This window comes from Scardinius erythrophthalmus (genome assembly GCF_964197995.2).
Source record: "Scardinius erythrophthalmus genome assembly, chromosome: 11".
Taxonomy (NCBI): Eukaryota; Metazoa; Chordata; class Actinopteri; order Cypriniformes; family Leuciscidae; genus Scardinius; species Scardinius erythrophthalmus.
In genome coordinates this window covers 4,515,953-4,792,071 of record NC_138231.1, presented here as the reverse complement: position 1 = coordinate 4,792,071, position 276,119 = coordinate 4,515,953, and the positions used below count along the sequence as shown (strand labels likewise).

Sequence of the window (276,119 nt, the reverse complement as noted above, 5' to 3'; positions counted from 1 at the left end):
AACGGACTCGGTCTCGACTCGGACTCGACCCTTCAAAGACTCCGGTCTTGACTCGGACTCGGCATAGGCGGTCTCGTCCCCATCACTACTTATACACAAAGATTATATGGGCACATGAACTCATGAATTATAACTTTATAAACGGTAATAACTTCAGGTAACGTCGGTCCGCACGTTCACAATCGAGTCGAGTTGGAGTAGTGTAATCTTAAGTGAGAGTAGATACCTCTTGCGGTTCAAACAAATAGGGCTGGGTAACAAACTTCAAGCTCCTCTGACATTTTTCTTTAAAAATCGTCATTTTAGACTTCTAATTCATGACTGGTGTTTTGTTTTCTCTTTCCTCTGCACTTCAGCATTCATCAATACGTCATGCGTCGGGTCAGAAGTCACTCTTCCGCCGGAACTAGACTCACGTACGGCCGTTGCCAGAAATCGGTTGTTTAGTTTATAAAGTTATAAATATGGATATATTTCTTACAAAAACGCATTGCTTCGCTTCGCTTCAGAAGGCCTTTACTAACCCCAAGAGTCGTATGGATTACTTTTATGATGGATCATGGATGCGCTTTTTTGGGCTTCAAAATCTAAGGTACCATACACTCCCATCATGCAGCTTGGAAGACCCAGGATATTTTTTTAATATACCGGTAACTCTGATTGTGTTTGACTGAAAGAAGAATGGCACATAGGCCTATACCTAGGATGGCTTGAGGGTGAGTAAATTATGGGATCATTTTCATTTTTGGTCGAACTAACCCTTTAAGGCCTGTTCACACCAAGAACCATAACTACACTGAACAAAATTATAAATGCAACACTTTTGTTTTTGCCCCCATTTTTCATGAGTACACAAAAGGCCAATTTCTCTCAAATATTGTTCACAAATCTGTCTAAATCTGTGTTAGTGAGCACTTCTCCTTTGCTGAGATAATCCATCCACCTCACAGGTGTGGCATATCAAGATGCTGATTAGACAGCATGATTATTGCACAGGTGTGCCTTAGGCTGGCCACAATAAAAGGACACTCTAAAATGTGCAGTTTTATCACACAGCACAATGCCACAGAAGTCGCAAGTTTTAAGAGAGCGTGCAATTGGCATGCTGACTACAGGAATGTCCACCAGAACTATATCGTTATCGTTATCGTTATCGTTATCGCCTTTGGTGTGAACGGGCCTAGTGATTTAATTGAATGCTCTTTATTCTAACACTTTTATTTTGGACATGCAGGATGTTGTACAGGAGAGATCGTTCATTGTGGACTACTATGGTGAGATTTCACATATGATACTTAACATTTATGATCAATGTTTTTTTTTTCCCCCAGACATTAATCTTAAATGTATGTTTACAGTGCTTCCTCGATTTGAGGTGAAGGTGAACGTCCCCTCCATCCTGCATTATGAAGACACACTGACAGGGACGGTCACAGCAAAGTGAGCGTTTGTCCTGAACAATAGTTGTATTATTCATTAAAAACACAAAAATAATACTTTTTCTTTTTTTCTCAGATATTTTTATGGGAAGCCCGTCAGTGGGCTGATGTCTGTGACATATATTCACGTATTCAATGGCCTCGATAGACGTTATGAACACAATGAAATGGTGAGTAGCCCACTAACGGTTTAAATTCAAACGGTTGAATATTATATGATTGAATATTGAAGTTTATGTTTGTTTGACTGTTCATCTGACTTCTTTTTACGGTGTAGATTGACGGATCTGCTGATATCACATTTGATGCGTCATTGTACAAACTGTCTTCTGATTACACATATTCATATTATGATGGACATGGGACAGAATATATCGACATTACCGTGAACGTCACAGAGGGCGTTACAGGTATGTCCTGTGACCGTCCTGTTGACATGAATCCAGCTGTCAAATAACTTTAACCAATCTGCATGCATATTAATAAACAAATTAAGAGGTCCTTTCATATTTGATTTGAGCTGTTTTTCATTTCTCTGCCTGTAGGTTTAACATGCAACAGCAGTGTGAGGGTTTCTATTGTGGATAATAAATATAATCTAGAGTTTCTGCAACATCCACAGATCATTAAACCCTCCATGACCTTCACTGCTCAGGTAAAGACAGAAGAAAAATCATTAGCATTACATTTTCGTCCATATTTTGAGTGAATTTGGTGAATTGTGTGAACATGTCCAGGGGCCACTATGTTAACGCTGTGTCTAAAGTACTTGTTTGACCAACTAGACTTTAAAAAGTTAGGACCAGTCTTGAAGAAACAATTTAGATGACTAACTTTTAAGACTAGTCTAAGCTTTCACCCTAAAAATCAAAGAGGAAAAAAAGAATTTATACTTTATACATAAAAAATAAAGCCTGTTTTTAGAAACGTTAAGATTTATTGTATTGAAAAATCTGAATTGTAAAACATCTCTGTTTCATTACTGTGTAGATATGTTTTACTTATGCTTACTTAAAATGATTTATTTATTAAAATTAGCATAAATTAAAGGCAGTACAAAAACCTACAATGATTTATAAATATCTATAATGATGTATAAATATATATATTTTTTCATGTAAGATATAATTATTTTCACATTAATGACAGTATTTAAATAAATTATAATTATTTTCGTATTATAAGTATTTAAGTAATATATTTAAATATTATTATATAATATATAATAATATGTTTAGTTGTCGTGAAAAAAATGTCATTATGTCAAATGTCAAATGAACAATAATTTCATTATGCAAAAAAATAAATAAAAAATTTGGTAAATTATCTTTATGCAATATTTATTTATTTAGAATTAGATAGTTAGTTAGTGAAATATGAGCCAGACATGACCAACAGGTTTTATGAGATTCATTCTCTCAAGGTGAAGTTAACTAGCTATGACCAGCGGGCCCTGAGTGCTGAAGAACAGAGCAGAAGTGTCCAGCTGACGGTGACCCAGCACAAGTACAGCCCCTGGACGTGGTCGTGGAACGAGAATGGTGCCATGGTGCCTCGCATGATGAACAGCACAACGACGTCAAGCTTCTCTCCCATGTTCGATATTCCAGTCCAAGATATCCAGCTTCCAGTGTCTGCTGATGGGGTGATGTCATTTCAGGTCCAGCTCTCTGACAGCGTTGCCACACTTGATATAGAGGTGCGAACACTTCATCCACATTTTACATGGCCTTGATATACGTTATGCATACTAGAAGTATGTAAATTGGGATGCAGCCAAGCACTAAGCAGTGCTTCCTCCTGATGTTGGTTTCAGGCCCGGTTTGAAGACACAGTCCAGCGTCTTCAGCTCTACAGGAGTTATTCTTCACCCAGTAGATCCTACATTCAGCTTCACAGAGACAGCGAGCCTCAGGTACTCAAGCGGTCTGTGTATATTTCCAGCTGTTATGTTTGTTTTCACTCCAGTTTGCACTGACAGGGTGACTTTTGCAGGTCGGACAGCCGCTGTTCTTGACTTTGGAGAGCAATTTTAACCTGACTAAATTCCACTACCTTGTAAGTATTTTCCATCAAGGGATAATCTATTTGATATGGAAGCCCATTTCCACCACATAAGAAAGAAAGTGCTTTGGTAAATCTTAATTATGACATACTGTAAGTCGAATTATTATGACATACTAAGTCATAATTTTGAGTTTTTGATGACAATTTGTTTTTTAAAAAGGTCATAATTATGACATACTAAATCATAATTTTGAGTTTTTGATGAAAAAAAAGAAAAAAAGTCATAATTATGACATACTAAATTATAATTTTGACTTTTTGACAGAATTGCTTTGGTAAATTTTAAATTAAGACATAAAATGTCAAAAATTACAAGTCATAATTTTGACTTTCTATGTCATGACAGAAAGGGGAAATTATGACAAAAAAGTCAAAATTATTAAATACTAAATCGTAATTATGAAATCAAATGTTGAAATTATGATTTAATGTCATAATTTCAACTTTTTATGTCAAATTATTTAATTATATTAGTTGTTGCATATTTGAAATGATGCAGTTATAATTCGTTACATTTGAAATATATTAACTTTAAATGTAATATTGAATAACACTATAATCAAGTACAGTACTTTCATGTGCTTTAGGATGTTAGTCAACAGATCAAAATAAGTTTACTTATTTAAATCACTACAAAAGATTATTAAAACATGATTACCAATGTACTTTTTGAAAGTGTACTTAAATTGTGTTAAGAAACACATAGTCATGAAAATGTACTCTTTCGAAGTACACTAAAGTGACCTTTTATTTCAGTGATATTATACTATCTGCAAGTACGGTACACTTTTAAGATTTGAAGTACACTACAATATGATTAAGCACCGTTCTTTTTCACATGGGTATCCTGTTAATGATATCTGTAGTAAGTCATCTGGGCATTTGTGAGAATGAGCCTGTGTTTGTGTAGGTGATGTCCCGCGGTCGGGTGGTGGATGCTGGAACGGTAAACTCCTCTTCCTTCAGTCTGAACACAGATCAGTCTTGGACTCCATTGGCTTGTGTGATGGTGTACTACACGCTTCCAGACGGAGAGATCGTCAATGATGCTCTACAAGTTTCTTTCACACAAGTTCTGAGAAACACAGTAAGAGTTCAGGACAACAGAAACATCACGGCATTACATAGTTAGGAAATACAACCTTAGAAAAGGTCAGGGTGGATATTCATAAATGTGATTTATTTTATTCTTCAATTAATTAAATAGTCATTGTTTTAGGCTACTACTGTAGGTTATCTTACCTATAACTTAATACTGGGTAATGTTAATATAGTCAAAGTTACAGTAAGAAAATCAAATAACAAAAGATTTCTTTTTAAAGCGTTTCATACTTGATTCCAGATGGATTTTCTTGTTGAATATCCTGAAATATGTCGATTTTAAGACAAAAATGTAACTGCTGAGCTTGACAAAGCCAGTACTGATAAAGACTGTATTAGAAAGAAATGACGTCAGTACATTAAATATGATGTCAAACAATTATTATATGAAGGACAAAATACCATGATGGGGTTAAACAGAAAAAAATCAGCAATTCTGAAATTTCAGTCGAATTTATTTTACTCAAATTATATTTTATTAATTTATTGAATTACATGTAACCCATTAAATGCAATTGTGTAGAATGTGGACATGCAAATATACTATTTTGCATATTATTTAATATATTTATAACATTATTTTCTGATATTTTGATGAAACATTTAACAATGAAATAAATTTGTGAAATAATTTGACAGTCTGCTTTTGCCTGCTTTTAATTACCGAAATAACATACCTTCATATAATTGTGAAGTGCAAACTATATAAGTGCAAACTGAATGTAAAGTTTTTGGACTCTTCATTCAATCCATGTTAGTTGCAATTAAATGAAAACGAATTATAGTTTAAATTTATATTAAATGCGGTTATTTGAATATTTAATCATTCTTGTTGAATATCCTTTTCCCCTCTGAAATGTGTCACATTACAGAAGTAAAATGAGTTGTAATGTCATTATAATCATGAATTTGACTTGATCTCAATTGCAGGTATCTCTGAGCTGGAGTCAGGATCGTGCCGGGCCAGCAGAATCTGTATCTCTCTCCGTTTCTGTGTCAGAGCCTGGATCTCTGGTGGGAATTCTGGTTGTGGACAAAGCAACAATGGACTCCAACAAAGACAGTGGCATTACAGAGACAAAGGTAATATGGTCTACTAGAGATTATAGATCATTTACGCTCACAGAATAATCTGAGACATCAACACTAGGGCAATATGGAGATCCATTGTTTTCCAACTCTCTCACCTGATGTCTTGTCTTGTTCAGTGTATTGAGGTTTAAAGTGTGGGAAATCAACTTTGGGATTTCACACGATTGTTTGTTCCCACAAAAAGATCTCATGATAAGTAAAGCTGGTCATCCTATGTAACCAAATGCCAACACCACTCCCGAATTTCACTTGTTGACAAAAGGAAGAAACTGAGAGTAATTGTATTTATCAGAACTAGGTGAACGGGTTTGATAGTGCACACACCATTGTGTAGTTCAGTTTGTTGTTCTGGATGTGATTTATAACAATAGCTGGTTTGTGATCAGCAAACACTGACTCCAGAGCAATTTGTCCTGATCTAAGATCAGCAAAATGAGCTTTTGTGTGTGTGTGTGTGTGTGTGTGTGTGTGTGTGTGTGTGTGTGTGTGTGTGTGTGTGTGTTTTGCAGGTGCTTGAAGAATTTCTATCATATAGCGGAGAGATGACCCATACAGATTACAGCGGCATGAAAATGGGAGATCCGTATTCCATATTCATGGTAGATCAGACACATGAATGTCATATGATGTTTCATTGTTATCTCAGGAACAGAAATGAATCACTTATTCCCACATGGTTTATGGACACTGTTTCATTCTGCAGATGTGCGGTGTCACGGTTCTGACAGATGCCAGGCTGAATCAGGAAAAGAATCTGTTGTTCCCTGCGTTTCGTAAGTCTTAAGACTAAACCTCCCCAAGCAACCCCTCAGAACACCCTAGCAACCACATAGTTGCACCCTGGCAACCACCTAAAACACAGATTTGCACCACTCACATTTTCTTAAGGCAAGACATATTGATCTCAATATGCACTCAAACATTTCTCAAGTTTTTCCAAGACCAAATTATGCTATCCATATTAATATTCCAGCTCATTTGTTGTTCAAATTTAAGGGTCAATGCAATTGTACCAATTGCAGGTGATTAAGGAATTTAGCTGGTAGGCCACTACATAGCCCAGTCTAGAGGTTATGAAAGCTTGGATAACAGTTTCAGCATCTTTATGGTTAAGGGAAGGACTTATGCGAACAATGTTGCGAAGGTGCAGAAAACAAGATTTAACAAGTTGGCAGATATGGTTCAAAACATAATTTAGAATCAAACAGTTCTCCCAGATTGAAAAGACTGAATTGGGAAAATAAATTAGTGTATTAAAATTAGGTCCATGACGTTTAATGATCTGGCCAAGAGGATATAAATTAGAATTAGTAGTGGACCAAGAACCGAACCTTGAGGCACACCACTTAAATATGTATTTTGGATGTTATGTGTTATAAGCAGACATATTATTGAAGCAGAAAAGCTCAAAATTGACCAGTGCCTGAAAAAAACAATGGTTTCCCTGTATTGTCTTCTGGTTCAATCGTTTTCTCACTAATGCTCATGGGTTCCACAGCAGGGGAGGGACTCTATCTGAATCAGATGGCTGATGTGGGTTTACGAAAAGACTTTCCTGAAACCTGGATCTGGCTGGATGCTAATATGAGGTACACGAGGAGAAATATGTCTGTCATTGAGCTGATTTTCACTAGGATAATACCTAACTGTATTAAAAATACTTTCTGAGCTATGAACAAGCAACTTCTGATGTTATAACTTTGTATGTTTACACTATGCAATCACTTAGGAATGAAAAATCACAAATCTATGAGATCTCTATATAATCCTAGACAGCATTGAGACGGAATGGAGAGCAAATGGAGACTTTTGAAGACTGCAAATATTTTCCCTAAAAAAAAAAGAGTGTAGGTCTATCAGTCATCCTGTAGAGTTTCAGAAGACACCTCAACAATGTCTCAAACTGTGCTCATATTTGCCAAGACACAAGGAAACGTTAGATATCACAATATGAATTTAATTGTTTCCCATCAAATTCTCAAAAGGTCTCTATTCACATTAATTTCATGCAAGCAATTTATGTCTGTTTTTATTTCTTACGTTGCAGTAATTCTGCCTCGGCTTCTTTCCCGGTGACCGTGCCGGACAGCTTGACCTCTTGGGTGGCCTTTGCTATCGTGATGTCAGAGAATCTGGGTTTGGGCATCAGCGCTCCTGCAGAGGTGAGGCATTGTGTACAGTTTACCTATCACTGAATATTAGTATGTATAACTGATTTTTAAAAAGGAGTTTGTTTCTCAGCTCACCGTGTTTAAAGATTTCTTCCTGTCACTGAATCTCCCGGCGTTCCTGATCCGTGGGGAACTGCTACTGCTGGAAGTCAATTTATTTAACTATAAGGATGAGGATTTGGAGGTGAGATTTGTGTTTGTAAAAGCAGTCAGTAACCCAGCTAACGGGGAATGTTCTCTCAAAGTTATGAACAAACAATCTTCCAGTAACATTAATAGAATAATCGTTCATAGTTATCTGGTCTAATGTTTTCAAAACGTTTACACAAAATTTTACACAAAATCGTTAATGGAACGTTTTTTTCCATCATTTTTGTCAAATTCTAAAATTATAATTTTTTTTTTTTAACTGGACGTTTTGGACATTCAGGGAACATTCAGAAATAACGTTTTTACAACTTAATGAAAACGTTAGCAAAATGTTCCTAGAACATATTTTTGTTAGCTCGGACTGTGCACTCAAGTATTTGCTCAGCATTATTATTATTGTTGCTCAAGTTATTTGAACAAACCTCTTGACTCACAAAATGAAACTCTGGCGCACAGCTAAATGAAAGTAAAACAGTTTGTGAATACTGTTCTATTATGTTGACTTTGACACATGTTACTGTAGGCTTGTTCTGTTGTAAGTGAATTATAGCCTGCTGAAAACAACTCTCTTCATGTCTTTTTCCGTCACAGGTGATGGTTGTTGTTGCAGAGAGTTTGGAGTTTGAATTTGTGTCACCAGACAATAGAGAATTATCTATGAACAATGTGAGGAAAGTCTCAGTGTTGAGTCAGAACATTACGACGCTCCTGTTCCCCATCAGAGTCACAGCACTGGGAGAGATTCCCATCTCTGTCAAAGCCACATCCATCTACACTTCAGACTGGGTCTACAAGACTGTTCTTGTCAAGGTGATTCATGCCAGCATGATATAAAAAATGTATTTAGACATTATTTTCATAACAGTTAAGCCCATTTTTGCCTGGACATCTGGACATTCTTGAAACATTTGTGATGATTTCTATTTCTTGGAGCAAAGCAATATTTGTAATGCATTTAAGTTTTTATTTAAACAAATTGAAGACAAACAATTTAGTTTTGCATTTTGACATTATTTTCTTGACAATTGACCAAATTTTCTCCTCATATGGTTATGACTGTAATGCATCTGGACATTTTTTGATTTTTTCCTCAATATTTTGCTGATTCTATATTTATTACAGCAAAGCAATTTTTTAATAATAAGTTGATATTTTTATTTTAAACAAATAAAGATAATACAACAATTTATTTTAATATTTAAAAAAAAATTCATGACAAAAATGATTTAAAAAAAAGCCAATTTTTGCCATATTTTTTCAGTCATGTATGAATGTAAAGCATCTGGACATTTTTAGCTGTTTTTCTCATTATTTTTGATCATTCTATATTTATTACAGCAAAGCAAAATCTGTAACACATTCATATTAAAATAAAGACAGTGCAACAATACATTTTTGCATTATTAATTTTTTTTTCATGATAAAAAAAAACAAAAAACAAAAAAAACAATTTTTTTTTATGATTCTATATTTAACATACAACAAATGCTATCATAGTGTGTAGCAGCTGGGAAGTGGAAAATCCTAAACTCGTTTTGTGTTGAATGATTTCTCTCTAGCCAGAGGGACTGGAACAGTCGTCAACTCAAACATTGTTTCTGGAGTTTCCCCTGAACCAGAACACATTGTCTAGGACGATTGCGTTTCGTTTTCCTGCAGATGTGGTTTCTGACAGTCAGAGGGCCACAGTATCTGCTGTGGGTATGTGTCCTCACCCTGTGTTTCTATTGTAAGAGGTTTTCTGGCTGTTATCAGGCTTCTTTTGAGTGCAAACATCTTATCTGACCCTCTTCTATATGTAACTATGTTGAAGGTGACGTTCTGGGCCCATCCATTGGAAATCTGGACTCTCTCATTGAGATCCCTTACGGTTGTGGTGAGCAGAACATGATCCATTTTGCTCCAAATATTTATGTTCTGGAGTACCTGAGAAATACCAAGCAAGCCGAGGAACAGACCAGGAGCAAGGCTATGAGCTACATGATGGAAGGTGAGTGTTGATAAGTCTTATAGTCCTGAGAAACACAGCAGAAGTCCTTGAGTTAACACGTCTGTTCTGTTTGATTGCAGCATATGAACGTGAGCTTTCCTACCAAAGGCTTGATGGCTCCTTCAGTGCTTTTGGAGACAGTGATTATTCTGGCAGCACATGGTATACATAAATAAATACAGCAGCTTAAACTCTACCCCAAAAACTTAGGGCCCTATCATACACCCGGCGCAATGCGGGCCAGACGCGACGCAAGTATTTTTTGCTAGTTTCAGTCCGACGCAGTTATCATTTTCACGTCCTGCGCCACGTTGTTTAAATAGCAAATGCATGGGCTGCTGGTCTGTGTGTTCAGGCACATTGTTGGTGCATTGATATTTTTTTTTTTGTTATTTAAAGGGTCCATTAGTAATGCCTATAGACGGGTCCACTCTGCTTATTACACACATAGGGATGCGCTGCAGCACACAAACTAGCCAAATATTAAAAATAAAAGGATTACAATGTAAAAGATTGATACTGTGTTCATAAAGATATGGTGGAATCCGGCTTGTCCCGTAAATGGTCTGCTCGCGCACATTAATCTCGCGTACACACACACACACACACACACACACACACACACACACACACACACACACACACACACACACACACACACACACACACACACACACACACACACACACACACACACACAGCTTTAACCTCGCACACGAGCAGAACCGTTTCCTCTCTGGAGTAGCGTTCAGTCTTACCACTTGCAGATTGCGCCATGTAAATAGCGAATCCGCCATGGCGCGAGCGCAACTGGCTTTTAAAGGGAATGGGAGATGAGACTCTGATTGGTTTAACGCACGGCACGTTACGCCCAAAACACATCCATTACTCATTAAGAGAATAGAGACAACCCTTTTAGACCATGCACTGGGTGCGCCGACCATTTTTCCCATCGTCAAACTAGCAAAAGTGGATTCGGACACGCCCTAAGTGCACTTGCGCTATGCGCTTTAGACCATGCGCTTAGATCGTTAAAATTGGGCCCATAGTCTTTCCAGTTCAGTACTGACTTCAGAACCGATGGGTGAAAATGAAATCAAACACAAATCAAGTGTATGAGTGATTGGTGGTTTGCTTTGTGATATTCAGGCTGTCAGCGTTCGTGCTCAGGTGTTTCCTCCAGGCTCAAGCCTTCATTTCCATCGACCCGGGGGTTATGCTGAGGACAGCATATTGGCTGTCTGTCCATCAGGACCCTGACGGGTCGTTCAGAGAGCCGGGTCAGGTCATCCACACAGAGCTCCAGGGCGGTCTGGATGGACCTGTGTCTCTCACAGCGTACGTCCTCATTGCACTTCTGGAGGACGTTGAATACAAGGTGAGTTCAGGCAGACTGATGGATAGATGGATGGATGGATGGATGGATGGATGGATGGATGGATGGATGGATGGATGGATGGATGGATGGATGGATTATCACAGATAGATAGATAGAGACAGATTGACGGACAGACGGATAGACAGATAGATAGATAGATAGATAGATTATCATAGATAGATAGATGGATGGATGGATGGATGGATGGATGGATTATCACAGATAGATAGATAGAGACAGATAGACGGATAGATAGATAGATAGATAGATAGATAGATAGATAGATAGATTATCATAGATAGATAGATAGATAGATAGATAGATAGATAGATAGATAGATAGATAGATAGATAGATAGATAGATAGATTATCATAGATAGATAGATAGATGGATGGATGGATGGTTGGATGGTTGGATGGATGGACGGACGGACGGACGGACGGACGGACGGACGGACGGACGGATAGATATAGACAGACATACAGACAGATAGATATATTATCAGAGATAGATAGTTAGATAGACATACAGATAGATAGATATCACAGACAGACAGACAGATAGATAGATATCACAGATAGATATCACAGACAGATAGATAGATAGATTATCTGAGATAGATAGATAGATAGATAGATAGATAGATAGATAGATAGATAGATAGATAGATAGATAGATAGATAGATAGATAGATAGATAGATAGATAGATAGATAGATAGATAGATAGATAGGCATACATACAGACATACAGATAGATAGATAGACAGATAGACAGACATATTGATTGATTGATTGATTGTTTTCATTCACGATTGATTTTTGAGGAGACTGTTTTGTGTCTCCTGCTAGAGTACATATGAAGGCAGTGTGTCTTCTGCCTTGAGTTTCCTGAAGTCTCGACTGGCTCAGGGAATCTCCAGTAACTACAGCCTGTCTTTAGTCACCTACGCTCTGTCACTGGCCAACAGCACCAGCGCTCCATCTGCCCTCACACAGCTGCTGAACAGAGCACTAGTTGTCGGTAAATATACCCTACATGTACTCTCTGAGGAGTAAAACTATTGTCTGCGGTAATCGACAGCATGCCACAGATGTGAAACATACATAACCCATTAGAAAATAACCGATACATTTCCTTTAATTCCACACAGTGTGGCGACCAGCTGTACTCTTATGGATGAGTGTCAAACCTGGCACAGTAAAATGTGTTAAACGCTAATGTGTTTATAATAGTAGGATGGTAACGCTGCATTCTGGGTCTTTCAGATGGAGTGCCAACTTGGAGATCTCCAGGCGACATCTTGTACAATTCCTGGCAGCCGCGTTCAGCCGACATTGAGATATCTGCGTATGTACTGCTCTCCATGTACAGACTGAAACTAATAGATCAAGGATTCAGTCTGATGAAGTGGCTCAGTCAGCAAAGAAACCATCTCGGGGGATACGGATCCACTCAGGTGTGTTAAACAGACGTTCAACTCATGAAAGACAATAGAAACTGTTTATATGGGACAGAATGACTGAACGTAGACCGCACTTGGCTCCTGAAATGAATGTCGACATTTTAGAAAGACTGGGTTACAATGGAAGTCACATGGCCAATGTTCTTGAAGCTTTAAAAGCAGAAATGTGTTGCTTATAATTTTGTAAAAGCACTTACATTAGTTTTTCTCTGAAAACTCTTATTTGAACTTTAAACAGAAGATATTAGTAAGCATTTTTTTCCATACTAAAATCATATTAACACTTATTCTACATCTCTTGCTGTAATATTGAAACAGTGAGTATTTGAATGTTTGTGGATTCACTTATTCACCAGTGCCTCAGAGTTTTGCTTTTTTTTAAAGAAAAAAGTGGAAATCACACCACAAATGAACCTGGAAATATTCCTTTAAGAAAGTAAACAGGCTTATACATCTATTGAGGTATTAATTAGTGTCCCAGTGTTTATGATTACACACATCTTTGATCTAACAAACCCACTGATTCAGGGAGATGAATTTGTTGGCAGGCGAATGTTTCAATTGGAAATCAAGATCTGTGAGAGGCCATCGAGGAGAGAAAAGAAAATGTACTTTTAATTTTAAAAAGAGCCTCATGATATTAACCCGGATGTCTGGCTCCGAGCGGCCTGCGTTCTGTCAGGAACACTAACCTCAATGAGGACTAGCAGTTTCCCGGGACGTTGAGCATTAATAAAGCGCTGCAATCATGCTGAAGCCCTTTGGTTTGACACAACAACTTGAATCCAACAGGAGAACATCTGACTGCGCTTGCCAAGAGAGTTTGTTTGAGCATGTAAAGATTAAAGGATGTGTGGCTGTTTCTGTGCTCTTCTCTGCACATGTGCGGTGTTATTTACCAGATGGCAGGAGATTGAAAGCTAGGTTTCTGTGACACAGATGCAGCTGAGACCATGTTTACTCCTGGTATTAAGACAAGCTGTGGTCGATCGGATCACAAGTGGACGACGCTAAATACAGGTGTAAACGGGGTCTAAAACGTTTTGAGCTTGTCCAATTCTGACCACTTCCAGAGGTAGATGAAAACACATTAGACTGGATTGCTTTCGTAATGTAAACGCTAATGAGGTCGAATGTGTTCAAACAGCCACAAAAGACCGTCTACTCTCCGTCTACTGACCTGATGCGTAAACATTATGGGAAGAGCTCTAGTTAGAAGAGATTTAAACTTTGTCTCCTGAAGATAAAAAACATACCAAGCACAATGTTCTCTCTCCATTCCTGATGTCTAACACACACTCACAGCGTTCAGCTGGTCTTTCGGCTGTCAGAGCAGAAACTAAAGATGATACTCTCCATGTGTTTTTTCTCTGGTCACGTTCATATGTAAATTGCGTGAGCTTATTTTGTCCATTAGATCGAAAGATCTGAAAAAGTCCATACATTCACCCTCCCCTTGAAGAAATCAGGACAGAAGTGGATGAAAGTGGACAAAAGAGATGGATTAAAACACCAGGTGTAAACGGGAATGTGTTTCCCTCGTCTACTTGTGATCCGATCGACCAAAAAGCATCTTAATACCAGATGTAAACAGGTCCTGAGAGATGAACACATCTGCCATTTACACATGAAATCAAAATGGACATGCTTATCCCATTTTTCCCTTGTTGAATGCCGTTTTTGTTGTTTTGATCAGTTCTGAAGCTTTATTGTAATATTTGTGCTCTGTGTTTTTCTTTATTGTCAGGATACGGTGATGGCGTTGCACGCACTGTCAGTCTACGCCACCATTAACAACGGCGAGTTCGTGGATCTCACCATCACGGTGAACGGAGCTGCCATGTTCAACATAGACAGATCCAATTACCTGCTGCAACAGAGCCAAGAACTTCCCGTATGTACAGTATATAATACACAGTCTAGATCTGTGCTGACACCAACTCACACAACAACTTATTCAGCAAGGGTGCATTAAATTGGTCAAAAGTGACGGTAAAGACATTTAATGATACAAAAGATCTCTGTTTCAAATAAATGCTGTTCTTTTGAACTTTCTATTCATCAAAGAATCTTGAAAAAAGTTATCATGGTTTGACAAGATTGTTAATGATCAGAAATAATTCTTGAGTAGCAAATCAGCATATTATAATGATTTCTGAAGGATCATGTGTCACTGAAGACTGGAGTAATAATGGTGTTCCAAGCACAAAAGATAGATATTGAAAATTCAGCTTTGATCACAGGAATAAATTACATTTCAAAATATATTCAAATAGAACACAAGTATTTTAAATTGTTATAATATTTCACAATATGACTGTTTTTACTGTATTTCTGATCAAATTCATGGTGAGTAAAAGAGACTTCTTTTAAAAAACATTAAAAAATCTTACCGACCCCAACAGTAGTGAATAACTCACAAGAATTTGAAAGTTATCATTGCAAATAACTGTTTGCGACTTCAGTAATTTGTCAAGATCTGCTAAGCGAAGCATGCTAATGTTTGGTTTGCCTCTACAGATTGATGCAAGTGAGGAGATTGACGTTGAAGTGGCGGCAGAGGGTAAAGGCATTGCTCTGTTTCAGGTATGTCTAAACTCGTAGTTAACATCTGCCAGTACGTTGTGATCAAAACAGACGTCATGCACAGCAGATGCAGTGTGCGCGAAACAGGCACAAAAAACCCTGGTTGAGAATTTGGTCTGGTACAAAAGCAAATATTATAGCTAAAAAGTAAAACAAGTTGCTTGTTGAACAACAAGTGGACCGTCCTGATAGTTTAGCAGGATCAAGCTATCACCTGCCAAACAGCAGGTTATGAAGGTTCAGCAGCTGTGAATAATAACTGAAATCCCCATAAAGATAAATAGAGACGTAATGGCTTTCTGAGTCCAGTGTGTAATTATACCTGTGATTGCTGGCCATGGAGCACGTAAACGGCCCAGGCGCTGAGACACCAACAACATCTTGAGCTGCTTTGAGAAGCAGTGAAACAGTAAAACTGTGTCCAGATCTCTGTTCTTCAGAAGATTCACGAAAGCAGACTTGACCTGATGTTTGTTCATTTGTGCTTCAGACGTGAATGATTTCTCAAATCATCTGACTTGTTGAGGAGAGATGTGCTGTTGCTGTGTGCTGTTTACGAAGCGATAAAATGGGAAAACAACTCCCTAAGACTTGTATCATTAATTTTCTCTTACTCTTTCAGCTTACTGTGTTCTACAACGTGATAAACTCGAGAAGGTCTCTCAGACGGCGTGATACACACACAGATGAAGCCTTTTATTTGTATATAGACGTAATGGACAATGAGGAGTTTCGTGTAAACCTTCACATATGTTTCAGGTGAGCGGTTGGACTGAACACACACGCACGACTCGCTTTTTTCCAAAATTATTTCATCAGCACCAAAAAATGTGATTAAAAAGTCAACAAAACAATAGGGCTGCTCGATTATGGAAAATCATAATCATGATTATTTTGGTCAATATTCAGATCATGATTATTTAACAAGATTACTCATTGTCTTTGGAAACATCACACATTTATTGAAAAAAAAAAAAATTTGTGTAAAAAAATAATTGCATGTACTGTATGTATGTATGTTTGTTTATATATATATATATATCTTGATTGTTTTCAAAATATCAAAATCGTAAATCATGAAAATTAATTTGAAATAATTGCCCAGCTCGAAAAAACTAAATACAGCGGCCCCAAACAAGTATTTACATTTGAGCTGCAATTAAAAATGTATTTGCATTTACATAACAAACTATCAAAAAAAATGGCATTTATTTATATAAAAACATTATTTATTTAAAAAGGGACACTGCACATTAATAAACATTGAAATAAATGTACCATTTTTAGCTGATGTTATCAGGAAGAAAAGAAAAAAACATGCAGCACAATTAAATACAAATAAGTAGCATGTTTACCAATAAGATAATAAAAGTATAATATTTTTTACAAACAGTGTCGTTATAGATGTAAAAAGAAACATCAGTGTCGACATCAAAGCAGCACACTTGAATAATAAGATGTATATTCTACATCATCAAAATTTACATTTATGCATTTAGCAGATGCTAAATGAGGAACAAAAGCAATTCATCAATGAGCGATCAATAATCATACTATACAATGTCAGGTTTCTTTGACAACTAGCAATATTCTATATATAATGCAAATCATAAAACTCTAAGTATTTATGTCCTAATACTTCTTGGGGCCGCTGTAGATATTTATGGAATCTCTTTTTAGTAGAAATCTGTCTGAAAGCATTTTGTCCATTTCTTTAAGTCTGAGGGACGGCCAGGGCCTGAGTCAGACGGGTATGGCCATACTGGACGTGGGTTTACTTACAGGCTTCAGTTTGACCCAAGATGGTGTCCAGATAGATGATCTAGTCAGAAGAGTGGAGACGCCTTCAGGACGAGTTATACTTTACTTAGACACGGTGAGTTCCTCTTAGCAACTTAATTACTTAAGGCTGGCCCACATTAACAGATTTGTATAATTGTATCAGATTTTCTAAATGTGACATGACATTCTCACTATATCTCTCGTGGTCAAACGTGACTTTAGAGTAAACAAACATGGCGGACGACGAGCAAGAAGAAATGGCCATAATAGTGTTTGGACAGGATTTCTGATGTTAAATTACTATTTTAATTGGATATTTATGGTCACTCTTAACACACCTCACACTACTGGATAAAATAACATCAAGATAATGGGGACTTCACCTAGGATTGGAAGGGGAGAATTGGGCCTAAAATTGGCCGTAATATCTTGTAGTGTGGGCCAGCCTTTACTTATATTCATTCAATATTTTATTATAAGGGTGCTAAGTCTGCTCTGCAAAAATAACTTTATTATAATCTTATTTTTCCTATGAATTAAGTTTATTTTTCTGACCCCTTTGGCAGATTTATTTTTCTTGTTTTAAGCAAAAACAATTTTTTCCAGAAAACAAGACTTAATATCTCCTGTCATTTTGCTTCTCAAGTAAATGTATCTTGATTTCAGAATGTTTATATATTTGTACTGGAAAACAAGACACAAATACTAAGCAAGAAAATCCATTTTTGCGGTGTGTTTTTGTTCTTATGATGGTTTATTTGGTTATTTTTTTGTGTGCATTATGCATCAGATGGTTCGTGGCTGTATCTCCAATTTTATCATCTTTCCTCTCATCACAGGTGACCATATTCGAAAAGTGCATTGAAATATCCACCATAATGGACTTTAAGGTGGCCAATGTCCAAGATGCTGTGATGATGATCTACGACTACTATGAGCCGCGTAAGACTCTTTAAATAATTGCTCCAAACAATTTAATTCATGGTCCTTCATATGATGTTCTGCTCCAGTATGCTTTTCAAGTTCCTTGTTTCATTCTCTTATCCTCTGCAGAACGGAGGACAGTGCGGTCCTACACATCTGAGATAAGACAGCACATGTCTGTGTGTTCGCTGTGTGGGTCAGATTGCTCCCAGTGTGGGGCTCAAGACATCAGGGTGACTGATGGGACGTCCTCCATCAGCCAACATCCACTTCTGGCTCTGAGCTTGACCACAGCACTCCTCATCCTCCTGTCAATCTACAACTAATCAGTGTGTTCCCTACACCGCCAAACCATTATAATCAATAACATTCTACCACAAGCAAAGTTTGTGTAAATTATTTAAAAAATTTCTGTAAATGTGATTTTTTTTATTTTATGAAAATTGACAGATTTAATTTAGTGCAACAATGAATGATTTTACAAACAGTTTAGACAGAACTTTGTTTCTTTAAATTACTTTACTGACAACTTAATGAAAAATAAGTGATTAATTAATTAATTAATTAATTAATTAATTATGAGTGGATAAGGGATGCTTTTGTTTTTAGATTTTTCCATTTTTTTGTTTTGTTTGTTTTTGTTTTAATTTTGAGCATAATTGAAATGGTAATTCAGGGTCAGGGGCAAAACTGATCAATGAACTTTTTAAATGTGAACACTGTGATTCTTAAATTCCTTGTCACCATTATAATAATCCACTGTGTTAAATATGGATAATGTTGTAAATTACCACAATTACAAATTTCCCAGTATTAAATGTGTTCATGTCTTTTTTTGATCTTGTAAGTTGAAACCTCTTTAATTCGTAAATTGGAAATCTTTTTAAAAGTTTTGACTTCTACCAGACTAACGCCGGCATCACCTTAAAAACGAAATATCAGAGGCTAAATGCTATTGCAGTCACATGTTTTAGATCAGTTTACTTTATTTTTTATGTTTTCTCTCTTTTTTGCATTATAAGTGATGCCATGATTAATTTAGCAGCTCCATGTACAGTATGGTTGTTGTCTCATAATTGCAGAAATTTCATCAACATGAACACATACATTTCTATTTTGCCATCATGCAAGATGAACACACTGAAGGCTGATTTCTTAGTTTTGTGTTTTCAGTTATGTGGTTAGAAACATTGTACACATACTGTATAGACACTATTAAATCAATTTACACAATGTGACATCATATCTTTGCTAAAATACTCAACTTATTAGGTAATGTGCTGGTCTTAAAGCTGGTCTCCCAGCCTGACCATCAGACGAGACTCTTCAGATCAGTTAGCCAAGTTGGGAGACTAGCTAACCAAAGTTTTTCCACTGCATTGCCACAATATTTATGCATAGGATTTACAATTTATCTAACTGATTCTGGGCTTGTGGAATAAAGAGCAGACCCAATGAGCAGAGGATTGAACCAGCAGGACACGTTAACTGCAAACGTTGACTCTACATCCTGCTTGTTTTCGTTTAGTGATGAGCGTCTTTGGCCCAAGAGTTGAAAACGAGACAAATGTGCTCCATAGTCAGAGCCAATCAAACACAACACCGCAATTCAAGATGGCAAAACCACAGACTTAGTTGATCTTATGACAAGAGCAGTTGTAGTCACCCTGTATGAGTGTTTACGACAAAGTATCGTAATGAGCCCAAGATGTGTTTGGATTCATTAGAGATCCATGAGTCTGTTTTACTGAGCATGGTGAAGTTCAATCTCTTCATTTCTCCATGTTCACAAATATTGAGCCATACGGTACATTTTTCCTGCCACCTCATTAGTGCGGCCCACATAGCCGCGTTTCCACTGTCGGGCCAGTGCGAGCCAGGGCTTTAAACGTGCCGTGCTGGGCTAATAGCCTCGGGCTAATAGCACCGGGCCTGCGTTTCCACTGTCGGGCCAGAAGCTCCACAGTGCTTCACTAAAACACGCCCGTAACACGCCTCTCTGGAACAACGTCACACTAACCCATCATTTCACCAACAAATGGAAGTTTTATCAGAAAACTAATCAGAAATCCCTGGAAACAGCGTTGAAAACAAACATGATAAAAGCGACCGTTTGCTGGCATTTTTGTTGTTTACTTGAATATTTAAAACCCAAACATTGATGTTTTACCACAGGTTTACAATAAAAAGTGATAGGCCTACATTAATCATAATGAATTAATTTATGTCAAAATTGCACATTAGACACTCAGAAATAAATTACCGTTAGGTCTATTTCACAAGAAAGAGGACACACTTACTTCTTCAGTCGCGTCTGTTTCTGTTTATCTGGTAGTTACAGGACATCACATTTAAAAAGAATGATAATTTCTAAAAAATATATGCCACCAAAAATACGACCTGAGGAGCTTTAGCACTCTTTCGACTCCCATACAGATATTTTCAGTCAGAGAAACAGAGGAAGCTCCCGAAAAAAAAGTTGCTTTATTTTATGATAGTCCGGTATAAAGAGACGAGACATAGGCTACTGACAGATCAAATAAAAACATGATTGTGATAGCCTTTATGATTGGTCTGATTTCTTCAAGCGTTCAATATGTTTTTTTACTATGCGTATCTTCAAGCGTTTACTATAGCCCCTTTCACACAGAGATTCCGGAAAATACACGGATAAAGTGACCCGGGATTTGACCCGGGTTCGTTTGATTTTGGTTCATTCACCATGCCAGTGATTTTGCGGAATCAGAGAGTGACGGGCCAGAAATCCTGGCCGTTGGCCCCGAGTAAGCCCCGATCAAGCCCCGGAAGTGACAGTGGAAACGTGACTGGCCCTGGCACGCACTAGCACGGCCCGGCCCTGGCCCGACAGTGGAAACGCGTCTATGGAGAGCTTTATCTAACAGGAAACGCATCATAACATGGTTCCATCCTGACCCGCAGGCCCGCGTTTCCTTTTGAAGTCCAAATCCTCCACCTTCACATTGACAGTGTGATCTACACATCCTTGTAAACAACAGATTACTTATTCAGTGTAAACACATGGATGCTGTGGTGTAAGAGGAATTTATTTCTGTCATGTTTTTCTTTATTTAAGCCCTGTCTGTCCAGCTAGAGATTTTTTTATAAACGGATGTTTCGAAATGTATATCAGTCGATATGATCGTTTGATCTACTTCCCATTAAATGTTAGGTGCTGTAATACAGAAATGATAGTTTTTGTAGTTGTCACATAAATATAGCATATTTGTGTGCATATAAATATAGATATTTAGATATTTGGTTTCTGTTTTGTTTTCATGGACTTTTAGATTGTAACTTTGTTTTCTGTGTTTCCTTTTTGTTTCCATGGAATGGAATGTTTTAGAATGGTTTAATTGGTTGTCATAGTGACTCATTGTTGGATTGATTTGGCTCACCTGACCTGCTATGCACATTTTAGTGTTGGTGAGTGGGTGTTGGTGCAATGTGGTTCCCCTCACACAATCAGTATCGTAGAGGAAGGCAATGCCAGTTCTGCAACAGACCCAGAGACCAGCCAGTGTTCAGCCCCGTCCTTCTGATGAGACGTTAAACCGAGGTCCTGACTCTCTGTGGTCATTACAAATCCCATGGCACTTCTCGTAGAAGAGTAGGGGTTAATTAATTAATTAATTCATATCCATCACAGATTTAGAGCCTGAGTCTGCTATGAAACCAGTGCTAGAGCCAACACCCAGGGTCATTTTCATTCCGGAGCCTGAGCCAATAACAGAGTCTGACTCCAGAGTCAGACAAGTGTCTATCATTGAAGGCATTTTAGTGGAGTATGACAGCATGAAAAAGAGCCTCACAAATACTCCCGAGGATGTGTTGTGCCCGGTCCCCATAAAATGGTATGATAAAGTGGAGTACGTCATATCTCAAGGTCTCCAATCTCCGCTGGTCCCGGCCAGCCTCAAGTCGCCTTCGTTGCCTCTGGTCCAGCCCAGCCTCCCACTCCCTCCTCTTTTGACAACGCCATTCAGTTCCTCGCCCCACCTCCTCTGGCTCCCTTCAGCCCCTCGGATCCTCCTTTGGTGGCTCCGGCCAGCTCCTTGGATACACCTTGGGCTTTCCGGTCTCCAGCTCCACCCTGGTGTGTTGATCCCCTGGCTCCACCTCAGCCCGTCGGCTCCTCGCTCCCTCTGCTCCACTTGGGACATCATCTGCCTCAGTCCTCCAGCACCTTGGCTCCACCTGGCCGCTACATTAACATGGCTCTGCCTGGATGGCCTCTTTATCTCCTTGGTTTTGCCTGGGTCTCATTTTTCCCAATCCCATCTCTGTCGGTTGGGTTTCTGGCTCCTCCCTCCGTCAGTTTCAACGGGGGCCTTCATCCTGGTGGCCCTTTGCTGGGTCGCTCTCTGGCTCCTCCCTCCGTTGACTCCACTTTGGTTGACTCCTCTGCCGGCTCCTCCAGGGTCGTTTATGTCTCTGGTTCCTTGTCCACCTCAATAGCCCCGTCCATCTGCTGTTAGACATTTACGGAGCGAGGATACTTCTTTTGCGAGGGAGGAGTTATGTAACAAAAAATTATGTTCTTTATCCAAAATAAAAACACTTTTATTTGCTGTAAAATATAACCGTAACGTTCAGTTCATTTTGGATTCTGTTTCGATTTCATGGACTTTTAGTTTCTCTTTCTTTCCTTTTTGTCATTGGTTTGCGACACGTTGTTTGATTTGATTCACCTTTTCTTTGTTTATCCCTTTAGTTACTATGTGTATTTATAGCCTTTAGTTTGAGTCATTCTTCGTCCATTCTCATCTGTTTATTTGGTTGTTATTCTCCTGCGTCTATAACTTAGTCTCGTTCCTTGCAGTTTTTCTGAGATTCATGTTTACTGTTTGCTTACACAGTTATCTCTGCACACTTTACCTTTACATTAAGTGATGTTACTGCATGTGTTGTCCACACCACAAGTTCAAATTTTGTTTGGTTACCTAGCAAACAGCTAATATTTTAAACAACATATAATGGCTAATATTGCATTGTACACAAACTGCTATATACTTAAAATGTAAAATTGACTCATTCTTCCTTTTCTGCTTGACCTAATTTTGACATCAGCCAGTTAGTGTTGTCATGATGTCATTTTCCTGTATCTTCAGAGTGATTAGTCACATGACATTTACAGTTTAGGTGATTTGCTCAAATAAAAGTATTTGTTAAATGAGTAAAAATGTCTGATCACAAACTCCCAGAGCTGTATGCAATAGCAAGTGCCTTTAAGATGAATGGGAATGGTAACAGATAGCTCTCATAGACCTCATTGATTCACAAATTGTTAAACCATCAATATCAGTTCATCATATATTTAACTCAGGGATTATCTCTAAAGGTCAAAATGAATGTGAGCCGTGTTTCTCCTCAGATTATGGATGTCAAAGACTCACAAATAGAAATTATCTTTCTTAGTAACTTTACACTTTGCTAAAGCAGTATTAACAGTATTATTCTGCTGACCCGTTGTCTATTTTATCTCAGAATACCACAAGTGCACCTGCATCAAAACATGTCCCTTTCACATAAATACATTCACATCCACAGTCAGTCACAAGGTAAACAAATACAACCTGAGAAAACAAAAAGATCTATCTATCTATCTATCTATCTATCTATCTATCTATCTATCTATCTATCTATCTATCTATCTATCTATCTATCTATCTATCTATCTATCTATCTATCTATCTATCTATCTATCTATCTATCTATCTATCTATCTATCTATCTATCTGAATAATTCAGGAAGTACTGTTAAGGATTTCCACTCATTTCACATAAGCGAATCCAGCATTTGCTACTCCCCATTCCCACTGTGTTTTCCAAAGGAATAAACGTCAAATTATTTCACATTACATCAAGTTTTACTTTATCTCATTGTAACTCTAAACGGAAGTGTATTAATCCACAGAGGCAGCGCGTGGGGGTGATGAAGAAGGAGCTTTCAACACTTCTCCTTCCCAGCGGCTCAGAGGAAATGATTCAACGGCCTGTATATCCACTTAATTCAGATATTATAGATGCTAACACAGTCAGACTGAATGGATTTAGGTTCCCACTAGGTGGCAGAGATGGCTAAGCAAACATGGTTACATTGGAGCGTCTGGACTTGAAGAAGCCTCATATGGTATAAGGCAAATTTTAAGGTGGTTTTTGAATACTTACTCACCCTCATGTTGTTCCAAAGCTGTATGAGTTTCTTTCTTCTGTTGAACACATAAATACTTTAAAGAAGGTGACCAGACGTCCCGGTTTTCTGGGCGCTTGTTCAAAACAACCAACTTTTTTGCAAATACTGCAAACCCAGCCCAATCATTGTCAGTTCCCAAGGAAGCAATCAAAGCAATAAACCAAGCAAACTTTAACTACATCTGGAAAGGTAAAACGCATTATATATATATATATATATATATATATATATATATATATATATATATATATATATATATATATATATATATATATATATATATATATATATATATATAAAGAGTACAATTATTAGAAACTATGTAGAAGGCGGGGTTAAAGGAGAACTCGGCAACTCTAGCGAACCAAGCGGCAACCTCCCCGTCTCTCTCTTGAAACCAACACGGAAGTGAGTTAAACTGCAGTTCATCGACTGGCCGCTTGGCCTGGCTGCAGAAGTGAGTCAAATCTGTATCTCCCCCATGTAAAAATTACCAACTTTACAGCAGAAAAAAATATGTTTACAGCCTGGATCTCTATGTGGCTTTGGTCTATACAGCTAATTTTGCCCTTCATAACAACTGTGAGGGGGGTGAATTATTTTATAACTTGTCCGTTTAGTTGATTAATATTTAAATTTAAGGGTGTGGCCAAGCCACTTGAGTGACAGATGGATTGCCGCTGTCAGTGCTAGCCGTTTGTCTGCTGTTACTAGCCGTCACTTCACCTCAGCAAATGTTAGCTGCTGAACTTGCCATCTCTGCAGTGTTTGTGCTTTTTTTCGGGATTATTATTTCATACAATTTAATACTTGGGTAACGTTACAAAGCCCACGTCTTTGGATTCCGTCGTTATCGTTCGAGAGAACAACCAGCGCTGTATTTCAGTTGTTTTCCTCTGTGAACATGCACTAATGGATGTCTGACAATTTCGTTGCTTTTTGGAGTTTTCAAATTTAAAACGTCAATAAATGCTCGTTCGTTCTGCTCCCATGGAACAGATGGATTATAATATGCTTATTTAGGTTACCGTCAGATGAAATCATGCAGGCGTCGGCGCTTTCTCCGTCCATGCAATAAATGCATATGAATGAGCGCGGATTTTCTAGCGCATTTACTTGCACTTCAAAGGCAATATGGTTTAACGGTTTAACCCATTTGAGAGACGGCCAACATCAGAATTTAAAATGGACTGAATAAGCTCTCTACGAACTTGAGCGATGCCGCGCTGACGGATCATGAAAGAGTGACGGACATGTATGCACATAAATCACTGTCACACACAAACACTCTCGAAGTAATACACAGTCTCACTTGTAGCCATGTCTTTTAACTATTATAATATTTCGAAGGGCAAAAATAGGAACGTTTAATTGGCTTTACATCATCAGCTAACTCGATCACGTCGAGCTAGGTGATTTCAGATAGCCAGGCTCCTCAGCTCCACTCACGCCCCGCCTGTTTGCCTATTTTCTGTTATCCGGGAGTGACGCAAGGCCAAGATGGCGACGGCCGGCTCCGCCCACTTTAGGCTTCAAAAATGCTCTTCAGAAACCTACGGATGACGTCACGGACACTACGTCCATATTTTTTTACAGTCTATGTAGCGAACTCTAGTCACTTCTTCGCTGATTTTCCCTTTTGTTGTCGCATGTTTTCCCCACGAGCTCCCCCTACAGCTGTGGTGGTGCGTATATTTCACAACACGGTCGTAAAAAACTCAGCCTCCTCCCCCTCTCTACCGCTGCTCATGTGTATGGAAGCTTGTTTCCGCCACTGAATAAAACATTTTAAAAGATAATTGCGACTTTTTATCTCACAATTGCGAGTTTACATCTCGCAATTCTGACTTTATTTCTCAGAATTGCGAGATATAAAGTCAGAATTGCGTGTTTTAAAGTCGCAATTGCGTGTTATAAAGTCAGAATTCTGAGATATAAAGTCAGAATTGCGTGTTATAAAGTCAGAATTCTGACTTTTTTTCTCGCAATTGCGACTTTATATCACGCAATTCTGACTTTATATCTCAGCATTCTGACTTTATATCTCAGCATTCTGACTTTATATCTCAGAATTCTGACTTTATATCACGCAATTGGGAGATATAAAGTCAGAATTGCATGATATAAAGTCGCAATTGCGTGTTATAAAGTCAGAATTCTGAGATATAAAGTCAGAATTGCGTGTTATAAAGTCAGAATTCTGACTTTTTTTCTGGCAATTGCGACTTTATATCACGCAATTCTGACTTTATATCTCAGAATTCTGACTTTATATCTCAGAATTCTGACTTTATATCACGCAATTGGGAGATATAAAGTCAGAATTGCATGATATAAAGTCGCAATTGCGTGTTATAAAGTCAGAATTGTGAGATATAAACTATTCTGAGGTAAAAAAAAAAAAAGTCCGTCTTTTTTCCCCCCTTAGAATTGGACTTTATATCTCACAATTCTGAGAAAAGATGTCAGAATTGCGAGATATAAACTCGCAATTATGTGTTATAAAGTCAGAATTGCGTGATATAAAGTCAGAATTCTGAGATATAAAGTCAGAATTGCGTGATATAAAGTCGCAATTGCGAGAAAAAAAGTCAGAATTCTGACTTTATAAGACGCAATTGCGACTTTATATCTCGCAATTCTGACTTTATATCTCAGAATTCTGACTTTATATCACGCAATTCTGACTTTATATCTCAGAATTCTGACTTTATTTCACGCAATTCTGACTTTATATCTCGCAATTCTGAGAAATAAAGTCAGAATTGCGAGATGTAAACTCGCAATTGTGAGATAAAAAGTCGCAATTATCTTTTATTTTTTTTATTTTGTGGCGGAAACAAGCTTCCATACATGTGCATTTGTTATGATCGGAGCAAGCCAACTGTATCGTGTGGAGCTATGTCTACTGAGGTGGGTAAAATCTGGTAATACATCATACATGCGTGTGTGTTTATGTCGAATTGCCGTAAAGCAATTCGTGTTTCGCGCTCGCGCTCGTTCTCGTTCTCGTTCTCGCTTCTCACGAGACTTCCAATTTCTGTCTTGCCGGGACGGTAGTGCCCAAGTTGCAAGGTTGGTTTTCCGCCTGGGAACGCTGGGGGGAGCGGGGAAAGTCACCAATATCACCAGAACAGGTTGTTTAACCATCCAAATGATTTCTAGACAATTTTATTAAGTTAAAAAAGTTACTTTAAGGCAATTGATTTTGAATGTATTGATGGTACAATCAAAACCAACTGGCTAAAACAATTTCTTAATAAAAAAAAACACAAATTTGGTTTCACATTCCCAACAATATCTTTATGAAACTTGGTGGCATCAAATTTCTCCCTAGTTGTGATTATGACCTCAAGAAACTTCCCTATAAAATCTCTTCATTTCATTATCAAACTCTGTTTTATTGGAAAATGATATACAAACATAATTTTAGTCCCCACAATATCCCAATATGGAACTGCAGGTATATTTTACATAATCGTAAATCTCTGTTTATAAAAAACTGGTTAGATAAAGGCATTTGGTCTGTTTCTCATTTACTGGACTGTAATGGTAACTTACTCTCATTCGAGGATTTTTGTGCTAAATTTAATATTATAGACAAACAGCAATATAAAAAAGTTTTTAATGCAATACCTAAGCAAGTTCTTTTAATGATATCTCACCGGCATCGAGACTGTTCGACTCCAAAGCTTCCTTCGTTTTTTTGGTACAAGGGAATAATCTGTTCGAATGTAAAATAAGTAACCTTGATATTAGACAAATATTTAACAAAGAACTGTACCCGTTCTCTAGATCTTACAATTCAATCTCCAGGTTTTTTTCCAGAAAAGACACTGAATATTTAAGATCCTTTTTCTTTAAATTTCCAATTATGCCAAAAGTTAAGGAAGTGCACTATAAGGTCCTAAATGGAATCTATCCATCTTCTGAGTTTCTTTCTAATAGATTTGGTTTTGACTGTAAGAACTGTGTATTTTATACCAATAACGCAGAAACCCCAGATCACATGTTCTATGATTGTATTTACATCAATGCCCTCTGGAGTGATTTATTTCATTGGTTGTCTAAATATCTGCCTGTTCCTGTTTTAAAGAAAGAAAATGTTTTATATGGTTTTATTGTCAAAGATAACTATCACAATATGTTGATCAACTCCATAGTAATAATTGGAAAATTCTTCATACATAAGAACAGATTTATGAAATCCATTCCCAATTTTTTTGCTTTTCACAAAGAATTGTACTGTTACTTTTCATCTCTGAAACACATGAAAGGAAAGAATGCTGTGAAACTCTGTACAACGATAGAAGATCTCGAAATGTTAAAAAATCCCTAGCTCTCTCCCGTTGTTTTTTTTTCACTATGTTAATCTATCTCTATCTCTTGTAATTCTCTCGCTTCTCTTAAGCGTCTTTTGTGTTTGACTCTGTCCGCAAGCCAGCTTAAACTGTTATGTTCACATGGTAATGTTTATAATTGTTATGTCTGTACTCAGGGGCGTCATGCAAGCCAAAATTCTGGGGGGGCACAATCTGAGACGTTGAAATTGTTTTCTGACGGGTGATATGGATCATGTTAGGAGGGGTCAGGGGGTTTCTCCCCCTGAAAATTTTTAAATTCTGGCTGCTAAACATACCATTTCAATGCAGTTTGGGAGGGACAGAAATACCTTAACGGAGCTAGCAGCAACCCTCCTCTATCTGAGGACTAAGTATCTATTTTGTAAGTTTATGTAAAAGGCAGGTTGATGAAAGAACTGTAAGCTCAAATTCAAAAGCTTTTTAAGTCTACTTCATTAATGTTTGCCTATCTTTTTTCACTGCATTTGAATTAGCTGCCTGATCCGTGAAGAACCGTGAATAACAGTCTATGGGAGAAACATCAAGTCGATGCCTTGATAACGTTAGGTTGGATTTTGCAGTTAGCCTACAACAAATTTAACACCCTCGTTTCTATGAAACTGAAAACAATTGAACCAGCTGGAGACTTTGACACAAGACAAAACAGAACAGATGTTTCAAAACCGATCAGATAACGTTACTATGGCTTTGTATGGCAGTAACGTTAGCCAACTAGTTCACGGTTAGACTAGGCTAGCTATCGATAACGTTACACTGACACAACTTAAGTTAATGCTGTGAATTCGCAGCTAATATCAAATCCATCACTTTTTGATCAAGTTAAAATTTCCAGGTCAACCACAAATAATCCCACTACCTTTTAATATCATCCGATAACTAATTCAATGCTGATTTTTTGCTTTGCCCACTTACCACTTCAAGACCATCTGTAAAACATTGCCAGCTCAACGTGCGAGACGAGTGAGTTGCTTGAACATACACAGCAAAGATTCTAGAGCGCTACGCGCGTAGCGCTCTAGATTTGACACCATATTATGAAAAAGGGCTGATGCTAACCGATTTATTACACATCCAGAAGAATACATTTGAGTCGTTATAGGCTCTGGTATATTATGGAGCATAATAGGAATAAAGTTGTGACAAAAAAATTATCAGGGAGGAAAAATCTGAGGGGGCACGTAACCCGACACAGTTGGATATTTTTCACAAGGTTTGAGCAAATTTTGCGGGTCACCCGTCCGGACCCGTGCAGGACTCTAATCAGGCAGACAATCGCCATTAGCTAAAAAAAGTTTATTATGGTTCTGTTCCCGTTCCTGTGATGGCAAAGACAGTGCATACCCTTGACACAATATGCCGGTCTATTAGCTGCACCATTTTTCTGACCCCATGCTGCGTGCACACCCAACCTAGGCGTTCGATGTTTACAAACATTGAAGGGGTCTATGCTTTTATCTAACGTCTTTGCTTCTTACTTGGCGGCAACTTAAAGGTGCATTGCTGCCACCTACAGTACTGGAGTGTGAAACAGATTAGTGGGGCGAAAAACAGGTGATGACTGCGTGCGTGGCGGGTGGTGGGCCGGCCCGCCGGCCGTCCTGGAGTACTGGCCGTTCTGTGATTCTCCAGATCACACAGATGGCCAGTCTGCCCCTGAGTACCCTCCCTCTGTGGCGTGCACGACCTGTGATTGGATATCACACAGCCCTGCGCTGATTGGACCAGGAGAACTGGGAGCGGTGGATTTTTGCCAAACAAATAACAGGCTCCAGGTGGAGGTAGAACGGTTTTTTTTTCTAAAACCATCTGATTTATGTTGTTCTGTCAGAGCATAGTTTCGGTTTCAGGAAATATGATCAAAAAATTGTTGCCGACTGCAGCTTTAACTATATCATTAACTTTGCATGTTAACTCATAACTCAGCAGCGGTAAAAATGTGAATGTGTTGTTTGGAAAGTATTTACAGCAAGTTATAGCCTATTAAAGGGGTCATAATGCCATTTTTGTACAAGCTAATATGATTCTTTAGGGTATAAATTAAAAGTTTGTAATATACTTTAATTAAAAATTCTCATTAGTATTGTAAGAAAACACAAATTTTACCTGGTCAAAAACAGCTCTGTTTTCAGCACGCCGTTTCAGTGCATGTGTCTTTAAATGATAATGAGCTTTGCTCACCCCGCCCCTCTGTTCTGTGCGTACACCGTTTGTAACACAGTAACACAATAACCATAACGCGTTGTTCATTATAAACGTGGGATTATGAATTATATTGAGAACGTCGTACATAGAAAACATGCCGTAATGTACCCTGAGTGTAAACAGCCGCATTCATCGTGAACCGTGCAGCAAGCAATTTGCAAAGAGTAATATAAAGATTAATATAAAGGTTAATAAAACGTTACACTCACTTCAGTTCTTCTGGAGGTTCAGCAGGAGCACGAATAGCCTAGTTGGTACTGATCCTTTTTTCAGGAGCAGCTTCTTAGCAAAACCAGTTTTATACTGATCCTCGTTTGTAAAGCAGTCTGGTGAAATGATTCGCGCAAACATGACAGCATGGACATTGATCGCGAGGGAATCCCCGAGTCAATGCTCTGGGAATATTCCATCAAAACATCAAAATGACTGCTGTGTTCCTTATTACACCCAAGAACAGAACGCCACAATCGCTTAGACGACGCCATTCTTCTCCAGCATATCAATGCACTATGATGACAGACAGCTGCTCACGAGCGAGGGCGGGTCTAAGTTGAAACGCTGCTGTCAATCACAATCGTGGGAGGGCGTCGATTTTGTGACGTCACAAAATCGAACGGCTTGATTTCAGAGAGGGTCAAACATATAAGGAGATAAAAAAAAAACTACTGGATGGATTTTTATCATTTTATGATGGTTGTGTACAGGCACTGCCAACACACATTTCAGTACAATCAACTTGTAAAAGTGCATGTACCATTATATGACCCCTTTAAAGTCGATTTATTTACCGCTTGCGGGAATATAGTTGGAATTGCCCCCTTCTTCAGTATGAGACGCTGAGAGAAGCCTGCTTGATATTGTCCCAGGTTAGAAAAACAGTCCGTGGTGAAACGGGCAGAGCAAACTAACAACATCGAATGTTGCGGTATCCGATTATAGATAAACATCAACCACGCCTGTTGACATTTCTTTTCTGTGGGAAGGGTATGAAAAGTCCTCACATCCCCTGCACAGCCTGGAACATAACATTTATTTCCATGATCCATACTCGCATGCTTCTTCAGCTGCAGAACTGATTTGGCTGCGCGGTTCCGCCTGGCATTGAACATGGGCTGGCATGCACATTTTTGGAGGCGTACATATTAATGATCCCGACTGTTGCGCCACAGTCGGTGTTATGTGGAGATTCGCCTATTTTACAGGGGTGTTTTTCAAAAACGAGATTTAGATGAGGAGAAAACAATGGTGTTTGAGACTCACTGTAACCTATGTCATGTCCATGTACTGAACTCTTGTCTTGACGCCTGAATTTATTTACAATTAAATAAAAAAAAGTATTATGTGTGTTTCTGGCTCCAAGCTGACGCTAAATTAGGTTGAGATTGTTAATTTGTCTATACCATATAGAATAGATATAAATTTAGGTATGTTGCAAATTAGCGACAACAGGCATTTAGGGTAATTTTTTTTACAAAATGGTAAAATTAATAAAACACATTTTCCCATCTCAGGTATGTAGATTTTATTCATGGCACAAAGTTGTTAGAACTTATAAACTTTAATTGACAAATTAATGAATCTTGACAACAGCAAGAAACAAAACACTCTCCTACTCCCTAACATTGACAGTAGTTTTTATACATTCCATGTTACACTCTGTTTAACTCTTTCCTTTTTTCTCCAGTGCATACATTATATATTCTTATAGTGTTATATCCTAACATGCTATTTTTTGTGTAAATAAAAACATTCTTTTTTTTTTTTGGCTGAAACCATCTAAATACAGCATTATTATATGTAGCCATTATAGCCCAATCCAGCCGTTATGGACGAATGTAGCGAATTCGCTACAAACAGAAATCTACAAAGTACGTAAAAACTATTCGTCACATGAAGTCTATATGAATAACATAGCTATAGAAGCAATCAATAAGCTGGTACATATTTTTTATCTTAGCACAACTTAAATCATTTTTGGGCAATTTCTCCACAATTGCGCCCTTGATATGCGGATTTTGCAAACCAAAATATTAGCTTCTGTGAACCGGATGTAGTTCCCACTCCGACCGCTCCTACGAGAAACCAGTGCGTGCAAAAGGTTCCTAGGTATGTATCGAATGTGCACAAACAGGCATTGGGGGAAAACACACGCTATCTCGCCTGCAGTCTGAATTGAAGGGGTTTGTTACGAATTCGCGACAGTCGGCGTTAAGGGGTTATAACTATGCCAAGATAAATTTAATTTCTGGTGTGGGGGTGGTGTGGCGCAATGGATAAGACACATGCCTTCGGTGTGAGAGCAAGACACTTAACCCCTAGTTGCTCCAGAGGCGTGCGACCTCTGACATATATAGCAATTGTAGGTCGCTTTGGATAAAAGCGTCAGCTAAATGAATAAATGTAAATGTAAATTTCAAATTCTAGGGCACCTTTAAATAGTTCATCCAGTCATCATTTACTCGTCGTCACGATATCCTCACGATTAAATTAAAATCAATCAAATACCAGTTTATTTCCATCTGTTAACGGACACTTTACACAATAAGTTATGTCGAAGAAAAAAAAGGACACAAGATTCTGCCGGATTTCTTTTATTTATAGTTTTTCAGTTGAAGTAATCAACCATTTTGAGTATTCAGAGTTTTGTTTAAAGCAGACATTGCAAGCAAATACATTTTAAATGAAGATACATGCAATATAATCACTGTGTACTGTATTTTAATATGACAGATCACACTGTTGTACAGTCTGCTCTACTCTGAGGTTCAGATTCTATTTTACAGGAGTTGGGGAGATGAAGCGGCTCCAGAAGATGATGCTCTTGGTGGGGTTGTGCCGGATGAAGAAAAGGAAGGGGCGGTCTGCAACGAAACTCTCTGCACATTTATTGCTGAGAAGACGCACCTGGGCATCTCCACCAGTGCCTCCACTTATATCTGTGCCTTCCTCGTTCACCTCCACAGAAGACTTATGCAAGACTTTGGGCAGCTTTAATGGTCCAGGAGTCATGCCAGATAAGTCACACTTATCATTAAACAGATCAGTTGTGCCCAGAGCCTTCAGGACATTCTTTAGGTCATATTTCTCCTGCAGCTTAAAGATGGGTATTTCAACAGTCATCTCTGTAGGAATCATATTTTCCGGCTTAGTCCACTCCTTAAGCTTCTCATAAGTGATGAAGTCTACCAACTTAGAGGAAGGGGAGAAAAATAAGAGACAGACAGGGAGAGACTTTTAATTGTTTCCCATTCCATGTAACACCAAACCTACACAACAATTCAAATTTTCATAGACTTTATCTTAATTATGCAGTTCCAACTGAAGTAAAAGCAGTGAGGGAGGTTCAGTTGCTGTTCATGTGACTGCCTGTTTTACCTGCTGTAGCCCATCGCTCTTGTTTGGGAGTATAATGAGCATGCTCAGATCTTTGATCAGATCTTTGCCCTGCGGCTGCTCATAAGGGATCTCCAGAATCCGAGCTCCAGTGAAAGATTGTTGTTGTGGGATTTTACACAGAGAAAAGGTGTTCGTCTGACTCATCATTTGCCACTTTAGTCCTTTGTCCTGACATTTAAAACACAGACAGATTGGACATTAGTGATACTGATGTGTTATCTGTGATGAAGTCTCACTGAAAGAAGTCTCACTTTCTTTACAAACAATAAGTGTACTTCAAGTTCAATTTTATTAAGTATGAAAATACTTTTTAGTATTCTTTTTAGTGGATAAAATTATACTTTTAAGTACACTTTGTTTAACAGAACACAACTAGTTTACATCTAGTTTTTTTGTTTGTACTTTATAATTATACTACAGTAAACTTATAGATAAAAAAGGTCTACACTCTAAAAATAGTTATATTAAGGTTAAGCAGGAGATAAAAACAGTGCAAATGTTTTGGCTGTCTGCCTTCGTCTTGAAATATACCTTTAAGTATGCTCTAACTCTTTCCCCACCAGTTTTTTTTTTTTATTATTATTTTTTAATGCCAGCCAGCACCAGCATTTTTTTTATAATTTTCACAAAACTTTCATGGCCCCAGAATATTCTATCTTCATTCTCTTTTCCTTTTTCACAAATGTATGACTATTGGAAGTGATACCCTTTGATTACCATATGCAGTTTTAATAAAGTTGAATAAACGTAACCGTCATTTATTCTCTTCAAAGTGTAGCTACACTTGCAGGTGTTGATTATAATTAGGCTAATTTACTGATAGCCCTATTAAATAATAATAACGATAAACCATATTTAAAAAGTATATAATTATCTAACATCTGACTAAAAATGTACCTCAAAACATAAAATGCTAAATGGGGGACATCTAAGTCAGAACGTTGTCTCTCAGTTGCTGAATGTCGCGCAACGTGTCGCGTCTTACAATTCTACGTTGTGACAATGTTGCGAGCACGTAGACAGCGACGTTGCCATAGCAGAAATGCAACGTGCCAGGCAGAGACGTTGCCACAACGTAAATGTGTTTGATCAGAAGTGATCAGAAGTAAAGACATTTATAATGTTACAAAAGATTTCCATTTCAGATAAATGCTGTTCTTTTGAACTTTCTATTCATCAAAGAATCCTGAAAAAAATTATACACAACTTTCAAATGTTTCTTGAGCAGAAAATTCTGATTTCTGAAGGATCATGTGACACTGAAGACTAGAGTAATGATGCTGAAAATACAGCTTTGATCACAGGAATAAATTACATTTTAAATATATATTTAAATATTTAAAAACAGGTATTTTAAATTGTAAAAATATTTCACAATATTACTGTTTGTTTTGCATTTTTAATCAAATAAATACAACCTTGGTAAGCATAAGAGACTTCTTTTAAAACATTAAAAACAATTACTGTTCCCAAACTTTTGAATGGCATTGTATACTTATTTTTAGTTTAAAAGTACTAATAGCACTTTTTTTTTGATAAGGGTTACACCAAGAGAGGCCAGATGAGCTGATAAAAACACTGACACTAATGGCTCGTTTCCACTGAGCAGTACGGTACGGTACGGGACAGGTTTGGGTCTGTTAACCATGATCTGGCTAGCGTTTCCACTGCCAACAGTACCCTTACTTGATAGGCGTGGTGTTTCGATCGACGTCATTTTCGCGCGAAGAAGAACATAGTAAAAACTACAATGGATGACATACAGCAGATCTTGTTCTTGAAAGGGGTCTCGCCCAGGGTGTAATTCAATGTAGAACCGCCACTGGGAAGGGTACCTAAAAAGTGGTACGGTACGGTTCGGCATTTTGGTACCATTCACAACTTTTGATAGTGGAAACGCAAATAAATGCGTACCGTTCCGTACCGTACCGTACCGCTCAGTGGAAACGAGCCATAAAGCAATAAGGCACAAGAGTTAATGCTTTACAGTGATTCGCCACTGGTTGCACAGCGGTTTAGATGTAGATCATCCAGTTTGAGCATTTTACCATTTTTAGCAGACAAAGCTGAATTATCTTGATAAAGTTACCTTGTTGGTGCCAGCACGTGTGAATGACTTGTCCCACTTATCCTTGAAGTGCACTGCGCTGATTAGAACAAGACTCGTGTCCTTAGTCACATCTCCTTTATCCAAAATATTCTCAATTTGATCTAAAATAGAAAGATAAAAACATCCATAAGAAGAGTGAGAAATTATGAGAAAGTGGTCTAGACTGTAGACTATAATCTTATAGTTAAAAAACAAATAAGCAAAATAAAATTACTCCCAGTCTTGTCCTTCACCCAATAGTTGATTAGATCTCTCGCAACTACAGGATTTGTCTTGAAGTCAATATTCCTCAAGCTGGCGAAACACCACTCCTCACACATGTCAAGGAAATCCTAACATCATCAATAGAAAGAGAGGGAACATGGCAGCATGGGATTAAAATAACATCAGTGTTCTAACGCATTACTTTACTGTCATTTTCTGGAAGTAAATTAACTATTTTCTCTGCATGCTTTCTCAACCAACTCACATCATAAAAATCGAGTGTGCTTTCTCCAAACATGCGGTTCACCAGCTTCAGGCTTCTGTTCGACCCTCCTTTGTAGAGCGCCTCATACAGATCGTGGTATATAATTTTGATATTGTCAAAGTGCAGGGTCTTAATAGAAACATAACAGGATATTATTTAATATTGAGTGAAATGTATTCAGAGAATTTGAGACTGAAGTTAGAAGTGTTTTGAAGAAAGCATTGTAAAAATTAACATGTATTTCGCAATGTCGCAGCCATTGATACATTAAAGGGGACATGTCATGCAAAATTCACTTTTACATGATGTTAAACATAAATGTGTCCGAAGTGTTACACAACCACCCTATAATGGTAAAAAGCTACCAACTCCATTGTTATATTTCCCACAAATCATAAACAGTGTCCACTGTGCTACTTTTCCAAGTTTTCACAGCCTCTCACACAGGAAACAACGTTCTAAAAATGCAGCGCTCAAGTTATTCCAAAAACGTGTCTCGACACCTTGTGTGTTCAACTGCCCATGAGTTTTTAGAGCATTCATAAAGCATTCATAAACATGAGATGATTTTTATAGAGAGTTTAGAGCTAGGCTTGAGCTCACCTTATACATCTGTTTGGCAGTTTCACCACCGGCACCCAGAAGGACCAGACCCAATGCAGAGGAGATGCTCAAGGGTGAGAATAACACATTGTCTGTGTTGCCCTTACAGAGCGCTTTTAACAGGTCAATGGAGAATTTTGAGTTTGCCTCAATCACAGGTTCCATCGTTTAAAGCCTAGACTGAAGGAAATTCCCTTGACCAGCACGGAAAACAGTATAAAAGTAGAAGAATGAAAAGAAGTGTAACAAAGTGTACATCCTGTAGAAGCCATGTTTTACCTGATGTGCTCTCCTAATATATGAAGTCAAATGTGGAATTTTTATATAAAATCAAAACAACAGAACAGTTGTTTTAGCAACTCTCTAGCTTTAAAAAAGCACTGATAGGAACCCTCTTTCCCTCTTAATGAAAAGGGTTTTCAGTTTTTATCCTGGTCTAATATGCATATGTGCATTTTACATTCAAACTCTTTAGAAGTTATAGTCACATAATGGAAAAAATGCTGTACAGTGACAATGTTTTCAATAATATACTGCCTTAAATATTTTATTTTTAACAGTTAACCTGTCAAGTCAAACTTAGTGCAGTAACCCCTTTACTGATTAATCTTAAGTCAAATATTTTTGTGAAGTATTTTGCATTGTACATGTATCACTTGTCATTACAAATACTGGTGTAGTTAAAATTCACTAGCTTCTGAAATACTTACTGATAAAGAAAGCGATGATTCGATCTTTCCTTGATACGAGGTGCGTCTTCACAACTGCCCAACTGACACAAGTCTCAGTGCTTCAAGTTGGAGATATATATATATATATAGACACACACACACACACACACACACACACACACACACACACACACACACACACACACACACACACACACAAATCACCCCATTGTCTGCAACTTCTTGTGAAATCAAAATTCAGTATTCCTCTGAAAATTATGAATGTGTAATTTTCCAGTGTTAACCTGTGTAACATCACTCTTTAGATAACCTGAAAGATTGCCTTGAGCTGGCTTGGGCTCAAGATTCCAGTTACATCCAAATACAGCATCGCCCATGGGTGATTACCATTGAACTTTACCCAAGAATCATGAGCACTCACACACAGGCCACTTTTTGAGTCATTTAAAAATTAAAACCAATCATCTCAATGAAAACAAATTACGCAAGATATTTATTTGCAAAGATATAAAGTGCCACAGTAAGAGAAGGCTATATTCATAATCATAATCTATGGCAAAAATACTATTATAAATTAATTAAGTGGATAATACAGCTGCAAAAGTTTGGATATATATATATATATATATATATATATATATATATATATATATATATATATATATATATTCTTGATATACCCCGAAAGAACGGAAGTGAAATGTGACAACATGCCCCATAGGTGGGGTACATTGTAACATGTGTGGGGCACATTGTAACATAACATATGACAGCTTAAAATGTTATCTGATCTGATAAAAAAAAAAAATACAAAACAAACTAAAATATTTTCTAAATAAAATACAATTAAAAAACTTTTTCATATAAAATAATGGCAATTTTTAATAATTAAATATAAACTTATTTTTGAGTTTTGCGACTATGAACGCATGAAAACACAGCTATACAACATAGTTCAAAACAAATAAATAATTAGTAATTTCTGAACATTGACTCTCAGGCTTTATTCACTTTTTCTCACGTTTTCTCAAAAAAATTAATAAAAGTATAGAATATAATAGCATATTTCTAATAGGGGCACATTGTAACGCAGTGTTACAACATGCCCCGCCTGCAACACTGGGATTTAAACCCTGCTAGTGTCTTCTGCTAGTTAGTGAAGCATTAAATAACTATCTCAACTATTAAATAACATCTTGGAGATTAAAATAATATAATTTTTGTCTTATTTTAAATAAACAAACAATAGAGATTAAAAATTAACTTAAGTAAGAAATTTACTTTTGCTATGGTTTAATAAATGTCTATGGATATCTTCAAAAAAAAAAAAAATTTGGCGGATTTTTTTTTCTATATAGTGTTGATATGGCAACTAGTAAATACACAAAGTTTCGTCATCCAAGCATGTGCGGAAGTATTTAAAACAAGCGTGTTACAACTAGCCCCGTGTTACGTTGTGCCCCGCGCTCTCCTACATCTTAAAGACGCTCATTTTAAATGTCTATTTACATCTGACAGGAAAATCTTGAAATATCACAACATGAAATAGACATCTGAGTGATGAATGTGTGCTATTATGTAGAACAAATCTAAAAATCTATAAACAACCTCAACATGTAAATGTAGTGTTGAGTTCATAAATCACAGAGGTGATGTGAATCTCGTCTGGGTGTTACAGGGACAGATGAACAGAAGTGTGTTTATCTGGTGGGGAGTGGGGAGTCCCCACCAGATAAACACACTAGGCCTGAGGGACGAAACGAGAGTTAAATTCTACACAAAAAAAGAGGAAATCAAAGCAGTTAGCCACTTTTGCTTGTGGATGAAAATGTTTGGATATATATATAAAAAAAAATTAACAACATATTCAAGAGATGACAATTTTGGGATTTCGTAATAAAAATAAATAATATCATTAAGGATAAAACGGTGGGTCACATTAGGGTTAAATCTAAAAACTTAAATCAACCCTAAATGTATTCACAAAATAAATGGGCAGCAATTTCTTCAAAAAGACCACAAAATGAGCAAGTTTAATCAATATCAAGATATTTACAGATGAATTAAACGTCGTTCAAATATTTTAAGTTGTTGCGCATGTGATAATGCGTCGTAGGTCACATGATAACGTCAAAATGGCAGATGTCCGGTTCGCATTCCTATGTTGAGTCCCAATTTGGATACTATCCGTCCTAAATAGTATGCGAAACTAGAATTAGTACGTCCCAAATCGTAGCATGTTGAAATGAGTATTCCAAAGATACCCGGATGGTCTACTATTTCCGGTTAGAATTCGAAGTGCAGATCAATGCACACTCTAAGGCCATGTGTCCACCAAAGCGTTTTTACTCGCGGCTGGCGTGTTTTTTCAATTGTTTTCAATGGGAGCGCCGCGTTTTTAAAACGCCATGAGCGTAAACGGCTAATATTGCCCACAACCCATTGCGTGCGGGAGGGAGGAGTTTTGCGGTGATGATGGTGATGTAAACCCTTTCTTTTACTGTCTATGTGTAAACCTGGCAGTCGGATGCAGCAACGGAGATGCGCCCTCAGTTTTTAAGTGTAAGAATTCAAATGTTTAACCCTAATTAAAGTTATATTTTATTGTATCGTATTAATGGGTTTATGTTCTGCCAAAAAAGTACAGTGTTTATCTTGTAGGGTCCGATAAAGATACTGAGCGCCTCATTGCAGGCTACAAACAATACATAAAAAGGCTCTAGTACAGTGTCATGCAAGTGTCTTTTTTATGTATTTCTTCTTATGTTTCTATCTGACATATTTGTAGTAATACTGTGGCTGTACATATGTTAACTTTATCAGTCCAACCAAAGAAACATGGTTACTACACTTTTACTATAGTAAAAGCATGGTTCATTTTCATCGGGGTATTTTTAAGTATTATACATAAGTATAAGATTAAGTATAAAATACGTTAAACAATAGTTACACTGTAAACTTTAAATATTTTAACTCAGAAAATAAGTAGCGCTAGCTTTAGTAACACACATTTGCACATGAACGTCAGAACCAGCCGCCTCACAAACGACCTGCGTTTGGTTGATCTACGACGACGCCCTGCTTCACTCCTCAATTTGGTAAACACATTGTAAATGTATTGTGGAAAAAAAGATGGGAATAGTAAATAAAATTATATTGGATAAGAATGAATGAAATGTTAAATGTTTTGTTAACAGTCGCGGTGTACGTAACTAGGCAACCACGTTCAAGTTCACGTTGCATGACGTCGTTAAGAAGAGATTTATCTATCTTAGGCAGAATTTTATTAACAAAAGTAGAAGGTTTATCCAGATTCATTTTTCCTGGGCTGTCTTTATTTGTTCAAGATTCTACTGGTTAAAGAAATTAATAGATTATTAGTTGATTTTTGCTGGAAAAATAAGCACCACCATCTTAAAAAAACTTTATTAGCTGGAAAGAAATCTGAAGGAGGTTTTGAAATGCTGGATTATGTAGACATGAACAATACTTTTAAGATTAATTGGATCAAAAGGTGTGTTATTGATACTGATTCAATTTGGTCCTTTATTCCACATAATATTTTTAAGAGGGTCGGTGGTCTTAAATTTCTTTTAACTTGCAATTTTGTACCATCTAAATTACCTATAAAACTGTCTAAATTCCATGAGCAAGCACTCTTGGCCTGGAAATTGTGCTTTGTGCATAATTTTTCTCCTCACAGAATGAAAATATGGAATAACGAATTGATTACAGTTAAAGGAAAGAGTTTATTTTTTGAGAAATGGTTGGATCACGGGTTAATGTATTTAAGTGATTTATTTGATTCATCTTTAAAAATTCACTCTTATGATTCTTTTTTGTCCAAATTCAATTTTCCTATAAAATTTAAAGAATTTTCTGTAGTAATTAAAGCGATTCCCTCTGGACTTATTAATTTAATGTGCAGCCACCTGACTTATTATAAAGTTGAAAATAAAGATTATGATCTCTTTATAAATGGTAAATATATTTTTGATAAAAAATGTACTAATAAAGATATAAGACAAGTATTTAATGAACAAAAGAGAGTTACTCCAAGAGGGAAATTTTATTGGAATTCTATTTTAAGAGATGTTAATTGGAGAAAAGCATGGCTGCTCCCTTACAAATTTTGTATTTCTAACAAAGTGAGAGAAATTCACCTGAAGATCTTACACAAAATATATCCAACTAATATGTGGCTCTCTAATTTTATGGAAATTGGGAAAGAATGTTCCTTTTGTAACAACTGTGAGGAGACTTTAAATCATCTCTTTGTTGATTGCCAGAGTGTAAAGTCATTTTGGAAAGATTGTTTTTTTACTTTTTCAGTTAAAATTAAGCTAATGATAACACTGAATGTGAGGGAAATTATTTGCTATTTTGAGAATGATGATAAAAATATTCACAATTTTGTAAATTTTATCATCTTGAATGGCAAATTTTTCATTCATAAATGTAGATTGTCAAAATCTCCTCCTTTATACAAGGTTTTCTGTAACGAACTCACTCTGTTAATGAAGTCTCTTAAAATTGTTAAAAATTCAAAAGCTATGTCTATTGTAAGGTATTATGAATCTGTATTTGGCGTCTTATGAATGTCTCTTTTTCTTTATTTTTATTTTATTTTATCATCCTTGGAGTTTATGTTACTCATGCCTGTTTTTTTTTTCTGTAATGTTAATTACATGTTCTAATAAAAAAAAAAAAAAAAAAAAAAAAAAAAAAACGTTGCATGACGTCATCGAAGTATGTCCCAGAACGTGCATACTTTTTTGCTACACACTCAAAAGTATGTACTTTTTCATCACAAAAAAAGTACATACTTTTAGGTCGTAGTATAAGTAGGCGAATTGGGACTCAGTGATACTCAACGAGATCTGGCTATAAAGTACCTACTCTTTTAGCGCTCGTTAAGAAAGTACTTATTGAAATTAAGTACCTACTCATTGAGTATGCGGTTTCGAACGCAGCCAATGTTTATTTGACCACCAATACCACACTACAAAAAGAATCGTGTAAAATCCAGTAAACCCTGAGATTATTACTTGTGACATTAGAACAAAATATGTGGATATAAAAACATGTATGTAGGCTATACAACTAAATTAACGATCTCTTAAATATTTTCTGATTGAGTACATTGAGTTTTGTGGACATTTTATAAAACATCGACCTTTTTATTTTTATCAAAATGGTTTATGTCTGCTAAAGGCTCATTTTTTAAATGTAAACTAATTTAAAGGCCGTGTTGCAGGGTTAATTTTTCAACGAATTTGTGCAATTTACTTTTTGGTAATAAACATTTAAACTGTTATCCATTATATTCTATGTTGTTGGGTATCACAAAGCGGAATATAATACGAAAAAGTAGGTACTCTTACAGCGGTTTGCAACGATTCTCCTTTCCCCCACAATGCATTGCATTACGTCACGTTGGGGAGAGAATTTACCAAAGCCCGCCTTGAGAGCACTGAGAGTGACTAGAGAGACGAGTAGCAGACGAGTGTATTCAGATAGAGCAGATTATACATAAATACATAGATATAGATAGATATATAGACTAGATATATAGATAGACAGACAGATAAATAGATAGATATAGATAGGCTAGAGAGATAGGCAGAAAGCCAGATAGCATAACGTTAGCATAGATAGCTAGCAGCTAGATAGATAAATATATAGGTAGATTGACAATGGTGAACTACTGTGTTTGTGCTGGGTGTAAAAACTCTGGATGCTGAGTGAGGCACGTCACATCTGGTCGCGGGGTGAGCTCCTCGACCAGCGACCAAAACCCACTCGCTTCCCTACAGCACAAGCTTTCTAACGCAGTTTCCATGGGACGGCACCGCGCCGCCCACACAAGCACCTGCCAAACACAGCGACAGACACGCGGCGGCTACGTTCGCAACAACATTTTCACCGGAGGAAGAGATAAACGCTTAGAAATGCCAATATAGCTAGCCTGATGCCTTCTATTTCTAGATGACAAAGACAAAGTTTACCAATATACGACACTATGACAAAGGTTACCAGTACTTATCTGAACTAACGTCATGATCACTGCCACTAGATATAAAGAAAACGTTGATTTTTCACTCTGTGCTATTCTATGTCAGTAAAAAATAAAATTAGAAAAATGAGTCGTTATTGTGTACTGCTGCTCGTAGACTAGCTCCAGTGCTCATTGCTGCGTTGCTAAATGATAGAAACTCACCAGGACATTTCACCAACTCTCCACTCATTCTCCTCAGACCATGCATTTAATTATTAAGTATACGACATTGTGGTGCCGTTTAATTGCGTTCAACTGCGTAAATACGATCTATACGAGATGACTTGAACGCACCATAATGCTCGGCTGAGGCTACCTTTCCTCCACTTCTCCCCAATGTGACGTCATCACCGAATTGCGTAATAAAAAAACGTTATTACCAAAAACGTAAAAAAATGGTCTATAAGGCCATTTTTGGGCCATTTTAAAAATTATATACATATCGTGAGTGATTTATGTACCCATTAATCGACAGTGGTGGTTAACCTGCAACATGGGCTTTAAGCCGCACAAACTAGGTGCGGTGCGGTGAGAAGTACTCTCGGCCAGATCACCTCTGCACTAGTGGCCTGATCCCCTCCCCCCGAATACCGGGTACCTGTTCACTTTTCCTGGACTTTTCCAACCGCGCTTTCTTCGTTTTCTTCGTCGACTCTGCCATGATTCACGTCTGAAATGCGTGCTATACTGTCTTCCATAGAGTCTGCTTCATAGACATCATATATAGCTAGACGCCCTATTGGCCGCTGGGCGCAAGAAATGCGGCCGCCATCTTAAACCGGTCATACTCCTATTTGCGTTGCATAGCAGCAGTAGACGCCAGAGCACTGTGCAGCATATTCCTGCTCAAATCGGCGGACCATCGCTCGGGGATTACTTTTCACAAGTTAGATTTAACATTACCGTACTATTGGTTGTATTTTGTGAATAAAACATGCAATGTGTCCTGTATCATAGCTACATGTATCACCTTTGCCGCAAAAAAACCCGCGTGAAAATCGGTTCGGTATTCAGTGAGATATGATTAATTAAATGTGCTGACACCTGCCAAACAGATTACACTGAGCGGAGCGGTTGACCGGTTTAAGATGGCGGCCCCACGGCTCGTCCGTGCCAATAGGCAGTAGCGGTCGATAGGGCGTCTACCTATATGATGTCTATGGTCTGCTTCATATGTTGTTGATGTGCCGTAAAGCAAGTCGTGATTCTCGCGAGATTTGGCGGGGGTGCCACCTCACAAACTTGCATACCCCCCAGCTTTGCTATTGCGATGATTAGCCCTACTACAAGTTTGTTTACCATTGAAATGACTTCAAAGGTGTTATATTAAAGGGGTCATGACATGTTTTTTTCTAGGGGTGTAATGGTACACGTATTTGTATTGAACTGTATTAAACAAACCGAACGGTTGGACCATTTTTCCTGCCGACCAAAATTTAGTTATTTCAAATGTAGGCGCGTGGCAAGCTCATACGAGACGCTGACGTGACCACAATATTGCCCAACATCAAATGGCAAATGTAATGAAAGCGGAACAGAACTGCGCTACTCGTTATTTTGTGCTTCACGGGCCATTTATCAGTTTGGACCAATGCAGCGCGAGCCGATCTTGATCAAGCGACACTGTTTACTAACACTACACAGCGCTAAGAGATGCAGTAAAGAACGCATAATTCGCTACTGAAGTAATAACATCGCTGCAAGATCTAGTGAGAAGCATTCACATTTCTCCGTTATTAACGGATCAAACAGCGCTGACGTGGAAACCAGGAAGAAACATTGTAGGCCTACTTTCAAGTAATGTTACGTCGGTTTTATTTTGACATTATGAATAAAATTGATGCCCTCAAATGTTAATCTGAAATAAAACCTGTTTATAACTACTACAATATTACATTTCATTTTTTATAAGGAGCTGTTTTTGTTTTATATGCAAGTATAGCTTCATCATTGCTCAAAGTAAAAAAAAATTATCATACTTTATGATGTTAGTTTTAATAAAAATTTTTTTTAAATGTAAATCAAGGACATTTCTCTGGCATTTCTTTCTTTTTGCTGTATCGAAAACGTACCGAACTGTGGCACCAGTGTATCGTATCATACCGAACCGTGAATTTTGTGAACCGTTACACCCCTAGTTTTTTCTTTTCTTTTATTATGTTCCCTTAGGTGCAATTATAGAATTACTATAGTTTTTTGGACAAAAAACTTTTAAAATTGAGTGATCTATAACCTTTTCCCACCCTGTTTCTCATCCTCTTATTCAAACAGTCTGTTTAGGGGGTGTTTCCCCTTTAACAGTTCAATGTTAATGCCCACTGTTATGATTGGCTAACGTCAGTGCCTTTGCATCAATTGTTAACGCCCCCTTGTCAAAACTTGTGGATTTTGCGGAGCTGTGTTTACCGTTACCATAGTAACGGGTGATGTGTGCGAGGCGATGGCGATTGCAATGATGTTTGAGTCGGAATCAGAGGAAAATGAACCATCAACACAACAACTAAGAATGGATCATCCCTTGTCCACATAGAAAGTGTGAAACTATTTTGACAGTTTGACAGCCTACATCTTTTAATAGCTTACGGGGCATGAACATGACGGTCATGAAAACAATAAGTAGGCTAAACTAAGTAAAAACACAGTGATTATTCATAATGAATTAAACTGCAATTAACGTTTTTAAAAAGTTTTAAGTTTTAAATAGCCTACATTAGGCCTACTTACAGTTTGCGTCGTCGTTGTTGAGCCCAGAATAGTCCTCACGGCCTTATCTTATAAAAAAGTTTTCTGGCAAAGCCAGCATCACACTGCGATTGTTCTCAACACTCACTCATCCTTGAAATGTGGAGAACACACACTTAAATTAACATTGCCGTGACTGGGACGTCCGCAAAAAATAAACTGCATCCATCTTCCCCTGACGTCTGGATCTTTCAGCAGCGTATATTATTCAAACATGTTGTTTGTCCACAGCCAGGAACAGCACATCTGCGTGACGCTGCATGTCGACTGAACACATGTGAAGCGTGTGAGTCGTGACAGATGCGATGATGAAATGAGGCGCAGATGTCTTGCGCTTGAAGTGTAGTTGTCTACGCTGGAGGCGGTCATATGCAAACTACTGGTACGTCACTTCGTACCGTGACGTCACTTCTTACCATGGATCCAGAACGAGCTGTATTTAGAGCTGATTAAATAAATGATTTGTTTATAATGGGGAGGACGTCTTAAGCTATGAAACTTGCAGGACGTTTTAATGGTACAAAGACCTCTTATATACCAAAAGATCAAGGCAAATTTGGTTTCTCATGTCATGACCCCTTTAAGGTACAAATATTACATAGTGTGCCTTATTTAATATTACAAAATGTGCCTTGAACGGTGCATGTCCACTACAGCGGCAAATCTCTATATGGGGAGGATGCAGACTTGGAGCCGGTAGAGGCAAAAACGGCCCAGGCAGTTTTACGCCCCTTTTGTTCCTGATGCATCCAGTAGGAGGATATACTGTGAAATAACATCATTAAATCGATGCTCTTTCACATTAATAACAATCCCGTCCATAGACTTTGACCAATTATGTGTTTTTTTGTTAATTTAAACGTTACAGTGTAGATCTGCACTACGGATTAAAATATCTGTAGATATTCAGTTGAGCTTCACTCAGCAGCCTACAGATTTGTTTTTGTGAATTAAAAAATTAATACACATAGTTGGAATATATGATCTACTGTAGAATAGTTATATTCACCGTATAGGTTATACATGAGACTGAGTGAAATTTGTTGTGAATTTATATAAAGTGGCATTTAGATATTAACCATTTAGCCTATTACAATCATTGGGATCCTCAATTAAATATGTACTATATTCTCTATTGGTCGTCATACAGCTACAAAACAGTGTCCTAAATAGCATTTTATGAACACAAACACAATTTATCCATTTCTAAAATTCCAAGGGCCATTTAGAAGAAAGAGACAATATTGTTGTTCACAAAAAAAGTTTATAAATAATAAATGTTGCATTAACAACGATAACTTTAGCCGATTATTTAAAGGGATACTTCAGGATTTAGCATTAAGATTTGTATCAGTAGAAAACCTGTAGTATTTTCAAATTACCGTGCTTCCCTCCCTCATATCCCCCTGAGACGAGAGATTTATGTATGTTTGGTCTGTAAAAAATCCTCCGATGACGCAACAATTGTCATTTTGCGTCATTGGAGGCTGTTTTGGCCAGAGGCTAAAAACTACAGCCAGTAGAAGGCGCTGTATAAGCAGCCAAGTCTATTACTTTAAGCAGCTGATGGCTGCTGGACGGTGCTTGTTAATGGACGCGCTCGCTTGGGTTGTTATTCAATGCAATGTCCACACCAAGTTTATATGCTTACATTGTAGATTTTATTTTACCGTGACTGGTCCTCATTTCTAGTAAGCAAGAGTCCAACAAACAGTCAATAAATCCACTATTCCAAGTTCTTCACCAGTACAGATTTCCTACTGTGCAGCATGGCATATCATAACTCAGTGTAGCATAGCTTAGCGGTAAAAAAACTGTGTGCACCTTCCCTCCAGCAACACATGTCACATGAAGGAAGGTTCCTACCTATATTCAGCAACCAATTACCCAAACAGTGACCCCTACTGGACACAAGGTTTAAAGCAAAGACAAAATGGCTCTTACATACCGGCCCCTAATTGGGATGAATCAAACATACCAATTCCCAACACATAACAAAGAGCCATACATATATACAAATAGGGAGCACAATAAACACACATGCTGCTTACACAAAAAAAAACCTTAGCCCATAGACTCATGTAAAAAACAAAGCTTCGCTATAGGCCTGTCTATAACATTGGCTTAGTTTGTAAACGCACAGAGCGAACCAGCCCCTTTTTGTCAGGGAATGTTTCCAAAACTCTTCCGAGTGGCCAGGAGCCTCGAGGCGCCGTTGGATCCATAATGGCCACAATGTCTCCAGGCTTGAGGCTATTCTTAGTTTTATTTCACTTCTGCCTCCCCTGCAGCAAGGGTAGGTATTCTCTCACCCATCTCTTCCAAAAGAGATCTGAAATATATTGGACCTGTCTCCACCTTCTTTTTATGTACAAATCATGTACATCAAACAATCCAGGAGATAATGTCAGTTTTCCTTTCAGCAACAGGATATGATTAGGAGTTAGAGCTTCAAGATCCATTGGATCATCAGACAATTTGGTGATTGGTCGATCATTCAAGATGGCCTCAGCTTCACAGAAGACTGTATGGAACCCATCATCATCAAGCATCTGCGGATGACACGTTCCCAAACCCCACCATAATGGGATGCAGCAGGAGGATTGAAACTCTACTTAATGCCCTTCTGGCATAAGAATCCTTGAATGTTAGCCTGATTCAATGATGAAAGTGCCTCCCTAAGTTCTCTCTTTGCCCCTATGAAATTTGTACCATTATCTGATAGAAGATGCTCCACTTGGCCTCTTCTACTGATAAATCGGCGCAGAGCATTAATACAGGCATCTGTGTCAAGAGAAGTGGCCAATTCAAGATGAACTGCTCTGCTGGCAAGGCAGGTAAAGATGACACCATAGCGCTTCGCTGTGCCTTTTCCCTTCTTTACCACTATTGGTCCAAAATAGTCAACACCCGTGTTGGTAAATGGCGGATGGTCTGGCAGAATCCTCTCCTTGGGCAGGTCAGCCATCTTCTGTCCCATCATCCGACCATTATATCTTTTACAGAAACAACATTCTGCTATGATCTTTCTCACAGCTGAGGTGGCACCTGTGATCCAATACCTCCTTCTTAATGTAGACAACATGTGGTTGCACCCACTTTGGCCAAGCTGTTGATGTAAATCCTTCAGTATGAGGGCAGCCACATGCTGATCTTTAGTGAGGAGTAATGGATATTTTGTGTCTTCTGGCAAAGAGCCTTGTGTCAACCGCCCTCCGACTCTCAAAAGCCCATCATCCAACCATGGGTCCAGCTTATAGATGGTACTCTGTTTGCTTACTATATCCTTTCCTGAAGACAAAGCAGCAATCTCCTCAGTGAATCTTTGCTGTTGGCAATAGCAGATTATAGCCAGCTCAGCTTCCAAAAGATCTGCTGACAAAGGTTACTAAAGGTTACTAGGTAACTAACCGAGTCTCTTGCACCAAGACACTCTGCTTGTTGGCTTCAGCAATATCTGACTCCATCCTCTTGCAAGTTCTTCTCAACAATAATATCCTTTTCAACCGAAGCAACCAGGCAACTGCTACTCGAAGTTTTCTCCAATCTGAAAAGTAAGTCATCAGCCAATCTGTACCCTTCAGTGAACCTTGAGTATTTACCACATTTACAACGGCTTCTTTCTTGACCTCGAGGTCGTCAACCCCTACTGCAGTGTGCACAAGATTTTTGGGCCAATCCTCTTCTGGTTTGCACAGAAACTTAGGGCCTTCTATCCATCTGTTTTTCTTAATAAAATCTCCAGCCCTCATTTCTCTGGATGCATCATCAGCTTGATTCTCCTTTGAGCCAACATATCGCCACTGTGATGTCTTTGTGCCTTCCCTAATAATGGAGACTCTGTTTGCAACAAAGGTATGAAAACGCTTGTCCTCATTCATGACATACTTAAGCACAGATGGGCTGTCTGTCCAAAAGACAGATTCTTGTAACTGAAGCCTCAGCTCTTTCTTTAACATCATGTCAACACGAACAGCAAGTACAGCAGCTGTTAACTCCAAACGTTAAATAGTGATGACCTTTATAGGTGTTACTCTGGCCTTGCCCATGAGGAAGGCAACATGAATATAACCATTGCTATTCTGGATTCTAAGGTAAGTGACTGTGCCATACCTTTGTTCGCTTGCATCTGAAAATGATGAAGCTGAGCATGTATGCAAGACCGACAGCTTATGGGCTTAACACATCTCTCAACCTTGAACTCAGACAGTGCATTCAGCTCCTTCAACCACCTTGTCCAGTCACGTAAAATGTCGTAGGGCACAGTCTCATCCCATCAGAAATTCCTCAGACATACCTCCTGTAGCATGATCTTAGCAGGTAGCACAACTGGTGCCAAAAACCCAAGTGGATCGTAGATTGAGCTGGAAACTGACAACATCCTCGACCTCTATTTTGAACTTAAATGAGTCAGTTTCTGCACACCACAGCAATCCAAGTGCTCTCTCAACAGGCAGGCTGTCCCTGTCCAAATCCAAAAAATAAATAAAACTTGCATCACAAGGTGTAATTGTGATTGTCAAAACATTTGGTAACTAAACTGAATTTTATTAAGTTTAGTGACAACATGTTACAATGATTACATGGTACAATGACTGGTAGGCTACTGTTTGTATTGCTTAACACAAATTTAATGATTGCAATTCAATACTTGGGATTTGATTTAAATCTTGATTCAATATTGACTAATTTTGGATTAGGAAGGCTACAGTAGATAGCCCACATGTTATTTTTTTCTCATGAAAAAAAATCTCGCATAATGCTATGTAACCATATAGAGCCCTATCAGCTGGTATTATTAAAGGTTACAAATAACTAATTAAATCAAACATAATGTGGTTTTCATTATAATAACAATTATGCAATGACACAAGTAAAAATATAATAAATATGTAAAAAAGTGCAGTGCACATATTCAGCAAAATACTCCTCTTTATCTATTTGTTTTAGTAATCTAACATGCTGCTGGTCATTAAATGGTTTAAATGTAACGTTCTGTGACACAATTGTTCTCCTGTTTCATATCAAAAGTAACCTGCTCTGTCTTGTTTGACGGTCTTCGTGTCTTCTTTGCTCCGCGATTTTTCTCTGTGTGAGAAAACGGATGTGTGGCGTGAGCGTGTGAAGAGTCTCGCGCTGAATGCGTCGAGTTGGCAGCTCTGCTTTTAGAAGCCGGATGGATCTGGATAGATCGGCGGCGGCCATAGACTGTAGGCGGCGGCGTTCCTCCTTCCACCATGCTGCTTCTCCATGTGAGGACTGTTTACATTATATATGCAGTGTTTGTTTAAGCGGTTGATGGAAAATAAGCTATAATGCGCGTTCTAAAAATCTAAATTCGTATTATTATTTTTCATGGTATTTTGAAGTGCCCGCGATAACAATATCGTGCATATTCATTACCGCGATTTATCGCATTACCAAATACCGGCACATGTCTAATCTACACACAGAAATCCTGTTAACAACTGCAGCACAGTCTTCAGCCTCAACGCTGCCTGCATGCAAAGGACCATTGATGACCCGACCTAATGCTGTTCTTGTGGCATAAGGACCATCCCCATGGCTGTTTATGACTTCCCAAGGTTCCAACATCTTAGGAGCATTGTTTCCAATCAACAATTCAACGTTAGCCATTATACGGGGAACTTTAACCTTTGCCAGGTAAGGCCACTTAGACAAATCTCCTTTAGACACAATGTTGTCAGAACTAACAGGCATTTGTTTCTGTGTGAGCGTTTGTGGAAGCTGATAGAAGATGTTACCATCAATTGCAGACACTTCCAAACCTGAGAGTGCGTATGCTGATACAACTCTTTCCTGACCCATGGTTTGCAACAGAAACTGAGTTCCTCTACCAGAAAGATTAAGCCATTGCATAAGACTTTCAGTACAAAAAGTCGCAGAACTGCCAGGATCCAGGAATGCATACGTCTGTATTATCTGATCTCCTTTACTGGCTTTAACTTGAACTGGTAAGATAGAAAGCAGACAGTGATCTTTTCCAGCCCCTGTATGACCACATGTTTCGCCAGATCCTACAAACTTACATGCCTCTGCCTCCTCTGAATTAGCAGTATTTCTTTCAACATGAAGCACAGTGGGATGGTGCCGATTACATATCCTACAAGTCAACCGCTTGCCACAATTACGACTCATGTGCCCAGCACTTAAGCAACCAAAACAAAGCTCTTTCTCCTTTAGAAAGTCCATCTTTTCCCTTTGCTTCTTCCTTTTGAATTGTTGACAATACTCCAATACATGATGCTTAGCACACCACACACATCCCTGGAATCCCTTTAGGTGGCCCATTATTTGGTGGCAATTCTGTCCTCCCATTCTTATAGGTTTCCCAAGATTCCATTAGTGCAACGTTAGTGGCAAAGATGTTTCCTTTAACTTTGTCTTCTGGACATAGCCTTGATCGATTAACAGGTCTCGTGATAGTTGGCAAATCCCTAATATCACCAAACAAGGGATCCATCAGGATGCCAACCTGTCTTTCAATAAATTTCACAAGATCTTTGAACAAAGCTCTACATTGAGTAGTTTCCAGAATGTTATGTGCGACAGTTCTCCACCGCTCTCTGAGCTTGAAAGGCAATTTACACATAATAGCTCTCATGTTACTTGGCATATCTAACTCCTGAAGGTATTGCAATTCCTCAGTAACGTTGCAACAACCACGCAGAAAAAGAGCATACGATTGCAAAGCATTAACATTCTCCCCTTTTATTGAGGGCCAAGACAAGGCTCTTTCCAGATAAGCAGTGGCAATCTTGTACTTATTGCCAAAATGTTCCTGCAATAGCTGTTTTGCCTTAACATAGCCAAGGTCAGGGGTCATGTGTAGGCAACTTCGTACCAACTCTTTTGGCTGCCCCCTAGTGAACTGTTCCAAGTAATATAAACAATCACTACAGCTGGTCTTTTTCTCCACTCCCTTTTCAAATGCTCTGATAAACGAAACATACTGAAAAGGATCTCCGTCAAATAAAGGTATATCTCTGGCTGGTAAAGATGAACAACGTTGCCCGAAGGGGCTGTGGCACCTATTGTATCCATTAGTTTTGTATTATTAGGGGCCAAGCCCCGAAGGGGATAGCCCCTATTGTATCTGTTAGTAGTTTTTAGGGGCCAAGCCCCGAAGGGGATAGCCCCTATTGTATCTGTTAGTTTTCTTCTTATTATTATTATTCCGTAAATGGAAGTCTATGGCAGCCCTATGAACCGTACATAGGAAAATGATGAAATTTGGCACACTTGTATTGATGACTATGAATAGTACATGTAGCAATTTTTGTGTCTCTAGGACTAACTCTATAGCGCCACCACCAGTTCAAAAATTCAACATTGAAATGGTTATAACTTTTGAACCCTTTGATCCACAGAAATGAGACATAGTACACCTGATTGCTCTCATCATGCTGATCACAACCAATACCTTACATTAAGACTCCGCCCAGTACAGTAGTGGCCATTTTGAAAAGTACAGTATTGAGTTTTTTTCGCTACTCCTCCTTCAAATTTTTGTCCAATTTTAAATGTGGTATCTATGGATTCCTTGCATCATGCCAAATCCGTAGATGCCAATTTTGTCAAGATCGGATGTACCACGTGTCCGCCATTTTGAATTTTGTTATAATTTGCAATAACTTTTAAACTATTTGACATATCTTCACAAAATTTAGTATGGATGATTGACACAATGCCCTGAAGGTACATGAGAAGACTGAACACAGCGCCACCTAGCGTTCCACAGATATAAGGTCTTTTGCAAAAACGCTTATAACTTTTGAAAAAATTGTTCAAATTTTGATTTCTTTGCTTCATCATTTTCCTTGGCTTATGCCGATTCCGTCGATATCTCATTTGTCATTTTCCAACAATGTGACTATCCGCCATATTGGAACAAATGAAAAACAGTTTTTTCGCTACTCCTCCTTCAAATTTTGTCCAATTTTGTCCAAACATGTGCTCAAATGATCTTCGGACTGAGCCGCATAGAAATGACTGAACAGAATTTTTTGCTATACTGGAAAAAAAAAAGTTATGATGTGGCAAATTTAACGAGGTCGACTTGGTTCAGAAGCTATAGCTCGGCCAAACTTTGATCAATCTAAACGAAAATTGGTACACTTTATCGGAAGCATGATCTGAGGTTCCATGCCAAAGTTGTGAACAGCGCCACCTACGGGTCATGAGATCTGGAAAATGGCTATTTTGGCCAATAACTTTTGAACAGTTTGTCAGAAAATCATAAATTTGGTATCTATGGATTCCTTGGGTCATGCTGAATCCATGGATACTGATTTTGCCAGGATTCAATTAACCACTTGTCCTCCATTTTGTCATAAATGGCAATATCTTATTAAGTATTTGACATATCGGCACCAAAATTGGTAAGGATCATCATTAGCATGGCCTGAAGGTACCTGAGAACTTTGAACACAGCGCCACCTAGTGTTCCAGAGGTATAAGGTGTTTTGAAAATATGCTTATAACTTTTGAAAACATAGGTTAAAATTTGATTTCTTTATGTCATTACGTTCCTTGGATTATGCAGATTCCGACGATATCTCATTTGTCATTTTCCAACAATGTGACTGTCCGCCATATTGAAGCAAATGGTAAACAGTTTTTTCGCTACTCCTCCTTCAAATCTTGCTCAATTTTGCCCAAAGTTTGCTCAGATGATCTTTGGACCAAGCCGCATAGAAATGACTGAACAGATTTTTGATATTCACTACCGTTCCCGAGATATTCATCTCCAAAGTTGACCTATCCTGTGTTTGTTGCCTTATGCTAGTTAGCTTAGCATAATAATTGGTTAGCATGCTAACCAGATGCCATTCTTTCTAATGTGGCTCTTCAGCTATCAGGATAACCATAAGCTACATTAGCATTAAGCTAGCTTAGCATGCTAATCTCGTTAACATGATTTTGTGTGCTCATTCATACACTGAAGCCTCTCCTCAGCAGCTGTGTAACTCATGTCCTCTGTGTGGCGCAAGTTGCTAAACCACATGTCACGAGTCCCGAACCATTCCAGTCGTGGGTTCGAATCCTGTGTGGGAAATTTAAAATTGAAACTTTAAAATTGTATATAAGGTTGTCATTTAAATTCCTTCTGTCTCTGCACTGCTGTTGGTGATTAAATGCTATTGTGCTTGATGTACATTTACATGTATATTCAATTTGTGCTGTTTTTGTTCTTGCGGCTCTGCACTGCTATAGTAAGAATACTTTGGTTATTAAAGTTTCTTATAAAGTTTTGAAAGCAAAGTATTTTAGCTACTTTTTGAACCCAGGGAACCATTGGAGGGATTGGCCCCTTTGAGGCTGCTTGCATTTAATTTCATTTTGCTTTTGCATGATAGTGCCAATGTCACCATACTGATTCTCCATTTGTGGCCGAGGAATCATTTCAGATGCTTGTTGTCCATGTTGAACTGATGTGTGTCGAGAAATCATTTCAGATGCAAAAGGTTTACGAGGTTGAACTGATGTGTCTCCTAGTGCATGATGAGAATTCTGCCTTTCTGAGTCCATACATTCATGCCAAGGCTGCTGACGAATTTCCTAATATGGCACAGAAGACGTCAAAGAGGGATCCACTGCTGGTACTTTATTTGCAGTTTTGCTATAGCCAACTAGTTCAAACTCCTCTGCCATTGGATTCAAGATAGTTGCAGATGCCTTCCCGTCTTCCTTTTCCAATTGAGACTTCACAACATGAGAGGCATTAGAAACACTGCGACTTTCAGAGGCCTTTAGAACTGCAAGTTTAGCATTGGAGTCTAATAGCATTGCTTTAAGTTCCAGTTGCTCCTTTTTCCACTTAATCATCTGCTTTTGCTCCTCCAAGTCCTGCCTTTCCTTTAAAGCTGCCATACGAGCAAGTAGTGCAGCCTTGTTTGCCTCGGCTATAATTCTGGCAGAAGAGACAGCATGCATGTACTCATATACTGCATGTACTCATATTACTTGGATGTCTACTGCCAACATTTGAAATACTATCATTTGGATTGACCCCACCAATATTGTCATTCATGACCTCAGTTGTAGTAATTTCATCATTTTCATTACATGATACCCACATTTTGACTTCAGAAATAAAATTATTATTTACAATCATTTTTGCCTTAAACCCCGTGTCATGGTTTGCCTTCTCACTTTCAGGTAGCATACCCATCAAAGAACCATGAATACCTTTTACTTCATCACACAAACCTAAAAGATCAACAAAAGCACTTTGCACCTATTTTACATGTCTTTGTTGCATCAGACCTTGTATCTTTTTTTCTTAAATTAGTAGCTTTAGTTAATACAGATCTTCTATCACTCTGCAACCTTTCAACCTTTTCTACAAACGCTTTAGCAGTTCATTTCACAACTCGTTTTTGTTTGTCCATTTGAACATCAACATCAGTAGAAACACCATTGTTCAACGTTAGCGCTTCCATAGACCTGTGCTCAGTTTCAGCAGGCTCCATAATCCACCGTTTTCAAAGCACAATTGAAGCAACAATGAATCTAGTTTGCAAAGTTAGTTATACTCTTTCACAACCAATGCATTGGATTTATGTCCCCATGTTGTGTGCACACAAAGTTAAATGGCCATTCAACAATAAGTAGCGCTAATAAACATACCTCTTCACGTTGGGCGCCATACAAACAAAGCTCTCTGCTGACGTTTGTAGAGCAGCTCCAGTGTCTTTCCTCGCGCTGGCAGATGGTCCCTGATCCAAAAGCAAAGATGCACACATATAATCCCCAGATATGCGATGTCCTCCTGTAGTGGCTGCAGCTGATCTCAGATGTAAACGAAATCAATGCAAAGTTCCTCCAATATTCCACTCAATCTCATTCAACAGATGATGAAACTCCAAAATAGGTAAACTATTACCTAATAGGTATCCTTTTGAGTAAACACAGTTTTTTGACTAAATGTATAAGCAGCCAAGTCTATTACTTTAAGCAACTGATGGCTGCTGGGCGGTGCTTGTTAATGGATGCGCTCGCTTGGGTTGTTATTCAATGCAATGTCCACACCAAGTTTATATGCTAACATTGTAGATTTTATTTTACCGTGACTGGTCCTCTTTTCTTGTAAGCAAGAGTCCAACAAACAGTCAATAAATCCACAATTCCAAGTTCTTCACCAGTACCGATTTCCTACTGTGCAGCATGGCATATCATAACTCAGTGTAGCATAGCTTAGCGATCAAAAAACTGTGTGCACCTTCCCTCCAGCAACATTTCGCATTCTTAAAAAGAGCATTACCACCATCTACTGTGGGTAATAGATCAGAGACAAGATACACATGTCACCTGAAGGAAGGTTCCTACCTATATTCAGCAACCAATTACCCAAACAGTGACCCCTACTGGACACAAGGTTTAAAGCAAAGACAAAATGGCTCTTACAGGCGCTGTTCCACATGTTTTCAACACCGCCCACAGATCTCACTCACAGAATGTACAAATAGCATCAGCCATCTTTTATCTGGAAGCTATAGCTGACAGGTTCTTTTTCTGTGGAGAAAGTTGAGTAGTAGGGTTTACCATCCTCTTTTTCCCGGACATGTCCGGCCGTCGAGATCGTCCAAAATGTCCGGGATTCGGCTTTTGCTTTCTGCAGTCGCCATTCATTGTTTACATGCACACCTTTTGTTTCAATCTAACTGAACTCATTCCGATTGGTTGAAATTGAATTTAGTGTTTACATAAATGCTAAACAAGTGATGGGTTAATGTGCGTTTTAACATTGCTAAGAAAAATCCCGCTCCTCCGTGAGAGATACGAGTCTCACAGCTGCCGCTCATCAGTAATCACGCCACCGGCCTCGCGTCGTTCATCAGTATCGTCCTGCTCGCCACAGTAAACATAATGAATGGCGACTTTCGAACGCAAAAGCCGAATCCCGGACATTTTTGGCGATCTCGAAATCCTGGGCAGACTTGTCACGCCTTGTTGTTTAACTGTGTTCTCTTACTGGTAGGCGTGGCTTCGTAGGGCAGCAAAGCAAGTGCATTCTGGGAGTTGTTGTCTTTCATCCACATGAGCCACAAATACATTTTCTGGCTTTTCTCAGTCTAGAAGGCTGCAAATTCAAGAATAATTTCACATTTCTACTACATAAATGACCCATTTTAAATACACATTCATCTTTCCAGAGGTGAAGTATCCCTTTAACAAACATCAATTCGTGTCGCTGTGCAGCCCAGTGGCGCAGATAGGATTTTTTAACTGGAGGGGACCAAGCTGTCAGCAAATGATTTAAACTCAATTCGTTATTTTGCGTAATTTGGGCTAATGATTTGCACTAAAAAGCCATTGTGGGATTCTTATTTGAAATCATGGATAAACAACAATGAACAAAGGTAAACAAAGGCCTACCTGATCACCAATAGCAATGCATGATCAGACTGTTATTTGATTAGTATGCCAATTACCCACCAAAACTTCATGTCTTCTTCAGCAAAGTTTCATTTAAACATTTGCTTATCTCAGCATACGAAGTCTATTATTATGAATTCTACTGTCTTTTTCTACTGTGGCTGCCCTCCTGCAGATCCTCACTTGACTGACAAGGGCCTGCCTTACTGTCATCAGAAATTGCCTGCAGGCCAGGAAGACAACATTTTAAATCTTATAATTTCAGTTAACCCTCTATACCTATATAGAATTTCACAACAATGTGAGATACAACAAATTCCTGAGAATTAATGTCTAAAACTACCATTTCAAATGTCTAAGAATAACTGAAATTGTTAAATTTAAGTGTTAATTACAAGTTTGTTGCAATTTATAGATTAGAAATATCTTTCAAATGATGTATGACATATTAAGAAATGTTTTTCATAGTCCATAATTTAAGAATCTATATCCTCCGTTGCTCCGTACAAATAAAAAAAAAAAAACATGATTTCCTGCTATAAGAAGATGTCAAAAGTTGATGTAGGCCTTTATTTGTTGTTTGCATAAAACTTGCACCACACAAATTTACTTATTATAATTATTTTTATAGTGGCTTACACAACAGTGAACATACCTCAGTCAATTTATACAGTACAATGGGTTAAATGATAAGATAAGATTTTGTGTTCATTCATTATTTGCCTCTGTCCACTCACCTAAATGCATAGTTATGGTCTCCACATTTTGCTGTGTTTGCTAAGTGCAAAAGCCTTCTTGCCATTATTGTCAGCCTAGCTATTCCCCTTAACAAATCTAATCTGACACATTGTTTGGTTTTTGAAAAAACGAGGTGATTGTTTTTTGTCGCTTGTTTTTTGTCTCTTCATTGCCTTTATGTGGCATTTATACAGTCGATTTTTTCAGTTCAGAAAATCACAGATTCAGCTCAGTCATAGATGGTATATGATCACTATGGTTACTACAGGCACGATTGAGGCAGCTAACTACCAGCTTCTCATAGGACCCCGGCGTCACTCAGGAGTCGTAGCTCACTCACACACACAAAGAGTGTAAACGTCGGTAGCATCGTGTGTTTATTGACAACAGAACAGCGTGTAGTGAGAACGTGGGTACAAAGTAATGGTGACCGGTGTAAATTAATGTGTGTCAGACTGCGTCTGCCCCGACCCGATTCTGACGCAGCGGCGGGCCGGGACACTACTTTACATAGCGAAAACACTGGTTAATTCTCTGTTCTCTAACGAGAGGACTCTCGTACTGCGTAAGTATCTCACGCTATGGGGAAATATCTTTTCCGCGAGATATTGAAGCCAAAAATTATCCTTAATTTTGAAATAATGTAAAACGCGTTGCCGCAGCATGCAGGCATAGGCAAGACGGCTTGCGTGCCTATTGGCTGTCCTGCGGCAACTGCAGCAGCCTATCGAGAGAGGCCCCCGTGACGCCAGATCCAATGGGCAACTACGTCACGTCCTGCCTAAACTCACGTGGCCTGGACCTTATAAAAATGGCTCGATGGGCTGGTTTCACTGATTGTTCATCTCTTCAGCGGAGCTCACGCATCGCTGGATCCCGAGAGGAAGAAGCCGCGCCGTCTGAGAAAGCTCTTCAGCGGGACGAGCCACTGCACCTGAAGCCGCTGGCCGCGCCGCCTTCAGTCGCCGTTCCTGCTACGCTATCCAGCGTCATATCCTTTTCTCTGCTACTGTGGAAGGCAACCGACTGGTACCAATCAGGTGTAAGGCTGGGGATTTCCTCGAGTATGAAGGTGGTGTCTACGGACGCATCCACCTCGGGATGGGGAGCGCTGCTCGAGGGCAGACCGTTCATCGGCCAGTGGTCAGAACGGGAAAATCTTCTGCATATAAACTGCCTGGAAATGCTGGCGGTAGACAACGCGCTAATGAGATTTTATCCCCAGATAAGAGGGCACCACGTCTTGGTCCGTTTGGACAACATGTCAGTGGTGTCCTACATAAATCGCCAGGGGGGTGTCAAGTCCCAAAACCTTTACAGGCTGACGGAACGCCTCCTGGTGTGGGCTCAGCACAACCTGCACTCGCTGAGAGTGGTGCACGTGCCAGGGTCTCTAAATATAGGACCAGACAGGCTATCCAGGAACAACGTTCCTACAGGCGAATGGTCTCTACACCCACAACTGCTGTGGAAGAAGTTCGGCAGAGCGAAGGTAGACCTGTTTGTGTCTCAGGAAAACGCTCACTGTCCGGAGTTTTCTCCAGAGCAGGAGCGCGCTGGCTCATGTTTGGCCCCGCTGCCCGCTCTATGCTTCCCCCCCCCCGTCTCTCATCTGCCCCAGGTGTTAGAACAGATCAGGGAAAAGGGATGCCCAGTGCTGCTCGTAGCTCCGCTCTGGAACAACCAGGCCTGGTTCCCAGTTCTGATGCAGCTAACAAGCACTGCCCCATGGCCAGTACCAGTGAGGAGGGACCTCCTCTCTCAGGCCAAGGGCTCGATTTGGCATCCTCGCCCAGAGCTGTGGTCTGCAACACGCTCTGGTTCGCTTCGGCGATGAAAAACCAGTGAAACCAGCCCATCGAGCCATATTTATAAGGTCCAGGCCACGTGAGTTTAGGCGGGACGTGACGTAGTGGGCGCGAAGCGCCCCTATTGGATCTGGCGTCACGGGGGCATCTCTCGATAGGCTGCTGCAGTTGCCGCAGGACAGCCAATAGGCACGCGAGCCGTCTTGCCTATGCCTGCATGCTGCCGCAACGCGTTTTACATTATTTCAAAATTAAGGATAATTTTTGGCTTCAATATCTTGCGGAAAAGAGATTTCCCCATAGCGTAAGATACTTACGCAGTACATTTTACCTATTTTTGTCGCCTTTCGTAGGGATAGTAAGGGCGGGGGACGGATCGGGTCACTATGAATCTGGGGGGGTCATGTCCCCCCCGTCCCTAGTACCATCTGCGCCCCTGCCATCACGCTTGAAAGTTATGACAGCACAAGCTCGGTTCAGCTCCTCGTCAGCTTACCTCGACACTTGTCAACTGCTGTCCACATAAAAACAAATAAATCACTTGAAAACTTTTTTTCCGTCTATGATTCACGCTCTCTCCAATTCTCTCTCGCGCTCCCCTTTGCGGTTCCCGTATTTTTTAGAGAAAAACTTTCAAAATAAAAGTCCTTGAATACCTCCACATAAATAATCGGAATATTGACAATTATAGGCAAAAAAATGCATCTTCAGACGGAGGAAAACGGAAAATGTCCTCTCCGATGAAGCAGCTGAGATGGGGAGACTTAGGCAGAGTTTGATGAGGTTGTCAACTTCTTTAAAAAGTGCTCTTGTTTGTGAAATGGGTTTTCGCGTGTGAATGGTTTTCGCAATGTGTTTTACATTCTTGGGAGAATCACTGCAGAGATCTCCCATTATTTTCAGCTGGATCTCCAGTCTGGATTTTCTCTGAGAACTGCTATTTTTTTATACCATCTTGGTGCGCAAATTGTGCATCCGGCTCTTGCTCTGCTGTGTGTTGATGACGGGCTGGGGTTTTACAGTTTGACATATGTTATCCACCACTGCATCATCCCGAAGGACCTCCATGCGCCTTCTAAGCAATTCGGCACACTCAAGGGAGCTCAAGATTTGCTGATTCACGGATTACCACAGCTACGCACTGAACAAAGTTCATTAAATCTGCGATGAGTCCCACCTCTAGAAGAACTAGGTCAAGTGAATGGTTGGAACGAAGAGGGACTCTGGGCATCTTTTTTTAAAACCATGCATGAACACCTCAAAACCATCCTGACATGTTAAAAGCTCCGTCGAAACAATATCCATGAAGAAGCTCAATTGGGATGCGCAGTATGAGCTATTCCTCTTTTATGCACATGAACAGGTTCTCTCTGCTGCTGTCAGGAACACTTTTAAAATCCAAGGCATTCAGAGTGAATATCTCTATGTTCTCGTCCACATACTGCAGCGTCAATGAGAACTGCTCTATTGCACTGGAGTCTGTGGTACCATTAGCTGTGACTCCATAGTACCGACTATTTATGGCACAGGATACAATCTCACGTTGAATAGTGCAGGCATACTGTTGAATGACTTAATTCTGGATTGTGTCCGAGAGCCAGTTATCTCTCTTCTGAATCCACTTTCTCTCTCTTGGGCAATATCATCAAGCATCAGTTCAAAATGCCATCATGGGTGCTGTCACCCCGAAAAGCCACCCCCTTCTTTCCTAGGAAGGACACTGACCTGAATATTAGCTCCAAAACATGCAGTTGTGTCTTGAGTTTGGTGGGCAGTGTCAGATAAAAGGGCAGTATAAAAGTTTAGACTTTTTATGTTCATTAAAATTTTCTGTGGCTTTCCACCAGTTTGTAAAGCCCCCCTTGACAAAACTGCTGGCAAACCTTACACTGTATTCATTATATATGAGTTGTTGAGATGAGATGTTTCCACTGCTTCCAAACAGCTGAAACATACAACACGATCACATTCCTCAATATAATGCAGCCACTTCCATTTTTTTAACCAGTTTGCTTTGAATGAATGAGAAAACGTCTCTTTTCCAAACTGCTGTCCAGGAAAAAGTTGGTTGATTGGTGTGGAATGGAGTGATTGCCTCCAAAACTGCAATAACGCTAGCATTTTGTCCTGGTACTGCCGCAAACTGAAATCAATGCAGACGATGGTAGAAGCCTTTAAAGGGATAGTTCACTTTGAAATTAAATTTTGGGATGTTTTAGCTTACCTCAAGGGCATCCAAGATGTAGGTGTCTTTTTTTCCGCAGTAGAAATGAGCGGTTTGTGTGAGAAAACGAACAGTATTTATATTGTTTTTACCTCTTATACACAGCCATGTCCAAGTGATCTGATCTGACGTGTACGCAGACTGGTGCATAGATATATACATTATAGATGTCGCCTTGGCTACGACATAATGGAACTGCCGTCGTCAAGGCAAAATCTATAGTGTATATATCTATGCACCAGTCTGCGTACACGTCACACACTAGGAAGCGCCCGCGCCCTCAGATCACTTGGACATGGCTGTGTACAAAAGGTAAAAACGATATAAATACTGTTCGTTTTTTCACACAAACCGCTCGTTTCGTGTCTTAGGCCATCAATGTGTATTTATGATGGGGAATTGTTTAATTTGGACGATGGGAAATTGTTTTAATTTGGACTCTGTGCATGCTCTTTGAGACAGAAACCATATACCTGCATTATATGACTGACAGACAAGAACGGTTTGACTTAAAAATATCAAAATTGAAACTACTGCGGAAAAAAAGACACCTACATCTTGGATGCCCTTGAGGTAAGCTAAAACATACCAAAATTTAATTTCAAAGTGAACTATCCCTTTAAGGCTGCTGTATCATTCTAGCATTGCACGAAATGCCTGTCATTCCATCATGGACTACTGCACAAAACGCGCTAAAGAAAGAATAAACTGTTTCGAAAAGGTAAACATTTGTAGTTTAGGCATGAGTTAATGCAACGCTGAAACTACCTTTTTTACCTTTATTAAATAAACCACTGTGCTGAGAACTGTGCCGTAGGGGGAGATTGGGGACGGTTGCAACACTTCTGCAACATGAGTACATATTGCAACACATGTTGCAACTGAGCACAATGAAAGGGGACATTCATTCAGCAACATTGATTAAAACAACAAATAGCAACTGTCCCTAGACTGACAGTCATGATAAAACTTGCCTATTTTAGTTTGAAACAATAGCTTTGACACATGATAGCTTTTCCTTTTAGAAGCTAAGAAAACAGACTCAAATTAGATTAATTCACATTGCGTCGTGCAAGCAGTTTAGACAGTATGACAAAAAACCTGATCATTAAAAAAAAAAAGAATTATAGCTCAATTTATACTTATTTAAAAGTACTATTCAATAAATATATTTATAAAGACTCATTAAGACCTTTTATATCACTTAGCAATGAACCAAGCTAATTGATATGAACTGTGACTTATTTTAATTTATTTAACGGACCATATGAGATTCCAAGCCACAGTTCATATCACTTAGCACGGCATTCGTCGCTCGACTTGTCGAGACTGTTTTTCAAGATGGCTGCTGTCTGTATACGAGTAATGTACTGTCTTTATAAAGTATCTTTTTATTAAACTGTTTGTACACTTACAAAGTTCTCAATGCTTCGGTTTGCATCCTCATTATGCTACCGTGGTAGTGTGAGGCTATTTTGAACCTTGTTAGTGGTATTAACTAGCGATTTACTTTAAAGGGGGGGTGAAATGCTCATTTTCGTTCAATCTCCTGTTAATCTTGAGTACCTATAGAGTAATATTGCATCCTTCATATCTCCAAAAAGTCTTTTGTTTTATTATATTTTTAATTGAAAGATAGGCTCAGGGGTGATAGTAGAAAAAAATCCTGAGCCTGAACTTTTTTTCCCTGGGAGGTAAGTGGGCCCCCTAAACCAATATATATGCCCTGATTAACAATCGTCAAGCGGGATCCAGGGGTGTGCTCCCCTATGAGAACATTTTGATAAATAGTACCTTAAATGATAGAGTCTTGTGACTTTTGTGGATATAAATGGACATCATTCAGACATGAGATGAACAAACCCAAAACAAGCCTATATTACAGTAACAGGTTTGAGTAAGTCAAATTTAAGACCATTTTAAGACATTTTAAGACCATAAAGATTGAAATTTAAGACCTACGACGCATTGCCAAAAAATATTCATATCGAAGAATTAATTTTATTTCAATGAATTCAGTCATTGAAAAAGCATTTATTTAATTTACAGATAAAGCAATCACATTTGTAACCTTCCACAACCAACAACGCATGTCAGAGAAAAGAACAGAATCAGATATAATTTTTTTATAGAAAATTGTACTTTGTATATATAATACTGTAAAAAACACATAATTAGTTGATTTCAGTTGATCATAGCTAGAGATGAAATGGCATGAACATTTCATTTCATGATTATAGTGACAAAAATTATGACGTTATCACAGAATCCTGTAGAAAAAGTACTAATACTACACAATGAAATCAATTCACCAAGTTTTATGTCGAAAACCAGCAAATAACAAAAAAAAGCATCAATATGCACTTTTTGTTTACATAAACATTAAAATAATGCCATTAAAAATGATAGCCAGATTTGAAAAGTGTCTTGCAAAATGTTATACTAACATGTACAAGTTCAAAAAGTATTGACATTTTTTTTTAATAAAAAGATAAACCTCACATATTTCAGACTTTAAATGATTATTTATGAAAAGAATGAATCAAAAAAAGATACATTACTGACATTTACAATGCACTTTAGCTTATCTTTTATTATTAATAGTAAAATTAGGTCCGATTTTCCCGTGGCGTCTGCGCTCTCCACAACGACAAAAAAGTTTGAGTGACTAATGGATTTCCACCGCCGAAACACATGGAAAAAACGAGCTCGTCGCTTCAATTATGAGCGCGCTTATTACCGCTTACCGCGCGCTAGGGTTGCCAACCGTTCCGTATAATACGGAATCGTTCCGTATTTGACACATAAAAGTCTTGTTCCGTATTGAACTGATACGGAACGCACTTTGTTCCGTATTTTTGAGAATCAATTCAGTGCAGTGAAAAAAAAACCCGACGGTGCGGTAGATAGCCTAGGCTACTAATTTCTCCCCCTGGATTGTCTATGATCACCAGCGTAGCGTTTTTAACATCTTGGAACATCATCAGAGAATGCCCTTTTAATTGGTCGTTTCAGTCATTGTGAGTCACGTATCGTAGCAACGATGACGACAAGTGACAACAGCGGGAAATGTAAAAATGACTTCCTCCGAGCAGCCGGCGAAAAAGAAAAGAGCACAAAAATATAGAATTGAATGGGAAAATGACTACCCGTGGCTGGAATGCGTGAGGGACAATGAATACACGGCCGAGCGATGTCACGGTTCCTTGTCCGTCAGACGTCTCCAGCTGATATGGTAGGCTATGTATTTTTAAAACTCAAATTAGTTCATAAGAAAGTGATTATATTAAAAGAGATAGTACAGGTTTAGCCTAACATTGTAAAGAAATCAAAAAAGTACACATGGAAAAAATAGCTGCACAATGTGCTTAGTCTGGAGGTTTATTTATTTCTGTGAGATTTTCCATGTGCATACATACAGGTGTTATATTTTAGATTTTCTTTATTAGCTTTTTTATTTATGTTTTTATATTATTGTTTTGCACTGGAAAGAAAGTTAACTATAATGGAAGTATAATTATATAAATATATTTGCACTACACTTCCTTAAAATGTTGTCTAATTAAATTAAAAATATATTTTTTTGCACTGGAAAGAACATTCTAGAAGTCTAATTCTATTGAATAAGTTTGCACAAGGCTACAGAAGTTTTGAATGTTAGATGTTGTATTTGTTTAAGTTAAAAATAAAATGTATTATAAACTAAACAAATCCATGGTTCATTGTTGGCAAAATGATCATGATAGGCTTTATATTTCACATCTAACTTATGTGGTTCAGTCTTGTATATTGATTAGGCCTACTTTGCTATTCTATAGGCCTATAAGTTGTATTATAATATGCTACAATGTATTAAATATATTTATCTAAATATATCAATTAGTTTCCACAATATTCACCAGAAGTCATCATTTCAGGAGTTTTTTTTTTTAATTATTCCTTGGGGGGCGTGTCCGGGGGCGTGTCCGGGGGCGTGTCACGGGGGCGTGTCCCCCCTTCCTTATTTTCATTTCAGAGAGTTGGCAACCCTACCGCGCGCCTACATTTGAATGAACTAGAGCGCGCAAAAGACGCGATTTGAACGGCCTGTTGGCGAGCTACCTCAAATCAGGCCACGATAATTTTTTCATCAAGTTTGATCTACCTTTATCGACAAGTTTGGTGTCTTCCCCTGGCTTCATAAAGCTGCAAACCATGACTTTGGCGATCGCGCTGCCAGTGTGGGAAACACATTCGTATGGGAAACACAAAACAAATTTGCACGTGGAGTGACTGCTGAATCAATCTGATTGGCCAAAACCCAAGACCAGCCCCTGCCTACCCTATTACCGATTGGCTGAAGTAGGCTTACTGTTGTGGTTTAGTGAAAGCAAAGCACCTCTCACGCGAACCAGATTATTATTATTTTTTTTTTTTGCAGACACGTCTGCGTGGCGCCAGAGCGCTATCAGGCCTGTAGGCTGTACCGAGTCTCTAGGGGCGGGCCGTGTGGGCGAAGCTTAGCTGTGCTTACCCGCCTAGCTAACAACACACAGAGACATTTGTTCAACAGTTTTACTCACCGTTCCAACGCATGACCGCGAACCTTTATCATTGTGACTGCTCGATCCTTAACCCTCTATTGCACGCATTATTAATTAGACATTGTAAAAAAATGTTTTGCATGTTTTTATTACTTAACATGAGGTAAATAACAGATATATATAAAAAAAAAATAAAAATAAAAGTTTAAAGGGGGGTCGTTGGTAAATTGTTGCCATATGGCAACAATATGCAATCGTGGAAAGTACCATAAAATAAAAAAAAAAATAAAAAAAAGTAATTTTATTTAAAACAAGACTCAACAAATCCATCTCATACTTAGTGAAATGTTTAAACAAACATTTATACAGTAAAAACATTATATAATTTCAACAGTTATCTGAAATGTCTGGTAATAATAACCAGGAACCTGGAACCTGTCTCACTGAAATACACTATTCATTCGTTTCATTTCATTTAGTCATTTTTTTTGCTGTTTCATTTCATTTAATTCTCTTCATGACTTGTGAAAGTCAGTGAAGCAGAGGAAAACTAAACACTTGGAGCACTTGCTTCTTACAATGCCCTTGCATCCTGGCATTTTGCATCTGCCCTTCTCAGATGCATGCAAGGGCCAGTGGTCTGTGCGGTCTCTGCGGACAGGATCTGGCGGGACAAAGCTTTGGGGCCCTCTTTTATTTTTCCCCACCACAACAGCTTGTGAAGGTCTAATGTTTTTACCTTTAAAATATAAGCAAAAGTTGTAAACATAGTCTCAGAGTAGTCTCATGCTATGTAAGTCAATGGGACTCCATTAGGTTGAATGCACCAGGACGTTTCCATATTTGCATATAGTTGCCATATGGCAACAAATGTATTTTAGCATATTACAAAAAACTTATAAAATCAAAACTGAATTTAATGTTAAAAAATTAAAGTTTACTTACCCCAGATACTGATTTAATTTTTTTATTTGATGAAAATTTTCCAAAATTCTGAATAAAAGGCTATCTTCAGGAGCCCCAGACAGTGATGTTTGCATGTCAATGTCCATGAGCAAAAAGGACTGGCAAACAGGATATCCTGGTCATGTGACCTCATAAATTGTATTTTCTTAAAAGTTAAAGCCCCCTTTTTACAACTAACTGTAAAAATATAGATTTTATATCACAGCTTTAAAAAAAAATTAAGATAAAGTAATTGTTGCCATATGGCAACGCTATGCAATAGAGGGTTAAGCATTAGACAATCTGCAAATCCGTCGATCTGGGCTTTGTTTATAAAACAATCATCGTCGAAATGCAGGGAACAACAGTCTTACACAACTCCGTATATGCTCAGGAAAACAAACTCCATCCACGGGTTCCTTAACGCCGGGTTCTTTGGGAATCTGTGCAGGGTTGTCTTGCCCTGGCAACCACTTCTTTGGTGACATTGACTTCTCAAAAGCCGGGCAGGGCGCTTTGATGGCGAACTGCTTTCGCTGCTCTGGTTTACGAGTGCGCGCGCGCCCGCGATCTTACCGGAGAAGTGCCCTTTGGACCCATATAAGGAAATTCCGCTCTCTTACGTAAGACAGAGCCATACTCGAAAAAAACTTTCTGAAACTTGTGACAAACCGGAAGGAGTATTTTTGGAACAAAAATACTCCTTCAAACGTACAACTTAGTTTTTGAAACTTTGTCCATGTTTAGCATGGGAATCCAACTCTTTACCAGTGTAAAAAACTCAGTATGCATGAAATAGCATTTCACCCCCCCTTTAACTAAGTCTGTGCCCCATATACTAGCGTTATAAGCTAATCTGTTTTTAGAGATAAAACTCTTTACATTCGATTATCATGAAAACGCATCCCAGAGAACGACCTGATCGGTAACCATGTGTTAATTACCCCATAGTTCATTTTTCACCGGAGTTGTCCTTTAACTTTACTGACAGAAAGCTTCGTTGGCCACTGTCTCTTTAAGGCACGCTGCTGACAGAGACAAGGATGTCACACGCGCCTCATTCTCTCACAACTCGTTATATTTAAGACTTTATTTAACTCATTTGACACTGTTCAGTCTGCTCTTATGAGGATACTCAACAAAATGGATATTTCGGCAATAATTGTGTGTTCGTTCAACTTCAAAGTTAAAGAGACCTTGATTAATTTGTCTTGGCGTGAATGGTTTCATTTGTATGAATAAAAGCGCATCATATAAAGTAACGCCAGCCAAAGGATGACAGAAATAACGGATGCTGTATCCATTGCATTAAAATTTACCACACTGAGTCATCTCTCTTCCCATTTCTACCAGTGACGCTTATTCAACTTCCCGCCTCTGCGCACATATCAACAATGTGTTGATTGTGCGAGTAGGGTGAGTTTCATACAAGATCTGGCAACTGGACAAAATAATAATGATGTGATTATTCATATAATGAAGTTTGGGACATAATTACGGGAGTTTCAAGGGAGAAATAACAAAACGGGAGGGGGGCGGGAGATGGGTGTGAGATACGGGAGACTCCCGGGGAAAATGGGAGTGTTGACAGGTATACAAACAACATGTAATCAGCCTCTTAGTGAGAGTGGCCCTCGTAAATTCTATAAAACAAATGTGATATAGCCTACACTTATCACACGTGCTCTCATTTCACATTTAGGCCCAGATGCAAAAATATAACTTAAACAGGATGAAATGACAAAAATAACCACACAGATAGGTCAAATAATATTATATACATAAATTAGAATGAAAATATAGACATAAAAGCCACAATAAAAATTAAGATTAAGATTATCAGAAGCCCAAAATAACCTCAACTCTCCACTGCATAACCAATGCAAAGAGGAAGAGGAGGGGACAGAACAGGAAATTATATTGACTCATGACGTCACATCAATTAAAGGGGAAAGGCACTCACTTCATTTAGGCAGTTATCAGGTGTATGTAAGTGAACAATTTTGTGAGAATTCTAATTAACAATACATATATTTAACAGTACACCTTATGTATGCCTACCTGTTACATTAGCATGAGAGTAGTAGTGAAAAGTAGCATATGTCAATTTATTACACAGCACATTCAATACCTGTTCTCAAACCAAGCTCCGAGACGAGGGTTGAGATCCAAACGCAGCTTTATTGTATGGGGCAATCCAGAGGCGTAATCCAATGTACAGGCAAGGGTCATACACAGACAGGCAGTCAAAACAAAGAAACAAACAAAACAGGCAGGGACCAGAGGCAAGAGAGTAATCCAGGGAACAGGTTAAGATATCCAAAACTAAGAGACAAGAAAACCAGGAGAATGCTCAGAAATGCAGTGTAACACTTAAGACTTCGCAGTGGGTGAATGAACATAGTATAAATAGACTGACACTAACAGGATGATGAGACACAGGTGAATGCAATCAGTGAATGAGGTACAGGTGAATGTGATCAGTGATAAGTGATGATGAATCCGGGCAGTGAGTGATGGGAAATGTAGTTTGTGAGTGATAATAGTCTTATGTGGAGTGCCCTCTGTTGGCTCTCAAGGGCACTCCAGCTGGTGACCGTTACACACTTATAGCATTTTTAGCATTTACTCTCCCTTTTCAGTGTCATGGCAAGTCAAGAAATAGAAAGCCCAGCCCAGTTACAGTTAAATTTAAGTTATGGAAGCATTGGTGTCAACTGGCACAATTCCACATAAATTAGTACTATTCAATAAATATATTTATAAAGACTCATTAAGACCTATAATGCATTATAAGAACAGTTCTAGTTACATTTGTATTATTTTTTATAAGTACTTGTAAGTCATGCATTTGCTTTTTCAATGTGCATGTTCATAATCCATTATACCCAGTATTAATTAGGCCTAGTCAGTCTATGGTTCATGAATGTATTTATAAGGATAAGGCGAATATATTGTTATTAATAGCCGTTTTGGGTTCTTATAAATACTTATTGTGAGTGATAATACTGTAAAAAAATTCTAACCCCCCCCCCCAAATCAAAAATTTCAAGTGATCGATAACATCTAAATTTTTCAATTGGCCCAAGTGAAATTCTGTAAATTTAATTTTATAATTTACAGAATTTCACTTGGGCCAGTTGAAAAATTTAGATGTTATCGGTCACTTGAAATTTTTGATTTGGGAGGGTTAGAAATTTTTTACAGTGTGGCTTTAATTACAGTGAAAATAAAGGATGCAGTTTTCCTAAAGCAAATGTTAAGAAATCATGAAGATATGCTCATTATACATTTTAAGTTGTTTATTTGTAAATGTAACTAATGAACAATAATTCCTGTAATCAAACAATGGGGGGAATAAACAGAAATCATTAATACAAACAGTAAAAAACGAATCTTTTCCAGCCCAGTTTCAGTTAAATTTAAGTTATGGGAAGCATGGGTGTGTCAACTGCCAAGCAAATTCCACATTAATTATCGGCAGTTCCCATAACTATCTCTGCCAACACATTCCTGTAAACAGTCTTTAAATTCCACAGTGCTGACGAAAATCACACTTTCCATGCAGTGCATATTAGAATGATTCCTTGAAGGACCATGTGACACTGAAGACTGGAGTAATTTAGCGCCATATAATTGTTTTTAAATTAAAATAGAAAACGGTTATTTTAAATTGTAGTAATATTTAAAATTTTTACTGTTTCTACTGTATTTTTGATTAAATGCATGCAGCCTAAACAATAACATAAAACATAAAGAATCTTTAATAATACCATTTTTTAATGTATCATGTATATAATAGGTGTTTATCAAATATATAATACAATACATACAGGGGTGGCGCCAAAGAATTTTTTATATTATATAGTATATTATAAATACGATTATTAAATGAGCAAAACTTGGCCACTCAATATTTAACATTCAATTATTTTAATTATCACAATTAAAGTTTTAATTTTATTAAATTGAACAAGCACAACATTTAGCATTTCATCAAATATTCTTAAAGATGTATTATTATTAATAATGTTATTTCAACATAATATCTCGTCATTTGGACATAATATGTATGGCTGGATTAGTACCCCCAGGGGCCCCTGCGCACTGAACTATGGACTATGAACTGGACTATGTGGATTTGAAAGCACATGAGAAGCTCTTCTTTCTATTATTTGTGATAAAGTCGCTTTCTTCCTGTACATGTAAAATACAAACTTTCTCAAGTGCAGTACCGAGCCACTAATTAGGATATCCTAATAAAATCTGTATACAGGTTCTGAGCTTTAGCCTCAAAATCCTCTTTCTTAGAACAGATACGGTGGAGTCTTAAAAACTGACTATAGGGTAACCCACGTTTAAAGGGGATTGGATAAGCACTCTTAGCATGGAAGAGGCTGTTCTTTGCTGTATCTTTTCTATACAGAGAAGAGACCATTTGTTTATCCACATTGATATTGTCTCCAAGAAATTTACATTAGTGATACCCACATGATATGTGAATTTGATTGAAGGTCTTAAACAGTTCATGTGTAAAGCAAATGCTTTAAAATCACTTTTAGAGCCTTTGTAAATAACAACAGTCATCAATGTATCTCTTAAACATAAATAATGTTGTCAAAAAAGGGTTATTTTTGAAAACATAGCTGTCCTCCAAGAAACACAAACATAAATGAGCAAATTAGCATGATAGTAGTAGTAATAAGTAGCATAACAAATCAATTGTACAACAAAACAGCACATTCAATACCTGTTCTCAAACCAAGCTCATGCTCCACTTGTCACCATGATGGTAACCCCCCAAAAAACTGAACAGAAACTGATAAATTATACCATAGCCAAACACTAAACACCCCACTTAACATTAATCTTGCACAAAAATATATACATTCATTTATATAACACTTATAGCATTTTTTAGCATTTACTCTCCCTTTCCAGTGTCATGGCAAGTCAAGAAATAGAAAGCCCAGCCCAGTTTCAGTTAAATTTAAGTTACGGGAAGCATGGGTGTCAACTAGCTAGCCAATTCCACATAAATTAGTACTATTCAATAAATATATTTATAAAGACTGATTAAGACCTAAATGCATTACAGTGGGGCAAAAAAGTATTAACCAGCAACCATGTGTGAAAACCTTGTGAAGACTTCCAGAAAACGTTCGATCTCTGTCATGGCCAACAAAGGGTATATAACAAAGTATTGAGATGAACTTTTGTTATTGACCAAATACTTATTTTACCGAGGGATTTACCAATAAATTCTTTAAAAATCCTACAATGTGATTTTCTGGATTTTTTTTTCTCATTTTGTCTCTCATAGTTGAAGTGTATGATGAAAATGGCAAGCCTCTCTCATCTTTTTAAGTGGGAGAACTTGCAAAATTGGTGGCTGACTAAATACTTTTTTGCCACACTGTATACTTGTAAGTCATGCATTTGCTTTTTCAATGCGCATGTTCATAATCCATTATACCAAGTATTAATTAGTCAGTCTATGGTTCATGAATGTATTTATAAGGATAAGGCGAATATATTGTTATTAATAGCCGCGTGTTGGGTTCTTATAAATACTTATTGTGAGTGATAATACAGTTACTAACCTCTCCAAATGCACAATTAATGGCTTTAATTAAATCCTAAATTTCCTAAAAGTCCTAACATTTCCTAAAGCAAATGTTAAGAAATCATGAAGATATTCTCATTATACATTTTAAGTATATTATTTGTAAATGTAACTAATGAAAAAAAAACAAAAACAAAAAAAAAACAGAAATCATTAATACAAACAGGTGAAAAAAAAAAAACAAATCTTTTCCAGCCCAGTTTCAGTTAAATTTAAGTTATGGGAAGCATGTGTGTGTCAACTGTTATGTCAACATAATATCTCGTTATTTCGACATATGAGAGTGTAAGACTGAAAATACTGGTTGAGGCCCTGGTCTGAGACAAAGGGCTAATTACCATTTGACCTCCCCCATACGACCTCACTTCCGCAAACTACTAAGAACTCACACAAGAATATGGTTTAATGTGAATGTTTATCATTGACTTATGTTTTTGGTGTCATTTGAAATGTCTCAAAGTGAGTGGTACAGATATCTCATATCCAGATAGATAAAATAAAAGGAAATAAGGTTTATAGAAGTTTAGAGAAAACTGGTTAAGCCATTTGAGGGTGGTTTTCCCATCCCCCGTATCACCTGGGCAAACAGTATAAAAGAAGGTGTGCTTGCTCTATCTGGGGGCTTCTTCTTGGCTGGACAGAAATGGGATAGGTGGTCTCTCTCTCTCTCTCTCTTTCTCTCTCTCTATCAGGTACAAGCCGGGTAAGATTATTTGGTGTAACCAATGTATAACCATGTTCTAGATATTTGAATTGATTGTGGAATTAATCTCTGATATCTGAAACATTAAAATGTTACATTTGATTATTCATCTTGACATTGTGCATTTAATGGTTAAAAGGAATGGTCAAACATTCACTCACTTTTAGTGAGGCACAGATATTATTAAAAGCTTTCATTTATGGAGTCAGATGAATTAACGAGAGAATACATAACTAAATGTATTGTAAATTTAACCAACCAATACTTTGAATGAGTGAGGACAGAACACGTGATACCTTCCCCGTGTATTGGCGAACCGGCAATTGGGCCAATATAGCGGGCCTTACAAAATGGCGACCTCGAAGTGATGATCTCGCAACACAGGCGAGAAACGTCCTTTCCAGCAAGTATTGGGAGTTTAAAATCATCAAGAGGTTTTAACATCTTCTCTTTCTTCCGTGGTTGTGGTAAGTCAATTTTCTTTGCATTCTTAGAAGTGTTGAAGAAATGTTTGCATTGTTTATGGGTAAGCGTGATGCCGCAGCCAGATGAAGAGTGATAAGATTTTTAAGATCTCCTTGTTTTGCCTAAGCAACAGGAAGTGAAACCTAAAGTGAGAATAACATCTTCCAAATAATTAATAACTCGATGAAGAGCTGAAAAAGTAAAGCCTAAAAAGTTTTACAATCAGCCGCATGTTTTCTGGCCATTGTTGAAACCAGCAACACGTGAAGAGAATGAGCAAACTAACAGAAAACAGAGAAAGAAAAATCTAAGTTTGTAAACGATCGGAAAACACGTGATTTTATAAATAAAAAGGCAGGTCAATGCATTGTTTATGATAGGAAAATTTTGGGAAAACAGGATGATATGATATACAGGCTAAAACACAAATATCAAGGATAATGCTAAATGCTATTGTCCATGTTGCTTTCAAAACGCTCAAGGCAACGCTAAATGCTAAAGCCATGCTGCGCTCAAGGCTAATGCTAAATGCTAAAGCCATGCTAACCCTTGTTTTGTCTCACTGGCTGACTGGTAGGCCCAAAAGCCACATTGAAAACATTAGTATCCTATACTAAACCTAAACTAATCTTGACAAACTCTATATGGCATTTAAAAGCTTAAACTTTAACACAGATGGAATTAAATTAAGTAATTCAATTTAATTTGCTGTGAAATCATGTGTACTGATCATGTCCTGTTTACATTATGGGCTGAAAAGGTTGAGCCTACACTGTACAAACTCAGTAGAAAAGGTCTTAACATGGATGCTATTGACAATGAAATTTTCACTTGGTGGAGAACAGTGGGCAGTAAACAGAAGAAATCAAAACATGGTGAAATAATTGAGGCTTTAAACTTCATAAGTTATAAACGGCTAAATGAGTCAACAAAATTTCTATCTTCGCTTATGGATTCTAAATGTGAAGAAGTGCATTCTAAAAATGCAGAGGCACAAAAGTCTGAGGAAAAGATTCAAGATCTTCAAACACAGTTAGAAAAATTACTGGCTGAGCTGTTAGCCCTGACTAAAAAGTGTAAAAATCACAAAGACACCATTGCAGATCTTAAGGATAAGCTAAATGCTAAAAGCAAGTCTCCCAACAAGCTTAACAGCGATTGGGCTAAAAATGTACACTTCTTAGATGAGGCAGCCTGCTCTAATAATCTTGTATCTTTTCAGACAGATGAAGCACGTGACAAAGTGATGAAAAGAGTGCCTGTTTCAGCCATTAAGGTGATACAGCACCCAAACGGCACAGAGTCAACCATTCGGCATCCTTTAACAGTAACTGAATGTAGCTTGTTTAAAGCAGAGATCGGACCATTCCCTTTGAAAGGGCCATTCGAACCATGGTGGAGACGCATCGTTAGTCTAAAACATGTGTCACAGGTCGGGATGGGCCAAGCCGGACTGCGCCCACCCCTGAACCAGGACCACCCTGAGGAACGTGTCAGAGACGAGACAGAAACAGAATTCAAGGGAATAACAGTTCCTTTTATTAAAGTTAAAAGTAATTTGAATAACCTAAGCTAAAATCTTCCTTTCCTCTTCTTCCCCGGAATCGAGGCAATGCAGCAGTCTCCGGAGCCCACTCCCACGCCGGTACAAGGTTCGCAATGGCCTGAGATGGATTGATGGATTTCCACAGATGTGTATGCGGTCGGGGCTGTTCCTCTTCCCACACTGATGCAGGGTCCGCAGGGACCTATGACGGACAGGTGAGTTTCCACAGGTGAGTAGACAGTCGGGGCTGTTCCTCTTCCCACACTGATGCAGGGTTCACAGGGACCGACGACAGACAGGTGAGTTTCCACGGGTGAGTAGACAGTCGGGGCCCTTCCTCTTCCCACGCCGCTGTAGGGTTCACAATGGGATGCGGTAGGCAGATGAGTTTCCACCAGTGAGTAGATGGTCAGGGCTCTTGCTCTTCTCACACCGAGGCAGAGTTCACAGGGACCAACGACGGACAGGTGAGTTTCCACAGGTGAGTATACAGTCAGGGCTGGTCCTCTTCCCACACTGATGCAGGGTTCACAGAGGCCTACGACGGACAGGTGAGTTTCCACAGGTGAGTAGACAGTTGGGACTCTGGGGCTGCAGCAGACTCGAGTCAACAGGCTGAACGGAGCTTCTCTAGGACAGACAGTTAGGACAGACAGAGTCAGCTTCAACAGCAGTATATAGGCCTCACGTGTGTTGCCGGGGACAGGTGACTTCACCCCATGCAGATGGGCCGGGGGCTATAGCAGACTCAAAGGCGCAGGCCGAGCGGAGCTTCTCCTGGACAGACAGAATCAACTTCAACAGCAATATACAACTCACGTGTGTTGCGGGGGACAGCTAGCTTCGCACCATGCAGATGGACTTGGGATTGTAGCAGACTCAGTCGCAGCTGAGCAGAGCTGCTCTAAGACAGACAAAATCAACTTCACCACAGTATACAGTTCTTACGTGTGTTGCAGGGGACAGATAACTTCACACCATGCAGATGGGCCTGGGGCTATAGCAGATTCCAGTCGCAGGCTGAGTGGAGCTTCTCTAGAACAGACAGAATCAACTTCAACAGCAGTATACAGTTCTCACGTGTGTTGCCGGGAACAGATAACTTCACACCATACAGATGGACTTGGGGCCGTAGCAGACTCAAAGTCGCAGGCTGAGCGGAGCTTCTCTAGAACAGACAGAATCCACTTCGACAGCAGTATACAGTTCTCACGTGTGTTGCAGGGGACAGATAACTTCACACCATGCAGATGGACTTGGGGCCGTAGCAGACTCAAAGTCGCAGGCTGAGCGGAGCTTCTCTAGAACAGACAGACTCAACTTCAACAGCAGTATACAGTTCTCATATGTGTTGCGGGAGACAGATAACTTCACACCGTGCAGGTGGGCTTAGGGCTGCAGCAGACTCAAAATCAACAGGCTGAGTGGAGCTTCTACGAAGACATACAGAATCAACTTCAACAGCAGTATACAATTCTCACGTGTGTTGCAGGGGGCAGATAACTTCACACCGTACAGGTGGGCTTAGGGCTGCAGCAGACTCCAAGTCAACAGGCTGAGCGGAGCTTCTTCTAAAACATCAGAACCACTACTTCAAAACAGATAGGTTAGTTTGACTTACAGATGCTGTTCCTTCTAGTCCTCAACAGATGGAACCGATCGACATTATGAAACTCCAGTTACTGACAGTAGACCAGCATGGCACGAGGGGAGTGCACGGCAAGAGAGAATAAATCTTCCACACACACACGGCAATTTCACTCCAAACATGCAACATGAGGGAGGGAAACGTCAATTTAGGCACTGCAATCCACTTCAAATAAGTGCAGATAAGGCCAGCACTCACCCAGGGGGTCTCCGTGCCACAAGCAACGAGCTTCAATGCTGGGAAAAAGATGTTTCGGGGTTTTCCTCCACAGACATAGACAGGATTCACATCACCGTTCCAACACGGGGGAAGAGGGTAAGAGATCGAACATGAATCAGTATAATTCACTCAGTGACGTTTAGATAGCACAATCAAAGCACTCCAATCCACCTCAAATTCAGTGTTGAAACATGCAGGTACGAGATACGATGGTCGATTACTTATCTCTCTCCCTTCCAGGCAAACGGTGTGTTTTCACAACTTTTCCACACTCCTCGAGTCCCCTCCAGCAGCACTTCCCTTTACACACCACAATTCTTCTCTGCAACACTCAAATAGAACGACTTCTCACGGGAGAGAACCACACAACAGTCTCTCTTCACTGGCTTTTTATATCCTTCTCAATGCCCACATGGCTTCGTCATGGCTCTAGATTAATTTCTCACACCTGGTGTCAATTTCCTCATCCCGGTTGGCAAGGCAACAGATATACACTTACACGGGAGGTAGTGTTTCCTTGTTATTATACCGGAGGGGACACAATTGCGGCGAACTTTAGTTCCGCCCTCATTTGTCACACCGTGACACATGCATTTCAGCTCGGAACCAAAAGATATTTGGCAAATTGTTATCAGCTCAATTCCAGATGTTCTGAACTATAAGATACCACAGGTTTTGATGACGGGCACCATTGTGCAGTCAATGCATCAAGATGAGCCTGAGAGCGAAATCTTGAATAGACTAAAACAATGCCTTCGCGAGCTGCGTGGTTGTAGTGCTGTTGGATGGGAATTGATTCTCAATCGGAAACAGAGTACTGAAGAATCGTTTGAGACATATGCAGAAAATATGTTTGAACTTTTTGAGGAGTATTCTGGAATTGAAGGTGTTAACCACAACAATGTAATTCTCCTTGAATTCCTACTTACAAATGCAGGGCCGCGTGTACAGCAATCACTCATGTGTGGTGCTTCTCCAGCAAAAAATACATTCGAAGGTATTGTAAACTGGGCAACAAGAATTGAGTCACGGAAACAAATGCATGGTGAGGTAGAATGTTAGAATGTCATGAAGATCCTCCATCTGCAGGAGAATTCAGTAAGCCACACTGTGGCAAACTGAACAGATTCTGTAATTCCTGTCACAAAACAGGTCATACAGAGGAAAAGTGTTGGTCACTGGGCAGAGGCAGACCTCCACCCGATTTCATAAAACGCAGACAATCACAATCTAATGACACGAACCAGCACTCTGCAAGTAAGCAAAGCTCAAATGCTTCTAAAACTCTTACTGACCTAACAACTTTGGACGCTCAAGGCCTTCAGCTATTAGTGTCATTTGCTAGTCGGGTAGCAGCCCAATAGCAAATGGCTTAATAGTTTAACATCTAAATTCATTGAACCTGTCTGTATTTTCAAAACTTAAATTGTGCTTAACACATTGTGCACATAGAACACAATTTGGTTGTTTGTGTTACAAAATGCACATAGGCTAATTTAAAGTTTATTCTTTAAACACAGGATTACTTTACTGTAAGTGTAGTTGAAACACTTAGGCAAAGGTGATATAGATGTTGTATTCTATTGCTTTGCTGTGAGTGTATTTGGAACACTTAGATAACAGGTTGTAGATGTTGTATTCTAGGCCATGTGTCCTGTGTATTTAACTGAATTAAACACGTGTGTCTATGCTAAATTTGGTGGCTATATTGTGATTCACAATGAATTTGAAAATCAGAAACAGCGAACGCATCTCATTAATCCTGAAACAAAAACCTTTTCATATTTAAGGCTTCAGAGAACTAAATATTGTTATGTTTGAATGTATTCTGAATTACTCTGAGATTTGTTTTTTCCAAAATAGATTAACGAATTTGTATATTTCCACAAGATTGCGTCAGAAATAATAACTGATATCAGGAAGTGTGCTGGCGACTTGGATGAGAGACCTGAAGGGCATCCAAGGGGGCTATTGTATAAATCTGTGATTGTTGCGCATGTATGGCAAAATCTATAGATATTTAGCCAACTGCCTCAGCTTCTGATCTTCGGGGCTGACCACTTGTGTCGTGCATCCTTGGGAAGGAATGTTGTTTTACCATATCTCATTAGATGTGACATGCTTCATATATGCTTCAAATATGAAGAAATGTATATATCATCAGTAAACATTGATTTTGTGATCATTCACTTAAAAAAAAACCCTCTCTGGTTTTATTTGGTTCGAAAAATCACAACTGAATCCTCCCTTCTGATGGGATCAGGATAATCCTGTTTTTTTGGATCAAATAGATCCCAAACCGAGTTCAAAGTTCTGAAAGACCCAAAGGTCAGGTTTGATCCAGATCAAATTTAAGATCGGATTACATGATCTGATCTTAGTTCAGAATCCCTCTTTTGCTTTTGAAAAACCCATTTCCAAGATTTGATCCAATCCGTGATCCGAAATCCCACTGGATTACTTTTGAAAAACTGGGCCCAGAGGATTGAACCAGCAGGACACGTTAACTGCAAACGTTGACTCTACATCCTGCTTGTTTTCGTTTAGTGATGAACGTCTTTGGCCCAAGAGTTGAAAAAGAGACATATGTGCTAGGGTGACCATATTTTATTTTTTAGGAAACAGGACGGGGGTGTGGTTGATGGGCGGGGGCGTGGTTTTGGGAGGCGTGGTTAATGGGTGGGGCCGTGGTTGGGGGGTGAATGCATCAAAAATACTTGACAAATGCATTCACAACCTCTATGTTATTGTACTTTAATACATAAAGTAATACATCCTTTCCATTCAATGTTTGGCCCGCAACTATAGAATACTATTTAAAAAAAAAATAGTTTAGCTCCCCCCCTCCCGAAAGACACGTCCTCACTCTGTAAATGTCCAACAGAGGATGGAGGGAGGGGGCTATGGTGGTGGACAAAGAACCAGAGACAGAACAGACCCTGGAGGAGCCGGCAGAGGGAGACACCAAAGTGGAGCCGGGAGAGGGAGACACCAAAGTGGAGCCAACAGAGGGAGACACCAAAGTGGAGCCAACAGAGGGAGAAGCCAGAGAGTGACCCAAAGTGCTAGAGGACTGAGGTAGATGACGTCCCAGGTAGAGAAGAGGGAGCGAGGAGCCGACTGGTCGATGGGCCAAGGTGAAGCCAGGGGATCAACACACCAAGGTGGAGTTGGAGACCAGAAAGCCCAACGAGGATCTGAGCAGCTGACCGGAGCCACCAAAAGAAGAGCCGAGGGGCTGAAGGGAGCCAGCAGAGGTGGGGCGAGGAACTGAATGGCATTGTCAAAAGAGGAGGGAGCCAGATCTAAAAACTCACGGGTAAGGTGGTCCTTGAAGGAACGATCCTCTTGTGTGAGGCAGAGAAGCTGGACTGCTGGTAGATCCATTATAATCTCTTCTGGGTCTGTACATCTGTCAAGGTTGTTTGTGTCAAAGGAAGAGGAGAGGCAGGATCTACAATAAAATCATGTTTATAAATAAAAAAAATATCACATAGCACATCAAACCCAGCAGGGGAATAACAGCCAGAGAACTACCTGAAGGGGTAAATGAGGAACAGGTGAATCAAATCAATCAAACAATGTGTCACTATGACAACCAATTAAACCATTGTAAAACATTCCATTCCATGGAAACAAAAAAGAAAACACAGGAAACAAAGTTACAAACTAAAAGTCCATGAAAGTAGGGATGCACCGATTGGGAAATTCTGGGCCGATACCGATACCGATGTTTAACATAACAACTTGGCCGATGGCCGATGCCGATGTTTTTTCTTTTTGTTATTTATTCCTTCTTTTGTGCCACTGAAACATACAAGTCTTTCGGCTCTTGATCACACTATCCTAGAATGAGCACAAATTCAATCAGACCAAGCAATTTATGAAACAAAAAAAACCTTTAATGTCACTTTCTGGTTGACAGTTATAACCTTATTTATAAGTTCTTTTTCAGTTGTTATGAGGAGCAATATGAGAGAGAAATTTGGTAATCATTGTCTGACCCAACAAAAAAAACATTATAATATTCATTTTATTTTTCGTGTTCGCATTTATGAGGGAAAAAACACGGGTGAATGTTCATATTAAATTTTAAACGCGCACGCGCTCTTCTGCGAGAGAGAGAGAGAGCCCCGACCGCGCGCGCGCTCTCACTCACTATTCAGAGCGGTCAAGCTTCCCCGTACTTTTTGACAAGCGTCCTTGACAGGGAGGCCAGAGCTTCTTTGCAGCTCAAGTCGGCGGCGGTGTGTACAGTTAACGCTCTATCTGTTGACGGCGCTGAGGGAAAAGCTCCCGCCACTGGAAGAAGCGGTCGCCGCCCATTTGTGTCCTCCTGCGCACCCATCAAAGCCGTGCAGAACGTCTTCAGCACTCGCGGATCGTGCATACTCCGCCGCTTCTTCTGCTACACACCATGGTCGTTCTTTTCTCGAGAAAAGGAGTTTTCTCATAGAAAAATAAATAAATAAATGCGTCATTGTACCCAGCACTTCTGAAAATGCACTTCCGAATGCGTCTCTGTCCCCAGCATATCAAACCAAACTGACGCCCATGTGACATCGGCGAATGTCATTTTTATTTCCCGATGGCCGATGGCAGTTAACGAGGCAAATATCGGCCGTTACCGATGTTCAGCCGATGCATCGGTGCATCCCTACATGAAAGCAAAACTGCACTGAACATTACAGTTATATTTCACAGCAAATAAAAATGTTTTTATTTTGGATAAAGAACATGCAGCCTATTTTTTGCATTTCATTACTGCAGTGCAATAAATTAATAAATAAAAAGAAAAATTATATATTTTTTAAATAGCATCGGTTTTAGTTAATTTGTGCATTTATTTAACAACTACAAAAAAAAAATTCATTAATGTATTACAGCAACTATTTGCCAGTATATAACTCCAAACCGACTGATATACATTTTGAAACATCCTTTTAAATGAATCTCTAGCTGGACAGACGGCGCTTAAATATAGAAAATCATGACTCAGATAAGTTCCTCTGACACCACAGCATCCATGTGTTTACACTGAATCAGTAATCTGTTGTTTACAAGGATGCGTAGATCACACTGTCAATGTGAAGGTGGAGGATTTGGACTTCAAAAGGAAACGCAGGCCTGCGGGTCAGGATGGAACCGTGTTATGATGCGTTTCCTGTTAGATAAAGCTCTCCATGTGGGCCGCACTAATGAGGTGGCAGGAAAAAACATCTCGTACGGCTCAATCATGTGAACATGGAGAAACGAAGAGATTAAACCTTACGTGCTCAGTAAAACAGACTTATGGATCTCTAATGAATCCAAACACATCTTGGGCTCATTACGATACTTTGTCGTAAACACTCATTCAGGGTGACTACAACAGCTTCTGCTCTCGTCATAAGATCAACTAAGTCTGTGGTTTTGCCATCTTGAATTGCCAACCTGGTCTCACAGGATTCCGTGAAATGTCCACGGACCCTTAACTCAAAATCCGTGGAGCCATCACGGAATCGCCCCAAATTCCGTGATGCGGCCACGGATATAACTCCAACGCAAGTCAATGACACTGACATTCCGTGGTCCACACACGGATACCCGTTTCAATGACGGGAGAACAGAACTCACTCAACGGACGAGCTTTCTCATTTGGAAACGCAACATTTGAAGTATTTGTTTCTTTTCCAACATCAAATGCCATAATGACGTTAACCTGTCTGTTATTGTAGCTATTGCATTGTCCTGTCATCATAAAATTTCAGTTAGCCTAACCAAAGTCCCGTGATGGCACCACGGTCCACGGACCGCAACAACCGGACCTCACTCATGGACGTTGTAATGTTTCTGGCTTGTTTAGGAACTTATAAGCTTTAGGTCAACTGTGTTGCAATGGCATGTAATTAACTTGACATTTTGTCTCGTCCTGTCATCATAAAACCCAGTTTGATGGCGTTTTACACCTATTGCTCGCTTGGCTATAGTCAGAACTAAAATCTGGATTAGGAGCACAGAGTGATGAGTCTGTGGTGAGACCACGGATATATAACTCCAACGCAAGTCAATGACACTCATTTTCCGTGGTCCACACACGGATATTCGTTTCAATGACAAAGAACAGATCTCACTCAATGGACGTGCTTTCTCATTTGGAAACACAACATTTTAAGTATTTATTTATTTTCCAACACCAAATACCATAAAGACGTTAACCTCTCTGTTATTGTAGCTATTGCATTGTCCTACCATCATAAAAATTCAGTTTGTTTCTGTTAGCCTAACTGAAGTCCCGTGATGGCACCAACCTGACCTGATCACTGGATGTTGTAATGTTGCTCACTTGTTTAAAGGGGGGTGAAATGCTATTTCATGCATACTGAGTTTTTTACACTGGTAAAGAGTTGGATTCCCATGCTAAACATAGACAAAGTTTCAAAAACTAAGTTGTACGTTTGAAGGAGTATTTTTGTTCCAAAAATACTCCTTCCGGTTTGTCACAAGTTTCGGAAAGTTTTTTTTGAGTATGGCTCTGTCTTACGTAAGATAGAGCGTAATTTCCTTATATGGGTCCAAAGGGCACTTCTCCGGTAAGATCGCGGGCGCGCGCGCACTCGTAGAACAGAGCAAGAGAGTGAAAGCAGTTCGCCATCAAAGCGCCCTGCCCGGCTTTTGGGAAGTCATTGTCACCAAAGAAGTGTGTTTTTGGTTGCCAGGGCAAGACAACCCTGCACAGATTCCCAAAGAACCCAGCGTTAAGGAACCCGTGGATGGAGTTTGTTTTCCTGAGCATAAACGGAGTTGTGTAAGACTGTTGTTCCCTGCATTTCGACGATGATTGTTTTATAAACAAAGCCCAGATCGACGGATTTGCAGATCGTCTAATGCTTAAGGATCGAGCAGTCACAATGATAAAGGTTCGCGGTCGTGTGTTGGAACGGTGAGTAAAACTGTTGAACAAATGTCTCTGTGTGTTGTTAGCTAGGCGGGTAAGCACAGCAAAGCTTCGCCCACACGGCCCGCCCCCAGCCGCTCGTTTTTTTCCGGAAAGACTCTGTACAGTCTATCTTTCAATTAAAAATATAATAAAACAAAAGACTTTTTGGAGATATGAAGAATGCAATATTACTCTATAGGTACTCAAGATTAACAGGAGATTGAGTGAAAATGAGCATTTCACCCCCCCCCCCTTTAAAAACTTAAAAGCTTTATGTCGACTTTATGTCGAATGTTGCAATGGCATGTAATTATGACCGCCGCTAGCGTAGCTAGCGAAAGCGGTCATATAGGGATTGTCAAAATTTTATTTTTATTTTTTTCCGTTACCTTACTGAATTTTTCGTCAACGATACCAGGGACACCGAAGCACCGGGGAACATGAAATTTGGTGGGCATGTAGCCCCACTAGACTTCTAAGGAAAAATTTCGTTTGGTCCCCGGGGGCCACTCCCCCCCCGCGCTGGGCCCCCCCAAACCCCCAAAAATGCAGTTTTTCCTAAATAACTACCTGAACCGTGGCACCGAGGATGAAGAAATTTTTATGGTATGTTGGTCTACTAGACTTTTACGGAAAAATTTCATTTGGTCCCCGGGGGCCACTTCCCCCCCCGCGCTGGGGCCCCCGTAAATTTTTCGTCAACGATACCAGGGACACCGAAGCACCGGGGAACATGAAATTTGGTGGGCATGTAGCCCCACTAAACTTCTAAGGAAAAATTTCGTTTGGTCCCCGGGGGCCACTCCCCCCCCGCGCTGGGCCCCCCCAAACCCCCAAAAATGCAGTTTTTCCTAAATAACTACCTGAACCGTGGCACCGAGGATGAAGAAATTTTTATGGTATGTTGGTCTACTAGACTTTTACGGAAAAATTTCGTTTGGTCCCCGGGGGCCACTTCCCCCCCCCCCCGTGCTGGGGCCCCCGTAAATTTTTCGTCAACGATACCAGGGACACCGAAACACCGGGGAACATGAAATTTGGTGGGCATGTAGCCCCACTAGACTTCTGCGGAAAAATTTTGTTTGGTCCCCGGGGGCCACTCCCCCCCCCGCGCTGGGCCCCCCTTAACCCAAAAAAATGCAGTTTTTCCTAAATAACTACCTGAACCGTGGCACCGAGGATGAAGAAATTTTTATGGTATGTTCGTCTACTAGACTTTTACGGAAAAATTTCGTTTGGTCCCCGGGGGCCACTCCCCCCCCCCGCGCTGGGGCCCCCGTAAATTTTTCGTCAACGATACCAGGGACACCGAAGTCCCGGGGAACATGAAATTTGGTGGGCATGTAGCCCCACTAGACTTCTACGGAAAAATTTCGTTTGGTCCCCGGGGGCCACTCCCCCCCCGCGCTGGGCCCCCCCAAACCCCAAAAAATGCAGTTTTTCCTAAATAACTACCTGAACCGTGGCACCGAGGATGAAGAAATTTTTATGGTATGTTGGTCTACTAGACTTTTACGGAAAATTTTTGTTTGGTCCCCGGGGGCCACTTCCCCCCCCGCGCTGGGGCCCCCGTAAATTTTTCGTCAACGATACCAGGGACACCGAAGCACGGGGGAATATGAAATTTGGTGGGCATGTAGCCCCACTACACTTCTACGGAAAAATTTCGTTTGGTCCCCGGGGGCCACTCCCCCCCCGCGCCCCCCCAAACCCCAAAAAATGCAGTTTTTCCTAAATAACTACCTGAACCGTGGCACCGAGGATGAAGAAATTTTTATGGTATGTTGGTCTACTAGACTTTTATGGAAAAATTTCGTTTGGTCCCCGGGGGCCACTTCCCCCCCCCCCTGCGCTGGGGCCCCCGTAAATTTTTCGTCAACGATACCAGGGACACCGAAACACCGGGGAACATGAAATTTGGTGAGCATGTAGCCCCACTAGACTTCTACGGAAAAATTTCGTTTGGTCCCCGGGGGCCACTCCCCCCCCCGCGCTGGGCCCCCCTTAACCCAAAAAAATGCAGTTTTTCCTAAATAACTACCTGAACCGTGGCACCGAGGATGAAGAAATTTTTATGGTATGTTCGTCTACTAGACTTTTACGGAAAAATTTCGTTTAGTCCCCGGGGGCCACTCCCCCCCCCCGCGCTGGGGCCCCCGTAAATTTTTCGTCAACGATACCAGGGACACCGAAGTCCCGGGGAACATGAAATTTGGTGGGCATGTAGCCCCACTAGACTTCTACGGAAAAATTTCGTTTGGTCCCCGGGGGCCACTCCCCCCCCGCGCTGGGCCCCCCCAAACCCCAAAAAATGCAGTTTTTCCTAAATAACTGCCTGAACCGTGGCACCGAGAATGAAGAAATTTTTATGGTATGTTGGTCTACTAGACTTTTACGGAAAGTTTTTGTTTGGTCCCCGGGGGCCACTCCCCCCCCCCCCCGCGCTGGGGCCCCCGTAAATTTTTCGTCAACGATACCAGGGACACCGAAGCACCGGGGAATATGAAATTTGGTGGGCATGTAGCCCCACTACACTTCTACGGAAAAATTTCGTTTGGTCCCCGGGGGCCACTCCCCCCCCGCGCCCCCCCAAACCCCAAAAAATGCAGTTTTTCCTAAATAACTACCTGAACCGTGGCACCGAGGATGAAGAAATTTTTATGGTATGTTGGTCTACTATAGCCTGGTTCTACCAGACTCTAGTACATTTCATTTGTACAGAGAGTCTGGCCTCGCTCCATTGAGAAACGTTTACTTCCTTGTAGGCGGGTTCTCTGTTAAAGTTCAAAACTATTGGATCTGCCCAGAGTCACTCAGGATCTGCCATAGCCAATCGCTAACGTGTGGTCGTGACGTATGTCATGCGCCGAAACCGGCCGGCGGAAACAAGAAGTCCAAATGATCAGAGGATTATGTTTAGAATAAGATGTCTGTCAACGAGAGCTGCTGGTTAGTTGATCTTATTACGAGAGCAGAAGCTGTTGTAGTCACCCTGAATGAGTGCTTACGACCATACCTGTCAACCCTCCCGTTTTTCCCGGGATTCTCCCGTATTTTACATTGCTATCCCGCTATCATCCCGTTTAAATATTTTCCCGTATTTCTCCCGTATTTGTAATCTTTCTATAATTTTTTTAAAAAAATCCCAAAGGGCGCAAACCAGTTAAGCGGAAATCCCGCCCTGCAGCTAATTTCATTGGTTAAGGTTACAATGACGGGTAGGTTTAGGGGTCAGTGTTTGGTGTAGGCCAGAGCCATAGAGAGAGATGTTTTCTCTACCACTCTGGTGTAGGCAATCAGTACTGTGATTCACATGACCAATAAAATCTTTAGAATCGGCTGTAGGGCGGGATTTCCACTGAAGTAGTTTGGGGGAAAAAATCGCGCAAAGATCAGCAGCATCCGAGGATGGATGAACATGAGAGAGATGGCATTAACACACGCAATTATGTCAAAATGTCCGTTTTGTCGAGTATCCTCATAAGAACAGTCTGAGCAGTCTATTAGTTAAAAAAAAAAAAGTCGTAAATGAAAGTAAAGAGTTGTGAGAGAATGAGACGCGTGTAAGATCCGTCAGCGACTGTTTTTAAAGAGACAGTAGCCAATAAAGCTTTCTGTCAGTAAAGTTAATCAAAGAACAAAGGTAACAGAGAAAAGCACTCACTGCTCTTGACTAAAGATCTTTTTTTTTTACTTTAATAAGGATTAATCTATGTACAATTTAAATTGTATGCAGTGCAAACTGTTTTATAACTTCAATTTCTGTATATTTTTCCTACCTGTTAGACAAATATTTAAAATATACTGTTTTATGTTTTTCTACATTAATTTGGAGATTAATTGTGAAATTATTACATTATAAAATGTAAGTTTTTTTAATGGCAATTAATCGTGATTAATTAATGTAGTTAATTGTTGCAATTGATAAAAATAAATAAAGAAACATGAATAAGTCTTAGGCCTATGTTTATTTTAATTGGATAGTATGTATGTATTTATTTATGTTAATATCTGCGCAATTAATGTCTATTTAGCCTGCCTCTGCCATCCCCATCCCCCCCGCCATTCCCCCAAACCCCCCCCCACCCCCGCGCGTTCAGATTTCCCGTATTTTGGTATCCAAATGTTGACAGGTATGGCTTACGACAAAGTATCGTAATGAGCCCAAGATGTGTTTGGATTCATAGAGATCCATAAGTCTGTTTTACTGAGCACGAAAGGTTTAATCTCTTCGTTTCTCCATGTTCACATGATTGAGCCGTAGGCTACGGGATGTTTTTCCTGCCACCTCATTAGTGCGGCCCACATGGAGAGCTTTATCTAACAGGAAACGCATCATAACACGGTTCCATCCTGACCCGCAGGCCTGCGTTTCCTTTTGAAGTCCAAATCCTCCACCTTCACATTGACAGTGTGATCTACGCATCCTTGTAAACAACAGATTACTGATTCAGTGTAAACACATGGATGCTGTGGTGTCAGAGGAACTTATCTGAGTCATGATTTTCTATATTTAAGCGCCGTCTGTCCAGCTAGAGATTCATTTAAAAGGATGTTTCAAAATGTATATCAGTCGGTTTGGAGTTATATACTGGCAAATAGTTGCTGTAATACATTAATGAATTTTTTTTTTGTAGTTGTTAAATAAATGCACAAATTAACTAAAACCGATGCTATTTAAAAAATATATAATTTTTCTTTTTATTTATTAATTTATTGCACTGCAGTAATGAAATGCAAAAAATAGGCTGCATGTTCTTTATCCAAAATAAAAACATTTTTATTTGCTGTGAAATATAACTGTAATGTTCAGTGCAGTTTTGCTTTCATGTAGGGATGCACCGATGCATCGGCTGAACATCGGTAACGGCCGATATTTGCCTCGTTAACTGCCATCGGCCATCGGGAAATAAAAATGACATTCGCCGATGTCACATGGGCGTCAGTTTGGTTTGATATGCTGGGGACAGAGACGCATTCGGAAGTGCATTTTCAGAAGTGCTGGGTACAATGACGCATTTATTTATTTATTTTTCTATGAGAAAACTCCTTTTCTCGAGAAAAGAACGACCATGGTGTGTAGCAGAAGAAGCGGCGGAGTATGCACGATCCGCGAGTGCTGAAGACGTTCTGCACGGCTTTGATGGGTGCGCAGGAGGACACAAATGGGCGGCGACCGCTTCTTCCAGTGGCGGGAGCTTTTCCCTCAGCGCCGTCAACAGATAGAGCGTTAACTGTACACACCGCCGCCGACTTGAGCTGCAAAGAAGCTCTGGCCTCCCTGTCAAGGACGCTTGTCAAAAAGTACGGGGAAGCTTGACCGCTCTGAATAGTGAGTGAGAGCGCGCGCGCGGTCGGGGCTCTCTCTCTCTCTCGCAGAAGAGCGCGTGCGCGTTTAAAATTTAATATGAACATTCACCCGTGTTTTTTCCCTCATAAATGCGAACACGAAAAATAAAATGAATATTATAATGTTTTTTTTGTTGGGTCAGACAATGATTACCAAATTTCTCTCTCATATTGCTCCTCATAACAACTGAAAAAGAACTTATAAATAAGGTTATAACTGTCAACCAGAAAGTGACATTAAAGGTTTTTTTTGTTTCATAAATTGCTTGGTCTGATTGAATTTGTGCTCATTCTAGGATAGTGTGATCAAGAGCCGAAAGACTTGTATGTTTCAGTGGCACAAAAGAAGGAATAAATAACAAAAAGAAAAAACATCGGCATCGGCCATCGGCCAAGTTGTTATGTTAAACATCGGTATCGGTATCGGCCCAGAATTTCCCAATCGGTGCATCCCTACTTTCATGGACTTTTAGTTTGTAACTTTGTTTCCTGTGTTTTCTTTTTTGTTTCCATGGAATGGAATGTTTTACAATGGTTTAATTGGTTGTCATAGTGACACATTGTTTGATTGATTTGATTCACCTGTTCCTCATTTACCCCTTCAGGTAGTTCTCTGGCTGTTATTCCCCTGCTGGGTTTGATGTGCTATGTGATATTTTTTTTATTTATAAACATGATTTTATTGTAGATCCTGCCTCTCCTCTTCCTTTGACACAAACAACCTTGACAGATGTACAGACCCAGAAGAGATTATAATGGATCTACCAGCAGTCCAGCTTCTCTGCCTCACACAAGAGGATCGTTCCTTCAAGGACCACCTTACCCGTGAGTTTTTAGATCTGGCTCCCTCCTCTTTTGACAATGCCATTCAGTTCCTCGCCCCACCTCTGCTGGCTCCCTTCAGCCCCTCGGCTCTTCTTTTGGTGGCTCCGGTCAGCTGCTCAGATCCTCGTTGGGCTTTCTGGTCTCCAACTCCACCTTGGTGTGTTGATCCCCTGGCTTCACCTTGGCCCATCGACCAGTCGGCTCCTCGCTCCCTCTTCTCTATCTGGGACGTCATCTACCTCAGTCCTCTAGCACTTTGGGTCACTCTCTGGCTTCTCCCTCTGTTGGCTCCACTTTGGTGTCTCCCTCTGTTGGCTCCACTTTGGTGTCTCCCTCTCCCGGCTCCACTTTGGTGTCTCCCTCTGCCGGCTCCTCCAGGGTCTGTTCTGTCTCTGGTTCTTTGTCCACCACCATAGCCCCCTCCCTCCATCCTCTGTTGGACATTTACAGAGTGAGGACGTGTCTTTCGGGAGGGGGGGAGCTAAACTATTTTTTTTTTAAATAGTATTCTATAGTTGCGGGCCAAACATTGAATGGAAAGGATGTATTACTTTATGTATTAAAGTACAATAACATAGAGGTTGTGAATGCATTTGTCAAGTATTTTTGATGCATTCACCCCCCAACCACGGCCCCACCCATTAACCACGCCTCCCAAAACCACGCCCCCGCCCATCAACCACACCCCCGTCCTGTTTCCTAAAAAATAAAATATGGTCACCCTAGCACATATGTCTCTTTTTCAACTCTTGGGCCAAAGACGTTCATCACTAAACGAAAACAAGCAGGATGTAGAGTCAACGTTTGCAGTTAACGTGTCCTGCTGGTTCAATCCTCTGGGCCCAGTTTTTCAAAAGTAATCCAGTGGGATTTCGGATCACGGATTGGATCAAATCTTGGAAATGGGTTTTTCAAAAGCAAAAGAGGGATTCTGAACTAAGATCAGATCATGTAATCCGATCTTAAATTTGATCTGGATCAAACCTGACCTTTGGGTCTTTCAGAACTTTGAACTCGGTTTGGGATCTATTTGATCCAAAAAAACAGGATTATCCTGATCCCATCAGAAGGGAGGATTCAGTTGTGATTTTTCGAACCAAATAAAACCAGAGAGGGTTTTTTTTTAAGTGAATGATCACAAAATCAATGTTTACTGATGATATATACATTTCTTCATATTTGAAGCATATATGAAGCATGTCACATCTAATGAGATATGGTAAAACAACATTCCTTCCCAAGGATGCACGACACAAGTGGTCAGCCCCGAAGATCAGAAGCTGAGGCAGTTGGCTAAATATCTATAGATTTTGCCATACATGCGCAACAATCACAGATTTATACAATAGCCCCCTTGGATGCCCTTCAGGTCTCTCATCCAAGTCGCCAGCACACTTCCTGATATCAGTTATTATTTCTGACGCAATCTTGTGGAAATATACAAATTCGTTAATCTATTTTGGAAAAAACAAATCTCAGAGTAATTCAGAATACATTCAAACATAACAATATTTAGTTCTCTGAAGCCTTAAATATGAAAAGGTTTTTGTTTCAGGATTAATGAGATGCGTTCGCTGTTTCTGATTTTCAAATTCATTGTGAATCACAATATAGCCACCAAATTTAGCATAGACACACGTGTTTAATTCAGTTAAATACACAGGACACATGGCCTAGAATACAACATCTACAACCTGTTATCTAAGTGTTCCAAATACACTCACAGCAAAGCAATAGAATACAACATCTATATCACCTTTGCCTAAGTGTTTCAACTACACTTACAGTAAAGTAATCCTGTGTTTAAAGAATAAACTTTAAATTAGCCTATGTGCATTTTGTAACACAAACAACCAAATTGTGTTCTATGTGCACAATGTGTTAAGCACAATTTAAGTTTTGAAAATACAGACAGGTTCAATGAATTTAGATGTTAAACTATTAAGCCATTTGCTATTGGGCTGCTACCCGACTAGCAAATGACACTAATAGCTGAAGGCCTTGAGCGTCCAAAGTTGTTAGGTCAGTAAGAGTTTTAGAAGCATTTGAGCTTTGCTTACTTGCAGAGTGCTGGTTCGTGTCATTAGATTGTGATTGTCTGCGTTTTATGAAATCGGGTGGAGGTCTGCCTCTGCCCAGTGACCAACACTTTTCCTCTGTATGACCTGTTTTGTGACAGGAATTACAGAATCTGTTCAGTTTGCCACAGTGTGGCTTACTGAATTCTCCTGCAGATGGAGGATCTTCATGACATTCTAACATTCTACCTCACCATGCATTTGTTTCCGTGACTCAATTCTTGTTGCCCAGTTTACAATACCTTCGAATGTATTTTTTGCTGGAGAAGCACCACACATGAGTGATTGCTGTACACGCGGCCCTGCATTTGTAAGTAGGAATTCAAGGAGAATTACATTGTTGTGGTTAACACCTTCAATTCCAGAATACTCCTCAAAAAGTTCAAACATATTTTCTGCATATGTCTCAAACGATTCTTCAGTACTCTGTTTCCGATTGAGAATCAATTCCCATCCAACAGCACTACAACCACGCAGCTCGCGAAGGCATTGTTTTAGTCTATTCAAGATTTCGCTCTCAGGCTCATCTTGATGCATTGACTGCACAATGGTGCCCGTCATCAAAACCTGTGGTATCTTATAGTTCAGAACATCTGGAATTGAGCTGATAACAATTTGCCAAATATCTTTTGGTTCCGAGCTGAAATGCATGTGTCACGGTGTGACAAATGAGGGCGGAACTAAAGTTCGCCGCAATTGTGTCCCCTCCGGTATAATAACAAGGAAACACTACCTCCCGTGTAAGTGTATATCTGTTGCCTTGCCAACCGGGATGAGGAAATTGACACCAGGTGTGAGAAATTAATCTAGAGCCATGACGAAGCCATGTGGGCATTGAGAAGGATATAAAAAGCCAGTGAAGAGAGACTGTTGTGTGGTTCTCTCCCGTGAGAAGTCGTTCTATTTGAGTGTTGCAGAGAAGAATTGTGGTGTGTAAAGGGAAGTGCTGCTGGAGGGGACTCGAGGAGTGTGGAAAAGTTGTGAAAACACACCGTTTGCCTGGAAGGGAGAGAGATAAGTAATCGACCATCGTATCTCGTACCTGCATGTTTCAACACTGAATTTGAGGTGGATTGGAGTGCTTTGATTGTGCTATCTAAACGTCACTGAGTGAATTATACTGATTCATGTTCGATCTCTTACCCTCTTCCCCCGTGTTGGAACGGTGATGTGAATCCTGTCTATGTCTGTGGAGGAAAACCCCGAAACATCTTTTTCCCAGCATTGAAGCTCGTTGCTTGTGGCACGGAGACCCCCTGGGTGAGTGCTGGCCTTATCTGCACTTATTTGAAGTGGATTGCAGTGCCTAAATTGACGTTTCCCTCCCTCATGTTGCATGTTTGGAGTGAAATTGCCGTGTGTGTGTGGAAGATTTATTCTCTCTTGCCGTGCACTCCCCTCGTGCCATGCTGGTCTACTGTCAGTAACTGGAGTTTCATAATGTCGATCGGTTCCATCTGTTGAGGACTAGAAGGAACAGCATCTGTAAGTCAAACTAACCTATCTGTTTTGAAGTAGTGGTTCTGATGTTTTAGAAGAAGCTCCGCTCAGCCTGTTGACTTGGAGTCTGCTGCAGCCCTAAGCCCACCTGTACGGTGTGAAGTTATCTGCCCCCTGCAACACACGTGAGAATTGTATACTGCTGTTGAAGTTGATTCTGTATGTCTTCGTAGAAGCTCCACTCAGCCTGTTGATTTTGAGTCTGCTGCAGCCCTAAGCCCACCTGCACGGTGTGAAGTTATCTGTCTCCCGCAACACATATGAGAACTGTATACTGCTGTTGAAGTTGAGTCTGTCTGTTCTAGAGAAGCTCCGCTCAGCCTGCGACTTTGAGTCTGCTACGGCCCCAAGTCCATCTGCATGGTGTGAAGTTATCTGTCCCCTGCAACACACGTGAGAACTGTATACTGCTGTCGAAGTGGATTCTGTCTGTTCTAGAGAAGCTCCGCTCAGCCTGCGACTTTGAGTCTGCTACGGCCCCAAGTCCATCTGTATGGTGTGAAGTTATCTGTTCCCGGCAACACACGTGAGAACTGTATACTGCTGTTGAAGTTGATTCTGTCTGTTCTAGAGAAGCTCCACTCAGCCTGCGACTGGAATCTGCTATAGCCCCAGGCCCATCTGCATGGTGTGAAGTTATCTGTCCCCTGCAACACACGTAAGAACTGTATACTGTGGTGAAGTTGATTTTGTCTGTCTTAGAGCAGCTCTGCTCAGCTGCGACTGAGTCTGCTACAATCCCAAGTCCATCTGCATGGTGCGAAGCTAGCTGTCCCCCGCAACACACGTGAGTTGTATATTGCTGTTGAAGTTGATTCTGTCTGTCCAGGAGAAGCTCCGCTCGGCCTGCGCCTTTGAGTCTGCTATAGCCCCCGGCCCATCTGCATGGGGTGAAGTCACCTGTCCCCGGCAACACACGTGAGGCCTATATACTGCTGTTGAAGCTGACTCTGTCTGTCCTAACTGTCTGTCCTAGAGAAGCTCCGTTCAGCCTGTTGACTCGAGTCTGCTGCAGCCCCAGAGTCCCAACTGTCTACTCACCTGTGGAAACTCACCTGTCCGTCGTAGGCCTCTGTGAACCCTGCATCAGTGTGGGAAGAGGACCAGCCCTGACTGTATACTCACCTGTGGAAACTCACCTGTCCGTCGTTGGTCCCTGTGAACTCTGCCTCGGTGTGAGAAGAGCAAGAGCCCTGACCATCTACTCACTGGTGGAAACTCATCTGCCTACCGCATCCCATTGTGAACCCTACAGCGGCGTGGGAAGAGGAAGGGCCCCGACTGTCTACTCACCCGTGGAAACTCACCTGTCTGTCGTCGGTCCCTGTGAACCCTGCATCAGTGTGGGAAGAGGAACAGCCCCGACTGTCTACTCACCTGTGGAAACTCACCTGTCCGTCATAGGTCCCTGCGGACCCTGCATCAGTGTGGGAAGAGGAACAGCCCCGACCGCATACACATCTGTGGAAATCCATCAATCCATCTCAGGCCATTGCGAACCTTGTACCGGCGTGGGAGTGGGCTCCGGAGACTGCTGCATTGCCTCGATTCCGGGGAAGAAGAGGAAAGGAAGATTTTAGCTTAGGTTATTCAAATTACTTTTAACTTTAATAAAAGGAACTGTTATTCCCTTGAATTCTGTTTCTGTCTCGTCTCTGACACGTTCCTCAGGGTGGTCCTGGTTCAGGGGTGGGCGCAGTCCGGCTTGGCCCATCCCGACCTGTGACACATGTTTTAGACTAACGATGCGTCTCCACCATGGTTCGAATGGCCCTTTCAAAGGGAATGGTCCGATCTCTGCTTTAAACAAGCTACATTCAGTTACTGTTAAAGGATGCCGAATGGTTGACTCTGTGCCGTTTGGGTGCTGTATCACCTTAATGGCTGAAACAGGCACTCTTTTCATCACTTTGTCACGTGCTTCATCTGTCTGAAAAGATACAAGATTATTAGAGCAGGCTGCCTCATCTAAGAAGTGTACATTTTTAGCCCAATCGCTGTTAAGCTTGTTGGGAGACTTGCTTTTAGCATTTAGCTTATCCTTAAGATCTGCAATGGTGTCTTTGTGATTTTTACACTTTTTAGTCAGGGCTAACAGCTCAGCCAGTAATTTTTCTAACTGTGTTTGAAGATCTTGAATCTTTTCCTCAGACTTTTGTGCCTCTGCATTTTTAGAATGCACTTCTTCACATTTAGAATCCATAAGCGAAGATAGAAATTTTGTTGACTCATTTAGCCGTTTATAACTTATGAAGTTTAAAGCCTCAATTATTTCACCATGTTTTGATTTCTTCTGTTTACTGCCCACTGTTCTCCACCAAGTGAAAATTTCATTGTCAATAGCATCCATGTTAAGACCTTTTCTACTGAGTTTGTACAGTGTAGGCTCAACCTTTTCAGCCCATAATGTAAACAGGACATGATCAGTACACATGATTTCACAGCAAATTAAATTGAATTACTTAATTTAATTCCATCTGTGTTAAAGTTTAAGCTTTTAAATGCCATATAGAGTTTGTCAAGATTAGTTTAGGTTTAGTATAGGATACTAATGTTTTCAATGTGGCTTTTGGGCCTACCAGTCAGCCAGTGAGACAAAACAAGGGTTAGCATGGCTTTAGCATTTAGCATTAGCCTTGAGCGCAGCATGGCTTTAGCATTTAGCGTTGCCTTGAGCGTTTTGAAAGCAACATGGACAATAGCATTTAGCATTATCCTTGATATTTGTGTTTTAGCCTGTATATCATATCATCCTGTTTTCCCAAAATTTTCCTATCATAAACAATGCATTGACCTGCCTTTTTATTTATAAAATCACGTGTTTTCCGATCGTTTACAAACTTAGATTTTTCTTTCTCTGTTTTCTGTTAGTTTGCTCATTCTCTTCACGTGTTGCTGGTTTCAACAATGGCCAGAAAACATGCGGCTGATTGTAAAACTTTTTAGGCTTTACTTTTTCAGCTCTTCATCGAGTTATTAATTATTTGGAAGATGTTATTCTCACTTTAGGTTTCACTTCCTGTTGCTTAGGCAAAACAAGGAGATCTTAAAAATCTTATCACTCTTCATCTGGCTGCGGCATCACGCTTACCCATAAACAATGCAAACATTTCTTCAACACTTCTAAGAATGCAAAGAAAATTGACTTACCACAACCACGGAAGAAAGAGAAGATGTTAAAACCTCTTGATGATTTTAAACTCCCAATACTTGCTGGAAAGGACGTTTCTCGCCTGTGTTGCGAGATCATCACTTCGAGGTCGCCATTTTGTAAGGCCCGCTATATTGGCCCAATTGCCGGTTCGCCAATACACGGGGAAGGTATCACGTGTTCTGTCCTCACTCATTCAAAGTATTGGTTGGTTAAATTTACAATACATTTAGTTATGTATTCTCTCGTTAATTCATCTGACTCCATAAATGAAAGCTTTTAATAATATCTGTGCCTCACTAAAAGTGAGTGAATGTTTGACCATTCCTTTTAACCATTAAATGCACAATGTCAAGATGAATAATCAAATGTAACATTTTAATGTTTCAGATATCAGAGATTAATTCCACAATCAATTCAAATATCTAGAACATGGTTATACATTGGTTACACCAAATAATCTTACCCGGCTTGTACCTGATAGAGAGAGAGAAAGAGAGAGAGAGAGAGAGACCACCTATCCCATTTCTGTCCAGCCAAGAAGAAGCCCCCAGATAGAGCAAGCACACCTTCTTTTATACTGTTTGCCCAGGTGATACGGGGGATGGGAAAACCACCCTCAAATGGCTTAACCAGTTTTCTCTAAACTTCTATAAACCTTATTTCCTTTTATTTTATCTATCTGGATATGAGATATCTGTACCACTCACTTTGAGACATTTCAAATGACACCAAAAACATAAGTCAATGATAAACATTCACATTAAACCATATTCTTGTGTGAGTTCTTAGTAGTTTGCGGAAGTGAGGTCGTATGGGGGAGGTCAAATGGTAATTAGCCCTTTGTCTCAGACCAGGGCCTCAACCAGTATTTTCAGTCTTACACTCTCATATGTCGAAATAACGAGATATTATGTTGACATAACAGTTGACACACACATGCTTCCCATAACTTAAATTTAACTGAAACTGGGCTGGAAAAGATTTGTTTTTTTTTTTTCACCTGTTTGTATTAATGATTTCTGTTTTTTTTTTGTTTTTGTTTTTTTTTCATTAGTTACATTTACAAATAATATACTTAAAATGTATAATGAGAATATCTTCATGATTTCTTAACATTTGCTTTAGGAAATGTTAGGACTTTTAGGAAATTTAGGATTTAATTAAAGCCATTAATTGTGCATTTGGAGAGGTTAGTAACTGTATTATCACTCACAATAAGTATTTATAAGAACCCAACACGCGGCTATTAATAACAATATATTCGCCTTATCCTTATAAATACATTCATGAACCATAGACTGACTAATTAATACTTGGTATAATGGATTATGAACATGCGCATTGAAAAAGCAAATGCATGACTTACAAGTATACAGTGTGGCAAAAAAGTATTTAGTCAGCCACCAATTTTGCAAGTTCTCCCACTTAAAAAGATGAGAGAGGCTTGCCATTTTCATCATACACTTCAACTATGAGAGACAAAATGAGAAAAAAAAATCCAGAAAATCACATTGTAGGATTTTTAAAGAATTTATTGGTAAATCCCTCGGTAAAATAAGTATTTGGTCAATAACAAAAGTTCATCTCAATACTTTGTTATATACCCTTTGTTGGCCATGACAGAGATCGAACGTTTTCTGGAAGTCTTCACAAGGTTTTCACACATGGTTGCTGGTTAATACTTTTTTGCCCCACTGTAATGCATTTAGGTCTTAATCAGTCTTTATAAATATATTTATTGAATAGTACTAATTTATGTGGAATTGGCTAGCTAGTTGACACCCATGCTTCCCGTAACTTAAATTTAACTGAAACTGGGCTGGGCTTTCTATTTCTTGACTTGCCATGACACTGGAAAGGGAGAGTAAATGCTAAAAAATGCTATAAGTGTTATATAAATGAATGTATATATTTTTGTGCAAGATTAATGTTAAGTGGGGTGTTTAGTGTTTGGCTATGGTATAATTTATCAGTTTCTGTTCAGTTTTTTGGGGGGTTACCATCATGGTGACAAGTGGAGCATGAGCTTGGTTTGAGAACAGGTATTGAATGTGCTGTTTTGTTGTACAATTGATTTGTTATGCTACTTATTACTACTACTATCATGCTAATTTGCTCATTTATGTTTGTGTTTCTTGGAGGACAGCTATGTTTTCAAAAATAACCCTTTTTTGACAACATTATTTATGTTTAAGAGATACATTGATGACTGTTGTTATTTACAAAGGCTCTAAAAGTGATTTTAAAGCATTTGCTTTACACATGAACTGTTTAAGACCTTCAATCAAATTCACATATCATGTGGGTATCACTAATGTAAATTTCTTGGAGACAATATCAATGTGGATAAACAAATGGTCTCTTCTCTGTATAGAAAAGATACAGCAAAGAACAGCCTCTTCCATGCTAAGAGTGCTTATCCAATCCCCTTTAAACGTGGGTTACCCTATAGTCAGTTTTTAAGACTCCACCGTATCTGTTCTAAGAAAGAGGATTTTGAGGCTAAAGCTCAGAACCTGTATACAGATTTTATTAGGATATCCTAATTAGTGGCTCGGTACTGCACTTGAGAAAGTTTGTATTTTACATGTACAGGAAGAAAGCGACTTTATCACAAATAATAGAAAGAAGAGCTTCTCATGTGCTTTCAAATCCACATAGTCCAGTTCATAGTCCATAGTTCAGTGCGCAGGGGCCCCTGGGGGTACTAATCCAGCCATACATATTATGTCCAAATGACGAGATATTATGTTGAAATAACATTATTAATAATAATACATCTTTAAGAATATTTGATGAAATGCTAAATGTTGTGCTTGTTCAATTTAATAAAATTAAAACTTTAATTGTGATAATTAAAATAATTGAATGTTAAATATTGAGTGGCCAAGTTTTGCTCATTTAATAATCGTATTTATAATATACTATATAATATAAAAAATTCTTTGGCGCCACCCCTGTATGTATTGTATTATATATTTGATAAACACCTATTATATACATGATACATTAAAAAATGGTATTATTAAAGATTCTTTATGTTTTATGTTATTGTTTAGGCTGCATGCATTTAATCAAAAATACAGTAGAAACAGTAAAAATTTTAAATATTACTACAATTTAAAATAACCGTTTTCTATTTTAATTTAAAAACAATTATATGGCGCTAAATTACTCCAGTCTTCAGTGTCACATGGTCCTTCAAGGAATCATTCTAATATGCACTGCATGGAAAGTGTGATTTTCGTCAGCACTGTGGAATTTAAAGACTGTTTACAGGAATGTGTTGGCAGAGATAGTTATGGGAACTGCCGATAATTAATGTGGAATTTGCTTGGCAGTTGACACACCCATGCTTCCCATAACTTAAATTTAACTGAAACTGGGCTGGAAAAGATTCGTTTTTTACTGTTTGTATTAATGATTTCTGTTTATTCCCCCCATTGTTTGATTACAGGAATTATTGTTCATTAGTTACATTTACAAATAAACAACTTAAAATGTATAATGAGCATATCTTCATGATTTCTTAACATTTGCTTTAGGAAAACTGCATCCTTTATTTTCACTGTAATTAAAGCCACACTGTAAAAAATTTCTAACCCTCCCAAATCAAAAATTTCAAGTGACCGATAACATCTAAATTTTTCAACTGGCCCAAGTGAAATTCTGTAAATTATAAAATTAAATTTACAGAATTTCACTTGGGCCAATTGAAAAATTTAGATGTTATCGATCACTTGAAATTTTTGATTTGGGGGGGGGGGTTAGAATTTTTTTACAGTATTATCACTCACAATAAGTATTTATAAGAACCCAAAACGGCTATTAATAACAATATATTCGCCTTATCCTTATAAATACATTCATGAACCATAGACTGACTAGGCCTAATTAATACTGGGTATAATGGATTATGAACATGCACATTGAAAAAGCAAATGCATGACTTACAAGTACTTATAAAAAATAATACAAATGTAACTAGAACTGTTCTTATAATGCATTATAGGTCTTAATGAGTCTTTATAAATATATTTATTGAATAGTACTAATTTATGTGGAATTGTGCCAGTTGACACCAATGCTTCCATAACTTAAATTTAACTGTAACTGGGCTGGGCTTTCTATTTCTTGACTTGCCATGACACTGAAAAGGGAGAGTAAATGCTAAAAATGCTATAAGTGTGTAACGGTCACCAGCTGGAGTGCCCTTGAGAGCCAACAGAGGGCACTCCACATAAGACTATTATCACTCACAAACTACATTTCCCATCACTCACTGCCCGGATTCATCATCACTTATCACTGATCACATTCACCTGTACCTCATTCACTGATTGCATTCACCTGTGTCTCATCATCCTGTTAGTGTCAGTCTATTTATACTATGTTCATTCACCCACTGCGAAGTCTTAAGTGTTACACTGCATTTCTGAGCATTCTCCTGGTTTTCTTGTCTCTTAGTTTTGGATATCTTAACCTGTTCCCTGGATTACTCTCTTGCCTCTGGTCCCTGCCTGTTTTGTTTGTTTCTTTGTTTTGACTGCCTGTCTGTGTATGACCCTTGCCTGTACATTGGATTACGCCTCTGGATTGCCCCATACAATAAAGCTGCGTTTGGATCTCAACCCTCGTCTCGGAGCTTGGTTTGAGAACAGGTATTGAATGTGCTGTGTAATAAATTGACATATGCTACTTTTCACTACTACTCTCATGCTAATGTAACAGGTAGGCATACATAAGGTGTACTGTTAAATATATGTATTGTTAATTAGAATTCTCACAAAATTGTTCACTTACATACACCTGATAACTGCCTAAATGAAGTGAGTGCCTTTCCCCTTTAATTGATGTGACGTCATGAGTCAATATAATTTCCTGTTCTGTCCCCTCCTCTTCCTCTTTGCATTGGTTATGCAGTGGAGAGTTGAGGTTATTTTGGGCTTCTGATAATCTTAATCTTAATTTTTATTGTGGCTTTTATGTCTATATTTTCATTCTAATTTATGTATATAATATTATTTGACCTATCTGTGTGGTTATTTTTGTCATTTCATCCTGTTTAAGTTATATTTTTGCATCTGGGCCTAAATGTGAAATGAGAGCACGTGTGATAAGTGTAGGCTATATCACATTTGTTTTATAGAATTTACGAGGGCCACTCTCACTAAGAGGCTGATTACATGTTGTTTGTATACCTGTCAACACTCCCATTTTCCCCGGGAGTCTCCCGTATCTCACACCCATCTCCCGCCCCCCTCCCGTTTTGTTATTTCTCCCTTGAAACTCCCGTAATTATGTCCCAAACTTCATTATATGAATAATCACATCATTATTATTTTGTCCAGTTGCCAGATCTTGTATGAAACTCACCCTACTCGCACAATCAACACATTGTTGATATGTGCGCAGAGGCGGGAAGTTGAATAAGCGTCACTGGTAGAAATGGGAAGAGAGATGACTCAGTGTGGTAAATTTTAATGCAATGGATACAGCATCCGTTATTTCTGTCATCCTTTGGCTGGCGTTACTTTATATGATGCGCTTTTATTCATACAAATGAAACCATTCACGCCAAGACAAATTAATCAAGGTCTCTTTAACTTTGAAGTTGAACGAACACACAATTATTGCCGAAATATCCATTTTGTTGAGTATCCTCATAAGAGCAGACTGAACAGTGTCAAATGAGTTAAATAAAGTCTTAAATATAACGAGTTGTGAGAGAATGAGGCGCGTGTGACATCCTTGTCTCTGTCAGCAGCGTGCCTTAAAGAGACAGTGGCCAACGAAGCTTTCTGTCAGTAAAGTTAAAGGACAACTCCGGTGAAAAATGAACTATGGGGTAATTAACACATGGTTACCGATCAGGTCGTTCTCTGGGATGCGTTTTCATGATAATCGAATGTAAAGAGTTTTATCTCTAAAAACAGATTAGCTTATAACGCTAGTATATGGGGCACAGACTTAGTTAAAGGGGGGGTGAAATGCTATTTCATGCATACTGAGTTTTTTACACTGGTAAAGAGTTGGATTCCCATGCTAAACATGGACAAAGTTTCAAAAACTAAGTTGTACGTTTGAAGGAGTATTTTTGTTCCAAAAATACTCCTTCCGGTTTGTCACAAGTTTCAGAAAGTTTTTTTCGAGTATGGCTCTGTCTTACGTAAGAGAGCGGAATTTCCTTATATGGGTCCAAAGGGCACTTCTCCGGTAAGATCGCGGGCGCGCGCGCACTCGTAAACCAGAGCAGCGAAAGCAGTTCGCCATCAAAGCGCCCTGCCCGGCTTTTGAGAAGTCAATGTCACCAAAGAAGTGGTTGCCAGGGCAAGACAACCCTGCACAGATTCCCAAAGAACCCGGCGTTAAGGAACCCGTGGATGGAGTTTGTTTTCCTGAGCATATACGGAGTTGTGTAAGACTGTTGTTCCCTGCATTTCGACGATGATTGTTTTATAAACAAAGCCCAGATCGACGGATTTGCAGATTGTCTAATGCTTAACCCTCTATTGCATAGCGTTGCCATATGGCAACAATTACTTTATCTTAATTTTTTTTTAAAGCTGTGATATAAAATCTATATTTTTACAGTTAGTTGTAAAAAGGGGGCTTTAACTTTTAAGAAAATACAATTTATGAGGTCACATGACCAGGATATCCTGTTTGCCAGTCCTTTTTGCTCATGGACATTGACATGCAAACATCACTGTCTGGGGCTCCTGAAGATAGCCTTTTATTCAGAATTTTGGAAAATTTTCATCAAATAAAAAAATTAAATCAGTATCTGGGGTAAGTAAACTTTAATTTTTTAACATTAAATTCAGTTTTGATTTTATAAGTTTTTTGTAATATGCTAAAATACATTTGTTGCCATATGGCAACTATATGCAAATATGGAAACGTCCTGGTGCATTCAACCTAATGGAGTCCCATTGACTTACATAGCATGAGACTACTCTGAGACTATGTTTACAACTTTTGCTTATATTTTAAAGGTAAAAACATTAGACCTTCACAAGCTGTTGTGGTGGGGAAAAATAAAAGAGGGCCCCAAAGCTTTGTCCCGCCAGATCCTGTCCGCAGAGACCGCACAGACCACTGGCCCTTGCATGCATCTGAGAAGGGCAGATGCAAAATGCCAGGATGCAAGGGCATTGTAAGAAGCAAGTGCTCCAAGTGTTTAGTTTTCCTCTGCTTCACTGACTTTCACAAGTCATGAAGAGAATTAAATGAAATGAAACAGCAAAAAAAATGACTAAATGAAATGAAACGAATGAATAGTGTATTTCAGTGAGACAGGTTCCAGGTTCCTGGTTATTATTACCAGACATTTCAGATAACTGTTGAAATTATATAATGTTTTTACTGTATAAATGTTTGTTTAAACATTTCACTAAGTATGAGATGGATTTGTTGAGTCTTGTTTTAAATAAAATTACTTTTTTTTATTTTTTTTTTTATTTTATGGTACTTTCCACGATTGCATATTGTTGCCATATGGCAACAATTTACCAACGACCCCCCTTTAAACTTTTATTTTTATTTTTTTTTTATATATATCTGTTATTTACCTCATGTTAAGTAATAAAAACATGCAAAACATTTTTTTACAATGTCTAATTAATAATGCGTGCAATAGAGGGTTAAGGATCGAGCAGTCACAATGATAAAGGTTCGCGGTCATGCGTTGGAACGGTGAGTAAAACTGTTGAACAAATGTCTCTGTGTGTTGTTAGCTAGGCGGGTAAGCACAGCTAAGCTTCGCCCACACGGCCCGCCCCTAGAGACTCGGTACAGCCTACAGGCCTGATAGCGCTCTGGCGCCACGCAGACGTGTCTGCAAAAAAAAATAATAATAATAATCTGGTTCGCGTGAGAGGTGCTTTGCTTTCACTAAACCACAACAGTAAGCCTACTTCAGCCAATCGGTAATAGGGTAGGCAGGGGCTGGTCTTGGGTTTTGGCCAATCAGATTGATTCAGCAGTCACTCCACGTGCAAATTTGTTTTGTGTTTCCCATACGAATGTGTTTCCCACACTGGCAGCGCGATCGCCAAAGTCATGGTTTGCAGCTTTATGAAGCCAGGGGAAGACACCAAACTTGTCGATAAAGGTAGATCAAACTTGATGAAAAAATTATCGTGGCCTGATTTGAGGTAGCTCGCCAACAGGCCGTTCAAATCGCGTCTTTTGCGCGCTCTAGTTCATTCAAATGTAGGCGCGCGGTAGGGTTGCCAACTCTCTGAAATGAAAATAAGGAAGGGGGGACACGCCCCCGGACACGCCCCCGGACACGCCCCCCAAGGAATAATTAAAAAAAAAACTCCTGAAATGATGACTTCTGGTGAATATTGTGGAAACTAATTGATATATTTAGATAAATATATTTAATACATTGTAGCATATTATAATACAACTTATAGGCCTATAGAATAGCAAAGTAGGCCTAATCAATATACAAGACTGAACCACATAAGTTAGATGTGAAATATAAAGCCTATCATGATAATTTTGCCAACAATGAACCATGGATTTGTTTAGTTTATAATACATTTTATTTTTAACTTAAACAAATACAACATCTAACATTCAAAACTTCTGTAGCCTTGTGCAAACTTATTCAATAGAATTAGACTTCTAGAATGTTCTTTCCAGTGCAAAAAAATATATTTTTAATTTAATTAGACAACATTTTAAGGAAGTGTAGTGCAAATATATTTATATAATTATACTTCCATTATAGTTAACTTTCTTTCCAGTGCAAAACAATAATATAAAAACATAAATAAAAAAGCTAATAAAGAAAATCTAAAATATAACACCTGTATGTATGCACATGGAAAATCTCACAGAAATAAATAAACCTCCAGACTAAGCACATTGTGCAGCTATTTTTTCCATGTGTACTTTTTTGATTTCTTTACAACGTTAGGCTAAACCTGTACTATCTCTTTTAATATAATCACTTTCTTATGAACTAATTTGAGTTTTAAAAATACATAGCCTACCATATCAGCTGGAGACGTCTGACGGACAAGGAACCGTGACATCGCTCGGCCGTGTATTCATTGTCCCTCACGCATTCCAGCCACGGGTAGTCATTTTCCCATTCAATTCTATATTTTTGTGCTCTTTTCTTTTTCGCCGGCTGCTCGGAGGAAGTCATTTTTACATTTCCCGCTGTTGTCACTTGTCGTCATCGTTGCTACGATACGTGACTCACAATGACTGAAACGACCAATTAAAAGGGCATTCTCTGATGATGTTCCAAGATGTTAAAAACGCTACGCTGGTGATCATAGACAATCCAGGGGGAGAAATTAGTAGCCTAGGCTATCTACCGCACCGTCGGGTTTTTTTTTCACTGCACTGAATTGATTCTCAAAAATACGGAACAAAGTGCGTTCCGTATCAGTTCAATACGGAACAAGACTTTTATGTGTCAAATACGGAACGATTCCGTATTATACGGAACGGTTGGCAACCCTAGCGCGCGGTAAGCGGTAATAAGCGCGCTCATAATTGAAGCGACGAGCTCGTTTTTTCCATGTGTTTCGGCGGTGGAAATCCATTAGTCACTCAAACTTTTTTGTCGTTGTGGAGAGCGCAGACGCCACGGGAAAATCGGACCTAATTTTACTATTAATAATAAAAGATAAGCTAAAGTGCATTGTAAATGTCAGTAATGTATCTTTTTTTGATTCATTCTTTTCATAAATAATCATTTAAAGTCTGAAATATGTGAGGTTTATCTTTTTATTAAAAAAAAATGTCAATACTTTTTGAACTTGTACATGTTAGTATAACATTTTGCAAGACAAAACATTTAACAAATTACAGCTGTATTTTTAACTAACGTTAATAAAGATTAACAAACACAGCAACAAATGTATTGCTCATGGTTATTTAATACATGAACTAATGTTAACTAAGTTATTGTACCTTATTGTAGTGTTAGTAATATATTCAACATGCATTTCCTTATGTTTTGTGTTGTATTGTCATCGCAAGGTTTTTAAATAAGGTTTTTTATTGTCATCTTAAGGTCTCAGGACAATATTGTGAAGCATTAATTTTACTTTGCCTAGTAAAACAGGCAAATCTGATTTTATGCTGATGAGACAAAGGTACTTATCATTGAGAGGCAATTAAGATTATGCGACTAAGATTACTCAGTAAACTCTATTCAAATACCATCACTTAATCTCCCACGTCCTCTGTCTGCACCTCTTGTACTATAGGGTTTTAGTACTTTAAATATCAGGACAAAATCTTATATGTCCTAACAGAGAGGTCTACTAATGACCAGACTGAACACAATTCATTTTTTAACTTTTCACTTGATGTATTGCACTTATATTTATATACTCTAAAAGCAAATTAGACTCTGACTGGATCTCACAACTCCTGAAGAGACGTATATTTCTCTGTACTGAATATTGTGCTTCACAGTTTAGAGTGTCAGTTCATGATCTTCATATGTAACAGGAACATTAATCATGATAAAGTCATTTTATATATTTTATTCCCAAAGGATTCAGAAACTTTCAAATTAATAAACGTGTACATCAAATTGAACTATGTCTGAATCTTTTAATTCTTACAAGAACATTTAATAATGCATGCATAGCAAGGCTTTATTCCTAAAGCGTGTACATATAGTCCGCAGAAGACAAATTAATACAGTAACAATGCATCACTTTCAGCCACTTGTTGAAACAACTGTCAAAATGGATGGCTTGCAACATGACTGTTTTCAAAGAATTACAGTAGAAATGGTAAGATCACAGTACTGGTTGTCTGCAACTTCATACATCATCTGTCTTGGAAATCTGAAACAATAAAACTACATAATATATCTGCATATCAAAACATGTCTCCTATATATGCACGTCATTACATACATTATCATAGGTTGAATGTGTGGTGGACAGGACATGAAAATCCATCAATACTAAAAATAAATGTTTATATTCACAGGTGGACTAAACAGCAGTTAATAAACTATTGCTTCAACTGATCTCAAACTTCTTTAACTTCAGTTAACACAGAAATGAACGATTAACTGCACTTACCTCTGCTCAGCCATTAACTGCACTTACCTCTGCTCAGCCATTAACTGCACTTACCTCTGCTCAGCCATGAACTGGTCGAAAGCTGATGACGTAACATGTAGGTAGGCGTGATACTGATTGGTCGATTGATAAGTTCTGATTGGCTAAAGAGTACGACTGCTCTGTGTTATGAGTGTTATGCTGCCAGCAAAGCAGGGGCGTAGCCAGAATTTTATTTTTGGGGGGGCCCATCTTAAAATGAGGGGGCAACTAATATATATATATATATATAGCATATAGCAGCCTAGGACATAGCTCGGCGATTATTATCTTTTACATGAAGTACGAGGGCGATTATAAAAAGTGTCAATGATGTCATCTTACTCAGCAAATAAGAGTTTGGTTCCAAAACGCGATAAACGTTAAATAAATAAATAAATAAATATATATATATATATATATATATATATATATATATATATATATATATATATATATATATATATATATATATATATATATATATATAGGCTATATAATATTTTAGTTCCCGCAAAAATCTGTATTGTATTCTGGTCGGTGTTGAAAAGTCCATTTTTAATTTTACGTAAAATGCGATATCCACGCAGTCAGCGCACCATTTTACGCTCTGTAAACCGTAACGGCGGCGCTTTGAATAAACCCGGCATCGTTTTCCTTCTACTTTGTGATCCAAAAAATAAATAAAAAATTTGACGGCATTGGTGACCCTGTGGTGGTGCGGTGGGGAAGAAACGTAAGCCATCGAAATCTAATAATCTAGGCTACTTGAGGAGATTAAGAAGATGAGGCACGCGGGAGGAGGAACAATCTCGACTGTTGCTTGTTCTCACACGACAGCATCAAACTTCTGTCACACTGACACTTTGACCCAGGGGATCTTTTGAAAAACTTTCAATTGTTTTACTCAAAGTCAACGAAAACCGAGCAGGACCAAGCCATTTTACAGCTGATCGCCGTAAAAAAAGTTCAGGAGGTAGGCTATTTCTTAGCGATGGTGATTTAATGTCGGCTATTTTTAGTCCAGTGCCTGTAGGGCTATATAAGATTAGTATTGACCGAGTTCAGAGGCTGTCATATGTGGATCAACTTACTTTGTTGTGTAGCCTATTTCAACAGTTAAAATATGAAAAACTTTTATATTGATTCAATGGATTAATTGCATTTTGGAAAAAAAGGTGTCATGAATTTATTGCATTTTGGGGGGAAACTAATCCTTTTTTATCCAAATATGGATTTGAAATTATGTTATAACCTAAAATATGCTATGTGAAAGTTTGAAACAAAAAATAGTGGTTTTAATCTTTCCACTCTCTTGGTAAAGAAAACACATTATTACTCAAAATTAATCATAATGAATTTATCGCGTTTTGAAACCAAACTCTTCATACAACAGATATAGGCTAATACAGGAAATGAAGTCTCACCGCTATTCTGTGATGAAATATGTGCGTTTCTGTCTCCTAGCCGCTTCACTCGCTGTCGTCTTGTAGTAAGCTGAAGCAAACTCAGATGTAGTCATAGATGGCTTTTCTCCTTCTCGCTCATCTTTTCGTGCGTAATATTGTACTTTGCACAACGCTGCCATTCACCGCATGAACTCTCACGCGAAGATGACAGCGTAGGTTACGCACAACACGTCAAATCAAGTTTGAAAACAGCCGCATTTTACCCAGTGGCGGATTTAGCAAATTGGGGGCCCAAGGCGAAGGTATATATGGGGCCCCCCATTCGATCTTTAAAATAGAACGAAAAAAATATTGTACCGACTGAATGGTAGGTAAAGAATAGGCAGGTAAAGCTAATCTACGGGGAAGTAAAGGTTGGAGAGGTGAAAAAAAACCTTCCCCTTTAAACCCTGCATACACTTATTTATACCAAAATGAAGATGGAAAGCAGAGAACACACAGACAGTAGCACTACACAAACTAATAGTTACGATGGAACCCAACAGAGAATAAGGTTTCAGATATCACCTGAAAAATCTTGCATCACAATAAGTTTTGTGATTGTCAAAACATTTTAGTAACTAAACAGAAACATGTTACAATGTTCACATGGTACAATTTCTGCTAAGCTAAATTTTTTTATTATTATTGCTTGACACAAATTTCACGATTTCAATTCAATTCTTGTGATTTGATTCAATATTGACTCATTTGGATAAATATTAGGTACACAAGATAGGCGTTAATTTCTCTCAAGAAAAAAAAACACATAATGCTGTAAACATACAGAGAGCCCTATCAGCTGGTAGTATTATTATTTAAGGTTAAAAATATCTCAAATTAAACATATCATTAAAGTTTTTATTGTAATAAAAATGCATTATAAGTAAAAATATATTAAATATGTATAGTACACATATTTAGCAAAATACTCTATATAGCTCTTTTTTTCTAGCCAACAAACCTGCTATAGCCTATATTATGGTCATTAATTGGCTTTCCTGAGGTAAATGTTATGTGACAATTGTTCTCCAGCTGTTTTATTGACCCCTTTCCGCTGTTGAAAAACACTGATTGATCAATATTATGTATGAGGAATTTCGCTAAGTTGAACTGTATCTTTCAACATTGTTCATTCGTTTTTATTTACTATTAGCTAGTTGAGATGATCGGGTCACGTCACATTTACAAGCGCCAAAACAGTATTTATAGTAACTTAAGTGAGTGAGAGGGGGTAAGAGGGACGAACTGGGGAGAAGTGCACTGCATTTGGATCTAAGCAAATCCACGTATATCCATGTGAGTGTGTTAACGTTATCCTCACCTAGAGCCACTTCACAGCTAGCAGCATGTTCATCGCTTTGGACATTGTTCTTCCTGTCTGTATCCCCAACAGTAGCCGTAAAAAAGTTTGTAATCTTTAGGCAGCGTTGCCAAATACTTATCAGTGTCTTTTCGCTTTTTTTTTTATTTGAGCCGCTTGGGAAACTTTTCATTTTCACGTTTAGACCTATGGTTTAGACTCATCTTGCTTCGTCTCTGTTTTTGTACTTCCCAGTCCTCCTGTCACACTGCGTGTTTATCTTTCGCGCCGCGCACAATTACGGGCTAGTCCATTTCATTGTGAAAGTAGGGGGTGTATGTGTAGGTACAGATGACCATTAACTGGAAATTTTAACAACTACTTCAACGTTTCAACGTATTTCTTAAGAATATTAATAAAATGTACCATGCTTTTGAAGCGTTCATGATGATAAGGGGCTTTTTCTTTTCTTTTTTTCTTTTCTTTTTTTGAGGTTGGTTGGGGGCCCCCCTACTACGACCGCTGGTAGGGGGCCCCAAGCAGCCGCCTACCTATGCCTCTATGTTAAGACCGCCACTGATTTTACCGCGCAGTATTTTGATTGATCAATCTATCAATTAGACTAACACATCAATAATTTCTTATTTTTATTATTTTATTTTAAGCCATCAGAAATCTGAGGGGGCCGGACATATAAATGAGGGGGCCTAGGCCCACCCAGGCCCCCTCGTGGCTACGCCACTGCAGCAAAGTCTCAAAAACACACACACACACACACACACATATCTAAGGCGATTCGTACGTGAAAGACGATTTGCACATTCAAATGCAAGAATACACTCGTACATTTTAAACATTCAAAGGTTTTTGTGCACAGTTGTATATCTACGAATTGTGTTTTGCATTTGTGAAATGTATTTTATGAGTATATAATTTTATTTTGCGCATGTGAATTGCTTTTTGTGAATATATATTTTTTTCACGCACGTGGATTTTTTTTGTGTGCACGTGAATTAGGTTTCATGCATGTGAAATTGTCTACGCATTTGTGAATCATGTTTTTTGCGTGAATTATATTTGAGACTAATCTGCATCCATTGCTAACAGCGTAAAAAAAGCCAAGATGTAGGCTAAATTCACAGATGATTTACAGAGAAAATTCCTGTGTTTTCGTTTCGGTTGGGATCCATGTAAAGCAGAATGCATGAACTGCAAAGCTGGCACGTACGTGTCAGTGTCAAATAAATGTGCTAGCTAAGTAGAAGCCCACATAAAGAAAGTATACAGGCTACAAGAGAACATCAGGAGGATTGAATATATATATATATATATATTTTTTTTTACCGAAATAGTGTAGCCTAGTAGATATTTTATTTTAGTAGTAGATTTTTAACCTATGCTATGGCCATGAAAATAAATAGTGTCATGTAAAATGTGTGAAATCTGTGTCTTATCTTGTCTCAACTGATATTATTCAGCATTGATGTGAAGTTAGATTTGTAAAAGAGTACCAATATATGTTAGCCTGGGTTTCCCCATGCTGCCTAGGTTTTATTCACGCTGCTAGCCAGCCTGGACACCATGGACCAGATTTTCCCCTCAAAAAGGGAACCAATCACAGAACGAGGAGGGAGCAGCAAGACGATGACGACGTCTATGCGACACACCGAAGCAGTTTGTTTATATGGATCCAACATGGCATCAGACGCGAAGTTACCTTTCGATGCAGCCTTAGATACTGTTCTAAGTAGTTAAGAACGCAAGTTAATTTCATCTTCTTCCTCGTCGAATTGTATCTGGTATAATTTAAATGATTGGCTATGAGCTACGTACAGGCGCATTTGATAGACATTCGTATCGCCCAATAAACGGCTCTCGGCATTCGTAAACCACGCCTCAAATATGAGAAAATGAACATGTGGTTCCCAGACCACCTCTCAATGAGAAGAGGTCAGACATTAGCCAGGCTAAAGATAAGTTGCATGATGTGGACAATCTGCAGATTAATTTTGTTGCTTTATATTTGTATCATCAAATGCTTTCTTTTTGTATCAATACATGTTCTTGAGGCCAAGCCAGCTCAAGGTAATCTTTCAGGTTATCTGGAAAGAGTGGTGTCTTGTTACACAGGTATATATAGGAAATCACATAATTATTTTCACAGGAATACTTAAGACGCAAAGATGCACCTCGTATCAAGGAGAGATCGAATCATCGCTTTCTTTATCGGCAAGTATTTCAGAAGCTCATGAATTTGAACTACAAAGTTGAAATAACATGAAATACATGTATGGTGCAAAAAGATGGTAATTTTATATCTTCTGCTTTACTGTGTCAATTAGAAATATCGGGTCTCATTCATGAAACCTTCGTAAATATAGGCCTACGTGTAAATATGTGAGTGATTTGCGCGTGAAGAGACCTTCCCGAAAACTCTTCTCCTGATTCACAAATAGTCTACTTCGTAAACGTCAGATGTGATAGTGAAATGTGTGTGTGTGTGTGTGTGTGTGTTAATGAATTCCAATCAGTTGTAAATGGGACGCGCGTGCACGCTTATTCTCAATTACCATAAATCTCGCCCATTAAATCCGACTGACAACCAGTGGCGGTCTTAACATAGAGGCATAGGTAGGCGGCTGCTTGGGGCCCCCTACCAGCGGTCGTAGTAGGGGGGCCCCCAACCAACCTCAAAAAAAGAAAAGAAAAAAAGAAAAGAAAAAGCCCCTTATCATCATGAACGCTTCAAAAGCATGGTACATTTTATTAATATTCTTAAGAAATACGTTGAAACGTTGAAGTAGTTGTTAAAATTTCCAGTTAATGGTCATCTGTACCTACACATACACCCCCTACTTTCACAATGAAATGGACTAGCCCGTAATTGTGCGCGGCGCGAAAGATAAACACGCAGTGTGACAGGAGGACTGGGAAGTACAAAAACAGAGACGAAGCAAGATGAGTCTAAACCATAGGTCTAAACGTGAAAATGAAAAGTTTCCCAAGCGGCTCAAATAAAAAAAAAAGCGAAAAGACACTGATAAGTATTTGGCAACGCTGCCTAAAGATTACAAACTTTTTTACGGCTACTGTTGGGGATACAGACAGGAAGAACAATGTCCAAAGCGATGAACATGCTGCTAGCTGTGAAGTGGCTCTAGGTGAGGATAACGTTAACACACTCACATGGATATACGTGGATTTGCTTAGATCCAAATGCAGTGCACTTCTCCCCAGTTCGTCCCTCTTACCCCCTCTCACTCACTTAAGTTACTATAAATACTGTTTTGGCGCTTGTAAATGTGACGTGACCCGATCATCTCAACTAGCTAATAGTAAATAAAAACGAATGAACAATGTTGAAAGATACAGTTCAACTTAGCGAAATTCCTCATACATAATATTGATCAATCAGTGTTTTTCAACAGCGGAAAGGGGTCAATAAAACAGCTGGAGAACAATTGTCACATAACATTTACCTCAGGAAAGCCAATTAATGACCATAATATAGGCTATAGCAGGTTTGTTGGCTAGAAAAAAAGAGCTATATAGAGTATTTTGCTAAATATGTGTACTATACATATTTAATATATTTTTACTTATAATGCATTTTTATTACAATAAAAACTTTAATGATATGTTTAATTTGAGATATTTTTAACCTTAAATAATAATACTACCAGCTGATAGGGCTCTCTGTATGTTTACAGCATTATGTGAGTTTTTTTTTCTTGAGAGAAATTAACGCCTATCTTGTGTACCTAATATTTATCCAAATGAGTCAATATTGAATCAAATCACAAGAATTGAATTGAAATCGTGAAATTTGTGTCAAGCAATAATAATAAAAAAATTTAGCTTAGCAGAAATTGTACCATGTGAACATTGTAACATGTTTCTGTTTAGTTACTAAAATGTTTTGACAATCACAAAACTTATTGTGATGCAAGATTTTTCAGGTGATATCTGAAACCTTATTCTCTGTTGGGTTCCATCGTAACTATTAGTTTGTGTAGTGCTACTGTCTGTGTGTTCTCTGCTTTCCATCTTCATTTTGGTATAAATAAGTGTATGCAGGGTTTAAAGGGGAAGGTTTTTTTTCACCTCTCCAACCTTTACTTCCCCGTAGATTAGCTTTACCTGCCTATTCTTTACCTACCATTCAGTCGGTACAATATTTTTTTCGTTCTATTTTAAAGATCGAATGGGGGGCCCCATATATACCTTCGCCTTGGGCCCCCAATTTGCTAAATCCGCCACTGCTGACAACTATATATGGGCATCATATTATGACACCAAACGAAGGATTTCAACGTCTTCTCAAACGCGAATGAAAAGGAGAAATTTCTCCAATGAAGAAATGTAAGTTTTATTTTCAGAAGTTCATTCAAAACGCCACATTTCATTTTCAAGCGTAGGCTACATAGTGGCGTATAGACCAATTTCAAGCCGACGTCACAGTTACGTCACGGCGTTAGCTGGTGGCAAAAGGAAGAGCGGCCAATACAAACAAGCACATATTCGGCTCATTATAAGGAGCTTAAATTATTATTATTGTTATTAAATGTCATCTTGTTGTGTTGTTGGGTACAAGAATCAACGGAGTACAGGCTCCAATTTGAAATTTTATCGCATAATGTTTTCTAAATGATTGTGATTTTTTGTGAATCATCTATGATTTTATACATAGTTTTGATTGATTGTGACTACTTTTTGAAGAACCTGGTAAAAAAGGGTAATCGAAATAAATACATAGTTAAAAAATGAATATGCTGTATCTGGAATTTTTATTTAATCGCATTCGTTAAAATTGCACCGTAATGTCACTTACATTGTCGTCTTTGTGTCTGGTGGCCGTGGCGCTGGCCAGGCAGAACTGCGGATCGGATAGGCTGCCACACAAGTCTTGTACGTGGCCATTACAGTTATAGGCATCTAAAGATTTATATGCCCTCAGTTTCTGTTTACGCTCAGTTTCTCTATCGGGTAGGTGTAGAAGTCAGTCCACTCAACCGGAGACTAACGTTAATGTTAATCCTGTCAGATCGTCCATTCATTGACTGCGTGTATGGTCAGCCAATCTGGGATGTCTGTTAAAATTAACTTTTGCAAATAACAATCGCGGTCCTGGACAGTGAATAACCTTGCACATTAAGATAAAATCGGATTTTCTCCAGTCATTATTAAAAAAACAAGCTAACAAAACTTGCAAACCTACGTTAGTGAAGCGGCCAGAGGGCTCGTTCTGCCACCACCTAAGCTCCGCCCACACAAAAACGTCACCATGTTTACCAACTGAAAATTGGTCTATAGTGGTCCTAAAAAAAGGAAGCTTGGCAGCAGATGCAGTTAATGGAGTTTCATATGTTAATCGAACAATCCCAGAAGTGAAAAGAAAATGGTTCTACATGAAGCTTGACTGCAACACTTGTGACTGGCGGACTTGTGTTCCGTTTGCAGATGCTATTACTGGTTCTCATAATAAAAGTAAAAAGAAAAAAACGTATGTAGGCTAATTACTATATATAATATATTTTTTTTTAAATGCTGTGTAAATATGTACCCTATTAAGGTGAATTAAAATGCAGCCTTTTAATGAGCAAAACGTTCGGATGTTAAACGCACTATTTACGCGTGGCTTGGATCAGGTAGATTTCTTTCTTACAAACTAACATTTGGAAAATACGAACATTTTTAATGAATCCGAAAATTCGTTCTGCTCGTGATTCATGAATGAGACCCACTAATTTCAGATTCACCAAACAGTGTAATCTTCCAGTTTTGGTACACTGAGAGACTTTCCAGATCAAGCAATTGGTGCCTCTGACGGCAAAGGGTATTATTTTTAGTTACTGCACTTCCTTTGAGGTTAAATGGTAAAAATAAAAACTATTCATGGCAGTATGCCTCATTCATGAAACACGAGCAGAACGAATTTTTATGTAAATCGTGTGTAAAGTGGTTATGGGGTAAATTTTCGGATTCATTAAAATGTTCGTATTTTCCAAATGTTAGTTGGTACGAAAGAAATCTACACCTGCTCCCAGCCACGCGTAAATAGTGCGTTTAACATCCGAACTTTTTGCTCATTTAAAGGCTGCATTTTAATTCACCTTAATCGGGTACATATTTATACAGCATTTTGAAAAAAATAAATAAAATTATATATGGTTTTTCTTTTTATTAAGAGACCGTAATCGCATCTGCAAACGGAACACTTATTAATTGCTTTCAATAGGGCGGGGTAAACTAATAGCCCCTTAATTGTTATGGAAATTGTTTCCTGTAAAATGGCCAAAATCAGGCATAACAAGAAACATTTACGATGGCTGATAGCGAAAATTGCTAGATTTGGCAGATAGAGCGCTGCGCAAAAGGCGTATTTTCAGAGACTACTATGTAAGCTTGAAAATAAAATGTGGCGTTTAATGAACTTCTAATAATAAAACTTCACTTTCTGCATCTGAGAAATTTCTATTTTTCATTCGCTTTTGAGAAGACATGTTGAAATCCTTCGTTTGGTGTCATATGATGCATATATATAGCCTAGTTGTCAGTCGGATTTAATGGGCGGGATTTATGGTAACTGGGAATGATCGTGCATGCGCGTCCCATTTACGACTGATTGGAATTCATTAACATTTGTGAATCAGAAGTAAATATGTGAGTGATTTGCGCGTAAAGAGAACTTCCCGAAAACTCTTCTTCTGATTCACAAAAGAATGAAGAAGAGAAATTTCTCAGATGCAGAAATTGAAGTTTTATTATCAGAAGTTCGTTCAAAACGCCACATTTTATTTTCAAGCGAAGCCTACATGGCGTATCAGGTCCTAAAAAAATGATTTTTTTTTAGGTAATAATGCTTTTACCTAAATGCTTTAGGTAAAAATGCTTGGAAGCATGTTAGATGCAGTTAATGAAGTTTCATCTGTTAATCGAACAGTCCCAGAAGTGAAAAGAAAATGGTTCGACATGAAGCTTGACTGCAACACTTGTGACTTGCAAAAAAAAAAAAAAAAAACATGTGGACTTGTGTTCCGTTTGCAGATGCTATTACTGGCTCTCGTAATAAAAGTAAAAAGAAAAACCGTATGTAATTACTATATAATATTTTTTCAAAACGTTGTGTAAATATGTACCCGATTAAGGTGAATTAGAATGCAGCCTTATTAATGAACAAAACGTTCGGATGTTAAACGCACTATTTACGCGTGGCTTGGAGCAAGTGTAGATTTCTTTCGTACCAACTAACATTTGGAAAATACGAACATTTTAATGAATCCGAAAATTTACCCCATAACCACTTTACACACGATTTACACAAATTCGTTCTGCTCGTGTTTCATGAATGAGACCCATTGTCTCTAGCATTATTTAAACCAGATGACTATAACTTCTAAAGAGTTTGGATGTAAAACGCACATTTGCATATTAGACCAGGATAAAAACTGAAACTTTTCATTAAGAGGGAGACGCTTCAGTGCTTTCTTAAAGCTAAATGGTTTTGGGCTGTTCTGTTGTTTTGATTTTACATAAAAATTCCGCATTTGACTTTTCACAAATTAGGAGAGCACATCAGGTAAAACATGATTTCAACAGGATGTACACTTTGTTTTCTGATCTTTTCATTCCTCTACTTCTATACTATTTTTCTGTGCTGGTCTAACATGATGTTTAAAGTGAAATTCCTTCTTTCTAGGCTGTAAACGAAATGGAACAAGTAATTGAACCTGTGATTTTGGCTAACTCAAAATTCTCCATTGACCTGTTAAAAGTGCTCTGTAAGGGCAACACAGACAATGTGTTGTTCTCACCCCTGAGCATCTCCTCTGCATTGGGCCTGGTCGTCCTGGGTGCTAAGTACAACACTGCCGAACAGATGCTTAAGGTGAGCTCAAGCCTCCAAACAGCTCTATAAACTCTCTATATACTCATCTCATGTTCATGAATGCTCTAAAAATGCTCTAGCCAACAACCGAACGTTTTAGATTTTATCACGTAGCTGAGACATTATTGTGTTTCCACTAGCTGCTCTAGCGAGGAGATAAGCTAACAGGGCAGATTCTGTCACCAGTCGTGAACCAGCCTGTTACATTAATGTATAGAAAATGCCAATGACTCATTTTGAGACTGTTTATGATTTAAGGGAAATATACACAGCAGTGGGTGGATTTTTACCATTATAGGGTGGTTGTGTGGTATGTTCAAACACCATGTAAAAGTGAATTTTGCACAACATGTCCCCTTTAATCCATTAGTGGCTGCTATTCTACATTGCGAAATACATGTTCATTTTTACAATACTTTATTCAAAACACTTCTAACTTCACAGTATCAAATTCTCTGAATACATTTCACTCAAAATTAAACAATATCCTGTTGTTTCCCCTAAGACCCTCCACTTGAGATTTAACCATGAGACAATTATGTACCACGATCTGTATGAGGAGCTCTACAAAGGAGGGAAGAACAGAAGCCTGAAGCTGGTGAACCGCATGTTTGGAGAAAGCACACAAAATTTTAATGACGTGAGTTGGTTGAGAAAGCACAGCAAATGGTTAATTTACTTCCTGAAATCTACAGTAAAGTAATGCATCATTCAGTGATGTTATTTTAATCCCATGCTGCCATGTTCCCTCTATTCCTATTGATGATGTTAGGATTTCCTTGAAAAGTGTGAGGAGTGGTGTTTCGCCAGCTTGAGGAATGCAGACTTAAAGACATATCCTGAAGCTGCGAGAAAGCAAATCAACGACTGGGTGGAGAAAAAGACTGGGAGTAATTCAATTAATTCTTGTTGATTCGTTTTTTAACTATTAGACTATAGTCGACTCTAGACCACTTTCTCATAATTTCTCACTCTTCTGATGGATTTTATCTTTCTATTTTAGATAAAATTAAGAATTTGTTGGATAAAAGAGATGTGTCTAAGGAGGACATACGTCTTGTTCTAATCAGCGCAGTGCACTTCAAGGATAAGTGGGTCGAGCCATTCACACTTGTTCCCACATACAAGGTAACTTTATCAAGACAATTCAGCTTTGTCTGCTAAAAATGGTAAAACTGGATGATCCACATCTAAACCGCTGTACAATTCTCAGCTTGTCATCGTGTCAAAGAACACCACTTAATCACTATAAAGCATGATCTCGATTCTCTTGTCTTATTGTTTTAGTGCTTGTGTTTTTGTCAGCTCACTCAGCGTAACCCTTTACAAAAAAATGTGCTATTAGTATACTACTTTTAAACTAAAAATAAGAATTCGGCAAATAAATCAAAACTGCCTAGCCTTACCGAATAAAATGTCGACCCAGGACGAAGTACATGGACTGTGAAGCTTTCGGGTGTCGATGGACTCGATCTACTCCATCTATGTTTTGATCATCAATCGTTCTGAATCTGATCCAGATGTGTAGTCTTTGACAAAAACACGATTTTCTCAGCTTTTGTTGCTGTTTTTTTTTTTATTTAACTTGCCCACATTCAAGTGTTGGTTAAAAATAAATAAATAATGCATGAAATTAGATTTTTTTTTTAACTTCTTTGTACTTAATAAACTTAATAAAACTATTTTTAGAGTGCAGACTAAACGTTTTGCATTTTTATATTTTAAGTACAAAAAGTTCCTAAATAGGAACGTAGTATACTTAAAGTGCAAAAATAATATATAAATAGTAAACTATGTATGATGTTAAGTTAATTTATAGAAAACATACTCGTATACATAGTAGTTTACTGAGAGTATACCTCAAAGTGTCCTTTCATAAACTTTCATAAAGTTTACAAACAAAAAACCTAGATGAAAACTAGTTGTGTTCTCAAAGTTACTACTGTTACACTTAGTGTACTTAAAGTTAAAACTTAAAGTATTCTTTTATACACTAAAAAGTGAGCCAATTTAGTCCCAAGTAGTATTTAAATAGTACACTTACAAGTTTACTACTATTACATTGATATTAGTATACTTATTACATATAGTATACTTAAAAATATACTTGAAATTTACTTAAGTATACTTAATAAAAATGATCTTGATCTACACAAAATGATCTACACTTTTTTTGTAAAGGAAGTGAGACATGAGCACAGATAACACATCAGCATCACTAATGTCCAATCTGTCTGTGTTTTAAATGTCAGGACAAAGGAGTAAACTGGCCAATGATGAGTCGGACGGCTACATTTCCTCTGGGTAACATCCCACACAGACAATATCCCACTGAAGCTCGGATTCTGGAGATCCCTTATGCGATCAAAGATCTGAGCATGCTCATTATACTCCCAAACCAGAGCGATGGGCTACCGAAGGTAAAACAGGCAGTCACATGAACAGCAACTGAACCTTTACTGCTTTTACTTCAGTTGGAACAGTTTGTGGATTAAGATAAAGTCTACATGAAATGGATTGTTGTGTAGGTTTGGTATTACATGAAATTGGAATTAAAAGCCTCTCCCTGTCTGTCTCTTATTTTTCTCCCCTTCCTCTAAGTTGGTAGAATCAATCACTTATGAGAAGCTTCAGGAGTGGACTGAGCCGGACAATATGATTCCTACAAAGGTGGCTGTTAAAATACCCCTTTTTAAGCTGCAGGAGAAATATGATCTGGAGAAGGTCCTGAAGACTCTGGGCATGACTGATGTGTTTGATGGAAATTGTAACTTATCTGGCATGGCGTCTGCAAAGATGAAGCTGTCCAAAGTGGGACATGAGTATTCTGTGGAGGTGAACGTGGAAAGCACAGAGGCAGCTGGAGGCACTGTTTCAGATGTCCAGGGTGTTTATCTCCGTAAGAAAAGAGAAATTGAAAAGAGTTCCGTTGATCTGGCAGCTGGAGGCAGTGGTGGAAATGTCCAGATAGGAATTGAGAGTTTTGTTGCAGACCATCCCTTCCTTTTCTTCATCCGGCACAACCCCACCAAGAGCATCATCTTCTGGAGCCGCTTCATCTCCCCATGACCTGAATCTGAACCTCAGAGTAGAGCAGACTGTACAACAGTGTGATCTGTCATATTAAAATACAGTACACAGTGATTATATTGCATGCATCTACATTTAAAATTGATTTGCTTGCCATGTCTACTTTAAACAAAATTCTGAAAACTCAAAATGGTTGAGCATTTCAACTATAAATAAAATAAATCAGGCAGAATCTTGTGTCCTTTTTTTATTTCTTAGACATAACTTATTGTGTAAAGTGTCAGTTAACGGGTGGAAATGAACAGTTCAGTTTATAGAATGAAGAGGGAGAAATAAACACCTGCTGAGCTTCAGAGTAGGTTTAGAGTTGACGAAACACAACTATAACTTTGTTTAAATCATGGTCAGGGGGCCGTTCTTCGTACGTTGCTTATTACATCCGTGATGAAATGACACATCCAAGATGATATCATCGTGCGAATCATGATCTGGCTAACTCGGTTCTTCGAACACACTTGCCGGATATGATTAGTATCGCTGGATTGAGTTATCTGAGATAATTGCGCGTTCATGCGCTGGTTAAAAGGGGATATGTATCGAAGTAGAAACATTGATCAGCAACGCTGCTATTGGCTGCTCAGCGTGGCCAAAGAGCGCGCTCAGTTTTACTCAGCAGACCAAGAAATAATATAGTCGAAGTTTATTCGGAATTTTAATGTTTAATCATAACCCCAGGGAACCCCTCAAAGTCTGCAAAAGCCAGGAGAGAGGGCTCGCAGAAAGTAGCAGACAATTTAAATCCGTTAGAAGTGGCCATGTTAGATGTTTTTATCACTTATTAGCCTATATTTTTGTATTTTAATAATTGCATAATTACTTTGTTCATTGTAATGTCAGTCACCACAACATGGGAACAAATGAAAGTGGAGTACAAAAATATTCCACATAATGGTAATTTTTAGTTATATTATCGTCTCTTTTATAAAAGGCACTGTTAAATAAATGGTGTTCTGTTTATAAAAGCAACCAAGAAAAAGGCTGAGAAAAAAAAGAAAAGATCTTAGTAGCCTACACTGTAAAATATTTTTTGCTGCATTAAATTAAGGCTGTATAGTCATTTCAACTGTTAAATCTTGAGTAATGATGAATTGCTTTGACTTGTGAAAGTGAAAACTGATAAACTTATGTTAATGTAAAAAATATTTTGCCATGAGTTATTGATCACATTTTTCCCCAGTGTAGTTCATTGTAATGACATTGTGTTTTCCTCTTTTGTGCACTTTTACACAATACACCAACACTTGTATCTGTTCCCAAGAAAGTGGTGGCTGAAATATGTGCAGTAAGTGGACATTTTCTAACTTTCCAAAGGAAAGAAAGTATAAGACTTTGTAATGTCCATTTGTTTCCATTGCACTGGACAGTGAATAAACCCTCTCAGATAACTGTCATATGGAGGAACTAGCCTACCTGCAAGTGCATAAATAACTTTACTTCATTTATACTTGTATGCTTTATGGCTGCAATATAAGTTGCAGGATTCCACATCTACAGAAAGGCCTACAGAAGAGTCTGCACAGACAGAGGAGACATAGGCCTACAGGTGGGCAGTGTATGGCCAACTTTTCCTTTTCATTTGTTGCATGAGGCATGTGTCTAATATCTCTTGTTGCAGGCACTTGACCACTGGCTTTTCTTTACAAAGAACAATTGAAATAAAACTCAAGGAACTAAGCATATTTGTCTTTTATTAAACATTTAATGAAAAGTTTTTTTTTTTTTGGGCAATGTTGTGTAATATGGCACATGCATGGCCGTAGCCAGCTATGAGGTCACCGAGGTCCGGACCTCGGTCATTTTTTTATATTCAAAAATAAAATTTCAAGCTCTCTGAATGATTAATTAGCCGTTTAAACCGCGTCATGTGTGTTTGCAATTCATGTCGCTGCGAGAAGGTATAACAGTGAACGGGGCTTGAGAGCGTGTTGTGAGTGAGGGCGCGGGTGCAGCCTCCGTGTTGCCAGATTCACCTATTATACGTATTTTTGGACTCCTTTTTCCCATTTATTGTGACACTTTAGGACATTAATAAAGTGGGAAGTTGAATGTTAGGGCTAGTGATATATTAATTTTCTTTCCAAAACACAAGCTTTGAACTTATTTCGGATTATTATTATTATTTTGTTTTTTTAATGTTTTTCGTGGCATTAATAAAAAAGAAGAAGCTTAGACAAACTGTAATTGCTGACAGGAAGATACCACATTCGGTAAGACAAACGCAATGATCATCGTGATTATCTGTAAGAAATGTACAACACTATAAAAACAATAGCATAATACAGATCTGTATCATTTTTCTAACGTTATTTGTAACTTGTTACGAAATAAAAAGTCTCTCACCTAAAAAAACGTACTTTCCTGTCCTGCCAGTCTCGTTGCGCGTCCTCTTCAATTACACGCGCAAATGCGGCAGAGCGCTTTATGTCACTTTATTATAAATAAAGCGCAAAAGAAACTACAAGCATGATGCAACAACATCGTAGTTGATGTCAATTTGTAAGTCATATATATATATTATAATGCATTATATTTTGCCAACGAACTAAAATCGAAACCGTGATATGGTTTTGTGCTTTATAAAACAGCACAAGACTTTAATTAAGTATCCAATATAGGCATTATGTTTGTGCTGCGTGATTTTGTGCTGCTCATGCGATCAAAGGGTTTATTTCTTGCAAGTGAAGACATTAGGACAAAAGAATTGTAATTTTCCTATAGTGTAATGTAAAATATACTTTTGAAATATTCATTTTCATTTATTAGGCTATATGGATTTTATATAGGAATAATTATATAAATCATTATTATATTATTATACTAATTGTTTGGCATACTAAAACACCAGTGATAATGTAGACTGAAATTCTATATCATAACTAAAAAATATGTTTGAGCCCCCTTCAATGTAGTCAATGTTTTTTCTTTGTGCACAGTTCATGGGTTGAAGCCCGTTGAAGCTCTTAATTTTGAGCTCTCAAAGAGCACCAGATTGATGCATTTAACCTTAAAATGTACAAAATTTTCTTGCGGGGGAGCATGCCCCCGAACCCCCCTAGAGGGACAGAGGTCCACTCATCATAGTTTTACAAAATCCTATGGGAAAGAATGATCATTTATGAACTTTACTGTAAAACAAAGATCCTTTTAAGTCAGTAAACTAAAACTGTTAATGCAAAATTAAAATGTCCTTGGACAAACTATACATTTGGCCTGCCTAAGGGGGGGCCTACAAGACATTGTGCCCTCTGAATTCTTAATCCGGCCCTGGACCTCACCCCGGACCTCACTAATTTTCAAACCCTGGTTACGGCCTTGGGCACATGCACCAATGTCACAGGCCCTGTCAGGTGTGCAACCCTCAGACTTTTCAGACCTTTATCTTCCCTTTATTTAGCCAAAGTTCATATCATTGTGTGCCCTTGTCCTGGAGCTGCATTGTAACTGGTTTGGGTCAGGGAATGGGGTCATAAAACACCTGTCTGCAGGCAGGAACATGTCATAATCACCTATGAAAAAAATGCAGTTCTGTTAGGATCAGCATAAGTGTATGTAATACAGTGAGCTTGATATTTAATTGTGGAACTTTCCTTACCACTTTCAAATAATGTGCATAAATGTGAATCTCTGAAAATGCTTAAAGGGACAATATGTAGCTTTTATATTTTATTATCTAAAATCAATATTTTTATTCATAAATATGCCCTCAATGGTGTACAAATACCTCTGCCAATGATCAGACTAATCCTCGTAAACGAAGAATTTATTATCTTTATATACATGGGACGGGTAAGTCCACGGAGGCTTCCATGTAGTTCCGCCATCTTGAAAAACTATAATAGCAGAGAGGGACAAAAAGTACTAGGCCAACTCGTTTCCACAACGCGTTTCGTTCAGAGCCAGGCGTCACATGACTGAAGTCAGCAGAAGCAGAGAAGCAGAGCAGAGAGAGGCGCTTGTCACTGCCGCGGCAAGTTTAAAAGGCTGCACTGTACGGTTATTTATACACCGTTCATTTATACATACATATGAGTCACAGGATAAGAAGTCCTCGTCGTCGAAAAAGTCCAAAATAGACCGTAAAAGGAAACGTGACCGGAGATTACAAAAATAAGGGTTAATGTCGGGATAGCTAATGCAGGAGAAAGCTTTCAAAAGAGATGCTGAAGTTGCCTGCTTTCTTCTCGACAGGTAAGTCAATGTTACGGTCTTAATAACACAATTATTTTTCATTGCTTTGTTGTGAACTTTATTATATAGACATAGAACATTTACAGTTATAAATATTTATCTATTCTATTCATAGCAAGTTAAACAGGCTCTTTGATGAATAGCAGCTATTGAGTAAAGGAACGTTAGAGAAGGCACAGATGATGATATCTAACAATGCACGTACTTCAAAAATATAACGAATAAAGGTGGCATTACTACTAACTACCATAGTTAATGTTTTTTAACAGTCAGTAATTTATACTGTAACATTCTTTTTTTCATTGACTCAAGTTTCAGTTTGTTTTAAATAACAAACCCGTTCACCCGAAGGAAAATTCGAAGTGCTATTATAAGACATCCTGTCATAGCTTTGTGGTACATAACGGCAACCGTAGATGCAACGCGCATTTGAAAAAGTGAGGCGCTGGAGAGCATTATTCGTTTGAATGCAAAATACAATTTCACCACTAGATAGGAGAAATTCCCACTTAGTGTTCCTTTAAGTCATGCACAGATCCTGGCCATTTTGCTTTCACATTTGTGATATGGAAGATTTTAGTCAACTGCCTTTTTTTTTATTTGATATAATATTACTAATCTGGAATATTAAGAATCACAATAGTAACTGGGCTGCACATTTAAATTGTGAACCCCCTTTCTGTTCACATAATCCCCTTCATTGAGGCCAGTCTATAGTCTATGGTACCAATCACGTTAGTGAAGCCTGAGTGACATATCTGTAATCGGCATGGTCATGATTGCATGATCTTCATAAAAAATTATGATAGCCAAAAAAAATAAAAATTCTTTACAACATTTGGTCTTAAGTGGCTTGGAAATGCCACAAAAAACCCTAAAACTGTTGTAGCCGTTCAGTCTAATACTGACAGCTGAGGTGACGGTATGCCTGGCTGACGCGCTGTGTCCTTGTTGTTCTCTTACCATACTGATCTTAAGAATATGCAGGCTTCGTTGTGTTGCTGATTATTCCGTTTATTTGTTTTACCGGGCAGAGGTAAATGTCCATTTATCCAGTTTCAACGGCAAACCATCCGTATACATATACACACAGACTAATCAACAATCAGTTTCTAGTGCCTATGCGCCACAGCGGTAGCCTGGTTCTACCAGACTCTAGTACATTTCATTTGTACAGAGAGTCTGGCCTAGCCTGGTTCTACCAGACTCTAGTACATTTCATTTGTACAGAGAGTCTGGCCTCGCTCCATTGAGAAACGTTTACTTCCTTGTGGGCGGGTTCTCTGTTAAAGTTCAAAACTATTGGATCTGCCCAGAGTCACTCAGGATCTGCCATAGCCAATCGCTAACGTGTGGTCGTGACGTATGTCATGCGCCGAAACCGGCCGGCGGAAACAAGAAGTCCAAATGATCAGAGGATTATGTTTAGAATAAGATGTCTGTCAACGAGAGCTGCTGGTTTTGTTAACCGAATTTAAGAGTTCAAGGAACAATTGCAAATTCTAAATGTATATTTGACACTAAGGACAGTGATGTATTCAGTCAACTGTCGAAGCTGGGTCTAATCATTAACAATACGCCGCTGCGGTCGTTTCGGATCTGCCGCAAATGCTGTACAGTGATCACCAAGCTACTGCGCGATACGGAAACAACTTTTCTGCCTCCTTCACTTGGTCCTCCATTAGTGCAACAAGAGGGGAGAAGACAACAACTATCGGCTTTGCATCCCTATCGTTCGCCTTAGCTAACTCATTCACCACTAGAACTAGTCATTTTTACCGTTTTGAATTTTATATCTGCAATAACTTTGTTGAAAAAATAAATACAATCCTTCTGGTGCCTGACTATTCCTAAAAGTGTCTGTATTTTCATTTAAAATGTTTTTCATATAAATTACACATAAGGCAAAAAAAAAAAAAAAAAAAAATGAACATAGCCTATTACCTATTTCGGTCATAAACGGTCATATTGACCGCACTGAATTTCGCGGTATTATTATACCAATATACGCAACAATAAAATGTGGTAAAAAATACACTAAACATAGGCTATTCAACACAAATCATTTAAATGTAATGATATTCAGAACAGAACAAGAATGTAAAAATAACTAAAGCCTTTAGTTATTTTTTCATTCTTGTTCTGTTCTGAATATCATTACATTTAAAGCCAAAATGAAATGCTTTATAAGCGAAAGTGAAAGTAAGCGGCGTTGGGCTCACGTAACTCTCTAATTAGAATCCAAATGTTTCAACATTTTCGATGTATTTAAACGCTAAACTATTCTTTATCATAGGATTTTGAACTTCACTCACGGTCCAATATCGACGGAAAAAATCATCACACGCATAAAATGGTACGAATTGTAGCCTACTAGTAGGCTACTGAGAAGCAGTTGAATTTATATGTTAGGTTGAGTATTTTATTATTATATTTTATTATGGCTATAATGAACAGGCTGCAATGCTGGAATATGGTGTGTGTGTGTCGGCGGGCGCGATCAAACAGTGGAAACATGAAAACATAGGCTATAGGCTATTTTGTTCAGGGCATCTACGAATATTATTTATTTATAAATTATAATTAAACTTGTTTAAATGTACAGCATGGTGTTGTTTTGTTTTTAAAAGACATCCTAGTACAATAAATGTATTAATCTCTCAATTGGGGATTTATCATTAAAGATAGCCCAGAGCTTTGAATAGCGATCAAAATGACTGCTTGCGGCAGTTTAGTAGTTATGGAATTCTGGCACGAATTCTAGTGCTAACGGAGTGAGCTGGAAATCAAACTTTTCCCGAACCCGGTGGGGAGGAGGGCCACAACATCATTGCCACCAATAAAACTTAGCAAACATTGTTCTTGCTCCGGCTTTAACTTCTGTATAATCGGCCGTAAATTTTTTGTCAACGATACCAGGGACACCGAAACACCGGGGAACATGAAATTTGGTGAGCATGTAGCCCCACTAGACCTCTACGGAAAAATTTCGTTTGGTCCCCGGGGGCCACTCACCCCCCCCCCCCCCCCCCCCCCCGCGCTGGGCCCCCCCAAACCCAAAAAAATGCATTTGTTATTGCTTTGTAATTTGTAATTGTAAACATTTGTAATTGTTATGGTATGTTGCTCTTAAGGGCCCACATCAACCTAGCCCATAATCACTCATTTGTGATTTGCGCCCCTCCCATAAAAAATGAAAATGCAATATTATTCTGCTTTAATCGCCCCTATCTTCAGTGGAGATGTTCAGAACTGCACCATATTTCATGTGTATGATTAACTTGACATCCTCTGGGGGTATCCTCTGCTAAGTTTTGTAGAATTTCATCCATGGGGGGGTATAAAATAAATTCATTTATGTGCACATTTAGTGACTGTACACTCATCGGCCTGTAGATGGTGCTGTTGAGCGAAGGGTTGCTGGTTTAGGATGATACTGTCACACACACACATGCAGGAATACAAACAAACGCAAGCATGCACACACACTGACATCCACACGCACAGACACACACCCATACACACACATACAAATCCACATGCACAGACACACACACACAAACACACACGCGCACACATGTACGCACACATACATACACGCACAGACACACACACACACACACACACACAGACACACACACACACACACACACACACACACACACACACACAGACAGACATGCACATACTATTACTTTCTTTAGGTATATACATAAACACGCAATACAGCCAAATTACTCCACGTCATTTATTTTTGTGGAAAGCCAGTGCAGGCCTGAGCGGCGGTCATATTTTGTACCGCGATGCGGTACATCTAGTTAAGTTGACATTTTGTCTTGTCCTGTCATCATAAAATCCAGTTCGATGGCGTTTTACACCTATTGATTGGCTATAGTCAGATCTAAAATCTGTGATAGTAGCACGGATTGAGTCTGTGGTGAGACCACGGATAACTCCAAAGCAAGTCACAACCCAGTCTCACGTCAGTTCGTGATATGGTCACGTGATTTAATCTATTGATTCGTGCCACGTTTATTTCGCTATTTTCGTACAATACCAGCTCGTTTTTTACAGTAAACTAATGTATTTTCAATCGGAAGCGTCTTTCGTGATCACAGCACGATTCTTTTTTTTTTTTTTTTGTAATGCTTTATTGACAACAACAGGTAGCATGTACAGTGCCATATCTTGTATAACAAAAATATTTTTCATGCCTCAACAAAATAGAACAAACTTAAACACACACACACAACAACAAAAAAAGGATGAGAGGGTAAGCGTCATTTTACAAACAGATCTACATTATACATATAGCAGTCACATACGATATTACAATGTAATTAAAGTACATAAAGTATACTTTTCAGGTCAGCCCCACTCATTACAATTTTATTTTTTCATATTAAGTGAAAATGTTAAAGAAGGAGCATATATTAACCATTTTAATTGCTTTACTATTTTTAGATTTAGACATTGCATCTATGTACATTTTACAGTTTTTCTCAGTTGCTTTGGTGCGTTTTTCACATCATCTCTAACATGTGCAAAATAATAAGTGCATTTCTCAGAACAATTTGTACAAACTGCAATATACAATAGATATGTTTCTAAAGCTAGTCAGTCACTAAAAATCCTTAGTACATCTCTCGAAAGTAAATATTCATGCCAATGATCATGTCAGTGTCATCAGAATGATAAGTCATTTAGTCATTGTTCATGAACAAGCTCGTCAAAATGTTTAGGCATGTTTCAATGTATACTTTGACACTATTACCAGATGTAAACTTAGGCTACAGTTTGGATGACAGTTACTGTATTGAAAATGCACAAGGCTGCACTTCTATGGCATATATCAATTTCAAAAGTAGTATTTACATATTACTGTATGTGGGTTATTGATTGAAAGAGACAAAAGAGATTTTGTTTTTCACAGCTTTTACTAGTGCTACTTTATGAAAGAAAACAACAAAATAATTTACAGTAAGAAAAAGACAAGGGGCACAAAGGAAAATAAAAACTAAATTAGAAAGAAACACAGGAAAAACCCCTAAGCCACAACTTTGCCCGCAGCACTGTTCTAGTGCTGTCTCTGCACAAGATGCACCTTTGAGCAATTTAGACAACTGGTTGATTGTTGGTTGAACTAACAGTTTACAGTTTACATTCCTTGAGTGAGGGTCAATTTCACCTGCACGAGTCATCAATTCACGTTTTTGTACAAAAGGTCTAATAGAAATGTGTAAAACTATGCTTGACAGTTTATGACAAATAGTTAAACAATTTTGCATGTAATGGCTTATGCAAGGAACTAATGCCTAGATATTTTGAGGGGTAAGACTATTCAACAGAGAACCATCTACTATATTTTGATCAACATGACATTAGCAATTGAAAATGTGGAAAAAAGCTGACACTTGTACATTATCAATTGCAAGATGTACAAAAGCAATTGATATTTGTTCAAAGGAATAAGAAATTGCTTTAATGATGTGCACAAGTGACTAGATGATTTGGAATTTGTACAAGTAGTATCAAGAATTGCACTTTTGATCTAAGAAATGCACCAAAGCGACTGAGAAAATCTGTAATCTCCTTTTCAAACACCATAAAAAAAAGGTTTGCCTTTTGTAAACTTGCATTTATGAATGTGAAATTTACATACAAATAAAATAAAATTTATAATAAAACCAGCGTCCTTTAAAGAGCGATCCTTTATATAAAAACCCATAATCACATGTTTATAAGATAAAGAAAATGTTCTTAAAATATTATTAGCAATGAAACCCTCCACATTATTCCAAAAATACTGGGTAAATTGGCAATACCAAAACAAATGTGAAATTGTTTCAGTTGAGCATTCACAAAAAGAACATTTTAAATCAATATTAATTTTACATTTTTGGAAGAATACCTTTGTGGGATAAACTCTATGAATTAATTTATATGAGATTTCTTTAACCTTATTTGTAAGGAGGAATTTTTTAGGTAATGACCAAACCTTAGTCCAATGTACATTATTAAAGAAACTGTTCCAGTAGAAAATAACATAAGGCGTAGAGATAATCTCTCTTAAAAATAAGGATCTGATTTTATAATTGTTAGGCTTTAACCCAGAGAAACAGATAGTGCCGACAGAGGTATGTTCAGGTCTAGGAGGACAGACAGATAGTGTGGATGTATATACACTGCTTTTGAACAGCATAAGTATACCTGCAGGTATGGCCTTAGTAAGCACCTTGAATTCTTTTAATGTAATAGGTATTTTGTATCTTGAGATGAAGTCTGCAAACGTAAATAAATTCCCTTCATTTTTAAATAGCTGATTCACTAACAACAATCCATTACTAAACCAATTATGAAAAAATAAAGACTTATTTCTATTCAAAATATTAGCATTATTCCAAATAAGAAAACTATGAGGGGAGAAATTGTGTTTATAGATAAGATTCCAGGTAGCAAGTACTTGTTGATAAAATTTAGAAAGTTTGACTGGAAGTTTTTCAATTTTATAATTACACATCAAAAGAAATTCTAAGCCACCCACATGAGAAAATATAAACCGAGGAATTATATTCCAAATAGATGAAGAGTTTTTAAGATATTGTCTTATCCAAATTATTTTAAAGTTACTGTTTAGAGAGCTAAAATCAATAAAATTCAACCCACCTTTATCATATGTATTCAGTATTACTGATTTTTTAATATAGTGAATTTTGTTTTTCCACAGGAATTTTGTCAACATACTGTCAATTAGTTTACATGTGTGTTTGTCAACAGAGATCGATTGAGCGGCATACGATAAACGAGAGATGCCCTCTGCTTTAGTAAGCAGAACTCTGCCTTTGAGTGATAAATCTCTTTGCAACCAATGGTTCAATACCTTACGTGTCTTTTCAATAATTGGAAGAAAATTGGAAGGGCATCTAATTTTATCATCTTTGATTATTTTAACTCCCAAATAAGTAACACTCTCTCTCACAGGAATATTACAAATTAAAGATTCCAAACAATGACCAACTGGGAGTAACTCACATTTAATGTTAAGGCGAAGGCCAGAGGCTTTGGAAAAGGGTTCAAGAGTCTCTAATGGTACCGCAACCTGAGAGGCATCCTTCAAAAACAAAACGGTGTCATCAGCTAATTGACTTATTACCACTTCAGTGTCATCAACAGTTATTCCTTTTAAAGGGCTTTCTCTGATATGCAAATTTAGAAGTTCGGTAGCTAGAAACAGATAAGGGGAGATTGGGCATCCCTGCCTGACTCCCCGATTCCAGGTAAATCTAGGAGAGGTTCCACTACTGAGTTTGATAGAGCTATTGCAATTTGTATAGAGCATTTTAATAGATCTACAAAAGAGGTCATCAAATCCCACCTTACGAAGAGTCTGGAACAAAAAGTCATGCTCCAGGGAATCAAAAGCTTTATAATAGTCTAAGAAGAGAATAAGAGAATCATTAGAGAGAAATTCAGAGTAATCTATCTGTCATAGCAACATGTGCGCAAACTTAAACCTCCTCGGGAGCAGGCTTATTTCATGTTAACAGGATTAGATCCCGGCTTCATAAGCGGAGCTGATACGGGAAATCCAGCGCAGCGCGATAGTGCACTTTCTGAGATATAGGCTATATTTTTTTCTTGTGATTCGTGAGATTGTCGTTTTTTTGTCGCTTTTAGGTTTAAAAAATAGTTATAGAAGCCAAATGTGGTGTTTGTGTATTTAGATATTGGGTGTTGTTTCTTGTTTGTACAGTGGGTGTCGCTCTAATGTTAACTGAGGTCCAAGTTATAAAGGAAGTATCAAACTGCCAAAGGGTAAGGGGGGTTTGACCCGGTAGGGCAAATGGTTTTTGACCGCTGTGGTAGCCTGGCTCCGCCCTCCTACGTACTTCCGCTCAATTTCATTTTCCTTCAGTACTACGTCTGGGACTGCTGTATATTCTTAGGTTTCCAGAACCAAAATTTTTGTAGGACCAATCAGCGAACAGAGGGAGTGGCTGATAACGATGACGTTGATGTAGTGCGTCAGTTTGAGTTGGAATAATGGCAGCGGAGAAAGACGTGAGAAAAGCTATTCGGTGCGTTGTTGCAAAACGGCCGATTATACAGAAGTTAAAGCCGGAGCAAGAACAATGTTTGCTAAGTTTTATTGGTGGCAATGATGTTGTGGCCCTCCTCCCCACCGGGTTCGGGAAAAGTTTGATTTCCAGCTCACTCCGTTTGCACTAGAATTCGTGCCAGAATTCCATAACTACTAAACTGCCGCAAGCAGTCATTTTGATCGCTATTCAAAGCTCTGGGCTATCTTTAATGATAAATCCCCAATTGAGAGATTAATACATTTATTGTACTAGGATGTCTTTTAAAAACAAAACAACACCATACTGTACATTTAAACAAGTTTAATTATAATTTATAAATAAATAATATTCGTAGATGCCCTGAACAAAATAGCCTATAGCCTATGTTTTCATGTTTCCACTGTTTGATCGCGCCCGCCGACACACACACACCATATTCCAGCATTGCAGCCTGTTCATTATAGCCATAATAAAATATAATAATAAAATACTCAACCTAACATATAAATTCAACTGCTTCTCAGTAGCCTACTAGTAGGCTACAATTCGTACCATTTTATGCGTGTGATGATTTTTTCCGTCGATATTGGACCGTGAGTGAAGTTCAAAATCCTATGATAAAGAATAGTTTAGCGTTTAAATACATCGAAAATGTTGAAACATTTGGATTCTAATTAGAGAGTTACGTGAGCCCAACGCCGCTTACTTTCACTTTCGCTTATAAAGCATTTCATTTTGGCTTTAAATGTAATGATATTCAGAACAGAACAAGAATGAAAAAATAACTAAAGGCTTTAGTTATTTTTACATTCTTGTTCTGTTCTGAATATCATTACATTTAAATGATTTGTGTTGAATAGCCTATGTTTAGTGTATTTTTTACCACATTTTATTGTTGCGTATATTGGTATAATAATACCGCGAAATTCAGTGCGGTCAATATGACCGTTTATGACCGAAATAGGTAATAGGCTATGTTCATTTTTTTTTTTTTTTTTTTTTTGCCTTATGTGTAATTTATATGAAAAACATTTTAAATGAAAATACAGACACTTTTAGGAATAGTCAGGCACCAGAAGGATTGTATTTATTTTTTCAACAAAGTTATTGCAGATTTAAAATTCAAAACGGTAAAAATGACTGGCAGTTCTAGTGGTGAATGAGTTAGCTAAGGCGAACGATAGGGATGCAAAGCCGATAGTTGTTGTCTTCTCCCCTCTTGTTGCACTAATGGAGGACCAAGTGAAGGAGGCAGAAAAGTTGTTTCCGTATCGCGCAGTAGCTTGGTGATCACTGTACAGCATTTGCGGCAGATCCGAAACGACCGCAGCGGCGTATTGTTAATGATTAGACCCAGCTTCGACAGTTGACTGAATACATCACTGTCCTTAGTGTCAAATATACATTTAGAATTTGCAATTGTTTCTTGAACTCTTAAATTCGGTTAACAAAACCAGCAGCTCTCGTTGACAGACATCTTATTCTAAACATAATCCTCTGATCATTTGGACTTCTTGTTTCCGCCGGCCGGTTTCGGCGCATGACATACGTCACGACCACACGTTAGCGATTGGCTATGGCAGATCCTGAGTGACTCTGGGCAGATCCAATAGTTTTGAACTTTAACAGAGAACCCGCCTACAAGGAAGTAAACGTTTCTCAATGGAGCGAGGCCAGACTCTCTGTACAAATGAAATGTACTAGAGTCTGGTAGAACCAGGCTATAGTAGACCAACATACCATAAAAATTTCTTCATCCTCGGTGCCACGGTTCAGGTAGTTATTTAGGAAAAACTGCATTTTTTGGGGTTTGGGGGGGCGCGGGGGGGGAGTGGCCCCCGGGGACCAAACGAAATTTTTCCGTAGAAGTGTAGTGGGGCTACATGCCCACCAAATTTCATATTCCCCGGTGCTTCGGTGTCCCTGGTATCGTTGACGAAAAATTTACGGGGGCCCCAGCGCGGGGGGGGGGGGAGTGGCCCCCGGGGACCAAACAAAAACTTTCCGTAAAAGTCTAGTAGACCAACATACCATAAAAATTTCTTCATTCTCGGTGCCACGGTTCAGGCAGTTATTTAGGAAAAACTGCATTTTTTGGGGTTTGGGGGGGCCCAGCGCGGGGGGGGAGTGGCCCCCGGGGACCAAACGAAATTTTTCCGTAGAAGTCTAGTGGGGCTACATGCCCACCAAATTTCATGTTCCCCGGGACTTCGGTGTCCCTGGTATCGTTGACGAAAAATTTACGGGGGCCCCAGCGCGGGGGGGGGGGGAGTGGCCCCCGGGGACTAAACGAAATTTTTCCGTAAAAGTCTAGTAGACGAACATACCATAAAAATTTCTTCATCCTCGGTGCCACGGTTCAGGTAGTTATTTAGGAAAAACTGCATTTTTTTGGGTTAAGGGGGGCCCAGCGCGGGGGGGGGAGTGGCCCCCGGGGACCAAACGAAATTTTTCCGTAGAAGTCTAGTGGGGCTACATGCTCACCAAATTTCATGTTCCCCGGTGTTTCGGTGTCCCTGGTATCGTTGACGAAAAATTTACGGGGGCCCCAGCGCAGGGGGGGGGGGAAGTGGCCCCCGGGGACCAAACGAAATTTTTCCATAAAAGTCTAGTAGACCAACATACCATAAAAATTTCTTCATCCTCGGTGCCACGGTTCAGGTAGTTATTTAGGAAAAACTGCATTTTTTGGGGTTTGGGGGGGCGCGGGGGGGGAGTGGCCCCCGGGGACCAAACGAAATTTTTCCGTAGAAGTGTAGTGGGGCTACATGCCCACCAAATTTCATATTCCCCCGTGCTTCGGTGTCCCTGGTATCGTTGACGAAAAATTTACGGGGGCCCCAGCGCGGGGGGGGGAAGTGGCCCCCGGGGACCAAACAAAAATTTTCCGTAAAAGTCTAGTAGACCAACATACCATAAAAATTTCTTCATCCTCGGTGCCACGGTTCAGGTAGTTATTTAGGAAAAACTGCATTTTTTGGGGTTTGGGGGGGCCCAGCGCGGGGGGGGAGTGGCCCCCGGGGACCAAACGAAATTTTTCCGTAGAAGTCTAGTGGGGCTACATGCCCACCAAATTTCATGTTCCCCGGGACTTCGGTGTCCCTGGTATCGTTGACGAAAAATTTACGGGGGCCCCAGCGCGGGGGGGGGAGTGGCCCCCGGGGACCAAACGAAATTTTTCCGTAAAAGTCTAGTAGACGAACATACCATAAAAATTTCTTCATCCTCGGTGCCACGGTTCAGGTAGTTATTTAGGAAAAACTGCATTTTTTTGGGTTAAGGGGGGCCCAGCGCGGGGGGGGGAGTGGCCCCCGGGGACCAAACAAAATTTTTCCGCAGAAGTCTAGTGGGGCTACATGCCCACCAAATTTCATGTTCCCCGGTGTTTCGGTGTCCCTGGTATCGTTGACGAAAAATTTACGGGGGCCCCAGCACGGGGGGGGGGGAAGTGGCCCCCGGGGACCAAACGAAATTTTTCCGTAAAAGTCTAGTAGACCAACATACCATAAAAATTTCTTCATCCTCGGTGCCACGGTTCAGGTAGTTATTTAGGAAAAACTGCATTTTTGGGGGTTTGGGGGGGCCCAGCGCGGGGGGGGAGTGGCCCCCGGGGACCAAACGAAATTTTTCCTTAGAAGTTTAGTGGGGCTACATGCCCACCAAATTTCATGTTCCCCGGTGCTTCGGTGTCCCTGGTATCGTTGACGAAAAATTTACGGGGGCCCCAGCGCGGGGGGGGAAGTGGCCCCCGGGGACCAAATGAAATTTTTCCGTAAAAGTCTAGTAGACCAACATACCATAAAAATTTCTTCATCCTCGGTGCCACGGTTCAGGTAGTTATTTAGGAAAAACTGCATTTTTGGGGGTTTGGGGGGGCCCAGCGCGGGGGGGGAGTGGCCCCCGGGGACCAAACGAAATTTTTCCTTAGAAGTCTAGTGGGGCTACATGCCCACCAAATTTCATGTTCCCCGGTGCTTCGGTGTCCCTGGTATCGTTGACGAAAAATTCAGTAAGGTAACGGAAAAAAATAAAAATAAAATTTTGACAATCCCTATATGACCGCTTTCGCTAGCTACGCTAGCGGCGGTCATAATTACATGCCATTGCAACATTCGACATAAAGTCGACATAAAGCTTTTAAGTTTTTAAAGGGGGGGGGGGGGTGAAATGCTCATTTTCACTCAATCTCCTGTTAATCTTGAGTACCTATAGAGTAATATTGCATTCTTCATATCTCCAAAAAGTCTTTTGTTTTATTATATTTTTAATTGAAAGATAGACTGTACAGAGTCTTTCCGGAAAAAAACGAGCGGCTGGGGGCGGGCCATGTGGGCGAAGCTTTGCTGTGCTTACCCGCCTAGCTAACAACACACAGAGACATTTGTTCAACAGTTTTACTCACCGTTCCAACACACGACCGCGAACCTTTATCATTGTGACTGCTCGATCCTTAAGCATTAGACGATCTGCAAATCCGTCGATCTGGGCTTTGTTTATAAAACAATCATCGTCGAAATGCAGGGAACAACAGTCTTACACAACTCCGTTTATGCTCAGGAAAACAAACTCCATCCACGGGTTCCTTAACGCTGGGTTCTTTGGGAATCTGTGCAGGGTTGTCTTGCCCTGGCAACCAAAAACACACTTCTTTGGTGACAATGACTTCCCAAAAGCCGGGCAGGGCGCTTTGATGGCGAACTGCTTTCACTCTCTTGCTCTGTTCTACGAGTGCGCGCGCGCCCGCGATCTTACCGGAGAAGTGCCCTTTGGACCCATATAAGGAAATTACGCTCTATCTTACGTAAGACAGAGCCATACTCAAAAAAAACTTTCCGAAACTTGTGACAAACCGGAAGGAGTATTTTTGGAACAAAAATACTCCTTCAAACGTACAACTTAGTTTTTGAAACTTTGTCTATGTTTAGCATGGGAATCCAACTCTTTACCAGTGTAAAAAACTCAGTATGCATGAAATAGCATTTCACCCCCCTTTAAACAAGTGAGCAACATTACAACATCCAGTGATCAGGTCAGGTTGGTGCCATCACGGGACTTCAGTTAGGCTAACAGAAACAAACTGAATTTTTATGATGGTAGGACAATGCAATAGCTACAATAACAGAGAGGTTAACGTCTTTATGGTATTTGGTGTTGGAAAATAAATAAATACTTAAAATGTTGTGTTTCCAAATGAGAAAGCACGTCCATTGAGTGAGATCTGTTCTTTGTCATTGAAACGAATATCCGTGTGTGGACCACGGAAAATGAGTGTCATTGACTTGCGTTGGAGTTATATATCCGTGGTCTCACCACAGACTCATCACTCTGTGCTCCTAATCCAGATTTTAGTTCTGACTATAGCCAAGCGAGCAATAGGTGTAAAACGCCATCAAACTGGGTTTTATGATGACAGGACGAGACAAAATGTCAAGTTAATTACATGCCATTGCAACACAGTTGACCTAAAGCTTATAAGTTCCTAAACAAGCCAGAAACATTACAACGTCCATGAGTGAGGTCCGGTTGTTGCGGTCCGTGGACCGTGGTGCCATCACGGGACTTTGGTTAGGCTAACTGAAATTTTATGATGACAGGACAATGCAATAGCTACAATAACAGACAGGTTAACGTCATTATGGCATTTGATGTTGGAAAAGAAACAAATACTTCAAATGTTGCGTTTCCAAATGAGAAAGCTCGTCCGTTGAGTGAGTTCTGTTCTCCCGTCATTGAAACGGGTATCCGTGTGTGGACCACGGAATGTCAGTGTCATTGACTTGCGTTGGAGTTATATCCGTGGCCGCATCACGGAATTTGGGGCGATTCCGTGATGGCTCCACGGATTTTGAGTTAAGGGTCCGTGGACATTTCACGGAATACTGTGAGACCAGGTTGGCAATTCAAGATGGCAAAACCACAGACTTAGTTGATCTTATGACGAGAGCAGAAGCTGTTGTAGTCACCCTGAATGAGTGTTTACGACAAAGTATCGTAATGAGCCCAAGATGTGTTTGGATTCATTAGAGATCCATAAGTCTGTTTTACTGAGCACGTAAGGTTTAATCTCTTCGTTTCTCCATGTTCACATGATTGAGCCGTACGAGATGTTTTTTCCTGCCACCTCATTAGTGCGGCCCACATGGAGAGCTTTATCTAACAGGAAACGCATCATAACACGGTTCCATCCTGACCCGCAGGCCTGCGTTTCCTTTTGAAGTCCAAATCCTCCACCTTCACATTGACAGTGTGATCTACGCATCCTTGTAAACAACAGATTACTGATTCAGTGTAAACACATGGATGCTGTGGTGTCAGAGGAACTTATCTCTGAGTCATGATTTTCTATATTTAAGCGCCGTCTGTCCAGCTAGAGATTTATTTAAAAGGATGTTTCAAAATGTATATCAGTCGGTTTGGCGTTATATACTGACAAATAGTTGCTGTAATACAGTAATGAATTTTTTTTGTAGTTATTAAAGCCATAATAGGTAGGAATTCCGTTTGGTCAAACAACGACCCATAGAGTAGCTGTGGACTACTTGTATTTAACGTTACTGTCGTAAATACCACTCACGCAGAGCAGTCTCTTCACTCACGGCCTGATCCCCTCCCCCCTGTATACCGGTCCCTGTTCAGTCAGATGGAAGCTGTAACGAGTGGCAGTAAGGTGTGTCCCCTTTAAGAGCTGCGCGCGCCCTGTTTAACTTTCGGCAGTCTGTATTGTATATGCGCCTCGAACATTCCGTAAGCGGATTGTTTCTGTTTGATGCTCATTCGTGTCCTATTTTTGTCTATCAAGTAATGCTGGTAAACGGTAAAACGTGTGACAGACAGTTACACGAGTTCGATTGGGTAATAACAGAGACAATTTCTATAAAAGGACTTTGGTAATAAACACAACGCGTTTCAAATCGTCGGACATCGAACATCGAGCTAGCCTCCGAGGATGTCTAAGTTACTAATCCATCAACAAGAACGCCAGGTGCTTTTTAGCTCACACCAACGAGTGAAAGCTTGTCCGAGTGATATACAATAAAAGCAATATACTTACAAGTCCAACAGCATGTGAGGACGTGTTGTGGGAAGTGAGGTAGCCAATGCCGTAAAGCAGTCGAATTTTGTAGTTCTTTTTGTGCGCGGGGGTTACTACCCGAACCCCGAAGTTTAAAAATACGATTAAAAACGATACAGACCCCGTCAGGCTATGGCAGACATGTCATTCAACCTATTGTAAGTCGATGTACCATCACAAGAGTCTTGGAAATTATGAAGGTTGAAAAGTTACCTAGTGCTGCTTTAAATAAATAAATGCACAAATTAACTAAAACCGATGCTATTTAAATAATATATAATTTTTATTTTTATTTATTAATTTATTGCACTGCAGTAATGAAATGCAAAAAATAGGCTGCATGTTCTTTATCAAAAAAAAAAAATATATATATATATATATTTGCTGTGAAATATAACTGTAATGTTCAGGGCAGTTTTGCTTTCATGGACTTTTAGTTTGTAACTTTGTTTCCTGTTTTCTTTTTTCCATGGAATGGAATGTTTTACAATGGTTTAATTGGTTGTCATAGCGACACATTGTTTGATTGATTTGATTCACCTGTTCCTCATTTACCCCTTCAGGTAGTTCTCTGGCTGTTATTCTCCTGCTGGGTTTGATGTGCTCCGGCATATATATATATATATTTTTTTTTTTGCCAAGTATTATTTATAAACATGACTGCTGAGTTTATTGTAGATCCTGCCTCTCCTCTTCCTTTGACAAAAACAACCTTGACAGATGTACAGACCCAGAAGAGATTATAATGAATCTACCAGCAGTCCAGCTTCTCTGCCTCACACAAGAGGATCGTTCCTTCAAGGACCACCTTACCGGTGAGTTTTTAGATCTGGCTCCCTCCTCTTTTGACAATGCCATTCAGTTCCTCACCCCACCTCTGCTGGCTCCCTTCAGCCCCTCGGCTCTTCTTTCGGTGGCTCCGGTCAGCTGCTCAGATCCTCGTTGGGCTTTCCGGTCTCCAACTCCACCTTGCTGTTTTGATCCCCTGGCTTCACCTTGGCCCATCAACCAGTCGGCCTCTCGCTCCCTCTTTTCTACCTGGGACGTCATCTACCTCAGTCCTCTAGAATTTTGCCTCCACCGTGGCCGCTCCTCACCATGGCTCTGCCTTGGCCTTCTGGTCCTTCGACGTCTCCCGTTCTCTTCCTCTTCTTGGTTTTGCCAGGGTCTCACCTTTCCCGACTCCATCTCTGTCGGTCAGGTTTCTGGCTCCTCCCTCCTCTGGCCTTTGCTGGCTTCTCCCTCTGTTGTCTCCACTTTGGTATCTCCCTCTGTTGGCTCCACTTTGGTCTCTGTTTTCTATTTGAATATATTTTAAATTGTAATTTATTCCTGTGATCAAAGCTGAATTTTAGCATCATTACTCCAGTCTTCAGAGTCCTTCAGAAATCATTCTAATATGATGATTTAATGCTCAAGAAACATTTCTTATCAGTGTTGAAAACAGTTGTGCTGCTCCATATTTCTTTTTAATCTGCAATACACTAACATTCAAATACATTTTATTAAACAGTGAAAAATCTAGCAAAATATCTATCTATCTATCTATCTATCTATCTATCTATCTATCTATCTATCTATCTATCTATCTATCTATCTATCTATCTATCTATCTATCTATCTATCTATCTATCTATCTATCTATCTATCTATCTATCTATCTATCTATCTATCTATCTATCATTTTGTCTTATATAGCCTAATGAATAATTCAGGAAGTACTGTTAAGGATTTCCACTCATTTCACATAAGCGAATCCAACATTTGCTACTCTCCATTCCCACTGTGTTTTCCAAAGGAATAAACGTCAGATGATTTCACATTACATCAAGTTTTATTTTAGCCCATTGTAACTCTAAACGGAAGTGTATTAATCCACAGAGGCAGCGCGTGGGAGTGATAAATGAAAGAGGAGGTTCAACACTTCCTCCCCAGCGTCTCAGAAGTAATGATTCACCGGCCTGTATATCCACTTAATTCAGACATTATAGATGCTAACAGACTCAGCCTGAATGGATTTAGGTTCCCACTAGGTGGCAGACATAGCTAAGCAATGCTAGACATGATTACCTTGGAGCGTCCGGACTTGAAGAAGCCTCATATGGTAGGCTAAATTAGCTTAAAAGGTTAGTTCACCCCAAAATGAAAAATTCTGACATTACTTACTCACCCTCATGTTGTTCCAAAGCTGTCTGAGTTTCTTCTGTTGAACACACAATAGATACTTTAAAGCATGATAAACGTAATGTAGAGCCACTGTAGTCACTTGGACTATTTTAACAATGTTTTTAATAACTTTTCTGGGCCGACGAGTTTCGGTCCCTCTGAAAGCCTGTGGAGGAGTGATGCAGCCGTCAGATTTAATCAAAAATATCTTAATTTGTGTTCCGAAGATGAACAAAAGTCTTACGGGGTTGTAACAACATGAGGGTGAGTAATTACTGACAGAATTTTCATTTTTGGGTGAACTAACCCTTTAAAGAAGGTGACCAGACGTCCCGGTTTTTGGTGTTCTGTCCCCTGAAATGTCCCCGTTTTACCGCTCGTTCAAAACAACCCGCAAATACATTGTGCACAGAAAGTGTACTGTTAAAACATATGCATTGGTTGTTATAATTCACACAAAATGGTTTATTTTCATATATCTGGTATACCTGCCTGAATGAGCGTTTTTTCCCCTTTAATTGCTGTGATGTAACCACGAGCCTACATAATTTCCTGTTTTGTCTCCTCCTCTTCCTCTCGGCATTATTAATGCACCGAAGAGGTGAGTTATTTTTGGCTCCTGCTAATCTTAATTCATCTTAATTTTAATTGTTGCTTTTATGTCTATATCTTCACTGCAATTTATGTGTATTTTGTTATTTTACTTGACTGTTTGGTTATTTTTGTCATTTTGCCCCATTTAAGTCTTTGTCTTTGGCCTATATGTGGAGATGAAAGCACATGGTGATTAAATGTAGGCCTACATCACGTTTGTTTTATAGAGCAAAATAAGGGTGATATACTCAGAGGCTGCTTTTTTTTGTAGGCTACATCAGATAAAATCCAGTGAAACTGTTTTCCCGTGTCTGTCTCCACTACGCCACACAAGGCTGACAAGTGTTTAAATAGCCTAACTGGTGTTGCGAGCCACCGGTTACAATTGCGAAAAAGCTCGACCAACATACAGCAACCTGCTGGTTATGGGAATAGTGTAGTGATTATTTAACAGATGGCGTTGAGCTACGCTGACTCTACTTGGTCGCGCGCGCGCCGCTACTTCAATAAACCTGGACGAGAACCATTATCGTCAAATATCAAAATAAACCTTGTTATTGCTTTCGAGGTAGTAACATATAATAACTATTCATGTTAAATTAAAGAAATATTGTTTGTATGTGCGTGCTTTATAACAGTGCCTTAACAGGGTGAAGGATTGTTTTGCACAATTTCACAAAAGTCCACAAAAGTTCCAGTCACAAAACCCAGTAACTTAATTCCCCCCAAAACTAAACAACTACACCCGCAACAAATACATTTGTAGAATACAGTTTCTGCTTATTTTTATAATTAATTTTTGTAAAGTCGTAATTTTGTTGTATATATTGTTTTGATCTGCTTGCTATTTACAATGGTTATTAACTTTTCATTGTGTATTTTTGTTCCCTTTTTTTTTTGCAGGTGTGGTGAATTGTACTAAAACCAGACCAAAAGTCCTAGTAATCAAACTAAATTGTTATAATTGTTAATGTTGATGATAATATAGGGAACCCACAACAATAAAAAACAAACAAATAAAAAACATGCAAAAATGAAAATGTAAAAAATCCATCAAAAATGTAGGTATTGTCCCTGTTTTTTAATGAATAGATAATAATAAATGTGATTTTTGTGACATTTTGACCACTCAAATAGGAAATGTCCCCGGTTTTATATTTCAGAAATAGGGTCACCTTATTGACTTAATTTTTCCTACAATGGAAGCCAATGGCTACTGTCAACTGGCCTGACTACGTCAGACTTCGTACTTCCGCTCAATTTCAGTCGCTTCTGTACTCAGTCTGAGATAGCGACCGTTTTCCCCGTTTTCCTCCGGCCTCAAAACAGCCGGCCAATCAATGAATAGAGGGCGGGCTGAGAGCCGTGACGTAGACGCTGATTGTACCATGGATGCGTAGATTTACTTCACATAATCTGCAAAAGTCGTTCACAGCCATGTTCACTCCGGTATTTCGCTCGATGGTTTTGTTTTCGCATCATACATGTGTTTACAGTGGAAGTTAGATGCGGCTGAGCATGCGCATAACACACGCCATAACCAAACGTTATGTGATTGGCTTATGGGTAACCAATGATTTTAAACTTCAGACAAGCGCCCCCTCCGCAAGAAAGAAAACGCTTTTCAATTATGCCCTTCCAGACTCTGTCTACAAAGCAAAGTGAAGTAGCAGAGTTTGGTATTACCAGGCTAACTGTCAACTGCCTGAATACAAACATTATTCAAAATACCTTATTTTGTGTCCAACAGAAGAAAGAAACTCAGTCATGAGGGTGAGTAAGTGATGACAGAATTTTCATTTTTGGGTGATCTATCCCTTTAAGGCCTTTTCACACCAGAATCGATAACTATTATACATTAGGGTCAACTTTCTTGAGCTGTATCAACAGGTGAACATACATGTATAATTGTGTAGGGAAAACAACCCACGCGTAGCGGCACAAACAGCCTTCTTCATACCCTGAAGAAGGCTGTTTGTGCTGCTACGCGTGAGTTGTTTTTTCCCCAATGTCTTTTAAATTTTCTATCATGAAATAGCCAGTCCAATAAAGGCTTTTTATAATTTTGATGATCGGCTGCCAATCGTTCATCGGCAGGGAAAAATCTATCGAAAAGTGATTCCAATGATATTGTTCCACTATGTCGTTATCGTTATAGTTGTGGTGTAGACTTAGGTGATTGTATTGTGTCCCTATACAATCACCGACTCACGCACACAATTTGGACCAAATCTGTTAAGTAAGATGCAATAGAAGCAGACTGAATAGCTCCTTTCCAGTGAATAAGGCACCATCTCACAAACAGAGAGACTCTGAGGCCTGTTGTTTCAGTTTGAGAATAGTTTTAGCAAACACTTGCTTTTTGGGCTAAAGAAGGTACATTTTTTTTTTTTTTTTAGCAGTGTTCATCGCAATGGTAACTCGGAGCAGGTTTCATACTGGGCTAGAGATCGCATTCACAAACCAAAACTGGACCAATCAGCTGTGTGCAAAATGATAAAGCCACTCCCACTTAGTTATTCACTTGCATTGAAATAGTCAGATATTTTCTGTCAGCTGCCTTCTCAAACTTTCGTTGCAGCAGCAGTGTTTATTCCTGTACTGTAAATGTGTTTAAATTCATGATATTTTTCATAACGATCTCATCTTCAGTAGAGAAGTGAACTGATGCTCTGGATCAAACCCTGAGTTGACAGCGGACGTTTATATCGAGCATTGTGAGATGGCTGAACCTGATTTAAACCGGGTTAGAGATGTATTTTTTTTGGCAACTATAAACCTCTGAAACTCAGCAGGTGTTTCATTCTCCCTCTTCATTCTATAAATTGAATTTATACTTTGAGCTGAGCTTAATTATTTAAATAGTTTGTCGAGTCATTTACATTAATTTCCAACCTGTAACTGACACTTTACACAATAAGTTATGTCTAAGAAAAAAAGGACACAAGATTCTGCCTTATTTCTTTTATTTATAGTTTTTCAGTTGAAGTAATCAACCATTTTGAGTTTTCAGAATTTTGTTTAAAGCAGACATTCCAAGCAAATCAATTTTGAATGTAGATACATTCAATATAATCACTGTGTACTGTAATTTAATATGGCTACTCTGTTGTTCAGATTCAGGTCATGGGGAGATGAAGCGGCTCCAGAAGATGATGCTCTTGGTGGGGTTGTGCCGGATGAAGAAAAGGAAGGGATGGTCTGCAACAAAACTCTCTTCACTTTTCTCACTGAGACAACGACTTTGGACAGCTGGATCACTGCCTCCAGCCACATCTGTGCCTTCCTCGTTCACCTCCACAGAAGACTTATGCACCACTTTGGGCACCTTTGACGGTCCAGGCGCCATGCCAGATAAGTCACACTTTTCATCAAACAGATCAGTCATGCCCAGAGTCTTCAGGACCTTCTCCAGATCATATTTCTCCTGCAGCTTAAAGCGAGGCATTATAACAGTCACATCTGTGGGAATCATATTGTCCGGCTCAGTCCACTCTTGAAGCTTTTTATAAGTGATTGATTCTACCAACTTAGAGGAAGGGGAGAAAAATAAGAGACAGACAGGGAGAGGCTTTTAATTGTTTCCCATTTCATGTTACACCAAACCTACACAGCAATCCAAATTTTCATGTAGACTTTATCTTAATTATGCCGTTCCAACTGAAGTAAAAGCAGTAAAGGAGGTTCAGTTGCTGTTCATGTGACTGCCTGTTTTACCTTCAGTAGCCCATCGCTCTGGTTTGGGAGTATAATGAGCATGCTCAGATCTTTATTTGCATAAGGGATCTCCAGAATCCGAGCTTCAGTGGGACGTTGGTATTGTCTGTGTGGGATTTTACCCACAGGAAATTTATTCGTCTTACCCATCATTGGCCAGTTTACTCCTTTGTCCTGACATTTAAAACACAGACAGATTGGACATTAGTGATGCTGATGTGTTATCTGTGCTGATGTCTCTCTTCCTTTACAAAAAATAAGTGTACTTCAAGTTCATTTTTATTAAGTATACTTAAGTCCAAGTATATTTTTAAGTACACAATATGTAATAAGTATACTAATATCAATGTAATAGTAGTAAACTTGTAAGTGTACTATTTCAGTGTTACTTGGGACTAAATTGGCTTACTTTTTAGTTTTTCGACATTTTATTCGGTAAGGTTAGGCAGTTTTGATTTATGCTGTTTAAATTTCTGTCAATGGTGGGGAAAGGGTTAAGTAGATTTGAAGTAAATTCCTATGTACACTACCAGTCTACTAACCTACACAGAAATTCACATACTCAGAATTACAAATCAATATTTTCCAACAATTATTATTATTTTTTTTTACAGTCTATGTAGTAGGCCTATAGCACCAACTGACAATGTCGTAATGTTGTCGTTGTCTGTAGTTTTTGCTCGAACTCTTTTAAGCAGCAATAATGATCGGCTGTCAATCGTTCATTGGCAGGAAAAAAAAACAATCTGTGATGACATTGATATTGTTCCACTATGTCATTATCGTTATAGTTGTGGTGTGAACTTAGCCGATAGTGTCTCACATCATCCACACACGAACGCAAGCACGGCACAAACAATATCATGAATTTAACACATCTCATCTTCAGTAGAGAAGTGAACTGATGCTCTGGATCAAACCCTGAGTTGACGGGTAACGTTTATATAGAGCATTCTGAGCCGGCTAAACCTGATCTAAACCAGGTTAGAGTTGTGTTTTTTTGTCAACTCTAAACCTACTCTGAAACTCAGCAGGTGTTTCATTCTTCAAAAGAGTAAGAGTTGTAGTGAATTCCTATGTACACTACCAGTGGACTATCCTGGGGCCCGTTCTTCGTACGTTGCTTATTACATCCGAGATCAAATGACACATCCAAGATGATATCATCGTGCGAATCATGATCTGGCTAACTCGGTTCTTCGAACACACTTGCCGGATATGATTAGTATCGCTGGATTGAGTTATCTGAGATAATTGCGCGTTCATGCGCTGGTTAAAAGGGGATATGTATCGATAGTAGAAACATTGATCAGCAACGCTGCTATTGGCTGCTCAGCGTGGCCAAAGAGCGTTCTCAGTTTTTCCCCTCAGCAGAGCAAGAACTAATAGTCGAAGTTTATTCGGAATTTTAATGTTTAATCAAAACGCCAGGGAACACCTCAAAGTCTGCAAAAGCCAGGAGAGAGGGCTGGCAAAAAGTAGCAGACAATTTAAATCCGTTAGAAGTGGCCATGTTAGATGTTTTTATCACTTATTAGCCTATATTTTTGTATTTTAATAATTGCATAATTACTTTGTGCATTGTAATGTCAGTCACCATACTAGAACATGGGAACAAATAAAAGTGAAGTACAAAAATATTCTACATAATGGTAATTTTTTTGTTATATTATAGTCTCTTTTATAAAAGGCACTGTTAAATAAATGGTTGTCTGATTATAAAAGCAACCAAGAAAAAAGCTGAGAAAAAAAAGAAGAAAAGATCTTACTCTCCTACACTGTAAAATAATTTTTGCTGCATTAAATTAAGGCTGTATAGTCATTTCAACTGTTAAATCTTGAGTAATGATGAATTGCTTTGACTTGTGAAAGTGAAAACTGATAAACTTATGTTAATGTAAAAATATTTTGCCATGAGTTATTGATCACATTTTTCCCCAGTGTAGTTCATTGTAATGACATTGTGTTTTCCTCTTTTGTGCAATTTTACACAATACACCAACACTTGTATCTGTTCCCAAGAAAGTGGTGGCTGAAATATGTGCAGTAAGTGGACATTTTCTAACTTTCCAAAGGAAAGAAAGTATAAGACTTTGTAATGTCCATTTGTTTCCATTGCACTGGACAGTGAATAAACCCTCTCAGATAACTGTCATATGGAGGAACTAGCCTACCTGCAAGCGCATAAATAACTTTACTTCATTTATACTTGTATGCTTTATGGCTGCAATATAAGTAGCAGGATTCCACATCTACAGAAAGGCCTACAGAAGAGTCTGCACAGACAGAGGAGACATAGGCCTACAGGTGGGCAGTGAATAGCCAACTTTTCCTTTTTATTTGTTGCATGAGGCATGTGTCTAATATCACTTGACCACTGGCTTTTCTTTACAAAGAACAAATAAAATAAAACTCAAGGAACTAAGCTTTGTCTTTTATTAAACATTTAATGAAAAGGTTTTTTATTTTTATTTTTTTTTTATGTTGTGTAATATGGCACATGCAACAATGTCACAGGCCCTGTCAGGTGTGCAACCCTCAGACTTTTCAGACACTGAAATCTTCCCTTTAGTTAGCCAAAGTTCATTTCATTGTGTGCACTTGTCCTGGCTAGAGCTGCATTGTAACTGGTTTGGGTCAGGGAATGGGGTCATAAAACACCTGTCTGCAGACAAGAACATGTCATAATCACCTATGAAAAAATGCAGTTCTGTTAGGATCAGCATAAGTGTATGCAATACAGTGAGCTTGATATTTAATTGTGGAACTTTCCTTACCTCTTTCAAATAATGTGCATAAATGTGAATCTCTGAAAATGCTTAAGTCATGCACAGATCCTGGCCATTTTGCTTTCACATTTGTGATATGGAAGATTTTAGTCAAGTGCCTTTTTTATTTTATTTGATATAATATTACTAATCTGGAATATTAAGAATCACAATAGTAACTGGGCTGCACATTTACATTGTGAACCCCCTTTCTGTTCACATAATCCCCTTCATTGAGGCCTTGATGGCAGTCTATGGTCTAGCCTATAGTCTACCAATCACGTTAGTGAAGCCTGAGTGACATATACTATTACAGTATATGGCATGGTCATGATTGAATCATCTTCATAAAAAATTATGATAGCCTAAAAAAACCTGCTTTAAAAAAACTGCTTTACAACATTGGGTCTAAAGTGGCTTGGAAATGCCACCAAAAAAAAAAAAAAACTAAAACTGTTTTTTAAACCTAAAAGCGCCAGGTAAACTCCGAATGACACGACAGACAGCACTTTCCATCAGGTTCTCCGCATCTCCAGTAGTGTAAAGGAAAGAGCTACTCGCAAATAATCTTAGGGCAATGCAAACAGTTTGTGCTGTAGTTAAAGACCGACTCCGACAAGTCTAAAATAAATGTGCGTTTCCAACAAATTAATAATGTAAACGACAATCTCACGAGTCACGAGAAAAATATATATCTCAGAATGTGCACTATCGCGCTGCGCTGGACTTCCCGTATCAGCTCCGCTTATGAAGCCGCAGTCTAATCCTGATAACATGAAATAAGCCTGCTCCCGAGCAGGTTTAAGATTGCGCACCTGTTGCTATGACAGCAAGTCCAGGATGAGCGTCGAAGAACCAAACAATCCAAGATCATGCCAAATCGCCAACAATCAAATCCAGCTAACTGAGTTAGCGACGTACGAAGAACGGGCCCCTGGTCTGGCTATCACCAGACCAAGCTCAATCTTTTAAGACTGTACATTGGTCTGCTCTGTATTTTCTACTGCACAAGAGGCGTGATCAATGGGCATAGCTCAAATTACTCTGTACGCAATTGGATAGTCCTTCAACCAACCATTTTCCAGGCAGAAAACGTGTCAACAAATGTGTTGGTTTGTAGCATTGATCAGCGGTTTGCTGAAGCAGCAATGGCATCGAGCGATTTTTGCAGGTTGTGCAAAAAAAACATGAAAGTGAGTAGTACATTATTTACACCCAATCGAGCGATTTGTTTGCTAAACTAAAGCCATTGAGCATTGTCGAGAGGTTAAAAGGAATTGGATTGGATTAAACCCACCAATAGCTGGATAAGCCAGTTTGTGATTGGTTCCCGCAAATTTGTAATGGAAGCAGCAAAGATAAAAGTACAGGTTTCCAGCCTGAGCTGCACGGCGAAATCAAAATCAAATCGCCGGCAGATCAGGCTGGGTTTACCCAGTCTACTAACCTACACAAAAATTCACATACTCAGAATTACAAATCAATATTTTCCAACAATGTAAGTTTATAAGTCACTATGTAAAACTATGTGAAAAACTGATTTAATAGGCTACTCAATCAAAAGTGTTAACCCCACTATAAGCCAAGTTTACTTAGAATACTTAGGTATATATTTAAACACAGAACTTGATCAAAAATACAAGAATAGGCCAAATAACAGAATTTTCTGTCAGTAGTAGTCAAGTATCTTTAAGTGTAATTTTAAGTACATGTCTGAGAAATACAAAGTATATTTCTGAGAAGTATATAACAAGTAGACTGACAGTACTGTATACTTTCTTATTTTAGTTTAAAAGAAGTATACTAATAGCACATTTGAAACATTTATGTAAGGGTTAGATGGAGAGAGACCAGATGAGCTGATAAAAACACTAGCACTAAAGCAATAAGGCACAAGAGATCATGCTTTACAGTGATTCGCCACTAGTTGCACAGCGTTTTAGATATAGATCATCCAGTTTTAGCGTTTTACCATTTTTAGCAGACAAAGCTGAATTGTCTTAACAAAGTTACCTCGCTGGTTAAAATAGGTGTGAAGGACTTGTCCCACTTATCATTGAAGTGCACTGCGCTGATTAGAACAATAGTCGTGTCCTGAGTCACATCTCCTTTATCCAAAAAATTCTTAATTTCATCTAAAATAGAAAGAAAAGAACATCCATCAGAAGAGTGAGAAATTTTGAGAAAATGGTCTAGACTATAGTCTAATAGTTAAAAAACAAATAAGTAAAATTTAATTGAATTACTCCCAGTCTTGTCCTGCACCCAGTAGTTGATTAGTGCTCTCGCAACCACAGGATTTGTCTTGAAGTCAATATTCCTCAAGCTGGCGAAACACCACTCCTCACACATGTCAAGGAAATCCTAACATCATCAATAGGAAGAGAGGGAACATGGCAGCATGGGATTAAAATAACATCAGTGTTCTGACCCAGGCATCTCACTGAATGACGCATTACTTTACTGTAGATTTCAGGAAGTAAATTAACCATTTGCTGTGCTTTCTCAACCAACTCACATCATAAAAATTTAGTGTCCTTTCTCCAAACATGCGGTTCACCAGCTTCAGGCTTCTGTTCTTCCCTCCTTTGTAGAGCTCCTCATACAGATCGTGGTACATAATTTTCATATTGCCAAAGTGGAGGGTCTTAAGAGAAACATAACAAGTTAGAAGTGTTTTGAAGAAAGCATTGTAAAAATGAACATGTATTTTGCTATGTAGAATAGCAGCGACTAATGCATTAAAGGGCACATGTTATGCAAAATTCACTTTTACATGGTGTTTGAACATACCACACAACCACCCTATAATGGTAAAAATCCACCCACTGCTTTGCTATATTTCCCATAAATCATAAACAGTGTCTTAAAGTCAGTTGTTTGTGTTTTCTATACATTGTGACAATGTAACAGACTCCGTTTATGACTGGTGAAGAAATCTGCCATTAGCTCAGATCCTCGTGGAAACACAAGAATGTCTTAGCTACGTGATAAAAAAAACTAAATGTTCTGTTGTTGGCAGTATCAATAAACAGTGTTTTTCTGATCCACTGTGCTACTTTTCCAACTTTTCACAGCCTCTCGCGCAGGAAACGACGTTCTAAAAATGCAGCGCTCAAGTTAAAAGAAGTTTAAACTTTTAAAAAACGCGTGTCTACACCTTGTGTTTTCAACTGCCCATGCGTTTTTAGAGCATTCATGAACATGAGATGAGTTTATAGAGCTATTTGGAGGCTTGAGCTCACCTTAAGCATCTGTTCGGCAGTTTCGCCACTGGCACCCAGGACGACCAGGCCCAATGCAGAGGAGATGCTCAGGGGTGAGAATAACACATTGTCTGTGTTGCCCTTACACAGCACTTTTAACAGGTCAATGGAGAATTTTGAGTTTGCCACAATCAGCGGTTCCATCGTTTAAAGCTAGAATGAAGGAAATTCACTTTAAACATCATGTTAGACCAGCACAGAAAACAGTATAGAAGTAGAGGAATGAAAAGATCAGAAAACAAAGTGTACATCCTGTTCAAGCCACGGACAAGCAATGTTAAAGGGTTAGTTCACCCAAAAATGAAAATTCTGTCAGTATTTACTCACCCTCATGTTGTTCCAACCGCGTAAGACCTTCGTTCATCTTCGGAACACAAATTAAGATATTTTTGATGAAATCAGAGCTATGTCTCACTCCTCCATAGGCTGCTATGTGACCGAAACTTGCTGGCCCAGAAAAGTCATTAAAGAGATCGTTAATATAGTCCAAGTGACTCCAGTGGCTCAATCTTAAGTATATCAAGCGACGAGAATACTTTTTGTGCGCAAAAACAAACAAAAATAACGACTTTATTCTACTTTTCATTTCCTTCTCTCTGGGCCTCTAGTTGGTTCGCGTAGTCTTTTTGCGCAGCGCGTCTGTGTTACACGTCACCACGTAGGCTCACTATTGGCCGACGCCGGTCATGTGTGTGATGCGTGATGACGTGCAACACAGACGCGCAGTGCAAAAACACTACGAGGCCCAGAGAGAAGGAAATGAAAAGTGGAATAAAGTCGTTATTTTTGTTTGTTTTTGCGCACAAAAAGTATTCTCGTCGCTTGATATACTTAAGATTTAGCCACTGGAGTCACTTGGACTATATTAACGATCTCTTTAATGACTTTTCTGGGCCAGCAAGTTTCGGTCACATAGCAGCCTATGGAGGAGTGAGACATAGCTCTGATTTCATCAAAAATATCTTAATTTGTGTTCCGAAGATGAACGAAGGTCTTACGCGGTTGGAACAACATGAGGGTGAGTAATTACTGACAGAATTTTCATTTTTGGGTGAACTAACCCTTTAATATTATCTGATGTGCTTTCCTAATATGTGAAAGTCAAATATGGATTTTTTATATAAAATCAAAACAACAGAACAGCCCAAAACTCTTTAGCTTTAAGAAAGCACCAAAGGAAGCGTCTTTCCCTCTTAATGAAAAATGATATGACGCAGCGCATGAAAATAGTCGACACTATAGTCTACCGAGCTGGGGACTATTTTCAGGCGCTTCGTCACATCATTACGCCTACTGGACCCATGATACGGCAGCAAAGTTGTGCAGGAATGAGAGTAGTCTATAGTTCCTAGCCATATCAGCCTAGAAAATCGCAACTTTTCATTTCCCATCGGTGTTAGTTTACGATGTAACTACAGAAGAGTCAAATTTTAAATAGGAAAAATATCGAAACTCTTTGGTCATTTTTTTGAGAGAGATGCTAATGGTCTTGTCCGATTCAATGATCTATGCTAAGCTATGCTAAAAGTGGCACCGCCAGACCCGGAGATCGGCTGAATGGATTTGAAAACGGTAAAACTCAACTGTTTAACTCTGGGGGAGTTGTAAAATGAGCCTATTTACAAAAAAAAGTGGAGTATCCCTTTAAAAAGTCTTAAAAAGTTTAAAATTCTGAACTTTAAATTTAAGGCCTTAAAACGTCTTAAAAACGGCCAGATTTTCATTCGTGGTCTTAAATTTAATTTAGTCATGTCTTAAAAAGGTTTCTAACCTCATTCATTTCCAGAAACGCTGGCCGCAGAAAGTAGCAAAAAAGTATCAAGTCGAGCTCCAGTAGCTCGTGGCCTGATTTGAGGTAGCTCGCCAACAGGCCGTTCACATATCGCGTCTTTTGCGCGCTCAAGTTAGTTCAAATGTAGGCGCGCGGTAAGCACTCTCAAAATTGAAGCGACGCTCTCGTTTTTTTCCAGGCGCAGTGAGATAAAAAAAAAACCTCAACTCTTCAGAATGCCGCAAACGCACCGCAGGTCGCATTGAAAGCTCAGTCAACAGGAAGGATGGGGGTGCACCCAAACACTACGTATGTTTTTCTCTTCTCCGTAAATAAATCTTGTAGCAGAGCTACAGCAAGCGTTTTTCGGTGGTGGAAATCCATTAGCCACTAAAACTTTTTTTGTCATTGTGGAGAGCGCAGTGCATGGTTGCATAGCAATGACATACGCCAGTTACGCCACGGGAAAATCGGACCGAATTTTACTATTAATAATAAAAGATAAGCTAAAGTGCATTGTGATGTGAATGTCAGTAATTTATATTTTTTGACTCATTCTTTTTATAAAAAATGATTTAAAGGCTGAAATATGTGAGGTTTATCTTTTTATATAAACCTAACTTGTACATGTTAGTATATAACATGTTGCAAGACACTTTTAAAATCTGGCTATCATTTGTAATGGTATTATTCTAATGTTTATGTAAACAAAAAGTGCATATTGATGCTAATTTAATTTGTTATTTGCTGGTTTTCGACATAAAACTTGGTGAATTGATTTCATTGTGTAGTAATAGTACTTTTTGAACAGGATTCTGTGATAACCGTGATCATTTTTGTCACTATAATCATGAAATGAAATGTTCATGCCATTTCATCTCTAGTTATGATCAACTAAAATCAACTAATTATGTGTTTTTTTACAGTATAATATGCAAAGTACAATTTTCTATTAAAAAAAATTATATCTGATTCTGTTCTTTTCTCTGACACGCGTTGTTGGGTGTGGAAGGTTACTAATGTGATTGCTTTATCTGTAAATTAAATTAATGCTTTTTCAATTACTGAATTCATTGAAATAAAATGAATTCTTTGATTTGAATATTTTTTTGGCAATGCGTCGTGTAGGTCTTAAAGTTCAATCTTTATGGTCTTAATGTCTTAAAAAGGTCTTAAATTTGACTTACTGAAACCTGCAAGAACCCTGACCGATAAAGAAAGTGATGATTCGTTCTCTCCTTGATACGAGGTGCGTCTTCACAACTGCCCTACTAACACAAGTCTCATTGCTCCCAGTTATAAATATATATAGAGAGACATACACGCACCCGCACATACACGCGCACACACACACACATTCTCTCACTCACTCACACATTGGTGCGGCATTGGCAACTTATTGTGTAATCTAAATTATCTAAGTGTATTTCTGTGAAAATGATTGTGATTTCCTGTAAATACTTGTGTAACAAGACATCACTCTTTCCAGATAACCTGAAAGATTACCTTGAGCTGGCTTGGACTCAAGAACAAAAATACATACAAAAAGAAAGCAACACTGAATCTGCAGATTGTCCACATCATGCAACATATGTTGGTGCTCCTTTACAAATCCAACTTCACATCAATGCTGAATAATGTCAGTTGAGACGAGATAAGACACAGATTTCTGTATGCTGTTAGAAACTTTCCATAGAGCAAGCATATCTTGGAGAATTGGTGCTGTTCTAGGCATAGGGTGGGCCCAACAATCATTTAATTGATTTAATTATTTTTTTTGGTTACTGCACTTCATTTGAGGTTAAATGATAAATAAAAAATATTCAAGGCAGTATTATCGAAAACTTTGTCACTTTACAGAAGTTTTCCACCGATGGCCATAACTTCTTTAGAGTATGGATATAAAATGCACATATGGAAATTACAGTAGTGGTAGACCGGGATGAAAACTGAAAACCCTTTTCATTGAGAGGGAAAGATGATTTATTTATTTTTTGAGCTAAAGCACTGTCTTTGGACTGTTCTGTTGTTTTGATTGTGTATAAAAATTCTGCATCTAACTTTTCACATATTAGGACAGCACATTAATGTTGCTTGTCCGTGGCTAGAACAGGATGTACACGCTGTTTTCCACGTTGTTGTCATCGCTTTCTGCCAGGACTTTTACTTTCAGGGGGGGTGTTATTGAGGTTAGTAACGGTTTTATCACTCAAAATAAATATCTATAAGAACACAATGTGGCTATTAATAACAATATATTCACTTATCTTTATAAATACATTCATGGAACCATACAACTAACTAATTAATACTGTGTATAATGGATTATGACCATGTGCATTTAAATATATTTTACCGCTGCATGAGGCAGTTCAGATGAGAAGGTTGATTATCAGCATTGTGCAATAAGCTTGCAGCACCAAATTTGTTAATACTAGGCGGTTATTTCACAGCCTTAACTATACTCCTCGTAAAAAGGATGGGTAGAGATGATATGATATTCATATTACACATGCTCAGTCATCCCCTCTTCTTTCCTGGAAGAAAGCAGATACATGTGACCATTCCTTCTACAAAAAATAAATGGTAACAGTTTCTATGAAGCCCATGCTCATAATGAATTATAGCCCCATTTTATTCTTACTTGTAAGCATTACTATTCTAAAAATATATTAATAAAGACTCATTAAGATCTATACTGCATTATAAGAACAGTTATAGTTACATTAATATTTTTTATAATTATAAGTCATGCATTTGCTTTTTCAATGTGCATGCTCACAATCATTTATACACTGATTTATAAATTATAAAATAGTTCCAGAGACACTTGTTTGCTGTACCAATTAGTTATCAATAATTGATATTATGTCTTCAATGGCTGATGTTTGCATTAGAGCAGTGTTCTTCAACCCTGCTCCTGAAGGACCCCCAACACTGCACGTTTTCTGTCTCCCTAATCAAACACACCTGATACAATTCATCAGCTCATTAACCCATGTGATAATGAGCTGATGAATTGAATCAGGTGTATTTGATTAGAGAGACAAAGAAAACGTGCAGTGTTGGGGGTTCTTCAGGAGCAGGTTGAAGAACACTGCATTAGAGGTCATGAATGGTCATTTTGATTTGTTAAAATCTAAATCTCTTCAGCCATATAGCAGTTTGAAATTATACTTAAATATTGTTGCATGTAACATTAAAAGAAAAAAGTTTTCAACATTGTATTAATGACTTCCATTCCATCCCATTTCCATTACTTTATCAAAATAATTATTGGTCTTTAGTTACATTTTACAAATAAACAACTTAAAATGTAAAATGAGCACATCTTCATGATTTCGGAAAACTGCATTCTATATTTTAACTTTACATAAAGCCTGTCACAATCAGAAGGCGGCAGACAAGGTTGGGGTGAATAACAAGTTTATTATAAGTGTAGAGGGTGAGCAATGCAGGGAGAAAATGCAGTTACGATGATATCAGATGTGGTGAAGACTTATGCCGAGTTCAGACTGCACGATTTTCAAAGTAGTCGGGTAACTGTTCTTTTCACACTGCATGACTATCCAGGGTAACATTCAGTTGCTGGTGTGTTCACACTGCACGATGCATCGCCGACAGGAGGTTTCACACTGCATGACTTTCATGAGGAAGAATCGCCGACAACTTCTGTCTGGTCCGCAAACTACGTTTCGCAACCAAACACACGCGAGAAGTGATAAGGAAGTAACGCAAAATCCTGCGTGCGTAAGACCGCAGTTCTCGCGCGAGTTTTAAATTGTTATTAAAAATGATAGCCTGCAAGAAGCTTGCGATCCAAATTACCTGTGCACTGATTTGCAGCGAAAAGGGGAAAAAGAAAAACATTATGCATGAGGAAATGGCTGGGAAGACAAGGGGAGCAAGGACTGTGTGTTCTGCAAAGAGAGTTTGGGGTAAATAAATAATTTTGCAATGTGCTGCTGTTGCTGCTGGTCAAGCAAATGTTTGTGCTTTGTTTCTGTTTGATATAATTGTAAATATATCTATTAAAATACTGATATTGTGGTCTATAACTCCTCCCCGAACTCCCCGCTGCTCTGTATCTTGCTCTCATTGGCTGTTGGTCATCGCCGATGTAGTTTTCAGTCAGAACACTTTCACACAGCAGGATTTTGAATCGCCGACAGGTCCAGATATTTAGCATGCCAAATATCTCACGGGCGTCGGCGACTCGTCGGTGATTCTCTCAGATCGCGTCTTTGCTCATTCACACTGTGTGATTGTCACTCGCGTGAACGAGCACCGATTTGCCTGTGATTTCGGGCATTTGTCGGCGATTTCTCAAAACCTGTCGGCGAGCCAAAATCGGGGCTAAAATCATGCAGTCTGAACTCGGCATTAGCTGAACTGAAATGATGATGAAGAGAAGAAACATGATGATGAAGATGGGAAGAACAGGACTTCAGGTCAGTAGATGGGAATTCTCAGGTGAGTAGTCTGTAGTGCTTGTCATAGATGAGGAAAGTAAACAGGAATGGCGGCAACTCGGGTGAGTAGTCTGTGTCGCTTGTCAAAGACGAGACCAGACACTGGTGAAATGCTGAGGGAAGTGTTAAATAGTGCTGGATGATGATAAGTGATGATTGGTGATAGGAAACTGTGATCTGTGATTGGGAAGTGCATGCAGGTGAGGGCCATGGATGATGATGGGAAATGTAGTGAGGAGGTGATGATTAACTGGAAACCGTGACAGTACTCCCCCCTCCCGGTAGGGCGTCCTGGAGTCGTCTTCTGGAGGGTCAGCAGGGACTGATGACTCCAGGACGGTATCGGCAGTTCGGGTGACCAGGATGGAGCAGGCGGCCAGGGCGGAGCCGGCAGCTCGGGGGACCAGGGCAGGGCCGACCCTTCGGGCGGCCATGGCAGATAGACCTTCGTGGCCCTTCTGTGGGAGCCCTGGCATGCAGGACTGACGTGAAGAAGCTCAGGCTCGGAAGACATGACGTGAACAAGCTCAGGCTCGGAAGACATGACGTGAAGAAACTCAGGCTCGGCAGGACTGATGGATAGTTCCGGGCAGGCAGATCGTACAAATGGAGGAAGACAGGGTACATCAGTGTCGAAGTCTATTAAGTCCATTTCCTCTGGACTCTGGACAAGGACAGAAACAGGGGACTCAGGAAGGGTGATCTCGATGGGAGAAGACTCAGGAAGGGCGGACTCGGCGGAATGAGAGAATGAGAAAGGGACATGGGTGACTGTGGTTGAATGGTGGTGTCTTCATCCGCTCTGCCAACGACGAATGAGGACCCATCTATCCAGAGCGCAAAGTCGATTTTTATATATATATATATATATATATATATATATATATATATATATATATATATATATATATATATATATATATATATATATATATATAAATATATATATATATATAAATCATCTTTATCATCTTTCACCCTCTAAATCACCCTCTATCATCTTTCAAGCGTCCATTCTGGGTCTCCTTGCAGCATCACATAGCGGATCTCATCATACAGCCCGCACCAAAATCCCTCCATAAGGGTGAGGTCACTGAAGTGGCTTGGTGACGAACTCTGTGACATAATCCTCCAGGATTCTGCCATTCTGAAAAATAAAAACTGTTGTTCCTTCCATCATCCTTCCATTATTCAAAGGGCCAACATTTATAGAAGCGATTTCAAAGCTTCTCACTGGTCTTCTGTCACAATCAGAAGAAGGCAGACAAGGTTGGGGTGAATAACAACAAGTTTATTATAAGTGCAGAGGGTGAGCGATGCAGGGAGAGAATGTAGTTATGATGATGTCAGATGTGGTGAAGACTTGAACTGAAACTGAAATGATGAATGTCTTTGCAGGAAGATGAAGAGAAGAAACGAGATGATGAAGATCAGCAAAGACGGGAAGAACGGGACTTCAGGTCAGTAGATAGAAATTCTCCGGTGAGTCAGTAGTGTCATAGACAAGGAAAGTAAACAGGACCAGTGGCAACTCGGGTGAGTAGTCTGTATCGCTTGTCAAAGACAAGACCAGACACCAGTGAACTGCTGAGGGAAGTGTTAAAGGGCACCTATTATGCAAAATTCACTTTTACATGGTGTTTGAACATAAATGTGTGTTGGCAGTGTGTGAGCAAAACCACCCTAGAATGATAAAAATCCACCCAGTAGTTTTTTTACTATCTCAATAAATCATAAGCACTGTCTCAGAACACCCTGTTCTAGATTTTCCTCATTGTGACGTAGAAATGAGCTAAGCCCCACCGACGTGATTTGATTGACATCTGGTTTTGGCATAGACCCCGCCCTCGGTGATCTGTTCTGCACACCATCGCCATTATGTTTCGACGACAGCCGGTAATGAAGTGTAGGTGTTCTTCTGTGGGATGTAAGAATGGACATACTAGTCTTCACTGACATCAGAGCCACTGAAAACGCAGCGGATGGATTTTATTTATGAAGAAAAGGCACCACTTAAACTTCCTAAATACGAGATTCATTTTCTGACTGACTGTTTAGTGAACGAGGGTCAAAGTTAATCCTAGAGTGTGGATCGTTGCCTACAGTTCGCGATCCAACGTCACCTCCAGAAAAAGTAAGTGTATTTTATGATTTTTGAGCAAATCGATGTCAGCAAGTTCAACAGCAAATGCGTCTAAAGCTATTTATTGTCGTCGTCGTCATAGGATGTCTCAACAAACAACGTCAGACAGTTTTATGTCACGTAGGCAATTTTTTGCAGCATTTACAAATGTAAATAAATTAAGGTCTGCTCTATCTCCATAGACAGTAGGCTATATAAACGTCTATCTCCCTCCCCTTAAGAAAAAAATATAAAAAATCGTTTGTACTTAACAGTAGTGTGTGTGTGTGTGTGTGTGTGTGTAGTTTCAAAAAATTGCGCGAACGTTATCACAGTTCGTGTGTGTGTGTGTGTGTGTTGCACATCCATAATGGCAAAAGGGACGCGATTAAAACTTTGTAAGTACAGAAAGGTATCAAATAACCATTCCGAGACGTTTAGTCCATTCTCATTCGTGTTTATTCTGTGCCAGACTCTCATCATCATTTGGGTCCAGCAGCAGGGCGGGGATATGCAGCTCATTTACATTTAAAGTGGTACACACAAAACAGCTCTTTTTAAAACAGGCCCCAAAAATGGCATTTTCAAATGGTTATAATAAATTAACTGGCGTATTTTGTGCTGAAACTTCACAAATGCATTCTGGGGACACCCAAGACCAATATTACATCTTCTAAAAAGGGGCATAATAGGTGCCCTTTAAATAGTGCTGGATGATTATCAGTGATTATTGGTGACAGGTGACGATGATCTGTGATTGGGAAGTGCATGCAGGTGAGGGCCAGGGAGGATGATGGGAAATGTAGTGAGGAGGTGGTGATTAACTGGAAACCATGACAAAGCCATCAATGATGCATTTATAGAGGTTAGTAACTGTTATCACTCACAATAAATATTTATAAGAACACAATATGGCTATTAATAACATGAATTTACTTGTCTTTATAAATACATTCATATAAATACATGGAACCATACACCTGACTAATTAATACTGTGTATAATGGATTATGAGCATGTGGTATCAATATCAACATAATCAACCACAATTTTAATCTGTGTTTTCTTAGCTTTTAAAAGGCAAAGCTATCATGTGCCAAAGCTATTGTGTCAAGGTAACATAGCAAGTTTTAATATGACTGTCAGTCTAGGGACAGTTGCTACATGCTGTTTTAATGAATGTTGTTAAATGCTGTTTTAATGAATGTCACTAAATGCTGATTTAATGAATGTTGCAACTGCCCTGTGGACTGTTGCAAACGTCCCCTGTCATTGTGCTCAGTTGCAACATGTGTTGCAATATGTACACATTTTGCAGAAGTGTTGGTGGGTAGCTGACAGATGTGGGTACATTGTATTAAAATTCTGGCTTTCCAATACAAACAGTTCAATTCACATTTATTTGTATTTTGCTTTTCACAATACACATTGTTTCAAAGCAGCTTTACAGAAAATCTCTGTCTCTGAGAAACTCAAGGAAATGCAAAAAGTGTTGCAACCGTCGGCCCTGTTCTCAGCACGGTGGTTTAATAAAGGTAGTTTCAGCGTTGCATTAACTTATGCCTAAACTACAAATGTTAACCTTTTCGAAACAGTTTATGCTTTCATTAGCGTGTTTTGTGTAGTAGTCCATGATTGAATGACAGGCATTTTGTGTAACGCTATAATGATACAGCAGAGCAGCCTTCAAGGCTTCTACCATCGTCTACACTGATTTCAGTTCGTCGCGGCAATACAAGGACAAAATGCTAGCGTTAATGTTGTTTTGGAGGAAATCTCTCCACACCAATCAACCAACTTCCTTTTTCCTGGAAAGTAGTTTGGAAAAGAGACGTTTTCTTGTTCATTCAATGCAAACTGGTTAAAATAATGGAAGTGGCTGCATTATATAGAGGAAGGTGATCGTGTTGTATGTTTCAGCTGTGTGAAAGCAGTGGAGAAACATCTCATCAATGAATATAGTGTAAGGTTTGACAGCGGTTTTGTCAAGGGATGCTTTACAAACTGGTGGAAAGCCTCAGAAAAATGTAATGAGCATGAAAAGTCTAAACCTGTTATACTGCCCTTTTATCTGATGCTGCCCGCCAAACTCAAGACACAACTAGGCATGTTTTGGAACTAATATTCATGTGCATCAAAGATACATTTCTCATACTGCACATCCCAATTAAGAAATCTCCAAGGATATTGTTTTGATGGAACTTCTAACATGTCAGGAAGGTTTTGGGTGTTCATGCATGGCTTAAAAAAACATGCCCAGATTCCCTTTTCATCCCCTGTGCCAAAATTCACTTGACCTAGTTCTTCGTGAGGTGGGTCTCATTGCAGGTTTAATTAATTTTGTTCAGGGTGTAGCTGTGGTAATCTGTGAATCAGCAAAGCCCAACGACCTCTATGAGTCTATGTTTGGCTGCGATGAGATGGTTTCCTTACTAGCCATATGTCCAACAAGATACAACATTTTAGCAATAGCTATCAAACGTGTGTGCAGTGCCAACAGAAATCATCAAAGCACTGGAGCAGCTTAAGTATAATAGAAGTGTGGAGAGAGACAATATCTAAGATCGGAGGCCTGCTCAAGCAAGCAATGAACGCTAAACCTACTATGGCCGCCTCTGTTGTGAAGCAATATTCGAGGTGGGTGAGTCAGTGGCCAGGAGTTTGCAGCATATCAAAGCCAGCGTACTGAGCTCCTTTGAGCGTGCCGAATATCTTGGAAAGGTGCATGGAGGTCCTTCGGTATGATGCAGTTGTGGATAACCTGCTACAAACTGTATCCACAGCGGGACTTAAAATACCAGGTGAGCACAGGGTGACAAAAACCCCAGCCTGTTATCGACACACAGCAGAACCAGCGGCGGATGCACAAGTTGCGCAACACTCCTCATGGAGACGAGATTTCAATGAAGCTGTAAAGAAGTATAGAAGAGATTTGATTAAGATGAAATGAAAACAGCAGCTCTCAGAGGAACAAATAGAGGATACAGGTTCCCTTGCACTTTGACAAAGCCCGACTGGAGATCTAGCTGAAAATGATCGGAGACCTCTGCAATGATTCTTCCAAGACTGTAAAAGACATTGCGAAAACCTTGTCTAAACTCATTCCACAAACAAGGGCTCAAAAGAAGTTGAAACCCTCATCAAACTCTGCCCAAGTCTCCCCATCTCAGCTGCTTCATCAGAGAGGACATTTTCCACTCTCCTCCGTCTGAAGACATGGTTATACACAACCATGACGTTAAAAAGACTGACCCACCTTGCTCTGATGCATGTTCATGGAGATATATTAGACAGCTTGGACATTGATGCCCTCATGCGGGACTTCATCAGTGTCAGTCCGGAGAGAAAGGCCACATTTGGAGTTGTGCATGCAGGCCTGCAGTAAGGTAAGACAATAATATATTTCTTGATTGGAGATATATGTCTTGAGGCTGATATGAGTTGATTATGTGCTTTCGCCGTGTAGTCTGCAGTTGTGTTTGGAGATTGTGCTTTGACTACAGGCATACATTATTACCTGTGTTTATTTAATTAATAAAAGGATATTTGGCAATGATGCTCCCGACCTGTAGCGCTTATTCTGATCTTAAATGTTAAAGATTCGTTTTAGTAGTCTTACTTGTAATTAAATTCTTATTGTAACAAATGCAAGTTTGCTAGTTAAACAATTACAAGATGTTACTTTTAAGGTCAAGCACAAGTTAGAAAGAGCTTTAAAATATGGACCTTCTTAAATTATTGACTAAACAATTGGTTTTCCCCATGTGTAAAATATGTTCTGCTAATAATGACAGAGATTAGGAAAAACCTTCTTTCAGATATTCCGAGAGACAACAGGAAATTAACATGTTTAGTACAAGAACATTTTAAGTAAAGATAGTTTGACTTCCCATTGCACTTTGTAAACAAGGGATTGTTAACTATAGGCTAGTTTATTGCAGTTATGTTATCAACCAGTTTGCATTTTTGGGCCATTTTGCAAAAGACAAACAAGCAGATAAATAGACCTCACGAGGGAGCATGTGCCCCGGGACCCTGTTAAACAGTTCACACTTCAACCCCCCCAATGTTCAAACCAAAACTACAGAGGGAGACAACCAATCCCCCCATACCAACAAAACAAAATTTGTTCATATTTACAAAATACAATTATGTGGGTCAATGAAAACATTGGAAAACTTTTCTTTGTACTTTTTTCAGTTAAATAAAGGTAAAAAAATATTTACCAATCACAGATTCTTGATTTTATTGTGGTTTACAAAATGTCCCAACTTTTCTGGAATTAGGGTTGTAAAACCAGACCAAAAACCCTAATAATCAAACTGAATCAATCATTATTAATGTTGATAATAATATAGGGAACCCACAACAATAAAAAAAAAAAAACAACATAAAAAAACTACAGTTTTTAATTAATAGATAATAACAAATTAGATTTCAGTGATTTTTTTATCACTTATATAGGAAATGACTTGTCAATTGAAAAACCAGACAATTGTATTTTTTTCCTACAATGGAAGCCAATGGCTACTGTCAACTGATTTCTTCTTTTGTGTTCAACATAAGAAAGAAACTCATACAGGTTTCGAACAACATGAGGGTGAGTAAATTCTCTATCCCTTTAAGGCCTATTCCCACCAAAATCGGTAACTATTATACACTAGCGTCAACTTTCTTCTAAGTGCTGTATAAAAACGAAAACTTATGATTGTTGAATTATGCCATAATTGTTTGTACTTGAATTCTGTTTAAAGGGGTCATATAATGGTACATGCACTTTTACAAGTTGATTGCACTGAAATGTCTGTTGGCAGTGCCTGTACACAACCATCCTATCATGATAAAAATCCATCCAGTGGTTTTGTTTTAATCTCCTTATATGTTTGACCATCTCTGAAATCAAGCCGTTCGATATTGTGACGTCATAAGATCGTACGCCCCTCCCGCTATTGTGATTGACAGCCGTGTTTCAACACAAGACCCGCCCTGAGCAAGCTGTGACAGCCGTCGTCATTGTAGTCCGCCATTGTTGATATGCTGGAGTAGAATGGCGTCTAAGCGATTGTGGTGTTCTGTTCTTAGATGTAATAAGGAACACAGCAGTCATTTGGATGTTCCTAAATCCGAGCCGTTGAAGAAGCAGTGGCTGAGTTTTGTTTTTGAAGCGATATGCCCAAAGGATTGACGCGGGGATTCCCTCACGGGGATTCCCCACGATCGTCTGTGCTTTCATGTTTGCGCGAATCATTTCACACCAGACAGCTTCACAAACGAGAAAAAACGGATCGGTACCAACGTGTTCCTGCTGAACCTCCAGAAGATGTGAGTGTAATGTTTTATTAACCTTTATATTCGTATTTATATTAATCTTTGCGAAATTTGCAAACCTTGCTGCAGGCTTCATGATGAATGCGTCTAAGGTTTACACTCAGGGTACTTTACGGCATGTTTTCTATGTACGACGTTCTCAATATAATTCATAATCCCACGTTTATAACGAATAACACGTGGTTATTGTGTTAGATACAGTCAGAGAATGTCTAATACGGTGTACCCACAGAACAGAGGGGCGGGGTGAGCAAAGCTCATTATCATTTAAAGACACATGCACTGAAACGGCGTGCTGAAAACAGAGCTGTTTTTGACCAGGTAAAATTAGTGTTTTCTTACAATACTAATGAGAATTTTTAATTAAAGTATATTACAAACTTTTAATTTAGACCCTAAAGAATCATATTAGCTTGTACAAAAATGGCATTATATGACCCCTTTAATAATAATAAAAATTAAAAATAAAAGTGGCGTTACTACTAGCGCCTCTTTTTAATAATCTATTTACTACACCGACAGACGATAATGTTGTCGTTGTCTGCAGATTATCATTTTACAGATTCTCACATCATGCAACATATATTGGTGCTCCTTTACAAATCCAACTTCACATCGCTGCTGAATAATATCGGTTGAGACAAGATAAGACAGATTTTATAGGCGAGAACACGGCCACCAATGGTGTTCAAGCGTGTGAAATAGAGACGGGCTCCCCCGCACTATAGGGCAGCGCTGAGTACCTTTGCCTCAGAATCTTTTCCTTCAGCTACAAGAAGCCAGCTTGCCGTTGATGTACGCACTCCTCAGGGTTGGAGCCCAAAAGGATTGCCACTCCCCTGTAGCATTCCGTTGAGTATGACAAATTTTCTTCAAGATGCCTCCTGGACCGCGCTGCTTCTGCCTGGACGATGCCCTTCAGGAGCAGTGCTGCGCGAGTCCGTCTGAACAAACGACAGGAAACCTTCAGGACAATACTGCGCTGCTTGCCCTGCCTTAGAGCAGTGCTGAGCTGTGGTCTATACCTGGTATAAAGACCACCCATCGGCCCAACGACGGAATCCAATGGTGTGGGTGAAGGTATAATGCGTGTATGTCTTTTCAGCGCTCCAGTGAAGTTCACCTAATTTATTAGAATTTAGTTTCAATATTACTTTAGCTCTACGCTTAATCTGACTCCAGTTTCAAATGATTATCAAATTTAGATTGTGTTTCTTATTAGAAAATAATCATTAATATTGATTGAAGATAGTAACCTTTGCGGAAAACCTATGCAAGCTGGGCTATGTAGGATTGAAAATAATCCAAGATATTTGAAATGAACAAAGACATTTGCTTTACTGTTTTCCACCCCCTCTTTCTACCACAAGGTCCATTTGGAGTTACATATGTCACATAAACAAACATATTGATATATATGTATGTTCCCTTTCGAGGGAACTCGCACTGCGTCACCGTCCTTGATGCTTTTGGAACGCCACTTCATGATTGTGTCTGAAGCACGTGTGTGAAATCAGTCCAATGGCATGATGGAACGTCACAGGTTGGGTGACTCACCTTGCTGTGACCTGTGCCTGTGCAAGCGCTCTGTGTGAAATTGTTTGTCTTATCTACTGTTGTTTGTCCTAAAAATGCAAAAAGCATGTGGCTAGGGGGGCGTGGTTCAGTGAGGTCTGTGACAGGAGAGAGGATCGGGAGACAGGTGCGGCGTGAGTGGGTTAAGTGTGAATGACAAACACCTGTGTCTTGTTTCAGTAATTGGCGCGGGGAGACCGATAAAAGCCAAGAGGAAACATATGGTTACATATCTCGGTTACATATGTAACCCTCGTTCCCTGAGTAGGGAACGGAGACGTTACGTCAATGACGACGAATGGGGTTTCGCTTAGAAAGCCTATCACCTTCGAGTATATAAAACAAGCCAATCTGCGGAATTTGCATAGCATAACTCCGCCCCCACCTCGTGGGTATATAAGGAAGTATGCCGGCAACATGCAGATATGTCTTCGCTGAGGAGCTGAGACTGAACTCAGGCATTCCAGCGGTACAGCGGAAGTGGCAGGGAGACGTAACTTTGGGAACGAGGGTTACATACGTAACCGAGGCATATTGTGGATCACTGTGGTATCCAGCCGCAGGTGGAATATTTCAACCCCAGGGGTGGCAAGGTGGCTTGCCGAGGGAAAGACACATGCTCAGAGAGACTTACAGTGGAAATACACATGTGGGGGTCGCCCAGAGGGGGAACCATGCACATGGAGGCACCTAGCCAAGTGCGAAAGCTGCCGGTGGCATAACTCTGGCGTTGACGTCAACAGTGCTGGAGGAACTCAGGGCCTGCGGGGAGGCTCACCTGAGGAAAATATCGCACGTATCCCGTCCGTGGAGAGGAATGGCGAGCAAGCGAAGACACCTGAGCAGAATCTAGTACCGGCTAGTTGAAGCGAGTACATAAGAAGAAACTGGCTCCACTCGGAGATTGTAGAATCTCGCGAATGTGTTAGGTGTCACCCAGCCTGCAGTTCTGCAGATGTCTGTTAGCGAGGCACCATGCACTAGAGCCCAAGAGGAGGCCACACTCCGAGTGGAGTGGGCCGTCACACCAAGGGGGCACGGTCGACCTTGCTGCTGGTATGCCAAAGCAATGGCGTCCACTATCCAGTGAGACAACCTTTGCTTGGAGAGAGCCTTTCCCTTCAGCTTCCCACCATAACAGACAAAGAGCTGGTCTGAGGTCCTGAAACACTGCGTTCTGTCTACGTAAGCACGGAGGGCGCGTACTGGACAGAGCAGTGCCGAGGCTGGGTCTGCCTCCTCCGAGGGCAGCGCTTGCAGGTTCACCACCTGGTCTCGAAAGGGAGTGGTGGGAACCTTGGGCACATATCCAGGCCGGGGTCTCAGGATCACGTGAGAGTTAGCCGGCCCGAATTCCAGGCACGCTTCGTCAACTGAAAATGCCTGCAGGTCCCCTACCCTCTTGATGGAGGCCAATGCAACCAGGAACGCTGTCTCCAGGAACGCATACTGCGTTGCGGTAAGGTCTGCGCAAGATCAGGGAGGACGAGGAGCAGGTCAATTTGGTTGCCCCGTGTTGGCACAACCGGACCCGTTTCCCCGAACTACTACTCCTCGCGACAGCACCTCCCTGGCCAATCCCTCTGAGGAAGGACCTCCTTTCTCAAGGACGAGGCACCCTTTGGCACCCAGCTGTGCGCCAGTGTATCCATGCCGAGCGTGCCCTCGGTCTGGGAATGAAACGGGTCGCAATGGGACTAGTCGTGGGAGGCAAACAGATCTACCTTTGCATCCCTGAACTGATCCCAATTCAGCTGAACCGTCTGGGGATGGAGTCTCCATTCTCCAGGGAAAGGTTGAAGCCGAGACAACTCGTCGGCCGCACGGTTCAGGTCTCCCGGGATATAAATGGCTCGAAGCGACCTCAGATGCTTCTGACTCCATATGAGGAAGTGGCGGGTGAGTTGTGACATACAGCGGGAGCGCACACCACCTTGTCGGTTGATATACGCTACTGTCGTGGTATTGTCTGATCGGACTAGTATGCGCTGACCCCTGAGCAACGCACGGAAGCGGTGCAGGGCGAGACGTACAGCCAGCAACTCGAGGCAATTGACATGCCAGGGTCCTGTCCAGGAGCCCGCGGCAGCATGTCCATTGCACATGGTGCCCCAGCTCGTGGTGGAGGCATCTGTTGATACAACAACATACCTGGAAACTCGTTCTAAGGGCACTCCGGCCCGTAGAAAGCTGAGGTTCGTCCACAGGGTGAAGGTCTGACGACAGGTCGGAGTCACTGGGACTCGGAGCGTGCCGTGTTGCCATGCCCTCCTAGGGACTCGATCGCGAATCCAAAGCTGAAGCGGTCTCATATGAAGCAATCCGAGCGTCGTTACTGCGGCTGCGGATGCCATATGCCCCAGGAGCCTCTGAAACAGTTTCAGTGGAACCGCGCTCTTGCCCTCGAATTGACGGAGGCAAGTCAGCAGTGACTGCGCGTGCTCGCTCGTAAGCTGCACGCACATGGTGACCGAGTCGATTTCCATACGGAGAAAAGAGATCCTCTGCACGGGGCAGAGTTTGCTCTTCTCCCAGTTGACCCGAAGGCCCAGACAAGCTAGGTGCCGGAGCACTAGGTCCCTGTGTTCGCAAACCTGGTCTCGAGAGTGAGCTAGGTTCAGCCAGTCGTCGAGAGAGTTCAGGATGCGAACAAGGGGAACAAGAACAGAGAGGAACAAGGGCTGCCTTGACGACTTTCGTGAAGACGCAAGGAGACAGGGCTAGCCCGAATGGGAGAACCACGTACTGGTATGCCTGTCCCTCGAAAGCAAACCGTAGGAACAGTCTGTGTAGAGGAAGAATGGAGACATGGAAGTAGGCGTCCTTCAGGTCGATCGCTGCAAACCAATCCTGTGGCTGCACGCATTCGAAAATGCGTTTGGCCGTGAGCATCTTGAACGGCATCCTGTGAAGGGAGCGGTTCAAGACGCGCAGGTCCAGGATTGGTCGTAACCCACCGGATTTCTTCAGTACAATGAAGTAGGGGCTGTAGAAGCCAGACTTCATTTCGGCTGGAGGAACAGTTTCGATTGCACCCTTCGCCAGTAGGGTGGCGACCTCCGCTCTCATGACAGGGGCATTGCCACTGACCATAGTGAAGCGGACTCCCCAGAAGTGGGGAGGAGACCACGCGAACTGAATCGCGTAGCCGAGCCTGATGGTTCAGTCTGGGAAGCTCTAGCCAGGCTCCCAAGAACTGTACCAGCGGGGTCATGCGACCCACAGACGTACCCTCGGTCGCGCAGCGAGGCGGAATGACCAGCCCAGGCGTGGGTGGCATAACGGCCCGGTGCGGGGGCACGGTCATTAGCCGCGTCCTGCCAGAGGAGGCTAGGGAAGGACCAGCATTCCACGGGGGCGTGCCCTGGCAGGGGTCTGGCGACAGAGGGGGACGAGAGTGGCGAGGCTTGTGAGCAGCGCGCAGTGTCATCCGAGAACTCTGTGTGCTCAGAGATGGGTGTGTCAGTTCTTTCTTTAACCAATATAGGGTTCTGCTCGTCGTGGGACGAGCAGCGAGATCAAGAAAACGAAGGATTCTCCCCCAGCCCTCCACCGGGGGAAGGAGCGGCCCTGCTACCGTCTCCTGAAAAGAACTGAACGCCATCTCTGAGCAGCCCGTCTCAGGAGCGCCGCTTAGCCTGGTGTTCAGCCGGGCGGGAGAGGGCTGTGACGCCTTCCTGCGGCTCCTCCATGACGCGGCCCGGGTGAAGGCTGCTGCTGGGGCCGTGCGGGAGGGTGCCCTCGGCGGCGAGCAGACTGTGGTGCCTGTGCCGACGGCTGGGTGGACGCCATGTTTGAGAGCCTCAGTCTGCTTCTGGGCAGTCGAGTACTGCTGGGCAAAGTCCTCGACTGCTCCGCCGAAGAGGCCAGCCTGGGATATGGGGGTGTCGAGGAAACGGGATCGCTCTGCCTCCCGCATATCATCCAGGTTTAGCCACAGGTGTTGCTCCTGGACCACACATGTGGACATCACCTGACCCAGGGAGCGTACGGTCACCTTCGTCGCTCGGAGAGCAAGGTCGGTGGCGGCACGCAGCTCATCAAAGAGCCCTGGGTCAGTCAGTGCTTTGAAAGGATAGTCATGCAACAGATCAAAACCATTATTCACAGGAATGATGATTCTCAGGAATTCTCAGAAATTAGATTTCACAATAAGTTGCCGATGGGGTAATTTCTCCTATTGTGTGTGTGTGTGTGTGTGTGTGTGTGTGTGTGTGTCTCTATATATATCTGTAACTAGATGCAATGAGACTTGTGTCAGTAGGGCAGTTGTGAAGACGCACCTCGTATCAAGGAGAGATCGAATCATCGCTTTCTTTATCAGTAAGTATTTCAGAAATAGAAAAAGATGGTAATTTTATATCTTCTGCTATACTGTGTCAGTAAGAAATATTATTTTCAGATTCACCAAACAGTGAAATCTACCAGTGAGATTTTTGTACACTGATAAAAACAGATAGTACACTGACACTTTCCAGATCAAGCAATAGGTGTTCAGACGGCAAAGGGTATTAGGCCCAACAATCATTGATTTTATTTATTTATTTATTTTTAGTTACTGCACTTCGTTTGAGGTTAACTGATTAAAAAAAAACTATTAAAGACAGTATTATTGAAAACATTGTCACTGTACAGCATTATTTCCACCAGATGACTATAACTTCTAAAGAGTTTGGATGTAAAACGCACATATGCATATTAGACCAGGATAAAAGCTGAAAACCCTTTTCATTAAGAGGGAAAGACGTTTGCTTTTAAGTGCTTTCTTAAAGCTAAAGAGTTTTGGGCTGTTCTGTTGTTCTGAATTTTCACATATTAGGAGAGCACATCAGGTAATATGAACGTGGCTTGAACAGGATGTACACTGTTTTCTGATATTTTCATTCCGCTACTTCTATACTGTTTTCTGTGCTGGTCTAACATGATGTTTAAAGTGAATTTCCTTCTTTCTAGGCTGTAAACAAAATGGAACAAGTAATTGAACCTGTGATTTTGGCAAACTCAAAATTCTCCATTGACATGTTAAAAGTGCTCTGTAAGGGCAACACAGACAATGTGTTGTTCTCACCCCTGAGCATCTCCTCTGCATTGGGCCTGGTCGTCCTGGGTGCCAGTGGCGAAACTGCCGAACAGATGCTTAAGGTGAGTTCAAGCCTCCAAATAGCTCTATAAACTCTAATCTCATGTTCATGAATGCTCTAAAAACGCATGGGCAGTTGAAAACACAAGGTGTCGAGACGTGTTTTTTAAAAGTTTAAACTTCTTTTAACTTGAGCGCTGCATTTTTAAAACACTTTCCTGCGCGAGAGGCTGTGAAATCAATGGAAAAGTAGCACAGTGGATCAGAAAAAAACTGTGTTCATTGATACAGCCAACAACAGAACATTTAGATTTTATTATCACGTAGCTAAGACATTATTGTGTTTCCACTAGCTGCTCTAGCGAGGAGATAAGCTAACAGGGCAGATTCTGTCACCAGTCGTGAACCAGCCTGTTACATTTATGTATTGAAAATGCCAATGACTCATTTTGAGACTGTTTATGATTTATGGGAAATATGTGGGTGGATTTTTACCATTATAGGGTGGTTGTGTGGTATGTTCAAACACCATGTAAAAGTGAATTTTGCATAAGAACAGATTTGTAATTTTGCCTTTAATGCATTAGTGGCTGCTATTCTACATCGCGAAATACATGTTAATTTTTACTATACTTTCTTCAAAACACTTCTGACTTCACAGTACCAAATTCTCTGAATACATTTCACTCAATATTAAACAAATATCCTGTTATGTTTCTATTAAGACTCTGCGCTTTGGCCATATGAACATTATTTACCACGATCTGTATGAGGAGCTCTACAAAGGAGGGAAGAACAGAAGCCTGCAGCTGGTGAACCGCATGTTTGGAGAAAGCACAAACAATTTTAATGACGTGAGTTGGTTGAGAAAGCACAGCAAATAGTTAATTTACTTCCTGAAATCTACAGTAAAGTAATGCATCATTCAGTGAGATGCCTGGGTCAGAACACTGATGTTATTTTAATCCCATGCTGCCATGTTCCCTCTCTTCCTATTGATGATGTTAGGATTTCCTTGACATGTGTGAGGAGTGGTGTTACGCCAGCGTGAGGAATATTGGCTTCAAGACAGATCCTGAAGCTGCGAGACAAAAAATCAACAACTGGGTGAAGGACAAGACTGGGGGTAATTCAATTAATTTTTGTTTATTTGTTTTTTAACTATTAGACTATAGTCTAGACCACTTTCTCATAATTTCTCACTCTTCAGATGGATTTTTTTTATCTTTCTATTTTAGATAAAATTAATAATTTGTTGGATCAAGGAGATGTGTCTAAGGACACGAGTCTTGTTCTAATCAGCGCAGTGCACTTCAATGATAAGTGGGTCGAGCCATTCACACTTGTTCCCACATACAAGGTAACTTTATCAAGACAATTCAGCTTTTTCTGCTAAAAATGGTAAAATGGTAAAACTGGATGATCTACATCTAAACCACTGTGCAATTCTCAGCTTGTCATCGTGTCAAAGAACACCCCTTACCAGCAGTGGCGTTTTCTTGCGGAGGCCAAGGGAAGCCAGGCTTCCTCACTTTTTCAGAATATAATCGTCATTTAATAAACACTTTTGTTTTCACAGTTTACGCAATCCTTCTGTCATCTCCTCATCGTCTCTCTTCGTTCATTACTGAGTGTTTTATGATGTGTAAAACAGCGCCCCTATAAAAGTGACATGGTGAATGAGCGTTGAAAACATGGTACTGCACCCTGTGTCTGTGAGGAGGCCAGGCTGAGTTGGCATCCCTTGATAGAAAAAAAAAAGAATGACTAACCAATCAGGTGACGCTATTGTCATGACACTGCTCCCCTGTGATTGGTCAGGACAGTGTCAAGGGAAGCCATGAACTTGTTGGCATCAAGCCAATCACATCACGTTATCATCGTCAATGAATGAATGAATGAAATAGCGGAAGATTTGTGGTTTTGTGCCCAACTTTTTAATTCCTTTATTTATTGACCATACACTCAAAACAAAACAAAGACACATTTAAATGTAAGCCTTACAAACAACCTTTTCACACGTAAGTTTTTCAAGGCGACCGTTATTGATCGTAGTATCACTTTATGGTTCCCATGGAGACGCGTCTTTCATTGCTTGTCACACCGCAGGCACAATAGCGCTGAATGATCAGCTTTTATTTCCTTTTTTTATTCAAAATTTCACAAATTTATTAGTTATAGCAGGATATATCTGATATTCCGTTTGTCAAATATGTGCAAGAGGATGTGTTTTGTTGTTCAAACACCTTTATAACAATCGCGTTAGTTGAGCTGTATGCGCAACATATTTTAGGCATCTACGTGCTCAAAGTGTTGGATTGTAACAAGCGTAAGTCCCGGTAAGATGATGCTGGGCGCTCTAATAGTTCATCCAAATAGCAACATATAAATGGTAACGTATGATTTTCTGCCCCCACCCCTTAAAACACACAGCTTCAGTCTTAATTGGCTTCCTCAGAAATTTTCCCCACGCCACGCCACTGCTTACCAGTGGCGAATCACTGTAAAGCATGATCTCGATTCTCTTGTGTCTTATTGCTTTAGTGCTAGTGTTTTTGTCAGCTCACTCAGCGTAACCCTTACAACAAATGTGCTTTTGGAATACTTCTTTTAAACTAAAAATAAGAATTAAGCATATAAATCAAAACTGTCTAGCCTTACCGAATAAAATGTCGACCCAGGACGAAGTATATGGACTGTGAAGCTTTGGGTGTCGATGGACTCGATCTACTCCATCTATGTTTTGATCAGCGTTCTGTATCTGATCCAGATGTGTAGTCTTTGACAAAAACGTGATTTTCTCAGCTTTTTGTTGCTGTTTTTTATTAAACTTTCCCACATTCAAGTGTTGGTTAAAAAAAATAAATGATAATGCATGAAGTTAGAATTTTTTTTTACTTTTTTTTACTTGATGAACTTAAAACTTTTTTTAGAGTGCAGACTTTTTATATATTAAGTACAAAAAGTTCCTAAATAGGAACATAGTAGTATACTTAAAGTGCAAAAATAATATATAAATAGTAAACTATAAGTATGATGTTAAGTTAATTTAAAGAAAACATACTCGTATACAAAGTAGTTTACTGAGAGTATACCTCAAAGTGTCCTTTCATAAACTAAAAAATGTGCTACAAATATTTGACTAGTTGATTAGTTCAGTATACTAGTTTCAGTTTACTTATAGTATAGTTGCAGTACAAACAAAAAACCTTGATGTAAACTAGTTGTGTTCTCAAAGTTACTACTGTTACACTTAAACTGTCCTTAAAGTTAAAACTTAAAGTACATTTTTTTACACTAAAAAGTGAGCCAATTTAGTCCCAAGTAACACTGAAATAGTACACTTACAAGTTTACTACTATTACATTGATATCAGTATACTTATTACATATAGTATACTTAAAAATATACTTGAAATTTACTTAAGTATACTTAATAAAAATGATCTTGAAGTACACTTATTTTTTGTAAAGGAAGTGAGACATAAGCACAGATAACACATCAGCATCACTAATGTCCAATCTGTCTGTGTTTTAAATGTCAGGACAAAGGAGTAAACTGGCCAATGATGGGTAAGACAAATACATTTCCTCTGGGTAACATCCCACACAGACAATACCAATGTCCCACTGAAGCTCGGATTCTGGAGATCCCTTATGCGTATAATGATCTGAGCATGCTCATTATACTCCCAAACGAGAGCGATGGGCTACCGAAGGTAAAACAGGCAGTCACATGAACAGCAACTGAACCTCCTTTACTGCTTTTACTTCAGTTGGAACGGCATAATTAAGATAAAGGATACATGAAAATTTGGATTGCTGTGTAGGTTTGGTGTTACATGAAATGGGAAACAATTAAAAGTCTCTCCCTGTCTGTCTCTTATTTTTCTCCCCTTCCTCTAAGTTGGTAGAATCAATCACTTATGAGAAGCTTCAGGAGTGGACTGAGCCGGACAATATGATTCCTACAAAGGTGGCTGTTAAAATACCCCTTTTTAAGCTGCAGGAGAAATATGATCTGGAGGAGGTCCTGAAGACTCTGGGCATGACTGATGTGTTTGGTGATAAGTGTGACTTATCTGGCATGGCGCCTGGAAAGATGAAGCTGTCCAAAGTGGTGCATAAGTCTTCTGTGGAGGTGAACGAGGAAGGCACAGAGGCAGCTGGAGGCAGTGGTGGAAATGTCCAGAGTGTTTTTCTCCGTAAGAAAAGAGAAACTGAAGAGAGTTTCGTTGCAGACCACCCCTTCCTTTTCTTCATCCGGCACAACCCCACCAAGAGCATCATCTTCTGGAGCCGCTTCATCTCTCCATGACCTGAATCTGAACCTCAGAGTAGAGCAGACTGTACAACAGTGTGATCTGTCATATTAAAATACAGTACACAGTGATTATATTGCATGTATCTACATTTAAAATTAATTTGCTTGAAATGTCTGCTTTAAACAAAATTCTGAAAACTCAAAATGGTCAAGTACTTCAACTGAAAAACTGTAAATAAAAGAAATCAGGCAGAATCTTGTGTCCTTTTTTATTTTTTAGACATAACTTATTGTGTAAAGTGTCAGTTAACGGGTGGAAATGAACAGTTCAGTTTATGAAGAGGGAGAATTAAACACCTGCTGAGTTTCAGAGTAGGTTTAGAGTTGACAAAAAAATACATCTCTAACCCGGTTTAAATCAGGTTCGGCCGGCTCACAATGCTCGATATAAACGTTCCCTGTCAACTCAGGGTTTGATCCAGAGCATCAGTTCACTTCTCTACTGAAGTTGAGATTGTTGAAATATCATGAATTTAAACACATTTACAGGGCAGGAATAAACACTGCTGCTGCAACGAAAGTTTGAGAAGGCAGCTGAAAGAAAATATCTGACTATTTAAATGCAAATGAATAACTAAGTGGGAGTGGCTTTATTGCATATGTCATTTTGCACACAGCTGATTGGTCCAGTTTTGGTTTGCGATTTCTAACCCAGTATAAAACCTGCTCTGGAGCAGGTTATCCATGTAGTGCAAGATAATATTGCGATGAACACTGCTAAAAAGCACATAGCCTACACCTTTAGCCCAAAAAAACAGAGTTTGCTCAAACTAATCTCAAGCTGAAACAACAGGCCTCAGATGAGTCTCTCTGTTTGTGAGACGGTGCTTTATCCACTTGAGATGAGCTGTTCAGTCTGCTTCTATTTGCATTCACTGGCAGCAGCATAGTGTCGGTCCAGATCTGGTACATGTGGCGTGCAGAGCAACCACTCATGAGAGCATTACAATAATCTAGCCTTGATGTCATAGAAAAAATTATTTGGTTATGCAAACTGTTTGTTGCAGCATCTGTCCGGGTGGCTGGTCTCAGACGATCTTGGAGGTGAAGATGCTGGATGTGGAGGTCCTGGGCTGGTGTAGTTACACATGGTCTGCGGTAGTGAGGCCGGTTGGATGTACTGCCAAATTCTCTGAAACGCCTTTGGAGACGGCTTATGGTAGATAAATGAACATTCATTTCACGGGCAACAGCTCTGGTGGACATTCCTGCAGTCAGCATGCCAATTGCACGTCCCTCAAAACTTGCAACATCTGTGGCATTGTGCTGTGTGATAAAACTGCACATTTTAGAGTGTCCTTTTATTGTGGCCAGCCTAAGGCACACCTGTGCAATAATCATGCTGTCTAATCAGCATCTTGATATGCCACACCTGTGAGGTGGATGGATTATCTCGGCAAAGGAGAAGTGCTCACTAACACATATTTAGAGAGATTTGTGAACAATATTTGAGAGAAATTGGCCTTTTGTGTACATAGAAAAAGTCTTAGATCTTTGAGTTCAGCTCATGAGAAATGGAGGCAAAAACAAAAGTGTTGCGTTTATAATTTTGTTCAGTGTATATATGAAGCCACCCATCATGCATTTCAGCATGAATACATTTCCTCTGGGTAACAACTCCATACCGAGATAAGAGATCCTCTGCGTGGGGCAGAGTTTGCTCTTGTCCCAGTTGACCTGAAGCCCCAACAGACTGAGATGCCGAAGCACCATGTCCCTGTGTTCGCACAACAGATCCCGCGAGTGAGCTATTATGAGCCAGTCGTCGAGATTGAGAATGCGGACGCCACGTTCTCTCATGAGAACAATGGCCGCCTCCGTGACTTTCGTGAAGACATGGGGCGACAGAGCCAGCCCAAAGGGAAGGACCTTGTACTGATATGCTCGACCTAGGGCTGGGCGATATGGAGCAAAAAATATATCTCGATATATTTTGCTATATCTCGATATACGATATATATCTCGATATCTTTACAGGAAAAATAACCCCCCGAAAACTACTGCAAAAACAAATATGCCAAATACCACAAAGTCTTTTTTTTATTGAAGTGCAAATAGGTAGGCAGTTCATGTAGGAACAAAGTGCTTCTGCGACATTTAAAAAAAAAAAAAAATCCCTGTATACAAAAATAATAATTTAACTGTAAAATAAAGGAAGAAATAATACATATTGCACTATTTTTAATAAACCTGTATAGAAATATCATTACTAATTTTGGCAAATAAAAAAAAAAAAAAATGCCACATATCCCCCCAAAACTGCACAACTGTAGAGTAAAACATTAATTTAAAAAAAAGTGATGAAAATGCATCTAAAAATTGACATGATTGTTACAAAATCACACTGTCTGGGGCCTCTGGAGAACTCAGAACAACTGTTAGCATAAAGTTTAAGGTAAAAATAACTGCCATTAAATTACAGTATCTTACTACTATGCAATTAGATAAACTGTTCATTCATTACATCACTTTACCTCTGTCTTTATCCACCTTTATCCTCTTATCTTCTTTTTGACACTGTATATAGCAGAATAGGTAACTTAGGCTAATGCTAATTTATAATGTGTCATGTAAATTCGGCCATCCGTCACAATCAGGAAACTTTCACCGTGTCTAGACCTGGCGCGAGCTGCCAGGCCCGTTTCTACAGGGGAGCATGTTAAGTGTGAGTGTTTTTATCGCCCTCAAACAAAAGCAATGCGGTGAGAGGCGACGCTACACAAAAAATTACCAACAACAACTGATCGCGCGCGTGCGCTGTTTCTGACGCACTTCAAGCACTCGCTGGGCGGGGAAAGATTGATGTGCCTGACCGAACTCGGGGGACTTGGTTGAATGAGACAACACGCGAGGGGAGGGGGAACAAAAGCAAGGAGGCGGAGGAGGGCGAGGGCGAGCGCGAGCACAACACAGAGAAGGCAAACAAGCAAATTGGCGAAATCAGAATTAAATATAAACAATATATCGATATATACGATATGTCAAAATCCATATCGAGTTTAAAAAATATCTCGATATATCGTAAATATCGAGATATCGCCCACCCCTAGCTCGACCCTCAAACGCAAACCATAGAAACGGTCTGTGTTAAGGGAGGATCGAGACACTCGAAGATGCGTTTCTGCGTTAACATTTTGAACGGGAGCTTGTGCAGGGCCCGATTAAAAACTCGCAGGTCCAGGATCGGTCGTAACCCACCGCCTTTCTTGGGTACAATGAAGTAAGGGCTGTAAAATGACCTCATCTCGGCTGGAGGGACCGGCTCGATCGCATCCTTCGCCAGCAGGACTCTTTCCTCTGGACAGGGGCATCGCAGCTCAGCACATGGGTGAAGTGGATGCCCCTGAGCTTGGGAGGCCGGCGGGCAAACTGAATTGCATAGCCGAGCCGGATGGTACGGATGAGCCTCCGGGACGGCCTGGGAAGCGCTAGCCAGGCCGAAGAACCGTACCAATGAGCCCACCCGGACCACCGGCGTACCCGGCATGGGGCAGCGAGGTGGAAGGCAGTGACTCGACTCCGGAGGCACTGAAGCGGCCAGAAATGGAGTCTGGGTGTGTAGTGCAACACCAACCTGCTTCCACGCGGGGGCAGACGGTAGGGAAGGCATGGAGGCGTTCGGCTGCTCGTCGCCCCGAGGCGAAGGAAGGTAGGGGAAACGAGGAGCGACGCCCGGGGTCATCGAGTCCAGGTTTCTGAACCTCCTTGCCCAGCGGGAGATGAGAGTGACGAGGCCGGGGCGGCGTCACTGTCATCTAAGCGCTGGGGCGAGGGGAATGAGAGCGGCGAGGCAACGTGGCGGCGCACACTGTCATTCTGGCCCTCTTGAACGGGGGAGACTGGGAGCGGCGAGGCAATTGAGCGTCGTCCTGAACTACCAGTCTCGACCATGTGTGACCCAGGGGATATAGAAACTGCTCTTTTATTGAAGTTTTGGGTACTGCTGGTCTACTGGCCAGCGCCGAAACAAAAGATTCTCCCCCAGGCCCTCCTCCGGGGGAAGGAGTGGTGCAGTCACACACTCCCGAAGAGCCCCTGGGTCACCTGTCTCAGGGTCTCTTCCCTCTCCTCTTGCCTTGGGGTTTAGAGGAACTCCGAGCGGGCTGGGCAGCTCTCTTGCAGCCGGCACCCTGCTGCCTAGGAGGCTGCTGCTTAGGCTGAGCAGGGGTGGAGGCGGCGGCAGGAGGGCGCCCTCGGCGACGAGCAGTCGAAGGCGCAGCCGATGAAGACTGGCCAGCAGCAGCCTGTCTCCGGAGCATGATGTGTTTTATCACCTCCGACTGCTTCTGGGCGGCGGAGAACTGTTGGGCATAGTCCTCCACCGCGTCGCCGAAGAGCCCACCCTGGGATATGGGGAAGTTCAGGAGCCTACTCTTGTCCGACTCCTTCATATCAGCCAGAGTAAGCCACAGGTGATGCTCCTGGACCACAAGACTGGACATCGCCCGACCCAGGGAACGTGCGGTGAGGTCCATTGCCGTACGCAGCTCTTGCAGCACCCCTGGGTCTGTACCACCCTCCTGCATGTCACTGAGCGCTTTCGCCTGGTGAACCTGGAGAAGTGCCATGGCATGCAGGGCAGAAGCAGCTTCTCCACACGCACTATAGGCCTTTCCAGTCAGACTGGAAGAGAACCTACAGGCACAGGAGGGCGAGAGTGGGGCACCAGATGGGGGTCGCCCGGAGGGCGAGGTCCATTGCCGTACGCAGCTCTTGCAGCACCTCTGGGTCTGTACCACCCTCCTGCATGTCACTGAGCGCTTTCGCCTGGTGAACCTGGAAAAGTGCCATGGCATGCAGGGCAGAAGCAGCTTCTCCACACGCACTATAGGCCTTTCCAGTCAGACTGGAAGAGAACCTACAGGCACAGGAGGGGAGAGTGGGGCGCCAGATGGGCCGTCCACGATCTCGTCACCTCCTCATGCACCTCCGGAAAGAATGGCTGAGAACCAGCACGGCCCGCCCCAAGATACCAATCGTCGAGCCGCGAGGATTCGGGACACGGTGGAGGATTCCACACGAGCCCAACACTTGCGGCCGCCCAGGCAAGCATAGCGGCCATTTCCGGGTCCAACTCGGACAACGCTACCACACCCGAAGGGGGCAACGCAGATTATATTTGTCATTTTACATACATTTTTATGTAATTTAAGAAAACTACAGTACAGTACATTTTCTGTTTAAAAAAATGTGAATTACTGCAATTTGTCATTAATGTCCCAATACCTAAAATAACAGCTGAATGTTTAATTTAATTCATTTAATTTACAGAAATTGAACATAAAAAAAAAATATCAGTTATTTTCTGTGAACATAGTATCCTCTCAACAAAAACAATCACAAGCCTTTATTACCACTGTCTTTACAATGCCTTTAAATTCACCAATAGACACCAATTTGTCTAATCTTTTTGCAAATTATTCCATGCCCAGGGTCCGTGAGAGGAAAATGCAGTTTTCCCCAGTTCTGTAAAAACTCTAGGTACATTTAAAAGCAAACACTTTGAAGAGCGTAGCTGGTACCTGCCTGAACTAACTACCAATGCCGTTTTCTTCGTATAGTTAGTGATGTCCAACCCACCATCTCATAAAGAATGCAATGATTGTCACGTGTGGGTTCAGGAAGACAGAAGAATTAAGTTCCAACATGATGTTTAATGATAAATATCCACAAGGAAGGCAAACAAGCAGGATAACACACACATAGGGTAACGGTGATCGGACAGAATGAATGTGAGGGACCAACTTATAGCAAACAAAAATTAGGATGATTAATAGAACACAGCTGACACATATAAACTAATAATGAGGAGCGGGAAAACTGAACAAAGGAACACATGATGAACATGAAAACAAACTAAAAGTCCATAATGAAAATAACTGAACATAATGTGACATATCGCCCCCCTCCAGCAATGTGCAACCTCGCACTGTGGCAGAACAACAGAGGGGGGCCAGAGGGGGTTTTGGAGGAGGACGAGGTAAAGGGATGGTGAGAGGCAGACAACACAAAAGGATGGTGATGGCCGGACGACGATCCCCTGACAGTGATGATGGTGATTGGCCGATAGCACAGACCCAGAGCTCCCCAGTGCCGACAGCCCATGGCGGAGTTGAAGGAGGGAGGAGCCAAGATGGTGTTTTGGTGGCTGACGGCATCTGGGGAACGACCGATGTCAACGAGGCCAGTGGATCCCTAGGTGCAGATTGAGAGCCGATGACGCTGAGCGGAGTCGCAGGTTCTGGAGGCCTAGGCGACGCCATGGCGACGAGCGATGGAGGTGGAGCCAGAGCACCCGAGGACTGGGGCAATGATGGTGTGACCAAGGACAGAGGCGTACCCTACAGGAGGGAGGAACCCGCTGCAGCCGAAGGGGTGGAGGGTCAGCGTGTAGCGTACGGCCCGAAAGTCTGTGGCGAAGGCAGTGTGACGATAGACCAAGGGGGAGCCGGTGGGACGAGGGAACCCGGAAGAGCCACTAGTCTAAGGGTCTCTGGTGGAGCCGAAGGTGGGAGGAGCAGGGCCTGAGCTCCCTTGAGTATGCCGAATTGCTTGGAAAGGTGTGTGGAGGTCCTTCGGTATGATGCAGTGGTGGATAACATGCTACAAACTGTATCCACAGTGGGACTTAAAATGCTAGGTGAGCACAGGGTGACAAAAACCCCAGCCTGTTATCGACACACAGCAGAACCAGCGGCGGATGCACAAGTTGCGCACTACTCATCATGGAGACGAGATTTCAATGAAGTTGTAAAGAAGTAAAGAAAAGATTTGATCAAGATGGTATAAAAACAGCAGCTCTCAGAGAAAAGGTGCTTATTAAGGCAGCCAACAAGGAACAAATAGAGGATATAGATTCCCTTGCACTTTGACAAAGCACTACTGGAGATCTAGCTGAAAATGATGGGAGACCTCTGCAGTGATTCTCCCAAGACTGTAAAAGACATCACGAAAACCTTGTCTAAGCTCATTCCACAAACAAGAGCTCAAGAGAAGTTGAAAACCTCATCAAACTCTGCCCAAGTCTCCCCATCTCAGCTGCTTCATTAGGAGAGGACACTTTCAGATGCTGTCTGAAGACATGGTTACACACAACCATGACGCAAAAAAGACTGACCCACCTTGCTCTGATGCATGTTCATGGAGATATATTAGACAGCTTGGACATTGATGCCCTCATGCGGGACTTAATCAGTGTCAATCCGGGGAGAAAGGCCACATTTGGAGTTGTGCATGCAGGCCTGCAGTAAGGTAAGACAATAATATATTTCTTGATTGGAGATATATGTCTTGAGGCTGATATGAGTTGATTATGTGCTGTCGGTGTGTAGCCTGCAGTTGTGTTTGGAGATTGTGCTTTGGCTACAGGCATACATTATTACCTGTGTTTATGTGTTTGTTTAATTAATAACTTTGTGACAACACCGGTGTTACCGATAACACCACATATTTTACAAGAAAAGTTATTTGTCAATGATGCAATGGACCTGTAGCGCTTATTTTGTTCTTAAATGTGAAAAATTTGATTTTTTATAAGCTGTACGAACTGAATGGATCAATTATCTGTGCAATATGACTGTGACTGAAGCCCAGTTGTTTAATTTTGCATGAGTAGCACACGAATCACCGTAGGCGTGTTAGTAGTCATACTCTATCATAGTTGTAATTAAATCCTTATTGTAACGAATGCTATAGTTAAACAATTACAAGATGTTACTTTTAAGGCCGAGCACAAGTTAGAAAGAGCTTTAAATTATGGACCTTCTTGAATTATCGTCTAAACAATTGGTTTTCCCCATGTGTAAAATGTTCTGCTAATAATGACAGATATTAGGAAAAACCTGCTTTCAGATATTCCAAGAGACAACATAAAATGAACAGGTTCAGTATGAGAAAATGTTATGTTATGTTTGTGTTAACTATTTGTTAAATGATTGTTAACTATAGGCTACTTTATTGCAGTTTTGTTATAAAACAATTTGCATGTTTGGACAATTTTGCAAAATACATCATATGCCCCAGGACCCTGTTAAACAGTTTACACTTCAACCCCCCCAATGTTCAAACCAAAACTACCGAGAGGGAGACAACCAATCCTCCCACACTTTCTGAAAGAGTGTGTGTTAATGATGTAGATTTTATGACTGAAACAGACAGAGTAAGAGGATCTGTAATGATGTCAGCAGGACAGAGCGTGTTTAACTCATTATTGTTCTAGAGTTCTCTGTGAATGTCATGGAAGATTCCCACTGCCAACTAAGTGAGTAAAACCTGATGATTCCCTAATATGATATCTAACACTTTCAGACATTTGAATGAATCTATCGCCCCCTGGATGACTAATGTTGTTACTGAAACAGTAGCAAAAAACATCAACATGCAAGCACACTTCTTAAAGCACACTTTGGTCTTATTGTGCAGGATTTTTTAGTGCATGTAAAAGTGTTAAGTGTAATCTTTTATCTTTTTTATTTATAGTGCTACTTGCTCTGCCTCTTAAACAACTTTTCACTGACACTTACATCACCAATCCCTCTTACATGTCTTCATTGATTCCACTATGAAACACCCACAATCAAGCATATCAAGTATTTTTTCCCTTAAAAAATGTCCTTGGAAAAACATCATATTATGCAAGTAAAAAAAGTTGCAAATCGCGGCCCATGTTGACGCATGTACAACGGGATCACGCGCATGCAATTGTGTTGGCCAAACATTCGCATCTGTGTTTGCATTTTTTCTGACCTCAACCATAGACAGGATATGATTTGTTTAGTTTTGTGTAGTTGGTCAGAGCTGCTTGCTTTTGGTTTCCTACTGTTTTTTTTTCTGCAATCATTGAAGACAATTGTAGATTTATAGATGTGAAATTCTGAACTGGATGGATCGTTATTGATGGGAATTATTAACTGCTTTAATGGGCCATAACTATTGCTACTAATTCTTTGTTGTTTTCCCATTTCAGTAATTTGCTATGAAATCTTGCATAAAGCCAGTGAGACCATGAGCCTACGCAGGTTCCGTGTTATATTTCAGCCGGAATATATTAACAAGTTATCACAACTCTTGCACGAACATTTTCATTGCTTACATTCATTATCGTGTACAAATTAGATTAGTCCTCATGGCTTGGGCGATATGGAGATTTGGCGGCATCACATAAATGATGTCATAGATCGGAGTAGCCAGAAGGAAAGTTCTCATTTGTTTCAGACAAACAAGCAAACATAACCTTGCACTGGCCCGCTGTGATGATGTGTTCTTCTGGCAAGGACAGCTCACCCTCTCATGGGGAGTCATGGAAAAACCGTCTGGTGTTGTCATCCCACCCAGAGATTTTATTTAAACAAGAACGCCCGCGCATACCTCCGTCTGGGGGTCCAAAAAACGGAGAGTATCGTGAATGACCCACATTGCGACTCTCTCTCACAGCTGCTGCTTCTGCACTGGAAATTGTGAACAAAGCCTGGCAATACGTCATTCTTTGTTGTAAAGCTGCTGCTATGATAATGTTTATTTTAATATGATGATAAAATATGTTTATATCTCAATCGGGGCCCACTATGTCCCATAAATACCACTGATGTCAAAATAACTCAGCATGCATGTCACTCCTAAACTTTTAAATGCCCCATCGGTATGATGCCCTATTGCTCATGCTCTAGCAATCCACCATGACATCCTTGCAATAAGCCAGAGCATCAATGTTCTTGCAACCAGCCAGAACACTCTAGCGAACGCATAGCAACTTGTTAAAAATCAGCCATAACACCCTAGCAACACTCTAGAAATTCATATAACACTCTAGCAATAAGCCAGAACACCTAGCAATCTTTTAGCAATTATACATAACACCATATGAACCTTATAGCAACTAGGGATGTCAATTTCCCATAATCGATCGTTGTTTAAATGAATGATTGATTAATCATGAATCTTAACCTCTTAAATCCGAAGAGGGGGCGCTACTAAGTTATCATGTTAATTAACCATCCCTTGCTTAACCAACGCAAAAACTTCAGATACTTAAAAAAAAGATAATTTCACTAACCACGCATAAACGTTGTTTTCTCAAAACTACTTGCTGTTTCATATTATTGAAGCACAGTTTGTGCTGAATACAGTGTAGTCAGACTTTAGAAAAATATAGAGAATATGGCCATCACTTAAAGGCAGGGTAGGTAGGAATGGTCTAAAAAACTTCTTTTTCAAATTTGTTTAAACTTTATGTACATATCAATACATAATTAAAATGTAAGTACTCTGAAAAAGGAAGTATAAAAATCGAGTGTCTGTAGACCTCTCACGACTGTTTTAAAGACAGCTCATTATTTCCATTCACTCCACCCCCTCCCTTCTGGGCTCCTTCCAAAGCCACGCCCCCAAAACACATGAACGCGCAACTCCAACCGCTGAGCTGAAGACGCATTATTTACCTGAGACAAGCAGAGAGGAAGGAGCACAGTGCATGTAGTGACATCATGTCAGAATCACATGTAATAAAAAAATCTAACGCTTATGAATATAAACAAATAAGATGTATTTTAGTACTCACTATCAAGCTAGCATATTGATATTGGTAAATTTAAAATATATATTTTTTGATTCGCTAACGAGCTAGTTATATAAGCTAAAAACAGGTTGCATTGATACACTTTTTTACATTACCATCAGTTACATTGTGATGAAGATGAATTTCGTGTAAGATTCATAACATATATGGTGTTCTGCATGTAGGGGTGGGAGATATTGACAAAAATGAATATCTCGATATTTTTTTCCAATATCTAGATATCGATATTCAGGCGATATTTTTGCCATCCTTCAAAGAAATGTGAGCAAACTGGCAAAGAAGGTCCAGTTGGTCTTTTGACTTGCTGCATTTGACCTATATTATTCTAGGCTATAGAAAAAAACAATAAAGGAGCTAACTAAACAGAATCTGTGGCAGCCCCTACTTTTTCCACTTACAAAAAAAAACCTTAACTAGGCACTTCTTGCAACAGTGATTATTAAATCAAACAACAATATTGTTGATGATTAATTCAAAGTAAAAAAAAAAAAAACACATTTTCAAAAAGGTATAAATCCATTCATTTCCCCCCCCCCAAAACGCTATAAATCCTTTTTTTTTTTTTTTTATTTATGGTTTGTCTTTTTAAAAAAGTTTTTGTCTTTTATTTTTCGTGTTTGCATTTATGAGGAAAAAACAATATTACTTGACAGTTCTCCATTATGGACGCGAGCGCTCTGAAAGCTACACTAAGACTTTCAAACTTTAACAGAGACCTCAAAACAGAAAGCACAAAGCCTTTCTTTAAAACGAATTTCGTTTTGTATTAATTGTATCTTAATTTTAATTTTTTTTTTTTTCATTAATTCATTAATATTTTCATTCCTGGATTAAATACATAAAGTAAATATAGGCTATCAATCACAACATAAGGTGCTTGAACTGGAGATTATATCATCGTGAACCGAACCGTAGCCTCGCCTCACAGGCCTAAAAATGTGGAATATATTTACAGAAATTTGGTTCTAAACAAAACCATCCAAAACAAAATAAAACTATGTAGCCTAATAAATGTGCATTTCTCCGGTGCATGCGTTCACTAGCCTACTGCGAAGATCGCGAGTCAAATATCGTCAACTTCATCTTTGCAGCCGACACAGAAATTAATAAACAATTAAAATGTCTTATTGGAATATTTTACACATTCATAATCATTACTTTTGCTGGTTCTTTGAGGCAGCTTTTTAGGTTTATGGCGTTTTATAAAAGAGCTCTTCACGTGGCTACAAACACCGTTTCACCAAGGCACAGCAGCCCTTCAGCACATAAGAACAAAAAGAGAAAAAGCACGGACTTACTAATTACGAAACTTTGATGTGGTTGAACAGCTGAAACAGTCACAAATTCCTCTGCAACTCAAACCTTCTCAGTACGAGTTATGAAGGAGGAGAACAGCATTACAGTTTTCAGCGCGTCCTCCTTTGATTGCTGTGTTGTGACTGGAAAAGTGCATGCAGGAGCACATGCGCAAAATGTAGGTTTGTAAAATGCCCTTTTGTAAAATAAAAATAATTTTAGGGCGAAGCAGGAGGTCGTGCAAGAGGCCGTGGCGTGCAACTAGGGTCCGAGGAAGTAGAGGCTGAGGACGGGGTGGTCGCTGGAAAGCTACGCCGATATTGACACACGTTTTATTTCTTTGTTTATCCAAAGACTTTTTGTTCATTACCTTTTCTTGTACTGTCTTCTTTTTTGCCTTGTTTGCCTTCGCTAACTGCATGCCGGTAATGTGAATTTTGATTGCTCTTTCTCTGCCATTGTTTTGCTATTCCTAGGTTCCGTGCTTCTTGAATTCCTCAAATCAAACGTGCGCGCGCAAGTGGGCAGATCCCGTGGCAAAAGGGTGGTTGCCATGGTTGCGAGAGAGAGTGACAGTCGCCTAAGCCAATCCTTTGATTCGTCCCGAATCGAAATAATGAGCTGTGTTTAATACAGATTAAACGGTCTAGAGTCACTTGATTTTTATACTCTTTTTTTTCAGATTACTTACATTTTAATTATGTATTGATATATATAGAAAGTTTTAACAAATTTGGATCTTTTATTTTTATAAAGTCCTACCTACCCTGCCTTTAACAAGTGGTTTTAAATTTGCTGACATATTAGAAGTGCTTTATTTTCATAGCGTGAAAAAATAACGGCTTTACTGTCACACCACGGTCTGTCCAGCAGAGGGAAACTAAGAGCACAAAGCCTTCCACATCTTCCTCCTAATTCTCTGCTCATTATTGGTTCAATGAAATCACCTGTGCCTAGCTAGTTAGTAGGGCTGTCAATCTTCCTCTATAATACTATTCGAATTCCATTCCTTATTTTATTTAATATTCGAATAATATTCGAATATTAAATGTTCAAATTCATCCTATTATTAATATTTACGACATTACACAGTCTTATGGATCGCCAATGCAAATGCGTGATGTTGATCGGTCTCATATCTTCACAGATAAACCGTGTCAGTTTTTCTGTTATCGCCTTTTTGCGGACAGCTGGTAAACGTTTTCGTTTGAAAATGTATATTTTTCTCTCCGTTTTGGCCTTCCGTCCACACTGAGACGGCGTTTTTATTAATGAAAACGAAGCTTTTTTGTAAACGCACTCCAAAGTGGATACATTTGAAAACTCCGTTTTCACGTTGTAGTGTGGACTGGGAATCAAATTGTCAGGAGTGGTGATCTCCGTTTCCGTGGAGACATTGCTCTCCGCGATTTTTGTATTGTTATGATACAGCGTGGATAACGTGCACAATTGTGTTACGATTCAAAAACGTTATTGTTCATCAGACGAAACAAAAGCATTTCATTTTCACATGCGTGTAAGCGAGAAAGATTGCATAATTTTTTTCAAATATACATAAAGCAATATTCGAATAGGAACTTCAGCATTCGAATTGTATTGATTTTTTAAATATTCAAATTATATTCGAATTTCGGAATTCGTTCCAACAGCCCTACTAGTTAGTGTTAACCGGTGTATATTTAAAGACTTGCATTTGCTTGTATCTTAGCGCAGTCTTGACGGTCTCTTGCCTAGACTATGCTTTTGTGTTTTCCTGTTTGGTCTACCCTGAAAGACTTTTGCTCAGACCTTTTTTGACCAGCTTCTCGGGTAAACGTTGTTTCATGTTTTTGGACTCTTTTGCCTGCATCATCCAGTGTGGATTTTGTACCTTGCTCAACCCAGCACTTTTATGCTGGATCCTTTGTGTTTGCTCTGGAAGAATACTAGTAAAGACCATCTTTTTTCACTTCTAACCTGCCTCTTGTGATTATCTGCCAAATGGGTCCACACTGCCCCATAGAACAGTGGTTAAAACCTTGGGTTTCCAGCAACACACTCTGGGTTCGAATCCCGGACTTGACATTTACACGAAAATATGATCTATAAAATCATCGTACATAACAGATAGACTTGTCATATATCGTTGAAAAGGTCTCAACTACTAGAATACAACAAGCATATTTGTTGCAGTTAGTGACCAAACTGTACCAAGTATTTGTATGAGAAGGCACCGCTGACACACGCGTAAACAGCATTATGCTTTTGCGCCACATTTTTGTTTGAAACTTTGCGAAACATTAGTAAACCGTAGTAGATCACATATCTTTATTTAGAGCAGGTTGTCTCAAATGAGCCCAAACACATCATAAATCACGGAGTGACATGACACGCTGTTTGGCTAAAGCTATATGAGTTCCGGGATCCGATAGAGTCGTGATCATGTCGCAGTGTTTTCCAACATCATTTGAAAGTTTAACCAATGGAAACTGGGTCTTTGGTGTGGTGGGTGGGTATAGTGGGTAGAGACGATGTTTAGAGACCAATCGGACACTGTTTTACAGCTGGAGTGCGTTTAACCGTTCAGTCTTGATTTATGGTGTACAACGGTGTATGGTGCTCACCAAGTACAACATTTTCCTTGAACAACATTCCAATCAACCAATCAGGTTTGAGGAACAAGTTTACAGTTTATGTCAAGTTTAGGCTTGCAACCAGGGTTAGGTGCTTCTACATCAGTGTTATTCACCATCAGTTCCCTCTGATTTAAGAACACGTCTTACTTGGCAAAATCACGGCAACCATATTATTACTTCTTGTTTAATAGGGATTCACCGATATTACATTTTTGGCCGATACCGATAACCGATAATTCTTTATATTTGAAAGCCGATACCGATATATTGGCAGATAAATATAAATCCAAATTTTTAGATAATTTTTGAGAGCCTGATTACAAAAACGTCTCATCATGTCCCAATTACATAATTATAATGATTTTCTCATTATAATTTTATATGACAGACTTGCGCTATATGGGTTGCACTTTACTGTATTTTCCTTTTTGAAAGGATTCCAATCATATTTCAAGTAATTTAAGAACATCTTGGCGAACACTGAGCATCCCAAGTGTCTTAGCTGAAGGAAATAATACATTATTTATCGGCTTTAATATATAGGCCAAATTTTCTTATCGGGCCATTAACGATAAAAATAAAAATGAATATATACCGGCCGATACCGATATGGTGGCCGAGACAACGTGCATTCCTATTCTTTATTCTATGGACTTTTATTGTGGCATTTACACAAGTAGTTCTTATGTTTAGTAAAATCACTTCCGCATTGTTGGTTATTGGACCGTATTGTTGGAACCTTGGTTAATTATGTTTCTAAATAAACGGCTAACCTACGCAATCCATTGCTTGACTTGAAGACATTAACGCAACTGCAGCTCGCTCGCTTTATTTTTTTGTAAAAAAAAAATTCTCTGCTGTACGTTTTGCGCATTAGCCACACACTCCAATGCGCTTTAATGATGACCTAGCATAATTGACCGTTGCAGATTAATTGTTAGCATCCCTAATAGCAACATATTAAAAACCAGCCAGAACACTATAGTATAGTAACTATCTTGCAATAAACCAGAATACCAGCCATGTTCTAGCATTGATACCAGCCAGTACACCCTAATAACCGCATAGCAACATAAAGCTATAAAAAGCAGAACACTGAGCAACACTCTAACAATCAGTCAGAACTCCCATAGTAAAGTGTTAAAAACCAGCTAGAACATCCTAGCAACACCATAGCAACATGCTAAAACTGGTCTGAACACACTAAATGTGTTTCAATTACCCAGAACACCCTAGTGAAGCAGTTAGTTTGCGCAGGCAAACAGCACTCCCATTGTCTCCAGAACATGTAGAAATCTAATTGAACATTAATTTTTTTGTGTTTCTTTGTCTATAAGGGCTCCATTCAAGATCATCTCTGACTATCATTTAGCTCAGAAAGGATGTAACTATGACAGTCAGGCTTGGTTTATAGTAAGATCCAAAACAAGGGGAAAAAGGGGGTAATATTTAAGAGGTCTCAGACGTGCCTCTGCTGGAAAAAAATGCAGCTCTCGTCGGAGAGGGCAAGAGAGGGCAAAACCCTCAGGGGTCTGTTTACTGCTCCTAAAGAGAGCGTGTTTTAGGAATCCATGGTGAGTAGTCCACAAACTGATCCTGAACACGGCTAGTTTATGAGTTCTCAGACAGACAGTCTATCCGAGGACGGCCTCCGTTAGTCTGGAAATACGCTGTTTCATACATGAATGGCCGAGATGGGAATGAAAGAATGTCTGTGATGAATGAACACTGTTCCCTCTAGTGAATTTCTCTTGACCGGTGCAGTTTACAACCCATCTGAAAAAGTTGCTTACATTATGTAAGTCTTCTGTTAGAGGTTTGGTTTTGGCTACTTACAGATGTGCATATGACATCAGTGAGTAATAGTGTGGAAAAAACGTGTTGCTGAGGAAACCTTAAAGGTGTAGCTGATCCAAAAAATGAAAATTCTTTCATTCATTACTTCTCATGTTGATCCAAACTTTTATTTTTCCAGGAAACACAAAAAGAGAATTTTGTTAAAATATTTACAGCCCTTGGATATTCAACAGTTAGAAATGAACACTATCCATCCATCCATCCATCCATCCATCCATCGCAATGCCAAGGCAACTTTAAAAAATGAATTTTTTTGTTTCATTGAAAACCTAACAGCATGTTTAGAATGATATGAGAAAATAATTACAAAATTGTCATTTTTTTGGGTGCATTATTAATTTATTCCTACATTTTAACGCAAGTCGAATACATCAAATGTCAAATAAAAGTACATATCATGCATACCTTGTTATTGCAAAGTATTGCAATATCTTTTCCAGTGTATAGTATTGATTGATTGTTTCTTGCCATGTCTGGAGTTTAGAGATGCTACCGGATGTAGTTCAATGACAGACCCATGTGGAGTTCAAACCCGACTCAACAGGAGTGTTCGCTTGTGGATTTAGACAGCTGAAAACAAGAAGGACATAATCAAAAACAGACAACAGTGGTTTTCTGGAAGCGCCACTGTGTCTCATAAAGGGACATTTGAAAATGAAAAATAATGCTGAAAATTCTTCAGGAGATGAAGCAATGTAAAATTAAAATACTGATATCTATTATGGTTCTGATTATTTCAGTGACCAGTACAGTAAAACAAATACATGTGCATTTGGTTGTTTAAAGGGTTAGTTCACCCAAAAATGAAAATTATGTCATTAATGACTCACCCTCATGTCGTTCCAAGCCCGTAAGACCTCCGTTCATCTTCGGAACACAGTTTAAGATATTTTAGATTTTGTTCCAGAGCTTTCTGTTCCTCCATTGAAAGTCAATGGACATGTCACTGTTCACGTCCAGAAAGGCAATACAGACATCATCAAAGTAGTCCATGTGACATCAGTGGCTCAATCTTAAGTTTATCAAGCGACGAGAAGTGTAATAGCGCAGCGCGTCTGTGTTGTACGTCACACGTAGGCTCACTATTGGCCAACGCTGATCATGTGTGATGCGTGTGACGTACAGCACAGACGTGCTGCGCTATTACACTACGCGAACTCACTCGAGGCACAGAGAGAAGGAAATGAATAGTGGCATAAAGTCGTTATTTTTGTTTACTTTTTGCGCACAAAAAGTATTCCCGTCGCTTGATAAACTTAAGATTGAGCCACTGATGTCACATGGACTACTTTGATGATGTCTGTATTGCCTTTCTGGACGTGAACAGTGACATGTCCATTGACTTTCAATGGAGGAACAGAAAGCTCTCGAACAAAATCTAAAATATCTTAAACTGTGTTCCGAAGATGAACGGAGGTCTTATGGGCTTGGAACGACATGAGGGTGAGTCATTAATGACATAATTTTCATTTTTGGGTGAACTAACCCTTTAATGTCCTGCCACATAAAAAAAAAGAAAAAAAAAAAAGAAAGAGTTTGAAATGAAAACTTTGCTGAGAGATTTCTAATGTTATCTCAAATGTTAAGATTAGAGACTTCTGATGTTAACAAGAGATTTCTAATGTTATGTCCTGAGAGATTTCAATAGTATCTCAAACTGCGCTCAGATTTGCTTTGATTTTTACCTTAATACTCTTACCGTATGTCAACTATTGATTCATTTTTTTTTTTTTTTCTGCAAGAGCAACCTCTGAGCAACAAACTTTCTCTCTGCGCTGGTCTATTACTTTTTCTTAACTTTGGCCTTTCATTAAAAGTCCCCAGAGGTGATGAGTGAAGAACAGAAAACAGACCAAATTTCCTTTGAAAATTTCTGAAAAATGTCCCAGCATTTGTTTGTGATCATCTCTCTTTCTGAGAACTGCTTTGGTATCTTGTTTTCCACTCAAATGACTGAAACATTTGGCATGGAACGACTTTGGAAGTAAATCTGGGTTTCACAGATCTCAAGATAAAGCAAATATACAACTTATTATTTTAAGGTGATTGATCAATAAATCTTGAATCTCTCCTCGACGTCTCGGCTTGCATGGTTACATTAGAAATGACTGAAAGAAAAACAGCCTTTAAGCTATTGCTTTTAAATCCTCAACACATATTTGAATGATGGTTTATTCTGAGAGCACTAAAAGAGATTTACTCCACCAGTGAGTGGCCCTTTCGTTTGATTTCTCCTGATGGTTCAAATTGAAACAGTCTGAGCTTCAAATGCTCAATGCTGTCTGTGATTGATTGGTTAGGCGCTCTACCAATTTGACCTCTTGCTTATTTGAACAAGAAGCTGTAACCCAATACAGTATGTCAAGAGCTGAGATCACCGGGGAGCTTGTGGGTGGTGGAAGCTCAGTGGTTAAAGATCAGGGCTGGAAGCCAAAAGGTCGTAGGTTCAAAGCCCAGAAGGAGTTTGAATTCAGAATAGGAGGGTTGCTAATTTCAACTCACATTATTGAACCTCTGAGCAAGACATCTGTGGCATGAGACATACTTCTAACATACAAACGCTTCTAGCAATGCAAGCTCAAATTCATGATGTAACACAAGTTGCTGCTAATTACGTAAAAACTGTCTACTGTCAGCTACTTTCAGTAACAGTATGAAGAGAAGTAAGTGCTATTAAACTGTTTAATGGCACAAATGTTTGAGGGAAACTCTATCACCCCCTTGAGTATTGAGATTTGTTACTGCCACAGCAGAGCTTGAAAACATGTTAAGTACACTACCATTCAAAAGTTTGCGGTCGGTTAGACTTTTTAAATGTTTTTGAAAGAAACCTCTTATGCTCATCAAAGCTGCATTTATTTTATCCAAAATACAGAAATACAGTAAAATTGTGAAATATTATTACGGTTTAAAATAACTGTTTTCTATGTGAATATATTGTAAACTGTAATTTATTCTTGTGATCAAATCTGAATTTTCAGCATCATTACTCCAGTCTTCAGTGCCACATGATCCTTCAGAAATCATTCTAATATGATGATTTGCTGCTCAAGAAACATTTCTGATTATTATCAATGTTGGAAACAGTTGTGCTGCTTTAGAATTTTTGTGGAAACAGTGATACATATATATATATATATATATATATATATATATATTTTTTTTTTTTTAAATTCTTTGATGAACCGAAAGTACAAAAGAACATTGAAATCGAAATCTTTTGTAACGTTCTGAATTCCTGTCCCTTTTGATCAATTTAATGCATCTTTGCTGAACAAAAGTATTAATTTCTTTCAAAAATGTACAGACCCCGAGGCCTTGCACACTTGCACACTTTAGTTTTAGGTATATTTCTTGGTTAAGTTTTGGGTAAGCAGCATCAGCTAAATAGCTGGAAACCACATAGAGGCTTACTTTTTACTTTAAGTACACACACACACACACACACACACACACAGGCTTGCGGCCATGAACAAGAAGCCTGACTCAACGTGGAATCAATTTGTGTATTGTACATTTTCCAGTGGCTGGCGTAAACGTTTGGCATGACGGGGAAAGGCGAAAAGACTTCACCACAGGTCAATGGTAGTCTCTATTTGCAGTTCACCATGCATTATTTAACTCCCAAAACTCTTCTTAAATTACAATGAGAGGTTTCAGTTCAAATGATCAAAAGCATAATACGGATTCAAAGTATGATTTTCCAGATGTAAGTACAATAGTTGCTCTACCAAGTAGGTAAGTTTAAGTTCAATTCTTTGCCAGCATCTTCATATTGAGATTCATGGGGCAAAAAAAATTATGTATAGGCCTATACTGTATATAAGACCAAAATGTTAATGTCTTCAGGAGACTTTACAAACCTTGCGTAACTGTTACACAAGAAGACCAACTCTTAAAATGGCAACCTTTTGTTTTGCAGCCATATTTACATTAACTAAAGTTGCCAACAGAGGTGATTATTAGGGGTGTATCGAAACCCTCTTGTCACAATTCGATACATATCACAATACTGAACTCACGATCCGTTATTATTACCATATGATAAGACTGATAAAAGGTTAACAAAAAATGTACTGTTAATTAAAATGCAAAATTTTATATTACATTGTGAGTGTAAATGACTAGGCTTGGACTAAAGCACTGGACAATGGCGACACCAGAATAAAAATATTCATGATTCTGAAGCTGAAAATAATTATTTTAGACAAATATTCTTGCACTCTGTCACTGACTAGATATATTTAAAATAATGTATGCCACTTTTTACTGGTAACATCAGATATTTGGCATTATCAGGACCCACAAATATTCCCCCCATTGCATTATTATACATTATATTTGACATTATATATAGTAGGTTAATGTAGTACTGGCACTAAAACTCTGTGAATGTGAATTTTGGGTGAACAATTCACAATATATGTTGTCACTATCCACGATACATATTGTTGCATTATTGTATTGCGATATATTGTGACACGATATATTGTTACACCCCTAGTGATTAAAGAAGCTTACTGCACCTGACTGACTTCTTCAGCCCAGCAGTAGCTCAGTAGAAACTCACCAAATAGCTATAAAGACGTCAATTTACTTCCTCTAATTTGACTACATAATAGTTGAGGGCTGGCTTCAAGCTTTTTCTTCAAAAAATAAGTACAAAAAACAATTAGCATGTTCTAGAAACTTTACAAATGAGAAACAAGCACACAAGACAGCATGTGTGTGAGGTTTGGTTCATGTCTGCTGAGGTACAGTACATCCTCCCTGAAGGAAGGCTTCTCCGAATCATTTGAAGCTCCACCCCAAGCTTTAAAGATTTACATCTGATTCCCAACTACGGGATGCCACATTTGCAGTCCGCCAGATTTTACAGAATTATGTGCTCGGTGGAATTTCCTTTCGATGGTTCACTTCAAACATCTGAGCTGCATATGAGGCCGACAGCATGGGAAGGCTGACCTTCCAGAACCTTCACACAAAAATAAAAGGGCCGTGGAGAATTTACAAACACCTCATTAGAAGTCAGGGACCAAGTGCTTTTTCTACAACAATTGTTAATGTGGGATGAAGGTCTAAGTGCTAACCTCATAATATACCCCAAGCGAGACTCACGCCCTGACCCTTAAGTCCACAAGACAGTTTCTGGAGGTTTATGAGTGGTCAGTGATGATAAACGCTGCAAAAAACGATTTTTTCAAAGTTGTAAATAAAACAAAGATTATTGGAGCAGGGATGTTCGTTAAGTTAAAATAAACCCATAAAAAACACTCAGTGAGAAGCTAAATAACTTAAGAAATTAAGTTTTGTTTTCTAAAAAAAACAAATCAAAATCTAAAGTAAATAAATTCATGCTTAAAACAAGAAAAATCTGCCAATTGATTCAGAAAAAGAAACTTAGTTTATATGAAAACTACTGTTTTCTTTTCTTTTGACTGGTTCTGTGATTTTGCTTAAACTTGCTGACTTTCTGACCTGCTGAATGGGGCTTTGAGTTTAACTATTCATGTCAACTCACAAAACACACATCAGTAAATCAGCGGAGGCCGTGATGAGATGCAGGACTTGATGAGACTGTATCCAAGGAATGAAAATCAGAGGTCGGTATGCACTTAATTTGAGTGCCCTTGAGATGTTTTTCAGATCGCCTGTCTGCAGAGACATGACATGACGGGCTGTAATAGCATCTAATTGGTGTGTGCGGACAGGAGCGTGAGGTGAATGATAGCAGCCAGGTTTTGAGGATGTTTGGCGAGGCTGATTAGGGGTTATGACATCCAGACGCAGTCTAAGTCTGCAGGTTTGGATGAGTGATAGCAGACCAAACAGGCCTGATTCATGCTAATCTAGGATCTTAAGGAACATTTTGTCCTCTGTTATACAGTAGAAAACGTTTAGCGCCAGATTTAAAGCTGATGCACAGAAATGCTAGCCTGGTAATACCAAACTCTGCTACTTCGCTTTGCTTCGTAGACAGAGTCTGGAATGGCATAATAGAGAAGTGTTTTCTCTCTCGCGGGGGGTCGCTTGTCTGAAGTTTAAAATCATTGGTTACCCATAAGCCAATCACATGACGTTTGGTTATGGCGTGTGTTATGCGCATGCTCAGCCGCATCTAACTTCCACTGTAAACACATGTATGATGCGAAAACAAAACCATCGAACGAAATACCGGAGTGAACATGGCTGTGAACGACTTTTGCAGATTATGTGAAGTAAATCTACGCATCCACGGTACAATCAGCATCTACGTCATGGTTCTCAGCCCGCCCTCTGTTCATTGATTGGCCCGGCCGTCCGAAGGCCGCTGGAAAACTGAAAGATAGGCTGCTATCTCAGACTGACTACAGAAGCGAAATGAAATTGAGCGGAAGTAGGAAGTCTGACGTAGTCAGGCTACAGAAATGCCTTATTATGCATTAAAAATATATATATTTTCAAGTAAAATTTATTTGAATAGTGCATTTTACACTGCACTGTTTTGTTTGAAAATTACTTAAATGGTTTTGGTCATCTAAGTAATTTAAACACATGATTTAATTCAGCTCTAACTTTAAATTGTGATGTGAATCTTCTTGGTATTTAAATTCTGTCATCCTGAATCTTATGCAACACATATGCAGACACAAACACATCTAACAGACACGTTCTTGAGCATGGCAGCGTGCACGCAATTTCGTGCAGTTGCACACACTCAAATAAGGCTATTTTGGTGCACGTATGCCTGTGGGTGTTTGCTCACGTGACATTTTGTGCGTGCATGTTCGTGAACATGAGTTGACTTAATGGTTAAATAAGCTAAGTTAAACAGTGTCATGTTACGCCCACTAAAAGAAAGTCTTTCCAGTGGCTTTTATTGGAGGTTAAATGATGATAAAATGGAGGTGAACTCACTGCTCTGGCATGTTTCTGTGGTAGTCGGTTTTTACGCATACTTGAGCGTGCCCTCTGAAAGCCACCCTTCTAGTAACCCAATACGATCAATCTAAGCGATGCACTTCTGTTTAGATACCATTGTCTGTACGGATCAAGCGTTTCATGTTCTGATGCAATGCAAAGGCTTGCAAACCATTAGAACGATGACCTATTACAGAAGCTTTGGAAAACAGATCCATGAGCTCATAGCTTTAAAACAGAAAGTTGAACGCAGGTTCAGTCATATTCTTTTGTTCTGGATGGGTTTCAGTTGGATGGCAACAGCCTGACACGATTATGAATTTAATGACCAGCTGTTGTCAGTGATTTGTCAATCTTACCTCATTCCTTATACGAGGGTGATTCTATAGTCAGCTGGAGAAGTGTGAACATTGTGCAACAATCAATGTTTTTGAATGAATGTGCTTGGCTTTGTAGCAGGGGCTTTTGAAAGTGGTCAGTTATCTCAGTTACCTTATTGAAATTAATAAATAGTATTATTAAAAAGTGTGTGTGTGTGTGTGTGTGTGTGTGTGTGTGTGTGTGTGTATATATATATATACACACACTATAATATGGTACTATGATTTTTTTTATTTTTTATTTTTTATTGTAAATACCAAGCTTCATTTAACTAGTGCATGCATAACTCAGGACCAATACAAAATTGCAGTTAATAAATGAAAAACTGTATAATACTATTTGTTTATTTATATATGTTAAAATGGTACTATTGTAACTTAATTAATTGCATCCTTTTAAATAAAAACAATAGTGCATGAGTTATTTAGGACCAAAAAAGTAGCTATATACATACATATATATGAAGAGTTCAGATGCAAAAGCCTCTAAGTGCCATCTGAAATTTTCTTATAGAATGATCGTTTTTATCAAGCTTGTATATTTAAGTTCAGTAATTTCACTTAAATGGCAATGAAAATTGCCTATTAATTGTCATTTAAGTGAAATTACTGAACTTAAATATACGAGCTTGATTAAAATGGCCATTCTAGAAGAAATTTTCAGATAGATAGATAGATAGATATATCATAGTGCATGTGCCGTTCAGGAAATGTAAAAAATGATATTATTGAAATTATTAGTTATTTATATGGTAAAATGTATCATGCTTAAGTAACAAATGAACCATAGTGTAAATGAAATAACATGGTATTACCATTATACTAATTATTATTATTATTATGCAGATTTAAAAATGGTAATACTGTGTTGTTGTTGTTGTTTTACATTTAGTACCATTCACATTCATTAAGTGCCATGTCAATACCATGGTACATAAATATATACCCTGGTATAAAAAAATCCGAACCCTGGTATTGCGATCAGATACGAACTGTTGCAGAACCTCATGCAATGATAGTATCAGATGGTACTTAGATTTTTTTTAGTATTTGAAGGTACTTTTTGCATAATCTGTAATATGTGTATCAGCACTTTTAAACGCTGTGGCCTTTTGTCACTCTTTTGTGTCTCTTTCTTTCTCACATGCAGACTATTACGCACGGCATTGCTATTTACGTTTTTCATACCATCTTTATTGCTTGTCGAATGGGACGTGTCCAACAGCTGGAAGGCCTCTGGAATACTTTCCGAGCCAGATATGTGAACATGGCCTATGGTTCTGTTTTCCACTTATTAAAAAACAAGAGCTCACTCGTCATAAATCCAGTGTCATCTCGGTGCTGCTCACTTCTGGAGGTCCAGGAACCGAGGAACCGTGGTTTGCCGTCAGCATAAAGCAACAGGTTAATCTGGTGTGTGTCGAGCATGTTCACGTAATGCCCTAGGGACCGTGCCGTCACTTCGCTTATTCTTCTCGTAAATCAACACGCTTCTTTAGGAGCTGTTGAGTGTTGGACATCAGGGTGTTCATTTACAAAGATGTGCATATAATGATCCTAAATGTGAACGATTTATAAAACATTAGTAAGCAGTTAAATTGTTGCTCATTTGTGGATATTATAACATTAATACATATTGTGATTGCCTATTTATCTTTAAACAACATTAATTAAATTAAATTGCTGGTAGCTATAAGAGCAGCAAAAATTTGTAGGCTATGCATGTCAGTTTATAATATAAATCCCGATTTGTTCCTCATTTGACATAGCCTATTGAGGATCAAATCCAATCATACGTGCATTTTATAAATGAGGCCCCAGGTCTTGAGCCAATAGCAATTGACAAAACAAGCATCAGTATTATTGCTCCTACTTAGGATAGGGATTTGAACACACCCATAACCGGTTACAATCCTCTGAACTCTTGGTGTTTATGTGGGTGGTCCGGGTTCAAGACATGTCCTGATCCCATTTTCCCCGCTAATTATTTTCTGGCACTGTCGCCCACTTCAGTAAATCATACTATGAGAATGAAACACCTCTGTGTTGGAATGAGTGAATTATTATTTTTTTTTTTCAGAACTAGAAATTACAGACAAAAGCTAATCTTGAAATGGAGTCTGAGCCGTTTGCAGGAAGAGGAATCTTTGAATCAGCATGATGTTGGGTGTGATGGTGGCGCCCCGGCGTTCCAGTCTGCTGATACCACAGATGGGAATAGATTTCTCCCTCAGAAAACTTTGCATAACCCTTTTCCTGATTCACCCGTGCTCTCCGACTCACCATAAATGTTTGTTTGAGCCGAGTTTCCTGGCACAACAGCGGAACTTTGGTTATGGTAAAACAGGTGGATGAACTGGTTGGAATTTTGGAATCATAGTGAATAAATATTGGGAGGAGAAGGAATGCAACCCACAAAATAAAAGCAGAAATCACAATAATTAAAACAATAATGCAGAGAACTTGATGAGAAAATGTACCTTCACATTTAAAATGTTTTAGACATAGTTATTTTACTCTTAAATTAGAATTTCTTGAATGGAAAATTTGAGAGGAGAGAACAAGACAAACCCAAATGGTTAACTCTAAGGCCCACAGACTTTTCTCAGTGGATGTTTTGTGGAAGATGGTCACCTGTGTGTGTTGTGATTTTGTGGAGATGAACCAGGACTCAGGAGGAGGATTCAGGTTTGGACATGAAAAATTCTTGCCCTGCAGTCAAAGAGGTTATGTACGGGTGAGATAAAACACAGATGTGATGCTTTAGCTTCTTATATTACACACCGCTGTTTATAACCGTTTGACTTCATTCACAAGAAGGATTAAATTAAGACTAATCTTGCATTTATGCTGGATTCACATCATGATGGAATTACCATGATTACATATTTCAGCTCTTAGCCGGCCATGTCCTTGGACATGGAGACGTTCATAATGATAAAAATGGATCCATATGTAGATTTGTTGCTAATGCCAAAAAAAAAAAAAAACCTTTTTGATAATTATTAGCAACATTTTGAAGAACAATTAAAGTATATCAGGCTGCATTGGCTGTAAATGTCATATCAAACAGAAATATGTACACGTAGCTACATAACAGCCCATATTTTTTCATTTCGGTGGACAAAATGCATAATACGCAATTGCATGCTGTCGCCGTTTTCACAGATTCACATTTTTGAAGTTTACACAGAGATGATAACGGTATCGTTTTCAAAACTCCTTGTCAAAAACTTGCACTTTGAAACCTATTTCGAAGTTTGAGTTCTCAGGCCACCATTATCGTGTAGATGAACGGCCAGGCATAAGTTTTCTTTTTTCAGTTGTAAACGGAGTCGTGTAAGCAGCCCTTAAGTTTATAACTAATGATTTTTACAACAGAAATCAATGAATCAAAAAATTACTTCAGCTGGAAAATGACTTTCATCTAGAGCTGTTGCACAGCCAAGTCTTTGTTGCATCAATTTCCTATTATCAATGTAAAGCTGCTTTGAAACAATATTGTAAAAAGTGCTATATAAATGAAGGTGACTTGAAAAATATATATATATTTGGCTTAAATTCAATTGTGCACATTGGTTCCACATGTTGGAAAATATTTTTCTTAACATAAAATTACTATGCTGACTCAACTCAAATACGTTAAAAGTGAATTGAGTAGCAATATCACAGATTTTCATGCTAATTTCATATTTTATTGAGATGAACAAAACACGAGAGACGGATGTACTGATTTTGTACAGTATTTTTTCATTCCATGGTAAGTTGAAAAAACGTTGACCTCTCTTCGTTGCCATCTTCATTTGGTTGAAACATTGAATTACATGTCACGTGCAGAGACAACAGCTGTGCTTCGGCAACGGAATTTCTGTGGTTACCGCCGGTGATCATCACATCAAAGCGGATAAGCGCACATCTAAACAGTAAGAAACATTTCTAACAAAGTATATCAAAACAAAAAAGGCATCTGAGCAATTAAGAATCATGTCCGCCATGTTGTTCGGGTGTTGTTTTAGCAAGGACTCCCAAATGGCATCCTAAACACTCGCGGTCTTCCAACAAGTTCGTGATAAATGTGGCTGGCCCTCTTACTGTTCACAAGATGACGTAGGCAAGGAAATTCCCGCGAGATCAGACCCGACAGATCAAAATTTAAATTGGATAAGACAAGACAAATTTGAATCAGATTTTACGTACTCGATCAATAAAAGAATGTCGTTTTTTTTTTTTTTTTTTTTTCAGCTTTAATAGAAAGTTGAAAGTCAGTATTTTCTCAGTTATATATATATATATATATATATATATATATATATATATATATATATATATATATATATATATATAATGATTGCTTCAACTGCAAGTTTTTGTTACATAAATTTAAAATGACATTTTTTTAATCAAGATATTTTAAGATAGGCTACTTTTATTTTATTAAGATAACTAGTGCTTGTCAGGCAACATATAGTCATGTGACCATAGCATATTACTGTTTAAAATATGTTGTGGATTAATGCAACTTCTTTGCGTTTTTGATTCAAGTTCTGTTTACGGTGTGTATTTCACAATTGGATTCCATTCTGAATATTCGGTCAGTTCCCGTTATGTACGGCATCTTCGTCCAGTGTGCTGCGTAACCATCCCAGAATGATTCCCAAAAATATGAACTCATTTCTCAGCTATGAGGGAAAGACTGTTTCATATGATGAGAACCTTACGCCGAACCAATGCGCTGGGATGTGCTGCCACTAGATGTCAGGCTTGTTGTGTAAAGGAAACTTGCTCTTCGTAGGTGACACAGAACAGGGCAGCGTATTGTTTCTTTCATAATATCATAATTTCTTTCTTGTCTCCCTGTCGGTCTGTCTGAGTCTCTCGCTAGAACATTCTAACAGGCTCGTCAGGGAAAGGAGGATATGTTTCCACTGCCACATTTCACCCCGAATCAACCGCGTCTGGAAACTCAATAACTCACATGAAGAGGTTGTGAGTCAGAGAACGAGAATCATCACTCCCTACAGCTACCTATGCTGCTAAAACAGCACTACATGTATGGCCATTATTAGTGGTGTTTGCTTTGCTTTTAGTATTGCTCATTGTTTGGATTAGTGATCTGAACTAACAACTAACCCTAATTAGCGTATTTGTTTGTGCTAAAGACATTAACTATACAATTATGCAATTTATTAAAGAGAGGTGCTCTGTTGCTTTTTTATATGATTTTATATGATGGTGGATGATTTAAAAAAAGGCAAAAACTCTCACAGGAGGGACAGACGCCATATCTAACGATCAGAATATCACAGCGACCTTGGAATGAGTTATTTTGATTTGGACCAGTACGAAACCCCCTTGCAACCACCCAGAATATTCCAGCAACCACACCGCAATGAATTAAAAGCCACTTAGAATACCTTAGCAACACCACGACTGAAACTTATACACACACCTGTAGTTATTTAATGTAGCTGTCATACGTAATACTTACAATTGTAATATTCCACAGAGTTTAGAATAACAACGGTCTTCCAGGGAAGATTATACATACTTCACCCTTCTGCATGACTTCATTTATCAAAACACACACAAAACGATCTGAAATTAATATAAAGCCTGTTTTATACATTATACTTTAAGTATAACCCAGCGCCGTTGTAATTTGTAGGCCTTTGGAGTAGCTCTTCGTGATTTCTCATGGAAAAGGGAGTTATTGGAAAAAATAACAGACAGTGGAGAACTTTGAGGAATTACATCTCAAGCTTATACGAAACGTCTTGTCGCGCATGGAAAAACTATTTTGGATGGATGTGTGTCGGTTCATCAGCATGCTTTGTGGGTTATGCAAATGCCTGGAGTTTCCCGTAATGGGAAGAGAGGGAATTCTGGCTGCGAAGTTCTCCATGTCTGTCTTTGTTCTCTATATTTTATGATATTTCAAAAGTTAAGCTTTTACTAAAGTATTATGGGACAGTCCAACAAAAGTAGGTTAGGTTCATGCTTTTCTTCAGTGGAGAAACCAATAAATGGGAATTCTGTTAACTATAATTGTTATTTGGTGTTTGTGAAGATTATGTGATTTCAGATGAATATCTAATGTATTTCCATTCATCGCGAATCACAAAATAGAATTTATGAATTCCATTTCAAATTCTTTTGCGAATATTCATTTACAGAATATGGATTTTGAGACATGCTGGGTGTATTTTGTCTGTAAAAGGTGTTATCATGCACAATGTTCTACTGTTTTTTACTGTCAGTCTGATAGAAAAAGACAAAAATCAAAAAGACAAAAATCACAACCGTTGTTGCTTCCAGTTCATTAGTCAGACTAGAAATGGAAGCTCATATTGAGTGCATTGCATTCTGGGATACATTATCCCATGCAGTGTGCTCTGTTGTATACTATGCTGTATATCCATGTAGTAATGTATCCGGGTATTCTAAATAATGTGCTGATTGTATACATACCGGAAATACATTAAGAGTAGTATGTCATTCTAAACATACAGTATGTGTCACTGGCACTTCATTCCCACAACAGCCTCTGATGTTTAGACTTGTTTAGTGTGTGTAAGTGTATGTCAGAGAGGGTTTGTCTTTTCTCGAGAGCGGCAGGTTTGGACGTGATTAGTAATGCTGTTTACGATGATGGATCCCCCTAAAAAAAAGGGATCAGTCGTCCTGTGGAAAATATCAGTATTTTTTGATGGTGTTACAATGATTTAGTTTTATATCAAACCATGTTTTATATGCGTTGCTGCTTATTATTTGATTCTGATTGGTCAATCACTGCACTTTTCAGTCAAAATCATTTAGTCGTTTTCCTACATAGCTGTGCAAGAATCATGTTTCTTCTATCACTCTGCTCTCTCTTTCTTTTCACATAATTTCAACTCAAATAAGGGTTTTATGACAGAACAAACCCCTTTGATTTGGGTCTTGATCCTGTAAAAGTAAAAGCACAAATAAACATCCAGGTTACAGTTCCCCTCACAGCATTATTATTACATAGAATAAATTATCAGCTTTCATATCAAAAGCTTCTTATTACCTCCAATTTTACTTTTTTCGTGGAAACCTGTAGAAACAATGGAAGAAAGACGGGGGAAGTGTTTAAAGGGTCATTTCACCCATTTGAACATTGTTTTTTATTTAAAGTGGGTCATATATGTAGTCGAAATGTAAAATAATTTTTGAATTTGGTGCCTTCGTGACCGAGAAAAGACAAAAAATAACTTCAGAACGCATTTGTATGAAAGACAACAACTCCCACAATGCACCACATTGCACAGCTCCGCAAGCCACTCCCACTAATCCAGAAAGCGCATATCTGCCTATAAGAGAAATCACTCTTCCGTCTACAAGGCTAGCTACTACCAGAGCTTGAAATTCATTTCACATTCACACAAAATGTCTAGTTAGTTGGCGAACTCATATAGTGCATTACTCCTCGTTTGTATTTCTTTCGAAAAGGTTAATTATTGCATGGTACCTGGATGTTCAGTCAGAACATATGCGGTGCGAAACTAGGATAGTTCTCAACACAAACGTCCGTGTCCTCGTCTGATTCAGAGATTTCGTCCAGGAGAAATTGTCATCGTTGAAATTCTTTGCCGCAGACGGACTCTATCTCTGTGTTCGTAGCGGTTCGTAGCTGCATAGTGAGATCACCGGCGCCACCAGTCCGCCCTAACTCGAGCCAGTCCGGGCTCCTCGTCCGCGGCAGGCAGGTCTTCTGCCTCGGCTGCTCTTCGCTATAATGCGGCTTGTAAAGGTAGCCACAAACACCTGATTCAAGCATCAGACTTCCGAAATCCTCTTCTTCTATATCATATTGAGCACTCTCCTCCGCTATTGTCATAACTGTACATCTGTCTCCACAGCGCCTGTTAGCTTAGCTTCAAACAAGATGGAGGATATTGCTTTCAGTTTCAGAGAGTAAAGTCCCACCCACTGATCTGTAATAGGTCTGTAGCGTGAGCGCGCCCCACCCTGGGAAAGATGAGAAACTAGTGTCTGTAGTCTTAACAGAAATCCCCCCCTCTAACACTTCCTCCTACAATGACGCAAAATTACGATTTTTGCGTCATTGTAGGAGGAAGTGTAAGAGGTAAATAACAGATTTCTCCCGTCTCAGGGGAAAATGAGAGAGTGTTGCACGACCATTCAATAGTATGACTGGGTTTCTAACAATGCAGAGCTTAATGCAAATGGGTGAAGTGTCCCTTTAAGAAACCTTGTTTGAAAACCATCATTAATTTCACAAATCCCTTTGTTACAGCAGAAATTACACAATATTTATCTCTAGTCCTCCTTGTGGGAGTAATAAATGAGCACACTAGTGTCTGGGTCATTGCATATGATTGTACAACTCTAATTTGAACATCACTTGAAATATATTCCGTGCGGTTCGCATGGATTCCCTTGTGTAAATCTGTTTGTTCAATATTTTCTTTTCAGTATATTGAGTGATATTTTCCGTAGCGCTGTCTAGTAGTAGCTTCCACCATTGGCCGTCTGCCGAACGCATCACTCTCTGACAGGAAGAGAATATCTGCGGCTCAGCTGTCGTCTTCTAGACATAACATTCGCTTGCTCAGATCTGTCTGACCTTAAAGAACCGAAGGCCACAGTGACTCCATAGGAGTTCAGGGTTTCTTCTTCACGCTCGAAGCGCTGAAAGCTCACACCTCCTCCTTTATAAACACTTCTTAAGGAGATCTACCCAGGGACTATTCCTCTGTCTGTTTCTAATGTAGAGTGGTTCTGGTTAATAATATGCATTGTTCTTTGCAACTCGCTGGCGTGTGGACTCACCTTACTGGTGATGTTTCTATCATATGCAAGCAATTTTCTGCTGGTCTGACTTCCAGCTCTTTCTTCTTGAGCTGCAAAGGACTTTTATGGTACATTTGTGAGTCAAGGATTTGAGAAGATCAGCTGTTCTTGCTTTTCAAATGTAGGCAATGACTGATAAATATCGTTTCCTGAATTACAATTTTGCACTTATTGCACTCAATATTTCCACAAACAGGCCATATATTCTGTGTCTGATATAAGAGATTAAACTAGTTTAATAAAGAATTTTTATGGTATATTGCATAAATGATTTGCATGCACATCACTTTTTTTTTAATTCCTCGTAATCTTTAATCAATTTCTTCTCGGATGACGTGTTCACTGGCACAAGGGCGGGGCAAATGTGATCGACCATTAGCAAACCACAGCCATCCAATCAATTCCCCACACTAATAAAAAGGATTTTGTGGTGAAGTAAATACTACAGAAAAAAAAATTAAATTTACATGAAAAAGTTAGTTCAGGCAAGAATAAAAAAAATAAGTAAATTCTATTTTAGTACTCAAAAAAATCATGCACTGCGCCTTGAATAATTAATGAGGTTGATTTTTCACTGTTTTCCAGCTGTATTTACACTGTTTTATCATTGCTTTTGCTATTAGGATTAGTAACGTGCCATTTTGGGACATATGGAGTTCATTTTCTACTCAAAATTACACATTCAAACACAAAAACGATCCATCAAATGTTATCGTCATTGTGTATTGTCTACCAAGTATTGAAGTCTCTGCGTTCACATGACGCTTAATGTCTGATATGTAAATATGCTGTCTTTTACAATATCTATTGTATTAATTACTTAGGTATTTTAAATGTACTTCAATTTACTAAAATGTGAGTGTGAAATTTACTTAAAAAATATTTGTGCAAACACTTGCCAAAGAAAAATTAAGTGAATTTTACTTATTGTTTTCTTTTCAGTGAATGGACAAAAAATCCCGCCAGAAGCCGTTTCACTAGGATATACACTCACCTAAAGGATTATTAGGAACACCTGTTCAATTTCTCATTAATGCAATTATCTAATCAACCAATCACATGGCAGTTGCTTCAATGCATTTAGGGGTGTGGTCCTGGTCAAGACAATCTCCTGAACTCCAAACTGAATGTCAGAATGGGAAAGAAAGGTGATTTAAGCAATTTTGAGTGTGGCATGGTTGTTGGTGCCAGACGGGCTGGTCTGAGTATTTCACAATCTGCTCAGGTACTGGGATTTTCACGCACAACCATTTCTAGGGTTTACAAAGAATGGTGTGAAAAGGGAAAAACATCCAGTATGCGGCAGTCCTGTGGGCGAAAATGCCTTGTTGATGCTAGAGGTCAGAGGAGAATGGGCTGACTGATTCAAGCTGATAGAAGAGCAACTTTGACTGAAATAACCACTCGTTACAACCGAGGTATGCAGCAAAGCATTTGTGAAGCCACAACACGCACAACCTTGAGGCGGATGGGCTACAACAGCAGAAGACCCCACCGGGTACCACTCATCTCCACTACAAATTGGAAAAAGAGGCTACAATTTGCACGAGCTCACCAAAATTGGACAGTTGAAGACTGGAAAAATGTTGCCTGGTCTGATGAGTCTCGATTTCTGTTGAGACATTCAGATGGTAGAGTCAGAATTTGCCGTAAACAGAATGAGAACATGGATCCATCATGCCTTGTTACCACTGTGCAGGCTGGTGGTGGTGGTGTAATGGTGTGGGGGATGTTTTCTTGGCACACTTTAGGCCCCTTAGTGCCAATAGGGCATCGTTTAAATGCCACGGCCTACCTGAGCATTGTTTCAGACCATGTCCATCCCTTTATGACCACCATGTACCCATCCTCTGATGGCTACTTCCAGCAGGATAATGCACCATGTCACAAAGCTCGAATCATTTCAAATTGGTTTCTTGAACATGAAAATGAGTACTAAAATGGCCCCCACAGTCACCAGATCTCGACCCAATAGAGCATCTTTGGGATGTGGTGGAACGGGAGCTTCGTGCCCTGGATGTGCATCCTACAAATCTCCATCAACTGCAAGATGCTATCCTTTCAATATGGGCCAACATTTCTAAAGAATGCTTTCAGCACCTTGTTGAATCAATGCCACGTAGAATTAAGGCAGTTCTGAAGGCGAAAGGGGGTCAAACACAGTATTAGTATGGTGTTCCTAATAATCCTTTAGGTGAGTGTACATCACAATAGGGATTTTCATGCTGACTTAAAACAACTCTTTACGGCAGCCAAAGTCCAACTTATATACCAGACACTAAATCATTTACATCAAAAAAAAAAAAAAACCTCTTCATTAAAATGAAATCATGTCTTAACCATATTTCCACTGCATTTTATTTTATATAAATTCTGCTATTAAAGAAACATTTTGCCCTGTCAAATCTGTGCACTTAGTTCATGTCTGAAAGATATGGTTTTCTGTTGGAAGAGCTGTATATACTGTTAACTTACAAACGCGTCTGGAAGTGGTTCAGGGACTGATTTGTGAAAAAGTAGAAACAACTGCAAAAATAGAAACAAAAGCAGACACCACTAGTTTTTAGGATTATATGAATCCACTTTGAGTCAGAGTGTCAGACAAATTTGAGAGACTCGGGATGTGAACGAATCAGGTGTACTAGTTCAACCCGTGCACTGAAAATAAAAGCTTCAATAGACCGATTCATTGACAAACCGGAAATCACTATTCTGCTGCACTCAAAAACGAGCTTTACTGTTTGTTCAGTTTGCTTCATTAAAATCTATGAGCAATAGCTGTACCAGTGGTATTATTCAATAAGGATGCATGATAAAAGTGACAGCAAAGACATTTATAATATTACAAAAGATTTCTGTTTAAATAAAAAATGTTCTTTTGAACTTTATATTCATCATCCTGAAAAAAAAAAATCATGGTTTCCAGAAAAATATTAAACGTTATATCTGTTTTCAACATTGAGAATAATAAGAACTGTTTCCTGAGCAGCAAATCAGAATAATGTATATATCAATATATATAAAAAATTGGGTATACTGTAAGCCATGTTTGTTTATTTGATTGTTTGATTTTTAGATGAGTTGAACATGTTAAACTAATCCCAGTTTTTCCATTGGGTAGCCTATAGCAACAAAATGAATCTCAGAGTTCTAAATTGGAACCCTGATCCCAAATCAAATTCGAAAAATGAATCACCCCCTTTAACAAGCCTGTCTTTTCCACGCCTTGCAGTTGTTAATGGATACATAAGAGCAACATAAAATCACACTGAGGCAATAAAATTGCATTTTCCAAGAAGCTTTACATCAGAGAACAAAACGAGGTGGGAATGAAAGCACACATCATGGAACGAACCATAAAATAACAATTGACATGAATGCGGAGAATTTCTGCGGTGAAACGCCGGACCTCCCACATTTACAGAGTAGTTTTGCAGATCTGCTGTGGTATTGCTTCTTTTGAAGTGTATTAAAGGTTTTACAAAATCTGTAGTTAAATTAATCAGCCACCTAATCAGCCGCACAATGTCATAATAACCAGATATTTAACGAGTCACTAAACCATTACAAGCGCATCAGCATGAACTCATGAATGTGAATCAAAAAATGATGTCACATCTTTTATGGCTAATGCAAAAGACACCGGGTTAATTTATTACACCACAGACACAATAGGGTGGGAATATTGATCTTAAATAATTTTACAGTCTCTGTTTATTCGAGTATAATTGTCGTTTGCAGAATTGTTGATTCTCATCTGTGGTGTTCTGAACAAACTTTATTTAGCCGTTAATATACATAAAGTGAGGTAATGAATTTTTATGCCCAAAACCCTCAAGGGAGAATACGAGTGCCCCTTGAAATTTACTGCTTTCCTAAAACTATTATTTTTCATTGTAATAGAGCTGCATAAAGTATTGCATAAGCACTAAAAACATGCAGTGTAAACAGGACAACTGAAAACATATGTAGCTCTGAAACCTAAAGTTAATCTGGGATACGTCAAATCATGAAAGCATGTCTAATTTTTTTACCGGTAAACTATATCAGCAGATTTACAACTGTGGTTTATCCTCGGATTATGTTCCTGGCAAACAGGGTCCGAATTGATTGTTCAATTGTAGTGAACTTTGCATTTAGGACAGGAAATTGAGGTTAAGGATAACAAAACCAGCATGCAAAATAAAATAAAATTGATTAAACTGATCTATATTTAAAAATTCAGCTGCAAACAAACTCTGTAAAGGAGACTTGACAATCAGAAAATTGATTTAAGAGTTTCCAAAGTAATCTGAGGCAACCAAAAGAGCTCTTAAGAAACCAACAACAAGTGTTAAAACAACTCTAAAAAGAAAATAGTGTCATTATTCAACTCAATTATGTTAAGTTTAGCTCAAAAGCAATGTCAGTGTTGCAAAGTTCATCACTTATGAAACAAACTTTGTGTTACGAACATGATCCTTTATTTTGTCCTTAGTTTTGTTTCTCTCTTTCTTTGGTCTGGAAGTGTCTGTGTCCAGGGACGGTGCTGATTGGCTCCTGCAGGCTAATGAGTGGTCCGTCCTGATTGCCGCAGTCAATTCCAGTGCACCTTAAAGCCCTGATGTCACTTCCAGTAGGAAGACTTCGGCTGCGTAAGAAATCGCAAACTCTCTTGAGTAGGTACTTATTTTGAATAAGTATTTACTTCACAACCGCTAAAAAAGTAATTTCTATATAGTATGAGTGAGTGTAATATGAATATAATCCGGATGTACTTCATTTTCATGTTATCACTGTCATGTGACCTACCAGCGCCAGTTGCGTCGCTTCACTGCCATTCATAAATCATCTCCCGTGGCCTCATGGGATAGTAAAGTGTCTATCATATACACAATTAAGAATCTTGGCATAAGTAGTAGTTCATCCTGGTACTTTTTGCCTACTCTTTTAAGAGTACTGTGAATTAAAGGTGCTCTAAGCGATGTTGGGTGATGTCACTTCTTGTTGACGTTCAAAGTATTGTCAAACAAAACGGCGGCTAGCTCGACCCTCCCTCCTCCTCATCCCGTCCTCTCCCCCTCCCTCCCCTGCTTCCTGAAACAGTCATGAACCATTTAGAAAAAGCAAACTGGATGTACCCTGTCCAGCAAAAACAGAGCCACCTGAATGTCGGATTGGAAGCCCTTCTGCCGGCAGAGTTCTCGACACCTTTTGACAATTTTCCGATGTAAATTCAGGACTTTGTGCATTCCTTCTCCTTTTCCCTCTTCTTTGTTATTTGTTCATTGGAACGTTGTCTCTTATATACATTTTTAACGTTAATCGTTGTCGTTGTCTAGGACATCTCTCCTCTAGCTAACTTCCCTCTTCATGCTTCTCTCTCCTCCTCTCACCACTCCCCCCTTCATGTGCACGCGCACTAACCCCCCCACCCCCACCCCCACCCCCACCCCCAAATCATTCTTGTCGTTTATTGACTGGAACAATGTCTGTTATGTTTCGTGGTCCAGGCTGGGCCAGTTTGTTTTTCTTGCCGTTTGTGGAGCCTGGGCTGTCTACAGAGATCGCGTTTTTTTACAGTGTGTTCAGGGGACAGGCAGCTAGCGGATAGTGAGGAGATGTTTGTTGAATGTGACAAAAACATTTTTGGCCTAAAAAACGTGTGACATCGCTTAGAGCACCTTTAAGACATACTTCTTTTGTCACATACTGTTTTTTTACCTACTATATAATAGGGAAGTATGTGATTTCAGATGCAGTCATTGCGTTCAGTGAGGAGTGTTGGTTTGGCTGTTTGATTAGACAAAGTTTGAGTGTTTAAGAGTGTTTTTGTGAGCATTGTTTGTTCTCTGAGTGTGAGTTAGAAATTGTAAGTAAGAAACTGTTTGGTATTTTGACCCCATTGCTTGCTTAGTGCTTACCGGTTTGCCTGGCCTGTAAATACTGTTTGTAAATACAGTGTATACAAATTGGGGAAAGAAAGGAATTTGACACTATTTTGTTTGCAGACTTTATTCTTTGTTAAGTAGTTTGGGAAGTTGATTGTATTTTTCTTTTCTTGCTATGTTAAGTGTTGAAATCTGTTTGTTTTAGCCCGGTCAGCTCCCGAAGCAAATTTCCCTAATCATATGTTTGATTGCTGTAATCTCTCACTTCATGTCACGTACTTATAAAGTAAATTGGGGGCTCATCTGGGATTTGAACCCAGGAACTTTCGCACCCCCAAGTGAGATTCATACCCCTAGACTAAAGCAGCGCTAAAAGTCATTATGCAACACAATGCAAGGACATGTTGCATTCTCAGTGTTGCCACAAGAGGTGCTATATTAGACGTCTTCTTAAGTAGTTTTCTCTTTCGGCTCAACTAAAGCCATGGCAGAACAGTTTGAAGTTGTGAAACACAGTATGTTAAATATGTTTAATGGGACAGTGATGCACTCATCAAGCGGTTTCTTAATACACATTCCTGGCCTTATCTGACATGATTCAATTTGTTTTAAAAAGGAGGTGTTCTGCGTAGATCACAATGTATGTCTAGACAACCATTCAACTTTTTTTTCACAGCCTTGTGTAAAGAATACAAAATCCTCAACTATTTTGAAAAAGGAACATTGTGTGATGAATTGTTTCCTAGATCTGCCTGGGTTCATATTTGGGGAAAACATTAGGATGCCTTCAGCCAGTAACGTGTGTTGACAACTGTTAAATGCTCAGTATGGTTATGGGCAGATACCTTATAGCTCTCATTACATCAAATGATCGCTGTGTACCATTGTGTAATGGCCTCAAATGAATATGAGATAATTTTTATAAGACCAGCTGCATACTACGTTATAAACACTATTCCCTGATGATGTACTGTACAAGAGTTGTTGCAGAAACGCCTTCAATCACTCACCACATCTAAACATCACTGAACCTTTATGAGAAAACCTTCACTACAGTGTGACGACAACCTACACTGCAAAAAATGATTTTCTTACACAGTAGGTTTTATTGATTATTGTTTGTCATTATATCAAAATCAGTTAGTGGGCCTCTAAATTTATAGGTTCAGCGTGTAACTTTGTGTTTGTTTCAGCAGTTTGCATCAGCCAATGATGTGATAAATTAAAAAATGATGCATCTCGCCCACCAGATGCAAATTCAATCACTGCTATTATATAAAAACTCTTGAAAGGAGGTGGGAGGGTAGAAAGATTTACATTTACTTAAGAGAGTTTAAACTCCCTGTAATTCATCAAGTGAAGCCTCACAGCTGCCTGAAGGAACGGCTGTTCTGACGCTGAGCACTTTTACATGCTTTGAGGTGGATTATCTGAGCACTTTAATCAGTCCAGCACACAAATCCTGTCTGTCTATATCCTTAACCTCCTACTTCCCTTACAGGAGCCGTTTTTCTTGCTGTTTTAAAATAGAAAGGGGCTGTGATGGATTTTTTTATCAATAAAATAGTAAACTGTATATCAAACTAATCATAACTCTAGAATCTAACATTCTAACATATAAACCTTACTGTCATTTTTTAGGCCAAAAAATTAAAACACTCTGGAACACAATGTACTAAGACGTTCTGTTCTTTGGCTAAATGCATGTGTCCCCTTTGGCGAAAACTTGTGACTTTAGTTGTGTGAGTGTAAAAATAACAAATATGGGAAATGAAACTAGACAGATGTCTAAACTTGAAACCTTGTGATTATGAAGTAACAAGAGGGCTTGTCTATGAAGAACCAATCAAATTGTAGGGAAATTATGTAATGTTTCATGTCATTTTCGCCCATTCTCCTTTTTTATAAAAACTGTTGTATTTGTGTTTACTGGTGGGATTCCCAATGAAATTTGTCTGAGATCCTCCGGCCGTGCTTCTTCTTGGGGGAGATTCTCTGAGAACTGTTCGGGATCTCTCCCGGTCGTGATTAAAGCATTTAGAGGACATTTGTTGAAGTCTGTCTGTCGATTATTGCTGCGCAGCAAGCTAGTTAGGGGAACAAGTATTAGCACCCAGCCGACGTCGATGTGTAGACGTGCTAGAGTATAGAATTAGCACCCAGCCGACATCGATGTGTAGATGCGCTAGAGTATAGAATTAGCACCCAGCCGACATCAATGTAGACGCCCTAGAGTACAGAATCAGCACCCAGCCGACATCGATGTGTAGACGCGCTAAGGTATAGAATTAGCACCCAGCCGACATCAATGTAGACGCGCTAGAGTACAGAATCAGCACCCAGCCGACATCAATGTAGACACGCTAGAGTATAGAATTAGCACCCAGCCGACATCGATGTGTAGATGCGCTAGAGTACAGAATCAGCACCCAGCCGACGTCGATGTGTAGACGCGCTAGAGTACAGAATTAGCACCCAGCCGACGTCGATGTGTAGACACGCTAGAGTATAGAATTAGCACCCAGCCGACATTGATGTGTAGATGCGCTAAAGTATAGAATAAGCACCCAGCCGACATCAATGTAGACGCGCTAGAGTATAGAATTAGCACCCAGCCGACATCAATGTAGACGCGCTAGAGTACAGAATTAGCACCCAGCCGACGTCGATGTGTAGACGCGCTAGAGTACAGAATTAGCACCTAGCCGACGTCGATGTGTAGACTCGCTAGAATATAGAATTAGCACCCAGCCGACGTCGATGTGTATGCGCTAAAGTATACAATTAGCACCCAGTCGACGTCGATGTGTAGACGTGCTAGAATATAGAATTAGCACCCAGCCGACGTCGATGTAGACACGCTAGAGTATAGAATTAGCACCCAGCCGACGTCGATGTGTAGACGCGCTAGAATATAGAATTAGTACCCAGCCGACATCGATGTGTAGATGCGCTAAAGTATAGAATTAGCATCCAGCCGACATCAATGTAGCACTAGAGTACAGAATTAGCACCCAGCCGACATCGATGTGTAGACGCGCTAGAGTATAGGATTAGCACCCAGCCGACATCAATGTAGCACTAGAGTACAGAATTAGCACCCAGCCGACATCGATGTGTAGACGCGCTAGAGTATAGGATTAGCACCCAGCCGACGTCGATGTGTAGACACGCTAGGATATAGGGTTAGACTCGGCCGACGTCGACACGCTAGAGTATAAATATTATAGGATGTAGTTAGGTTTAGGGAAAAACCTACCACAGGGCTTTCCTAGTGGCTATACTGTTGGTTTCATTCCTACTTGACTGCTGAACCCATCTGTATCAGGTGGTGGATCGCATGAGCTTCAGTTTTGCAAAAAGATAAACTCTACTGCTCAACTTTGTTGCATTGCCAATGGTCACCTCAAATCACCAACTTAAATGATTTACTTGGTCACAGACACACACACAGACATTAGCAATCGGCATATGAATCTCAATGGTGGCAATCAACTAAATATACAGATAAACTCTGAACATCACAACCCAAGCAACTAAAGTCACAATAAAACAACTGCAAAAATAAATAAATAATAAGAATAAAAGACAATAGTCACACAGTTCATCTGCATAATTTGTTCATGCCACAATGCATGCTGAAGTTTTGTACTATGTAGCATGAAGCATTTTTGATAGTCACCACTGTTGAGATTCATACGTTGATCAGAGCTTTTTGGGGCCGTTTACACAGTGCTGTTTTCAACTAAAAACTAGGGTGAGCACGGGACAGTCCCGCCATCGTAATCAGTGTCCCTCATTTCAATTATGTTAGTATTTTATCTTCCCTGAAATTACAATACCACAATAAGAAATCTAAAAAATGCATTTAAAAATCCATTTGCGCAGCCACCATGTTGTAGCTAGAGCGAGAAAAAAACAACCAACGCATTCACATAGAGAGATGTTTCTGCTGATGACGACTGCGTTGATGAAGCAAAGAAACCATGTGGACCTCATCAAAAATCATTAAATATAGCTACACCAGCCAGGACAACAAAAGCATACAAGTTCAAGATGCTCTGAAACCGGTGAAAACGGTTCATTATTTTTAGTAGACTGAATAGGTCCAATAGAGTAAATTACATTTTATCTCTCAAAGCAAATTGAGTGCCAGGCAGTCACAGAGCCGGTCACAAGCTTATTGACTATTTTACATTATCATGATGGCAAATAGGCTTTCCAACTAATGTAAATGAATATAATAGTATTACATTTATCACTCACACACAGCATTGTCCTGCAAAATCACACATACTGTCCATCAACAGAGCAATAACCAGGTGGTCACCCACTAAAAATGGACAACTTTTAATGTGTTTTGGCTATTCACTTACACGACAACGGCATTTTCGGGGTCTGAAAAAGCAAACTTTTGCAAAAGGGTTTAAAAGTTCAAGTTTTAAAAAAACTATACTGTTATGGTCTCCATGTAAACTACAAAAAAACATGTGACCAATTCTATGTTTTTCCTGTTATATTAGTATTTTGTTTTTATTTCATTTAGGCCTGGTTCCTCAGACAGGGCTTAGATTAAGCCAGGATTAGTCTTAAGTAGCTTTTATAAACATGCATTAGAAAAAAAAAAAAAAAAAACATTACTGGTGTGCATCTTGAGACAAAACAATGGCACTGACATAATTTAAGATATCTCAGTGCAAGATGCTTTCAGTTAAAACAGCTCAAACATGCATTTTAGTCTGGTACTAGCCTTGTCTGTGATACCATGGGTTAGCATTTCAATTGACAACTTATTTTTAAAAATAGTTTTAGTTAAAGCTGCAGTCCGCCGTTTTTCCTCTTTGTCGCCATCTCTGTTCAAAATCTGCAATTGCAGTTATTCGCGGAATTATCAACTTTACGTGCGTTGTGCCTCGGCATGGCACAGAGCGGATGAATCCAATGTTTTGAGGAGAATGTGCAGCTGTCTGTCGCCGCGCTGGTGGTGTGGAAACTGGCATTTGCAATCACAGATTCTACTTTTTGGAAGTATGACCAACATAAGAATTTTCACTGGAAAAATGTCGTCTGAACAAGTAAGTAACATCCACTTTTGTTCTGACCAACTAAGGGGAAAAAAGCATCGCAGTAAATCACGCTGATTAAATCTAACGCTCGCTTATCAAAGCCAAGACTCTTCTTTATGTGTACAGATGTGACGTAATGACGCAAACACATGCTCGAATTTCCCGCGGAAATCCACCAGTACCACTGAATTAAAAGCTGATTAAAAGCTTACCGTTTTGAATCGAGCTAAGGCAAGCAGATAGTTTTGAACACTACTTGCTCCAAAATTTATTTTGGATAATTTTTAACCCAAAAAAGCTATGGACTGTAGCTTTAGCGATAACAAAATTGTCACGTTGAAGATTTTATGTTGTTTATGTTGTTTTGGGTTGGGTTCCCATTATGGTGAATAGTGTGGCTTGTGCTTAGGTTGTGGCCGACTACATGGTGTCATTAGTTGTGTGTTGTTTCATTTAAAGAGCAACAACTGTGCTATTGTCAGTATTGTAGTCAGTCTCCTCTCAGTTGTGTAGGCTATTTCATACATTATCCATTATAATCAGTGAAATTATGTTTATCATTCTGCCATGCACTATTGTTAGCTAATAGTTATCTGACACAAGAATTTAAATTTAAGCTTGCTCAGTCATTTTTTTTTAGTTTGGTCTAAATTGACTTTTTGTGTTGACAGTATTTATGCCTGACACAATTCAACAAATTAAAGTGATTAAGGGATTGACAACTGGTTTGAAATGCAATTAGTGATTAAGAATTATTACTTTCATGAAATAAAATATACATTTCTATAACCTGAAATGAATTAGTACTTTTGTGTGCAGTTTGAAACAGAACTTACTCTTTCCACACAGTCATCAGGACTTTGAGTTCATGAACGGCCCAAATGTGTTTGTCATGGCAAATTCAGTATATTATGCCTCACAAAAATGTATGGAAAGTTTACGGACAGTTTTGGATGCACAACTGTTCCCTTCTAACATGAATGATACCCTGGGAAACTACCCATGTCCTCAGTTTAGTGTTTCCCTTTTTTCCAATTGTAGTGAAGGTGTGCCAGTATAGCTTAAAGGCAAACCTTGCATTCTCCACAAATATCCCTTAGCCAGGAAATAAAACATGATAATAAGCGTATTTCAAGCCATGTAATCATTAAAATTTATGCAGCAGATGTATGGTTTTATGAGTTCTGGAGCATGAAAGATGCAGACGCACACATACAATACACACACTGGAATACTGCAAATGCCACTGTTGCTCTTAAGCTGGCTTTGGCCTTTGCAATGTTTACTAGTTCACATAGCAAGTATTAAATGACTGATTTATTTGCTTGCGTCAAACAAATTAGTTTTATGAGAGCCAAATTCTCAAAGGCCTATCGGACGTGAAAATGATGTGGATTATAACGTGGAGCTTTGTGTTACTATGAGCGTTCAGAAGTCTAATTTGCCCAAACGTTCACACATTAAGAAGGAAACGCATTAAAATAGCATACAGTAATCCTACTGTTTCACAGATTTCACATAGAAAATGAAGCCATATTTAGTAAAAGACCCATTTAACTAGATCTATCATGTACTGCTCTTGTTTAGAACATATGCTTAAAATTAAGAGCATCAAATGCATCATTTAAATTTGATGTTGTTTTTTTGGCGCCATTGCAGCTTTGTTGATTTCAATGGAAGTGTTCTGTGTTTGTGCCGTGTTGTGCCTTTTGCTTGAAGAGTATTAGTTGTTAGGGTTAGTGTGAAATTACAGTATATTCTAAGCTAATAATTGCATTACTTTCACAGTAATTTCACAGTAGGACTTCTCTTGTGCCTGCTTCAGTCTTGTGCTTTTTCTGTTCTTGTTCTTCCTCTTTTCTTTAGAAGACTCTGTTCATTAACAGCAGGTGTCATAATGGCCAATCATCACTTGTAAAGTGAACTTAATTGATTAATTAACTGCATTAATAGTTCAACATTCAACACTACAAAGAGTAGATTCAACACTGCTCCAGTGTTAGTTTGTGGTTGAGACTCACATTATACATTTAACAGCAGTGATTTTGCTGTGTAACTGCTGTGTAAATTTCTTGTAAAATCTACAGTACTTTGCTGGCAATTTTAGTGAAGTTTTACAATTGTACTGTAAGAAAAAGTTTGCTTTTACTTTGAGTTTACAGTATTGGAAAACAAAAATGACTGTAAACAAGCATCATCTGTATTTCTACAGTGCATATGAACTATGGCTGTTTACACCTGGAATTAAGATGCGTTTTGGTCGATCGGATCACAAGTGGATGAGGGAGACACATTACCGTTTACACCTGGTGATTTATTCCGTCTCTTTTGTCCACTTTCATCCTGATTTCTTCAGGCGGAGGGTCTATGGGTGGGTAAATGAATGGACTTTTTCAGATCTTTCGATCTAATGGATGAAATAAGCTCGCACAATTTACATATGAACATGACTGGAGAAAAGAGAAAAACACACGCATAATGTTAGGCATCAGGTCAGTAAGAGAGTAGGCTAGACGGTCTTTTGTGGCTGTTTGAACACATTCGACCTCATGAGCTATTACATCATGAAAGCAATCCGGTCGAATGTGTTTTCATCTACCTCTGGAAGTGGTCATAAGTGGACAAGCTCAAAACGTTTTAGACCCCGTTTACACCTGTATTTAGCGTCGTCCACTTGTGATCCGATCGACCAAAACACATCTTAATACCAGGTGTAAACGGGGCCTATGAAGGCACCCAGCATGCAATGCATCATGTAGAGATTATTCTGTAGAGATTTTGAGAATTGTTGGTTTAATCTGTGCTGCTAAACTTATTTTTGGTTCTCTGTCAGCAGCTCTTTTAGTAATGGTGGTTTATGTTGTGGCTTTGTTTTGTTTGTTGAGTGTCACCATTGTTGTGTTTTGTAAGTCTTTGCATCATTATGAAATGTTTATAAGAAAAAAAGTCTTGTGTTACAAGATGATATTTCAAACATGTATATGAACAGTTAAAAACCACCTACAATCAGTCAATTAGCTTTTTTTTCATACAGAGTGGTACAGGGTTATGTGTTTTTTAATTGGGCATTGAGACGCATCATACATCAGACACTCGTCATACAAACCGCAACAATAGTGACAATCAACACACTATTCAGATGAACTGTTTCAATAAGGAGGTTCAACCAACTCTGAGTTAAAACTTGAACTCTGAGTTGATTTCCCCCGAGATGGGAAACTCTGAGTTTTCGGTTCCAGAACAGCTGAATTGAGTTAGTTTAATCAACACTGAAAAAAAGGATTAGTTGAAATTAATCAATTTTTTTTATCGTAAGTGGTTGCATTCATTTTTTTGTAAATTTGGAGTGCTGTCAATACAGAGAACAACGACAAAAAATCAGTGTTGCCTACACCGTGTTATCCTCTTTTTAAAATTTGCACCCTGTGGACTTCAATGGGGCAAGTTTTAAACCAGCTTTTAGCCTCTTAACATCCTTGATGTGTCATTACAAGTGCACAGCTAATGTGAGTGATTCCTTCTGAGTGATCACGGGTCAATCTGACTGCAGTAGATGTGAAAGATATTAATAAAAATGATGTTTATTCAGCCAGCGCACATACCTGTATTTACATCCTTTTTTTGGTCGAAGTCCATAGTAGTCGATTGTCGAGTTCACGCGCGTGATCATAGGTAACTAAACCTATGCGTGTGAACTCGACAATCGATTACTATGGACTTTGACCGAAAACAGGATGTAAATACTGGTTGAAAAAGCTGGTTTAAAACTTGCCCCATTGAAGTCCACAGGGTGCAAATTTTAAAAAGAGGATAACACGGTGTAGGCAACACTGATTTTTGTCGTTGTTCTCTGTATTGACAGCACTCCAAATTTACAAAAAAATGAGCTCAATGTTAAAATTGACCGGAGTTCTCCTTAAAGTTGAACTTAATCAATTTTAGTTCAACTTAATGCATTTGTTTAACTGTAGATAAAATCATTTGAATGCAACCACTTAGGCCTACGATAACATTTTTTATTAATTTCAACGAATAATTTTTTTCAGTGAACTCTGAGTTTGTTGACTCAGAGTTAAGTGTGTGCACCATGACTGTGAAAAGCCACGATCAATGGAGCTCCGAAATTACGTTTCACCATGGCAAAAGCACGACAAAAAGACGTCCGTATTCTTCCGAGTCAATACGCAAGTATAATTTTTATTCACTGTTATAATATCAGAGGTGAAGACTGGCAGAAAAGTTAGTTATTGAACTAATACTCATTTTCATGGTATCCCACAGGCAAAAAAAATAAATAAATAATAAAATAAATAAAATAACGTGGCAGCAACTAAAATTGAACAATAAAACCATAATTCAATCATTTAAGTCGTTAAGCATAAAAGGTTCATGGCTGTAGGCAACATGACTTTACAAACATTTGACATATTGAATACATATAATTCAGTATCTATTTCAATGTGCTGCAGATGTTTACATGTGGTATAATGCTCTTTTCACATAATTAAATGTTCTCTAATCCAACCTGTTTCATTTTCAAATTAGGCTGATGAAATTAACATGTGAGTTCTTTTCCACCAACAGCAAGAAGGCAAAGGACCTGCACCACCACTGATTTATGAAGCGGAGATACACAATATTGGAAGAATATAAATCCAACAGGAAAAAGGATTACTGTTGCTTTTGTATTTGTAAGAAATAAAAATAAATTGTGAATAATTAGGCTATTTAACAGCTGTGGTGGTTAAGGCATATTCCATCTGGCATCCTCCCATTCCATACAGTAATCTGGTTCATTTTCGGCAGGAGCGATGATGGGATTATGTGTGTCAACAATGCATCCAACCACACTGGAAATCATAAAGGAAATTCTAATTATTAGGTTACTTCCAGAAGTCGCAGCAAGATGTTATCAAGTGAACGTTTCGGTTACTCACGTAACCTCTGTTCTCTCTAGAAGAGGGAACGAGTATTGCGTAGTTGCTTACGCTTCGGGAAAGCCTTTCTTTCTCGAGATACTGAAGCCAAAAATTATCCTTAATTTTTATAATCTTGTCAACGCAGTGCGGCAGCCTGCAGACCTAGGGCAAGCTTACTAGCGTGCCCATTGGCTGCCCTGCGGCAACTGCAGCAGCCTACCGCTGAGCCCTTGGCGTGACGTCACGACCAATGAGCGCGCTTGGCGCGCTTAATGCGTCACAGCCCGCGAAAAGGGGTGTGGCTTAGCGTATATAAACAGGGCTCGGAGGCTGCTTCTCTGGTTTCTGTCGCATGAAGCGAAATGAGCTCGTGGTGCGAGCACGGCGGGCTACGCAATACTCGTTCCCTCTTCTAGAGAGAACAGAGGTTACGTGAGTAACCGAAACGTTCTCTTACGAGAGGTTCTCTCGTATTGCGTAGTTGCTTACGCTACGGGAACGCCCTTGTCAACGCCGTGCGCGCCCAGCATCCACTGAATGAGTCCCAGGGAGAGCCCGGGGAACGTGATAGCAGAGAGCCGGGCGGCCCGAAGAGGGCTAGCGCCGTACATAAGCACACACTAGGGGGTTAGGAGCGGCACGGCCGGTCCGAACTGACAATTCCCTGCATAGTGCAGCTCAACCAGTAGAGCTAAATCACACAACGTAGCCCGCGCACAGATAGTGGGCTGGCATACGCGAGACTTAGACTGATAACACTTTCGCCTGCAAGGCGGGAACATCCAGGTTGTAAAACCTAACAAATGTGGAGGGGGAGGCCCAGCCTGCCGCTGCACAAATGTCATGAATGGGAATCCCGCTGGACCACGCCCACGACGAGGCCACGCCTCTGGTGGAGTGAGCTTGAATGCCCAATGGGCACTGCAGGTCTTTAGACGCATAAGCAGCAGCAATAGCGTCCACTATCCATCTGGACAGGCTGTGTTTCGAGGCGGCGAGACCCTTGGTGCGCCCGCCAAACGAAACAAAGAGCTGTTCCACCACTCGTTTGACTGAAGACAGTGCTATCAGAAAAACGGTTTTGAGCGTGAGGTATTTCATATCCACAGTTTCCAAGGGTTCGAAGGGATGCGCTTTCAGGGCCTCCAAGACCAGTGAAAGATCCCACATAGGAACCGAGGGGGGTCGCGGGGGGTTCATCCTCCTGGCTCCTCTAAGGAAGCGGATGACGAACTCGTTCCTTCCTAATGCGCGGCCCAGCTCTGAACAGAGAGCGCTGAAATGGCCGTGACATAGACTTTGAGCGTGGAGGGGGACCTGCCCGCGTCCAGTAACTCTTGAAGGAAACATAGTACTCGCGATACCCCCACATGTCTGTGGATCGAGCCCCTTAGCAGTGCACCATCTGTTAAACACTGACCATTTCGACATGTAGAGCCGCCTCGTAGAGGGGGCTCTAGATTGTATGATCGTGTTCATGACCCCGTCTGGCAGATCAGCGTGTAATCGTTGAGGCTCCACGCATGCAGAGACAGCGCTCTGGATGGGGATGCCATATCGAGCCGCGGGCTTGAGAGAAAAGGTCTCTCTTCACCGGTATCGGCCAGGGGGCTGAGTCTGCCAGCTGTATTAGATCCGGGAACCAAGCTTGGTTCTCCCAGTATGGGGCTAAGAGGAGCACTGTGTGGCGCGCTTCCCTGATTCTCTTGATGACCCGAGGCAGCAGAGAGACCGGGGGAAAAGCATACAGCGGGCCGCTGGGCCGGGTCTGGGCCAGCGCGTCCTCGTTCTTCGAGAAGAACTCTGGGCAATGAGCGTTGTCTTTTGACGCAAAAAGGTCGACTTTCGCTTTGCCGAAACGGCGCCACAGTGACTGGACTGTTTGGGGGTGTTGAGACCACTCCCCAGGGGGAACGCTGTCCCTGGACAGTCTGTCGGGGCCCTCGTTCAGGTGGCCAGGCACATGCGCGGCTCTCTCAGCGAGCGCAGAGAGTGCTGAGCCCACACGAGGAGGCGTTCCGCCAGGGTGCAGAGCGTCTGATCTGACACCGCCCTGGCGATTCACATAGGCCACTACCGATGTATTGTCCGTGCGGACTAGAACATGGTGACCGTGGAGGAATGGGAGGAAGTGTTTGAGAGCTTTCTCGACCGCGAGCATCTCTAGACAGTTTATGTGTAGGAGATTCTCCTGGTCTGACCAGCGGCCATAGACCGGTCTGCCTTCGAAGAGCGCTCCCCAATCTAGGTTGGAAGCGTCTGTCGAGACAACTTTCCGGTGTGAAATCACTCCCATAGTCACTCCTGTGTGATACCATTCGGCTGCCAGCCAGGGCTGCAGGGCTGAAAAGCAGCTCTGATTCACTCTGACTCGCAAGCCGCCGGCCGCCCAGGCTCGGTGGGGCACGCGCGCTTTCAGCCAGCGTTGAAGCGGGCGCATGCGCAGTAAGCCCAGCTGGAGCGCTGCTGCAGCTGAGGCAATATGCCCCAGGATACGCTGGAATGTCCTCAGCGGAACCCGGCTGCCTATTTGGAGGGATGCGGCGAGGAGGCGGATGCGGCGCGCGCGCTGCTCCGACAGTCTGGCCGTCATAGCCACCGAGTCCAGTTCTATTCCAAGAAGGAAATTGACTGACGGGGCGATAGCGAGCTCTTGGTCCAGTGACCGAGAGACCCAGATCCTCCAGATGGCTGAGAAGCGCTGTTCCGTGAGACACAAGTTCTGTCTCTGACAGCGCTAGAATAAGCCAATCGTCCAGATAATTCAGTATTCGCATTCCCTGTTTTCTCAGGGGAGCGAGAGCCGTGTCCATGCATTTCGTAATGTACGGGGTGCCAAAGACAGGCCGAAGGGCAGGATTGTGTACTGATATACTCGACCGTTGAAGGCGAATCTCAAGAATGGCCTGTGACGGGGAGTTATCTGGATCTGAAAATATGCGTCTTTTAGATCGAGAGAGATAAACCAGTCTCCTGGGCAAATCTGCGCGAGGATTTTTCTGGTTGTGATCATTTTGAACGGCCGTCTCATGAGGGCTTTGTTCAGATGTCTCAGATCTAAAATAGGTCTTAACGCTCCGTCCTTCTTGGGTACGAGGAAGTAGCGGCTGTAAAGGCTCGACTCGCTTAGAGAAGGATGAACCTGTTCTATAGCCCTTTTGCGCAGTAGCTTCGCTATTTCGGCTTGAAGCAGGTGCGCAGCTTCTGAACTCACTTTCGTCTCCGTCTGTGCTAGAAAGCGCGGAGGGCGACGAGCGAATTGAAGCGAATAGCCGTGTTTTATAGTACTCAGCACCCATTCTGACACGCCCTGAATAGCTTCCCATGCTTCCGCATGCATAGCTAGGGGTCGAATGGTCTCTGGGTTCAGATCGCCGCGCTGCGCGGGATTGGGGAACCTGTATCAGAGAGGATGGAGCGGCGTGCGCGCCGCTGGTGCTCGAACACGGGGGCTGGTAAACAGTATTGGCCGGCTGTACAGCGTTCGGTAGCTCGGTCCCAGAGGATGGAGCGCGATTTGCTGACAAACACCCCTGGCGCGAAAGCGGCGTGGGGATTGTAATGTCTAAAAGTGAGTGCGCGTGCACCTGAGCGGGCGCAGAGTTTACACTTATGACACGGCCAGAGTTTGGGAGCTTAGAGGGTGTGCGACCCGAGGTAACTGAATGGCAGAGCGAGCAGCGGGTAGGTGTGAGCACAAAGTTGTGGGCACATTTACTACACTTAGTACTCGAGCGGCTTGTGTCCGCTTTATGAGAGAGCGCTCTATGCGCGTTACCATGGGGACCATGTTAGTGTGAAGCAGTGAGCACATGGGAGTGGGCACATTTTCTACACTTATAACACCCTCGGCTTGAGCCGCTGTTGCCCGGGGTAACCGAGTGGCAGAGCGAGTTACAGGTAGATGTGAGCACAGAGTTGTGGGCACATTTACTACACTTATTACTCGAGCGGCGTGTGACCGCTTTATGAGAGAGCGCTCTGAACGCGTTACCATGGGGACCGTGTTTGTGTGTAGCAGTGAGCACATGGGAGTGGGCACATTTTCTACACTTGTAACACCATCGGCGTTATAGAGCAAATGCTTTGATGGCTCATATGTTTAGACGCTCATAAATACTCAAGCACCATCCTGTGAGATGCAGGTTCGCTTTCTGTATGTAAGAAAGCTGGCCGCGAGCTCGGAGAAGACAGCAGAAAAAATATTTTCTGCCGCCAGAGCCGGATTTGAACACGGTTCTCCAGTGCAGAAGCGTAAAATTCTGCCACTGAGCCACAGGGGCACACGTGAGCTTCCAGTTGGTGCGAGCATATGACCGAGCGTCGTGTTTCGGCGTTTGTTTGCAGGCGCGCGTGTATTAAAACAGGCCCGTTTACTGCAGCATTAGTATTTCCAGCCGCCTAACTTAGAGGGGACTGAGAAATATGTATCCCGTGAGATGCGGGTTTGCTTTCTGTATGTAAGAAAGCTGGCCGCGAGCTCGGAGAAGCAAGCAGAAAAAAGTTTTTTCTGCTGCCAGAGCCGGATTCGAACACGGGTCTCTGGTGCGGAAGCCTAATGTTCTGCCACTGAGCCACAGGGGCACACATGAGCTTCTGGTCAGTGCGAGCATATGACCGAGCGTCGTGTTTCGTTTCGGCGTTTGTTTGCAGGCGCGCGTGTATTAAAACAGGCCCGTTTACTGCAGTATTAGTATTTCCAGCCGCCTGAACTTAGAGGGGACTGAGAAATATGTATCCCGTGAGATGCGGGTTTGCTTTCTGTATGTAAGAAAGCTGGCCGCGAGCTCGAGAGAAGCAAGCAGAAAAAAGTTTTTCTGCTGCCAGAGCCGGATTCGAACACGGGTCTCTGGTGCGGAAGTCTAATGTTCTGCCACTGAGCCACAGGGGCACACATGAGCTTCCAGTCAGTGCGAGCATATGACCGAGCGTTTGTTTGCAGGCGCGCGTGTATTACAACAGGCTCGTTTACTGCAATAATAGTATTTCCAGCCGCCTGAACTTAGAGGGGACTGAGAAATATGCGAGGATTGGAGGAAGTCCGGCCTAAGCGGGACGAAAACACTCTCTCTTCCTCCTTTCGCCGGTGCTCGTGACGTCCGCTCTGATATCCCTTGAGAACGGCGCAGTTGCGCGGCTCGAACAAAGGGAGAGAGAGCGGGAAGATGTCATTATGTGCTGTGACATCGTTTGTTTGCAGGCGTGCGTGTATAACAGGCTCGTTTACTGCAATATAGATATTTCTAGTCGCCTGAGCTAGGAGGGGACTGAGAAATGTGTGAGAAACGGAGGTGGCCGGAGAGTGACGCGCGCGACCGAGACGCGGGGTAGCTTTCTTATAACGTAAAGGAAGCCAGCCCGTGACCGTCTACTTCTAACATCCCTTGTGAGCGGCGCCTTGCGCGGCTCGAACAGAGGGGGAGAGGGCGTGCGTCATCCGGGGGGGGGTAGCTTCCTTGTAACGTAAAGGAAGCTATAGCCCGTGACCGTCCGTTCTGACATCCCTTGTGAGCGGCGCCGTTTGCGCGGCTTGACAGAGGGGAGTAACCAGCTGGTCTGCTTCATCCCCTGAGGCGACGGCAGTGCGGGCAGAGGCCGGCCGCTGCGCGTCGGTGAAGGGCGGGGGAGAAGGAGAGAGCGAGGCTCGCGGGAGGGGCTCCGGCGAGCGCTCAGCTATAACCACCGGCTCGGAAGGCCTTTGAGAGCGGCGTTTTTTCTTACGCGGCCCGGAAGAGGCAGCCGGAGAAGGTGGAGGATCGTGAAACATGGCGAGTCGAGCCCGCAGGGTCGACATCGGCAAGTCCTCACACTGTTCGCAGCCGCCCGTGAAGGGCGCGGGCTGCGTGGTCGAAACCCAGGCAGAGAGCGCAGATCACGTGGCGGTCTCCGTCGCTGAGCGCGGCTCTGCACGAGCCACAGGATGAGCGAGGCATTTGCAACAACGCCTCGCGCTCTTTTAGATGCAAAGTGTGTCGCGGGGCGAACACACAAACACATACAACACAGAGCAGTAAAAGGATATATTCGCCGGATAGCGAAGCAGGCAGGGAAAGCTGAAGGCGGCGAAGGCGGCCGGCGTCCTCAGGCTGAGATCCTCGGCGTGCTGGTCGCTTGATTCGACGGCGGCTTCCTCAGAGAGCAGCGATGCGTAGAGCTTCGCTGAAAAGACAGAAATCAGAGAAGCAGCCTCCGAGCCCTGTTTATATACGCTAAGCCACACCCCTTTTCGCGGGCTGTGACGCATTAAGCGCGCCAAGCGCGCTCATTGGTCGTGACGTCACGCCAAGGGCTCAGCGGTAGGCTGCTGCAGTTGCCGCAGGGCAGCCAATGGGCACGCTAGTAAGCTTGCCCTAGGTCTGCAGGCTGCCGCACTGCGTTGACAAGATTATAAAAATTAAGGATAATTTTTGGCTTCAGTATCTCGAGAAAGAAAGGCTTTCCCGAAGCGTAAGCAACTACGCAATACGAGAGAACCTCTCGTAAGAGAACATCATTTATCAGTTTACCTCATTTAAACCGATTTCTCCACCACTGACCTGCAATCCTGTGAATCTCTTCTTTGATGGATCTCATGGGTTTGTGTCCAGGAAACAACAAAAACTCTCAGAAAGAGTGTGAGAGCGAGGCACACTTTCCTTTCCGCTCTGATATAGTGGCCTTACTAATGTGCTCTGCATCTCCGATGAATGAATGAATGAATGTACTGCACTGCAAAAAAGTGCTTTTCTTACTTAGCCTTTTAGTCTTGTTGTTTCCATTCAAAATATCTGAAAATTCTTAAATCAAGATGCATTTACTACATAAGAAAAACTCTGGGTTTACCGAAGAAAACCTGCTCCCGACCAGGTTAGGTTCACAGAGTAAGTTACCATGGTAACTGACTCTGGGTATAAGTTACCTCTCGGGTTTGACATACCTCCCATTCTGAAACGTAATACCCAGAGTTTCCCTCATTTCAGGGTTAACATACTCAGAGTTTTCACTTAACCTACTTTCTGAAACAGGCCCCAGATCAACTCAGAACAGCACAAAACAAGCCACTAAAAGTCAACACAAAAACAACAGCAAAAAGAAAAGAAAATAATAATAAAGAAAAGAGGACAATTCAGCTGTATCATTTATTTATTCATGCCTCAATGCATGATGGGTGTTTTGTACTATACTGGCACCCAGCATGCATAGCGGCATTAAGATTTATGTTGATTGTCACCATTGTTGAGATTCATATGCTGATTGTTGATGTTTGTGTGTGTCTAAATCATTCAATAGTTCAACATTTTTTTTATGTGCAAAGCATGTTTAAAAATGTATTATAATATCTGATTGCTGCAACACTGTTGTATCTGTAAAATCATTGAGTAAGAATGTGACAACACACTTATGAGTATTTAGACTTCAGATAAGATTGTTGAATCAGATCTCTTTTTTATAAATGTACTGTTACAACAGCCACAGATGACAAAAATGAAAAGTCAAGAGTTCAGTCTTTACCAACACAATTCAACGGAACTAGCGACCATAGTCTCTTTTTATTCTGTTCTCTTCTTTCTTTTACTGATTCTGCTTCATACCTGGCTTCTTAAAGGGGTGGTATAATGCTCTTTTCACAAGATGTAAAATAAGTCTCTGATGTCCCCAGAGTGTGTATATGAAGTTTCAGCTCAAAATACCCCACAGATATTTTTATATAGCATGTTAAAATTGTCACTTTTTTAGGGTGAGCAAAAACACACCATTTTGTGTCTGTTCCTTTAAATACAAATGAGCTGCTGCTCCCGGCACAGGGGGCGGAGCTTCAAGAGCTTGCACTCACCACCAGACATGCACTGAAAATCTCAAAAACTTTTAGCCTTTTATGTTCAAACCGGAGTCAAACAATGATGGAGAGACTCAAGAAGAAGTGACAACATGTAGAAGCAACAGGACATTTCTGAATGGCTAGTTGATGAATTTATGTAGCTTATGTGTAGTTATCTTCTAGTCATTGATTAGCATATTCTGTCATGATAATCTATAAATTGTGTTCAGGGGGCGGGGTTTGTGAAAATTTTAGGGTTTGTGATGTCACTAACCCTGGAGGAATGTCGTGTAGTCTCTACCAGCCGTTTGTTGTAGTCCTTAAAAAAAAGATTTCTTTAAAAGTAAATATCTTCCTTTGCTTTGAACTTTGAGCGTTGAACTTTGCAGATGTTGTTTATGCTCAAACAGCAACATTACACACTAACTAAAGTTAGAAAAGTGAAATCATAATCAACCACCCCTTCAAGGCTGAGATTACTCTATATATAATTATACAGATTTCATGGCCCAGAGAAGGTACAGCTGTGGTTTATTTGCCTTGCTCTTGGCTGACATGCAGCATGACTATAGCTTGCTTGTGGAAAAATATGATACTCAACAAAAACACATGCAAACTTTTTTTTATGTGATTTTTTCGGAATATTATTTCTCGCCAGGCTTTACAGGGTTAATGTTTTCCAGTCAAAAACTGCAGTTGTAATTTGTTAATATGCAATTCTGAATCAAGTCATGATGTTTCAGAGAGCTATTTGTGTAATTTGCATTTTAAGTGTAGCACAGAAATAAAGTCCAGTCCTCTGTAACTACAGCAAACATATAGCTTAAGATGTGCACCATAAACTTTATGCTTTCAGCTTTTGTTATTTTCAGATGTTATTGGGACTCCACTTCACAAAATGGTTTTATAGTTCAATTTACTCTGCCTCCACATGCAAAGTCTCCCTGTATTTTAAGAAAATCCCATTGAATTCGGTCTATGTATGATTCTTTCTTTGAACGACTAAAAATTGACATGTATTGCATGGAAAGGTTAAACTGAACATTTCTGAGCCTAAATTTGGCAGGAGATGAAAGACATTGGTCAAGACGAGGAAACGAAATCTAAAACTGATGTTGTTTAAAGAAGTGTTGTTTACAGTACACCACGTTTATCAAATAATAGGGGGTTGGGGGGGGGAGATAACCATGGGCTTTACATGTTTTTATCCGCTGATTAGACATATTCATCAGAACTAAGCCCAGTGTTGTCAAAACCATTAAAACAGCTGTCAAAACAGATTTTAATTTTGCTCCACAAAATGTCCACCACATGTTTTCGGATAGCTTTAAGAAAACAAATATTGACATCAAAATTTGAAAATAAAAGTATAGAAATAAAAAACTGTTTGCCATGCATAACCACAAAAAGTCCACCACGTGTTTTTAGATAACTTTGTAAAAATAAATATAAACATTTTCATAAATAAAATTTAAAACAATAATAATTAAATTAATAATAAAAAATACCGAAAATATTTAATAAATATCTTGACATCAATAATAATAATAATTTGTAATCATGCAAAGTGGTGCTTGCAGTCAATTTATTTATTTGTGATAACGTAATGAAACGTTGCCAAATTGTGCAGACATAATATTTGGCCTGGTTGTCATACAAAGAAGTTATGAACACATACTAAAACAAGAGAGAACCAACAAAATATTAATAACTGTAGTCGATGTATGCTTTTTCCTGTGAGCTTTTTTTTTTTTCTTGGTAAAATAAAACTTGTAGATGTAGTTTGCCTTTTTTTTGTGCCATGTAATTTTGTCATATACCTTAACCATCATATTTAAAATATTTTCCTCATATTTTGATGGTTTAATTGAACTTGTAGGGTCACTAAAAACAAATATCCCCTCCAGACATCACTTTTGGCTACTACTGTGTAATATATTTCTTTGTACGTTCTGTAAGTGCTTTAAGTTTTGGTTGGCTAGCAACACATTTACGGTCAGTTTACTGATTTTAACTTAAAAATCCTGCACATTTCCAAGAATATGCACAGTCAAGCACATAATTACACTAAACCTCAACATAAAAAAGGAGGCAGCATTCTGCTGATGCATCTGAAGCACTTTCAAAGCTTTTGTTATCTTCTGACAGAAACACTCTGCATTTGCGTCAGATGCTGACTCAAGCAGAAGAAATGATTAGGGTTGTCGTCTCGCAAACGCACGCTTCTCCATCACAATCACAGGAGAGTTTTCTCACAGCAGACTGCTTGCCTTTCATGGTCAGATTACAAAATAAATATTACCACCATTTATCTCAGTAGCTTCTGTTTCTATTGCTCTGTCTCTCTTTATACACTAGACACTGGATGTTTTAGCCAAGTTTCCATCACAGTGCAGGTTGAGTTTGACTTTATAATTGTGGAAGATATTTTATTCAACAGTTAAAATACACACAGACAAAATGATTCACACACAAAAAGTGCCTACAAACTCATATTACCTGAAAATTACACCTTTGCATTTGCACTGAATGCCTAAAAAGACTTTGCAGATTCTAAAAATGAGATTTTTGCTGAAAAAAAAGAAGGAATGGTGATTAATGGAGAAAGATGTCCAGTCTTCAGTGTCACACGATCCTTCAGAAATCATTCTTATATGATGATTTGCTGCTCTAGAAACATTTCTGATTATCAGTGTTAGAAGTTCAAAAGAATAGCATTTATTTGAAAAGGAAATCTTTTAACGCATCCTTGCATAAACAAAATACAATTTGTAATACAATTTAAACTTGATTTAAAATATATATACTGACCCCAAACTTTTGAGCAGTATTGCATAAATGAAAATGTACCTAACACATATTATATATAGAATGTGGACTGTGATGTAACCTTGTCTTTCTTGAATCACACTTTTTTTCGGTGTTTGGGTGGCAAAAAGTGTGATGTACCATTCCCCCCACACACAGTCTTGTTTTTGCACAGCATGTAACGAAATGCTTCCTTCAGCATATGAAAGCATTTCTGTGCTCAGCCTTTCATCTCCACAGATGTGAACGATCGAGCAGGGTGAGACACGGCTGATCGACACAGCATGTGCACAAACACAGCATCCTCAATAAGAACACAAATATAGCATAATTATTCCTCTCCAAATAACAATCTATTCCACTGAAAACACACGGGGTCGCAGAGGTCCTGAAGGAACTTTTGAAACAACCTTTGAAATTAGAATTCTGAGTGTGGAACTTTGGGACCGGTTAGGTGTGTTTTTACTGGATACAATCGAAATCAGAAGAATTCTGATCCTTTGAACCTGATGAGGAAGAAAAATATCGTATATAACATTGTGGCATCCGGTCATGAAAAATTTCCATGCAGATGTCCAAATAAATCTGTATTTCCTAATAATAAAACATTATATCCTTTAAAAATAAAAACAAAAACAAAAAACACTGTCAACAAAGATTAGTGGAGTATGTTTTACTGGGAGATGCTACTTCAGTCTTTAAAATTTCACATTTTAATAAGTAAGTTAAAGGAGAACTCCGGTCAATTTTAACATTTAGCTCATTTTTTTGTACATTTGGAGTGCTGTCAATACAGAGAACAACGACAAAAATCGGTGTTGCCTACACCGTGTTATCCTCTTTTTAAAATTTGCACCCTGTTGACTTCAATGGGGCAAGTTTTAAACCTGCTTTTAGCCTCTTAACATCCTTGATGTGTCATTTCAAGTGCACAGGTCATGTGAGTGATTCCTTCAGAGTGAATGCGGGTGAATCTGACTGCAGTAGACGTGAAAGATATGAATAAAAATGATTTTTATTCAGCCAGCGCACATACCTGTATTTACATCCTGTTTTCGGTCGAAGTCAACAGCAATCGATTGTCGAGTTCACGCGCATAGGTTTAGTTACCTATGATCACGCTCGTGAACTCGACAATCGATTACTGTGGCCTTCGACCGAAAACAGGATGTAAATACAGGTATTTGCGCTGGCTGAATAAACATCATTTTTATTCATATCTTTCACATCTACTGCAGTCAGATTCACCCGTGATCACTCTGAAGGAATCACTCACATTTTCTGTGCACCTGTAATGACACATCAAGGATGTTAAGGGGCTAAAAGCAGGTTTAAAACTTGCCCCATTAAAGTCAACAGGGTGCAAATTTTAAAAAGAGGATAACACGGTGTAGGCAACACCGATTTTTGTCGTTGTTCTCTGTATTGACAGCACTCCAAATGTACAAAAAAATGAGCTCAATGTTAAAACTGACCGGAGTTCTCCTTTAAGTAAATCCTACACCAAATATTTTTCACTGCAGTTTGGGCCAGTGTTATTTTAGTATCATTGAGATACTATTAAAGTTTTTATTAATATTTTGAACCTGTTTTTAGTTTTTAATAGTAGTTAAAAATAGTTAATTTATCAGTCTAGTTAATGCTTATTTATATTCTTTCATATTTTTCTATTTAAATGTATTACAAGCTTCATACAATTGTAATCACTAAACAAATAATGGCACGGTGGACTTGTGAAGTGATGCGGAAACAAAATTGATGCGTTACAGTATTGTGTTACTCCCTAAAAAGTAACAAATTACGTTACTTAATTACTTTTCATGGAATGTGATGCATTGTTACTTTTGCTTAACTTTTTCTCATCTGGGCTAAGTTTCCTTTCTTTTTAAAACAAAAAAAAGTTATATTTTGGCAATTGTATAGGCCCTTTCTCACCAAAAGTGAAACGAATAAGCCTGAAGTCAGGCTGAATGAAATGCAAATTCCTTCTGGATTGCAGAAGAATAGGACGCAGGAGAAGTTCAACACTAACTTCAGCAATGAAAGAAAAAAAAGAAACAAATGTGATGTTTATCTAAAGTCATTTTGCTTATTCATATGGTTGAAATGGATTATCGAAGGTCAGCAGCAAAGGTTAATAAAGTGAGAAATGTGTTATATAACATAATTGCAGGTTTGCGTAATGTTCTGAGTTTGCATTTCACGGTTTTATTCATTTTGAGGAATACTGAATCTGTTTTTGTGCAAGTGAGATGAGTAAATGCTCACATTTAGTCTAGAACTACAATAACCATCATGTTCACACACAACGCCTCTGCACTTACTCACAATGTCTCTCAACATTGGGACAGTAGGGCTGAACATTCAATTAATGGGAAAACAAAGTAACTTGTATTATTTATCTGAAAAAAAAACTCAGATATTTAGTTGTAAATTCAAAGGTAATGCATTACTTTACAAGTTACTTGGAAAAAGTAATCTGATTACATAACTCGCATAACTTGTAATTCATTACCCCCTACACTAGAGTTGTGTAACAGCTGTTTGCATCCCAGCATGTGCCAGCGGGAACAATGGATCACGGAAATACGGCTTATATCAGCAGGGATGTCAGTTCACACAGCAGTCAAACTAACTATTACCCAGGAAGCATTAAGTTTTATGTGTTTGTTTATAAAACTCGATCTTGGGTACAAACCGAAGTATTTTAAGCATGTATTAGAGGCTGCTTGTAAACGGAAGATGTTCCTGTTCTTTCTCCCTGTGCCGTTTCCAAACGTTTAGTGCTCTGACTGATGCACAGTGGCAGAAATGAGATGATTTACAGGGTACGGCACTACCGCAAACCATCACTGACTTCATTCCCAACATTAACTGCTGCTTTGTGTTCAGGTAAAGAAGTCATTGGGAAATCCAGTCTGGAACTGGAGAAATGATTAACCTTTTGAGTTGTTTGGAACGTTTAAAACATAAAAATATGATATATTACACAAGTAAATGGGTTGCAGACCAGGTTACAGTAAAGTAGACTTTTTTTTTTTACTTTAAGCCCCACAAAATGATCAAATAGCAAAATGAATTTTAATTCAGAAATTGAAAGCATGTTCATTATAGAAAATAAGCAAGTCATTCTATATGCATTAACTAATTCATATCACCATACTTTCCCTTTGTCTTGATACATTAAGACAATTGTTTTGTATTATACATTTTCTGAAATGTTACTTTAAATATGCAATTGAGACATTCTCTAATTAAATATGTACTAATGAGCATAGATAGATAGACTGACAGACAGCCTGTAGAACTAATATCACATCACACTGAAATCTCAGTTGTTGCTTATTAACCGTTGCCTGCGAATCATTAATCTCTTCACCCGCCTGTTTCTAGTCAGTCTCAGTGAATGCGTTTAAAGAGAGAATGCATTTCCTTTTGTAACAGCTTGTAAACTTGAAGGTCTGTCTTTGAGTTTCTGCTGAATTCGAACCAAATTTGAACACACTTTCCTCTGCAGTCATTCGCATGCGTTCGTGTTAGTTTGCTACCTTTCTGCTCTCCTCTAGAGAATTCCTTTGCCTAACCAATATAGTGCTGTAACTATTTTGATAATTGATTAATAAGCTACGTCCACATTTTTTTATTTTATTTGCACAATTCTATTGAAAAGCATGCCGTTCTACATCTTGCATCTCCTCGGGCAACCTGAGCTTAAGCGTCTCAATCAAACCTCAATCCTTCAGTAAATCAAGCCAGTTTGCAGCCGTAAATTTAACCACACTACCTCACGCGATCAAAAAGAGTATGAAAGGGAAAAGGTATCACTTCCTTCACTGATCCGCTTTGTTTTGGAAAGAATGTGGCTGTATTCCATCACTAGTTTTAGTGCAACAAGATGGGAATCATTCTCACCTGATGTCTTAGATTTCCACCAGGCCACTAAAAATCAAAAACACACCGAGAAAAGCAGCTCGAGAAATAGAGCAATTAAAGATGTCAGTGAAAACAGAAGTCAGCAGTGGAACCAAACATTTCTAGTTGCTAGTAACCTAAAAACGTGCTTGCTAAATAACTCGGGTGGAATGGACTTGAAGAAAAAATCATTATGTTCTTAAGGTTGCACCGCTTTTGTGTACTTCTTGTGCATCACTATCTACAAAAGTGAAATAATTGTCGCATTTCAGCACAAACTTGCCTAAATCCAAACTAATTTTATAATGAACACTGGTCAGTACAATTTTTTTTTTATCTTTTAAACATAATGAATACACTTAAAAATATAAAGCAGCACAAGTGTTTTCAACATTGATAATAAACGAAATGTTTCTTGAGCATCAAAGCATCATATTAGAATGATTTCTAAAGGATCATGTGACACTAAAGACTGGAGTAATGATGGTTAAAAAAAATCAGCTTTGATCACTGGAATAAATATTACTGTTTTTACTAAATAAATGGAGCCTTGGTGAGCATAAAAGACTTCTTTCAAAAACATTTAAAATCTTACTGACGCCAAACCCCAAATTATACCCTTCACCATTAACGCCTGAATATGACATCTCCTGAGGAAACTTTGCGTTCAAGATTCCAAAGTTATGTGTGCTTCCAAGAACATAGACAACCAAAAATAAAGTTAAAATATGATAGTCTTCATCTATGTGCCAAAAGACTAAATAAGACATCTGTTTGTTTTACCTGACCGATGGAGTCATTTAAGTCTTCATCGTTCTTGAAGTTTCTTCCTCTCCTGGTTTTTGGCCTTCATTCACTATTTGTCGAATCTGCAAGAAACATGAAATCTGTTAGTCTGAGGTTCTGCACGAAAAATAATCCACATAATGGCGCAAAATAGCAAGATGGAGCGCAGAATGCTGAAAAAATAGATGCTGTGCAATGTTGCAATTAAAAACACACTTTCTGTGTGAACGATCCCAAAGACAGTTTGACAAACTCAATGAAATGCATGAAGGACATAAAGAATATATTTCCTTCTAAAGACACTTTTTGTCAATTTAATGCTTTTGTCTGACACAATAACTTAATCATTTGGGTTTTGCCATTGACAGCGCTGATCATGAGCCACATTTCAGCACATACAATTAAACTAATCAGGCTGTTAGAGCCATAACTACATGAATAATTTTGTAATATTTTTCCTTATATTAAGAGTGATTATGTTTTTTGATAAAGGCATATTTTGTGTTAGTTGTATTGTATCGCGAGATTTTGACTAGTTTCACGTGCTACGCACGTGTAATGTGTTTTGTTGAAGAAGAAGGAAGAAGAAAGGGTTGAGGCTAGACAGTCTTTTGACCGTGAAAAGGATCGAATTCATGTTATTGGAACGTGAATAAGTGTATAACTTTATTTATTTTGTGTTTGATTTCTCTTATAATGTAACCTGACAACGGAAAAGTAAAGTTTACAAGACAAATTATGGATTCACGCATCAAATCCTTTGTGCTACACCCTTATGGAAATGGCGAAGAACGAAAAACGGCTCAGATCGCCTTTACATTTTAGTCAAAAGACTTCTTCACATTGGAATTGCGTGAAGTGGAAATCGGTTTGTCAGGATTGATGCTGCAATGGACACTGAAAAGGATTTTCAAGGATTATGAACAGTCCATAAGCGGAACAAACTGCGTGTTTGAAATTATTGCGACGGTCACGGACGAAACTGAAAGTAAGTTAACCTAAGTTTACCAGGAGACGCGCGGATTTCCCTGTCTGGACTATTTGGATGTATAGACATTTATACTTGTTTCTTCAAGCTTAAACTGGACTTTTAATACAATTTAAAAGGTAATTTTGTTGTTACTTTTTTCCAATTCATTGATTTTTGACTCGCTGTTGAATTATGGATGACGCAGAAGAAATTGCCGACTCAGATAAAGATGGCCACAAGAGGGCGGTCAAGTACACGCATAAAGCGCAGGAGGAGCGTTTGAACAGACTCATTAATTTGAGAAAGTCAAAAATGGCTCAAATTACCATTCAAATGAAAGAAATCGACAAATTAAAAGAAAATGATGCCAATGTGGAAAGAATAGAACAACAAGTTCTTACAACACTCACCAAATTGTATCAGGAGTTCATTGAGTTGCATGAAAATGTTCAAGAGCTTTTGCTGGATGATGAAAAGGAGGATGATCAGCATATCTGGTTTGAGCCAAAATCATCAAAAATCAGGGATTTTGTTATTGCTACTGAACAGTGGATTGAACATGTAAAGGATGAAAGTGCTGCAAAAAATGATGACATTGAACCAGGTGACAGTGTCTCTGAAGTTGCTTCCGCAGTAAAAAAAAAGAGAAGAGCAGGTTCATCAGCTGGACATAGTTCTGGCGCATCATCAGCCACCAGTTCAAGTTCTATTTTACGAGTTAAAGAAGAGGCTGAGAAAGCTGCTCTGTTGGCAAAAGCTGCTGCTTTAAAAAAGAAACAAGCTCTACAGGTAGAAGAGATAAACCTGAAAGCTAAACTGGAGCAATTAGAACTGCAGACAGCAATTGCTGTTTCTAACGCAAAACTGAAAGTTTATGATGAACATGAAAATTCTGGTGAATCAGTGCAAAAATATGTTCAACCAGAGCATGCATTGGATGAAAGGAGGTCAGGACTTAAGAAAGATCCTGATGATGAAAGTTCTGATGTTCAAGCTGTAACCAGAAGAAAACAAAAGCCTGACGCTGAACAAACTCGACTTCATAATGCCAGTCAACATTTTCCAAAATCTGAAAGCTCAGGAGACAATTTATTTCAAATAATGCAAAGACAAAATGAGATCACACAAATGCTAGTAAAGCAACAAAATATGTCCCAACTACCGCAAAGAGATGTCCCAATCTTCCTTGGTGATCCTCTTAACTTCAGATCGTTTATGCGAGCCTTTGACAATAGCATAGACAGTAAAACTGAGAATGCCAAGGACAAGCTGTTCTATTTGGAGCAATATACCAGTGGTGAACCGCAAGACCTGGTAAGGAGTTGTGGACATATGAGTGCAGAAAATGGATATAAAGAGGCAAGAAGATTATTGCAACATCATTACGGTGATGAACTCAAAATTGCTTCAGCGTACATTGAGAAGGCACTAAAATGGCCTCAGATCAAAACGGAAGACGGGAAGATGCTAAATGCATATGCTCTTTTCTTGATTGGATGCCACAACACTATGCAAGATGTAGATTACATGGCTGAAATGGACAACCCTACAAACCTGAGGGTTATCATCTCCAAGCTTCCATACAAAATGAGAGAGAACTGGAGAAACGTGGCATATGATATTCATGAAAGGACGGGCAGGAGAGCTAGGTTTGCAGACTTAGTGCAGTATATTGACCGGCAAGCCAAAGTAAAAAATGACCCCTTGTTTGGAGACATTCAGGAGATAGTAAGTGCTGATGTTGGGAAGAAAAGCAAAGCTTCTGACTTTAAGAAAAAAACGGTTACTACTAAGGGAAGTAGTTTCGTTACAAGTGTCTTTACTGATCAGAAAAAAGAAAGTGAGACTAAGAAAGAAACAAAACCTCAATTTGACAAAACCGTTCATCTCACATGCGTGTTCTGTCAAAAGAATCATGCCTTGAATTCCTGTTTCAAGTTTAAGGAACAAGCACACAAAGATAAAATTGAGTTTTTGAAAACAAAAGGACTGTGCTTTGGATGTCTCACACAAGGACATTTAAGCAGAGACTGCAAGAAAAGGCTTATTTGTCAAGAATGTTCCAAGATGCACCCAAGTATTTTGCATATTACCAAGGAGAACAGTCCCACATCCAGCAGTGGTGATGAGAACAAAATTAGCAAGAGAACAACTTCCATAGACCATGAAACTTGTGGATACACTGGGGCCGGAAACAGTGAATGCATTCTTGCTATAGTTCCAGTCAAGATCAAGTCAAAGAAAAGCGACAAAATAGTAAAGACATATGCTTTCATTGATCAAGGGAGTTCTGCAACATTTTGCACCGAGTCTTTAATGAGAGAGTTAAACTTGAGAGGCAGAAAGACGGAGATTCTTCTTCGTACTATGGGACAAGAAAAACCTGTTCATAGTCATATTCTGTCAGACCTGGAAATAAGTGGTTTAGAAAGCGAAGACTACATAGAACTTCCAAAAATGTTCACTCAGAAAGAGATTCCGGTAAAACAGGAAAACATCCCTCAACAACAGGACCTGGAAAGATGGCCTTATTTGAGACAAGTTATCCTTCCTCATCTCAATGCAGAAGTAGGCCTACTGATTGGCGCTAATGTGCATAAGGCAATAGAACCATGGCAAATAATAAACAGTGAAGGAAATGGACCTTATGCTCTTAAGACGGCATTAGGATGGATAGTGAATGGGCCTTTGCGAACAGATGTGAGCACTGAATCGGATCAGGTCAAAACTCCAAGTTTCACAGTGAACAGGATTGCGGTGGTGGACATTGAAACGATGTTAGTAGAGCAATTCAATGCAGACTTCCCTGAACGTAATTATAGTGACAAAGCTGAAATGTCACAAGAGGACCTAAAGTTCATGCAGTGCGTTGAGCAGTCGGTACAGTATAAAGATGGACATTACTGTATTGAATTACCTTTTAAGAATGATCCTGATAAGCTGCCCAACAACAGATGCATAGCAGAACAAAGAGCCATCAGTCTCAAAAGGAAGCTCAGCAAAAACCCAGAGTTTCACAAAGACTACAAAGCTTTTATGTTAGACATAATTGACAAAGGCTATGCTAAAAAAGTGCCTTTAGAACAACGGGAACGCAAGGACAGAGTGTGGTATATTCCACACCATGGGATATATCACCCGAAAAAGAACAAAATCAGAGTTGTTTTTGACTGCACTGCGACCTACCAGGGCTTCTCACTGAATAATCAACTGTTGCAGGGACCTGACCTGACCAATACCCTCATTGGTGTGCTAAATCGATTCAGACAAGAGCCAATTGCTATCATGGCAGATATTGAATCGATGTTTTACCAAGTTAGAGTCCCAGATTATGATTCAGATCTTTTGCGATTTTTGTGGTGGCCTGAAGGAGATCTAGATAAGCCTACTGAGGAATACAGGATGACCGTACACCTGTTCGGAGCAACCTCGTCTCCCAGTTGTGCATGCTTCGCTTTGCGAAAGGCTGCAATGGATGGTAAAACAGAGGAAACAGCTGAAGCAGCCAATACTATTCTCCAAAACTTTTACATGGACGATTGCTTAAAATCTGTCGCCTCTGAGGAGGCAGCAATCAAACTATCACAAAGTCTGATATCTATATGCTCTAAAGGTGGATTCAATTTGACTAAGTGGGTGAGCAATAACAGACAAGTCCTGTTATCATTTCCAGAAAAGGAAAGATCCAAAGAGGTAGCGGACTTAGATTTCAACAAAAGCAATCTGCCAATTGAAAGAGCTTTGGGTGTACGGTGGTGCACAGAATCAGATACATTCAGGTTCTACATCAACATACAGGAGAAACCTGCTACGAGAAGAGGAATGCTTTCAGTAGTGAATTCCATATATGATCCTCTTGGTCTTGTAGCACCCTGTATCCTTCCAGCGAAACTCATGTTGAGACAACTGTGCAAAGACAAATTAGGCTGGGATCAGAACATGCCGGAAAAGCAAGCGCAAAAATGGTTCACTTGGCAAAAGGACATACAACAATTGTCAAACTTCAGTGTAAGCAGATGCTTCAAGCCAGACAATTTTGGAACTACTAAGTCTGCTCAATTACATCATTTTGCAGATGCAAGTGAAAATGGATATGGAACCGTTTCCTATCTAGTGCTCACAAATGATCAAGGAGAAAAACACTGTTCATTCGTAATGGGCAAATCCAGGGTTGCGCCTCTGAAGCAGATAACTATCCCTAGAATGGAGTTGACTGCAGCAGTTGTTGCAGCGAAAATGGACAGAATGTTAAAACAAGAGCTTCAGTTACAACTCAAAGATTCTATGTTCTGGACTGATAGCCTCACAGTACTGCAATGCATTGAGAATGAAGCCTCACGGTTTAAAACATTTGTTGCCAATAGGGTTTCCTTCATCAGAGAAGCTTCTGACCCCTCACAGTGGAGGTATGTCAACACCTTGCTAAACCCAGCCGACATGGCCTCTAGAGGCATCAAAGTGGAAAACTTCATGAAAATGGTAAATTGGGTCAAAGGACCAGAATTCCTTTGCAAACATGAAAGTGAGTGGCCTTGGCGACCAGATCAGGCAGGTGCAATGGAAGTGGAATTGAAAAAGTCAGCTGTAGTAAATTGTGTCAGTGCTACAGGAAAAGCGAAACCTCTGGATAAACTGATTGAGTATTATTCAGAATGGTACAGATTGAAGAGAGCAATCGCTTGGATGTTGAGGCTGAAGGAAATACTCCAACACCTATCAAACAAGAGACGTGAAATTCAAGCTACCACAAATCAAACTGAAAATAATCCAATCAGGCAACAATCACATTTACAAACTCAAATGTTCAAGTTGAGACAGACGCTGACCAAAAAACCTCTTTCAGTAGAAGATTTGGAAAATGCAGAACTGAGTCTGATTCGTTACAGTCAAAGACAGACATTCCCTGACGAATTAAAGTCTTTGCAAAGCAGTAACCATGTCAAAAGAAGTAGTCCTTTGTACAAACTAGACCCACTGGTGCAGGATGGCATAATACGAGTAGGTGGACGTTTAAATCAGTCAGCAATGCCAGAATCTGCTAAGCATCCAGCGATTCTTGATAAAAAACAACATGTAACGTCTTTGATTCTGAAGGATATACACAAAAACACAGGACATTGTGGCAGGAATCAAATCCTTGCAAAACTACGAAACAAATTTTGGGTTGCTGTTGCCAGTACAGTCATACGGAAGTTGATTTCAAAATGCACAGTGTGCAGAAGATTAAATGCCAAAGTTAACGAACAAAAAATGGCAGATCTACCAAGAGACCGTGTATTGCCAGATAATCCTCCCTTTACGCATACAGGAGTGGATTACTTTGGTCCTTTCTCAATAAAGCGAGGACGCAGCATTGTAAAGAGGTATGGAGTGTTGTTTACATGTCTGAACATAAGAGCAGTTCATATTGAGGTGGCCAACAGTCTTGATACCTCATCATGCATAAATGCCATAAGACGCTTCATCTGCAGAAGAGGGCAGGTGTCTACGATTCGATCGGACAATGGTACAAACTTCGTGGGTGCTGAAAGAGAGCTTAAAGAAGCTATTCAAGAATTAAATCATTCCAAATTAGCCGAAATTCTTGTCCAAAAGGGAATCAGGTGGATCTTCAATACCCCGTCAGCATCGCATCAAGGAGGAGTGTGGGAGAGACAAATCCGCACAGTTCGAAAGATTTTGAATTCTGTATTGAATCAACAGATGTTAGACGATGAGGGGCTTCACACAGTCTTGTGTGAAGTTGAAGCCATTATAAACGACCGACCGATTACTAAAGCATCAGATGACCCAAATGACCTGGAGCCTCTGACTCCGAATCATCTGCTGCTTATGAAAAAACAACCAGCCTTGCCACCAGGAGTTTTTGTGAAAGAGGACTGTTATTCACGTAGAAGGTGGAGGCAAATTCAGTACATGGCAGACCTCTTTTGGTCTAGATGGACTAAGGAATATCTGCCGTTACTTCAAGAACGACAGAAGTGGCAGAAATTGAGAAGAAACATGGTACCTGGAGACATTGTTCTCATTGTGGATAATTCTTCTCCAAGAAATTCTTGGATTATGGGAAGAGTCCTCAGAACCATACCAGATGCTTCTGGTACTGTCCGCCGTGCTTGTGTTCAGACAAAAACTTGTCAATTGGAAAGGCCTATAACAAAACTCTGCTTATTGCAAGAAGCAGATGAAGAATAAGACTTCATGAAGACTGTAAATAGAGATTTCATAGAAAATTAGAATTTTCTAAAATAAATGTTTGAAAGAAAAGGAAGTATTGTTATGACTCTATTCAAATATTGAACAAGATAATTGTTATGCTTCCGGCATAGACAATTAGGGGCCGGAATGTTAGAGCCATAACTACATGAATAATTTTGTAATATTTTTCCTTATATTAAGAGTGATTATGTTTTTTGATAAAGGCATATTTTGTGTTAGTTGTATTGTATCACGAGATTTTGACTAGTTTCACGTGCTACGCACGTGTAATGTGTTTTGTTGAAGAAGAAGGAAGAAGAAAGGGTTGAGGCTAGACAGTCTTTTGACCGTGAAAAGGATCGAATTCATGTTATTGGAACGTGAATAAGTGTATAACTTTATTTATTTTGTGTTTGATTTCTCTTATAATGTAACCTGACAACGGAAAAGTAAAGTTTACAAGACAAATTATGGATTCACGCGTCAAATCCTTTGTGCTACACCCTTATGGAAATGGCGAAGAACGAAAAACGGCTCAGATCGCCTTTACACAGGCAGAAATACAATTCTCAATGTCTTTCCACAGGGACTATTCTCTGTTGTCCGTAAATCAATTTTGTACAAACATCTAAACCATCATGTCCAGCAAGCACTTCATATCCGCTTGATCTTTACTGAGCGTAGTGTTCTCTCCCAGTCTGTCAGTAACAGTCCATCAGCTGTTCATTTATTCATGTATTCAGTCTTTCAAATGCTCCAACAACCATTAACCTCACATTTTTGATTTTGTCATCATCAATATTCTGCTACTATGTTGCAGCGGACCTTCAGTTGATCTGGCACGAATCAACTGACTCATGCCAAACTTTGCAAAATCACAATGAAACACGAAATCAATTTGGTATTTTATGTTTACTTTGTCTAGCCTAATATTTACCTAGCCTTCAAGAATAATGAATTTACGTTCTTAAACGATTGACTTGTTATTGTATCTCAGACATCATGTACTGTAATTGTACAAGCACATCCATATTTCCACATTCTTTGGTTTAATGTGTCCTCAAGACTCATTGCATGATAAATCGTGACCATTTCCCATGAGGGATGTGCACATGCAGCTTGACACGTGGATTAACAATGTGCCATTTAAATGCAGGAAAACTCGGACATCGGATGTGTGTTAACACTTTACTTGAAGCTTTCAAAATGCATTTTAAAGGTATTCATGATGTAATGAAAAGTTTGCAAATTCTTTGATACATCTTAAACTGGTGGTCATATTTAATGCATTATGCTTTCTAGAGGTGTTACAATTTAGTATTATAATGTATTATAGTACAAATATTCATGAGATCATACAAGGAAGGTGCATTGCAAGACATAATTAATGCATGCAATTGCTTTTATAATGCATTATATCAATGTTCAAGATTGAGGGAAGGAAGAGGACATGGTCGGCTTGCGGAGACTGTGGGTGTTTATTATAAAACAAACAAAAGAACAAAAACAAGATTGCGCAAACAGCACTATGCCATCAAAACTCTGTCCACTAGAATCAGCAATCACTCAAGACGCTCCTTGCGTTTCCCAAAACTCTTTCCTCTTGTTTGTGCTGGCTTCGCGATCACCCACAGGTCTCCGCTGGTCTCTTTCTTGGCCCTCGGCCTCGTCCTGCTCGTCACTATATATTACACTATATAATTTTTCCGCCATTGATGACATTTTCCGTCATTTGACACCGCTTCTCCGCCATTGACGGAACTTCTCCCGGAAATCCATGTTTTCACTGTTATACCGTAGAGGGCGCTATTACGCACCTTCTGAAAGTGTACAGAATCTCTGAATCAAAACACAGGTGAAGAACAAGCAGAAACAAGTGATAGAAGCATTGCTGACGCACATGTAAAAAACATGATCATCCAGTATTAAACAGCATAAATCAAAACTGCCTAATGTTAGTAGCCTAGATGAAATGTCGACCCAGGACGAGCTATATGACTGTAAAGCTTTTGGGGTGTTGATGGACTCAATCTAGGCTACTCCATCTGTGTTTTAATCACCTTTCTGAATCCGATCTGGACGTAGTCTTTGACAAAAATGCTATTTTTCAGCTTTTTGTTAAAAATTGTGTTTTTTTTATGAAACATACACACATTTAAGTGTTGATAAAAAATAATGCATGAAGCTAGACTAATTTTTTTGTTTTGTTTAAAAGCAGAGGTTATGTTCTTTCTTTCTATACAGTGGATATGAATTTGGCAACTTTTAAAAAAAAAACACTCATGGGGAAAGTGTTATTTCACCTTTTCCGCAAAATTTTTTAATGTTGTTTCAAGCTGTCTTGGGATGCAGTTGTGTTTATACTGTAGTTACGACATAGTCATGTGCATTTATGAATGTGGTTTGCTCGATCAGATCAGAAAGCATGTTTGACTGAGTTTACATCTGTATTTAGCACCATCCAGTTGTGTTCGGATCCAGTGTTAGTACCAGGTGTAAATGGGACCTCTGTTTCTGGGATCGACTAACCGAATCCCAGCAGGACGATCCCAGACACAATCCTGCTGGAGCGGCATCTGGTCTCCATGCACAAGTCTGCGAGTCTAAGGACATGTGCTACGATTATTTTCCACCCCCCTCTCAGCGCCTAAGAAAACGGCACAAATGAAGATCGCTGTGTCACGGAACTTAACATTTCATCGAGTTAAGTTAAAGTGTGTGTATTTTTTTTTCTTCTCTTACTGAAAGCATTTTGTGCCCGGTGACAGATCTGCAATGGTGTTTCTAATGTTATATATTTAAGAGTCCTCTGTGCTGAGATGACTTCTGAGATGTAAAATTTGACGGCACATCTGTAAACACTTTCAGTGGTTGGGAAAACAGCTTTGTTTCACCACTATGGAATGTGTTCACTTCCCTCTCGTTTGCACAGAGCCGACAGACACCTCGAGCACCTTCAAACAATCACAGAGGACGTTTCACTCTCTCAGGTGGACCTTGAATCCATCACTAAAACACTCATTGACAAGAACGACCGCGATACAGGAGGTCTGTCCCATTCACGACTCATTAACTCGCATCACTTCACCATGAATCACGCCTCCTCTCAGAGTAAAAACTCAATCTCATCTCCATATGGCTCCCTGAGACATCAGTCTGAGTTTTCAGATACATGATAACAGAGTGACTGATCTGTCTGTGGTGTGATGGATGTCTCTTTCTCCCGAGACCGTCGGCTGAGATCGTCAGATTTAAGAGCATGCTGGCACACGTTCATGTTGATGGAAAAAAGCCTCTGGCTCAGGACAGAATCAGAAAGCATGAGTTCAGATCAGTAGGGGGCACAATTCCCTTTTATTACTCCACAGAAAAGGCTCCCAATCCTAGACATTATCTCAGACGTCTGCGCACATTCTTGCATTTGTCTTGATTTTTGACCATTTTACAGAATTAGCTGTCCTCTCTCGAAAAGACTTCTGAAACAAAAAGCAGACAAAGTATTCAATGAATAATCAAAGTTTCCTTTACATCTATCTATCTATCTATCTATCTATCTATCTATCTATCTATCTATCTATCTATCTATCTATCTATCTATCTATCTATCTGTCTATCTGTCTGTCTGTCTGTCTGTCTGTCTGTCTGTCTATCTATATGTCTGTCTATCTATCTGTCTGCCTGTCTGTCTGTCTGTATGTCTGTCTGTCTGTCCTATCTGTCTGTCTGTCTGTCTGTATGTCTGTCTGTCTGTCCTATCTGTCTGTCTGTCTGTCTGTCTGTCTGTCTGTCTGTCTGTCTGTCTGTCTGTCTATCTGTCTGTCTGTCTGTCTGTCTGTCTGTCTGTCTGTCTGTCTGTCTGTCTGTCTGTCTGTCTATCTATCTATCTATCTATCTATTTATCTAACTAACTGAAATTTTGAACAATGACACTGTTATTGAGCAAAATTGAATCAGCACTGAACTAAATTGAATAAACTGAACAATGATCCTGTTGTCTTTGCAGAGCTGTTTTACAGCTGAAAATGAAGCTGTTTCATAATACATACATTGCAACATTAACACTTTTTCCTGTATATAATGCTGCTAGATAGATAAATAGACAGACAGACAGACAGATACAAAAATGTAAAAAAATACACAGACAGAACCTCAGTAACACCCTGTGCTGGTATGAAAGCAGATTTCTAAATGCCGTTACACAACTGTGAACCACTTGGCGTTCTTGGAAGAGCCATTTTCCATGAAGTCTCATATAAAGACTTGTTGGTAAACTGCTACAATAAAATGCCGTTTCCTAAGGCTGCAGAAGGAGTTATAAAAATGCAGCATTTATGAAGTCAAGAGGGGGAAACGGCCAGAAATAGTTCTTCTTAATTCTTTAAGCTTCCCATTATTGAATGATGTCACAATACCAGGAGCAATTATGCCGCTTTAAACGGTTGTGTGCTGGCATTGGTTTACTAACACGGAAACAACATGCAAAGCAAGAATCCTTTACTGGAGCCAGATGCTCAGATTTCCAACCTAATTACTGATGCAGTGAGACTCCATCAATTATAACAGATTTAAACTAAGTAGATGTTTGCCCATGCTAAAGCATCTGAGTGGTTGCTAGTTGGTTTCTTACTGGTTCAAGTCTGTATGGCTTGGGTGCCTCCTTCAATGTATGTTTATGTGAGTTTGCTGGCTTTATTTTCTGCCAGGTGAAAAACACAAGTTCAGTCACTTTGAAATATAATAGCATAACTTTCCTCAACAAGCTGCATGACTTGAGATATCTTTAGTCTTTAGTACAATGAAAGTGTGGCTAGTTATAAGCCAAATTTTAATACTTAAACCGTGTCCAAACCAGATGCAATTAAATGCAGTGACATTATCAGGTATCTTTTCCATGTTAATCAGAAATGGTTTATATTTCTGCAACATTGCGGCTAGAAAAACGACGAAGATAATCTAATGTTAAAAGCGTCTAATGTGAGTTCGAATATAATTTTGACCAGTATAGCCAACTGAAAGCGACAATGGATAAATCACCTCAGATCTTGAAAATATGTTCAATGTTCAAACTGACTGTATTCTATGACAAAGTCTGTTTCAGTAACTCGTGTGTATTTTTAAAAGTTATTGTTGGTTTAACATTAAAAAAAAGTAAGTTACCTGGTTGCCTTACAATTTTGAGTTAGTTGAAATTAAAAATTTGAGTTAATACAATGAAGGAGATTGGTTTAATTAAAATACACTCAAAATGGTATGTTATCTGAACCACATTAATTATCTAAGTTGATTTGACAAAAGATAAAAGGTTGATGAAAATATTTTTTTACAGTGTAGGCTACTTATGAATTTGATTAGTTACAAGTATAGTGTGCTTGCAGAGAGACTCCGCCCACACACTCCTCTGATTGGCTATGATTTTTTAATGTCTCATAGTCGCGTCTGGTGTGGACAGACAAATTGCTTGAATCTTTTTGCATTGCGTCTGGTTACAAATGAAGACTAACCCTAACCCCTGGGGCCGGTTACATAAACCTCTAAGACTAAAGTTAGACATCAATTTATTTTCTTTAAGACGGTTCAGCTTTTTTAAATCAGTTACATAAAAATGTAGATAAGCCTACTTTGATACCGAAAACTAAGACTGACTGCCCCTGACTAACTGCTAGTAGGTCATACTAGAACTTAAGACACTGTCTTAACATTATGGCTATGTTTATGCAACCGGCCGCTGGTTTCACATACAAGGCTTAAACCCAGTCCCAGACTAAAATGCATGTTTGAGCTGTTTTAACTAAAAGCAACTTGCAGGATCTTATTTTTTCAAGATCTCTTAAAATATTCCAGTGCCATTGTTTTGTCTCAAGATACACACCAGTAATGTTTTTTTCTAAGGCACATTTATAAAAGCTACTTAAATGTCCTAATTGAACTAAGGCCTAATCCTGGCTTAATCTAAGCCCTGGCTGTGAAACCAGGGGTCTGTACCATGAAGCCGGTTTAGCTGGCTAGCCAGGTGTGTTTCAGTTTAGTTTGCGTCAACCCTGGGGTTTAGGTACCATGAAAGTGGTCTGGCTTTTAGCAGTGTTCATCGCCATAGTCACTTACGCTCCACGGCTAACCTGGTCCGGGTCAGGTGATGTTCCAGGTAAGAGGTTGCAAACCCGAAGTCACCCCACCTGTTTCCACTCCAAATTAAAGCTCACTACAGAGCAAATTATTTTTAAAGACAAAATTGTCTGGCTTTTAGTAGCCTTATTTAGAATAATAACTTTGTGCATAATATGTAATTATTATACCCTTAATCGATCACACATGTACAATTTTTGTTGATCAATTATTATTGCGCACAGTTTAAATGAATAAATATATAAAGGTAATATAAATACACTTTAGATTCAATAGATAAAGCTATAAAATGACTACACGTGAGCTTAAATGTTCAATTCCGTCTATACCTTTATCAACTGTATAAACTAACTTCACAACTTTTACTTGCACTGATATAGCAAGAATTTTTCTTTTAGTTGTTCTCTTTCATAGCTATTTTCTGCTTGCTGTGTAAATTTGATTCAATTCTTAATATTTTTCAATCTCTCGCAAGAAATCAATCGCAGTTTCACTCTTTCTCAGCATGTGATTGGCTGTTCGCTACTGATGTCACACCTGAACTCCTAAACTCAGGATCAAAGCCTGCGTTGACAAAGAAAGTTGATGATCAGCATCATGGTACCAACAAAGCCTGATGGTTGGATTGGTTTGGTTTTGTCAACTCGAAACTAATCCTGCAACCCAGAGTTTGTTCAGCTTCCATCATGGTACAGGCCCCAGGTCTAAATGACAAATCATCAACAAATCTGTGTCTTCTTTTTCAAAGGAGCTCTGCGTTCAACTGATCTCATAGTGTCTGATGCAAGAACAAACGGGAAATCTCTATCGGTGTTTCTGAGATGAGAGGCGGTTACTAAGCTAGTCATCAAGAACATGTTTTTGATTAATCCAAGCGCCGTTTGTCTAAATTAGCACGCCAGCTGTCATCTAAATTAAACAGAAGAGCATAAATGTGAAATATGGAGAGTAGTGGCAACCATATGAACCGTCTCTCTCTGACATGAATTAGCTTGATCTATGGTGCTGTCACTTTCAACACTTAACCCACAGTCCTCTGCGTGAGATGGTTTTGTAGACACATTTGTAAACAACGTGGAGAGCCTGTCTCAACTTCAGCTTTAGATTCAGTATCTTATTCCTAAATGTTTACTGTAAACTACTTTCTGATCGCTCCGGTAATATAAATAGCCCAATGTGTGGATGACTTTATCAGAAACTGTATGAGCAAAATTTAAAAAAATGTGATGAAAATAACTTTGGAAAAAATGTCAATAACTGCATTCTTAATATACCAGGCCTATGAATGTTTATAGCTCTGAGATTTCTCTTTTTATAACTCGGGAGGCGTAGACTACATTCCATTCCATTTGGAATGTTGGAATTTCCAACTTTCTGACACGAAGGTCCTGCGGAAATCCCCAATATCTACACCTGATGACAAACAACCACTTTTAAGCAAATAAAATGCACCAGTGAGTCAAAGTTCCTGTATTATTCTGCGATATTTTCCGTTGATCATTTTTCCACCTGCAAAACGAGCGCCAAAACATCTTTTATCGTCTGCAGTTCGGTGGCCTGAAGAATTCTGTTGATAAGCCATTTGTTTCTTTATTCCAAGCGTTGTGCCCTGGAAAGCCTTTATAATCAGACATCAGAGATTCCAAGGAAAATCCCACGTCCAACTTTGGATATGGATGGGTTTCTTTGGGGTATCAGCTTCATTGCTCCTTACATAAATAAGATAGACAAAAATGAGATTCAGTGTAAGTACAGAGTTATAAAATGAATTTAGATAGCAGCTTAGATGTTGGTTACAGTTTGAGACATTGTTGAAACTGTAAAGTCGCATGTTGATCTCCATGCAATTTCCTTGTAGAACATAAAGAGATATTAGAGAGATTTAATTTGTGAAATTTGACTCAATTGAAATGCTATTTCGTGCATGATTCAGTGTCTTCCTTGTTTCAATCTACAGTGGGCTGAATGAGTAAATAAGACTTTTAAGGCTCTCGGGACGTTTTGTGGTAAAGTGATTTTAGGAACATCTGCTTAGTGTAAATTCCTCTCAATGCATGCAACAGTTTTGGCAATAAAACACATTAAGCTTTGACAACTCCTAGGACTTTGCGGACACATTCTGAAACTTACTTGATGCTAACAGTGCTGGGAAAGCTACTTGGCAACGACGCAAACAGCAACGCTGTTTGGATTTACATAGGCAAATGCTTAAGAGTCTATGATTGGGTAATTATTGGAGTAATTATTATGTTTCTATAATGTTATATGTTTGGCAACAGTTCCTCTAACCCTAATTGATGGAGTGTGTAGCTTTTCATTTCTTAAACAACCGTGTTTGAAGACACATCATGACCATATTCCAGGATGACAATGTCAAGATTCATCAGACTCAGATTGTGAAAGAATGGTTGTGAGAGAATCGTTTTCACATACAAGAGCTTGACCGAAAATTGACTGAGCAATTTTTGGTCAAGATCTTGTGTTGACAAGTCCAGCACTCTGTAAAGTCTCCTCCAGCACATCCCAAAGACTTTCAATGAATTTAAGGTTTGGACTGATGTTTTCAGAATGAACCGATTCACTAAAAGAAATCAGTCCTCTCAATGCCACCTCACAGATGCTGTTACAAATAAGTACTGTGTACTATCAGTTAACTTAGTACTGAGGGTTACACTTTATTTTAAGGTGTCATTGTTACCGTGTAATTATATATTTTAGTACTGAGTAATATTAAGCAACTATATGTATTTACTATAGGGTTAGGGTTGGATTATGATTTGGTTGAGGGTTAGTTGCATGTAATTATGCATAATTTACTGTTATTACTATGGTAAGTACATGTAACATATGTAACAAGGACACTGTAAAATAAAGTGTTACCAAATAAAGTGTCACCCAAATTAGTGTTTTTATTAAGCTATCGCTACTTGATGGCTTTTTCCTGAAGAAAGACTTTCTGTTGGAGAGTAACTTGCTAACACACTCCTTCCCGTCAAGTTGGCAATGACAGATCACTATCAGCACTCAACAGAGTAAATCCCCTTTATATTACATGACAACACACTGGTGAAAGAAGGAATACTCCTCTTTCTGTCAAAGCCAACAGACAAGCATACCTGAGCACTGGAGGGATTAAGCGGATTTGTTCAGAGGTATGCATGTGTGTGGACATGCAAACCAATGTCAGCATGTGTGCTTGTTGACGTCTTTGTGTTGGTTTAGCACATCAGAGGCTTGCAGTGTTGGATCAGTTGTAAAATCATCATTGTGATTCACAGCATCCCATCTGTGTCCCGCCTCCAGCACATGGGACAGTTCAGCAAGAGAAGAGCCTTTGATCCACACGCCATATATTATGCGGCGAAGGGTGTGCTGGAACTTCACAGACCAATTTGGGATTTTAATTCATTCCCCCAATGACATTTTTTTGGGCTAATATAGATGTCCTCAGATAAATTGAATCAGAACGCTTCTGCTCATTTATTTTGATACTCGTTTTTCATGTTTTTCATATTTAAAAAAAAAAAAAAAAAAAAAAATATATATATATATATATATATATATATATATTAAATTAAGTTAAAATATTACTACATTATGTAATATTTCATGTTTTTAATTTTTAAATTAAAATTATTTTCAATCTTAATATAAAATATTAAAAATATATATATTTTACGTACTTTTTCATGTTTATAATTTTTAAATTAAAAAATGTATTATAAATTTTAATATTAACTATTATAGAACAAAAAGAGTTAAATAAACTTATCACCTCATCTAAAACAACAACATGTTTACTAGATTCGATACCAACTAAACTATTGAAAGAGGTGTTACCTATAGTGGAAGAGCCTCTCCTCAATATTATTAACTCGTCTTTATCTTTAGGTTATGTTCCAAGAACATTTAAACTGGCAGTTATAAAACCTCTCATTAAGAAACCACAATTAGATCCACATAATCTAGCAAATTATAGACCTATTTCAAATCTACCTTTTATGTCTAAAATACTAGAAAAAGTTGTGTCCGCTCAACTAGGCTCTTTCTTGCAAGAAAATGACATCTATGAAAAGTTTCAGTCTGGGTTCAGGCCGCACCATAGCACTGAAACTGCGCTCGTTAAAATCACAAATGATTTACTTTTAGCTTCTGACCAAGGCTGTATCTCAATATTAGTTTTACTTGATCTTAGTACTGCGTTCGATACTATAGATCATACAATACTCTTAGATCGACTACAAAATTATACTGCTGTTCAAGGACAAGCATTAAGCTGGTTTAGATCTTATTTATCTGACCGCTACCATTTTGTTTATTTAAATGGAGAAAAATCGATCATAACTCCAGTAAACTATGGAGTGCCGCAGGGATCTGTGTTGGGCCCTCTATTATTCTCAATATATATGCTGCCACTTGGAAATATTATAAGGAAACATGGAATTAGTTTCCATTGTTATGCTGATGACACTCAAATATATATTTCATCACGGCCAGATGAAAACGCTAAATTATCCAAAATGACAGAGTGTGTTAAAGATATAAAAGATTGGATGACACGCAATTTTCTTTTATTAAATCCAGAAAAGACAGAGGTACTAATCATCGGTTCAAAAAACCACCCACAAAACCTCTCACAATACAACTTTAACATAGTAGGATGTCCTGTTACTTCATCCTCGACAGTAAAAGACCTGGGTGTTATATTAGACTGCAACCTGTCTTTTGAAAATCATATTTCATATGTTACAAGAACAGCCTTTTTCCACCTTAGAAACATTGCTAAGTTACGTAACATGCTATCAGTTTCTGATGCAGAAAAGTTAGTTCATGCATTCATGACCTCGAGACTAGATTACTGTAATGCTTTATTAGCTGGTTGTCCTGCATCCTCAATAAACAAGCTACAGTTAGTCCAAAATGCTGCCGCTAGAGTTCTAACTAGATCAAGAAAATATGATCATATAACACCAATTTTATCATCACTACATTGGTTACCTATAAAGTTCCGTATTAACTACAAGGTATTGCTACTGACTTATAAATCCCTAAACGGCTTAGTTCCAGTCTATTTAACCGATCTTCTATCGCCCTATAATCCATCGCGCTCTTTAAGGTCACTAAATTCAAGGCTTTTGGTCATACCTAGGATATCCAGATCCACCAAAGGAGGGAGAGCATTTTCACATTTAGCACCAAAACTCTGGAATAGTCTTCCGGATACTGTTCGTTGCTCAGACTCGCTCTCCCAGTTTAAAACTAGATTAAAGACGCATCTCCTCAGCCAGGCATTCATATAATACTTTTAATCTGACAGGTAAATTTGACCTCTAGTTCATAAACGCCAGAGGAGAACTAATTTATTACTGTGAAGCTGCTTTGATACAATCTATGTTGTGAAAAGCGCTATATAAATAAACTTGACTTGACTTGACTTGACTATTACTACACTTTTTCATGTTTATAATTTTTAAATTAAAAAGATTAATTATAAATTTTAATATAAAATATTACTACATTTCTATTGTATGTACTTTTTCATGTTTCTAAATTTTAAATAAAAATATTAATTATAAATGTTAACAAATAAAAAATATTACAACATTGTGTAATTTTTCATGGTTATAATTTTTTTTTATTAAAATAGTAATTATAAATCTTAATATAAAATATGACTACATTTCTATTTGTATGTCATTTTTAATTAAAATATAAATAATAAATGTTAATACAAAATTGTACATTAATATTTAATGTATTTTTCATGTTTATACATTTTTTAATTAAATATATTAGAAATCTTAATGTAAGATATTACTACATTTACATTTTTGTTTATAATGTTTATCATTTTTTATTCAAATATTAATTATAATTCTTAATTAATAGATTTCTATTTTTGTACTTTTTCATTTTTATATTTTTTTAATTCAAATATTATTTATAAATCTTAATTCATTATAAAATCTATTAACATAAAATATTACTAAATTTTAATTTTAAGTTGTTCTTGTGTATAATTATTTTATTTAAAACAAAATTCAGCAAAGATGCATGCAAAGAATACATGCTGCAGTTATGAGGAATGCATCATAATAGGTGTGACTGGTAGCATGCAAAAATAGTGGTTCAATTCAGAAAATTAGCAAATTAAAAATCTGTTTTTAAATAAATTGTGAAATGTACCAGAATAAACCAAACTGCTTTCACGCGAACCAAGAAGACATGAGGGGTTTAAACAAGCCACCAGCTCATCCCAAAAATGATTGCTGTGCTTTTGCCAGCAGAATTATGAAATTCCACATACAGTACAAATTAATCTTTTCTTTTTTTTTTCTTTCATTGATAATATGCAGTGAACATGGGAATTGAATGTTGGCTTGGTTATTGGATGTGTCCCACTCTGAAGTCAGTCTCACTGTTCCACTTTGTATGTGGTGGACAGGAATTGAAGTATAAACGCTCTTTCCTCACTGACCTCGGCTTCACTTTTTCTTTTTTTTCCCTAAAAGGAAAAATCCACCCTGGCTGCTTCTCTGGGAACGTCTGTAGTTTTCCACATTGTAGGGAAAATTACATTTACATTTTTTTTGTAATAAACATTAACTTCTGTATCTGGATTAAAAACAAAGTTGAACTAAACATTCAACAAGTTCATATAAAACTGCATCATTATTTTAGCATTTAATTATTACAGCAAAATAAACATGAAAAGCTGTTGTGTTTTTGGCCAGGAACATGCAATTACTTAGATATGAAAAGATGTGGCGTCAAATGTCAGATATTCTCAATTGCTGTTCCACTGAAATGAAGTCATATGTTTATAAATCTTTCCAAATTGTTGTTTCATCAGTAGCTGATCTGAAATAGAATTAGGAAGAAGATTAATAGTCCCTTGCAGCAATGCTGAGAATATAACGTAATAAGTATGTGGTGCATTATGAATTGTGTTATGCACTGTAAAAAATATTTTTCAAAGTTGTAAATTAAGATTATCAGCATATGTTTTACAAAAAATTCGATCACACTTTATAGGCGTCCTTAACTATGTTCTTACATCAAAAAAATAAGTACAATGTAAAAACATGTGTATACACCATAATTGCATTGTATCAAATTATTCATTTAAATGTTTAGTTTAAAACACATAATATAAAGAGGGACTGAAAATGTTATTTGTTTTTCTTCAAAATGTCATGTTAAAATTCAGATTGTTACTTGCAGTTTCTTTGTAATCAATTTTTACAACCAAATTAAAAATGAATAAACACAGATAAATAAATGTAACAATAGGAAAATAAATGAATAATTAAAGAAATAAATAAATGACAAATAATTATTTTTAACTATTTTTTTATTACTTTTTTCCTGCATTTTCTGCATTTATTTATTTATTTGTATTCTTTTTTCTTTTTCTTTTTTTATTCTCATTTATTTTTATATTTATACATTTATTTATGTTTCTATAAAGCATCAGATTTAACTAAGTGAAAGAGATGCAAGTTTGCTACGGGAATTATTGTAAATAATTTTGAGAAATAATTTTGTAGCGACCACGTTTGGTGCTGATGCCTCAACGCTGAAGGCCGTCGACTCAGCTCACATGCAATCAAAATTTGCCATTTTAAATGAAAGCAACCACTCAATCTACGAAAATCTAAACATTTGAGACATGTTAGTGCCAGGTGTAAACAGCCATCTGTCTCGACTGACATGTGATCGGATCACACCAGACAGATGTGTAAACAGGGCCTAAGTGAGATTAGGCTGCTATTTGGCTGATATGATGCTTGTGGGCTTCAAGATAAAGCAGGATAAATGCAACAACAATCAGGTTAAATCTCAAATTAAATTTCATAATTTCCTATCATACAATTTTATTTGCTGGTAGATGAGATAAAGAGAATGCATCACAATGTAATGAAGTTTGTTTATTTCAGTGATTACATTCCATGTGTTCACACATCTTGCTCTAGTTTGGCGGGGACAGTGTGATTTTGGAGTATTAATCTAAACTGTGGTCCTGGAGAGCATCTGTCAGTGCGGAGAATCACTTATTCCGAACTATAATGGATGCAGTTCATCCTTTGGGCTTCAACATTAAACAATTTGATCATCATTTTCTGAAATGTGAGTAATGCTTGCATTTGCAAAACTCGCCATTCATCCGATCTCTTAAAGTAACAGCACACCTCCTCAAAAAGCAGCATGATTTGAGTTATAGACCAATTATTCTTCATCCGAATATGCATACGTAACTATTTCATAAGGCAGAATGAGAATGTATTTATATGACACACATGTATTAGGCTACTTCGTCAGTGGTCTATCAGTAAGACCATTAGTGTCAAGTCACCTTATATAGCTCTTTATACAATACAGATCGTTTCAAAGCCGCTTTACAATGATAACAGGAAAATGATGCATTTCGGCTGTTGTTCAGCTGAAGTCAGTTCAGTGTTGATTCAGTTCCGTTGTAGAGATCATCAATTATTAAATTAGTTCATTTCACTCCATGCTTCCTAATGATATCTCCCAAGGGAAGCATGTACAGGGTGAAAAGCAACGGTCCTAGTACTGAGCCTTGTGGTACTCCATTTGTAACTCATTACTGTTACAAATTGGTAACGGTCAGATAAGTATATGATTTGAACCAAGCCAATGCAATTCCACTCATGCCAACATAATTTTCCATTCAAAAATCAAATGCTTGACAAAGGGATTCTGCTGATACACTAATAGAGAGATCTGGTGTTAAGAGCAAATAATTTGTAACTCTAATGAGAGCGGTCTTAGTATTATGATCCTCACAGACACCATTTCTTTCTAAAAGATGAACATAGTTGTGACTAAGGATATAGAGATGCTTATCTTCACAAACAATTCAACCGGTTGTCATGACTTTTCTTATGAACAAACCATGTTCAATGCTTGTTAAAGAACAAATAAATAAATAAAACAATTGTTTAAACAGCTGAAGTATACTTCCTAATTTGGTCCGGCCTAAATCCTGGCAAAACTACAACTGGCTACTGAAGGAATTGCAGTTGCATTGGATCCAAAAAATAAAGTAAAGACTTCATAAGTGTTATTAATGAAATAGACCTTTTCCTTGTTTTTGTACGTTATTTGATAAAGCATCTCAACCACATCTTTCCAATTCACATATTTCCAACTAATGGGTTAGGAATGGAGGAAAATATCACTCTATAAATCACTTATATCCTCACTTAAAATAAAAAACAATTCACTAAATTAGTTTTTTCATAAAAGTCTACATAAAGAGAGCAAGATGATTCATTTCTCGGCTCATCTGGGATTTGAAAGCATCACATTTACAGAAGCCCTGCAAGGCTGTTCTTCTGCTAATGGATTAGAGGTTTCCTTGGAAAGGAGATGTTTTTTTGTAATTATAAAATTTCCAGAGAACGTCTGCCAGTACAGAATGTGTTATCTCCACCACAGGAAATATAACGCACATTTGCTGATTTATAGAAATGACTTGTTATGTTGAGCTTATTCAGACATTAAGAGCATATGAATGAAGTCATCTTTATAATTACATTCTCTACTGCTACTTTGGGTGTTTAGATCATTCTCACACACAAATAAAATCATAAATTTACCCCAAAATTAAAAGAACCAATAATCGACTATGTGTTGCATCATGAAAATGAATCCAATTTCTAGTATTAATTAATTTCTTTCGACTTAAACTCCAGCCACATGCGAGTCTCATCTTGTGACAATAACGATGTGTGTATTGAAACACATGTTCTTAGAGATGTGTGTAAAACAGATTAACGTTTTCCTGGTCACAATAAATAAAAAATGGCTATTTTTTCCATTAGCAAACAAATTCTTGCTTTTAAACAAAGTGGAGGAATGTGCTCACTATAATTGATCATCGTCAAAAGTTGCATGTGGTCAAAAGCGAAAGTCTGCAGGGGACGGACGAAGCATCTGGCTGGCTGACAAAGATTAGCGATAAAAGAACGTAAACAGAGAGAAAATGTGACTCAGATGTTGGAAAAAATACTTTGGCCTCCAATAATTATCAGGGTTTTCTCAAAACTGTCACAGATGGCATGTTGAAATCAGTTCCCTAGAGATTCAACAGCTGCCTGATTACATTACGTGTCATTTAGTCAATGCTTTTATCCAAAGTGACTTTATTAAGACATTAAGTCCATGAGAACCTATGATTCTGCCAGCAAACTTCAACAAAAACACCTGGTCACTGAACCCTGAACCTTCACACACAAGCTCTGAGCTCAAAACTCTGGACTGTCCTATAACTACATGAAATACGTCACATTTTTTATGTCGTTCCTCTATCTCAACAAAATTCTAAGTGAAATCTGCAGTAAACTGTTCAAGGACCATCTGGTGCATATTGTACACGAAAATGCCAAGCTCTAATCTGATCACCAGGTTCATGCAGGATTTCCGATGTTTTTTTTTTTACAATGAGCGCTTGAAGGAAAACTAGTGGCTGGATTTGGCAGAAGATACAGAAGACTATTCATATTTACAGAATTATGTCCGCAATGAATCACCAGTTGATAAAATACATCAATATATAATAAAATGTTTCAGAACAAATTCTGCCAAGTAAAACATTTATGAAGCTAACTATTGGCTGGTAATGGTTGACAAACAATATAGCAATGTGAATTTATCAGTATTTTACAGAAGAGTCAAAACAATCTCTTTTATCGTTTAAATTTTTCATTATAAATGATGCAAGTCAACTGAGGTTGGTCGCATTACATCTAAGTCAGACAGACTATTCTTGTCCAAGTGGTGCTTTTCCAAAACAAGAAGCAAAATGGATCCGAACGTCACGCTTATGCCATATCAAAAAACTGTCTACATAAATCTCCATTTCTTGTGAGCAACTTATTGTACCTCCAAAACAAACTGATAAATATATAATTCTCTTAATAAAGCAACACATACCAATATTTAAATCTCTGAGGTTGGTCGTGTTTAATCTAAGTCAGACAGACTCTTCTTTTCCAAGTGGTTCTTTGCCAAAATAAGAAGCAAAATGGATCAAACTTTATGCTTAAGCTATCAAAAGTTTGTCTACATAAATCTGCATTTCTCACGAGCAACTTGTTGTACATCCAAAACAAACTGACCAATATTTAATTCTAATAATAGTGTAGCGTCTGGACTTATTCATTCTAAGCTTCAGAAAGCTTTTAACCTATTGGACTCATTCAAATAAATCACAGGCCTAGCGTCAATGAGTCTGCATCAAATTGCCCCATTGTCACTTTAGTGGCATGGCAGAGGTCGAACTCCGTCATGAGCTTCAAAAACCTCTCCCACGGCAGGCACTGAGGCCATGGACAGACATCTGAGAGATGCACCAATATACTGTACATTCACAAACATTCTTTCCATTTAACTCATAATATAAGCCATCCCAAAATATATTCCTGTGTGTATGTATGTTCCCCACCTCATATAGCCTAGTTATGACTTTCTAGTTGTGTTAGTTGAACTCTAAACGCTTATATTCAAGTGTAAGAATGTATCTTTTGTATCTTACAGACAAATCTTTCTTGGTACCAAATTAAACCTCTCCAACGGCAGGCACTGAGGCCATGGACAGACATCTGAGAGATGCACCAATATACATACACAAACATTCTTTCCATTTAACTCATAATATAAGCCATCCCAAAATGTATAATATGTTCCTGTGTTTATGTATGTTTCCCACCTCATATAGCCTAGTTATGACTTTCTAGCTGTGTTAGTTGAACTCTAAACGCTTATATTCAAGTGTAAGAATGTATCTTTTGTATCTTACAGACATACAGTATGGTACCAAATTAAACCTCTCGGTTTGCCTTAGCTATACTGTATAGTAGGTTACGGTAAAAAAGTATTATACTATGTTTACCATCCTTTGGAGTAGAAATTATACCAATTCTAGACACCATCATAAAACATGCAAATTAGGCTGTCCAAAGGAGACAAAGAAACTCTCTAATGCTTTTTATTTCTATCGAGATTTAGATCGTTTAAGATTGTTTGGCCCTGCTTTAAGGTGATTTGGTTCTGTGCTGGCTCTCAAAGGTTAACTGTTAGTGATATTTGCCATTTTGTGATCTGCTCTCTCTTTCTTTCTTACTGTAATTCTGTTTATATGTATTCTTTAAGTATAGACGTATATATTTGTAGTTTAATTTATTAAAACCCATTATACGCTTGATTGCCTCTGTCTCCTGCTCACCTAACAAAGTCTTTTAAATGTGAGATCTTAAGCTACAAGCTTTTATATTGTTGAGTACTTTATAGTAATCTAATAGAACAGGAAAGTTATTCTTCATGACCAGAAGAATAACTTTTCTTGAGAGTTGATAAGAAGATCGTGCCGTCGTTTTGGTGGACGAACAGGTTATTCGATGTGAAATTAATTCTGTTAAAGGTTATTCTGAAAATTGATCTAGCCAATCTATATATTCATAATTGATTATAATTCTTGTAATTAATTATCCATATATATATAGATACAAATACATGGGCTATGTATCCCCCTTTTGGGCGATTTAAAATATGTAGGTTATAACTGACCACAACCAGTATGATTACTTTTTAATTATATTTTCCTCTTTTGAGCTAATTCGCTACATAGACAAAACAGGCTAATATTTAGATTTCTTAATAAAACAAGACCAACCAGAATTTAGCAACTTGTTGTACCTCCAAAACAAAGAGATTTTCATAGAACAAAAAAAAAAGGCCCTTGCAGGCCACCAGGAAGGACGTGTAAATAGTTTCTTGCAATAAGGGGTCCTGAACATCTGCAGTTTGCTTGGCTCCCGAATGCTTTTCTCAGTCCATCCGCATCAGTATTCCAGGCATTCCCATGCAACGGTCTCCCTCAGAGAGGTCATGCCCTCAGAAACACAGAGGCCACAAACTCTGGCCGGCATTACACCTCAGGAGTCGTGTTTCGACGGCCCCCGGAGAAGAGCCAAGACGCTGATGGACTAAATGTCTTGTCCCCTCGTCACACTTCAGGGATTCTGCTGATTTTGTAACTTTACTGCTTTGAGAGTCATGGATATGCAAATTGTGAAAGCATAGCTCTGTAGTTAATCCTAGCAAAATTCTAATGTGCAAAATTCAATCATATTTTTATTTCTACTTTTTGAGAATCGGTTACTCTCACTCTCAACAATACTGAGCAATATTTAAATCTCTTCATTGAACAAAACTGACCAAAATTTAAATCTCTAATTGCCTCTGGACGCTCAGATGTGTGTGTGTGCCTGACTGCAACACTGATATTATGTGCTAGACCAGTGGTTACCATAGTAAATACACAATACTAACATTTTAATATATGGACACTGCTCCTGGTGAATATGATCATACCTGCATGCAAATCCTTCCCAGCAAACACACAACGTACCAGTTACGCCATTTATTGATACTTTCCTGGTAAGTTCATTACTTAGTAATTTGAGTGAATTTTCTATATATACATTTTTCACTTGTAGTCTTAAAAAGGCATCTGAAATAATAAACTGGGTGCAATGTAGTATCGAAAATATAGATTTATACTGAAATATCTGATACGCTTCTAATACTCATTTTCTGCTGAATAGATGCACAATACCAGCTGCACTTTCTCTCTCTCTCATCGCTCCGACAGCGAGTGACACACAAACCCGCCTCTCCTCACTCACTCGTTTCATTTGCCCTGGATGAATATTGGGTGTTACAGGGCTTGAATTTCGCTTTGAGATTGCGCGCATTGAGCATAATTTGACCGAAAGTGCGTGAACATAAAGCCCCCTCTCAGTACTAAATTGAGTTTGTTTTCACTATTTATGTGCTTAAACAGTGAAATACACACAAAATAAAGTCTAATTGCCAGTCTTGAAGAGTATTCACGTAAACTCATTCAGTTGTGTTTTAAGTGAACGTAAACAGTTGAGAAAGAAAACACGTGTAACAGTATAGAGCTGGTAAGTCCCGCCCCTTCCGCTAACCCCACTGGACCTCTAGGTTGAAAAATCGTCAATGCAAGTGAATGGGAGAAAATAATTATTTTCTGGTCCCGTTTGAATTGTGCCATGAATGTGAACATATGTTGTCTGTGTATTTTTAATATAATTTTTCGTGTAAAGAATGCCACAATTTAGCGGGTAGAAGTTTGATACGGTTAGACTTTGTGTGAGAGCACTTTGTGGACTACAACTCTCGACGCGTTTGAAACGTCAACACCACTAGCACACGGACTAGCTCACGGATCCCGCTAAACATGGCTGTGTCTTTGGTGCACTTCATCGCCTTCTTTCAGGGAGAGGACAAAATCGTTGAGGTTGGCGAAAAACCACGGGTAAGTCAACTTTATGGGGTGACGTCACATAAGCGACATGTAGTCTTTCTCGTTATGGCTTTTCCACAACTGCTAGCCGAAGAATCATACTATATACTGTCAAACTCGTAACATGAAAAATTATATTAAAAATTCACAGACAACATATGTTCACATTCATGGCACAATTCAAACGGGACCAGAAAATAATTATTTTCTCCCATTCACTTGCATTGACGATTTTTCAACCTAGAGGTCCACTTGGGGTTTTACGGATGGGCGGGACTTATCAGCTCTATAATGGATCCTTGCGTCAGGTCTTAAAGTGACAGCAGCCTAATATACTGTCTGCCAAATTATGATATCATATTAAAATATCTATATGGTAGTTTTCCCCCATGGTATCAATGTCAAAATTGTGGTCAGTGAAAATGTTGAGTGGCTAGTAACTTTGGAAAACCACTAGCCACAGCGGCTGGTGAACAAAAAAAAGTTAATGTCAAGCCCTGTTTGTATGTATCATCGTTTTATCTTGTCATATCGCTTGGCCCTAAACTTGCTATGGTAAAGCACTGAGGCATTATTGACATAACAGTACGACTTAACGCTGCTTTTAAATTATGTGTATTGAAGGTGGTATACAAACAAATCTGACTTGACTAAGACACTGGCAGCATGTGGCAGCATGTTTTGCAAAAACAAATGATTGCCAATTAACATTTTACACAGTAAATTATAATTTCAGTGTAAAAGAAGCAACCATCTTAGTTTTTCATGAAAACTTAATGTGCATCTTAAATCCTTTGTGAACGTCAAAGGTGTTCTAGTCAAGAGGAAACCTGCTGAGGAATTGAAAGAAATCACTTAATGAAAAGAAAACAAAGAAGAGAAAACTGGATTCTGAATTGAAACTGTAACATCTCCCACATAAACATTCATCTTTCTGCTCCACCTGTCATCGCATTTTCTCTCTATCCATTTGGCACAACGTCTATTCTTCAGATCTGACCTGCTGATGAGAGGCGAAAAAATTAATCGATGAAATGAATTCTATGATGAATATGCTGTGATGAAGGTTTCCCACTCCATTATTCACCAGAACTTCACTATTTACCCTACAAACTTCCTTAAAATAGTTATTTTACAAATGTATCTATGCCATGAGGCTAGAAAATTAAATTTTGCAATGCATTTCACATTTATGACATGGTATATTTCTAAGTGAAATCTAAGTGTTATTTTTAAGATTTCGACCCACTCTCACTAACTGGGTTACAACACCAAAGAATGTAAAATAAAAATATTTTAGAGTTTTTTTTATTAAAAACAAATCATAAAAATAATGAATTTTTCTGTTGAATACATTTGCACTGATGATTGCACTAAGACCAGAACCATTTGTAAGGAAAGTAAATAGAGTCAGCTTTGGTTTTATGTTGACTTTAAAAACAGTCAGGCTACTTAATTGTAACCATAAGCAAGCAGACAGCATCCGAGCTCCGCTCTAGATTAGAATGACCCATAGTGCAATTAGTTGTTGTTTTTTTTTTACATAAAACCAACAAAAAACACAATCAACACAAAGCAGCTGCAGCTAACAAACACAGCAGGTGCACAGCAAAGCAAACGCTGCAGAACACACACACGTGCCAGCCATTACCTGCTACACCACACCATTGATCATTTACCAGAACCTAAGACTAGAACAAGACATTATTTGAATGAGCAACCTTTTTTTTTGCATTGCCACTGCTGGTAATTGTCATAACTACAACATAAAGGCATCTCTCTCCATTGCTTGCCTTTCAAAAATGGCAAATAAAACAACAAAGTCTGTTTTTAAATCTAAGTTAAAAGCCTACCTCTTTTCACAGGCTTACCACTGTCCTTGATTTTAATGTTGAATTTTCTGATTGGTGTTTTCGATGTAAACTCCCTTTATCATTTGTTTTGCGGTATCTATCTATCTATCTCTTTATTTATCCATCCATCCATCTGTCTGTCCATCCCTCCGTATATCTATCTATCCATCCATCCGTCCTTCCATCCATCCATCCATCTATCTATCCATCCTTTTACCAATCCATCCATCCATCCATCCATCCATCCATCCATCCTTTCACCAAACTATCCATCTATCCATCCGTCTGTCCGTCCCTCCGTCTATCTATCCATCCATCCGTCCATCCATCTATCCATCCTTTCACCCATATATCCATCCATCTATTTGTCCATCCATCTGTCCATTCATCCTTCCTTTGATCCATCTGTCCATCCATCCATCTATTTATCTATCTATCTTTTTGTCCGTCCATCTTTTGCCTGTCTATCTGTCCATCCATCCATCCATCCATCCATCCATCCATCTATCCTTTCACCCATATATCCATCCATCTATTTGTCCATCCATCTGTCCATTCATCCTTCCTTTGATCCATCTGTCCATCCATCCATCTATTTATCTATCTATCTTTTTGTCCGTCCATCTTTTGCCTGTCTGTCTGTCCATCCATCCATCCATCCATCCATCCATCCATCCATCCATCCATCCATCTATCTGTCCATCTATCCACCTATCTGTTGTCCGTCCTTCTCTCCTATAGGGGCCTGATTTAAACAAGCAAGTATGTATTGACAAACTTTGAAATTTAAAGAAATTCATACAGTTTAACAAATGTTTTAACTACAAATTATTTTAATTCTTCTACCTTTCATTCAAATTCGAACGAAAATTCTGCATCATGTTTACAGCCTTTATTTAAATTCATTTTAAAATTCAGCATGTGAACTGGAATTCTCAATTCAAATCTGAATAGGGCATGACCCTTATTGTTAAGCCTGTCTAAAACCACTGGTATCTGTAAAATCTACAGCGGTGTCTTTGTAGTATTGCGTCCTTATGGTCCACATGCTGTAAATATTACCTGAAATGTATATGAAACCTGGAGAAGATCATAGACAAACATGAATCACACCTGTAGGCCGGCTCATCTATTTCACCTGGAGAATCGTTTGATCTGTGATTTATTATTGATGGGAGAACTCAAGATACATTGAAAATGACATTCATGGCCGACGGTCTTTCAGCACATATCCATTAATCCAAACATTTGAATGTGTAGGTAAAAGGAAGCATATGGAAGTGTGTAGACGGGTAAAATAACTCAAGCACTATTATGCAATGGCATAAACCACACATCAATGCATAACTCAAAAGCACATGCGCTAACTGTTTAATAAAGTTCACTGTGCCATAAACCCGCTGTATATTATTATGTAAGTTACTGAGCTATTCAGCGGAGGCGAGCAGTATAGCGGAAGCCACATCACATTTTCCAGGTCTCAATAAGACACATAAACCACTCCTGTGGTCTATCCTGTCTGTTACGTTACCATACTTTAATGTTCTTGGCTGGCGTTTTCTTACCAAACTGCCTCAAAAGAGTGGGAAACGTGGCCTGGTGGGATCTACACATGCTCTGACATGTTGCCTAGTGGCGCTTATGTTACCCATCTGAATCAATCAGCCCGCTCCTTTCTCCCCATGGACTCCTGTTACTTCTTCACTTTCCTATCAGATTAAAGGCATAAAGAAATTAAAACAACAACAATGGAAAAATATCTGAACTATCAAAAGCGAGAAACTAAAGATACAGTTAAAGAATAATATAGTGCACCCTCATTACAAACTCATTTGTTGCTCAGGTGTTGTTGCTTTGGAGTATAAAATAATTTTCATGTCATAATAGGCATCATAATATAAAATACAATATAATATAATATAACATTTTAAAAGTACCTTAATAATCACTATATACAGGTGAAACTCGAAAAATTTGAATATC

The 276,119-nt window shown here is 39.2% G+C and overlaps 5 protein-coding genes across 8 annotated transcripts in view; 3 read left to right on the top strand and 2 right to left on the bottom strand.

Moving 5' to 3' along the window:
- Nucleotides 1-18,515, top strand: part of cd109 (CD109 molecule) — a gene marked incomplete at its 5' end in the record, with an annotated part of 24,219 nt that extends 5,704 nt beyond the window's left edge. Inside the window, 28 exons of the mRNA XM_081378121.1 lie at nt 1,235-1,274; nt 1,359-1,440; nt 1,516-1,609; nt 1,717-1,849; nt 1,985-2,094; nt 2,863-3,138; nt 3,256-3,354; nt 3,435-3,497; nt 4,417-4,593; nt 5,538-5,690; nt 6,209-6,298; nt 6,403-6,472; nt 7,198-7,288; nt 7,747-7,861; nt 7,941-8,054; nt 8,612-8,830; nt 9,580-9,721; nt 9,834-10,010; nt 10,091-10,172; nt 11,160-11,388; nt 12,240-12,411; nt 12,657-12,847; nt 14,601-14,747; nt 15,374-15,439; nt 16,062-16,198; nt 17,159-17,315; nt 18,061-18,163; nt 18,275-18,515. Coding sequence (XP_081234247.1) covers nt 1,235-1,274; nt 1,359-1,440; nt 1,516-1,609; nt 1,717-1,849; nt 1,985-2,094; nt 2,863-3,138; nt 3,256-3,354; nt 3,435-3,497; nt 4,417-4,593; nt 5,538-5,690; nt 6,209-6,298; nt 6,403-6,472; nt 7,198-7,288; nt 7,747-7,861; nt 7,941-8,054; nt 8,612-8,830; nt 9,580-9,721; nt 9,834-10,010; nt 10,091-10,172; nt 11,160-11,388; nt 12,240-12,411; nt 12,657-12,847; nt 14,601-14,747; nt 15,374-15,439; nt 16,062-16,198; nt 17,159-17,315; nt 18,061-18,163; nt 18,275-18,471 — 3,726 coding nt within the window. The 3' untranslated portion in view covers nt 18,472-18,515. The remainder of the gene's footprint in view (nt 1-1,234; nt 1,275-1,358; nt 1,441-1,515; nt 1,610-1,716; nt 1,850-1,984; nt 2,095-2,862; nt 3,139-3,255; nt 3,355-3,434; nt 3,498-4,416; nt 4,594-5,537; nt 5,691-6,208; nt 6,299-6,402; nt 6,473-7,197; nt 7,289-7,746; nt 7,862-7,940; nt 8,055-8,611; nt 8,831-9,579; nt 9,722-9,833; nt 10,011-10,090; nt 10,173-11,159; nt 11,389-12,239; nt 12,412-12,656; nt 12,848-14,600; nt 14,748-15,373; nt 15,440-16,061; nt 16,199-17,158; nt 17,316-18,060; nt 18,164-18,274) is intronic.
- Nucleotides 18,516-33,504: 14,989 nt separating this feature from the next.
- Nucleotides 33,505-159,388, bottom strand: LOC308698790 (leukocyte elastase inhibitor-like). Of its 3 annotated transcripts, none has more exons than XM_081379132.1 (7): nt 38,214-38,293; nt 37,504-37,697; nt 36,901-37,029; nt 36,646-36,763; nt 36,411-36,532; nt 34,301-34,489; nt 33,505-34,114 (listed from the first exon to the last, which is right to left on the bottom strand). In XM_081379132.1, the coding sequence occupies exons 2-7, from the start codon at nt 37,666-37,668 to the stop codon at nt 33,698-33,700; spliced, it is 1,140 nt and encodes a 379-aa protein (XP_081235258.1). In that variant the 5' UTR covers nt 37,669-37,697; nt 38,214-38,293; the 3' UTR covers nt 33,505-33,697. The 3 variants fall into 3 exon arrangements, with proteins under 3 accessions (XP_081235258.1, XP_081235257.1, XP_081235256.1); XM_081379131.1 differs by lacking the exon at nt 38,214-38,293 and adding an exon at nt 159,319-159,388 and having other exon boundaries at nt 33,549-34,114; XM_081379130.1 differs by having other exon boundaries at nt 33,549-34,114; nt 37,504-37,703; nt 38,214-38,349.
- On the top strand, nt 115,414-124,681 carry LOC308698789 (leukocyte elastase inhibitor-like). Of its 2 annotated transcripts, none has more exons than XM_081379128.1 (8): nt 115,414-115,599; nt 115,679-115,743; nt 121,214-121,402; nt 121,908-122,042; nt 122,175-122,292; nt 122,406-122,530; nt 123,655-123,822; nt 124,004-124,681. In XM_081379128.1, exons 1-8 carry the CDS (start codon nt 115,425-115,427, stop codon nt 124,469-124,471), a joined length of 1,443 nt encoding a protein of 480 aa, XP_081235254.1. In that variant the 5' UTR covers nt 115,414-115,424; the 3' UTR covers nt 124,472-124,681. The 2 variants fall into 2 exon arrangements, with proteins under 2 accessions (XP_081235254.1, XP_081235255.1); XM_081379129.1 differs by having other exon boundaries at nt 115,454-115,525; nt 124,004-124,662.
- LOC308698792 (leukocyte elastase inhibitor-like) lies at nt 149,574-159,442 on the bottom strand. The gene is made up of 7 exons (XM_081379134.1): nt 159,303-159,442; nt 156,324-156,497; nt 155,597-155,725; nt 155,325-155,442; nt 155,092-155,213; nt 150,311-150,484; nt 149,574-150,122 (listed from the first exon to the last, which is right to left on the bottom strand). Exons 2-7 carry the CDS (start codon nt 156,486-156,488, stop codon nt 149,718-149,720), a joined length of 1,113 nt encoding a protein of 370 aa, XP_081235260.1. The 5' UTR covers nt 156,489-156,497; nt 159,303-159,442; the 3' UTR covers nt 149,574-149,717.
- Nucleotides 159,443-165,492: 6,050 nt separating this feature from the next.
- LOC308698791 (leukocyte elastase inhibitor-like) lies at nt 165,493-181,208 on the top strand. The gene is made up of 8 exons (XM_081379133.1): nt 165,493-165,574; nt 175,853-175,935; nt 176,566-176,754; nt 177,418-177,546; nt 177,701-177,818; nt 177,931-178,052; nt 180,237-180,410; nt 180,599-181,208. The coding sequence occupies exons 3-8, from the start codon at nt 176,578-176,580 to the stop codon at nt 181,007-181,009; spliced, it is 1,131 nt and encodes a 376-aa protein (XP_081235259.1). The 5' UTR covers nt 165,493-165,574; nt 175,853-175,935; nt 176,566-176,577; the 3' UTR covers nt 181,010-181,208.
- Nucleotides 181,209-276,119: the final 94,911 nt, after the last annotated feature.

Excerpts from the sequence above, each read along its gene's own strand:
- LOC308698791 (XM_081379133.1), top strand. The coding sequence starts at position 176,578 with ATGGAACAAGTAATTGAACCTGTGATTTTGGCAAACTCAAAATTCTCC. Across the intron at positions 176,755-177,417 it reads CTGCCGAACAGATGCTTAAG|ACTCTGCGCTTTGGCCATAT; the intron begins GTGAGTTCAAGC and ends GTTTCTATTAAG. Across the intron at positions 178,053-180,236 it reads CACTTGTTCCCACATACAAG|GACAAAGGAGTAAACTGGCC; the intron begins GTAACTTTATCA and ends TTTAAATGTCAG.
- LOC308698789 (XM_081379128.1), top strand. The coding sequence starts at position 115,425 with ATGAACATGTGGTTCCCAGACCACCTCTCAATGAGAAGAGGTCAGACA. Across the intron at positions 115,600-115,678 it reads TGAGGCCAAGCCAGCTCAAG|GAATACTTAAGACGCAAAGA; the intron begins GTAATCTTTCAG and ends TTATTTTCACAG. Across the intron at positions 123,823-124,003 it reads AGAGCGATGGGCTACCGAAG|TTGGTAGAATCAATCACTTA; the intron begins GTAAAACAGGCA and ends CCTTCCTCTAAG.
- LOC308698790 (XM_081379131.1), bottom strand. The coding sequence starts at position 37,668 with ATGGAACCTGTGATTGAGGCAAACTCAAAATTCTCCATTGACCTGTTA. Across the intron at positions 36,764-36,900 it reads GCACACTCGATTTTTATGAT|GATTTCCTTGACATGTGTGA; the intron begins GTGAGTTGGTTG and ends TGATGATGTTAG. Across the intron at positions 34,115-34,300 it reads AGAGCGATGGGCTACAGCAG|TTGGTAGACTTCATCACTTA; the intron begins GTAAAACAGGCA and ends CCTTCCTCTAAG.
- LOC308698792 (XM_081379134.1), bottom strand. The coding sequence starts at position 156,488 with ATGGAACCGCTGATTGTGGCAAACTCAAAATTCTCCATTGACCTGTTA. Across the intron at positions 150,485-155,091 it reads CACCTATTTTAACCAGCGAG|GACAAAGGAGTAAACTGGCC; the intron begins GTAACTTTGTTA and ends TTTAAATGTCAG. Across the intron at positions 150,123-150,310 it reads AGAGCGATGGGCTACTGAAG|TTGGTAGAATCAATCACTTA; the intron begins GTAAAACAGGCA and ends CCTTCCTCTAAG.